Source organism: Mytilus galloprovincialis, chromosome 7, assembly GCF_965363235.1.
Source record: "Mytilus galloprovincialis chromosome 7, xbMytGall1.hap1.1, whole genome shotgun sequence".
Lineage (NCBI taxonomy): Eukaryota > Metazoa > Mollusca > Bivalvia > Mytilida > Mytilidae > Mytilus > Mytilus galloprovincialis.
In genome coordinates, this window is record NC_134844.1 from 77290421 (window position 1) to 77578778 (window position 288358).

Here is a 288358-nt window from a genome sequence, read left to right on the forward strand (position 1 = left end):
CACCTGCATACGGGGTATATATCTTCCAATTGATACGATATTCCCGTGCTTGCATTTCCTATCATGATTTTCTTGATAGAGGGTTGCTGCTCACAAGGAAGCTATTAAACCAAGAGTTCCAAATGGTGAAGTTGAAATCATCCTTTCGTAAATTTTACGGACGCCATCACGAGTTGGTTGACCGTTATGGAATAACCGTATCACAAATGATATCGGATATGTTCCTTACGTCGTAACTACAACCCCCTTCCCTTTCCTGAATGTGACCTACCGAATTAGACTATTTACCGGATTTGTAATCACATAAGCAACACGACGGGTGCCACATGTGGAGCAGGATCTGCTTACCCTTCCGGAGTACCTGATATCACCCCTAGTTTTTTGGTGGGGTTCGTGTTGTTTATTTTTTATTTTTCTATGTTGTGTCGTGTGTGCTGTTGTTTGTTTGTCTTTTTAATTTTTAGCCATGGCGTTGTAAGTTTGTTTTAGATCTATGAGTTTGACTGTCCCTTTGGTATCTTTCGTCCCTCTTTTATAGGTTGTCGAAGGTTGCTGTCAGTCATATTTGTTTTTCTATTATTATTTTGTCATATTACACAAGGCAGTTATGTTTTTCAATTTGAATGGTTTGAAAGGTTGTCATCTAAGTGCTTTTTGAAGCTGACTACATGGTACGAGTTATGGTCATTGTGGAAAACCGATCGTGACTTAAAATTGCTAACATCCTCCTCATTTTGACATTTTTGGAAAGTTGTCTTATTGGCAATCATACCACCTTATATAATTACAACCACAAATCTCCTAAATGACATTGTACATTATTTCTATACGTGTTTATTTCCTTTACTAACATTGTTGTCAACAAGTTCATATTTATGATCCTAACAAATTGTATTGTAAGACAAGGTAGTATTTGTTATTTGACGCGTTAAGGAAAAAAAATCATGTGTATTTTATGATAATAATGTAAAAAAATATAAGCATTTTATAGTGTTGTATAAAAAGATCAAGTGTCTCACAAAAAACTGCTGAAAATGGCTATTTTGATAATGGAATTTTAAAAAATCCGCTTTGGTTTGATCATGTTTTTGATAAAAATAAAAGATGTATGCCATTGAAATATTGTAGGTCGCCATAGGTCAATTTTAATTTCCATTACTTTGCTTCAGACTGTTATTATGATGTCCAAATTTGGAGAATAAAGCATTTCCTCAACTTTGAAATTGATAAAAAAAAAAGGGTGGGCGATGTAGTGCATTTTTCTTTTTTTTCCGAGAATATCACTTCTTATAAATATCGATTTATTAGTAATTTGAAGATAATTGTAAAAGATAAAACTTGAAAATAGACTTCTTTACAATATCGAATTTTATGCTTCGTTTTCAGATATTAGTCAATAGTTTACGCTTTACTAGTAACCAATTAAAAAACCGACTGGCCCGAAGGGCAAAGTGAGATTTTTTCATCACTTGGCGTCCGTCGTCTGTCGTCCGTCGTCGTCGTTAACTTTTTATATTTGGAACTTCTTCTAGAGAACCACTTAATGGAATGAAACCAAACATGGCACGAATGCTCCTTATGAGGTGCTGACCAAGTGTTGTTACTTTATTGCCGATCCATCATCCAAAATGGCCGCCAGCATGGGACTTAGTTTAACATAGGACCCTATGGGAAATGCATACAAAGGACTTCTTTTAGAGAACCGCTAAATGGGATGAAACCAAACATGGCATGAATGTTCCTTATGAGGTGCTGACCAAGTGTTGTTACTTTGTAGCCGATCCATCATCCAAGATGGCCACCAGCATGGGACTTAGTTTAACATAGGACCGTATTGGAAATGTATACAAATGACTTCTTTTAAAGAACCACTGAATGGAATGAAACCAAACATAGCATGAATGTTCCTTATGAGGTGCTGACCAAGTGTTGTTACTTTGTAGAACCACTTAATGGAATGAAACCAAACATGGCACGAATGCTCCTTATGATGTGCTGACCAAGTGTTGTTACTTTATTGCCGATCCATCATCCAAGATGGCCGCCAGCATGGGACTTAGTTTAACATAGGACCCTATGGGAAATGCATACAAATGACTTCTTTTAAAGAACCACTGAATGGAATGAAACCAAACATAGCATGAATGTTCCTTATGAGGTGCTGACCAAGTGTTGTTACTTTGTAGCCAATGCATCATCCAAGATGACCGCCAGCGGGGGACTTAGTTCAACATAGGACCCTATCGGAAATACATACAAATGTCTTCTTTTAGAGAACCACTGAATGGAATGAAATCAAACATAGCATGAATGTTCCTTATGAGATGCTGACCAAGTGTTGTTACATTGTCGCCGATCCAACATCAAAGATAGCCACCAGCGGAGGGACTTAGTTCAACAAAGGACCCTATGGGAAATACATACAAATGTCTTCATTTAGTGAACCACTGAAAGGAATAAAACCAAACATAGCATAAATGTTCCTTATGAGATGCTGACCAAGTGTCGATACTTTGTAGCCGATCCATCATCAAAGATGGCCGCCAGCGGGGGGCTTAGTTTAATATAGGATACAAAAGTCTCCTTCTAGAGAACCACTGAATTGAATGAAATCAAACATATCATGAATGTTCCTTTCCTTATGAGGTGCTGGCCACGTGTTGTTACTTTGTAGCCAAATTTTATCTTTTTTTATATGATTTCAAAAACCCAAGTAGAGTCAGGTGAGCGATACAGGCCCTTGAGAGCCTCTAGTTTTAAGAATAAAACGGCAATCACAAAACAATTATATTACAGAAGTATATATAAAAAAAGAAGATGTGGTATGATTGCCAATGAGACAACTGTCACAAAAGACCAAAATGACACAGACATTAACAACTATAGGTCACCATAAGGCCTTCAACAATGAGCAAAGCCCATACCGCATAATCAGCTATAAAAGGCCCCGATAAGACAATGTAAAACATTTCAAACGAGAAAACTAACGGCCTTATTTATATATAAAAAAAATGCACGAAAAACAAATATGTAACACATAAACAAACGACAACCACTGAATTACAGGCTACTGACTTGGGACAGGCACACACATAATAGATATTACTGAAAATTAAATAATTAATTGTCTTTCTAAAACAAATTCAAATAGTTCACTTATAAAATTTTCACTTTTAACGAAGTCTATTCAAATAAAATTGTCAGCTAGTAGTTCACTTTTGGGTAGTCCATTTCTTGATGTTCTCTCGAGCTCGGACAGATGTCTCTCGTTTTGGTAGAACTCTTGTCAATCTCTCTGTTGAAGTATCATCATTTTTGTCTTTTAAATTGTTAATGTTTGTTCGGATTTGGAGCGGGTAGAGTTTTACTATAGGACGTGATGTACGTCCTGCACATGTTCGTATTATAACTGCTCTTGTAAAACCATCGTTTCCGGTGATCACATCATCAACAACGGCAATGTTCCATCGGTTTTCGGTATTTTATTATCTTGTACTTGCACTACATCTCCAACTTAAATAGTTTGTAAATTGTTTCCTTTTTGGCGATGAAACTCTCTTAATGTCGTTATATACTCGGATTTCCACCGGTTCCAAACATGCTCTGTTAAACTCAATTGTTTATTCAAATGTATATGCAGTTCTTGTTTTTCACTATTCACGGCAATGTACTCAATATTCGGTTGTGGATACGGCGTTAAAGTTATTCTTCTTCCGTACAGTAAGTGTGACGGAGTTAACGGCTCCTCGTCCTCAATATCCGGTGATACGTAGGTCAGTAGTTTATCGTTAATGATCGCTTCTATTTCCGTCAGAACTGTTTGAAGTGTATCCATTTTAACGTTAGATCTACCCAATGTTTTCCTCAAACAAGTTTTTGTAATTCCTCTAAAGCGTTCCCACCATCCACCATATCAGGGCGCTCTTTTTGGTATAAATCTCCAATTTGTTCCATATGTTGACAACGTATCGTTTAGCGATGGTGATTGGATTAATTTCTTTAATGTTTCCGAAGCGGCTAAATATGTCGAGGCGTTATCCGAAATCATGGTGTGGGGTCTAGATTAACGACTAGCAAATCTTCTAAAGGCTTGTAAATAGGATTTTTCTGATAAGTCCGGTACAACTTCCAAGTGTACGGATCTCGTTGAGGTAAACAGACATATAAAAACCTTGTTTTCAGTATCATGTTTATCTCTAACGTACAGCGCTCCTGTAAAGTCGACGCCGGTAATCGTAAAAATTTCGTATTTTCACAAACAGGTGCGTTATGAATTCTCCCTCCACAGCAAATTGCGTCTTTGTTATTCAGGTGCAATCTAAGTTGTCTAACTAAAACAGTAGGTTTAGTGTCCTTTAATTTGAAGTATAACATTTCGTCCTTAAATGAAATTCTTTAGCAATTAAGTATCCAACACTCTGTTGCATCCTGCAATTCCTCTCTTGAAACGTATTTTGCCTTATTTCTCTGTAATATTGGCGAACGGCAATTTCGTATAAATCGTAAAAGATAAGCTGTTATTCGTAGTAATTTTGATAATGTACTATATCTAGTTATTTGCACAATTTGGTGTATTCCTTGTTGATTATCTATTTCATTGTCCGCTGTACTTTTATATCTGTACTGATTAGTAATACTGTTGTGTCATTTGGCTTCCACGACGGCCATTTTGATATATCAGTGATCCATTCGGGTCCGTTGAACCATAGTGTGTTCTTTTATAAACTGTGACTCGTTGAGTCCTCTAGTAAGAAGGTCAGCTGGATTATCTTTCGTTGGGCAATATATCCATTCTTGTGTATTGGTCAATTTGCGTATTTCCGTTATTCTATTTCGTATGAACCTTTTCATTCAAGCTGTGACACGTTGAGTCCTCTAGTAAGAAGGTCACCTGGATTATCCTTCGTTGGGCAATATTTCCATTCTTGTGTATAGGTCAATTTGCGTATTTCCGTTACCCTATTTCGTATGAACCTTTTCAATTGCTTTGAAGTTGATAACCACTGTAGAACTATAAGACTGTCTGACCAAAACATTATGTGTAAAACTGATTTAACGTGATCGGCTAGTCGTGCTCCAATCAATGCGGCCATTAATTCCAGGTGTGGTAGTGTTAGTTGTTTAAGCGGTGCTACTCTATTTTTTGCAATAACTAAATATGACTCATGATGGTTACATATGTAAACAGTTGCTCCGTATGCAGTTGTACTAGCGTCTACAAAAACGTGAAGTTTGGTTTTCTGATTTGGTGAATTGGGAAAATACCGTCTTTTTAATTCTGTATAAGTCGTTTTCTCCAAATCCTTGGCTAATTTTTTCCATGTTGTCTGTATTTCTAATGGTAGTGGCTCATCCCATCCGTACTTCTGTTCCCACAATGTCTGCATTAAAAGTTTTGCTCGTACGGATACAGGGCTAAGTAATCCTAGTGGATCGTAATTACGTGACGACTGTTTAAGAATTTCACGTTTCGTAATATTTGGTAGTTCAATATCAAATAAGTTGACTTTTTGAAAAGTGATCGTTTCTTTAACTATAACCCATTTCAGCCCAAGTATTTTGACAAACGTTTCTTTTGACATACGTTATGTTGTTTGGCTAAATCTGTAAGTTTTGAGCAATTTAAACTCCATGAACGAAGGTTGAATCCAGCCTCCGACATCAATGATCTGGCTTGTACAAAATACTTTTCGGCGTCATCTTCATTTTCCAAACTGGTCAAAATATTATCCACGTAAAGGTCATTTTTCATCATTGCTGATATATTTGTGTTGCATGCATCCAAGTGTTTAAGCAGTGTTGCATTTAGGATGAACGGTGAACTTGTTGCACCAAACAAAATAGATTAAAATCGATATGTTGTAAGAGTACTGCTGGGACTATCTGTGTCGCTCAACCAAAAAAAGTGTGTAAAATCTCGACCCTTCTCATCTAATCCAATATGAAAGAAAGCCTTTTCAATGTCCGTGCTTATTGCGTACTTCTTGGTTCTAAATCCCGTTAATATTTTTGTCAAGTCGTTCAAGTCTTGCGGAGTTGACATTAGGCAATCATTCAAACTTGCGTGATCTGGCGACTTTTTACAGCTACAGTCGTACACTATACAAATTGGTGTTGTTGTCGAATCCTTTTTTACGGCATGATGTGGTATATAGTGAGTGCTTTTACCATTGTCGTTTTTATCGTTTACCTTCTCTTTGAACCCTCTCTTCATTTGGTCTTCAAAAAATTCTGAATAGTTTCTTAATAAATGTGGTTCACGACTTAGTCATCTAATTGTGCTTTCGGTCCTTGCTTTAGTGATCATGATGTTTGAAGGTAAGTCCGGATGATCCAGTTTCCATGGCAAATTGGCAGAATAACGTTCGTTTTCAAATTTGATACAGTCTTGTTGATAAGTATTTACAAAACTCTCCTCGTCGTCCTGTTGTGGTAAACGTATTTCTCACGATTCTAGATTCCTGAATTTCTCGATCTCGCTTTCCTCTGCAGGGTGTGAAGTAACATTCAAAAGAACTGATGAAGAAAAGGATTTCTTTCCGTTTATTATTACGGGTCCAGATAACAAGTAACCAATTTTTGATGCTACGGCTGTAGATTCATTCCCTCTAATCACGTGACCTTGAACTATATCCAAATAATAATCGGTTCCTATCAAGAGGGAAATTTCAAAACTATGGAACGCCACAGCTGTCTTATGTGGAACTCTGATATAACTTTATGTTGTTTTATTATTACTTAATGATATTTTGTCTATACTTAATATGGTTTTGACATTACGTAATGATGTTTTGATATAACTCAATATGGAATAGCTATAACTTAATGATATTTCGATATTACACGATATGGTTTCGTATTGACTTGATATAGTTTTGTCATTACTCAATATGGTTTTGTCATTACTCGATGTGGTTTTACCGTTATTTAATATGGTTGTGTCATTATTCAATGTAGTTTTAACATTTCTTGCTGTGTATGTGACTCAACGTAATGAAGTTGTTTCATTGCATGATGTGGTTTTGTTATTTCGTAATGATGATTTGTCTATTCTTTATATGGTTTTAACATTACGTAATGATGTTTCAAAATTTGACGATTTTACACTACTTGATGTGTTTGTTTCATTCTTTGATGTGGTCCTGTCATTCTTTGATGTGGTTATCCCATTACTTGATGAGGTAAAACCAGGTGACCAATTCAGAAAAACCTGTTCTATTTTTAGATAGATTTCCATGTTGTATGTGCCTTGAATGCGTGTGGCCACCCAACTAATTGGTGTTCAAATAAAAGTTCGGGTTACTGTTTGAGTTAAACTTTGAGTTACTTTTAGAATTCAAGTCATGCTTAGAATTAAAGTTCTAGTTAGCATTGAGTTTCGAGTTGGACTTCGAGTTTGAGTCACATTTAAAGGCAGAGTTCTAGTAACAACTTTGAATTTGAGTCACTTCTTGAGGTAGAGTTTAAGTAAGATCCGAATTTAAGTCTCATTTAGATTAAGTAAGACTTCGAGTTGAAATTCGATCTATTTTTTTGAATTTGTAATTAAATTTTCTATCGCGGAACAAGGGTTTTTGCTCGGGCTTCCGAAAAGAGGGCTCCGGGATATGCGTACTAAATAAACAATGTTGCAGTATACAAAACTCAACACAGGAAATGGAATAAAGTTAGATATGGTGTGATTGCCAATGAGACAACTATCCACCAGAGTTTAAATGCAGTGGATGTAAGAAATCATATAAAGGCATCCGTACAGCCTTCAACACTCCGTGTAGTCGGCCACAAAAGGCCACCATGCACTATGTGATAAAAAACCGTTTTTCTGTAGATGCTTTTTCTTGATATGGAGGAAAAACTCCTATACAAATTATAAAACACTTCGTTGAGGTAATAATTTTATCATGTCAAAACAGTTTAATTCGGAATTATTTAACTAAAACAAAATTACATGGTTTTCAACAATGAGCAAAACCCATACCACATAGTAAGCTATAAAAGGTCCCGAAATGACGCCACTTTTGACGACGTTGTTGTGTCTCACTGCCACTACATTGATGTCACAGGCTCGACACAAATCAAAAGACTAATACTTTTTTTTTAACAAATGAGACACATCAAATCAACTCACACTTGAGTTACAGGAAAATCGGGTAGGGGGGCTCGTACTAAGCGACAAAGCATCAATACTATAAAATAAGAATTCTCCGATGTTTTTTTAGCGTTAATGATCATTTGAACATATATACGAATATCAATCTTTTACTTTTAATCAATTAAATTCTCTGATCTACCTCGCACTTATTGAAAAATAAACTTTTTGGAATATCTGTTTCACATGTGACGACGAACATGTTCCCGTTGTCGAAACCATAATACCTTCATCTTTTACTCGAATGTGAACTTCCAAATAAAACCAAATCACCCAACAGTTTGAATCCTAGGAAGTTTTCTTTTTACTGTCTGTTTTTACATATATTGAAGGTGTACTGTGTGTGGTCAGGGTTTAATTTTTATTAATATGAGCTCTTTTGGGAGAAAATTGAACTTTGTCATTTTTTGGAAATTTACTTGCATAAGTAGGGCATTTCCATATAACTCCTCCTACATTTTGAATGCTAGGAATTTATCACTCTGCTAGCTGTTTGTACATGTATTCTTATTATTTTTCCTCTTTTGGGAGAAAAATTCAACTTTGTCCTTTTTGGGGTATAAGCGGTTAAATGAGTGGAGTGCTGGGGCATCACTTTGTCTAGTTTACATTTTTTTCTCTCGTGTTGTGCTGTTACACTACTGTTACAGTCCGATGTTTGTTCATATACATGTTAAACTCTGCCACGTGCACTTTCTTTATGAACCTGCCCCAAGTCAGGAACATGAAGTTCAATTGTTGTCGTTGTATACATATGTGTCATATTTTTTTGTTGTTGTAACAATAGACCGTTTGTTTTTTCGTTTGATTTTTTTTTCAAATTGTGCATGGTGGCCTTTTGTAGCTGACTACACAGAGTGTTGAAGGCTGTACGGTTGCCTTTATATTATTTCTTACATCCACTTCATTTAAACTCTGGTGGATAGTTGTCTCATTGGCAATCCAACCACATCTAACTTTATTTCAATTCCTGTGTTGAGTTTTGTATACTGCACCATTGTTTATTTAGTACGCATATCCCGGAGCCCTCTTTTCGGAAGCCCGAGCAAAAACCCTTGTTCAGCGATAGAAAATTTTATTACGAACTCAAAAAGATATATAAAATAGCTCGAATTTCAACTCGAAATCTTAAATCATCTAAATGAGACTTAAATTCGAATCTTACTCAAACTCAACCTCAAGAAGTGACTCAAATTCAAAGTTGTAACTAAAACTCTGCCTTTAAATGTGACTCAAACTCGATGTCCAACTCGAAACTCAATGCTAACTAGAACTTTAATTCTAAGCATGACTTGAATTCGAAAAGTAACTCAAAGTTTAACTCAAACAGTAACTCGAACTTTTATTTGAACACTAATTAGATGGATGGCCGTGCACGCATTCAAGGCACATACAACATGGATCGAAATCTACTTAAAAATGGAACAGGTTTTTCGGAATTGGTCACGTGGTTTTACTTCATCAAGTAATGGGATTACCACGTCAAAGAATGACAGGACCACATCAAAGAATGACAAGACCACATCAAATAATGAAAAAACACATCAAGTTGTGTGAAATCGTCAAATTTTGAAAAATTATTACGCAATGTTAAAACCATATAAAGAATAGACAAATCATCATTACGAAATAACAAAACCACATCATGTAATGAAACAACTACATTACGTTAAGTCACATACACATCAAGTAATGTTAAAACCACATTGACTTATGACACAACCATATCAAATAATGGTGAAACCACATCGAGTAATGACAAAACCATATTGAGTAATGACAAAACTATTATCAAGTCAATACGAAATTATATCGTGTAATATCGAAATATCATTAAGTAATGAGTATTCCATATTGAGTTATATTAAAACATCATTACGTAATGTCAAAACCATATTAAGTAAAGACAAAATATCATTAAGTAATAATAAAACAACATAAAGTAATATCAGATTTCCAGATAAGACAGCTGTGGCGTTCCATACAAAACTATCAGCGTTATTTGCAGGATGTGTGAGCTTTAAATCTTTAAGTATGGTAAATTGCATGTAAGGTATTTCGTCTGATTTTGAAGTGGAACTGGAATATCTGGAACAATCAATGCATTAATGTTTACAATCTCACCTTTGTCAGTTTGTAGTTGTACGGTTGCTGTATCCAAATGGCATATGTTCTTTTCCTTGTCTCCAAAAGCTGACAGTTCAATTGTGTCCCTTCCGCTTGGTCTTATCTGTAATTTTTCGGCTATGCTCTGAGTGATGAATGAACGTTGGGCACCTTCGTCAAATAAAATTGTCAGATAGTAGCTCACTTTTGGGTAGTCCATTTCTTGATGTTCTCTCGAGCTCGGACAGATAATGAATGAAAGTTGGGCACCTTCGTATAATAAAATACTAGCTTCTGTGATCTGTTTCCAGTATGATGTTGGTGCGATAGCTGTTTTCAATAAAACGCTTGTTGTGAGGTATACATTACTGCGGTTTCTGCTTCTTCTGTTTTTACCAAGCTTACAACGGTTGATTTCTCCTTGTTGTCCTGTCCTTTTCCATCTGTAGCTTGTTCCCCGCAAATACTGGTGTTGCATTTCTTACATCGGTTACGCGATTTACACTCGGAAACACCGTGGTTTCCTAGACAGTTGAAACATTTTTTCTTTTGCTTTACGATGTTTATTCTTTCATTCACGTCAGAAATTATCGTGCAATCTCCCGGAAAATGTACACCAGTGAATTAGATGCATGGACGTTTTTTTTTGTCATTGAAACGTGTCTCATTGAGGCGTGGGTTGTTTGTATTTAAAATTTCGCTGTGTTTTATTACGAGCTTCGGTCAGAAATGTTGCGGTAATATGTAAACCGTCGCGGTCGGTAAATTGTCCCGCTTCAAGAATTCTCGCTCCTTTTGTGGTGGCTTTTCTGAGGTTGTTTAGAGTTATATGATCGCTATCATATTCACGGGCAACACTTTTTCTCGTTTCTACTGGTAGTTTACTAATAATTATAGGTACTAGTAGCGCGCCATACATTTCTTGTGTTTGACCCAAACATTCAAGACCTCTTACGTACGTTTCTAGGTGGTCGCCATACATTCTTAGGCTGTTTAAATCATTTGACGGTGAAGGAAGATCCATTAGAGCTTTCATGTAGGCATGAATAATCTTGTGAGGCGATCCAAAACGCTCTTTGAGCAAATTAACGGCAGTGGTGTAATTGGCCTTTGTCAGTGCGAAACCTTCAATAGTTTGGGCGGCATGGCCATGGAGTTGGGCTTTCAAGTAACTAAATTTCTGTATCTCGGTCAAAGTACTGTTGAAATGAATAGTTGATAGTTAAAATTTCCCCATCAAGTGCGGTAAATCTAGTTTTGGTAATCTGTGGTTTTGACTGCTATTTGATACCGAAGAAAAGCCTTGGTTGTACAAATTATTTGTAGACTGCAAGTCACGATTGGTATTTTGCATGGAGCGAAAATTAACAAAATGGGTTGACTGTACATTAATTTCAGTGTCATTGCTGCGTATAACATTGGCATTGGTAAGCGATGAATTTGTGGGGTAAGATAGCGTAAAACTGTTTGCATTTGGATCTAGAGACGTTGATGCGACATTTTGAGAATTTGAATCAGAATTTGATATTTTTCTAATTTTCCGAAGTTTGGACTTTAAATTAAACATATACTCATCAGACTCTTGAATTTCCTCTGCTACATCCTCCCTGACGTTAAATCCAGTATCTTTTCATTCAAGTTCACAATAGTCCTCTGTTTCTGTTCAATTGCATCCGAAATTAATTTCACATCGTCTTTATCTAAGTCCGAATTCTTTTCAATCCCATCAAATTTCTTTAATAACTTTGTAACTTGCCCTCTGTGTCCTCTACGTACTGCTTTTAACTTTGATTCCATTGTTTCCGACAGTCACGGCACCATAAATGTTGTGTAAAGTAGATAAATGCGTTGTGTATAGATTGTGTTTATTCTAACGTCTAGCCATTGCTATCAGTAACGTCATAATTACATAAGTCCTGAAGCAACGTTAACATGTATATATTCGCGCTAAATTCCTGACAGGATATCACCAATAGAAGCATAGAAGTGAATTCATTATATAGTAAGCCTACGAAAAACATATTCGTTTATGTTCAAAAACTCTTATAATCTGAATCAGAAAACGTTAAAAGTCGACCAGGTACTTGACGATCAAAATGTACCGAAAACACTTCCTTGTAGATTAAAACACATAAAAGACGAGTTAAATTACTTTCCCAGAAGTAAATACATTTGTATTGAAAAGAGGTAGAAATTAACCAAGAATAACATACCGGTACATAATCAGTAGAAGCTACACTAGGTGAGGGAAGACACATACTCATATGGTTAATGACATGTTGCATTAACTGATATACCTTGTACTGTTCAGCCTTATTGGATGTGCCACATTCATCAAAAGCATATACGGGACTAATCTGATAAGCAAATAAAAAGGCAAGTACATTTAGAAACTGTTAATTAACGCTCAAAATATACACCAAAGAATTGAAAAATAGTGCAATCTTTCGTTTAGAAAAACTAGATATCAGAATCTATCTCGATGTGTTACAAAAAGTTATTGAAAGGACAATATGAAAAGATATATGTATACCTGTTTTTCTAATTGATCATCATTATAAATATCAGAGTAAAATTTGCAAATATAGGATTCCAAATGTTTTGCTTAGTAAACCTGTTTTCTAGTCACAATAATATCTATATTGACCGATTGATATGATTGAAATTAAGGTCGATTAAAGATAAGTTTAAGTTTTGCCACTCTTCTAAAATATGGTTGGTGTTTAACGCACTTTCAGTATTATTGACTCCATCATGGCAAACAGTTTTTGAAGAAGCCAAATTCTTCATTTTTTCCCGAAACCATGAACTGTGGTCCAATTTGTATCAATTACTAATTTACATGAATTATCATTGATATGGTCTTATTTATAAATTAACTGTTTACAACATATTTTGAATTTTTGAAATACTATAGCTTTTCTACCTCAGGAATGGATTACCTTAGCTGTATTTGGCAAAAATTTTAGGAATTTTGGTCATCAATCTCTTCATCTTTGTACTTCATTTGGCCTTTTTAACGTTTTTGGATTCTAGCGTCACTGATGAGTCTTTTGTAGACGAAACGCACGTCTGTCCCCTAACCGAATAGGTTGCCCGACACGATATGTCGGTGACTATACTAACTAGGGATTGTTTTCGCGGTCTTAGATCTTAAGATACCAGTCTAGTCGTTAAATATGTAACTTTACCCTATATAATTAAGCAGGTCCGAGTACACATTTATTTCGTGGTGCATTTCTTTTAGACAAGAAATGAAAATTAAAAAAAAATCCCACCTGCGCTTTCTCAATAATATTTTTTCAGTGTGTTGTACTACTTTTGGGACAAATTATATCAAAATATAGAAAACTTCATCAGCTCTAACTCAAAATATGGACAATTTTATGTTAAGGGGGTCTTGAAACCTTTTTACAGCTTTCGAAGTGCTAATTTTTTACCTTTTTCAGCTGGACCTAATCACTAAAAAAATTTTGTTACAGTGTCATTTCACCCCCTACTTGCTCTATGAGGCATAAAACATGGAGAAATAAATTAGGAAGGGGTATAAAAAAAAAATTGGCAAGTAACACACTGTCCACACAAGGGACTATATTCGTGGACAACGAAAGGACAACGAAAATCAAAGGACGATAACTGTGTACTCGGACCAGCTGAACTTGATTTAGGATTTACCAAAAAAATGAAAGACAACAATAGTATACTGCTGTTCAAAAGTCATCAACTGATTAATCGAAGACAAATTCGGAAGATATTTAAAAAAAGTATACGATGACTGTACGAATGCTTAGTTATGATAATCATTTTATAAGAATGTGCTCTTTTTTTCTCAGTTTCGACGAAGAGGACGGTGTGTATTTTTATTTTATGTTTATCTGTTTGCTTTTATTCATGATTATAACGGTGTCATGTGACAATCGACAGTTTTCGTTTGTTAAGTCGATAGTTTTCTTTTGAAATTATCTAGTCAACCATACACACGGAATCTTGATGTTTTATAATGTTATAATGATTCCAGACATACAAAATAAAATGAGAGTTCGAAAAAAAATATCTTTACCTAAATTTTGCAGCTACAGCCCTTGGATGGTGTAAACTTCACCATACACGTTACACCATTACACCATATGCCATACAAAGTTCTTTTTATTTTATTTTTTTCGAATTATAAACTTAAACAATAATAATAATCTTAATATTTGAAATTTAATTGCTTTATGGGTAATTTCGGATCGTGAAGATAGAATGGGGAATGGTGCATGGTGTAATGAGTAAGGTGTATGGTGCAAAGGTGTAACGTGTATGGTGTAATGGTACAAGGTGTATGGTGTAATGGTGTATGGTGTATGGTGTAATGGTGTATGGTGTTAGTGGGAAGTTTACACCATACAAGGACTGTAATGTCCCTTTTCAGGAAAAATTAAACTTAATTACTTCAAGGTGTTTAATTTGATTATGTCATAGATTCTTATAGCTGATTATGATATAAAGATATTAGAAACCAGCTGGAGTCGTTAATCTTTTTCAAAATATTCCTATGCCAACGAACAGAAAATGGTTCCCCTTATTGAATATTTTAAGGAAAATGCGTTATGACAGTATACTTCATCGGGATTTTTTTTTATCTTAGTTCCTCATAGATTATTTCTATCCAGTTTATGATATGGATGTTTTGTAACCTAGTTTGCTTTTAATTATGTGATTGAAAAAGGCGATGAAAAACTTTAGATTGCATTTCTCAAAATCTGCCGTGACCCTCGTTCGAATATACCCAATATCAATAATCATTTCTCATAGTCGAATTAACTTTACAACAAAGCAGTTGATTTAACAAATTGCCAATACTGTCAAGTAATATTACAGCAACACCTGCATATGGAGTGTTATTATATGTCTCAGTTGATACGATATAACTTGCGTTTCTTATCGTTATTCCTTGAAATAGGGTTACTCCTTACGTATACAAAAACTATGGCATAAAGGGTTCAAAAAGTTTCAGTTGAAGTCATCCTTTTTAAAAGTATTATGGACGCCATCCATGCCATCATGATATGCTAGAATTTTATGAAGAATATCTATGTTACAGTTTGAAATTTCGAAACGGATATGTACACATGTCGTAACCACAATCCCGTTCTCCATTGTTTGATTGGAACATTACCAAAAGCAACTATATTATAGGACAATGTACGGCCTTCAACACGGAACCTTGGCTCACACCGAACAACAAGCTATAAAAGGCTCCAAAATTACTAGTGTAAAACCATTCAAACGGGAAAACCAACGGTCTAATCTATATTAAATAAAAAAACGAGAAACGAGAAACACGTATAAATTACATAAACAAACGACAACTACTGTATATCAGATTTCTGACTTAGGACAGGTGCAATAGCATAACATCACAACATAGAAAAACACACGGTAAAATATCAATTGGCAGGCTTAACTCAATCAAAAAACGTACATTAATACACTATAAACCAATAAATTTGATCTGCAATATCTGAATACAAATGCACAGTAAATAAAAGACTATTTTTGAAGATCTTCGATATAATTCTTGTTGACACTGGAATCAAAATTTGGTTGACCTCATTCCAACAGATGTGTGTTTGTGATATGACAACGAAAAATCACTAACAAAAAATCACATACATACTCCTTTGAATTTTTACAGAAAAGAACTGCAGACACAAGTAATAATTTCTTTAATCTTTAATCTCTGAAGAATTGCAGGATTTTTTTTAAAACGGATTGGAACGTTATTCCTTTTTACAAGAAACGTAAATAATTAAGTCATTTAACAAAACAAGGCAAGAGTCTAGTTTATGAATAGTTGACGCTGTACAGAAATGCTCGACCATCTTTGTCGTTAGAAACAAGCAAATATTTGAATTTGTTGTTGAAGGAAACTGCCCAAGGTGAACCACATAAGTCTGTTTTCGACAGGAGAATTTTGTGCTTTGTGCCATCAGAGGATATTGCAATTACGTTGTTTGATTCGACCCCGGCGACTATAACATTTCCAAGGTCATCTACTGTGATGCCTCTCGGTTTTTGTAGAATCTCTTCGTCTGTAAATGTCCACAATACTTCCCCGTTTCTTTTATGACACACAACCGTATTCGTATCTTTCTTTACAGAATATATAAAGAGTGTTGTTTAATTCGGTAATACTTCTTGACACCACCGTACTGCTAATATTATTTGTTTTGTTATCCTCTAACCGGACTTCTTTCATTTGTCCGTTCTCGAGGCAGACTATAAAGGTACCTTCAGTGTAAGTTAAGCAGATAGCAGGGTCAGACGTACTGATAGTCTTGATTGTTTTCCCAGATTTCAGGCTAATTAATTCAATATTTTTCTGTGTATATGATATTACGGCAACAGTGTCATTATCAACACATGTAACATCAATGATTGTTTGCATGATGCTGATAATTTTATTCTCTGTTTTTCCATCAGTTGCGATCAATATCAAATACGAAGGGTCATAATTTGACACTACCAAGTTTCCATTTGGCAAAATACAACAGCCGGACACATTGAAGGCATTAGTGCTCATTTTTGCTTTTAATTTCAGTGTCATATGCTCTAAAGAACTTTTAGATTTTCCATTCACTTTTATCATTTGAGCCTGACCAAGCATTCGTCTTTTTAATGCTAATTTACTAGGCATGGCATGCACGACAACTTTTCCAAACTTAGTTCTTTTGTTGATTATATCATGTAATAAAGTGTCCAAGTGGAAAGAAACTACGGTTTGAGACAAATGGTTACCGTCAATCCAAGACTGCAAGTCGTTACTTGTTTTATTTAGTTTGGTTTCTAAATTCGTCATCCCTAAAAATGTTTGCTTATCTGTTGCATTTTTCTTGATGCTTTCTACATCTTCTATCCATTCCTCGATATCCCTTTGCTTCTTAGTCAAGTCCATAATGAAGCTTTGTATTTGTTTAGTTGAATTTTCTACAGCTTTGGTCAGTTCAGCAACAAAATGGTCTTGTAATTTATCTAGATGGTGATTTAACTGCTGTCGAGTCACAGAAATCTCGGATTCGATTCTCTCTATTGAAGCTGATATTGAATACATATTCATTCGTCTGTCTTCCAGAATAAGAGCAACGTTACCCTTCATTTCCTGAAGTGAGGACATGATTTCTGTAAAAGCTACAGATGTTTTAACATTTTTAACGACATCTTCAAGGGGGGATATTTCTTTACATTTTCTGTGCTTATCTGAAATGACACATTTTTTACAAGCACATTCGTTATGCTCTTTACAAAACAATAAATATTTCTCCTCGTGCTCATGGCAGTGCAATTTTATGTTTTCAATAAAAGCTGGCAACGTTTCATATTTACCAATAGGAAAAACAGTGTGGTTTCGTGAGGCCTTAGATAAGCTATGGTGTTCTCTGCATTCTTGGCACAATCCTTCGTTACAATCAGAGCACCAAACAACAGACAACTTTTGAATATGTCGCAAATCACAAATACAACAATTTTCAAACGAGGTAGTCATAGCCTGAAAACAAATAAACACTTTAAAAAAAATATATATAAACAAGCACATATGGTTTTATTTAGATTTATTTTTTATAAAAAAAAAATATCGGTTTATGATGGGTTGTGCAATTTTCTATACTTTTGCATCTTTTTTTCTTTATGCAGATGAGTGCAAATTTCAACACCGCCATGGAATTTGCACATTTATGTTTAACTTAACTTCTGTACCTCAGTTGTAAGCTGCGTTTATACGGAACCATTCATTATATTTATCTGAAAATACTGCTCGACAAGTATTTTGTTTACCAATCAAATATATATTCAATATTATAACCATTCAAATTGGTTTTTATAGTTGAGGAATACAAAATGTATCTTATATAATTCATTGCAAATTTTAAACAATTATATTAAGATAATGTAATCATTTTTCTATGAAAAGAAACAAACGAAGATTTTACCTGGCTGCAGAACTTTCTGTGAATTTGCTTGTTCAAATATTTTGCTTCATATTAATCCATGAGAAACATTTGTTTTCAATTGGTTACTGATGTCATATAGTCGAGTCAATCAAGTAGAAAAGGCTGAGAGAAAATAAAATTTCTACTTGTGTGTTTTGAGTCCAGAATGTCATGCTAATTAATGAACTCGAAGTCTTCCATTTCGATATTGATGGAAACGTGTTATTTTGGGCTCATTTCATAGTTTTGTAATAAAAAAGTCAAAGTAGGAAGTTTTTATACTAATTTTATGAATACAGCAAAATCCTTTATTACAATATAATTATATATGAAACAATGCAAGCATGATTGTATAGGGAAATATACTAAATTCAATGACCTGAATTTAGTATTTTGAGGCAATAACTATTCATAAAACTCGTGATGGGATTTTCATAAAATCTAGACCCAAACAGGAAACCGGAAATTTTGCTTATGTAACTGTAATTAAAATATATTAAACATGACAAGGTAACTAATCATATTTCATGACAATAAATTATTATTTTGAGTAGAAAACTTAAGATATTGATTATTAATATCAAACGCATCACGAATTATGCGTTTCCAAAGTATATACTAAATAAGTTGATATATTTCAAATCTCTCAGTGTATGTATATAACATATTGAGATGTGTTATGATTATCAACTATTCATCAGCTTTCAAAACGTGGATGTAAGCAACAATAGATCGTATGTGAGTCTTAAACTATAAAAAAGAAAGCCCTATAAAAGGTCATGCCATTACAAAACGTGAAACAATTCTAATCAGAAAAACATACGACCTTATATGACAAAACAATACACGAAAAACACGTATGACAGACAGCCTTTAACGATAGTTACAAAATTACAGGTCCATTACTTGGGACATACACATATAGAAAGTGTCGGGGCTAAACATGTTTGTTTGTGCACAACCCACCACTAACCAGGGACACTGATGTTATATCACAACATATAGTGAAACTGCGACAGTTTTATTCCTTTGGCAACATCTTATAGTGTTTATAATATATCACAATTTGTTCGTTATGCCTGTGTCTTTAGTGACGTTTTGATTTTAAATGAATGTTATCAATGTTAGAGATTTCGTTACGACAAATTAATTTGAACCTTTACTAAATTCTACCATATCAAGATTTAGGTTGGAAGTTTGGATGTGGAAAACTTTCGAACGAGATAGGACATCCACATTTTGTACGTAGATGTTCGGTTACGGTACGAGTAAGCAAAATTATTCTAAGAGTTACACAAACAACATGAATTTCCAGAAAATTTCAAGTTAGTGATTTTTAAAAATACTTTGAAAGATTTAAAAAAAAAAAGTCCTATTCATAAACAGTTGTGTATCTTAAAAGAGAATTTGCTTTTTGATTTGTTCATATATATTTACGATATGATTAATCCCTTTGTGCCATAGCGACGGAACAGTAATTTGTACTTTCAGGACTTTTTATTAATCATTTTCTTGGTGCTTGATTTTTGGTCGGCTGATTGAAAAAATCATTATGCAAAGTACGAATAAAATAAAAAAAATAAAAATATTTGAACATACCTTAAATATGGAATGTATGTGAGTCGACTGATCTGAAGTAAATGAAATAATTTTATCCGTTAAGCATGCGCATCGCCTCTTAATGCATACTGAAAATCAGTCTTAATATCAATTATGGAATGTAATTTGCAGTATGAGTATACCTCATAATAAATTTTATTTTTCAACTTATTTGATAATATCTGTGCTATATTCTAAATTGAACAACATCTTCTGTCTTCTTTCTACTTGCTTTATGTATCATTTTAAATTGTTGTTTATTTTGTGTTTTTTGTTTGTTTGTTTATTACGTGTTTATTGTCTAGATAGAATAAACCGTTGTTCTGCAAATGTTTAAATTTACATTGTGTATATGTCTCGTGGGGAGGTAATTTGGTGAATGTAATACTGCGTTCTATCTAATTGTATGACATAAACATTTTAAGCATCTTTGAGCAAACAAATAATTTATGGAATCGTTATTTTTTGTCCAGTAGATCAAGCTCAGGAAAATTTCTTTTTTTTTCATAATCATTTTGTGTTCTTTCAACAATAAGTTGTTATGATCATGTCAGAAATTCATTTTAGTATAAAAAAAAGTATAATGATATAAATGTTTTATTCTATCACAGCCCTCTTGCACATATTACACATATGTGTGTTCGTCTTTTCAAATATAAAGATGTGGCATAACTGTACGGTGTACAAATTTGTAACAAGAAGGATGTACCATGACGTCCATTTTCCGATCACATACCGGTAATTGTAGTCATTTAGGGACAATACAATGTAACTCCTTTTGGAAAGAGATTGACAATTTAGTTTTAGTAGACTTGTTTGTAGATTTTGTCCTTCTAATAATGTTTTGCTATTAAAAAATTCGGTTGTACTCATAGATAAAAGGAAGATTGACAAAATTTGTAAAATCATTATTTAAGAGCAATAACTACTATAGGGAGTCGACTGAAGTTTGCGTCAGTTTTACCTATAAGCAGATCTCCTCTTTTATAATTTTCTTTCTGTAGATTATCTTCTTTGTATACATCTATTCACTTTGATATATAAAGCCATTTGCCTTTTTGTCATAAGATTATAGTGGTGATGGCGTATCCGCGTCGTTTATTTCTTTCAAGCATATCAGGGCCAGAACATTGCTTTTGAGTACACATTTGGTCCGAGACCACCATTGTCGTCCCTTGATTTTCGTTGTTCGTCCCTTGATTTTTGTTGTTCACGAATATAGTCCCTAGTGTTGACAGTGGGTTACTTGCCTATAATTTTTATACCCCTTCCAAATTTATTTCTTCATGTTTAATGCCTCAAATTGCAAGTAGGGGGGTGAAATTACACTGTAAAAAAATTGGGGTCCAGAATTTTAAAGGGAAGTAGTGATTTGGTCCAGCTGAAAAAGGTTAAAAATTAGCACTTCGGAAGATGTCAAAAGATTTCAAGACGCCCCTCAACATAAAATTGTCCATATTTTGAGTTAGAGCTGATGAAGTTTTCTATAATTTTGATATAATTTGTCCCACAAGTAGTACAACACACTGTAAAAATTTCTTTGAGAAAGCGCAGGTTGGATTTTTTTTATTTTCATTTATGTTCTAAAAGAAATGCACTACGAAATAATTGTGGTCTCGGACCATTTACCCACTTGGCATTATGTGTTAAGCATTTAATAATAAGGCAATGTCGACATGAAGTTGTAGCATAATGGCCATTGAGAACCAACAACGTCTCGAAACAGGAGTATTTTGTTCTCTGTGCCATCAGAGGATGTTCTAGGAACGTTTTCGTTTCAAGCAACAACAAAAAATCTATGTTAACACACGGCTATTTGTCTTTTGGAACAGGATATGCCTACAACATAAGATAAGCCTCTATTGAAATCAGAATTTATATTGCTAAATCCTTATTCTTAATACTGAGCATCTGTCAAAAGTAAGAGATGTTTTCGCTGATAGACAGAAATAATTGGACATAAAAGCTAGTCAACGTATTATTTGTTGTCTTTGAACTCTATGGCTTAATTTGTTTTCGATAATTTACGTATTTAGTTGAGCAAGGGTAGAAAAATAAGCCATATTGAATGGGGAATAAAATTTGAATATTCAAGATATTAAATACACACAACCGATAGCTATCAACATGTCAAACAATATATTAATGCGGTCTACGTTTAATTCCAGCCAACGATAACCATTCGATTAAAATGGCCAATAACCATAAACAAAAAAGCGTAAATTGGAAAATGAAAAAAGATTAGATATTTTTAACCAAAACTATCTATTGGCAAAACATGAAAAAAAAACCCAATTGTTTCGACAAATTAACAAAAAAAAAACAAAATAAAAAAAAAAACATGAGCGCTAGCAATACTTATATCATAAATTTTTACAGATTCAAAGAGACTTTATTATATTCACTAATAATAATCTTGTCTTTTAAAAAAGATAACCAGCGCGTATCAACGACACTTTTATGTAAGTCTTCGTCATGAATATATGCAAATAAATGTTATTCAGTTCTATGTTATGCAATGTATCTACTTGTCATTTAAAAATCTATATATGTTATATTATTTTCTTTGCTAAACATAGTATGATATAACGTTTAACGTTGCTTTTTTTGAAATAACACAATAGCAGCAAATATAGTTTATGTGTAATTAACGCTGTACAAAAATGCTTGGCCGTCAGTTTCATTTGCAACCAGCACGGATTTGAATTTTTCACTATAGCAAAGTGCCCATGGAGAACCACACAGGTCCTTCTCTGACAGGAGTATTTTGTGACCTCTACCATGAGAAGATATAGCCACAACGTTTTTTGATTTGTTCCCAGCAACAAAAGCATTTCCATATTCATCAACTGTGATACCTCTAGGTACATTTAGAACCGACGTGTCTGTGTATGTCCATAGAACGTCACCGTTTTTATTATGACAGACGATGGTATTCGTGTCCCTTTTTCTAGAGTACAGTGTATTGCCTAATGCAGCCAAATTCAATGAGGTCATAGAACTGCCAATACCATATGTTTTTGTATCTTCTAATCTGATTTTCTGTATCTGTCCTTTTTGGGGACTTACTATAAAATGATTATCTTTATAAGTTAAGCCGCAACAAGGGGAATAAGTGTGAACAATTGTGAATGTTTTACCTGATTCCATATTAATAAGTTCGATATTCTCCATAGTCATTGAAACAACGGCTACAGTTGTGTCGTCGACACATGCAACATCATAAATATATGGTAAATCGCAGTTAATTTTTCGATTTATTTCCCCATCAGGTGCAAATAATGTCAAATACGAGGGACAGTTGTTTGACACTACAAGTTTTCCGGAAGGTAAAATACAACAGCCTGACACATTAAAAGCTTTAGTTTTAAATTTCGTTTTTAACTCCAGATTTATATTCTCTACGGAACATTTTGGTTTCACCATTACTTTCATCATTTGAGTCTGAATTAGCTTGCTTCTTCGTAGTGATAGTTGAAATGGTATTACATCTATGACGACTTTTCCAAACGAAGTTATGTGTTTGTGTATATTTTGTAATAACGGATTCAACTGGGAAGAAACAACAGCGTGAACCAAAGTACCACCATCAATACAATCCTGTAGGTGTTTTTCTTGTTTTCGAAGTTTGGTGTCTAATTGCGCAATTCCCAAAAATGTTTGCATATCTGTTGCATAATTCTTTAAGCTTTCTAAATCTTCTATGCACTCGTCGATTTCTGTTTGGTTATTCTTCAGAGATGCAATGAAGCTCTGTATTTGTTGGGTAGATTTTTCCACAGCTTTGTTGAGTTCAGCATTAAAATTGTCTTGTATTAAGTCGAGATGGCGAGTTATCTGCTGCCGAATCGCTAATATCTCGGACTCAATTAACTTTTTCGAGGCTGAAATTGAAAATAGATTCTTTTGTTTGTGTTCCAGAAGTAAACCAAAGTTTGCCTTCAGTTCGTGAAGTGATGTTTCAATTTCTGTAAATGCTGCAGATGTTTTGGAATTTTTAATCACATCTTCAATGGGAACCATTTCTTTACATTTTCCGTGCTTCTCTGTAATAACACATTTTCTACACACACATTCATTATGCTCTTTGCAAAACAATAGGTATTTCTCGTTGTGATCATCACAGTGCAGTTTTATGTTTCCAATAAAAGATGGAAACGTTTGATATTCATTAATAGGAAAACCGTTGTGGTTTCGTGAGGCCTTAGATAAGCTATGATGTTCTGAACATTCTTGGCACAATCCTTCTTCACAATCAGAGCACCAAATAACAGCCGGCTTTGAAATGTATCGCAAACTACAAATACCACAATTATCGAAAGAAGTGGCCATGACCTGTAAACACAAACAGTTTGTTACTATAGATAGTTCTATGTGGTTTAATTTTAAAATAAATTAAACAATGGAACGTCATAAAGTCAAGACAAGGTTTTTTGTATTGTATTTGTTTCTTCGGTTTTTTTTTTGGTATAAAATCTTGATTAAAAAAAAAACATCAAACTATAAGTAATAACATTTACGGTACCAAATTTCCTGCACCAGATGCACATTTCGACAATACATGTCTCTTCAGTGATGCTCGTGGCCAAAATATTTGAAATCCAAAGAATATGATCATTATTTTACATGAATGGACAGACTGAAGGTTGTGTCTGCTTTACTGAGTATGGTTAGTGACCTTCTACTACAGGTTAAACAATTTAACATAATCAATATATTATGAATCACGACTCCAAAAAATATTATATACAACAAAGGAAGTGTGACAAGAGCCATTATTTGGCACCTGATATTGTAACATTATTACATTTATTCAAGACTTTCAAAAATATTTTTTATTTTATTGATACAGGAACTTGTTATTTAACATGTGTACACTTCAACATGTGATGTCACTATTACGTCATAAAGAGATTGAAATTCACATTTTTTTACCAACAATTTCCATAAAAAACATAGATTTTGGAAAAAATATATATGAACAAGTGCTTTGCCTCTTATGCTATTATACACACATTGACATCTTTATAATATATATTTTGTTACAAACTATCTTTTTATGTAAAGTGTTGACTCATATCTTACTATTAATTACTTTCCATTCGTTAAGTTAGTTGATTTTTTGTGGACTTTCCATTAAGTTTTGTAGATTTCAACAAAATCTAGAAAAAAGGACTATCAATTCTGACAGAATAGTATTGTAAGAACATCTTGGAAGGGTGTTAGTTGATAGATTTGTAATATTTTTTAATTTTCGATTACCAATGTCCAAAAATATGGCATTAACATGTCTTCTTCTTTTGCTGAAAATATGATGTACTCAAGTACCGTTCATCAATGAGCTATCAAAATGACAAGGTCTGTACTCTTAGACTGTTTAAGCTTATATAATTAAAACGGACAAAAGGTATATAGCCTTAGTCAAGAAATTAATCAGACTTCTGCATAGGGGAGATATATTCATTAAACTAGTCTTGTTTTGAAATTATTATATTGATTTTACGAACCATGTAAATGCATAGGGTCTATCATTGAGGAAATCTTGTGTTGGACTGAAATAACTCTTCTCAGCGACGATCAATGAACCTTGAAGTTTTAGTCTGGTCTACATTATTAGCTGGATGATTATGCCTAATTATAAGCTAATAAGTGTTTATGCCTAATACATTTTGTTGAACGATGTCAAAGAGAGATAGTTTTGTATATATCATTTTCGGTTATACATCTATATGAGCTTAAATTGTAGATTTGATTACGCTTTAATATCCTCCTGCATATGTATTTATAATGAGAACATCAACATGTGTACATACCTTAAACCCAATTAAACATCACACTTGGTACTGTTTTAAAGTTCAACAAATGTGTACAGGTAGGTTAATGATACGTCATTTTCTTTAATCACGTGAACACGGTAAAATCTTACAGATTAGATAATTCAAAATACAACCAATAACTTAATAAAATATCAACCTGGGGCCCTTAGTAGCATGCATGTACGGCTTAATATACGATAACAGGTTACATTGTATATGTAAAAAATAAGATTAAAAACTTAATAAAACATTAATAAGCATATCAACTTGAGAATCTTTCTAGATCCAGATACTTGTGTTACACGGGAAACTCTATACAAAGAAAAAATATCAAAGATACTAGGCTTACTATTTTAATTATTCTATTATTGTTGTGTCTATTTTTTTTTAAATTTTTCTTTACGTCTATCAATATAACACCTGATTAAGATCTGTGAATATTCTAATCGGTACTAGCATTGTTTTTTGTTAATTAGAACAGAGAATATGATAGTTATGCAATTCTGAAAACTTATGGTCCTTAATCCTGTCGATGCTATTATATATATGTATACTTATATTTCGGCATTGCACAAGGTAATGTTGTTCAGACTGTTTTTGACATCTCGACTGTCCGTTTAAATGGTTTATTAAGGAAAAATAGTTTTTTAATGAATAATTTGTCAAAGTCTACATACAAGTATGTAGAAAATTTGTACTCCGTTGACATTTTTAAAGTTTTTGATACAATAAATCACAAATTTAACGAAAATTGTTATCTCAAGAACGAAAGTGAATCCTCACTACTTTCAATTTACTTTGAATTAGCTTTCAATAACTGCAAGCACTCTGGTATCGGTTACTTTACGTCTTGTCTTGGTTTAATCCGATGAGTCCAGCCATTTCCAACAAATTTTTAGTGTTCTAATGTTGTTACGCCGCTGTCCCATTTTAGGCTCACAAATATGTTCAACACCGTCATATACCTGTCCTGTGGATCACGGTCGTATTAGATTTGTGTTGTAAGATATGATGTTGCTCATTGTGTTTATGCCTAAGGTGATCTATAGTCGCGTACATGCACGTAATTCCGACTCAGTGTTTTCCCCAGGGCCGTTTAGCATCATGGTAATGTGATCATTTAATCTTACATGTGATGCTATCTGAAGTAGATTTCTTGTAGATTATGTTATGGCTTTGATGTTATAGTTTTAGAAACAAGATGGTATTTCAATTTCCCGTTTACCAGGATGCTAAATAAAATATCTGGAGAGAACACTGCGACTCGATTTGAAATTTGTCTTAATGGCTATCATTCCACATATCCTTATGTATATATACAAGTCTATCGGTACAAAGTATAATGAAAGAAAAAAAAGATATTTAATAAGTCTACCAAAGGCTTCGTTTAAGTTAAGCTGTCCGTTTCCTCTGGATTAAAAAAAATAAAGTACCTCTATCAATCTCAGATGCCAAGCTTCTTACTTTGTTCATCAGTGAAAATAAAATCAAACAGTTTGAAGTCCTGATGAAATTCTAAGTAGATGGGCATTGAATACAAAAAAAATGGAAAAGTTTTGTTAAATAGAACCAAAACTATATACTATGCCTGAAGGTCGACAAAAAGAACCTGTGTCCCGAATAATTCAACAATGTGTAAACGGTAATTTAAAAAAAAAAATCGTATATAAATATCAAGTCATCAAATATGGGTAAACACTGAAAAATAGACTTAACCATGAAACTTAACATTGACCAATCAACTATAAACATAGAATTTTAAAGTGACATATCTGTAGATTAATTATTGCATTGTTCATTTTTGCTGTTTACTGATTGTCGGTCTCTTGAGGTTTTCAAGTAATTAGCAAAAATACTTAAATTGTCACTCAAAGTAAATAGCTCATACTAGTGAGTTATTAGATTATTTGTGTACAAATAATGGAAAAAATGTATGTACATACACCTGTAGTTGCTTCTTCAACCTTTTTGCGGTTACCTGTGGATAGTTGTATTACTTGGAACCATTTGGTGCCACTGTTTTTATTCTTATATATCTTTACATTCTGAACATTTTTGACATCTGGTATATATATATATATATATATATATATATATATATATATATATATATATATATATATATACGTTCTTAATCAATTATGGTACCCCATTTTTGATTTTTTTGCCTATTACGTCAGTTTGTTTTGTTCACACACCGTACTCAATATAATGGAATTTTATACGACTGTCACACAAGTTAAGGGTTTGATGTGTTTGGGTTTTTGTTTTGATTTTTCCTTAAAGTTTGGTATTTTTGTTATTTTACTTTTTTCTAGATATTAGACAATAACTTGCATTTTACTTCTATATTGCAGGATTGGTGGATAATGTCCCTTAATATAATTTTTTATATATAATAAGTATAATTGGACACACCTTACATAAAATACATTTCAGACGCATGATATTTATGTTGTGTTGTTTTAATTTTTTTTGCCTATTTTTCGGACTTAATTTTTATGATTTAAATTAGAAATGTATTTAATGTTTATATTAATGTGGTAAATAAATTTGTAACAATTAAAACTTACATTTTTATTGTTATACAAAATGTATTTGTACATTGAATTTATTATATTAGTCTTCGATTAATATACCCTATTTTTATTGTTCTGCTTGAAAAATGCAGGCCATTCAATTCTGAACTTAAGTATACTAACAAAATATACGTTTATACTCCTAAATGGATAATTAACATAGGTATAAACCCCAAGTATGGACATCCCTTAGATTTCTCCCATTCAACTGTAAATCTATTACTTAACAGGGATGTTTGTCTGATTGTGTAAGATGTATATATGAATGTGGCCATCTCCAGTAAGAATGGAGTTGATAAACCAAAGCCCTATGTAGAGTGCTATGCTCTCTACACTTGAATGAATCCTTGAAACAACTCTTTGAAGATATTGTAGGTTGAATATTGCAAGGCAAAGTGTCCTACCCCTGAAGATCATACCCTTCATAACCTTCTTCTCCAGTGAGCTCAAACCCTCACCCTAATCCTCCGTCGACCCATTTTGTACAAATTTTCTCTTGCATTTTTGTTTTCTTTATCCGGAATTGGCAAGAAATATTTGCCACTGGATGTAAAGCAATTAGTTTTCAAGTTTACATAAATCTATCAATAAAATTCACTTTTTTTTCATCATTACAAATAAGATGATGTTTGTGTACATCATCATCCAATATCCAGAATGTTCAAGCCAGTTACATCCTAATTTCATGTGAATGTGTGTTATTCAACATCAAGGGGTCACACAGTATAAATGTAGCTCTTCTTGTAACAATAAGTTAAGTTTGACAATATAGTATTTCCAATAAAAAGTCAGATCAGTCAGGTACTTAGAATGATTTGAAATAATTCTTGAATAAGGAGATGAATAAATAAACAAGCAGTCATAACAATAGTAACAATTCTAACTTTATACACAAAAAGAAACTCAAGAAGTGGTCAAATTTTATTTATGATGAATTTTATAGAAAAGTTGACAAGTATAAATAATAAATGATAATATTAGTACAAAATGAAATGTTTATACAATGTCAAGCCAAAGTCTGGCTTCAGTTATCAGGGTATGTCAGTTGGAATCTGTTATAGTCCTGCATGCTCTGAAAAATATAGAGAAATTATAATCAAGCTTCATTCAAGAAATTACCTTTAATTTGGAACCACCATATTTATTTACGTCTTCATGTGGATCTTCTTATATGTTTTAATACACTTAAACAAAATTGGTGAAAATCCAATCCCATTTAACGGGATTACATATTCTTAAATAGTAAAAATCAAAACTGAGCTTGTTTCCACAAACACTATACCCAGAGTAAAATTTTGTAAAAGTTCCTTTACATTAAAATGAGTAATTGCTACACAAAGCATATGATCTACATGTAAAATGTTAATGCATATTTAAATAAAGTTTCTTCTAAATCATTTTTTCTCTTGAACTTCTTTTAAATTTATTTTATATTAACCTTTATATGTATATGCATCACTGTGACTTTGAGATGAAGAACAGGCAGTAAAAACGCTGTTCCGTTGCTTTCTGTTTGTTTTTGCTATGTACATACTGATTTTGTATCATGAATGGATACCCCTTATCAATTTGTTTTTCTGTCAAATTACATTTCTCACCTCCTTAAATACAGCACTCCCATGAACCTGTGCTGTCAGGGACAGTAAACCAGTATTTGTCAGTGAACTGGTTCCATTAGTCTGATCAAACTTCAAATACAACTGTCCATAATTATGATATTTAGGATATTCATTCACCAATGGTAGCTCTATGTGTTCTAAAACTTCTGTCTCAAGGATGGCAATATTGAAGAACTGGAACTAAACAATAAATAAAATACTGTAAATTTAGAAATTATTGTGTGCATTTATTATTGTAATTTTGCCATTTTAGACTAAAATGTGATTTATTTTTTTGCAATATTAACACAAGACAACACAATATTTTTTTAGGTATCCCCTCTTCATTCTATATAACCATACAAATAGTTAATAAAAAAATATCATAAAACATACAAGAGCCACTCTAAAAAGAGTTATGAGAGACTATTAAAAATGTATAAACATTATTAACACTAAAATTAGCAATATAAAATACATCTTATTTTTTTTAATTTTTACATTTTTAAATTTTTCATATGAATTAAGTTCAAATGAAAAATTTCTAAATGCAAGTTTAAATTATGGCGATTATAACATTTCTTGCAACTATAAAAACATCGCATTAATTTCTGAATTTTACAGTATTCAGAAGCATGACAATGTAATTTATCTACGGATATGTACATCTTTCCTCCACCAATTTTTAATTTCCATTTTTTTTCTCTACATATTTTTTTTTTAGTGAAGATGAAACAAATTAAAAACATACTCCGTCCTCAATTTTTGTGATCCAATTCTCCCTATTTAATTCATTTGTCTTATAGGAAGAACATTAGGTGATAGAAATATGGACAGGATGGCAATATGAAATCAAAATTCTTTAATGCTCAGACAACACAGTGCCTAAACATAGGATTCAAAAGCTAATTCCTATGGGTAGCCTCTCAAAACTTTGAGATTAATTCCACCTTTATGCAAATAAATTTCAAGCAAGTATTAACGAAATCCAGACCCATAATGTCATCACTTTTAGAACCTGCTGAACTAATATCTATGTAATTTTTTTTTTATTGCAAATAGTCTAAAAATTAATCTTGAAAATTATTCAAGCTTTGACTTAAACACATGCTACTGGTACCTACCTCATCAATATAACCTTGGTAATAGTTACTGCCATCTGTTCCTAAGTACAGGAATGTGTCTGAAGTGGACGAGTATTGACTCTGCAATAAATACAATTAAATTAAGCAATACTTTAGTCACGTGTAATCATAACAAACACCATAGAAAATCATGTTACAGCCATTTTCATACTTCATTTGGCCTTTTCAACTTTTTTCATATGAACATCACTTGCTGACGAGTCTTGTGTAGATCTATGAAATGCATGTCTGGTGACATTTTTTTTTATTCTGGTGTCTATGATGAGTTCATTTCCTAGGCATTGGTACATGCATTATGGTTAATAAGTAAATATAATAAAATTTAACAGTCTATAAAATTTCATCAACATCAAATTTCATAAATGACAAACATTAACTTTATAACTAAAGAAAACCATCATCACTTGGGACAGGTATATGGATATGTAGCATGGTGAAAATAAATGAATTTACAGTATTTACTCTTACCAGGTCTACTGGTTTAATATCTGTTGTCTGACTGGACAATGTTCCATCAATATAAAGCTTTAATGCACAGTCTGAAAAGAGAAAAAGTTGTAATTACTTAAAGATTCATCATTATTTCAGCCATGGGGACTAATCTGTATAAAATCTTATAAATGAATTTCTTACTCAACATTACTAAAATGTCAGACCAAATACTACATGATTATCTTGTTATATCAGAAGCTACCAGAGGAAATAAGTCTGAAACTTCACACAAATAATACTTTTTCTAGGCCATTTCATTTAGTGGATTATCCCCACATAATGTTCAGCTACTTTTTTCAGAGCTGACCTCTCTTGGTGTCTTTACTAAAAACCTGGATTAGCCACTGAATATGAACCAAAAGTTGAAGACAGAGGGACTGACTGGCATACAAAATGATTGTAGTATATAATTACCAGTCTCATCATATATCAGTACCACGCTTGTCCATTGATCTGCAGTGACAGCCGAGGCAGCCTGTACTGTTGAGTTAATATACTGTCCATTCACAATGCCATTTTCCATCCACAAACATATGGTATGATTCTCAGTACACAGTATGGGCATTTCTGTTGTAGGGTATCCTGTTTCCACCATGACCCATATATCAATGGTGAAACTGAAAGAAGGGAGATAAACAAGGATAAGTCATATGGCTTTGATCTGAATACCTTTTGGACCTGATATAAAACTTGTTTGTGCTGATCTGATTTTGAAATTCTAATTCTCCTTTAAACAAAAGAAACAAATTGATGTATAAATTAATTTGATCAATTTACTATCTATATGATTTTTTTTAAATAAAATATTAAAATATTTAAAAGAAGAGGACTAAATCAACCAGCAAATATTCTTAATTTGTTTTTTTCTATGGAAGTGGCCTCTCTGTCCATCAAGTTTTAAATAGTTAACTTGCAAGCCTTCCTATTTTACACTTTTGTCATGTTGGATTATTTTATAGATTGCTGTGTGGAAAGTTTTTGTTTCTTGTTGAAAGCCGTATTGTGACCTTTTGTTTCTAACATCTATGTCACATGGTCTCTGGTGGAGAGTTTTCTTATTGGCAATGATACCACATCTTCTTATTCTATTACTTACCTGTGATATATATTTAGATCACCAATATTAGTCAAAGAAACATAGTCTGAACTCCCACTCAAATATAGCGCCATATTTTCTCGGTCTATGCATTTGACTTTTAAATCAGACCACAGTGACATCTGTTGACCAAACTGGAATACGCCAACTCGTCCACCTGTAATACTTGTATCATAGATGTCGCCACTGTCTATCAGTAGAGAATTGATGTCATAAATCTTTAATCTGTTCCAAAAGATAAATAGAGCTATAGCTTACATGCTAAGGAGTGATTTAAAATAAAAGAAAGAATTTTCTCAACATCTCTTTTCAAATATTCCGGGAAAAAATGGTTTCAGCGTACTTTTGACATTTACATTATATATATATATGAATTTTATTTTATCATGATTTTGGTGTTTCTCATGTCTTTTCAAAATTGTTGATATATCATCTTCATAATGTATCACTTCAGTTATTGAAAAGAACCTTCTTATGTTTCAATAACAATGGAAAGACCTATGTTTTGATTAGAATTAGAAACAGATCCCTAGTGAGCTACAGTTTTCAAAAGTAGACAAATATACATGTCAAACTGAAAATCATTTGGAGTCTAAAAAGTTGTGAATAAATTAACAAAAAATATTAAAGTTTTGCCTTTTAGCCCCAAATTCTCTCTTAAAAAAAGGGAAGACATTAAGAATAGACACTTGTAGACAGTCACATGAATATGTGGCAGAGGTATACTGGTACCTTACCTTATTTTACCAAGTTCTGTGTTGTGTGTAAGAAACCATTTATAAGAAGTGAAGTTACTCCAGGCTACGAGGTTAGGATCATGCCAAAGAACAGTTAACTCGTTATCTGTTGATGTATCAAGCCATAAGGCCTCAGCTAAAGACTGTGATGGTCCACTGTCAGAATTGATTGCCTGAAATTTACTTTGACAGTTATGCTTTTTCTTTAAAAAATTCAATCATTTTTACTAAATAAAAAATCTGCATTTGTTTGCACCTGTTATAAGTCAGGAATCTGATGTTCAGTAGTTGTCTTCTGTTAAGATGGTTCATAAGTGTTTCTTGTTTTTTTTATATAGATTAGACTGTTGGTTATTGTGTTTGAATGGATATACACTAGTAATTTTTTGGGGGCCTTTTATAGGGTAGCTTGCTGTTTGGTGTGAGCCAAGACTCCATGTTGAAGAGCATACCTTGACCGAAAAATGTTTTACTTTTATAAATTGTGACTTGGATGGAGGGTTGTCTCATTGGCACTCATACCACATCTTCCTATATCTATTGACTGCTTGTTCTATATGTGTTTGTTTGCACTTACTTCAGCGTACAATTTATACAGAGTTTTCATTGTCAGCCATATATCATACTGGAAAGTTAACAGACATCACAAGGAAGTGTTATCCTCCCCCTCCCTCCAAAAAAAAACCCCAAACCCCCCAAAAAAACCCAAACCACAAAAAAAAACCCAAACCAACCTAAAAATGATGTTGTAAGTGTACAGTAATAGGTCCATGAAAAAAATATAATTTCCAGGTAGCTAAATTCAAAGGAAGAAAGTAACCCACATTTCACTCATTCCATCATGGAAATCTACTTAAGGAAATATGTACTCCCTTTATATACCACCCTTGTATGTCGTGTTGACAAAGTTATAGTTATTTGTAATAATAAAATTTTAACCTAAGCAGGACAAACAGAGGGTTGAACAAACGAAAGAACGAACAGATGCAGATTGAAAAACATGATGCCCTTAAGAGGGGCATTAAAATTATGTCATACAAGAATGTCTGAAATGGTTTATGAACTTAAAGGAAGAAAATAAACCACATTTCCTGTGATTTTTACTTACAGAGATATGTACTCCCTTTATGCCACCCTTGTAAGTTGTATTGTCAAAGTTATAGTTGTTTGGTCTCCATGAGACAAGATAGAACTTCCTGTTGTTGGTGTATCCAAAAATAAAGCCCACATAATTATCGTCTTCTGCAGAACGTATATAGACAGTACCACTGTACTCAATAGACCCATACGACTGTTCACCTAAAAAAACATGTTAGACTTATAATTAATAAATTTATTGTTGCTTATCATCTAGTGGCAAATATTCTATGCACACTTGCAAAGTATGCCATTATATTTAGAGGTTTATCAACTAGTAACAAGAACTACAGTCAATGTAGATATTTTCAATAATTCTCCTTTCAGCAAGTTTGCCTTTCTAACAAGTATTGCTTTCAATAAATCTTTTGTATACATGGTATATAAGAGGGAAAACAACTCTGATGCAAAAATTTCTAAGTTTTATTCAATTAAAACTATGAAAATTGTTTCCTTACTGAGACAGATTAAGTATAAAATTAAAATCATTATCAACAACAAAAAAAAACCTTTGAGATCTAGCAAAGTCATTCTATTAATAGCAATCTTAGGTAATATTGATTTCAATATATTAAACATTTGCATTAGTAATTGTAAAACTAAAATTGAAGAAATTTGTAGATCATGTAATAACTAATGGGGGTGGAGGGAAGGACCTTTTTTTTTTCTGGACATCAGGATTGGATGTTTTTAAGCTGGCTTGGTCTTCCTGAATAATCCTTTGATCCTTTTGTGATCCAGGAACGCTTTTTTCCAATTTCCTGAGGCCAACCTTAAAAATATGTTTGTTTGCAGTTTTCCGACTGTACCTTCAGACTGAAGGGTCGGGTAGGTAGGAAAAATATTTTATTTTATCAGCCAAAATACAGTTTAAACAAGCATGCAGTTACACTAAACCAAGTTTCTTGTGAAGAAAAAAAAAACATTTTAAAACAACAAACACTGGACATGCTGAAAACCAACATCAAATGAACAGGCATTTTCAGATAAAAAACTTTTTAACCAAAACTGAAACTTTAACATAGTGTCATTATCCAATTTATGACATAAAATATGGTATAATTATTAAATACTGGAACACTTATAAACAAGGAATGTCATTATGACTAGAACTGTTTTAAAGAAATATATTCAGACATGTATGCTTTTTGACTAGAATGTTTTCATGAGTAAGTATTTTCATCAGAAAAATAAAGATATTAAAGATTTATAAGACAATGTATTAAAGAGTGTATTTTTAATAAAAAAAAATAACCACTGAATCTTCCTCAATTGATAAAAAGGCAACTTGAAAAAAAAGTATTAAGACATTCGACTGTTTTCATATTTCTAACAATATTTAATTATATGTGATAAGGTTATATTTTTGCCAGGCTTTAATGAAAACCAAAGAAATCTAAAGTTTGGGGTGAAATCCATAGCACCCCATTAAAAGTAAATGGTCTGTACTGAAATGTTTTTAATGCATAAAAAAATTGGCATCATAGCTCCTAAGGACATGTTTTAATTGAATTCACACAGGCCACACAGTTTGGGTATATTTAATATTGTAAGAAAGAGAATAATTGCAATGAGTGGGGCAGTCCCCCTTATCCTAAAGGAGCATACTCATTGCAATCGAAGATAGATTTAATATAGAGAGAGTATATTTATTTTTCAAGCTAACCATTCATTTTCTCTACATCTTTGTGTAGTTAGGGTTGCTTCTTATTGATTTGGCATGATCTATATCCATTAACATTTCAAATGAGCCCTTCCTCCGTACAGGCGTGTTTACAGATATCGACGAAGATTTAAGTCACGGAGGAGTGGTTTCATCTTTGTTGTCTTCACAACGATTTGTAGAAAATATGCCATACTTCAAGCTGCTGTCGAATTATTTTACCACTGAAATTGGTTCCATAAAGTCAGGCTCCACAAATTCTGTACCCGATTTGTTTGAGACAGATTGAGACAGAATGGTTATCGTGTCAGTTATGAATATCCGCTGCATCATCGTCAATGATATCATCACACATCATTACATGTGCCTGAATCTGTATAAACAGTTTACTAATAAACTTTTTTGTCTTAAAATTGACACAAGACGACAGCGTAAAGTACTCCCCCGCGACTTCATGGATACCTGTAAACAATTTCCATGTGCTTTATCATTAAATGGTCACTTGAACGCTTGACGGGAAGCTAAGAAAAACCGAACTTGAAATGCGTAATTGACCCAGACTTTAAATCATTTCCTGAAAGGACCCAAAGTTCTGGATCGCGTCAATAAAAAAAATTTCTTCAAATTTAAAGCAATAAAATTTTCACAGTTGGGAGGATTTTCAAGGGTCGGTTGGTAAACTGCAAACAAACAATATTTTAATTTAAGTCTGATATCGGGATTTAAATTTCTTTAAAATCAGGATCTCTGGATTTCATGTTTTTAAGCCCGAGATTTTGGGATCAGGACCAGTCCGCCCATCTCACTATTGCATGATTGATAGTAAATTTCTTAAACATGTTACAGAATTCTAATGAATTATACCTATTAAAGCTGCAGGTTTTCCAGTAGCTGCCGTCTGGTATATTTCTCTCCCAGCAGCTTTCACCCACCAAACAGGATCAGTGCTGCTATGTGTGGGATAAAAATCTACTGTGAAGTAAGAGTTGAATGAGGTCTCAAAAATATTTGGGTTATGTGGACAGGTGTCGTTACTGTCATTCATTCCGTCACCGTCGGCATCAACTGCACAATCATCACCAACCTTGTTACCTAAAATTAAAATTATCGTCAGTTTCCTATGATAAAAAAAAATCTAATTTCTTATTCATATTTTCACTACTTCTATTTTGCTAGTTTAAGTTCATAACAACATACTTAAAATATGTAGAATGATATAATGCACATCCAATATTATAAAGCTTACCATCAATATCAGTTTGAAGAGGGTTACTTCTATATGGACAGTTGTCTTCTGTATCTATAACACCATCCCCATCAGAATCAGTGTCACAAACATCACCTAAAATTAATTCATGAAGATTTTAAGAAAAATTATACCAGATTTGATTAGTCTTATGGAGATGAAGCTTGTGTCTGGTTTACTGAATTGTAAGCCTGTTATCTTCGATGAGTTTTTAAAGAAATGTATAAAATGTCCTGAACCCTTTTAGAGTTATATGCAAATACAAACTACAAAAAACACACTAACATTACAAATCCTGACAAAATTTACCTTCCATTTCATTCAATATTTACAAATATTTTAAATCTCAACAATACAGGCACCCATAATATTTCATGCATACATTATATTTATCTTGGCAGTAAATCTTAAAGGAAAAGATTAATGCTAAAAATAATTTTCAAAATTTGGAAATAGAATTCTCAATGAGTTTGTTACCTGTTCCATCCCCGTCAATATCAGACTGGTCCCCATTTGGTACCTCTTGGCAGTTATCATTGATGTCCAGTATACTATCTCCATCCCTGTAATACAAACACCATTACTTGAAATAATGCAAGGCCTACACCTTGATTGTTGCATATGTTTAAGTGCTGCATCATCTCAAACCGATTAAAATACAGATTGTGTGGCCAAGCTTTGTTAACAAAGATCTGAAAATGCTCCACTCTAATTTCTGTTTTACAGACCTTTCAGTATCCTCTGGGTTTGTCATATCAATACACACCTTCAAAAAGTTGAGGGTTGAGAAATAATTGGTTGATGTAATCATAAACAGAACTCTGAAAGCAAACCAGAGTGTTGTCAGAGGTGAAACACAAGTTCAGTCTTAATCAGATTGGCATCAGCTTATTTTTAAATTGCTTTGTGGTAATTATTTCCTGGCTGAAGGGAAATTCTCTTGAAATAACAAAAGATTCTGAAAAAAAGCTGTAGTAATTACAGCTTATAGAAATCAAGACCACAAGTTTTCAATCCTATTTTGTTGCTTTTTTTTTCTTTTAGAAAACAACACAATAATCTATATTCAAGAGTCATATATTCCAAAGGGAATCAGTATCATCAAAATTAGCTTCAGGCCCAACAATTCAGTCACAGACAATTTTCAAGGATTGTTTATTGTGTATACGTATGAAAATATTGGATGAAGAGGCAAATGGATGTATAAATGGACAGGCAGACATGGTGAAGCTAATTATATTACCCTACCCTTAAAAAGGAAGCAAAAAAATATTAAAATTAAGTTGGTACCTAACACTACAGGGAGATAACTCTGTAAAATCAGCTGAACATTTTAATTACGTTGCATTGTTAAGGGAATATTAAGCTTTTCAATGACCAAAATTAGTGTTTGTCAAACTGCTATGTAACCAGTGTAATTTTTCTGATAAAATGGTTGGTTCAAATTTTTTGAAATTTTTATATTTTTGTCAAAGGGTCAAAGTAAATACTTTGTCAAAATTTTATGAAAATTAAACGAGCCAATTTAATTTTAGTGAAGGTGTTGGGTACCCCCTTAAACACCATAAATTTGTTTATAGCCAGCTACGGGGTACAAAAAATAATCCGCTGAGAATTACTAAAGAAAAGCTGCATTCAAGTTACTTACTTGTCTTTATTTGTACCCCCAACGGTATCACAAGCATCACCAACTTTGTTTTCATCCGTGTCAGTTTGTGGGTTATTAATTACATTGACACAGTTATCACAAGCATCGCCATGGTTATCACCATCACTGTCCTCTTGTCCAGGGTTGGCAACAAACTGACAATTGTCGCTAGTATCAGCAACACCTGTATAAAAGAGAATATTATCCTTTTTTAATGATTTTACAAATTTCTGATAATTCTTCATTCATACTCTCTGATTGACATTAGGTAACAAACTGACAATTGTCATTCTAATGCAATAAGGTTTGTAATATTCATTTTAATTTGATAACGTCACTTTCTTACATGGCATCAACTGACAATTGATGTTATGGGACGTATGTGCAAGTGCAGACGGCATATGACAGATTTTAAATACATGTTTTAATGGTGTTTTCTGTCAGTTTCATTAGAATGGAGAAAGCAATATTGTATTTTAAGCTCCGATGGCATCAATTTGGGATTTGATAGTCGCAAATACCCGTTTACTGTCTCTGCTAACGCATCGCCAGTAAACTTAATTTGCGACCACCAAATCCCCAATTGATGTCGTCGGAGCTCAAAATACAATACAGTTATCTCCTAACTAGCATGAACAACACCTGTATAAAAAAATAATATTACATGTTTTTTATGTTCAGTAACATAGAATCAGAGGTTATATATTATAGTTTAAAAGATACTTCAGATTGTTTTGAATATTATTTCTATTCTTTAATTTCTTGCACTCATTTCTTTAAGGGAGCAACTGTGAACAAAATTTATTAACATTTCTAATATTTCATCATCCCTACTTTCTCTGCAATTTTTGACAAATTTTACACACCAACAGTAATGAATTGTGTCTGGAACTTCCTATAACAAGAATAAAATATTATGCAAATTTTCATTATTAAGATAATACATTTTTACAGTTCTTTTATCCAATTAATTTTGTTAATTTTGTCTCAAATTTTTGTTCCCAGCAATAGTATTCTTTTTTAAGATAGGAATTGTTTAAAATTTGATTTGTATAAATTATGTAGGAGTTTTAATTTAATTCTATTGGAACTTGAAATAAAATTTCTATTATTTCCTTCTCATATTTTTCTCTCATTTAATTCATATTTAAAATACTCTTAAATCATAGTTATTTGTTTTAAAAATTGAATTAACAAATATTGTTGTTTTTTTTTAGAAAAATATTTATCTTAAAATGAAAACAATTTCACAATAAGGGAAACAACTTTAATAATTATAAATTTTTATAATTTATTTACATACTTCCAATGAACTTTCACTTTCACTTTCAGTACGTTGCTATTAATAACGTTACTTACCATTGTAACATTGTGACGTTTAAATTTTAACAACCCGATTTTTTACTTCAACATGATTTTATGTATTGTTTTTATCCTGATGACGGTGCCCTAGGCACCGAAACATGTCGATCAATAAATTTTCTGCAGCAGTCCCTAAAGTGTTGTTGTTATAAGACTCTCTACATTTTATGTTTTTAACATAACGACCCTGCATACCCTCGGGTATCCACTTTATGGACTCTACCGTACTACAGACTCACCAGGCGTTGGTTCACTTTCGTTTGTAATTATAAAATATATATCACAAATCAGAACCTTACCATCATTGTCATCGTCCGAGTCACATACATCACCAGCGCCATCATCATCATTGTCATTCTGGTCACTGTTACTGTCAGACGGACAGTTGTCGCAGGGGTCCCCTACAGAATCCCCATCTGTATCTGTGGAATCAAAACTCCTGAAGTACGGACAGTTATCCTAAAAATAAATTGGCAATATTGTTATAAATTGAACTAGATATCATTGAGATGGGAGCCATCTCTGTGGGCCCCGCTGTCAATAACGTGGGGTAAATAAGTTGTATGGATAATCTGATATGAAGCATTATTTGAAGTTATTACATAGTCTCATGTGTGATTTTGATCTAAGATTTTAAGTTAAAACTGATAAATATTCTCATCTTACTTTCATAGTATAATAGTGATATGACTGCATGATGTGAACTCATTGATTACTACTCTAAGGTGACTTCTGGATATATGGATTGATGTTTGAACAATATGTTTAAAGGTGCTGCCCAATTGATATTTGTCACATATTTTTAGAATTATGCCTTCAATATATTATGACCCACCAAGTATAAAGTATGAAATATTAATGGTTCTCGAGAGGTAGAGCGGACACAATTTGTTAAGAACAACGAACAGATGGACAGACCGACAGACTGATCTTAGACCTAGGATGCATACATTATGACACATTCTCTTGTGTTGGTTAATATATATGTTAAGTTGAAAATGTTTGTCAGGTACAAAGTATGAAATAATAACAGCTGTCCTCTCAAAATATAATGTGGATCAAATTTGTTAGCCATGGACAGACCAACAGACAGACAGACCTTTGACCTAGGAAGTGGTACATATATCATGACACACCCTCTGGTGTTGGTTAAAATAGATGTCAAGTATAATATTTGAAATCATAACGGTTTTCAAGATATAGAGCGGACACAATCTTCACCACAGGACACAGGGTTGTCAACTGAAACCAAAGTTTTTTTGACGTTGACCTTTGACCTAGGAAGTTGTACATACATCATGACACGCCATCTGGTGGTGGTTAAAATGTATGACAAGTATATACTTTGAAATCATAACGATTATCTAGATATGGAGTGGACACGATCTTCACCACAGGACACAGGATTGTCAACTCAAAACCAAAGTTTTTGACCTTGACCTTTGACCTAGGAAGTTGTACATACATCATGACACACCCTCTGGTGGTTGTTAAAATGGATGTCAAGTATAAACTTTGAAATCATAATGGTTATCTAGATATGGAGCGGACACGATCTTCACCACAGGACACGGGGTTGTCAACTGAAACCAAAGTTTTTGACCTTGACCTTTGACCTAGGAAGTTGTACATACAACATGACACACCCTCTGGTGTTGGTTAATAATCATGTTAAGTATTAAGTATGAAATCATAACGGTTCTCTAGATATGGAGCGGACACGAAAGTGTTACGGACGGACGGACAGACGGACGGACGGACAGACGGACGGACGGACGGACAGACTGATCACTATAGGGCGACCCGCCGTCGGCGGGGCCCTAATTACCGGTAATTGGGAAGGGTAAGGCAAATGAAATATTGAAGTTACCAGTGATTTCATATATTAGAACAATCAATATAGATGCTGGATATCATGAGATAAAATAATGATATAAAATCATTTGTTTAGCAAAGAAGTCCATTGCAAATCTCTCCAACCAGAAATTCAAGTATCCTACACAAGGTGGATTGTTGGTTCATCATATTATCTATCATACCACATTTTTTTTTATATATCAAAATAAACTTGAATCAATATAGATATATATAGTACATTTAAAGCTAAAAAATATAACAATACTTTAAAAGAGACTACAACTATTTGGTATCTTACAACTATAAGTATTTAAATACTATAAACCTTTAATTTTCACGATTAGATTTGTTTTCCAGAGTAAAAAAAAAACCAATTATTTAAATCATCACTTAAATGTGAAACTTGGATCTTCTTTTGTATAAAAATTTCCCGAATATGAGAAATTGATGAAAAGTAAATAAACTATTAGCAAAAAAACGTTGTTAGTTTACAGTACTGCGTTAAAAGTAACAAAAATACTTACAATGGAGTATATAAGACCATCATTGTCCTTATCAAAATCACAGTAACTAACAATACTTACTATAGAGTCTATAAGACCATCATTGTCCTTATCAAAATCACAGTCGTCTCCCATGTTGTCATTATCTACATCCTCCTGACCACAGTTTGGAATAGTCCTGCAGTTATCCTAAAACATAGAGGAGAACATTTCAAAATCCAAACTAGATCACTGCACCTGATTCTTGTTGTTACAAACATGAACAGAGAAAATTTATGTGGTTAACACTTTTTTTTCTTGAAATATGTTATTCTTTGACACTTTTTGTCATGACTAAATCATGATTGCATCTTAAAAGTAAAATAAAAAGTAATAGAACATATTATAGGAGTGATATTGCATGAGCTATTATATATATGTTTGAGAGTTTGTTGCATATGAAAGCATACCCGTAGCCAGGGGGGGTTGGGGGGGGGGGGGGTTGGATGACCCCCCCCCCCCCCCCCCCCCCTGGAAATCAAATTGTGACTGCTAAAGTCAACGTTTTGTTCAAATTGTGACTGTTAAAGTCGAGTTCATGAGTCCAACAAACCCCTCCTTGGAAATTCCTGGCTACGGGCCTGGAAAGTAGGGGTTGAACAGCTTGGGTGGGTCTCTTTTCAAGCTTCACAATATATGATAGTTATCTGAAATAATCAGTAGTTTTTACAAATCTTTCTCCACTTTTCATAAAATAACTTTCTACAGATATAGACTCTTTTTTGCTTTAAAACAAGAATGTGTCCATAGTACACGAATACCCCACTCGCACTATCATTTTCTATGTTCAGTGGACCGTGAAATTGGGGTCAAAACTTTAATTTGGAATTAAAATTAGAAAGATCATATCATAGGGAACATGTGTACTAAGTTTCAAGTTGATGTAACTTTAACTTTATCAAAAACTACCTTGACCAAAACTTTAATCTGAACTTTGCACTATCATTTTCTATGTTCAGTGGACCATGAAATTGGGGTCAAAACTATAATTTGGCATTAAAATTAGAAAGATCATAGGATGGGGAACAAGTGTACTAAGTGTCAAGTTGATTGGACTTCAACTTCTTCAAAAACTACCTTGACCAAAAACTTTAACCTGAAGCGGACGGACGAACGGAGGCACAGACCAGAAAACATAATGCCCCTCTACTATCGTAGGTGGGGCATAAAAATATGATCTAAGGATCTCAGTGTCTCCCTAAATATCTAAAACAGAAGCACAAGATAAAGTAAAAATTAGATCACTACAAATATAATCTTTTTATTATTAATACTTTACCATATAACATCCCCAGTCTGTACAGGCTATGGTGATATCAGGATGTCCATCTAAATCAGAATCTAATCCACATTGTTTACCATTACCTGCATAACCAACAGGGCACTGGAACAGGTAAATACAATTATTATGTGACCAATTAAAAATATCCTAAATGTTTATCCAGGTCAAGATGACAAGAATTGTGTCTGAACTATCAATGGGTTGTTAGGCCACACCAATTTAAATTTAATTCCTTGTTTGACGGACCCGCCCGCACCTATTTTTTTCAAAACATTTTTTTTTTTTATATTCCCGCTTCCTGCATCCGGAAATGTAATCATGTCCATTTCCAACATCGTTTTTTTGTAAACATCATAAAAAAGATATCAAATTAAAAAAAAAAAATCAAAGTCTAACATAACGATTCTAAACCTGTCAGCACCCCACCAAACTGTGTAAATATCTGTGAGAATATTGGTTTCATGCAGGCTTATTGGTTTCAGCATGAAACCAATTTATCCCAAGTAGGAGTACTCCGATATTATACAATTATAGCCTTTGTATGAGGTCGATACAAGGATATATTGACCTGAAAGATGTATATTGACTGAGGACAAAGTCCGAGGTCGATATACTTCTTTGTAATGATATATCCTGTATTGATATCATAAATAGGCTATAATTGTTATAGTATTAATTTCCACCCATATTTGAATCAAAATCATCTTTTGATTTTATTGGAATTTCATAGATATCATATTGTCTCCTAGACAATAACATCATATTAGTTGTTATTTCATTTACTATTTTTGTTGGGTTATTTTGTTGTTTTTTTACAGCTTACGTATTTGAATGATTTTCTTCTTCAAATAATAGATCATAGATATTTTTTTATAAAACTTTTTAAATTACATCGAAATTCATTACATGACATGACGTCACAAAGTATATAAGTTTTTAGATATTCTAAAAAAAAAACGTGCAATATGCTTTTTGCTGTGCAACATGCTTTTTGCTATCCACAATTTTCTATCTACCTTCAAAAATATAATTTAACATGTGACTATCCTTGAACAAATCAAATTAGTTAAAATATACGAATTAATAATACAAATATATAACAGCGGAAATACCTGTACAGAACAAGACATTAGTTTCTTTCCCCCTTACTTATATTCCCTATTAATAAAATGTTTGTTAGAATAAAGCACAAAGAACTTCTGAAGGATTTGCCTTCGACTGCAATTATATTGTATGCTGGCGAAACAAAACTATCCATAGCCGCTGCATGTTTATGCACCTGTCCTGATTGATTCAGGGGCCTGTTGTTCAGCAGTTATCGTTTGTTGATGTGGATCATTGGTATTTTTCCCGTTTCAGGCGTTTGAATATATAAATTAGATAGTTGGTTTTCCTTTTCGAATTGTGGGTCCCTTATAGCTTGCTGTTTGGTCTGGATCAAAGCCATGTGTAAAAGGTGTACTTTGACCTGTGTTTGTTATTATCAGGTTGGGAACAACACCCGCTCAGACAAGGGGTCATTTTACTGCTGTAGAAAATAAAATAAAAATACCAAGGCTATTATACAAAACCTTTGAAAACTTAAGATTTTTTTACTCAAAAAGAGGAGAAATACATCATATTTTAAACAACTTTTCTAAAAGAGGGGTCCACTTATTTTGAATAAACTGTTTAAGTAAATGTGTTAACATGGTTATAGTCCAGGAATATTACAAATTTATTGGACATGTTTTGACCATTTAATACAAGATATATGTATAGTTCTTTAGGAAAATATGAGCCTTTTTGGACTTATATAGACCCCTCATAAAAGGGATATTTATAACATTAAGGGGTTGTTCCCAACCTGATTATGACTTGGATGGAGAATTGTCTCATTGCCAGTCACACATACATAGACCAGATTTAATCATTCAATTATTTCTTGGTGAACAGGGAAAAAATACTTCATCGCTCCCTTTACTTTTCAAGCTTTGCTCAAAAATCGACAAATTAAATATGTTTTTAATTAAATTTTCAAATTGCTTGCTCGCCCTAATTTTGGGAGTCCCAAAATCTGTAGAACAAGAAATTAAATTAGTGTGGCCTTGTAGAGAACAAAATTATAATGGAATTGTCAAATATTACTTCATGACTTATCTATTTGGTTCAATTCTTTAGAAATAAGCTCAAAAACATTGATGTGATATGTTTTATTTAATTTCATGGGTCACCTGAAGACTGTATTAATTCCTATTTAAATAATGAATTTATTATTCAACTTGGTTCCCCTGCATCCACAAAAATAAGTATCTAATGAATAATAATAAATTCATAGTACCACCTTTCTGTAAAGTTATAGATTAAAAAAAAGATGATGTGGTATGATTGCCAATGAGACAACTCTCCACAAGTGACCAAAATGACACAGAAATTAAACAACTACTTACCTCACATCTATATTCTGTAGGTCTCAGGTAAACACAGGTAGCTGAAGTATGACAGTCATGTTGTCCTGTGTCACAGTAATTTGTAGAATAACAGAAGTGTGTGGACACACCCTCATAGCCTTCATTACAGTACCCACATCTGTAGCTTCCCTGAAAAATAAACAAAAGTGTGTAGATATTCACACATAGCCTTCATTACACAAGCCCTATTTGCATCATGTAGCTTACCAGAAAATTAACAAAAGTGTGTATTATATATATATATATTGGTTGCAATGAATTACATTCATTTCCCAGTGAAATTAAAACGGATAATGTCATGAATGTGAAATAAACTCCTCTGATGTTATACAACAGAAGGGTTTGTCAACATCTGATCATAACAAATTGTGAATGTGTAGAAAAAGATGTTAGCTTCTTACTTTAATTTTATTAAAAAAAGCCATTTGCAAATGTTACAAGAAGAATCACTAATCAAAGAATATTGAAAAATATTCAACCTGTGCCAGAACAACACTGATAATTATTTCATGCGCTATGCATGGGCATATGTGAATTAATGTGCTGTTCTGTCACTTGTTTAATATTTTTCTCTATTTGCGATTCTTTGATTGATTATTCTATAATTATTTTTAATCTTGCAAATATAAATCACTTGGTAACGAAAAATTTAAGTCGTAAAAAATATTGACTTACTATTGTATTAATACATTCTGAGTTGACATCACAAATATGCGTTCCTGCCGCACATTCATCAATGTCTGTACAGTTCTGTTGTTGTACAGCAGACACCACTTGATTGCAAGACTCAAACACACGCAAATGTATTGTCTGGGACAAGGCATCCTCATTGGATCCTGTGTAACCATAGGGACAAGCTGAACACTGGTACCCTGGTACTGTGTTGATACAGGCTGATGGATCCCAGCATGGATTAAAGGCACACTATAAAATATATGGAATACAACATATACTGAATATGAAATAAATTATGTCAGGACTGTACATTTGTAACTAAAGACATATTACTTTTTCCAATTCATTCCTCCATGAGAGGTGTCAACATGATTCCATATGTTCTCCATTGTACATGTAAAAACTGAATATGTGATAAAATAGACCTTCAAATAGTCAAAATGTCATACTCTAAACCACCAAAAGTCCAAAAGCCAAAATTAAGATTTGCTTGTCTTAAATAAAAAATTACATTTTAATTAAAATTAAAATTTAAACATGCTGGCCAGAATAAAATGATCATACATGTTCAAAGTCATGTGTCATTCATGTCATTAAAGGCAAGTCACACAATTTTTTTCATCTGTTAAGTCTATGTATTTCTTGTACCTTAGGTTCCATGAACGAACTTACCATATTACCTGCTTACATTTGATTATAAGTATTCATTGCTCAAATCTTTAGATCTGTCATTATATTAGTTATTAACAGTATTTTTTCACTTTCCAAAAAAAATTGAGGTTTCAAAACAAGAATACGTTACTATAGTTACCTCATCTATATCAGCACAAGTATTTCCATCACCAGTAAACCCAGGCGGACATGTCAAACATTCATGTGACCCTGATCCTTTATTGATACAAGTGGTTGAGTATTCTCCAGCAATGAAGCAGGTTTGGTTACCCATGCAGGGGCATTCAGCTTCACCAGCACACCCAACACATCCCCCAGACCCGTCACCAAGGCTGTAGGACCCAACGTCACATGGATCACAGCGATCTTTTGAGGTGGCGCTGAAGTAACCAGCAGCACAATTTTTGCATCCTGTCTGCCCTTGTTCATCCTGGTAGGTGCCCTCCGAACACATCTCACAAAATTCTGTTAAATAAATGCAAAAGGTTTAAGAAAACATTTTTATTGTCAAACAAGAAAAAGCAACAAATAAAGGAATGCTCATATACAAATTATTGTAATGGTCTTAAATTTAATGGAAAAAAATAGTGTGGTCAAGCAGATGACAAAAATAATAATTCCTCATACCCTAATAGTGCTAAATTTTGAAGATTTTTGAAAAATTTAATTGATAGTGTAAAACAACTAAGAACCAGATGCTCCGCAGGGCGTAGCTTTATACGACCGCAGAGGTTGAACCCTGAACGGTTGGGGCAATGATGGACACAACATTCAAGCTGGATTCAGCTCTAAATTTGGATTGTGATTAAATAGTTGACACAGCATAGGTTTCTGACACAGAATGAATGTGTTCTAATGAACTTAAAATTTTTGTTTTCTCTTAGAGCAATTCACTATGCTGTTGAATATTAATCCTTTCAAAAAAATGTTTGAAGAAATTTTCTTTTTTATTTATGAAATTTCAAATGAGAAAAATTGAACCCAATTTTTTTAATCACATCCCCCTTTCCCTTATTCCAAAACTAATCTCAATTAAAATTTCTAATGGAGTTTGCAACAATAACTACTCATTTAAATACATCATAAAATATTAAGATGTAAAAAAAACTGCTTGTTATCACTGAATGGTAAAGATTATTTTAATTTATCAGTTGGTAGTAAAAAGTGAATATACATTGTATATTGTATATAACAAAGATTTAAGTTGATTCTGGACAAAGAAAGATAACTCAAATTAAAAAAAAATCTTGCTATTGCACAATATTTTGCAATTAAATATTTCTTGCTTACTATTCTGGACAAAGAAAGATAACTCTAATTAAAAAAAATTTGCTATTTCACAATATTGTGCAATTAGATATTTCTTGCCATTGAGCAATACTGTGCAATTGAAAAGACTTGCTATTGCACAATACTTAATATAATAATTTTAGATCCTGATTTGGACCAACTTGAAAACTGGGCCCATAATAAAAAATCTAAGTACATTTTTGGATTCAGCATATCAAAGAACCCTAAGATTTCAATTTTTGTTAAAATCAGACTAAGTTTAATTTTGGACCCTTTGGACTTTAGTGTAGACCAATTTGAAAACAGGACCAAAAATGAAGAATCTACATACACAGTTAGATTTGGTATATCAAAGAACCCCATTTATTCAATTTTTGATGAAATCAAACAAAGTTTAATTTTGGACCCCGATTTGGACCAACTTGAAAACTGGGCCAATAATCAAGAATCTAAGTACATTTTTAGATTCAGCATATCAAAGAACCTAACTGATTCATTTTTTGTCAAAATCAAACTAAGTTTAATTTTGGACCCTTTGGACCTTAATGTAGACCAATTTGAAAACGGGACCAAAATTTAAGAATCTACATACACAGTCATGACAGTTAGATTCGGCATATAAAGAACCCCAATTATTCAATTTTGATGAAATCAAACAAAGTTTAATTTTGGACCCTTTGGGCCCCTTATTCTGTTGGGACCAAAACTCCCAAAATCAATACCAACCTTCCTTTTATGGTCATAAACCTTGTGTTTAAATTTCATAGATTTCTATTTACTTATACTAATGTTATGGTGCGAAAACCAAGAAAAATGCTTATTTGGGTCCCTTTTTGGCCCCTAATTCCTAAACTGTTGGGACCTAAACTCCCAAAATCAATACCAACCTTCCTTTTGTAGTCATTAACATTGTGTTTAAATTTCATAGATTTCTATTTACTTATACTAACGTTATGGTGCGAAAACCAAGAAAAATGCTTATTTGGGTCCCTTTTTGGCCCCTAATTCCTAAACGGTTGGGACCTAAACTCCCAAAATCAATACTAACCTTCCTTTTGTAGTCATTAACATTGTGTTTAAATTTCATTGATTTCTACTTACTTATACTAAAGTTATTGTGCGAAAACCAAGAATAATGCTTATTTGGGTCCCTTTTTGGCCCCTAATTCCTAAACTGTTGGGACCTAAACTCCCAAAATCAATACCAACCTTCCTTTTGTAGTCATTAACATTGTGTTTAAATTTCATTGATTTCTATTTACTTAAACTAAAGTTATAGTGCGAAAACCAAGAAAATGCTTATTTGGGCCCTTTTTGGCCCCTAATTCCTAAAATGTTGGGACCAAAACTCCCAAAATCAATACCAACCTTCCTTTTGTGGTCATAAACCTTGTGTTAAAATTTCATAGATTTCCATTCACTTTTACTAAAGTTAGAGTGCGAAAACTAAAAGTATTCGGACGACGACGACGACGACGACGACGACGACGACGACAACGTGATAGCAATATACGACGAAAAATTTTTCAAATTTTGCGGTCGTATAAAAATGTTTGTGCTTTGCGTCCTCACACCAAGCAACAATCAATAAAGGGCCCCCAAAAAAGTAGAAGTGTAAAACCATTCAAACGGGAATTAAGTCCATTTTCAACATTTGGTTAGGTATGCTTTACTGTTCAATATTTCATTTTACAAGTACATGTTTTAATATCCTTCTCATAATTATGACTAACACAAAAAGACAACTTACCAGTAGATCCATCAGAGAAGGTTCCCACATCACATATATAACTCTGTCCTCCTCGACAGGCATATCCTGGATCACATGCAGCACACACACTAGGACACGATACATCAGTGCAGTTAACATAATGGTAATCATCACATCTTGAGGCAACACCATCCTGACATATCTACAAAATAGATGTCATTTCCAAGATCTTAATTGACATAAGTCTAGTGGTGAAAAAACTTGACAGAGCCTTTCTAAGATCTATCTGCCATACCCACTACCCCTACCCCTCACCCATCTGAAACAAAAAAGAAAAAGAAAAGGAAAAGAATTATGATTTAGGATAAGACACTCAGCTATGGGTTTACTAACTGACTCAGGACAGACCCTTGAGCATGTGGCACATGCCACAGGATCTGCGTACCCTTCTGGAGAACCTGAGATAGCCCCCAGTTTTTGGCTGGGTTTGTGTTGCTTAGTTTTCAGTTTTTTAGGTTGTGTCTTGTGTATTATTATTTGTCCGTTTGTTTTTTTTCTTTTTTAACCATGGCGTTGTCAGTTTATTTTTCATATATGATTCTGAATGTCCCTCTGGTATCTTTCGCCCCTCTTTTGAAGTAACTCGTAGGAAAGGTAGAGTACAGATCAACCTATCATATACAAAGCATTTGTTTTATGAAAGCTATCTTTTTTTTTTATCTCCACCGACTCCCCCTTTAATCTTGATCAGGGAAATAACCATATGATCATAGTATTATAAGACCTACCCATCCTATAGGACAAGGAGAACATTCTCCAGCAGCACCAAAGGAGTGTTCTGTTGGAGACCTGTCACATGTGCCTGAGTCTTCACATCTACCACACGTGTGGTTTGCTCCATCTCCAAGACAGTAGAAAGATGTGTAACACCTCTCACACGTAAAGTCCCCTGTAATCAAAGAACAAGTTCAAAATGTAGGTTTCTCATTTTTTAGATCCCTTTAGATCAAATCATAAATTTTGGTGAATATACCATGGAATCAAATATATCCCTGAAAAAAACTATTTTTCCTCAATTTTGGGTAATTGGTTACCATTTATTTAAAAACAATAGACAGTAGATTAGTACCACATTTTTAAAGTTCCATTCCCCAGGTCCCATATTTTTTTCTAATAAAACAGCCCTCATGTGTATCCCTATCTAAAAACAAATTCAAATATTTTTACTCTAAATATAGAAAAAAGAAGATGTGGTATGATTGCCAATGAGACAACTGTCCACAAGAGACAAAAATGACACAGAAATGAACAACTATAGGTCACCGTACGGTGAAAACGTTTACAACTGTACTTACAATGGAATTGTTCTGCTTGAGTACATCCAGCAAATTCCATTCTAAGTGCTATAGCCCCTGTCCAGTTCTGGGGATTTATTTTGATATATCTAGACAGTATGGGAGGATCAAGGGTCAATTCTGCTGTAGAGGTACTATCAATATTTCCTAGAAATATCTGAAAATTAAAAACATACAGTATTTAATACATAACAATTCATAAGTCCCTCATTGCAGAAATATTGATAAATGTTATTTATAGCATTATCAACCTTATACAGTACAAAAATTCACAAATATATGTGCAATAACGTATATCTTCTTTATCAAGCAGGCTTTGTTGGTACATGTATAATTTAATTTATTATATTTATTTGCACTGTGAATACATAATATCTGTCCAAATAATTAGACCAGAAAATGATCTGAATAGGGGATATTTAAGTAGTGACTTATGTCCAAATTGTTAATAAATTTCATAGTTTAGATCACCCCTAGTTTTTTGGTGGGGTTCGTGTTGTTTATTCTTTAGTTTTATATGTTGTGTCATGTGTGCTGTTGTTTGTCTTTTTCATTTTTAGCCATGGCGTTGTCAGTTTGTTTTAGATTTCTGAGTTTGACTGTCCCTTTGGTATCTTCTGTCCCTCTTTTAGACAGATTGTCATAGGCGGATCCAGGGGGGGGGGGGGCTGAGGGGCCTGCCCCCCCTTTTCGTGGGAAAATTTGGTTGATTATATAGGGAATCATTGAAGCATGACTGGAGCAGCCCCCCCCTTAGGTCAGTCAGCGGGCCCCCTTAGGAAAAGTTCTGGATCCGCCACTGGATTGTGTTAATGAGACTGCAACCTAACGAAATAAAAACATGAATGTTTCCTGGAACAAAGCCCTCTTTGTGTTGTAGTAGTGTTGAGCCTCTGTAAAACCCTACCCACAATCGTCAATAAAGTAAGCTTAAGATATATGTATTGTGGATTCATTTTTTTTTGTGGAACAAGGTAAACTTACATATAAGTTGATATTTAATATCATAGTTTTGCCTATCAAAGCGTGTGTCTGCATACAAGCCATTTAATTGAACATTGAATTTTGTGGTTACCTGTACAAATGAAATCGACAACAAGAATGTGTCCCAAGTACAGGGATGCCCCATCCACACTATCATTTTCTATGTTCAGTGGACCGTGAAAATGGGATAAAATCCCTAATTTGGATTAAAATTAGAAAGATCATCTAATAGGGAACAAGTTTATTAAGTTTTAAGTTAATTGGACTTCAAATTCATCATAAACTACCTCGACCTAAAACTTTAACCAAAAACTTTAACCTAAAGCGGGAATGAAGGACAAACGGACGGACAGACAGAGGGACAAACAGACAAACGAACGCACAGACCAGAAAACATAATAACCATAAATGGGCTATAAAAATTGTTATCCAACGAAAAATAATGAAACCACAGCATGTATGTTGTTACTCACAAATTCTCCCGAAGTACTCTGATACAGTGTCCAGTTTCCAGCATCATCATCTGTATAGTAGAGTTTAAATGCTGTCACCCAGTTGGCTTCATCTGACTGACCTTGTAGATATAACTTAGTAAATTTATATGGATCTTCCATATCAACCTGAATATACTGGTCAGCATCATTTATTCCAGCCACCCACGCACCGGAAAAGGCAGTTACAGCTACAAAAAATATGGCAGGTATTAGTTTCACAGAAAAGCATTCAGTTTTTTTTTTGTTTTTTTTTTCAGGCTGTGGATTAATCATTTTTCAAGGGTATTAATTTTTGTGGATTTTGTAAATATAGGTTAACCTCTAGTTCAAATATTAAACAAAGTACAAATTTTAAATAGCCTTGTATGCAAATTATGGCAAACCAAATAATCAAATATCTACAAAATGCAATATTTCAAGTAAAATCTTGATACTTTTTAAAAAAGCCTGTAAAACAACCTTTTAATTAACATATGCCAATTTCAGAAAGAGAAAGAAGTGACAAGTCGGAACTGTCAACAGATATATACTAGAATAGTAAATAAACTTAGGTGAAGGTAGGAACCTGTTAAACCGTTTAAACCTGTTGCATTTTTATGCACCTGTCCTAAGTCGGGAGCCTTTTGATCAGTGGTTGTTGTTATTGGTGTGGTTCATAAGAGTTTCTCAATTTTATAAAGAATAGACCATGGGATTTCCTGTTTGAATTATTTTACACTAGTCATTTGTCAATAGCTAGCTGTTTTCAGTAAGAGCCTAGGCTCTGTGTCAAAGATCTATAATTGTTTACTTTTTATACATTGTGAATTAGATGAAGAGATTTTTCATTGACACTCATTCCACATCTTCTTATTCATATCCTGTATTTCAAAGATAAATTATTAAAAAAAAAAATACAGAGCATAAAATGTCCTTACTATCATCCAGATGGGTAAGATTGAGCCTTCCTCTGGCAGGTTTACTATACTCATCTCTTGATGATGAGGCTGTTATTAGTTCGTCTCTCACAATACCACTGGATATTCCTATAATCTCATCACATTCTGAAAATAACAAAGAAATAATGAATGGTATCGAAGAAAAATAACACCATGAACATTCCAATTACCTTTCCCTCAATTTGTTTTTTATTTTTTTTTTTTATTTTTGTGTGAAAATAGTGAGAATTCTTTAGGAGAACTGAATTTCATGAGTTTCACTATGAACACCACTATGAAGTTCCACAACAACCTATAATTGAACTCAGTTTTGCTCATTTTTAGGTAGTTTTCTACAACTGTGTTTGGTTTCATCAATATCCATTCAGCTTTCAAGGAGAAATTGCTTTTAAAGCATATAGAAAGATATATGAACTGAAACAGGGTGATTTCTTTATACCCTGAAACCTTGTGTGCTTATATCATACTCACATCAACAATTCCTCAATTTGAAATAAAATGCAATTTTCTTATTAAAAGCTGTTGTTTTGATTCATTATTATTTGTCGAAACCAATTTTCGTGAATTTTGTCTGTATGTCAAATAAAATAATAATTCTAAATCTTCAAAGAAGTACAAATTTAACATAGGCTTGTATGCAGACTTTTTATGTTGTGATGTTATGCTATTGTTTCAAAAAAAAGGAGACAGTTTGGATCCATTAAAACTTTTAATCCCACTACAAATGTTTGCACCTGTCCTAAGTCAGGAATCTGATGTACAGTAGTTGTCGTTTGTTTATGTAATTTATACATGTTTCTCGTTTCTCGTTTTTTATTTTATATAGATTAGACTGTTGGTTTTCCCATTTAAATGGTTTTACACTAGTAATTTTGGGGCCCTTTATAGCTTGTTGTTCGGTGTGAGCCAAGGCTCTGTGTTGAAGGCCGTACACTGACCTATAATGGTTTACTTTTTTTAAATTGTTATTTGGATGGAGAGTTGTCTCATTGGCACTCACACCACATCTTCCTATATCTATTATCAAAAGTTCCAAATCAAATATCTTTCCTGATACAATTTTCCTAAACACAGAAAAAATAACAGCAAAAATATCAAAATCCACAGTACTAGTACATCAATAGCTATAACAAACAATGGTACTTACGAAAATCTACAATCCAGTAGCCTGGTATCCGAAGATAAAATTCACCATCACTATCTGTCGTATTTATCATAAATGTGATATTGGTCCTGTCAAAAAGTTCATCGATAAGACAGGTATTACTGAGATTCACAGTCACATTGAAAACACTGCCATGAGGCGGATTCCCAAGGTCAATCACAGCGACCTCTACAGTAACTTCTGTGGTACCATTGTAAACCTGTTCTCTGATAGCCAAGGCTTCGCTGTAGTCTAATGATGGTCTGGAAATGAAATTGCATAGGTCAATATTACATGATCTTGAATACAACATTTTTGAAATTCCATAGATGGTTTGTAATGTGTTGTTTTGGTTAATTTTTAATTTTAGGGTTAGAAATAACTGAAAAAAATCACAGAACTGATAAAAAAAAATTTTTTTTATGAAGTTTGGGGTTTGAAAATTGCCTCATAAAAGTGACTTTATTTTAAAAAAAAATGTTTTAACAACAAAAATAAATATTTATTTCAAATATTGGCTTGTTACAATATCCTTCAGGAGTCCAAGCTCCTCCTGATGTTCCCTGTTACATTTTGTTAAGTTTTAAAAGTTGACTTAATTTTATCATGTTTTATGCTGTCGTTAATTTCTAGTTTAAGGTCAAATAGTAACCATAACTACATTAAATGATATAGATAAGCAATGATATCCTCAGATATACAATCAAACCTTCATATAAGCATTCCACCGCCCACCATCCCTTAGAGCCTCCTAGAGCAGGTTTGTCTCTTCTTTTATTTTTGAATTCTATGTAAATATCAATGGACAACTTGCTGTATTGAAGTCAGTGCAAATAAAATGGTTTTTTTTTTTTTTTGCAGGATTGAAGTTTTTATGCCCCTCCTACTATAGTAGAGGAGCATTATTTTTCTGGCCTGTGTGTGTGTCTGTCTGTTTGTTCATCCGTTTGTCTGTCTGTCCCGCTTCAGGTTCAAGGTTTTGGTCGACTGTAGTTTTTGATAAAGTTGAAGTCCAATCAACTTGAAACTTAGTACACATGTTCCCTATGACATGATCTTTCTAATTTTAATGCCAAATTAGATTTTTGACCCCAATTTTATGGTCCACTGAACATAGAAAATAAAAGTACAAGTTTCAGGTTAAAGTATTTGGTCACAGTAGTTTTTGATAAAGTTGAAGTCCAATCAACTTGAAACTTAGTACACATGTTCCCTATGACATGATCTTTCTAATTTTAATGCCAAATTAGATTTTTGACTCCAATTTCATGGTCCACTGAACATAGAAAATGATAGTACAAGTTTCAGGTTAAAGTATTTGGTCACGGTAGTTTTTGATGAAGTTGAAGTCCAATCAACTTGAAACTTCGTACACATGTTCCCTATGACATGATCTTTCTAATTTTAATGCCAAATTAGATTTTTGACTCCAATTTCATGGTCCACTGAACATAGAAAATGATAGTACAAGTTTCAGGTTAAAGTATTTGGTCACAGTAGTTTTTGATGAAGTTGAAGTCCAACTTGAAACTTAATACACATGTTCCCTATGATATAATCTTTCTAATTGTAATGTCAAACTGGATATTTGACCCCAATTTCATGGTCCACTGAACATGAAAAATGATACTGCGAGTGAAGCATTAATGTACTATGGACACATTTTTGTTTTATCGTAATTTAAATACTTGCTCTTCAAGAAGAACTCCTGACACATGGTACTGGAACTGACCATTAGTACCACTGTCAGCGTCAGTAGCCCCTATTATAAACAGTGGATCTAACTGAAGTAGAGGGCGCTCTGTTGTAAAGTATAAATCACTTGTAATATTCATCACTGGACAATTATCATTGATATCTGTAATTTTCACCTAGAAAGACAAAATATGTGAAAATAAAAAAAAGTGTATTTAATACAGTGCAGTGTATTCCTGAATACAAAATATGGAATTCCTGAATACGGTAAATTCAGAAAATATTGTGATGTGTTTATTAATGCATAAAATGCAATAGAATCAGGTTCACTACAATAAAAACTCACATCCATAATTTCTGCAGTAGTATTGTGGATTTGCAATATTAAATGCACACATCAGTTTCTAAATTTACAGTGCATCTTTATATGAAATTACAGAAATTCATTATTCACGAATATATGTGATTAAACTAAAAGCTTACATTTGGGCATTAGTTGTCTTGTTACTACTATTTTTCACATTTTGTTGGGGACGACATCAAAAGTTCAATGAAAGATAAAAAACTTAATTCATATTGTTTTTTCACTGACCCCCCTACCCTCCTCTCAACTTAATTTGGGAAAAATTGATTGACCAATTAGGATGTATGTAAAATCTGTCAATTTAAACAAAACTTGCAGCAGTTTGACCCCCCATCCCCAAACTATTTGAATTAAGTTTTTTTATCCTTCATTGATTTCTTGATGACATCCCTTATCCAGTGAGTTTCATATCTAACTATTTGGTTATATGTATGGTTTTTGCACAATGTTTGTGCCCTGTGCGACCTGAAGTTGTTCACAGGATGTTTCCTTTGATTTTTTTTACACGAAATGATATAAATGGGCATACTTGAGAACAGTTAAAGTAACGCCACCTTAATTTGAATTTGATTTGAGTTTTGTGGTAATTAAAGAACCTTAGTGAGCACGCTCACATACCCCACATCCCCACATTGTCATTGGAGAAATTAAATAAGTGTAAGAAAAAATATTGATTAATAATTTCCTGTCAATATGCACATCTACGTAGTATGTCCTTATTATATACAAAATTTCATGAAATTCTGTTGTGTGGTTTCAGAGGAGTAGAGATAACAAACTGTTGCAGAAGTACATTGAAGCAAATAAGTTTAAAGGGGCATAACTCCTAGAAAAAAAATTGAATCGTAATTTTCTGTCGATATGCACAACTACATAAGATGTCCTTTTCATCTAAAAAGGTTTCGTGAAATTCTGTTGTGTGGTTTGAGAGGAGTTGCGATGACAAGAAACAGGACTGACGGACAGACTGACGGACGGACAGGTAAAAAACATAACCTCCGCAAATTCGTTGCGTGGGGTATAATAAGCATTATGTATAAGTGTCATAATATATAGTTGAAGCAAACTAAAGTTAATAAAACTGAAACAAATTTGTGATGTCAATAAGTATAGACGAATGCATAAACAGACAAGGGTAACACTTAATGACCCTCCAGTAACTTCAGGGGCATAAAGATTGACTTAGTCATTTAGCAGAAAATTTCTGCAGTCCAATAAATAGTTTCTTACATTGAACCCTGAGTTTGGGCAGAAATAATATTAATAAATCAGGTTGAAATTGTTAGACCATGCAATTCTATGGTCATGTTCTACAGCAACTTAAACAGTTACCTTGACGACCAATGACCCAGTCTGAGCAGCATTAGTATCAATCACTCTAAAGACAAGATTATACGACTCAGCAACTTCAAAGTTAAGTTCTGTTGCCAGGGTCAGTAGTGCTTGTGTTGTTGTGATGGTGAATGTTTCCATAGCTGCATTATTTGGCTCTGGAGTCTGTGTGTTACTTGTACAAGCTGAAAGTACATTAGACAAGTCAATGAGAAAGGTACAAAAATGCTGAAATTACAAAGTTAAAAAAATAAAAGTGTGCTTGCTTTCAGAACAGATGAAATGCTTTGCCAAATGAAGATGTTTAAAGCTAAACATTTAAAAGTCCGTCACTTTTAACCCCCTTTATTCAAGATATTCATTTTTTGTCTGTTTGGAGACTAGGTACTTCAAATTTTGGTCTTCCAAGTATCAAGATCAGTGGCAGATCCAGGGGGGGGGTCCCAGAGGTTGGAACCCCCCCTTTTTTTTGGCGGATCAATGCATTTAAATGGTGGTGGATCCAGCCATTTTAAAAAGGGAGGTTCCCAACCCAGGACAAAAGGGGGGGGGGTTCCTACTATGTCTTCAATAATAAACAGGCATTTAAACTATATACCGGTACTGTAAATCCAGAAATCATTACATTCATTCATTATTTCAAATTTATAAGAATGGACAAAAATACAAGATATATGATTGACTTTTCAGGATAATCTCAATACAAATACATGTATCAGATGTCAGAATGAGAGTTTTTATAAAAACTGTGACATTCATCTAGCCGCAATACTCACAACAATAAAAACCTCACAATTATTTTTGATTCACAGTATCAAGCTCTTAATCAAATCATTCCAAAACTATAAAGATATAATAAATTTCACGGAAAATATCACAGATCAACATAAAATTCTAAATTACCAAAAACAAACTCGAGTTTCTTGTGTACAATTTGGAAATTAGTATGGCGTTCATTATCACTGAACTAGTATATATTTGTTTAGGGACCAGTTGAAGGACGCCTCCGGGTGCGGGAATTTCTCGCTACATTGAAGACCTGTTGGTGACCTTCTGCTGTTGTGTTTTTTTCTATGGTCGAGTTGTTGTCTCTTTGGCACATTCCTCATTTCCATTCTCAATTTTATTGAGATATGACATAAGACCTTTACTGTTATTCCATATACTAGCTATATGACCTATTAAGAATGCAATATATCTATATAAACCTACCAATATACTGGAGACTGGTGCCAGTAACAGTGACATAATTATAAGTAGGTGGAGCTATTGTAGTTGCTGCATTTTGATTGGTTGTTGTGTCATCTTTGAATGCAAAATGTCGAGCTTCATTTCCTACAAAATAATAGAATTAAGATGCACATTTAACAACTTATTTCAGATGATCTGTCTCATACTTCAAAGTCATCTTTTAGCTATAGTGTTGATTTTGCATTCCCTCAATCTGCTTTGGCAACTTTCAGCTCAGGCTTCTCATTGGCTGAAGCAAATTAATGTTTTCTATGACCATCTTTACTTCAAAATTTTTGAATATTTAAATCCTGATCAGGACTTTCATATATGCATCTAGATCTTAATTCACTTCCATGTCTCTTGCTAACATCAGGTTTGTTTGTTTATATGAACTCATACACATATATGTTTTATCTTGGTATTTATTTATTTATTCATTTAGAGCTTCCGATATCTTTCTTAGTTTAAGTTAGCAAGACATGTTTACCCTTCTCAAATGCAAGCTCCTGATATCATTCTACATTTTATAGATTTTTAAGAAAGCCCATAAAATTAATGGGAAATAACTCTTTAATAATCAGTGATATTGTATCTTTGTGTCAACTATTTTTATAACATGTATATTCTAGCCTTCCAAGTAACAAAGATTACATTCCTTCTTTTTTTTTTTTTTATATCTAAGAGCATTGATGGAAATGACTGACCAAAAAACAATACTAATAAAAAGAGTTTCATCCCCTTACTGAAATTTATCCCTTTGAAAATTGATCTATACATCTCTCAGTGTTAACTTTCCATGGTATTCAAATTTCAAAAGAACCCATCTTAAATTTTGTTGTCTGCCCCATGCATACATTCTCTTAGAAACTCCATTTTGTTTTATCTTCGCTCATGACACAGTGGGTCCTCCACCTTTTACAGGTAATTAAAATGTTTTAATCTTTTTTTAAGGACTAAGGATTTCAAACCACTATAGGTAAGACATTAAAAAAAAGATGGATAAAAACTGACCTTTATAAAGTTCTATTGTGTATGGTGGGCCTGATGTGAAGATGTCCCACAAGGTAAACTCTCCCACTAAACCATTCACATGTAGATTCTCAGCAGCCGTATATTTATAATGCATGGGTTCTGTATCACCAACATGATTAGTGAGATAGACACTGTCAAAATGGAGTAACAACTGAGAAGAACATCCTGCTCGTTCCACATGGAATATTTCAAACAGGTACGAATCATCCACCTGCAAAGACAAGTGAGAAATAATGTGGATTCACTTCATTTTCTTGGAAACCAGTTTTCTAGATAGAAAACAAATTTTATTCTCTTGGTTTTGCAAAATTTTCCAGGAATTGACAAGAACCAGTAATCCTATATTGAATGGCCTTGTACATGTGTATTTTTTTCAAACTTAAATTGACTGGGTAAATATTAACCTTTTTAAATTTCTTAATGTATTATTTTTGAAAGTATAAGAAAATTGTATGTCTAAATCATATTTATAAATATACTAGCCTGTAATATGAATAGTTTACATTTTGAATCAATTTCCTAGAAATATGGTACTTTTTAAACAAGTTTCATAATTTCTAGGGCCAAAATTATGAATTAATGAACCAACTTTGATAAACATTTGAGTTCGTGGATTTCCATCACAGAATCTAATTTGACCCAAAAGCCCCAAATAATAAAGATGTATTGGATAAATAAATTATACCCAAGTAATTCAAACCTTTGTTTTTTGTAATATTATAAAATCCATCAGCATTCCCAAACAACTTTAATATTCATATTTGGTGGTGCTCCTACTAAAGGAGGGAGATACAGAACATACATACATATCCCAAAATCCAAGCTAATTGTGATTCACCAATAAAAAGTACATTCTTTGTAATTATAAAATGATATCAAACCTCTAAATCCAATGAGACAGTAGAAGCCAAGGGAGTTAATCCCGTACAGACACCTCCTACAATGGTGCCTTCTTCTAATGTTAAAGTTCCTCCTCCTAAAATAAGTAAATAATGTTACTTAGATGCCATTGAATCTAACTTTGATACACTAAATAAATTGTGAAGAATTTTTTTGAATTTTTGACAATTCAGTCTTTTTCTTAACTTCTTTTCTAGCTTTATATTTGTCTGGGAATGTCCCTCCCTTCCAATTTCCACACTTTTTTTAATGGGTTGCTATGATCATATTCAATCTATCTAAACTCCATTTTGTTTGTAGACTTGTCTTTAGTGAATTTTTTGTATTTGTAAATCTGAGAAGGTATTGTAATCTTAGCACATATATAACATTTAATAAAAAGACATTTTTTTAAATATTTTTCAGTGGTAAATGAATACAAGAGTGCACACGCTGAAATGTCTCGCCTTCTATACTAATCATTGATATTATGTTGATAGTTCTAAGTATAAAGCTAAGCTTTAATACAACTGTCACATAAACTTAACATTAACCAAGATAACTAAACAAAGACCAATGAACCTTGAAAATGAGGTCAAGGTCAGATGAACCATGCCAGGTAGACATGTACAGCTAACAATGCTTCTATACAACATATATAGTTGACCTATTACTTATAGTTTAAGAAAAATAGACCAAAACACTAAAACTTAACACTGTGCAATGAACCGTGAAAATGAGGTCACGGTCAAATAAAATCTGCGCAACTGACATAAAGATCACGAAATATTTCAATACACCAAATATAGATGACCTATGGCATATTGTATTAGATAAAAAGACCAAAACTCAAAAACTTAACTTTGACCACTGAACCATGAAATTGAGGTCAAGGTCACATGACATCTGCCCGCTAAATAGGTACACCTTACAATCATTCCATACAACAAATATAGTAGACCTATTGCATATAGTATGAGAAAAACAGACCAAAACACAAAAATTTAACTATAACCACTGAACCATGAAAATAAGGTCAAGGTCAGATGACACCTGCCAGTTGGACATGTACACCTTACAGTCCTTCCATACACCGAATATACTAGCCCTATTGCTTGTAGTATCTGAGATATGGACTTGACCACCAAAACTTAACCTTGTTCATTGATCCATGAAATGAGGTCGAGGTCAAGTGAAAACTGTCTGACAGACATGAGGACCTTTCAAGGTACGCACATATCAAATATAGTTATCCTATTACTTATAATAAGAGAGAATTCAACATTACAAAAAATCTCAACATTTTTTTCAAGTGGTCACTGAACCATGAAAATGAGGTCAAGGACATTGGACAAGTGACTGACGGAAACTTCTTAACATGAGGCATCTATATACAAAGTATGAAGCATCCAGGTCTTCCACCTTCTAAAATATAAAGCTTTTAAGAAGTTAGCTAACACCGCCTCCGCCGTAGCCGTAGCCGCAGCCGCCGGATCACTATCCCTATGTCGAGCTTTCTGCAACAAAAGTTGCAGGCTCGACAAAAACAACAGTTATAGTCAATTATAGATATAGAAAATGTTTCTAACCATCAAAGATTCATTATTTAAAATAATATAATCTAATCAGCATGTAGCAATGTATGCTTTTGAAATTATTACCCAGAATGCTGTTAGATTCAGAAATTTCAAGATTACCCACAATACCTCTCGACTTCCTATTTACCTGTTGCAGCAGCTGCAGATAAATCAACAGTCTGACATGCCACACTGGCTGATGCTCTATTGGCAATGATTTCTATTACCAATACTTTGTTGAGAAATACCCATAATTCCTCTCCTCCACCAACAGTTATCTTTTCACTTCCTGCAAACTTCAGCCCAGTTCTTATGGCAGAAGTATAACTGGAAAACATATCAAGACATGATACAAAACCATAGAGATCAATAATTTCTGATAGTGTGGTATTATAATTATTTGTGGGATGCCAATTTTTGTTTATTTTTAATGGGTTCATGTTAATCACACATATAAATGTTAAATGAATTACAAATATGTTCTTCAAGTTTGTATGCAGACTTTGATTTGTAATATATTTTTCTGTTTTGAGTTGAGCCTTTTTCAACTAATTTGTATAGTTCGTTCTTTTGTTGTACTGTTTCACTACTGTCCCAAGTTAGCAGGAAGGTTGGGATCCCGCTTACATGTAGCCCCACCACATTCTGTATGTATGACCCAAATCAGGAGCCTGTTATTCAGCAGTTGTTGTTTGTCGCTGTGTTACATATTTGTTATTCGTTCATTTTTTTGTACACTAATTAGGCTTTTACTTTGCTTCTTTGAATGGTTTTAAATTTGTGATTTCTGGGCCTTTTATAGCTGAAATGAATAGTATGATATAGATCTCTTATAAATCTCTATCAATTTCACTCACACAATAAAAGTAGGTCACAGTGACTCAATGTTAGTACATGAACTAAAGAAGCTTTAAAAGTGCTTGACTAGATAGGAAAATATATCTATAAACTTTTTTAAATGTAATAATTAGAAGACTTACAAAAAGTTATGGAGAATGCCACCACAATCTGTCTGACCTTCTGCTCCATACCCAGAATCATCAGCCAGGAAGTAGGAATCACTATAGTAACTGAAAAATACAGATGGTAAATGAAAAAAACCTAACAACTCATACCTTTTTTTTTTAAATTAGCTTCTTTTTAAGATGAATATACCCTCTAGTATTTTAATTTTTAGTTTTCAAAATATTTTCTTTTGAGATATCCCAGCAATTTTCTATTCCAATAGCCACAAACTTCATCATCAAACTTCAACTTCAAAAAATCAATCAAACAGACCCCAAATTAATTCTATATGTCACATAATACTTCATAACATGATAAACATAAGTCTTTAAGGTGGTACCTAACACTACAGGGAGATAACTCTGTAAAGTCAGCTAAACGTTTTACTTACGTTGTGTTGTAAAGGGAATATTAAGCTTCTCTGTGATCAAAATTGATTTTTGTCAAACTGCTATATAACTCGTGTATTTTTTCTAATAAAATGGTTGGTTCAAAATTTTTGAAATTTTAATATTTTTGTTAGAGGGTCAAAGAAAATACTTTGTCAAAATTTTATGAAAATTAAACGAGCCAAATTAATTTTAGTGAAAGTGTTGGGTACCACCTTAAAATCAATATATTTTCGAACTACAGTAAAACCTGCATCAAAAGTAACTGATTAACAGACTGCCATAATGTGGGTTTTACTGTACTTACTTGTGTACATCAGATCCAGATGAACTGTCCACAGTCAAAACAATTTCTCTATCCAGCTTTATATTAGCAGTAGTATCTCTGAACCAATCAGAGAATGTGTCAGAAGTGGGATCAGTAGATATGGCTGGCCAGGACCCAGTAGGACTGATCACATGGTATGGGTTTGATGGTGTCATTGATGCAGCTGTTCCAAAGTCATCATTACTGATGGTAAAATCATACACACTGACAGGAAGGGAATTAGCAACTGAAATTAGAAAGAAAATTGGTTACCATAATAAATATGTTAATCATGGATATGTCCCTAGTACAAGGATGCCCACTCGCTCTATCATTTTTTTTTATGTTCAGTGGACTGTGAAATTGGGATAAAAACTCTAATTTGGAATTAAAATTAGAAAGATCATATTATTAGGAACAATGTATACTAAGTTTCAGGTTGATTGGACTTCAACTTCATCAAAAACTACCTCGACCAAAAACTTTAACCTGAAGCGGGACAGACAAAAGAACCAACGAACAAACGGACTGAAGAACAGACGAAAGGACGCACAGACCAGAAAACATAAATGGTTTCAGCTTTCACTATACCTGATGTATTGGATTGTGTTTGTCTGATATAAACTGTTTCTGGTATACTCTTGGCTGAAGTATAACCATTAACTTCAAGTTGTATAACACAGTCATAGGAATTCAAGGGAAGTAACCCATCAGTATCTTTGAATGTTACTGATGCACTATGGGAAGTTGATGGTATGGTTACAGTAACAGTTTCAGTCTTTGTCAGTGTAGCAGCTGTGGTACTGGTACAAGTTACTATATAGTTCCTGAAAAGAAACCAGTTTTTATTTCAAATTCAAATTGCCAAAATTGCAAAAGCATAAACATGTAATTAATCCTGAAGTTGGGGTAAAAACTCTTTTTTGCATTAAACTTAGAAAAATCCTATCATAAGGAACATCAAGTTGAAATTATGTTTCATTAGCTCATCAAATTTAATTTCAGTTTCATGAATGGGGGTACAAGTTAAAAGTGCCTTCCAACCACCCATATGATTGATTTTTTCAATGTTTTATGATAGACAGATTAATCTGTTCAATCAATGTCAATGGCAGTGTTGCAAAAATCAATTTGTGACGATAAAATGCTGATTGATGTAAGGTAATTATAGTGTATTTACCATGTTGCCACATTAGCTCCTACAGCTTCAGTTGTGTCATTAGTATTAAACACAGCATAAAGACTTGATGGCCGATTCCACTGTATTTTCATTTCCGTTGACGAAACTGCAGTTCCTACAATATTCTCTGCACCTAAAAAAAATAAAAGTAAGCTGTTGAAAATTGTCAGACAGCTGGACCTGACCAGCTAATTTTGATACTTGGATTATTTCATTATGTGCTGCTGCTCCTTCCCCCCTTAACATTTAACCCCAGAAAAGCCCTAAATCTATTAATACCACTTACTGCACTGGAATTTCTTGGTATCATTCAATGTATCAAAATATTTAAAACTAGTAGAGTTGACAAGTCCTGCTTCAAATGTAACACCTGCTAGAGCAGATGGACTAGCACATGTACCACCAGTAACTGTGTCCTTCACATAGTACAGACTGTATGCCGTACTACATTCACAACCTAAGGAATTTCCTGTCAAATTCCTGTAAAAATAAAACAACAAAGAGTAGCATTATGCTCTTAATTTAAGGGCAAACCAATTAACCAAAAACTTCTTATAAAATTGTTTTGAGATTTTTATAAATGCAAAAAATGCAACTTTGTTAGAATCACAATAATAAAAACTTGCATTTTGATATATGATTCATATATCTTTATGCAAATTTCCTGAAATCTCAATAATTAAATTTGCATTTTCCTCTATTCTGTAAAAATCGAAATAATAAATACATGCAATAATTTCTGAATTCACAGTAAATTATATTTAATGTATAAATTAAACATGTCCAATTTATATACCCTTCTCAAGGTATGAATAATTTCTGCCTATGCTTCTTCAAAAATTTTCTCATTCAAGAATGTTCATTATACATCCTTTAAAATTCACTGATACTAATTTAGTTGGTTAGCAAAAGAAAGTTGTAATTTTGTAGTTTTGCCAAAGCCTGCATTAAGCATATAGAAATTCTGTACTATATTGAGCATTTAAATTCATGGTTATTTACATATGAAATCCAAGAAAAAAATGTATTCAACCAAAATAATGAATCCACAGTTTACTATGATACTTACACAACTATGCTGTTATTGACTGGGAATCCTCCTAAAGTTTCTATCATGTTACCTCCAAGGTTAAGAGAGGTCAGTGTCTCCATGGAAATGGCTGGGAAGTAGGACAGCTGGTTACTGCTCAGGTCCAGAGTCTCAAGTTTATCTAAACCGTTAAATGATCCTTCCTCTATATACTGAATCTCATTATTTTGTAACAACCTGGGAAAAAAATACAAGGTATGAATAAGTAGCTAATTTTTTAAACATCCAAATTTGTACCAAATAATGAACACAAGGCTAAGCAGTAGTACTGAAACTTTTCACTTTCCGTTAAGCTATAATCAACATGCACAGTTTTTTTAAGTAGTTATCTCTCTCTTTTAGAAATAAATGCATCTACCAGGGGTTTTATGACACTATGTCAACATAGGTCAGCTGATAGCTATTGTGTATAGGTAATCGGTAGTCACCCTGGCGCCTTAACAAAATATCATAGAATACTCTGTAGCCAAAGTAATGCCACAAAGTAACAAGAGGCTGTCACAATGACAGCAAACCGGATTTATTAACATTTATTTGTGTCCTGGCAATATCACAAGAACCACAACTTATGAACGGTAAAAGTGAAAATTGTCAATATCAAATTTCACCTCCATTTTTTCATCAGTATCAACATATCAAAATTTGAAAAGCTTAGGTTGAATGGTTCATGAGTAAATGCAACAACATGAATAGAAACACCATTTTTCGATCTTTCAAGAACCATAACTCCTGAACGGTAAAGTCAAAATCCTCATTATTGAACTTGACCTCCATTTTGTCATCAGTAACAACATATTAAAATTTGAAACGCTTTGGTTGAACAGTTCATTAGTAAATGCACGGATACGACTGGAAACGCCATTTTTCAATCTTTCAAGAACCATAACTCCTGAACGGTAAAAGTCAAAATCATCATTATTGAACTTGACCTCCATTTTGTCATCAGTAACAACATATTAAAATTTGGGAAGCTTTGGTAGAACAGTTCATGCGTAAATGCACGGACACGACTGAAAACACCATTTTCAAACTTTCAAGAACCATAACTCCTGAACGGTAAACGTCAAAATCGTAATTATTGAACTTGACCTTCATTTTGTTGTCAGTCATGTCAGTAACAACATATTAAAATTTTAAAAGCTTTGGTCAAATGGTTCATGAGTAAATGCACGGACAACATTTGGTTGCCGCCCGACCGCCCGCCTGCCATATATCCCCAAATCAATAACCGACATTTTTGTCATAAAAATCCGGTTAAAATGTATATTCTAGTCATGAAAATGTAAATACTAGAGGCTCTAAAGAGCCTGTGTCGCTCACCTTGGTCTATGTGAATATTAAAAGAAGCAGATGGATTCATGACAAAATTGTGTTTTGGTGATGGTGATGTGTTTGTACATCTTACTTTACTGAACATTCTTGCTGCTTAAAATTATCTCTATCTATAATGAACTTGGCCTATTAGTTTCAGTGGAAAATGTTAGTAATAATTTACAAATTTTATGAAATTTGTTAAAAATTGACTATAAAGAACAATAACTCCTAAGGGGGTCAATTGACCATTTCGGTCATGTTGACTTATTTGTAAATCTTACTTTGCTGAACATTATTGTTGTTTACAGTTTATCTCTATCAATAATAATATTCAAGATAATGACCAAAAACAGCAAAATTTCCTTAAAACTAACAATTCAGGGTCAGCAACCCAACAACGGGTTATCCGATTCATCTAAAAATTTCAGAGCAGATAAATGTTGACCTGATAAACAAATTTACCCCATGTCAGACTTGCTCTAAATGCTTTGGGTTTTGAGTTATAAGCCAAAAACTGCATTTTACCCCATGTTCTATTTTTAGCCATGGCGGCCATCTTGGTTTGATGGCCGGGTCACCGGACACATTTTTCAAACTACTAACCCAAAAGATGATTGTGGCCAAGTTTGGATTAATTTGGCCCAGTAGTTTCAGAGGAGAAGATTTCTGTAAAATATTACTAAGATTTACGAAAAATGGTTAAAAATTGACTATTAAGGGCAATAACTCCTAAAGGGGTCAACTGACCATTTCAGTCATGTTGACTTAATTGTAAATCTTACTTTGCTGAACATTATTGCTGTTTACTGTTTATCTCTATCTATAATAATATTCAAGATAATAACCAAAAACAGCAAAATTTCCTTAAAATTACTAATTCAGGGGCAGCAACCCAACAACGGGTTATCCGATTCATCTGAAAATTTCAGGGCAGATAGATCTTCACCTGTTTAACAATTCTACCCATGTCAGATTTTCTCTAAATGCTTTGGTTTTTGAGTTATAAGCCAAAAACTGCATTTTACCCCTATGTTCTATTTTTATCCATGGCGGCCATCTTGGATTGTTGGCCGGGTCACCGGACACATTTTTTAAACAAGATACCCCAATGATGATTGTGGTTAAGTTTGGTTTAATTTGGCCCAGTAGTTTCAGAGGAGAAGATTTTTGTAAAAGTTAACGACGACGACGGACGACAACGAACGCCGGCCGCCGGACGCCAAGTGATGAGAAAAGCTCACTTGGCCTTTTAGACCAGGTGAGCTAACAAGTTGTTGTAATAAAATGTATGTTTAATTCAAAGGATTGTTTTTGTATAAGTTGTAAAAGTTATAAATGAAAAACAGAGGATGGAACCTCTACACAAATGAGTATAATATACAGAAAGTCTGTATCATTTTAATTTTGGAATTTGTGAATTACAATTAACAACAGACAAAGAGAGACAACTCTAGATTAATTTTTAATCAATTTGTGTTAAAAGGAAGGACTTCAACAAAGTTTAGAAAATACGTCAACAACTCTTGATCGTTGTTCTTCATCTCATTGTTATTCGTTCAGTATTGATATAGGGTCTTCTTCTATGAGTATTGCAAATAAATGCATGAGTGTAAAAATTATTTGACAAGTGTCTTCCACTCAGGCTTCGTTACTGAATTTAACCCTATAAATGCAAGGAAGCAATACACTATAATGTTCTTGTTTTCTTCTATTTTTATATTTTTGGGGAATTTATTCTTGAGACAACATTAAATATGTGCTACTTCATTTTCTTGTTGGACAATTTCGATGATCAAAATTATGCAGTTTTCTTAATCCATGTTAAAAATCTCACTGTGACTTTGAGAGGAAGAATTACAATTAAAGTGCAGTTATTGTTAACCAAGTTATTTTCGTGGATACTTTATTTTGCAGTTAGCCCTTACTGCCCCATATCAAATTTGCTTGCTGTAGTTAATTAAAGAAAGATCGAAGTTTACATATTAGCCATGATTTATGTTTGGTTTACAGTACTTTGCTTTAAAAGTTGTTTTTTTATGTTATGTTATGTTGTCAGATTAATTGACACATCATATCCTTAGTTCACGCACAGGATAAAAGATGAACCTTCATATTACTTCACCAAATGTATAATTATTAATCAAGTAACTCAATGTTTCAACAGTTTTGTTATTTAAAACATTCATAGAAGTTTTATCTCTCACAACTGGAATTTTCAGATTTATAGCAAATATTTCATTTTCTTATTCTTAACTTGCATAAAACACTGCTACTTGACATAAGGCAAACATTAATCAATCAATTTGCTGTTTCAGAATCTTATGCATTCTGGGTAATTCTTTTCAAAAGCTTACAACAAAACTTTGTGATTGGTCTGAAATAACTTTTAACAATGGGCATTCAACCAATAACATGACGTTATTTCATTTTGGGGTATGAAAAATGATATTACATACTATTCTTAAATTCAAGCAATAAATTATTAAATCAGATTATAAAAGGAAAAACAACTTACAAAGTCTGAAGATTAGTAGCAGATGTAAATGTAGTTGCAGTTATTTCGGTCAGTTTGTTATTATACATGGAGAAAATCTGTAGATTTGTCTGTCCAGCTAAAGATCCATCAGGTATTCCTGTTATTTCATTGTCCTCAAGGTAACTGAAAAAAATGTACACTCAGGTAACTTGAAGAAATAGAAAGACTCAGGTAATCGTATTAAATAAAACATTTAGGTAACTGCAATAAATAAATCCAAAAGTAAAAGATAACCTTATTCAAATGAAACTTAGATGAATTAAATAAATAATCATTATAAAAAGGTAACTGTTATTGCCTTTTTCAATGTACCTTTCCTTGATCAAACTTTTAATACACATGCAATATGATCATCTTTTTAAAATTAATGTTATGAAAATCAAAATCAGACTTGACCAGCATTTTATGGTCTATGACATTGTGTTCACCCTACTTTATGAACTGGAAACAAACTGTGACTGATGGACAGACATGTGTGACTGTGTGTAACTATAGAGCCTATCCGAGGCTTTAATTATATACATCATGTAATCCAACAGCCTCAACTTCTATAAAATTTTACAGGAGATAATTTTATCTACTTACATTTCTTTGGGAGTAATCTGACTCAGGGCTATAGGATAAATGGATAGAGAATTCTCATTCAGATACAGATATGTAACTGTGACACTATCAAACACATTAGTCTTTATATAAGCTATATTGTTCTTGTTTAGATACAAGTATGTGACAGAGGATGTTCCAGCGAAAATTGATCCATCCAGGCTGCTGATAGAGTTACCATATAAATAGCTACAAAATAAAAAAATTATTAAGGAATAGAATTATTGACTGTTCATTTTCTTTGTTTTCTAATAAAAAAATTGCCTCATAGACTACCGTATTCTATACTGTGGATTCATTATTTTTCGTTGGATACCAATTTTCCTAACTTTTTTGGGACAGGCAAACAAAGAATTCAAATGTTCAACGAATAACATATTTACAATAGGCTTTGCACATAAAGATCCATAAAGATCTATAAAGATCTATAAAGATCCATAAAGATCCAGAATATAAAGATCTATAAAGATCCATAAAGATCCATAAAGATCTATAAAGATCCATAAAGATCCATAAAGATCTATAAAGATCCATAAAGATCGATAAAGATCCATACAGATCCATAAAGACACATAAAGATCCATAAAGATCCATAAAGATCTATAAAGATCCATAAAGATCCATACAGATCCATAAAGATCCATACAGATCCATACATACAATACTAAAAAATTAAAGAACCTTAAGTGATCAAGCTCTCATATCCTATGTCCTATCCCATGTAATACTGAACAAGTCTTCTTCCAAAATTAATTTGAGAATGATCTGATATAACATTGGTGATAAAATATCTGATTAAATTTTGTTTTCACTCTTTGTGTAATGACATCTTTTTCCAGTTGTTAAATACTTATTACCCATCCCCCCTTTTATATTTTATTCACTTGTATGATGATGACTTGCATTGCTTGTTTAGACAGCTGAGAGAAAATATGTTTAGCATTAATATATTATAAGAATGGTGACAAATTTGTGTCCAGCAAGGTTCTTTTTCATCTTTATTTTCAAACCGACTGACCCACATCTTTTACATCAAAAATGTGTAAACCAATGATTTAAAAATTAATGGCCTTTAAGGAGGTAGACCTAGGTTAAGGGAAATAACTCTTAAAATCATCAGTATGTTTGTGTCAACCATTTTCATAAATATATTCTAAGCTTCTAGGTTACATAGATTATTTCCAATCTGTTTCAGGTAAATGCTTAAAAAACGTTGATGAAACTTGACTTTTACAAAGGCATAACTGATTTAAAGAGTTATCTCCCTGAACCAAGGTCTACCACCTTAAGTAACTTACAAAAATTTTAAAAATTAATGGCCTCTAAGTAACTTACAGCAAACCCACGTTAAAATCGTTGAAAGCGTTTTCCTCTATGCCTGTTATCCCGATGTTGTAAAGGTTCAAGGTCGAGGCTGTAATGTCATTGAAGGCATACGATGGAATAACTCCCATCGTATCTCCATCAAATTGGATACTTGGTGCATTCACGTTATTAAAAGCATATGGCTGAATATCTTTAATCTTGTTATTGGTAAGCTTCAAACTACTGTATACATATGAGACTGTCACATCAGTAAAGGCATTCCCTTCAATAGTTGCTATTCTGTTATTGGACAAATCTCTGTAATGGAAAGTTAAATCATGAATTAAGGTGGTACCCAACACTTTAGCTAAAATTAATTTGGGTCGTTTAATTTTCTTAAAATTTTGACAAAGTATTTACTTTGACCCTTTGACAAAAATATTAAAATTTCAAAAAATTTGAACCAACCGTTTTATCAGAAAAATTACACTGGCTATATACCAGTTTGACAAACATTTATTTTGATCATTGAGAAGCTTAATATTCCTTTAAGGGCATCCGATACAGTTTCAAGGGAGTTAACTCTTGGCGCAATGTTAAGCGTTCGAATTCCCGCAAAACGTCACTTTTTGCGGGACGTAATGCGTGTAATGTTCCGTAATAAGAAACGTAATGTGGAATTTTTATGCTCCAATTTCTGTTTCTTTCTCCCGCATGCTAACTTCTACGCCATTAATATTAGTGCATTCGATTCTAACAGGATAACAGTCTAATAGTATTATAAGAAATAAAACATTAATTACTGTTTCTTTGAGATCTTCAACAAAATATCGTATAGTGAGCAATCTCAAGACGACTGACCCTTTTGTTGCATGTCAATTATCATTTTTATTATCATTCATCATCCATGATTGACATTTTATTACATCACAAGAAACCAATGATATTTTAAAACCAATACGGAAAATGTAGGTAAACGCCGCTAATATAAACAATGACACAACTTTTATAAAAGAACAAAGTTCTTATTTCTTCCACGTTGCACGTATTTTATCTAACAAAAGGCAATATATATAGCCAACGATATGTTTATACATCCGTAAATATTTTGATGGGACATATTATGGTATACAAATGCCCGCGTCCGTCTGTCCGTCGTAATCATGGTACAGCATATTATTCAAAATCATAAGACGACGGGCATATCATGCGCTCGTAGCGCAACTGTTTATTTTGGTTTTTTTTAATATTTTTTATAAATATATTAGAGAAATGACGGAATGACAGCAAATACAATGCAATTTCCAATATAATCAATATTTCCGAATGGCATAAATATCAGTTTTATAGAAAGTTAACAAGAATTGTACACTTGAAAAATGTGATAAACCAGAAGGACCGGAAGGACAGACAGAGGAATGGAAGTGCGATATTTTATGTACGCGTTATATGGTGAAAAAAATCTATAGTTATTGACCAACGCTATGAGAGAAGGATTTTAATCGCAACTAATAGAATCATATTTGCCAAATAAAAAAAAAATCAAAGTTATAGTTTCATTGTTTGGACAAACTCATTCTTTAGCAAATTGAAGACTTCTCCTTTATAAGATTTTGCTTTTGTTTTCTGACCACATAAAACAGAAGATGTGGTAGAATTGCTAATGAGACAACTCTCAACCAGAGACAAACATGACACAGAAATTAATAAATATAAGTCACCGCACGGTCTTCAACAATGAGCAAATCCCGTATCCTATAGTCAGCTATAAAAGATCACGAAATGACAATGTAAAACAATTCAAAGGAGAAAAGTAACGGCCTAATTTATGTGCTACTATTTATGTACAAAAAAAGAAGTTCCGTTTGCAGGATAATGCTGAGTTCACACGTTATTCGAATTTGATTCACATTACATGCAACTAATTCGAATTAGTTTAATTCGCATTCAAAATGTTTTACGTACTAATGTTAATTGTAATTCGCGTTTAATTTAATTTACTGTCCAAACGACGTTAACTTTTAATTCGTATCAACAAAACCGATTTCTCAGTGATTAAAACGTGAATAAAAGGATTTAAAGGATTATTTGTAATGAACCAGCAGCCCACCAAACAAAACAAAATAAATCTAGAGGTCAACATACGGTATGAAATAATATACGAGTGTGTACAGTAAATGTACCTGTATGTCAAGTTCTAAATTGCCGAGTATTTAATTTTAAAAGCCATAAAAATAATCAACAGTCCGTAATAACTTTTCTTGAGATGCTTATTTCTCACTTAGACCACAAACAGAGAGAGGGATTTGTTATTCACATGATTTTATTTCCGGAAACAATATTACCAATTTATAGATAGTAATTTACACATCTTACAAGCAATATTTATACATCTGAAAAATGTCTCCGGTCATTTGCAGAGATAACGTCCAAATTGTTTGCCAGCGACGTCGTGCACTTTAGCGCTAACGTTGAGGTTACAAAGGGGGACACAATTTTTAGGATAAATCGCGTTTATCATGGAATCAAGCACGGTGACCTATATTTTTTATTTGGGATTTGAAGAAAGAATGACAAAATGCAATTTATGCAGAAAAATCATAAAAATGACATTTTCAGAAACAGTTTATTTCTATTTTTTTAGGTTAAAAAAAATACCACTTTGAGCATCTGGTCCGCAATGACAAGCAAGGCTTGAATAATTGTATAGTTATTCATGTATTGATTTATTTTTTTCCTTTTTGTCACTTATCACAGCTTCAGATTGAACCCGATCTTAATAATTTACGACGAAACATATCTGCTCCAAATTTTTTTTAACATTGCCTAATTTTTTTACAAAATTGCACAAATCCCCAATTTTTAGCCTCAATTTTCTCGAAAACAAGCACGGTGACCTATGTTTTATTTTGTGTTTTATTTTATATCTCGCCAAGGCCTACAACATATTACAAATTTATAAAAATGACATTTAATCGAGAAACTGTATTGGATGCCCTTAACAACACAACGGAATTAAAACGTTTTAGCTGATTTTACAGAGTTATCTCCCTGTAGTGTTAGGTACCACCTTAATCGTTTTTTTTATAAAGGTTGTTTGTTTGTCTTGTTTGAATAATTCCCTTTTTTTTTTTATTTCAGGGCCTTTATTATTTGCTTTTCTCAATATTGAACTCTGGTGTATAGTTGTTTAATTCACAATCATACCACATCTCTTTATTTTTATATCTATGATTATACAACCAGCAGGCTCTCTCCATTTTTCTTATTAAAAGCCTAAACTTTTGATGTAAAGCTAAGAAAACAGAAGAAGATTCTATATTCTACAATTAATGTATGTTTAAAATGTTCAGAAACAATGTAAACATAAACATGACAAAAGGGCTGACTGATAGATTCCAAACTGTATGGCTTATTTTGTACAACTCAATATCATAAGCATGATGATAAGGCGTTTGACCAAAGACCAAGAAATAATGTTCAATCTTTTATACAGGATAAAACGGAGAATGGAAATGGGAAATGTGTCAAAGAGACAACAACCCGACCAAAGAGCAGGCAACAGCTGAAGGTCACCATTGGGTCTTCAATGCAGTGAGAAACTCCCCCACCAGAGGCTTGCTTTAGACTGCCCCCCCCCCCCCCCCCCCATCATACTAAACTCAGAAATGTACACAAGAAACTAAAATTTAACTAGAGGCTCTCAAGAGCCTGTGTCGCTCACCTTGGTCTATGTGCATATTATACAATGGATGTGTTTGTAGATCTTACTTTATTGGACATTATTCTTGCTACAATTATCTCTATCTATAATGAACTTGGCCCAGTAATTACAATGGAAAATATTTTCTAAAAATTTACAAAAATTTATGAAAATTGTTAAATAATGACTATAAAGGGCAATAACTCCTTAATGGGTCAACTGACAATTTTGTTCATGCTGACTTATTTGTAGATCTTACTTTGCTGAACATTATTGCAGTTTACAGTTTATCTCTATCTATAATAATATTCAAGATATCTTAAAATTACTAATTCAGGGGCAGCAACTCAACAACGGGTTGTCCGATTTGTCTGAAAATTTCAGGGCAGTTAGATCTTGACCTGATAAACACTTTTACTCATGTCAGATTTGCTCTAAATGCTTTGGTTTTTGAGTTATAAGCCAAAAACTGTGTTTCAGGCCTATGTTCTATTTTTAGCCATGGTGGCCATCTTGGTTGGTTGGCCAGGTCACGCCACACATTTCATAAACTAGATACACCAAAGATGATTGTGGCCAGGTTTGGATTAATTTGGCCCAGTAGTTTCAGAGGAGAAGATTTTTCTAAAAGATTACTAAGATTTACGAAAAATGGTTAAAAATTGACTATAAAGGTCAATAACTCCTAAAGGGGTCAACTGACCATTTTGGTCATTTTGACTTATTTGTAGATCTTACTTTGCTGAACATTATTGCTGTTAACAGTTTATCTCTATCTATAATAATATTCAAGATAATAACCAAAAACAGCAAAAATTCCCTAAAATTACCAATTCAGGGGCAGCAACCCAACAACGGGTTGTCGGATTCATCTGAAAATATCAGGGCAGATAGATGTTGACCTGATCAACAATTTTACCCCAGATCAGACTTGCTCTAAATGCTTTGGTTTTTGAGTTATAAGCCAAAAACTGCATTTTACCCCTATGTTCTATTTTTAGCCATGGCGGCCATCTTGGTTGGTTGGCCGGGTCACGCCACACATTTTTTAAAATACCCCAATGATGATTGTGGCCAAGTTTGGTATAATTTGGCCCAGTAGTTTTAGAGGAGAAGATTTTTGAAAAAGTTAACGACGACGGACGACGACGACGGACGACGGATGCCAAGTGATGGAAAAAGCTCACTTGGCCCTTTGGTGGTGGGGGGCGGGGGGGCTACTGACTATCCTTTCAGATATAACTTTGCCGACAGTACTTGCCAAATCATACCCTGTTCTAACCAGTAAACATTGAAAAACATACCCTGTTCTAAACAGAAATGTTGAAAAACATACCCTGTTCTAGACCCGCTCAGAAAATGTATACCCTGTTCTAGACACGTTTTTTTTTACTACAATTGACCAAGGATTAAGAATAAAGCAAAAAAAAATATTTCTGATCAACTCCTTTTGCTCCTATAAACAGTTAAATAAGTGATCCTGTTCTAGACAAATACTTTGCTTAAAAAAGACCCTGTTTTCACCAACAGGGCATGAAAAAACGACCCTGTTCTAACCAGCAGGATATGAACTAGAGGCTCTAAAGAGCCTGTGTCGCTCACCTTGGTCTATGTGAATATTAAACAAAGGAAGCAGATTGAAAATTGACTACAAAGGTCAATAACTCCTACAGGGGTCAATTGACCATTTCGTTCATGTTGACTTATTTGTAGATCTTACTTTGCTGAACATTATTGCTGTTTACAGTTTACCTATATCTATAATAATATTCAATATAATAACCAAAAACAGCAAAATTTCCTTAAAATTACCAATTCAGGGGCCGCAACCCAAAAACAGGTTGTCCAATTCATCTGAAAATTTCAGGGCAGATAGATCTTGACCTGATTAACAATTTTACTTCATGTCAGATTTTCTCTAAATTATTTGGTTTTTGAGTTATAAGCCAAAAACTGCATTTTACCCCTATGTTCTATTTTTAGCCGTGGCGGCCATCTTGGTTTGATGGCCAGGTCACCAGACACAATTTTTAAACTAGATACCCCAATGATGATTGTGGCCAAGTTTCAAATAATTTGGCCCAGCAGTTTCAGGGGAGAAGATTTTTCTAAAAGATTACTAAGATTTACGAACTAGAGGCTCTAAAGAGCCTGTGTCGCTCACCTTGGTCTATGTGCATATTAAACATAGGACACAAATGGATTCATGACAAAATTGTATTTTGGTGATGGTGATGTGTTTGAAGTTCTTACTTTACTGAACGTTCTTGCTTCTTACAATTATATCTATAATAAACCTTGCCCATTAGAAACAGAGAAAAATATTTGGTAAAAATTTACATAAATTTACCGAATTAATGAAAATTGTTAAAAATGACTATAAAGGGCAATAACTCCTTAAGGGGCCAATTGACCATTTAGGTCATGCTGACTTATTTGTAGATCTTACTTTGCTGAACATTATTGCTGTTTACAGTTTATCTCTATCTATAATAGTATTCAAGATAATAACCAAAAACGGCAAAATTTCTTTAAAAATTACCAATTGGAGGGCAGCAACCCAACAACCGATTGTCCAATTCATCTGATAATTTCAGAGCAGATAGATATTGACTTGATTAACATTTTAACTTCTTGTCAGATTTGCTCTAAATGCTTTGGTTTCAGAGTTATAAGCCAAAATCTACATTTTACCCCTGTTCTATTTTTAGCCGTGGCCGCCATCTTGGTTGAATGGCCAGGTCATCGGACACATTTTTCAAACTAGATACCCCAAAGATGATTGTGGCCAAGTTTGGATTAATTTGGCCCAGTAGTTTCAGAGGAGAAGATTTTTGTAAAAGATTACTTAGATTTATGAAAAATGGTTAAAAGTTGACTATAAAGGGCAATAACTCCTAAAGTGGTCAACTGACCATTTCGGTCATGTTGACTTATTTGTAAATCTAACTTTGCTGAACATTATTGCTGTTTACAGTTTATCTCTATCTATAATAATATTCAAGATAATAACCAAAAACAGCAAAATTTCCTCAAAATTACCAATTCAGGGGCAGCAACCCAACAACGGGTTGACCGATTCATCTGAAAATTTCAGGGCAGATAGATCCCGACCTGATAAACCTTTTTACCCCATGTCAGATTTCCTCTAAATGCTTTGGTTTTTGAGTTATAAGCCAAAAACTGCATTTTACCCCTATGTTCTATTTTTAGCCGTGGCGGCCATCTTGGTTGGTTGACCGGGTCACGCCACACATTTTTTAAACTAGATACCCCAATGATGATTGTGGCCAAGTTTGGTTTGATTTGGCCCAGTAGTTTCAGAGGAGAAGATTTTTGTAAAAGTTAACGACGACGACGACGACGGACGACGGACGACGGACGACGGACGACGGACGCCGGACGACGGACGCCGGACGCCAAGTGATGAGAAAAGCTCACTTGGCCCTTCGGGCCAGGTGAGCTAAAAATGGTTAAAAATTGACTATAAAGGGCAATAACTCCTAAAGTGGTCAACTGATCATTTTGGTCATGTTGACTTTTTTGTAGATCTTACTTTGCTGAACATTATTGCTTTTTACAGTTTATCTCTATCTAAAATAATATTCAAGATAATAACCAAAAACAACAAAATTTCCTTAAAATTACCAATTCAGGGGCAGCAACCTAACAACGGAATGTCAGATTCATCTGAAAATTTCAGGGCAGATAGATCTTAACCTGATTAACAATATTACCCCATGTCAGATTTGCCCTAAAGCTTTGGTTTTTGAGTTATAAGCCAAAAACTGCATTTTACCCCTATGTTCTATTTATAGCCATGGCGGCCATCTTAATTAGTTGGCGGGGTCACCGGACACAATTTTTAAACTAGATACCCCAATGATGATTGTGGCCAAGTTTGGTTAAATTTGGCCTAGTAGTTTCAGAGGAGAAGATTTTTGTAAAAGTTAACGCCGGACGCAGGACGACGACGACGGACGACGACGACGGACGCTGGACGCCAAGTGATGAGAAAAGCTCACTTGGCCCTTTGGGCCAGGTGAGCTAAAAAGGGACCCTGTTCTAACCAGCAGGGCAGGAAAAAGTTACCCTGTTTTGCGGCACACACATACCACTAAAAATATAGGAAGTAACCCCCCCAGGCGGTCATATAACACAATATAAACATAAACATAAATATAAATAGATATATGAACCTCGTGCAATTGGATTTTTCTATGTCTGTTTTATTTCAATTTTAAGATTAAACAAGAGTGCACACGCTGAAATGTCTCGCCTTCTATACTAATCATTGATATTATGTTGATAGTCCTAAGTATAAAGCTTTATAAATAATGTCACATTAACTTATCATTTATTAACCAAAATAACTAAACAAAGACCAATGAACCATGAAAATGAGGTCAAGGTCAGATGAACCATGCCAGACAGACATGTACAGCTAACAATGCTTTTATACAACATATATAGTTGACCTATTACCGGTACTTATAGTTTAAGAAAAATTGACCAAAACACAAAAAATTAACACTGTGCAATGAACCGTGAAAATGAGGTCATGGTTAAAAGAAACCTGCGCTACTGACATAAAGATCAAAAAATATTTCTATACACCACATAGTTGACCTATGGCATAAAGTATTAGATAAATAGACCAAAACTCAAAAACTTAACTTTGACCACTGAACCATGCAAATGAGGTCAAGGTCACATGACATCTGCCCGTTAGACATGTACACCTTACATTCATTCCATACAACAAATATAGTAGACCTATTGCATATAGTATGAAAAAAACAGACTAAAACACAAAAATTTTACTATAACCACTGAACCATGAAAATGAGGTCAAGGTCACATGACATCTGCCCGCTAGACATCTACACCTTACAATCATTCCATACAACAAATACAGTAGACCTATTGCATATAGTATGAAAAAAACAGACCAAAACACAAAAATTTAACTATAACCACTGAACCATGAAAATGAGGTTAAGGTCACATGACATCTGCCCGCTAGACATCTACACCTTACAATCATTCCATACAACAAATACAGTAGACCTATTGCATATAGTATGAAAAAAACAGACCAAAACACAAAAATTTAACTATAACCACTGAACCATGAAAATGAGGTCAAGGTCAGATGACACCTGCCAGTTGGACATGTACACCTTACAGTCCTTCCATACACCGAATATACAAGCCCTATTGCTTATAGTATCTGAGATACGGACTTAACCACCAAAACTTAACCTTGTTCACTGATCCATGAAATGAGGTCGAGGTCAAGTGAAAACTGTCTGACAGACATGAGGACCTTGCAAGGTACGCACATATCAAATATAGTTATCTTATTACTTATAATAAGAGAGAATTCAACATTACAAAAAATCTGAACTTTTTTTTCAAGTGGTCACTGAACCATGAAAATGAGGTCAAGGACATTGGACATGTGACTGACGGAAACTTCGTAACATGAGGCATCTATATACAAAGTATGAAGCATCCAGGTCTTCCACCTTCTAAAATATAAAGTTTTTAAGAAGTTAGCTAACACCGCCGCCGTAGCCGCCGTAGCCGCCGCCGCCGCCGGATCACTATCCCTATGTCGAGCTTTCTGCAACAAAAGTTGCAGGCTCGACAAAAATATGTTATTTTTTCGATTATGTTATTTTTTCGATTATGTTATTTTTTCGATTTTACCTGAATAAGAATGATTTATTGTGGATCGAATCATTTAATCAATGAATTTATCTTTGTTTCACTTTCAATGCTGACATTCTTTTCTTTTAATAGCCTAACATGCATCTTTCATGCATAATCCATCTTTAGCTAAGGGGTTCAATTGAAGTTTACATGAATATAGATTCAATGAGGACGACTTATTCACTTGCAAGTGAATAATTCATCATCATCGATGTTTCTCAGCTTATCTAGACAAAATTGAACCATACCGGCTGCTAATAGCCAATTATTATTTCACTATTTCACTTACATGAATGATTGAAAAATTTGGTATAAAGTAGCTTGTGCCCCTTTAAAGTATCAGTTGTTAAGTAATAATGTTAGTACTGAGAATAAAATTAAATTTAACTTACAAACTGGTAAGTGAAACAACAAAATTTTTAAATGTCCCATTCAATATAGCTGAGATACGGTTATTATATAGATAAAAATATGTAACAGTCATATCATTGAAGTCTCCTCCCATTGGTAAAGAATACAATCTGTTATTGTGTAGGTACCTGTGAAAGAAAGAATACTGTGATTAGAACATATGGAAAAGGCATTATATAAATAGTACATATAAAAGGCCTGCAACTTAGAAAATCAGAAAATTAGTTACCTTAAATACTCTAATCAATATCAAAATTATCTCCCCTTGACCACTGATCCTTTCTTCATGCATTTGAATTATTATTTTATGTTTCTTTAATCACTCTGTAATGTTTATGTCATGTTGTAATTAATGTTATGCTCTTAATGGGCCCTTTAATTTGGAAAATAAAAATATTGTATTGTATTGTATTGTATTGTATAAAAGACCATACTGTATGATGACTCCTCTAACAAAAAATAATTTTAATGGTTAAACTACCTAAAACTAAAACTATAACTTGATCAGCAGATAAAAAAATCTGTGCTATAACGTGAATGACATATATTTTGAAAACTAAATAAAACAACTAAGCAGCCCTTTTAACTGATTCTTTCAGATTAGTTGGGTCAATATCCCTAATTGGCCTTGAAATGAGGAACTTTTAAAAGTTCTGTGTAAACAAAAAATCTCTGTGTAGTGATATTGGACATGTTTCTATATTTTACAAATGACTGAGCTTAACCATTTGTGGTGATTAGGAAAGTAGAGGAACATAGAATAAATGTGTAAAAACTATGGAGCTTTTGAATGTGATCAGAGTATAATATTTTCAAAGAACTTATTGTGTTAAAAAGGGATTTTTTACCATGAGTAGCCACATCAGGAAAGGATGTTCTTGGTATGCTAAATTACAAAAAAGTAATCTCACTTCGTTCCCCGAAAAATTTAACCACATATGTCACAGCTTCGAAATGAGCTATCATACATATCCAAGTTTAGGATATGGACTGAGCTACAGGGAAAAACTTTATCATTTATGCCTATGGAAAAACAATTAAAGATATTGACCCAGTTGTTAAACTACCATCATTGCCCTAAGCCAATACTCTGTTGTCCAGTAATTGTCACTAGCTATAGTCTCTAACTGCCAAAATTGATATTTGTTCACTATTTTTCGCTTCAATATGGCCACTACATGTCTGTTTTGAGTTCTTTATATTTTGTTAACAAAGGCTCTTTATACCCTGTATATAGTAAATGGGGTTTGCTCATTGTTGAAGGTCATAGGGTTAAAATAAGTTGTTAAGATATAGATTTTATCACTGCTTTGAATGTGATACATATTTCTCAATTTTAGACAGATAACCTTTCAAATTAAATTAAACTGTTGAGAGTGGAAAAATATTGTATTTACAAAAAAAAATTCTCTAATGATTTTTAGACATTTCTTTTCTCCATACAAGCAAAATACACAAAAGTAAGTATCCCATGAAAAAAACAATGGATCACCAAATCTTATTCTTATATACATACAAATAAGATATTGAGGTTATATGATCTAATGCCCCATCTTCTATCCATCCCAACTCATTGTTCTGTAGATAAAGCTGTGTGGATAATGGACAGTTCTCCAAGTGCATCTTCTTTATCTGTTTTATTTTATTTCCATTCAAAACTCTGAAATATACAATATTAAGTTGAAATATGAAGCTGAGCAAGCTCACATATCCAATACCCTATTTTATTATTATTGGATATTTTTATAACTCCCCCCCCCCCTCTCCTGAAAAAAATAGTCCCCCAATTCAGAATTGCCAGGGTAAATAATTGGCAAATAAGCCATTGTTATATAAAGGATTATCTGAATCTTAACTTAGTTGAATATGTCTGAATAAATTGGAATGCTATTTTCATATTTCTTCTTAGGCTGAACTAAGATTCAAAACTAAGTAATTGTTTTCAAACTATATCAAATTAATTTTTTGGCCAATTAGAGAAAAGTTTTGATTGACACAACCTTGAAGGTCTAAGTTTGCAAATTTCTTCATAAATCTGCCAAAGATAACTTAAAGACCACTAGGTTTGTCCAGAACGATTTTAATTTCTTTTACCCTTCCTAAATTTATCACTACAGTCTAGTGAGGATCTTTTATCAGACTTATGTGCATAGCATACTTTAATTTGGTGAGTCAAATCAGAAAATTAACTATTTACCCCTCCAAAATGACAGAAAGAGAAATATAACTCAAACCCAAATCACATCATCCAAACTCTTTCCATTAAACACTAAATTTAGTATGTATCCTTGAATTCCTGATCATTTTAAGCAACATTTTTGTGTACACTATTGAAAATATTACCCAGAATGCATTAGATTTTGAAATGGTGAATTATACTTACAACTGTGTAAGGGATGTGCATCCACTAAAGACATTGTCAGGTAAGTAGTCTATATCATTGTTAGCCAGATTTAACCGGTACATATTGGAAAGATTGGAAAACTGGTTTTCATGAATGAAACGGAAGTCATTTGTTTGCATAGCTCTGGAATAGAAAAAACACTTGAAGCAATGGAAGTTTGGTTTGATAATTTATAAATATCCTAATTTTATATCAACAGATTTTAAGAGAATATATGAATTCACTCAATAATACTCCTATGTGATGGAGGTATCTCTGTGACTTTATAAAAAAGAAGATGTGGTATGATTGCCAATGAGACAACTATCCACAAAAGACCAAAGCGACACAGACATTAACAACTATAGGTCACCGTACGTCCTTCAACAATGAGCAAAGCCCATACCGCATAGTCAGCTATAAAAGTTTGTTTGTTATTCCTAAAATTCCACTTTCAACACTACTGGCTATATTAAAAATAGAATTTAAGGCTACATTCCAAAGTCCAATCTCACCTAGAATCACATGGGTGAATAATTGATCATGTGACACAAATCAGAAAGAGGTTGATACTTTCATAAGCAAATTCAGATTTTTTATTGTGGAAAAATTTATTCAAATTATTTTGTAATTCTTTAAAGTTTCGTGAAATTGAATTTTAATTTTGAGATGTAAGTAATATTATGAACTAGATATACTTCAAATGTGAAATATCGTTTTATTTCTAAATGGCGGAAAAAGCTGGAGTGACCTATAAAGAATTACAGACCTTCATCAGTCAAACTGACAATCCTAGTCAATTAAGACTTTTCAAGTTAGGTTAAGATGATCAATACAAAAGCACTTACATGACTCGGATCAAATCTGGAAAAGCGTTGTCTTCTATTGATATTATTTTGTTGGAGTACAGGTATCTACAAATATTAATAAACATCAACTATATTGCATTCATGCACATGCATTGCCCTACTTAAGTTCTGAGATAGTCTGTTAAACCATGTCCCATTTAATTTTACACATAAACATAATGTGACAATGTCAGAAATATAAATATACTACCATTTTTATTTTTAAATAGTTGTCATTAGCAAGATGTACTAAATTGGGTCCTTTAATAGAAAATTTCCAAAGCTCCTTAGGGTCAATCATTACAAGGTGTTACAAAATAAATTACAAATTACTTTTATGGTGTTTTTTTTTTTTTAATCTCAATATTTAATGTTTAAGTTCTTAAAATGATTTTGTATCCATTCTGTTGCATTATAAGGCAATAAAGGATTTAGTCACAATTGAAACAATTTTCATAATACAGTTTTTCCCTGCAACTAAATTATCTGTATTTCTGAGCATTATATATATTAGAAGCAATTTTAGTTCAAGAATGTTTACCACAAATTAACATTTCACATATACTACATACACTTTCAATGAACACACATATTTATCAATTACAATGCTCCCTGAAATTTGAATGCACATATATACTTACAATACCATCTTGGTTGCAAAGTCAAATGCACATATTTTATTCTTAAAATGCTCGCAGGGTTGAAAATTCAAACACACATACATATTTTACACACTTACAATGTTCGCATGGTTGACAAGTCTGAAAATGTTCCAGCCTCTATGAATGTTAGTTTGTTATTGGTCAAATACAGTGTATTTATGGAGGGAAGTCTGGTTGAATTCGTCAGAGCGGCTGGTACATATTGTAATTTATTTGTTCCTAAATGCCTGAAAAATAATGCAAATCATAAAATTTAATTTTTAACATCCATAAAAAGCAACCCTGAACTATGTAAAAGTGAAATATTGATTATAAAAAGTGAGAACATAATTCAGTAAAAAAAGAGAAAAAAAAGTCAAAGTTATTATAAGATGAAAATGTCATCAAATTCTGATTATCCGCCTGAATTTGAATGACATATTTGCCACTGGATGTTACACTACCAACAATCAATCAATCAAATTCTGAACAAGAGTTTAGGATGAGATCAGGATATCAGTCATGCTAGCTTTCATAACTTTCATTGCACATGACACAATAGCAGGTGTACATGACTGTGCATAAATATTAATCAATACCCAATAGGTATTCTTTCCCAATTTTGTCAATAAAACGGAACAAGATATGACTGTCATAGAAGTGGGAAGTTTAGCTAGCTATAAAATCAGTTTCAACAAACTATTTACTTTGAAAAAATCCCTGATCTAAGTCAGAAATATGGCTGTAGTTTTTCATTGTTCCATTGATTAATAGTTTTATTTGTCATTTTTTTTTTGGACTTCTCCCCTTTAAATTTAGTATTTTTTTACTTACAATGTTGCTAAAGTTATAACACAGGTAAAACTGTCAACATCAACGTTGTCCTCCGTTAGCTCATTCCCAGTCAGATATAACTCTGTTAAGGATGTAAGTCTACAGTAGTCTGTACTAGTTATGTGGGTAATGGCGTTGACATGAAGATATCTTCAAATAAACATGACATAACTTGGTTAAAAAAGTTTAATCTACAGTAGTCTATACTGGGGAGTTGACATGAAGATATCTATAAACAAACATGACGTATAAAATTTATCAGGTTTTATACTACTAGTGATACAGATTATTATAAAATTCAATATAATGATATCCTAAAAAATAAACTATGCAAGTTCACCCTTTGATTTTAGTGTGAGTTTGTGTTGATTAATAATTTAGTTTTTTGCGGTGTCTTGTTTTTTTTTCTCATTTTTTTTTATTCTGCCATGATTTTGCATTGGCCAATTGGTATCGATTTCCTTTTTATTAATGTAGGAAATTATAACTGATCATTGTACACGTACAAAAAATTGTGCATTGTAGCAAGTGCCTAACCACTGATAAGACAGTCATAGGCCAATTATGTTTTTTTCTTCTTCCAGAGCTATCAATGTGTAATTCAAAGACTGTGGATTCAGTTATTTTTCATTGGTTCAAAATTTAGTGTACTATAAAGACATATTGTAATTTTCATGGATAATTGATTTCATGACTTTGTCAAAGTCTGGATGATTTCTTTAGAAAATTTGTAACTTGTTGAAAATTCAGTCATGATTCACTTGACATACATAATCAACATAATATATCAATTTCATACCTAATTTTAAGCCAAACAGATTTAACTTGTGCTTATTCTTTCTGCTAGACTTTCAGAAAAAACTATCAAGAACTAGAATGTGGTTGTTTCTCCATGAAACTAATCAATCAAATAAGACTAAATGTATGTCTACTTACAAAATATTGAGATTGCTCATGGTTGAAAATGGGTCCAAATGAACTTTTTTTTCGTTGTAGGTGCTTTGTAACGTAGCACCATAGCCATTTGCATCAAGTTCTGTCACGTTTGTGATAGCATTGTTATCTAAATGTCTGAAAAAGATCAATTTAATTTGCATATTGTATTTATAACAACAAAAAAAGATGTGGGATGAACATTAACCAGATATCATCCAAAAATAGGAATTTACAAAAAATGAATATTTTTATTACTAACAAGTAACATATATAGCAAGCTCAAATGACTTTCTCATAGCGGCTATTCTAATAAGGGTTATTTCATTAAAATGTACATATGTGAAAGGGTAGGAAAGGAAGTTTAATAAATGAATGTGGGTCATAGGTCTTTTTTCAGTATGCATCTATTACCATTATATGCAAAATAAAAAAATCTACCATTATGAAAAATTATCTAAAAAGTTGTTCTTGGTCGTAGTCCCTCCTTACTCTCCCACATACATTTTAATGGAACAGCCCTGATATAGAATAGATTTCTGAGATCTAAAACTTGTTAAAGCACATCTGTCAGGAGTATATGATCTGAAATGTACTTCTTTATTTGAAATAAATAGGAAACATTCAAAATGGATAGCATATGCTATGCAACGTTTGAAAGAAATGATTGCAATGAAGTATTGTACTTACAGTTGAACAATATTGTCATAGCTGTTCTCCATAAATACTTGATGTGGTATATGGGTCAGTGCATTACTACTTATAAATCTAAGAATACAAACAAAGTGATTATAGAAGTAGTCAGTGATGATACAGTGCAAAATTTGTCACAGCTAAATTGGATTAAAATACAAAGATCTGACAATACTCTGTTCTATTTTCTGCCTTTAAATTTTTGTAATACCATTTGTCATAGAATACATGTATATAGGGACTGTTTAAAGCACAGATTTATACGGTCAATTCCTTTAAGAGGGGAAAAAAGTTGAATTGCACTATAAAGTTTGAGTTGATGCTTTTAGAAAATATGACAGTTTGAGTATAATAATGAGCATGATTATTTAAAAAAAAAAATTTAGTTCAATGACCTCTATTATAGATGGTGACCTTGATATCCCATCTATTCACCTTAACTTTTAAATAAAATCTAGATCCGTCTCTCATACTTACAGATACTTCAGGGACTTGCCAACATTTATCATAGAGTTAAAAATTAACGTTGTCATAGGAGTTTTCTGTGAATGAAGTCTCAATTCTTCCAAATACTCCAAATCTTTCATGGCTTCTTTGTTTAATGTCTCCAAATTGTTGGCATGGAGATCTCTACAAAAAAAAAGAATGAGTCCATAGTACATTGATGCTCCACTTGCACTATCATTTTCTATTGAAATTGGTGTCGAAACTAATTCATCATTAAAATTAGAAAGATCATATCATAGGTTACATGTGTACTAAGTTTCAAGTTGGTTGGACTTAAACTTCATCAAAAACTACCATGACCAAAAACTTTAACCTGAAGCGGGACAGACAGGCAAATGGACAATAAAACGGATGCACAGACAGAAAAAACATAGATGGGGCATTAAAAAAAAAAACGATTATAATTTAAATTATTAAGCACTTGGTCCATATTGCTAGTCTCAGAGGGTATCATTAGAAAAGTAGTCAGTCCTTTATTACTGGCATAATTTATAACATACCTGGTAGCAGCCCGCTGATCAACAGGTTGCCTCACAAAAAGGTACGGATTTATGACATTCTCCATTTATAAATTTTCAAAAGATAATGAAAACAATAATTCCAAATTGACCTTTTCAAGCAAGCTGACCTCAAAACAATTTAGCTTTTCTTTCTATTTCTCTAAACATGCTAAAGGAAGATGTGTATATTTGTTCTTCATGAAACAAGAACATAATTTGTAAGGTAAGTTTTGACTGTTAGAACTTAAAATTATTAAAGAATTACTTTAGAATATTTTCATTATCTCTTATTTTCAATATAATCTTCAGTTTTCCACTTTTCTTTGAAAAAATCTATAAAACTTACAAGTGAATCAGTGTTGTCAAGTTTTCAAAGACACCTTTTGCTATTGAGGCTAAACTGTTCTGATGGATCTCCCTGAAACATAAATGACGCAATGAAAATACATGAATTTGATACTTTTCAATTACATTCAAGTAAAGTGTTTTTGTCCAATAATTCATCCACACAATGTAAAACTAACATTATTAACCAATCCCACCTGCAGAAAAGAGAACTTCAAATATTTCCCTAAATTGAGTGTATTTTTGTACACAGAAAAGAGCCATTAAAACATATTTTCAGTTATCAAATCACCAACTAATGGTGGCAAATCTTCAATACAGTATAGGTAGTTATCCCTACAATAATGTTTCGAAATTAATATCCTGCAAATATGATAGACTGTACTTTGACCTATAATGGTTTACTTTTACATTTTGTGAATTGGATGGAGAGTTGTCTCATTGGCACTCATACCACATCTTCTTATATCTAGATCTAGAAATAAGCAAGGTTGTTGTCTATGACTCTGACAAAACAGACACCATCCAAAAGTGTGTTGTTACATGTCATATTGCTGTATAATTTTGATTTCGAACAACAATAAAATAAGACAAGCATTTTTAGACTTTCACCTTTAAATCTATGTTGTACTGAACATGCATGAAATCTTTGCCATTAGATGTTAATTAAACCACAATCTGTCAATCAAATCAAAGATTTATTGAAATAATTTTTTATAAATTTTAGTAATTGACTATTATTGATACTTACAAAACCTTTATATTTGGAATACCAGAAAATGCATATGGCTGGATATAGTCTAGGACATTATAGCTCAAGTTCCTGGAATAAAATGTTAAGTATATATTACAGAGACAAAATGTTGTTTCAAAGATAAAGAGACACATCAAATGTACCACAGCAATATTATGGCGAAAAAAATAAAGAGAATAGGGTTCAAATGAAAAGACTTAGGTCACACAATATTACAGAAGAAATATGAATATAGATTTCAAATGGCCCCATCTCAAAATGTTGAAAAATATGCAATTTTAACATTACATGTGGACACAAACATGTATGGATAGTATCCAGCTCTCAAAAACAAAACTAGTTTGGTGAAATTTTATTTTGATGAATGAAAAGTTAAATTTCAAACTATCAGCAAACAGGAAGGGGCTGTACTGCAAATCTGACCAGATGTGTTGAAATGAAATGAAAATAAGCAAAGTGGAACAAAACATTAACTTGTTACTGTTACTGATCATGGTAAGACTCGCATATCAAAAATCAGCGTAAAATCTAAAGGCGTGTAGAAATAAGTCCAGATAAATGATATTTTTAACAGTTGACAGAATGACTTAATGATGGAATGACGGCCAAGGGTAAAACTTTATGACCCTGACAACTTTATTGCAGGGCCATAACAATTATGAGTAAAGCATTCAAATGGAAACGGGTAACATATTATTATGGAAACAATATGAGAATATTGAACATTAAGATGGAACACATACCTGCCAATTTTTCAAAATCCCCATGGGGGTTTTGTGTGCAAGATGGCTGTCAGAGTCCTAAAAAACCATCTAGGGGGCCTGCAAATACCTTTTAATGTTGGTTTTGTTTTGGCTTCTTCATACTTTTATAAGCCTTAAGTCATTGTAAAATTAATTGTTTTGTTTAAATTGTGGACAAAATTGCTCTTTCAAAATTTCAATTTGGGAGCCTCCATGGGGGAAATCCCCTGCAAATAGTGACAGTTGGCAGGGAACATCAAAACACTCACAGATGGAGCTGTGGAGATTCTTTGAAGTTGTTCATATGTTGTACTGACAGTCTTCTCAGCTGGTTGTTTTCTATACCACTGAATAAAAAGAACAATTTTCATATTATACATCAGATGATTACAGCGTCAAACATAAAATAAATTTACAAACAATACAATTAAAATAAACATGATAAAAATTTAACTTTCACTTGAACCTTGCTAAAAGTCAAAGTTAATGAAGCTCTACAGAAATGTTACATGTACATGGTGCTTCAGTTTCAATTTGTCTTATCAGCAAAACTTAAAAAGACCAGAAAGACCTTAAGTAATCTGAGGTTAAAGTTAATTGAATTCACTAGCTACTTAGTGTAACTGTAAGTTCAGGTATTTTTGCACACTTGTTATTACGGTTGTGGAAAAAAAAATAAATGTTCAACATATGAGCCAGTCCATGCGAAAAGGTACAAAAACGAAAAATTTACGAAATTCTAAAAAGTGTGCATAATTATTGGTAGTAGACTTGTGATTTATAACACACATTTACTTTTCCTCATATCATTAAGCTGTGAGCTACACGCACCTGTAAGTGTTGAGACCCCCCCCCCCCCCTCCTTTTTAGTTTTATCAAGATTTTTAATGAATTATTTCATATATTTCAATCATTTTTAAAAGTACAGTTTAAATGGCTTGATTTGCCAATTGATAATGTTAACCCCGGTAGCAGTGGGGATAAGGCTCTCGCTGATGCTGATATCAATGCAATCGAACCGGGCAACGGTTCGAATCCCATGCAACTAAGGTTGATTTATATAATATTAAATTACTTAACTTAACTTAAATTTCAATTTCAAAATTATTGACTTTTGTCTCTGTAGTGTCGTAACTTTTTAAGTTTCTGGTCGGTAAAGCATTAGTCCGGGGAACAAGTGATTTTACACTTGCTGAAATACCAAAAATTCAGATATTTCTGTGTCTTTTTCTGTTTTAATTGACAAATTCGGGATAGAATTGACAATCTTATGAATGTTTACATTTATGTAATTTTTTTCGGATAAAATCGTTTTTCAAAAATACTATAGCAAACTTTGATAACGTGTCCTGTAAAGTTTATTAAAAGGACTTTTTGTACCTTTTCGCATGGACTGGCTTATATATTGTTGCTTTTTCACAAAATCCTGCGTACATATAATATATCCTGTGGCAAAAGTTGCAATAATAAAAACATTGCAAATAATTCTAAATTTACAGTGCAGCATATTTTTTTTACTTTGAATCTAAATTAATTAATGTTGGACATGTGTGTTTAATATCAATCCATATTTTGAAAAATAACAACATATTCTGTAGGCTATGGTGTTTTTATGACACCTTCCCCCTAATCCGTTTCTGATAATGGTTAGTGTTTATAATTTAAAATCACTCTCATAGCCTAATTATAATTCTAATGATTCTTTCGCTTTTATCGGAAGATCTCAGTATGAGCAAGATAATTTGTTTCGCTATATATTAAACCAGGTTTATATGAACTTGGTATTTTTTTTTCTTTCACAGTGTCTTAAGGTGGTACCTAACACTTCAGGGAGATAACTCTGTAAAATCAACTAAACGTTTTAATTACGTTGTGTTGTAAAGGGAATATTAAGCTTCTCAATGATCAAAATTTGTGTTTGTCAAACTGCTATATAACCAGTGTAATTTTTGTGATAAAATGGTTGGTTCAAATTTTTTGAAATTTTTATATTTCAAAGGGTCGAAGTAAATACTTTGTCAAATTTTTATGAAAATTAAACGAGCCAAATTAATTTTAGTGAAAGTGTTGGGTACCACCTTAAATCCTAATACTGATAAATTTATGAAAGATTTAAAACAAAATTTACTTACAAATATACTAGACTAGGCATACTACCAAATCCTAACACAGGGAAATTTATGAAGGAATTGCCACCTAAACTCCTGAAAGATAGTCAAATAAAAAAATCATGTTTATATCAGCTTCATTTGACTTTCATTCTAACTTTATTGTATACAAGTTTCTTTTTGGGTTTAGCCTTCTACCCAAATACACAGCAATTTATTTTCACAAATTTTCATTTAACTTTTCTTGAAATATTAAGTATTGCAAGATCCTAACTAGACACATTTGCTATCAGTTGCATGTTATTAAATAAAACAAACCAAGATCTAACTAGTCAAAATAATTCTGTACCTAATCAGATACATAAACACTCACGTAAGATGTAGAACAGTTAGGAATAAACAATACATTAATGTAACTTACACACTTCTCAGATTTGGTCCCTTTAAGAATCCATTTGGTATCCAGTAAATATTGTTACCTGTCAGAGCTCTACAAAAAATCATATTAACTTAAGGATGTACTTAGGTGAGGTTAGGTAAAAATTAAGAAATTAAGAAATTAAAATTGATACTTTAAGCTGGTAGAGCATCAATTAAGGATAAAGATAAGCTAAAAATAGTGATAGGTCATGGACCTCCTTTTCGAGATATTTGAGATTTAAAATATGGCGGGAAAAGGCTGACTCGGACTTTTACCTTATATTTGCATCAATTGGTATTATTTGGGTCTCAAAACAAAAGAAAGAAAATCAAGAATATTCTAAAATTTTGGTAAATGACCTTTCATGAGCTATAAAGTCTTACATGAAAAAATAAATGGGTGTTATGGGGCAAAATATTTTACATTGTATGGTATGGAAAAACACCAAGGAGTCCGAACATTTAACATAAATTCCAAAACCTCAAGTAAGTACATCCTTAAGTAGTACTGTGAATTCATTCATTTTCATTGGAACCAATTTGCTTGAATTTACAAAAACTTGAATACTCGTCAGGCCCATAGCCAGGAATTTCCAAGGGGGGGGGGGGTTCGTTGGACTCATGAACTCGACTTTAACAGTCACAATTTGAACAAAACGTTGACTTTAACAGTGCTTATTTGGTTTCAAGGGGCGGTTCGGACGGGGGTTCGCCTGGCTACGGGTATGCTCGTGGATATTTGATTTCATAGGTTAGTCAAAATCTACATACAATATCATATATATGCTTTATCTCAGTTTTCTGTGTTGATTTTAGTGAACTGTTACTTTTTCTTATGACCATGTTTTTTCTACCTTTTTTTATTGCTGATTTAATGAAGCACAAATTAATTTAAATAAATAGTGTCTGATACATCCAAACTATCCTTTGGAATTTTGGTCCTTAATGCTCTTCAAGTTCATACTTTATTTGGCCCTTTTAACTTGTTTGGATTCGAGCCTCACTGATGAGTCGTTTGTAGACGAAACGCGCATCTGGCGTATATACAAAATTTAGTCCTGGTATTTATGATGAGTTTATTTGCTGGGTAAGTAATGAGAATGTATGGAATAAATTTTAAAATTCCAATTTTCTTCGTCCCATAATATTGAGAGTGTGAACATCACTGTGTCTAACAACTATTTTGGAGAAAGGATGCTTAGAACATAAACACCTGTCTATTGTTGAAGATTGTATGTTGCCTTCTATGTGTTTTTTCCCTTGGGTTGCTGTCTAATTGATATATATATATATATATATACCCAACATCTCCTTTAATACATGAGAATATAATACTGTCATGTGACCTTATACTCACACATGAGTAATTGTAGTTGGTAGACTCCCTTTAAAATTCGTCTTTATTTCTATGCTGTTGAACATCAAATTCCTGAGAAATAAAGAGGACATTGTGCGGAAGTTCTGGTACATATTTAGTAATAATAAACAAAAGCTAAATATTCATAACCCTTAACATATAGAATAATGGCTTTAATAGTTTTTTATACTGATTTTATCTTTTATCCGAAAGAAAAGCAAGCAAGGGCCAGAATTAAGTGATCTTGCTAGGATGAGCTGGTATTCAAGCTGATGAATACTGTTTGACATTTTTCTTTAATCAAAAATTTGTCTTAACACTATATTGTTTGGTAGAGAAGATGAAATAAAATGAAATAGTAACAAATGTAGAATAACTATTTCCACTGGTGTATAAAAAGGTTGCAACTAAAAGATAATCTAATATTAATGTATTGACTACTTTTATACTAATTTAAACTCATTGCAATTTTTAAATTTTCTACTAAACTCATTGCAATTAAGAGCATTTTTACTAAACCGATGGCAAATTAGTTTTTCTACTAAACTCATGAAAAATAATTGGAGCTTGAAATACTGTATCCACACTTGTCTGTTATGGAAAGCCTTATAAATACATGTAAAAATGTTAATCTCAAATTTATCCTGTTATCGGGTTGGTTTGCTGTTTCAATGATGTACAACTCACATTTCCCATTTTCAATAATTTGTGTATCAAATACTCACAGTTCAGTTATCTGTGTATTACCAAGATCTGGCATTGTTGTAATACCACTGTTTTCTATTGTCCTGAAAGAAGAAAGAATTGGTACATTTAGAAAATCTATTAATCATTGTAATTTCAGCAATTGTACATGTTCATATTTAGACTGAATTTTTGCTCATATTGTGACTTCTTTGGACAGGTCTTTTAACCATTTGCTAAATTTTATATATGGAGGTGCAAAATTGAGATAAAAATAAGTGTTTTTTATGTGCTTATTTAATACTTAAATCGTCAGACCTTGATTTCTGTTTATGAATCAACAGCATATTTTTTAGTGATTTGAAATTGGAGTTTTAAGGATTAAAAGACAATATAACAATCTTTTTTGCTAATTTTATGTGCTTTCTATACAAATATTCGCCAGTTTTAAAAGAATTCCTTTAAAAATAATTTAGAAAAAAAGAGACAAATTTTTTCTTTTTTTCAAAAAAGTTCAACTTGCTATAGTTGTATGGAAATTTAAGCAAAATCATGACATAGCCCGTTTACTGTACATTTTATACCTTGACCAATAGCTTTAAACACCAGCAAGAGTAATTTTAATACATTGCATACATTTCAAATGGTGCCTATCTCTTCAAAAGTAGGTGCATGTTCACCAATAGCCCCTTAGATGCAACCTTTATTGTTCATTTACAAAAAAATATAAATATCACTCAGGACAGTGTTGTTACTAAATAACTTACAGTTTGGTTAAAGCGGTCAAGTTGACAAAAGTCTGACCAACAATAGAAAATGCACCACAATGTCTAATGTCTCTGAAAATACAAAACAAAAACAAGTTAACGATACAAATAATATAAAACACACTTATTAAAAGAACTCTTCAGATTTGGTAAAAGAATAAATTACTTGTTTTTAAGTCTTTACAACAATGTTAACATTAATAATAATTCCATTGAAAGCATTGCACATCTATAGCAGTAAGAACTCTGATATAAATCTGAATCTTGGTGGGCATTTAAACGAAGAAGTAAAAGCGCTTTCAGACTTTCATTAGTCAGAGTGTGATGGCCTTATACAGCCAATTTCAGGCTGGGACCTGTTAAGTATTTTAAGATTTTGTGGTAAAGATATTCAATATTTAATGCTGAATATTTTTATGATAAATTACAATAACAAACTCTATGATCTGTATGCTGGTTTCAAGAAAATCTATGAATATATATATAAACAGAATATTTTTCAGTTTATCACAAATACTCAATTGCACAAAAGGTTAATTTCAAGTGACTCAGTCAGTTTATTTGGGCTTTTGTTCATACCATATAGGGAGTTATTTTTGTGGGGTGTAAATTTTCGATTATTTTTGAGAATGGAACAAAATCGCCAAAATAAATCTCCTAATTTAAAAGTGTACATGCAAATTAAAGGTATTGATAAAAGTTTTGATTCCACCCAAATAATAACCGCCAAAATAATAAATGCCAAAATAATAAATGCCAAAATATTTTACCTTATTCAATGAAATCGAGAAATTTTATTACGCCCGCGAAATTAACCCGCTATACAGTATTTCTCACTCATAATAATGAGTCATAAAAGAAATAATTATCAAGGGTATTTTTTAAAATTGTATGATTTATTTTCAAAAACTGTTCCTGGAAAGCATTTAATGTTCTTTTGGTTCATTATCATTTGTGTGGCACTATAGTTAATTTTCATGGATTTTGATGAAAAAGGTGAATCACAAACATAAGTGTACAAAATTATCTTCTTTTGTAGATGATATGATGTAAAAAATTAAATCCAAAAACATCATTTTTCCTTAATCTATTTAAATTGGTACCTACAAAAACTAATGAATAATAGTCCATTTGCCAATTACCGATTTGATTCTATTATTACACACTTTTTAAACAAATTACTTCCCTTTTTCAACCGTAGACTGGTTCCATACCGGACAAAATTGGCTTTTGCCAATGCAAAGCATGATGAATTGAAAGTGATGTATCGGCGGTTAAACTAATTTTTCATGAAAAATAATTTCTGACGTCAAAAGTATTCAGCTAAACAACAAATTAATGTAATTAAAAGATTTAAAAACCTTAAAAATTACTCACATTACGCACAGGTAAATTTGCTCTTTCTGCTAGCTCTCCATTGTAAATAAAAATTAAAAAGGGAGACAACAAAAATAAAGGTCTCTGATAATAGGGTCAATTACGGGAATTCACCTATTCAAAATCTAATGCATTTTGGGTAATATTTTCTAAAACGTACACCAAAACGTTGCGATTGGTTTAAAACGTTCTAAACAATGGAAATTCAACCAATGACGTAACATTATTTTCATCTTTTTGTATGAACAATGAGATTTCCCATAGTCCATTAGATTCTGAAGAATTGAGTTGGCAAATAACCTACTGTAAATACTTACATTTCAGGAATTGACACTGCAAACGTTTCTGATGATATGTTAGGAAAACTATATTGTGCAATAGTTCTGGAAAAAAAGAAAATAAATTCCTCATTTTGTCAATATTTGTATTACATTAATCATGACATAAATTGTTTCTGTGCAAGAATTCAGCAGTGGAAAATTTAATATTCCTTGGCGTCAACATTAAATTATTGAATACATTGTATATATGTAGGACTCAAATCTATGGCGGGTTCCAAATCTATGGCAGATTCCTAATTAAGGCAAATGTGACGTTACAAACACCAAACAACTCAAATCTATGGCAGATTTTTGTTTTCTCCAAATCTATGGCAGATCTTGAAATTGTGTCACAATGGAATAATGCAATATTACCTGGTCACCGCCACAAACGATTGCAGAGCTCATAGATTTGAACACGATTCAAGATAAAGGTATTATCCTCTGGACAACAGTTTGCGGAAGGTTGAAAGGAACGTGTGACCTAGCTACATGTATTATTAGGAAGAGGGACAAAATGTGCTGTACAGGCCGAAACCAGCGATGAACAAGCTAGGGCACCACTTTTTTCAGTAACGGATTATAAACTAGAGGCTCTAAAGAGCCTGTGTCGCTCACCTTGGTCTATGTGCATATTAAACAAAGGACACAAATGGATTCATAACAAAATTGTATTTTGGTGATGGTGATGTGTTTGAAGTTCTTACTTTACTGAACGATTTTGCTTCGTACAATTATATCCATAATGAACTTTGCCCATTAGTAACAGAGAACTATATTTGGTAAAAATTTACATTATCATATATTTACCAAATTAATGAAAATTGTTAAAAATTGACTATAAAGGGCAATAACTCCTTAAGGGGTCAATTGACCATTTAGGTCATGTTGACTTATTTGTAGATCTTACTTTGCTGAACATTATTGCTGTTTACAGTTTATCGCTATCTATAATAGTATTCAAGATAACCAAAAACGGCAAAATTTCTTTAAAAATTACCAATTGGAGGGCAGCAACCCAACAACCAGTTGTCCAATTCATCTGAAAATTCAGGGCCGATAGATATTGACTTCATTAACAATTTAACTTCTTGTCAGATTTGCTCTAGATGCTTTGAATTCATAGTTATAAGCCAAAAACTGCATTTTACCCCTATGTTCTATTTTTAGCCGTGGCGGCCATCTTGGTTGAATGGCCAGGTCATCGGACACATTTTTCAAACTAGATACCCCAAAGATGATTGTGGCCTAGTAGTTTCAGTGGAGATTATGTAAAAGATTACTTAGATTTATGAAAAATGGTTAAAGATTGACTATAAAGGGCAATAACTCCTAAAGGGGTCAACTGACCATTTTGGTCATGTTGACTTATTTGTAGATCTTACTTTGCTGAACATTATTGCTGTTTACAATTTGTCTCTAGCTATAATAATATTCAAGATAATAACCAAAAACAGCAAAATTTCCTCAAAATTACCAATTCAGGGGCAGCAACCCAACAACCGATTGACCGATTCATCTGAAAATTTCAGGGCAGATAGATCTTGACCTGATAAACATTTTTATCCCATGTCAGATTTCCTCAAAATGCTTTGGTTTTTGAGTTATAAGCCAAAAACTGCATTTTACCCCTATGTTCTATTTTTAGCGGTGGCGGCCATCTTGGTTGGTTGACCAGGTCACGCCACACATTTTTTAAACTAGATACCCCAAAGATGATTGTGGCCAAGTTTGGATTAATTTGGCCCAGTAGTTTCAGAGGAGAAGATTTTTGTAAAAGATTAATTTAATTTATGAAAAATGGTTAAAATTGACTATAAAGGGCAATAACTCCTAAACGGGTCAACTGACCATTTTGGTCATGTTGACTTATTTGTAGATCTTACTTTGCTGAACATTATTGCTGTTTACAGTTTATCTCTATCTATAATAATATTCAAGATAATAACCAAAAACAGCAAAATTTCCTCAAAATTACCAATTCAGGGGCAGCAACCCAACAACCGATTGACCGATTCATCTGAAAATTTCAGGGCAGATAGATCTTGACCTGATAAACATTTTTACCCTGTCAGATTTGCTCTAAATGCTTTGGTTTTTGAGTTATAAGCCAAAAACTGCATTTTACCCCTATGTTCTATTTTTAGCCGTGGCGGCCATCTTGGTTGGTTGACCGGGTCACGCCACACATTTTTTAAACTAGATACCCCAATGATGATTGTGGCCAAGTTTGGTTTGATTTGGCCCAGTAGTTTCAGAGGAGAAGATTTTTGTAAAAGTTAACGACGACGGACAACGACGACGACGACGGACGACGGACGACGACGGACGACGGACGCCAAGTGATGAGAAAAGCTCACTTGGCCCTTCGGGCCAGGTGAGCTAAACTAGAGGCTCTAAAGAGCCTGTGTCGCTCACCTTGGTCTATGTGCATATTAAACAAAGGACACAAATGGATTCATGACAAAATTGTATTTTGGTGATGGTGATGTGTTTGAAGTTCTTACTTTACTGAACGATTTTGCTTCTTACAATTATATCTATAATGAACTTTGCCCATTAGTAACAGAGAACTATATTTGGTAAAAATTTACATATATTTACCAAATTAATGAAAATTGTTAAAAATTGACTATAAAGGGCAATAACTCCTTAAGGGGTCAATTGACCATTTAGGTCATGTTGACTTATTTGTAGATCTTACTTTGCTGAACATTATTGCTGTTTACAGTTTATCGCTATCTATAATAGTATTCAAGATAACCAAAAACGGCAAAATTTCTTTAAAAATTACCAATTGGAGGGCAGCAACCCAACAACCAGTTGTCCAATTCATCTGAAAAATTCAGGGCAGATAGATATTGACTTGATTAACAATTTAACTTCTTGTCAGATTTGCTCTAGATGCTTTGAATTCATAGTTATAAGCCAAAAACTGCATTTTACCCCTATGTTCTATTTTTAGCCGTGGCGGCCATCTTGGTTGGTTGACCGGGTCACGCCACACATTTTTTAAACTAGATACCCCAATGATGATTGTGGCCAAGTTTGGTTTGATTTGGCCCAGTAGTTTCAGAGGAGAAGATTTTTGTAAAAGTTAACGACGACGGACGACGGACGACGGACGACGACGGACGACAAGTGATGAGAAAAGCTCACTTGGCCCTTCGGGCCAGGTGAGCTAAAAAGGAGTTATAGTAAATATTTTACTACCTGCGGCTGGCAAAGTTTATTAAGTAAAAGATAAAATTAACGGATACATGTACCTATTTGATTTAAATTGTCAACAAATAAGAAAAGATGTATTAACGATGAAATAAATATTATTTGAAAATTCAAACTGTTAATTTGAATTTTTTTATTATTTTTTTGTTAAGGGACTTACTAGTTGGTTGAAGGTATGGGTTAAATATAGGTACCATGATTATATATATATTTTTTTAATTTTACGGGGCACAACATTTTAATCCTGAAGTCTGTATTGAAGAATTATTCATCATTTACAATACAACTTTGGTTACACCATCACCATAATCATGATTTGGTTGACCATTATTTCACAAATGTTTATAGACATGTCATACATTTCCACTATTTTCAGACAAATCATTGATCATATATGTACTGCTTTGTTTTCCATTTGCTTAAAATTTGCTACAGATTTGGTAACAGCAAAAATCCGCCATAGATTAGGAAATTACAAAACTTGCCATAGATTTGGGATGGAATGACGTCACATTTGCCATAGATTAGGAATCTGCCAAAGATTTGGAACCCACCATAGGTTTGAGTCCTACATATATATTATATTTAGTAGTGTGAGACATACATAAATGAGGATATGGATATATTTCATTACATATAATTATTATTCATTTAAAGCTGTGGAAGTGGAATAGTAGCTTATTTAGTCCTTATATTTTTTGACAATTTGTGTGTTCTGCAAGTTGTCAAAATATATCAAAAGGACCTACATGTACAAATGTAAGATCTTACATAATTATATAACCTTGTGTAAAACAAATGGCACAGAGAATAAAGCAGTTAAACATCATGTAATGGTTTTTAAGTACAGTAACAAAAATCCTGACATTTTGAACATATCATATACTGTGTTTGTATGACAACTTTGTGTTACCTGCTATACATGTACATAAAAACTCAATACATGTTACTTTCAGTCTATAAGGTTGCACTTTGTAAAAACAGCTGGTTCTCAATCCACGCCTCTTTTTAGGGGATGTAGAATATACATCTATACTTTTAAACGAGAAGACCTTATTTTGTGTGTAGCTTCTCATCCTTCGACAATAAATTAATAATCATGCCTTCGTGTCCTATAGGTACCATGAAATTGATGAATAGTCGCATTTGTCATTCTCCCTTATGATTATTCTGCTTGGGTCATTTTGGGAGAAAAATGATAATATAGGCATCTGGATATTGTTTCTGTCATTGGACAGAATTTTAAGTCAGACTAGAGGTTTGCGTTTTTCTGTATACTTTGAACATACATATACTAGGAAGGAAGTTTATTTGCTATCTACTATCATTTTCAAGTTATCTATACACTGCGGTCACAGTTTATTAAATAGAGAGGGTCTATATAATATGTCAATGACCGCTGTGGATCGATAAGAAAACTGAGAATTGATAGTAAAAAGCAAATACACTTTATTTGTATAAATGTTGTAGTAATCAGAATGTTCAAAATATACAAATAAACGCTAACATTACAAAACTAGAGGCTCTAAAGAGCCTGTGTCGCTCACCTTGGTCTTTGTGAATATTAAACAATGGACACAGATGGATTCATGACAAAATTGTGTTTTGGTGATGGTAATGTGTTTGTAGATCTTACTTTACTAAACATTCTTGCTGCTTACAATTATCTCTATCTATAACAGTACTTTCTGTGGAAAATGTTTTAGTTTTAAGAAAATTGTTAAAAATTGACTATAAAGGGCAATAACTCCTTAGGGGGTCAATTGACTATTTTGGTCATAGTGACTTTTTTTAGTTCTTACTTTGCTGTACATTATTGCTGTTTACAGTTTATCTCTATCTATAATAATATTCAAGATAACAAAAAAACAGCAAAATTTCCTCAAAATTATCAATTCAGGGGCAGCAACTTAACAACCGATTATCCGATATATCTTAAAATTCCAGGGCAGATAGATCGTGACCTGATCAACAATTTTACTTCCTGTTCGATTTGCTCTTAATGCTTTGGTTTTTGCGTTATGAGCCAAAAACTGCATTTTACCCCCATGTTCTATTTTTAGCCATGGCGGCCATCTTGGTTTGTTGGCCGGGTTACCAGACACATTTTTTTAACTAGATACTCCAATGATGATTATGGCTAAGTTTGGTTAAATTTGGCCCAGTAGTTTCAGAGGAGAAGATTTTTCTAAAAGATTACTAAGATTTACGAAAAATGGTTAAAAATTGACTATAAAGGGCAATAACTCCTAAAGTGGTCAACTGACCATTTTGGTTATGTTGACTTATTTGTAGATCTTACTTTGCTGAACATTATTGCTGTTACAGTTTATCTCTATCTATAATAATATTCAAGATAATAACCAAAAACAGCAAAATTTCCTTAAAATTACCATTTCAGGGGCAGCAACCCAACAACAGAATGTCCGATTCATCTGAAAATTTCAGGGCAGATAGATCTTGACCTGATGAACAATTTTACCCCATCAGATTTGCTCTAAATGCTTTGGTTTTTGAGTTATAAGCCAAAAACTGCATTTTACCCCTATGTTCTATTTTTAGCCATGGCGGCCATCTTGGTTGGTTGGCCGGGTCACGCCACACATTTTTTAAACTAGATACCCCAATGATGATTGTGGCCAAGTTTGGTTTAATTTGGCCCAGTAGTTTCAGAGGAGAAGATTTTTGTAAAAGTTAACGACGACGGACGACGACGACGGACGCAAAGTGATGGGAAAAGCTCACTTGGCCCTTCGGGCCAGGTGAGCTAAAAATGGGAATTTTGTAAAGAAAAGAAGGAGTCAGCTAGAAAAAAAACAATTGTCCTGTCCCAAAGTACCTATGACTTATGATACCTTTTCTGAAATTCTCTGGTCATAAAATCATTTACAAAAATTCATCGTGTCACTAAGTTTATTAAATAGAGAGGGTCTATATAATATGTCAATGACCGCTGTGGATTGATTAATAAACTGAGAATTGATAGTAAAAACCAAATACCATTTATTTATAGTAATGAATGTTCATATTGAAATTAATAGAAAACAAAAAAAAATGGAAATTTTGGGGAAAAAAGAGGAGGGGTAGAAAAACAAGTTTTCTCAGTACCTATGACTTTTGATACCTTTCCTGAAATTCTCTAGTGGTACAATGCAGTTGAAAAAAATAGTATTAAGTTTAAACTCTTATAGGCCCTATAGTTTGACCTTTGAAAAAAAAGTAGTGCATATGAACTTTCTTTACTACATGCTGAGACTACTATAACACATGTTATAGTCGTATAACCAAGGCCAGTACTATGCTCGTTCCTGACCTGGTTACTCATCTTGCTAGGTTGGGGGAACTAGCTGGTAGCTTTCATATGAATACATGTTAACGTAACACAGATTCAAAGTTCAATATATAATGTTTATTAAATCAGCATTCAGTATAATAGATTATCAATCGCAATAATCACAATAATCACATAAGTTCATGAGACATAATAAAACAGTATGTCTAATATAAATCCAAGTCTATAACACAAGTGTCCAATACGTGACTATAAGGCAAGTCTCCCTAACTACATGGTCAACTAATATATATTGTTTCATTATTCAATTTACATAACATTAATACTCAAATAGCTAATTTACATAATAATGCTTATTTATCTATATTCCCAAATATCAAGTCTTTGTGACATAACTTAAATCATCTTAAAAAGTAAGAAATCCTTTTTGTATATATAACACTTCTTTAATCCTTAATTCTGTATTGTCATTTAGGCCTCAGGGGATTACATAATAATTTGCTTTACACTTATCTAAAATTGTGAAGATTTACATTAACTATTTATCAAGTAAATTATTTCTTAAGCTAGTGCTAAATATCTTAACTATAATACTAAATTATAACAATGATTTGAATTCCACATTTTAACATTCTGACATCTAAAATATACTGGTTATACCCTTCCCTTCGTCGCCAAGATTGCTCCTGCAATCTTCAATTAAAATACAAAATGCATCATAAAAAAAAAAATGTTATACACGTATCATATACATGATATAGTTCAAGTGAATTACTGAATCCTGTCAATAAGATATTACAATATACATGTATACAAAAAATTTATGGTGAAAACATTAATTAATTTACTGATTCCTGTAATAAAACATTACTAAATATATATACATGGATGGGGAATGGTCAAGTTTAGATTGTCCATATCAGGGAAGTTCTCTGAAGTTCACTAATATTGACAAGTCCAACTCTCACATAATTAATGACAATGAGCTCATTGGCATACTTCATGAAGTATTTTTGGGTGCATAAGGGGGCATAAAAATAGCAATATATACAATACAGCTGAAAGATAAGATTATCAATGTTTTATCCATATCGGTCATCAACTACAAGTTACAAATATTAGTAATCATATCATAAATATTAGTCATAAAAATAAATTACTTTATGCCTTACACATAAGTATGTAATATATCAAAGAATTAACTGAAACACAAAACAATATCAATAATATATCATAAGCAAACATATCAATAAGCAATAATAACTGTTTTTGTATTAAAAACATATTCAATACATATATATAGGCGATATATTTGTTCTTGAGCACAATCGTCATATTCCATGTTAACATCATTTTTGGGGAAACACATGATTAATAGTTTTTACGGATTAATGTTCATATATTTCTGGTTCAAGTTTTAACTTTAACATCTCCTTGTCTCTTCATCTTCATCACTATTCATGCACGGTTATAAAAATGTCACTATATATATATTATATATCACAAATCTCTGCTAATTAGTTCCTATAATATGAAATAAATATTCACTAGAAAAATATTATATGTGCATCATTGTTTGTCTTCATTAACTTTTAAAAGCACAATATGGTCACTTCTATGGGTCCACCATTTCATCATTTTGTGGGTCCACCATTTCATCATTTTGTGGGTCCACCATTTCTTTATCTGTGGGTCCACCATTGGTAGGTTACTTCATGAATGTAAGTGCAACCAATATCATAATCATACATGACACCAATTAACCCTTATCTCTTATTATAATTAATTCATTTGAATCGAGGGATTTTTTATTTATTTATCTCTTAAATATTCACTAGAATACCACAGTTTTAGGCCAGTAACTGAACTACCTATTTATGAATATTACAATAAATAACATACTACATGTAAGAATGTCTAATTCTCTTCCCTTTATATTTTTCCTTAATTTCCTATACTTTCTCTTCTAATTTCTAATTTATATATTTAGCAACTGTATGCCAGTTTATTTTGTACTTCCTTATTAAGTACTCCTTAATTATTGTATCTTTTTAGCTAAAAATCTTTTAAGTCATAATAAAAAAAACACATCTCAAAACAGTGATGCCTATACACAATGTATGTATAGGGAACACTTGATAGTTCTATTTGTATCATTGATAAAGTACATTTTGTATAATCTGAAGTGAAATTGGTTTAAAAGTACATCAGTAGATGTGCCGTCTACCTGCAATATTTAAGGATCTAATAGTAAGAACTTCTAATGTAATGAATACATTTGTCCAGCAGGATTAAATTAACAGACACTATAACTAATCTGAATATTGTGCACTTTAACCAGAAATTCAGAACAAAAATAACATTTTTCAACGATACAAAAGAATATTGTCACAATGCATTTAATTTATGTATGCTTATAATATACTGCTTGAATATCTTAAGTTATAACATCCCTTTTTATATTTCTATACTTAGTGCCTTAGTCCAGTTAAATTAAAAAAAAATTGTACGCAGCCTTTTCATTATTGTACATTAGCTAGCAATCATCTTGTATGATCTCAATTAAAATTGGTTTAAAGTACATCAGTAGATGTGCCGTCTACCTGCAATATTTAAGGATCTAATAGTAAGAACTACTAATGTAATGAATACATTTGTCCAGCAGGATTAAATTAACAGACACTATAACTAATCTGAATATTGTGTACTGTAACCCATAATTTAGAACAAAACAACCGCTTTTCAATAACACAAAAAAGTAAGCATTGTCTCATTGCATTGACTCATTTTCATTTAAAGTAAAACAAAATTTTATTTTCTATTTCAAAATCCTTAGCTTTTCTCTTATTCCTTATCAATTTTTTTTCTACTTAATCTGGCAAAATATAGATATATATGTGCAAAATCTATCCATTTTAATTTATTTTCTCTGTATTATTTAAGGGTAGTACCGTACATTGAATACATTTCTTTTATTTATACGTATTATTTTCAAAATCTATGTGAGCTTTATAAGCTTTAAGAAAGTCTATCCAAAAATATTTTACTATCATTCACATTCTCAAGCTTTGCTGATATTTGATTTTTCTATATCTAACTTTATGTCTATGATTACCTAATTTCAACTGTATAATATTTTCCAAAAAGGGGGCTATTATAATATTTTCCTTAAGGGGGGCTATCAGAGCTAAGGAGGGGTCAGGATAAACTGAATAAGACATGTTGAGTCTTTGTAGAGGGAAAATCCTATTAAAAGATCTTGACCACTTTAATTACAAAATAAAGTAAAAATTAAAGATTTGGTGTCATATAAGATCATAAATAAAAGGTTGACTCACCTCTGCACACTCAGGAAAATGCAGTTTCCTATATGGAGATATGCTGACTCTTGTCTTCAGGTATTCAGGTTCGCATCCTTAGTAACGTGTATCCCTCCTTAGTACCGGAAAGCTGGGTCACTCCGCCACGTATAACCAAGGCCAGTACTATGCTCGTTCCTGACCTGGTTACTCATCTTGCTAGGTTGGGGGAACTAGCTGGTAGCTTTCATATGAATACATGTTAACGTAACATAGATTCAAAGTTCAATATATAATGTTTATTAAATCAGCATTCAGTATAATAGATTATCAATCGCAATAATCACAATAATCACATAAGTTCATGAGACATAATAAAACAGTATGTCTAATATAAATCCAAGTCTATAACACAAGTGTCCAATACGTGACTATAAGGCAAGTCTCCCTAACTACATGGTCAACTAATATATATTGTTTCATTATTCAATTTACATAACATTAATACTCAAATAGCTAATTTACATAATAATGCTTATTTATCTATATTCCCAAATATCAAGTCTTTGTGACATAACTTAAATCATCTTAAAAAGTAAGAAATCCTTTTTGTATATATATAACACTTCTTTAATCCTTAATTCTGTATTGTCATTTAGGCCTCAGGGGATTACATAATAATTTGCTTTACACTTATCTAAAATTGTGAAGATTTACATTAACTATTTATCAAGTAAATTATTTCTTAAGCTAGTGCTAAATATCTTAACTATAATACTAAATTATAACAATGATTTGAATTCCACATTTTAACATTCTGACATCTAAAATATACTGGTTATAGTAGTCTCAGCTACATGTTGTACTAGGATATAATTTTTTTCAAAATAGTAAAAATGGTAGTTTTTGCCGTAAAAGGTGTTCCTGTAGGAAATTACTTTGTTGATATATTTACAGAAATGCAACCTGTAAATCAATTCAGTGTCAATATGAAAAAAAAAGAGATACTTATTACATGCACATGTATATGGGTATGATTGCCAATGAGACAACTATCAAAGTGCAAATAAAGTGAATGTCAGCAATTAAAGACAACAGTATGGCCTTCAACAATGACAAAAACTCAGCTATTAACATGACAAAAGGCCTCCTCATAAAAAATATATAACACTTCAGTTATAACTAATGAGTTCATTCATAACAAATCAATATACGACACCAACAACAAATATGACGGACATGAATCAGCTACAACCACTAACTACAGGCTAATGACTTGGGAAAGCACATATAGAATGTGGCAGGGTTCACCTATAGTTTGCTGGGACCAAGTTAAGCCCTCAATTAAACATACAAAGAACATTGTATAAGCACAAGCATTGAACTAGAATGCATTTAATTTCAAAACTTTATTTCAATTTCATGGATTTTAAGACTTTCTCCATCTTACATTTTTAAAGAATCTTAAAATAAACATAAAGTTGGAAAATATTTGAGACATCCTCTCCTCATGTAATACACTTAGTGTAAATATTATACCTACATATATATTACAAACAATTCTATTGGGTAACACCTTATCACGTGACATGGATTAATTCAGCTACACTGGAACAAGGAAATAAGGCTTTGGACATGAATAGAGTGCCAGCAGCTCATGTTATCACTTGTAAGTGGTCTATATCACGGGCCATTAATATTTTACAAAAAGATTCTACCTTTGTTCTATATGTACATTCAAGAAATTCTAAAACACAAATGTATTTTTAAACAACAGCTTGTGTTTGTTATTTAAAGAATATAGTAAGTGTTCAAAAGGCCCTTTGGTATAATAAAACAGTTGTGGCCCCTTAGAATCAATGAATATCCAAAATTGTCAACCCTTAAAAGTTATTTCACTCACTGCGCACTAATTAAAATAACCTTCTCATGTTGACAATTTTGGATATTCACCTTTTCACAGGCCATAATTGTATATTGTAGTGATCAGTATTCATTGACATCAATGGACATGGCCAATATTTGCCAATGAACAATGATAGACATGATAAAAGAACAATGTCTGACTGCACAAGTCAACTACAACAGGTTGGGCTCAAGTCAGAAAATGTGTGGTTTCCCTGTTTTCAAGAGTACACACCAGTTTTCTTGGATTAAAAAAAAACAGTTTACAGAGACTTTCGTTTACTATTGCAATTCATGGCATGAAATCTATAAAAAGCGCATGTTTTTACTGTATCAGTAGTATTTGTTAATATTTAAGGTATTTCAGGAACAATAAAACATGAAAAAATGAAGCCTTGTTTTTTCTAGAACTAAAAAAATATACAAATCTTTTGTTTAGGAATCAATGGATTAAGCTGCATGTTCCAGGTGTAACTGACTATAACTGTATTACGTTCACTCCAATTGAAAATTTCTATTCAATGGACATGTGATTAACTCATCTTATATTGATGATCAATGTATGAATTGGTGAATAAAGGAATAGTTTTGTTGCGAGTTAAGCATAAAACAAGACTTGAAATCAGCTTGATTTTTAAGTAATATTAACACTTGCTATCATAGATATATGTAAGCATATTTTAAAGGTGCGCTTTTGTAGATTTCATACCATAAATTGAAACGGAAAAACGAAAGTCCCTGTAAACTGTTTTTTTTTTCACCCCAGAAAACTGGAGTGTTCTCTGAAAACAGGGAATATCCTAGTCCAAATAATAAATGTATTTACACTTTTTGGTCTTTAGCTGAATTGCGCCTCCAAATGACCTTAGATCACCTCCGAATAACCTTTTGACTTCAACCAACAATCTCTTTTTAATTATGACGTCAATTATTTTGAATTGTAAATGTCAAAGTTTACAGGAACCTGTGTGATTTTACGTAATGGCGGACAAATTTGCATACAAGTGTAAATACGTCTTTTATGACGTCTGGCAAGGCTATTTTAATTCTTTCTGGGACGCCTCTTTTGCCAGACGTCATAATTATTCGGATTAGGAATACGTACCCCACTTTTCTCGACTTGAGCCCAACTGCCCAACCTGTATAAGCGTTTCTAATTGTGTAAATGGTTAGTTACATTCCTTTATAATATGAAATGAAATTAGGCATTTATTTTGTAATTTTTACCATCTTTTCGACGACTTGTGCAAGCCTGGAGGCTGGAAAAAAGCAGGGATTTATATCGCCAAAAGCAAAAGGATTGTTTGATTGATTGCCAAGTACGTGAGATCCCATCGTCACAAGCAAATAGCAATTATTAAATCTATATTTGATAATATTTGCTTCATTATAGAATGGTATTTAGGTGTTTTTGATTGGAAAAGTGATAGTTATTCTTTGATCCTCTTTACCCCTCTTTTTGTTTGCAAATCGAAAATGGCGCTAAAATACTAATTCACAAATCAGTAACGGAAACAAAGCAGAACTTTTCCCGCGTTTTCTTGTTTCTTTCTTTCGGCCAATTCTGAGATTACTCTGACATCTATAATATAAATCCTTCCTCAGGCCAATATCAATTAGAATTATAATTACAGTATGATTCATATCATTATTTTTCTTACCAGTGATACGCAGTTTAATTTTTGGGTCTCTTGGACCCTCAACCTTTTTGCCATCCGGTTTCAGTAAATTTTTCTTAATAAAGGGGCATTAGTTACGAGAGAGAGTCAGACATATGATATAGTGTATTATATGTCTCTGGAGATATATATAAAAATCTAAGATATGATTTTTTTCCAAATCATTAATGAAAGTGAAATAGGGAAATAATAATTTGCTTTTAGCACTGAGGCAGCCTGTGGTTCAATTTTGTCAAAATAAGATAAATTAAGGATCCAGTTTATACGTATGATCACCCGGCTATAAATGCCGTCAATAAAAAAATCATCGAAACAATAAACATGATATATATGTTATTAAAACAGAGGCCCTTAAAATAAAATTTGGTTGACATTATTAGTTGAAAACGGAACTCAGTCCGATGTCATATAAATCTTCCCGACCTCTGTCATATGTTTGATGAGTATAAATAAGTAAAGTTCAATGTTAAATCAATTCTGTTTAAGATTTATCCTACTTGTTAGTGCTAGGTCTAAAAAGTTTAGTATTGAATAGAATTAGTCCATTTAAACATATTTCAGAACTACCCGTATTTCAATAGATACATAGAAAACGTGTCAATTTTTTTTAAATCTATATTTGTATGTACATATTTATATCAAGGATTTTCATTTAAGTACACTATTTATTAAAACCCTTTTTAAGTAACCTCGGATTGAAATTATAACATTTTTGTCTCTGGGGGAGAGTTTTCCATAGGCGGATCGGGGGGGGGGGGCTTGGGGCTGGGCCTCCCCTTTCTGAAGGCGGATTTAGGGGGTGTCTTCTTTTGTTGGAAAATTTTGGTTGGTTATATAGGGAATCACTAAAGACGTGTGACGGAAGCGGGTACCATCTTAGGCAGTCAGTGGGCATCCGCCACTGCTTTCGTGGGAAAATGTTGATGAACTATATAGGGAATCACTAAAGCATGACTGCAGCAGCCCCCCTTTTTTAAGGTTAATCAGCCCCCTCCCCTTTAACAAAAAGTTCTGGATCTGAATCTGTTGTCTCATTGCAAAATATTACCAACAATTAATCAGTCAATCATTCATGTGTTAAACGCAGGCCAGGACTTCGGGAAAGTTCGGAAAGCCAATAACGGCCGTGCTTCGGAAGTTGGTGTAAATTTTAAAGAAGATCATTCATTCTTTCCGTATTGGTAGAATTTGTTACCATATATACTTACACTGATCCCGTACAGGACTTTAGAATACCACTATCCCTCAATGTTGTACAGTCACAACCTGAACAGCCCTGACCACCAGCAATATTCATATACCCATTAGATTTGGTGGACGGCTGGTAAGACCACATTCCGTAGTCGGTTTCAGCTAAAAAAAATCAGAGTTATTCTTAGATATTTCAATTAAAAGTGCATTATGGCAAGTTTACAATAAAATGTCCCGTACGTTGTAAAAAAAATACCATTCAAGTTACAACTTAGTTTGTGTAATAACCCAAATGTTTTAAAATTTAACTTGACGAATTGATGAATACATCAGATTTATTTATACTTTATGGAACAGCAAAATTTTGCAAATGCGTTTTAAATAAAACCTTTTAATACATGTGCTTAATCATGTTACTATAATTTGTACTTCCTGTCAAATATCTGTATTAATTATATATACTATTATTGCACCTTTGTTAACCATGTTGTTCTAATGTAAATATGTTCACACTTTTATTATTGTTGGTTAAAAATATTGTACTAACATACCCCATGTGGGTGCTTTAGTGAAATATGTCTTATGTCTTATGGAAGCCTGCTACTCTCACTGAACAATATGACAAAAAGGTTCGTTTTGACCGAGTTTGATGCGTGTCAAATTTCCAAGAGTTTTGTATGAAACACGACTTAATATACGATTTTGAGGGCTGGATTTTGAAGTGTATATTGTTGAAGTGCGGTATAAAATATTATGTGATTATTTTAATTAATGATTCTGCGTAAAAATTAAGTGTGACACTAAAGAACTCTTTTTTATTCGTAGTGTTAAAATTGAGAATGGAAATGGGGAATGTGCCAAAGAGACAACAACCCGACCATAGAGCAGACAACAGCAGAAGGTCACCAACAGGTCTTCAATGCAACGAGAAATTCTCGCACCCGGAGGCGTCCTTCAGCTGCCCCCTAAACAAATATATACTGGTTCAGTGATAATGAACACCATACTAAACTCCAAATTGTACACAAGAAACTAAAAGTTAAAATGATACAAGACTAACAAAGGCCAGAGGCTCCTGACTTAAACGTTTACAAAAACTCTACAATAACGGATAAATTTTGGTCAAACTTTATTTGAAATCGTTAAAATAAAGTGTAACAACAATGTATATATTACCAGAAAGCATATTACGAATGTTCGTTTAGAATGCAGAACTAACAACTTATCATATCAAGTTTCTTTAAAGTAAGCTAACGTACTTTCAAGACCATTTTACAAAAACATGCAACATACGATTTTTTAACGACAAATCAAAATGTAAAGTTTAGCCTCTGCATGAATTTCCAATACTGTGATTTATAGCATTATAAATATATTAAACTCAATATAAGTCAATATGCGATTTAGATTTAGCTAAATCAAGAACGACCACAGCCTAATATTTGAAATCCATGGACAAATAAAAATCGAAACTGTAAGACCTTTATGACATAAATGAACCTAAATGTAGCCAAATCCATCTAAGGTCATCTTTGCCTAGTTTTTATGGACTCCATCCACGAAAGTGAGTTCGCCTTTGGAGTTCGGAAAAACAAACTTTTTAATTGACGAGACCGATGAATTTTCACTATTTTCTTCAATGTTGTAAAAAGCAGATACATGAAATGAAATATTTTGTTTAGTTGTCCTGCTTAGTTGTTGTCCAGTAAACGATTTCACACCGACTGTTTTATTACTATTAACCGCTTCTGGGGTCTGCTTTTGTCGAGTCAAATACCATGTTATTCGATGAAATAATTGTGACTGAACATAAAGTCACCATCTATAAATCCTATTTTGTTATGTTTTTAGCTATTTAACATGGACTTTTATTTCATAAATGATATCACGATATCAAAGTAGCATGGGTTCGAATCCCTGCGAGGGAAGAACAAAAAATTTGCGAAAGCAAATTTACAGATCTAACATTGTTGGGTTGATGTTTAGACGAGTTGTATATACATAATGTACACAGCAATGTATCACCATCATTGATGGCGATCCGATGGATACATCTGTTGTAGAGTTGTCACTGACTCAGACGTACTTATGAATATAATTTTTTTCTGTGACTGTATCTTGCATTAATTTGTAGGATCCTTTACTATAGATAATTGAGCTGATCTGTAACAATAACATCTCCATGCCTTATATATCATGTACTGTAGTACGCCGCTAGATTAAAACTGACGAGGAAAGGTAACACACGGTCACTGAAAGCATTATTTTTGTAGAGCCCAGGTGGTCGTGTGGTCTAGCGGGACGGCTGCAGTGCAGGCGATTTGGTGTCACGATATCACAGTAGCATGGGTTCGAATCCCGGCGAGGGAAGAACAAAAAATTTGCAAAAGCAAATTTACAGATCTAACATTGATGGGTTGATGTTTAGACGAGTTATATATATATATATATCAGTTGACAGTCAAAGTGTAAATTTAATAGACAAGTCGGTGTATATACCGGGAATACTATTATAACACATACATAAATTCCATAGTCATCTCTGAATTTTTTTTTGTGCGAGGCTGGATTTTCTCGCTATGTTGAAAGCCCATTGATGGACTTGTGCTGTTTTCTAATCTTTTTACTGATTTTTAACCCTTAACACACTCCCCGTTTCCATCCTCAAATTTCTATATTTTATCTAAAGACTTTTATTTGCCAAACTACTCGGGTCTATATATATATATCTTTATTCTCGTAAAGCAATAGTACAATGGTACCGAGAATGGTGCAGAGACATTTACAAATAAATTAAAATAGTACAAATTTTAGATACATGCTCACTCGTCTATTAATGATTTGTCCATTCTTTGATAAAATGAAAAAAAAAAACAAAAAAAAAAACCACGAAATTATTAATATTTCGATATAACTTGTTACTTACTGGCGGTGTAACCAAGAGAATATCTTTCATTCCAATAAGTGTGAGCTGACCAGATATTATTGACCTGAATCTGGGAATAAACTGACGATAAAGTGGCTGATAAAATCCAAATAATATAGTACATCATTTCATGTAGAATTTACGCTTTTAATCCATCTCCATATTCGACATACTTTTTTTAAATTTAGTATTTTTCTCTGTTCAAATATTGATCACATATATTTAAAAATCTAAATGATAATTGACCAATTAAAAGTTAACTTCAAACCTTCAGTATAATTATACTTTGTAAATAATAAACGCGTAGTGAACTTTCCAATGAAATAATTTGGTCCTTTTATAAACAGAATATTTGCTGGTTACCAAATGAAGATTCAAGTTGGATGAAGTTTAACAACTGATTAAAAGGTCCAACAAGAATACATATAAGACATAACAATTTTGAGTTGCGTGTTAACGTTTAGCGTGATTTTCCAAAACTCAATATCAATTATCTTGATATTAAAAATGTATAAAAACATAATGATACAGATATACATATATATGTTACTATGCTTTCTTTATAGGTCTATTGTTTGGGTAAATCTGTTGAAATTGACTGCCTGTGACATGTAGATACAATCTTTATTAAAACCAGAAGACAATTTAAATGAAAAGAGAAATTGATAACAAAAGTCGGAAAGATAAAAGTTGTTGATAATACATGTAATAGTCCAACAAGCTATTTGGATTATTTTCTTCAGGTCATATATGAATCTCATTTTTATAATCTTAAAGTTGTTAAACCAATTAGAATTTAACTTTAAAATATCGGTACAATTATACTTTGTCAATAGTCTTTTCAAATGAATTTATTTGTCCCTTTGTTTATAATTAGGTAGGGGTTTAAATATTTTGAAAAGCAACCGCTTTTAACATGTTAAACATAATAATTACACAAGGTCGTGTCGAGCCTAAATAAAGATTATCCCAAAAAGTATACATTAACCTCTTTAAAATATATTCTTTTTATCACATATCATTTATTTTTACGTCATACTTAATTTTTGTAATTTCTATTTTTAAAAGTTATGTTTTTTTATTACTTATTTTATTTTATTTTTATATGATGTGAAAAATCCGGATATTTTTAAACATTTTTGAAATTTTACTATGTTTTACCAAGGAGGTTATCTAATATAACCCCAAGGAGGTTATCTAATATAACCTCCTTTGTTTTATAATTTGTATTAATTTATTAAATAGATATATATTTGTATAGTATAGTGTCGCATACATTGTAAGCATATATCTAGGCTGGGTATTTGTCTTATTTTATTATTATGCAATTAATGTATATTATATAATCTGTAAAAAAAATCTGTAGACAAGTATGTGACTATTATATATATATAAAAGACGCGAGTGAATAACACGATGTAAATATTTAGACACGTATGGTTAGGGGTACACGTGGTTAAATTTATAACATTGATTCTTGTATTTATAATTTACATTGAGACTTTGGATACATTGTTTACCGCTGTATCCACGAACGGTTCACGATTTATCTTCTTCATCTGAATGGGTAATTTTTAATTTTCCTTTCCTTAACATAACTGTTTCCATTTTCAGTCATTAAAATTGAATTTATTGTATGACTACTTTCGTTGGTATTATTCCATATCAGTTTTTAATAGTATAAAAACGCCATTAAGTATTCAGTGAATTTAATGAATGACAGGCACGGATCAAACCATTTTGAAATCTAATTTCAAATTGAACCCGGAACACCATGAAATTAAACGTGCATATAATTAAAATTAAAATCGAAAGGGGGGATCCAACCCACAGTACACGCCCCTCAGCGGCACCCGTCAATGAATTGACGAAAAAAACAAACCCATCGAAGTTAACAGTATAAAACATTAGAGATATGTATATTTCCATACACTAAATATATTACCTTATTGCGGTGTGGAAAAGTTAACATTGACAAATGAACCATGAAAATGAGAGCAAGGTCAAATGAAACCAGCCCGATGGACATTTACACCATACAATAATACCAGTTACCGGCGAGACCAAAAACTGCATATAAGACCACAAAATCTTATACAAGTCACAGGTGTCAATCTCTTGTATACTGATTCTTAAAAGTGTCGTCAATAAATGGAATTTTTAACCTCGGGTGTCTGGGAATTCCTGCTTAATCTTAAACATGTTGAAATCTTTTGCATGTACCCCATATTTCATCATGAAATTAGTTAAAGCATTCGACTTTCGATTCAATAAATATGTACAATTAGAGTTTTAAATTGTTTAGATCACTAAGTAAATGGAAATCATTTTCTGTGTTTTCTAAATCAATAAACTCTTTCATGTTATTTCTTTTTTTATTATTTGAATTGAACAAATTTAAATCAAATGTAAACTATCAGTTATATGTTTAAAAATCTGGAGAGCCCTAAACGAAACAAGGTTAGTACACAACTTAACATTTAAATATGTACTATAAAATAAAATTCTTATTGAATTAAAATAGACCTTAAAACGACAAAGCTAAGGAGGAAGTTGAAAAACAAGCTATACCTTTTATCAGTTTAATTTTCAATGGTTTCCAACACAAAAGTTATAAATTCCAAAAGTAAACAGTTGTCTTTAAAAAAAAAAAGAGATTATAAAAACTTTTATCTGAGAAGCTAAAGATACCAAAGGGATAATGTATATAACCTTTAATCGAGAACAAACCGACAGAGCCATGTCGAAAAACGAAAACGACAAAAAAGGTTAACAGCAGTATCAAAAACACAACATACAAAACTAAAGACTTCAGGCACCCACGCCCCCCCCCCCAAAAAAAAAATACAACAAAAAATAAAAAAAACAACCGTTCATTGTTTTGTACATAATAAGGCCGATAGTTTCCTCGTTTGAGTTGTATTACATTTGTCATTTCGGGGCCTTTTATAGCTGACAATGCGGCATGTATTTTGCTCATGTTGAAAGCTGTGCGGTGACCTGTAGTTGTTAATTTCTGTGTAATTTGGTCTCTTGTGGAGAGTTTTCTCATTGGAAATTATACAACATCTTCCTACTTTTATAAGCAGATCCTGTCATATCTCTCAACTTTATTGGATTAATCAATTATTATGCTTTTTATATTTTTAATTGAACTGATGATTAATTAAACGGCCCTCTGACCACAACCTTCACGCTTTTTTAAGCCAATAGACATTGATTTTTGATTTTTGATAAAAAAAAAAAACATTGCATAGTGAAGTGGATATTTGCATCATATATTACATAGGACCATAGGACTAAATAAAGGCAACAGTAGTATACCGCTGTTCGAAATTCACAGTATATTTTCTGTTAGATTCATTGTGGTTCTTCACAAATGTATTTTCACCTTCGGAATGTCATTAAAAACGCAGCCATGTTTATTCAAATTGGGACGTTTAGCTTACAGTATAAGTAAACACAGAATAAATCATACATGTAAGTTCATGGCTTAGTCTAGAATAAAAGTTTTGTTCACTACGGCCGCGGGTTCCCGTATAACGTTACTTACATATGCATTCGACGTCATTGCTTTAGACGGTCGGGTTCCCAACTAATGCGGCGTTCACAAAGTACCGATTATGGCTCCCGTTTGAGATCAGACAGCGCGAGCAAACAAAAAGTTAAAAAGTTGGATTGCTACCCTTAATAATCTTGAATGTCTTTACCTATCACTGTCGTAATGCAGCAGTACACATTCGGTTAGCAGATTCCGACGAATCGGGATTGGTCAGGGAGTTCGGCCAGGGTTGCGTTCAATATCGTAGCGTCTACGTATTACTACGTTTTTGACTATTGAACGTGTAGCTATATAATAGTTGGTACATAGATATTGGTACATGTAGCAGCTTCATAGCGGCTATGGTTATTGAACTAAACCCTGATCATTCCGAATATGGCGACAGTTTTTCTTCTGTCCGCGTCAGTTAACCATCTAGTAACTGTTCCATCTCTGTAGCCAGACTCGGGACGCTGTCGAGACAGAGTCTGTCGATTTTTACCATGCAAAAGATAAAATTCGGATAAGAATCGTATTAAGAACGGGATAATCTGGATTAAATTCGGATGGACACGACTGAATATTGACGCTTCCTGAATACTAACTGATTGTTGTCGTGATCAAATATTTTTTTTACCAAACTAAATTACAGTTTGAATATCCAGTCACGACTCACAGGATCTTGATCCGAATTTGATCAATTCTAATCGGGAATGGTCCTATTAATGACCCAAGCCTTTAGGGTCACACTAAATCTCAGTTGAACTATCTGCAACATGTAATATTACATCATAGGATAAAAACCAACAAAATCAAAATAAAACACCATAGGTGTTAAGATAATAAAACTGTCGTTAAAGTATTCAGAAAATGGACAATGACAAACGAATTATAAAGTATCGTAATTTCCAAAAAGGTGTAATTATCACATTTATGTAAAAGTCTTTAAAGATTAAAATGACTGACATGAACCAAAATAGAAGAATTGAATAAAAGGTAAAGTAGATGAAAAAATAGCATTAATTAAAATAAATAATATAAAATGAATTAAACAATATTAAATGAAATAAATGATAATAAATGAAATAAATAAAATGAAAATGATATTAAATGAAATAAATAAAATGAAAATGTTAACACTAGAAATAAATGGAAAATATAATTTTCTCTAATTCCATAGAAATTTATCCCTTTCCGAACCCATTGTTTAAACAAATTTAATCAATGTGTGGTTTCCGGTGATCTAAAAAGATCATTGAATGATTTGAAGGGTCATAACCTTTATAGCTAACTGGGTTGCGTTCAAAATCGTAGCAGCTACGTACTGCTACGTAGATTTGACTATTGAACGTGTAGCTATAGACTAGTTGTTACATATATATATAGAGAGATATTGATAGCGGGGTTGAGTTCAATATCGTAGCAGCTACGTAGTTCTACGTAGATTTTGACTATTGAACGTGTAACTATAGACTAGTTGCTACATAGATATTGATAGCAGCTACGTAGCCGCTACGTAGCAGCTACGATATTGAACTCAACCCAGCTTTGTAGCCGCTACGTAGCTGCAACGATATTGAACTCAACCCTGAATGAATGGCAATGATAACTTCGTGGAATGTGAAAGGCCCTCGAAGGGGATTTTCGTTTAACATTTTTTTTTAAATTTTTAATCATTAGAGAAACAGATCCTTACATAGTTACTCGTGTATTATGGGATTTATCCAATCTCGATAGTTAAATTAAAATATTTAAAGTCATCGACGAGGCTCAGATTTTAAAATTGATAATTTAACTATCTCGATTGGATAAATGATATTTTCTTTAATTCCATGGAAATTTATCCCAGGCTTTCCGAACCCATTGTATAAAAAAATTTGATCAATGTATAATGGTTGCCGGTGATATAAAAAGATCATTGGATGATTTGAAGGGTCATAATTATAACCTTTATAGCTAACTGGGTTGCGTTCAAAATCGTAGCAGCTACGTAGTGCTACGTAGATTTGACTATTGAACGTGTAGCTATAGACTAGTTGTTACATATATATAGAGAGAGATATTGATAGCGGGGTTGAGTTCAATATCGTAGCAGCTACGTAGTTCTACGTAGATTTTGACTATTGAACGTGCAGCTATAGACTAGTTGCTACATAGATATTGATAGCAGCTACGTAGCCGCTACGTAGCAGCTACGATATTGAACTCAACCCAGCTATGTAGCCGCTACGTAGCTGCAACGATATTAAACTCAAACCCTGAATGAATGGCAATGACAACTTCGTGGAGTGTGAAAGGCACTCGAAGGGGATTTTCGTTTAACAAAATTTTTCATTTTTAATCATTAGAGAAACAGATCCTTACATAGTTACTCGTGGATTATGGGATTTATCCAATCTCGATAGTTAAATTAAAATATTTAAAGTCATCGCCGAGGCTCAGATTTCAAAATTGATAATTTAACTATCTCGATTGGATAAATCCGAGAATCCACTTGTATCAATGTAAGAATCTATATTACACAAAATTATGGAAAATATATTGGAAGGTATCTAGTACCATACTATCATCATGTAATAGACGTACTGAAATAGCCCATTACTGTATAACAGCCGACTGCATTGAATGTGTAGCCAAAGGCGATATCTTCGGTTAGCTTACTTGTAAGCTGAACCGTGAAATCATTGTTAGGTAAACTATCCTCCTTTAAGAGTAGAATAGTCCGACAGATAACCAATCTATCTGTCTGTTGGAATAAGCTACTTCAAAAGGGGGTAGTATACCTGACCTAATATTGACTTAACGGTTCAGCTTAAAAGCGAGCTTACCAAAATAGTACCTTTGCCTACCGTCACACTCAATGATATCGGCTGTAATGGAAACTGTAGATCGACAGTAACTAAGTAAAATATTGCCCCTATCTTCCGAAACCCTCTTTAACTGCGCAATACAGGTATCATTCATTCCCGTCTTTCCACTTCAAAAAAGACTTAAGAAGACGTGGTATGAGTGCCAATGAGACAACTCTCCATCCAAGTCACAAGTTGTAAAAGTAAACTATTATTATTGGTTTAGCATCAAAGTATGGCCTTCAACACGGAGCCTTGGCTCACACCGATCACCAAACATATTGGATTTATTGGATATGTGTATTCGCTTTGGAGATGTATGGATTATTTGCTCTTGAATGAAATCAAACTTCGATTGATCAACTACTAAATTTGTACATTTAATTTCTTTCGATCACATTCACCCCATTAATTATTTGTCAAATATCGATGACGTTCTAGTTGATTTTTTACAACTCAAATGTTTCAGACGAATTAAAAATCGATTCACAATTTAAACTTTTGTTTTGTCAGTACCGAGAGTAGTAAAACTAGGTACTTACTTCCCTATAGCAAGGTCCTTTCCTTTTTACAATTTTCAACTCAATTTAATTGAATTTCCTTTTGAAAGATATTTAAACTAAAAAATGTAAGTAATAGATAAACACTGAATTCTTTAATGTACAAAATGTACCGGACTTGGTCTTAATCTTTTTTAAAACATTTTCTTTTGTCATAAAAAACCCTACTAAAACGAAAATTTAAATAAGAAAAACGTATCAACAGGTTATTTATTTCCATATCATACGTTGAAGAAGGTGACTGCATTCTCAAAATCATACAATAAAGTAGCATTAATTAAAATTATGATCGATTGATTGTTGTTGTCAGACGCCATTTTCATCTTTCATGGCTGTATCTTAGCCGCCATTTTTTTCAATATGGAGGGGTTGTAGTACTGAGACAGAACAACCGATCTTTGGTAAGAAATGCGACAATCCTAGTCAGTCAAGTTAGGATAGGAGTAAGTCGAAATATAAACACTGTGATACAACATAATTTTCTTTAAATATTTTATTGTGAAAATATCATGTATATATATATATATATAGTTAGTGTTTTTATTTTCAGATGTAAATATGATACGTGTGTGTGCCAAAACCTGTCATTTGATTTTAAAAAGGCATATTCTTCTTACCAGCACACTTGGTACAATTAAAAACCTTATAATAAATTGTTCAAATAAGGCCTTCGAAAATAGTGGAATAAATTACTTTTGGAGTGTCAAGAACTCGTTGGAAGTACTTGATAAATTGCATGCTTATATTGGTGATTTTGAATCTATTCAAAGTTTTGATTTTTCTACCCTGTATACCACATTGCCTCACATTCTCATTAAGAAAAAATTCACACACCTAATTAAATGGGCATTCAAAAAATCAGAATGTGAATATATATGTTCAAACTCTTTTAGGTCATTTTTTAGTAGCAATAAACAAAAAAACTATGTTAATTGGACATGCTTTGATACTATATATGCCCTTGAATTTTTACTAGATAACATTTTTGTTCGCTTTGGGGATTCCGTATATCGTCAGATTATCGGAATTCCAATGGGGACTAACTGTGCACCACTTATTGCGGACCTCTTTTTGTATTGTTATGAGTTACAATTTATGACAAAAATAAGCAAAGACCCATCAAAACAACATCTGATAAACAAATTTAATAATACTTTTAGATATTTGGATGATATTTTGGCTCTCAATAATGACGACTTCAGTATGTATATTAATGAAATTTATCCTGCTGAACTTACTTTAAATAAAGCTAATACTAACAATGACCACTGCTCTTTCCTCGATCTTGATATCTATATCACTAACGGAAAGCTGAATACTAAAATTTATGATAAAAGGGATGATTTTTCATTTCCTATCGTTAATTATCCGTTTTTAGATGGTGACGTTCCCTTGTCACCATCTTACGGTGTTTATATATCTCAACTTGTACGATTCGCTCGTGTATGTAACAATGTTTTAGATTTTAACGAGAGAAATTTATGTATTACTGAAAAATTATTACACCAGGGTTTTCGATATCACAAACTAGTCAAAACATTTACTAAATTTTATCATCGGTATAAAGACATCATTCGTAAATATAGCTCAACATGCAGACTTCTTATACGTTCAGGTATTTCACATCCAATTTTTTATGGAAATATTCTTTATAAAGCAGAAAGGTGTCAGTATTCACCTCAGAAACTTAAAAAACCTTTGAATAGACTTATTAAGAAGGGATATAATTACGATACTGTTGTCAAGTCATTAAAGATTGCATATTTTGGCGTTAATATTGAGTCACTGATAAGGTCTTTGCGTCGGAACTAAACACATTTATTCTAAAAACAGTTGTTGGCATGACACGGGTTATGTTCTTCTCATATATGTTATGATGGTATGATACTAAACCCCTAACGGGAAGGATTGTGCCTGATGTACATATGATGAAATCATAATCTTTCAGTCAGTTTAATTGAAGTCTGGAGCTGGCATGTCAGTTAACTGCTAGTAGTCTGTTGTTATTTATGTATTATTGTCATTTTGTTTATTTTCTTTGGTTACATCTTCTGACATCAGACTCGGACTTCTCTTGAACTGAATTTTAATGTGCGTATTGTTATGCGTTTACTTTTCTACATTGGTTAGAGGTATAGGGGGAGGGTTGAGATCTCACAAACATGTTTAACCCCGCCGCATTTTTGCGCCTGTCCCAAGTCAGGAGCCTCCGGCCTTTGTTAGTCTTGTATTATTTTAATTTTAGTTTCTTGTGTACAATTTGGAAATTAGTATGGCGTTCATTATCACTGAACTAGTATATATATTTGTTTAGGGGCCAGCTGAAGGACGCCTCCGGGTGCGGGAATTTCTCGCTACATTGAAGACCTGTTGGTGACCTTCTGCTGTTGTTTTTTATTTGGTCGGGTTGTTGTCTCTTTGACACATTCCCCATTTCCATTCTTAATTTTATAGACATTTTATATATTATAAATAGTATTTTATTTCATATTGTGTATTATATCTATGCATTTTGATAGTCTCTTATAATTTTGTATATAATGGCTCTCTTTTTATTTAGTGTTATTTTATATTGTATAAAGATTGAGAAATGAGTCTTTAATAAAACACTGAATTGAATTGAATTGTATCAATAATGAAAATAATAACATATATCACAGATAAACAAATAATTAATAACATTCCACCAACATACCCTTTTTTAATGTAATGATATTCTCTAAATGCGTTTGTATATCATATATAAAACAAAAACAGCATTGAACGGATAATTGCCAGTTTGGAATGGATGAAATGACTCAAAGCAAAGATAACTTTTTCTACGTAAAATAACGCAAAGAAGTGAATGCACAAATAGTTGATTTGCAACCAACTTTGTTCTTTGGGATTCTGCATTTTATTGATTCCATTTTTATCAAATAAATTTCGTATTAAATGAACAGTTTAAAAATCACAGCCAAGATGATACACATTTTTACAACACACTTTAAAGTCAAGTAAACTTCTTTGAAGCAGTACAAGACATCGACAGTTGCAAGATATTTCGAGTTGCATCTATACTGTCTTAAAGGTTAAACTCATACCTTTGAGGTTTGATAATTCAAGATCCGAATAGCAAAATACCTTTAAACAGACTCTTAAGGTGGTACCTAACACTTTAACTAAAATTGATTTGACTCGTTTAATTTTCTTAAAATTTTGACAAAGTATTTACTTTGACCCTTTGACAAAAATATAAAAAATTCAAAAAATTTGAACCAATCGTTTAATAAGAAAAATTACACTGGTTATATAGCAGTTTGACAAACACTTATTTTGATCATTGAGAAGCTTAATATTCCCTTATGAACACAACGTCATTAAAACGTTCTGCTGATTTTACAGAGTTATCTCCCTGTAGTGTTAGGTACCACCTTAAAGTTAACAATTGATTAAAGAACAGTATAAATATATATGCACTTGGCTTCTTGTTTTCAGCGTAAGGCATATCAAGTATAACTAAACACATAACATGTTCCACGTAAAATCCAACTGTCTTGAAATATACGAAAGACCTACTGACAATGTTTTAGGTCAACATACAGAACAGTTTTCGACAATACAACATGCAGATATCTATAAAGATAATGAATTTTCAATGGTGATTTTAGACTCGGTGTACACATATCACATCTGTTTCAGTTGTTTGGATATGTTAGCCGGAATCTGGAGTAGTCTTGGAAACTCTGTAAAAGAAAATTAAGGTGTTAGAATTGTCTCTTTAAGAAACTTGGCATATTGTATAGACCGCTGCCTTTTAATTTTTCAAACACTGTAAGAGATTGAATCAAGATGTTGTTTGGTAATAAACGCCGCTTGTATAGATGGCTATGTTATTGTTGTATATAGACCACTTCGCCTTTTATTCATAATACAACACATAACTAACTATATATTCATTTTGCAATGTTTTTGTGACGGTAGCCTTTCCTAGTGTTCTTTGAATAATATTGAAAAAATAGGAGACGCCGCGAAATCGCGGTATAATTAGGTGTCGAAACAAAGAGTTTCAAATTTCGCGGGCAGTTCGTCGACTAAGCATACACGAAAGCGTATGAGCCACGGATCGATAACGATCTCCCAATTTTGATATTTTCTTAAACATTGGCGTCTATGTCGAAAAAAAGATTGTTTCAAAGGCAAATTTAGGAAGTACAAAACAATACATTTATACGACATGTAACAAATATTTCCGACTTTGTATGGTTTTAGAGTAGTTGAAGCTCAATGAAATCGGTCTCTTCCTTTAATGGTTTAGATTTTTACTCTATCAAATTGCCTGTCGAATCTTCAGACTGGGATCTGAACTACTATTATACAAAGGAATACTGCTGCATGATGATTTGTAAACAGATGAAAAGGTTAAAATGCAAAAAATAGGTATTTGCCACCAAAAGGCAACACCTATTCCACAAAACCCAAATATTAAGTTCAAAAGAGACTAAAATGATCATAGGAATATCACATTCGTAGGTTGATAACAAGTTGACAAAGCAAAAACAAAAAGCGAAAAACTACGAAAAGACAAACAACAATACAATTTTTATTTTATTCAAACACGCCAAACATGTAACCTAAAAGATGACACCAAGACACCCCATTTTGAAAAGACTTTTATAACTGTGTTCAAACTTTTCAATTAAAAGAGGGACGAAAGATACCAAAGGGACAGTCAAACTCGTAAATCTAAAACAAACTGACAACGCCATGGCTAAAAATGAAAATGACAAACAAACAACAGCACACATGACACAACATAGAAATCCAAAGAATAAACAACACGAACCCCACCAAAAAACTAGGGGTGATCTCAGGTGCTCCGGAAGGGTAAGCAGATCCTGCTCCACATGTGGCACCCGTCGTGTTGCTTATGTGATAACAAATCCGGTAAATAGTCTAATTCGGTAGGTAAATGTTTCAAACTCCTCATCTATATCATACCTCTACAAATGTGGAATTGCCATGTATATTTGTTACTAAACTTAGTAAACCATCATTCTGGAGATATTGATAACCTGTTGTTTGATCCATCTTATAGTGCAACTGTCCATACTTATGGTATTTTGGATATTTGTCCATAGATGCTAAGAATATATGGTCGTCTATCTCTTCATCAATTATGGCTACACTATAGAATTTAACCTTTTAAAAGAAAGATAATTTTTTCCTAAAACATGTAAGAGCTTTACAGCTATTGATTGTGAATTAATTCGATGTCAATTGAACATATTTCAGTATAAACTCGGCACCACAAAACTGCTGTTAACGTACATTATTTAATTGTACATAATTGTAAAAAAATGTTTTTAAAAAGAACTGTTGACCAATATTAAAGAAAAGATTAACATTAGTCATTCGTAACATTCAAGTCTAAAAACTTTGTCAAATCTCATTGAATAGACCTATTCTTATTACTTAAAGTCTTTGAAACGTAAGACATGAGCATCACCACTAATTCTACGAATAAAAAGAGTAACTGTTTACCCTTTCATTCTGTCTAAATTCATCAATTGCTTGATGTTTAGTTTTCTGTGAAAAGTGTTTTGTCTGCAGTTTTTTTTCCATTGTGTTGTCAGCCTTGTCTTTTGAAGGATTGTTATTTATCTTATTTTTTAAGTATTCAATACCTCATCAATAAAGCCTTGAAAATAATTGCTGCTGTCCCTTCCAAGATATAGAAAGATATCAGAGTGGTTACTGTAGGTATCCTGTAAAACAAACTTTTTTTCTAAACATCTTTTACAAGTTATTTATGATTTTTGAATTTGATTTGAATGTTATTGTTATCCTTTTTCATTTCTTTCCAAAAAAAAAAAAAAGCAAAATGCATTTGCAGTGTTTATTTACAATTTAAATTTCACCTCAGCAATGGTTATTTGTTTATTTCTAATAAGCAAAAAACCCCAAACACAAACGAAAATGGAACAATACAGTTATAGTCACTGTTTATTTACAATTTAAATTTCACGTCAGCAGTGGTTACTATTTTAAAGTTCCAATTGAAAAACAAACACCAAAAACAAACGAAAATTGAAAACCACAGTTATAGTCACTGTGGAATGCGCTACATTCATATGCGAAAAAGCTGTTACAAACTTATAATTTCATAACGATGAGACATACTACTCTCTATATATGTATTCAAACATTTTCAAATTAACAAATAACTATGTATCAAAATCAATCACAATATCTATAAAGTATCTACCCAATCAATCGGATGTATACTACTTCCAGACGCCGATAAAACACCATTCAGGTATATCTTCAGAATGTATTCTGAAAAAAAAATATTTATTTGTCAATAAAATATATAAGGTAAAACTTTATTTGTATCAATTTCAAACTATATGATACATACAGTAAGTTGATAGTATATAATGAACAAGAGGTTACACATGTTGTTTTGCTTAGCACACAACACTAATTTAAAGGTATCATAAAATAGAAAGTATGTGCCTGACAGATCAATAAAAAATGCCACACTTTACAATCCATCACGGGTAAGCTTTGCATCAGGTTTGAGGTTATTCGGTTTAATATAAATATATGACGAAAACGGTAAATTTATTGAACATGTGTAGGACTCAGAACCGCGATGGTACTCCGAACCGCGATGGTCACGGCGATGATTTACGCTGAAGTGCTATGGTGACATTGTGACGTTAACTGAAGTGCGCTGGTGGTTACGCTGTAGTGCGATGGTCAATCTTAGACTTTGCAAAAGCAAAATGTACATGAGCTGTTTTAATAAAATAAAACCATTAACATTTGACAAAAGTAGCTGCTAGTCTTATCTTATTTGGAAGATATATTAAATTCTGTTAAGATCAAACCAAAGACTTTAATTTTTGTTTTTATCTAATTTTTCAAGTCTCCAACTCTCCTTTTAGCACACAAGAGTGTGTAATAATGTGTTCAAAAGAGAAATATAAAAAGATTCAGCGTGTAGGTTTTAATAATAGAAATAAGAAGTGTCCATCTCATTTACTTAAATATTATGATAAAACTTAGAAATTGCTCACAACAATTCTTCATCAACTTATATATATCTGATGTCAGAACAGTATCCACGAAGTAAATTACCGACAAGTAAATCTATGCTTGACTAATAGCGAGGCTTGTCAATTATTTCACGAAAAATAAAGATGAGGATGATACATTGGGAAGTACACGTAGGGTTTAGTCAGGTTAATTTCTGTCCGACATGTTGTAGACAATCAACACTGAAACCATAAAAAAAATAAGACTAGCGCGATGGTGTTCTTTCAAAACAAAAAAAAAAAAAAAACATCTCGGGAATAGAACATTATATTAACTTGATATAGCAAAAACATTGAAACATTGCTAATAATAGCATTTTTGTTTTTATTAAATTGCCCACTTAAAATTATGTGACGCTTACGTAAAGATAAATTAAGATTAATATTGAAATTAGTATACTGTATTTATCGTACAAAAAGGTCTGCGGCATAATTAAGAATACTGGTTAGCCCATTTGGTGACCAAGTTCATCTTTCAGCCGCTTTGTTGCCTAAAATATTTAAACATTTTTTTGTAACCTCAACATGTAATGCCTTAAATTGTTCGGGACTTGAATCGTTCGTTTCTTTCTTTTTTCCTTACTTTCCCTTGTTAGCAGGAAACTTTCATTTACAAAACCCTATTCTCCTGCCTGCGAATCCATGTTGTATTTTGAAAACGTCACATTATTGACACCTTAGTGAGACCTGTATTGATTTATAATTCTGAAATAACATATTTGGACTCATATATAATATATTTCAAAGCTAAAAAAAGAGCTTTGGTTTCTGGAAAAATTGTGGACCCATTTAATTTTATTGACAAGACTTCAATAGAAAACTTGCATCTTGGTTATTGCAAGTTTACCCTTGGCACTAACAAGAGTGCCTCAAATTTTGGTACAAGGAACGAATTGGGAAGACTGCCTATTGAATGTCATATAAAACCCAAACTATTATGTATTTAGCAAGGCTTTTTACCTCAAATTTGAATCCCTTATTACATGAATCTTTTCAATTAACTAAAACTTTGGATTCTAGTGGCTCCTATTCATGGTTCACTTTTGCAAAAGATATTCTTTCTGAATCTAACATTGATATAGATAGACTAAAAACCTGTGATAATTTAGAACAATTAAAAAATATTAAAAGCTATATTAAACCCCAAATAAACTCATACTACAACAACCTGTTGATGGATAAGTTGAAATCTATTGATGATAAAAGTAAATTAAATTTTTATAAAGGACTTGAGCCAAATCTATTGATCAAACCTTACCTCTCTAACCCAAACTTTGAATTTAGAAAATTAATTACAAAACTTAGAATCAGTGACCATTCATTATTAATTGAAAAAGGAAGGCATTTTAAAATTTCTCGCGAAGAGAGACTTTGCAAAAAATGCAAAGTACTAGATGATGAGAAACATTTCTTAATAAATTGTTCTCATAATTCAAATATTTGATTAACATATTTTAATTGCATTAACAGAGAAAGTAATTGATTTGCTAATCTCACTGACAATGACAAAGTTATATATATACTTAACCCATCAACACCAACACAAGTGAATAAACTAGGATATCCTTTATAAAAAAGTCAATGGAACTGAGGACAGGGGACCCTTTAATATTTACCTGAATTTGTGTATATATATTGAGTTACTTAGTTATTGTCTTTATTTGTTTTTGTTCTTGTTATATGTCACAAACTGTAAAGTTTATATGTCAATAAAACTTTGAATTGAAAAAAAAATTATTCAAACGTCATACACAAAACCATCGCACTTCAGCGAAAGCACCATCGTACTTCAGCGTGGACCATCGCACTTCAGCGTCCCCATCGCACCTCCGAATTCTACACATATATACAAAAATCAATGTATCTGCAAACAGGAACTTAATAAAAGCATTCACTCTCTACAACCAAGCTGATGAACAAAATGACGTCTTTCTGCTGATTATGGTACCTGTAAATATTTCCACAATGATATTTGTTGGACGAAAGGATGGACTTACAAACAAACAACACAATTACATTAAAGCCCCTAGTTTCAGACTGGAACTATTATATAATGTAAAAAAGCTGTGGCAGAGTGTCAACTCTCAATCCAAGTTGGAAAGTTAAAAAAGGTAAACAATTATTGGTTATAGTATAGGACGACTTTCAACACGAAGCATTGGCTCACACCGAACAGCATGCTATAAAAGGCCCCAAATTGAACAGTGTAAAACCATTCAAACAGAAAAATAAACGGTTTAATCTACTGTGGGTTCATTAATATTCGTTGGATACTAATTTTCATTGATTTCGTGTGTACAGGGTTACCACGAATTTAAATGTTCAACGAATTTCACATTTTCTAAAGGAAAATATGCAGAAATTGCCAAAACCACGAATTAATATCCACGAATATGCTTTTTCTTTAATCCACGAAAATTGGTACCCACGAAAATAAATAAATTCACAGTATACAAAAACAAGAAAAACGAGATACACCATGAACCACACCAACAAACGAAAACCACTGAACAACAGATTCCAGGCTTATAAGTTTATCATGAGTCATGTAGTGTATATTGTATTATACCTGCATTTCTCATTTCGCCAAAAGAATATTACAATTAATGATGTATTTAAAACACAGTCTAATACATTAATTACGTTTTAAAAGTGTGACTGACGGTTTAGACATAAAACACTTTATTAAACTTTTGATAATCTGCAAATCAAAACAACAAAAAGACATCAAAGGGAACATGTGTTACATGGGGCATAAAAAAGATTTTGTGACATCATACGACAATATAGAGATGTGGTCTTCTTATTTCTTACTGTATTACCAGACTCATCATATTGTAGTACCAAGTTAGCCCATACATCAGTACCAATTGTTGCAGTGGTACTTATAGTGGAATTTCCAAACTGTCCATTTACTTTTAAATTTTCCAACCATAAACATATGTTCCGAGATTCAGTACAAAATATTGGCATTGGTGTCAATGGACTACCAGTTTCCACCTTTACCCACACTTCAAATGTAAAACTGAAAAAAATAACCTAAATCAAGTGACATCAACATTATCATTTATTCCAGTAAATGTTCCATTTTCATAATTGCGAAGACTGTATAGCTCGAGCACTTGTACCGGATTACGTTTGATCCTATTTTAAAATTAGACTTCCTTTTTTTTAAAATATGAAATGTGTAAACATATTGTTTACCTAATATGGGATGTTCCTAATATATGAAGCTCATACAAAAGAAAGAAGAAAAAAGTTTTAATACTATAAACATAATAAACTGGGATATTTTTACAGGTTGTTATTTTTCATATGCTGTTAACTTCGCGATAATTTGCTGCATTGCTATGTCATTTAATATTGTCAGTGTATTCGTTGAACATCGGTGATCTATTGTCGCCTCTTATTTGGTATTCTTTAATCTTTGATATAATTTTATTTTCTAAAATTAATCGGGGCCTTGATACAACACTCAACCAGTCGATGAATAATATATAACAATCACACGAAAGTTACATTGTACCGAACAATCTACTAGTGTTTCATGTGTTGTGATTATTATAAAATCACGTTATTGGTACTTTCGTTAAAACAGCGCATAAGTTGTCCTTTCTGATCATGTTGGCTTACACTCTTACTACGGAGACCCATATTTACATACCTTTTGTCAATTTTCAGTTGTGTGACGTTTGTTATTGACACATAATTATCTATTCCATTAAATTTCATTGCCATATTCTGTCTATCTATGCAATGTAAATTTATATTGGAAAAAAGTGACATTTGTTGTCCAAATTGGTACACTCCGACTCGTCCTCCTGTAATACGAGTATCGTATATATCTCCACTATCTGCTAACACGGATGTTAAATCGTAAAGCTGGAATCTGAAAATGAAACATTGAAGATAGATAAAAACAATAATGTGTCCATAGTACACGGATGCCCCACTCGCATTATCATTTTCTATGTTCAGTAGACCGTGAAATTGGGGTCAAAACTCTAATTTGGCAATTAAATTAGAAAGATCATATCATAGGGAACATGTGTACTAAGTTTGAAGTTGATTGGACTTCAACTTCATAAAAACTACCTTGACCAAAAACTTTAACCTGAACGAACGGACGGACAGACGGAAGGACGGACGGACGGACGGACGCACAGACCAGAAAACATAATGCACCTCTACTATCGTAAGTGGGGCATAAAAAAAATCTGAGTAATACTGGTTCACAGAGCAAATCAATCTCGATGACAAAAAATATCAAAAGCACATACTAGTACAGGTAATCAAACAGTATTCAGTAATAGGTAGTGGTCTATGAAATATGTATAAACCTAAATCATAACATTTGATACATTAATTTGTTAAAAAAAAAATTAAGGCTGCCTTCAACGACTAATTTCTCAAGTAACCTAGATAGAACCCAATTACCGGTAAAATGTAACAAACCCTTTCACGAGATCCAAGTTTGAATGTTCGAATTTAATGACACAAAAGATCTACATTATTCATTCCTATTTTGAACTAATTATTGCAAATGATATGCGGATGACCATATTTCAGAATTTTGTAATAACTTTGTAAATTGAAATACAAAAAGTTTAAAAGATACCTATAACTTTACCACATTTTTAGAATGAAGCAGAATGTTTTGAAATTTTTTACATAGACATAGTTGCAAAAGAGTTTTACCTTATTTTTCCGAGATCAGAATTATGGGTTAGGAACCATTTGTACGATGTATAATTACTCCATTGTAACATATTGTCATCATGCCATAACACTGTCGTTTGATTTTCTTTAGAACTGGAATGCCATAGACCATATGCTAAATCAATCCCAGGTCCAGTGTTAGAATCGATAACCTAAGAAATATTTCAATTCAGTTTTACTCAATGGATTCAATAATCGTTTGCTTAATACTAATTTTGTAAGATTTTCGTGGGTTCCCAAAATCCACGAATTTACACAGTCATCAAAGTAAAAATTTGCTGTAGGCTTGGACATAGACTAGACAAGATATTAGTAATGCCGTTCAGAATCCATACCCCCCCCCCCCATACACATGTTGTGATTTGAATAAAAATTATATGTTATTATCCATTCGTTTGATGTGTTTGAGTGTTTGATTTTGTCATTTAATTACTGACATTCCGTTTTAAATTTTCCTAGGATTTCGGTATTTTTGTTGTTTTACTTTTTGGTAAACATCTATAGGATTAATGTTTGGCTGCTAAAAATCCCTAGGCAAATATTGTATGCATGTTCAGAACGAGAACTTTACAATAGATACAATAGTAAGGTCATGTGAATGGGGCCATCTTATTCCATGAATGTCAAGGAAATTTACGCTGCCACTGGGAAACGAGGGTATATTGGATAGGGACACATTTTGCACTACAACAGGCTACCTATGTACCCAAAATTGAATTGTTGCAAAGGTTTTAAACATGAAAGAGCGTGACATTCTCTCTTCACGAATCATAGGATTTCATATCCCCATTTGGACCGGACGTGGTTGCGTACTCGTACATCCGTCATAGTCAAACTGACACCCCAATTTGCCAAGGGTTTTACCGTCGGTCAAAAGAAGACATGTATTGGCCATATAGTCAATATGAAAACAATCCAACAATACAATTAAATAATTCAAATTACTGGTTCAATAAACTGTTATTTTACACATGGAGTTCAGATTCTAATTGTGCAAGGTCTATGAAAGATATAGGAATGGAATTCAAAAGACTGTCAAATGTCAGCACTAGTCTTCTTACAAAAACTCTAACAAAGGTCATTACATTGGTATTCAAAAAATATTCTAAAAATACGATTCCAACTGACTACAAGAACATTTTCCAGTAAACATTAAAAAAAGTCCCGCCAAAGTTTAAGTGCCTGTCCCACGGAAGGAGCCTGGTATTCAGTGGGTAAAATCACAGAAATACAATAAACCCCAAGGAAAATTCAAATCGGAAACTTACCGTCAAATGACAAAATACAAAGCTCAAGCACATCAAACGAATGGACAACAACTGTCGTATTCCTGAATTGGTAAGGCTTTTTCTTATGTAGAAAATGGCGGATTAAACCGGGTTCATAGCTAGCTAAACTTCTCACTTGTGTGACAGTCGCCTACATTTCCATTATATTGACCACGATGTGTGAACAAAACAAACAGACATAATAGTTTAAATCGTCAAAAAAAAGGATACCGTTTCTTGCTATATCTATATCAAATTTGTTTTTGTTCATTTTGTGTACATAGATTACACTGTTAGTTTTCTCGTTTTAAGTGTTATACATTTCGAGGCTATTCATAGCTGACTTAATCGCATGTCGAAGGCCGTACGGTGACCAGCTGTTGATAACCTCTATATCGTTTGGTCTTGGATTGAGAGAAGTCGTATTTGCAATCATATCCAATCTTATTATCTTTAAAATATTATATACAAAATAGAATTATGTACCTTTATATTAATTCCTTTAATTCCTGCTTGGTATGTTTTTAAATCAAAGTTGTAGTTCTTGGTTTTCCATGACACCAAATAAAACTTTCGATTGCTGTTGTAACCAAAGACAATACCGACGTAGTTATCTCCAATGTCTGAACGCACATATATTGTTCCACTGTATCTGATTGAACTGTATGATTGCGATCCTAAAATTTAAAAAAATGGAGATCATAAAAAGAGAGGCATATGATTTTAAAAGGACATTCTAACTCGTTTATATATTGTTGAACACAAACTCAGAATGCCATGATAATTTACCAATGTATTATGTATAATTCACATGTAGTAATTTATTTATAATTTTCATTAACTTTGATTTAAGAACCCTAAGCAATTAAGAATATCAAGATTTTAAGATGTCTTCGCCCTTAAGGTATGCATGCATCAGATGTTATGCAAGGTAGGTGTCTATGTTGGTGGGAATGATTACGATGCAATGTCATTACCAAATAAATTATTACATCATTTAGACACGAAGTAATATCTAGAACTCACCAATTAACATAGAAGGGCCATTTGTATCATCAAGTTGATAAATTTCTCTCCCTGCTCCCTTTACCCACCAATGTGCAGCTGTTGTACTATATCCCGGATATAAATCCACCACAAAATAGTTCAGGAAAGATGTTGAGGAAATGGATGGGTTATGTGGACAGGTATCATTGCTATCATCAACACCGTCACTATCAGAATCAACTACACAGTCGTCACCAATAAGGTCGCCTTAAATATATATTCAAATAAAAATGTTTTTTTTGTCGGCATTAATTATTTCTTAACAGATAATTTCAGGTAATTTTAGTTCAGTGTCATAGTTTTGGCTTACGGTTTAGTTCTCTTCCTAGACGTTTGGTTTTGAGTATACTTGATAAAGGTTTTACAAAAACTCGTGTTGTGCATTCTGTAATTCATATTTATGTATGATTATTTGTTAACCTGTGAATGCTATTGATTGTAATGAGTTATCGATATATGTTCACATACTTAAAGTGTTCTACAGTGTTTTTTTGTTTATCAAATTTTGTTTAAATCATACTTTACACATTTCCATTTGTTGAGACTTTTCGAGAAAGGAAATCAGACAATAAGTGCTTACAACTTATATGTACAAAGCACCCGGACAATACTATAAATGCGTAGTTATTTTGACCAATAGTGTGTTCAATTAGATATTGGATGAAAATTTCTATCCTTACACGTAATTAAGAATCATTATCAAAAATTTTTGTTTATTAATTTATAAAATGAAATTTATTGTCAAATCTTTATTGCAAAAAGTAAATTATTTATTCTTTTTAGACTATTACTAGAGAACAAAAAAGATGTATATTAAGCTATATTTTACTTTAGTCAAAAGCTTACCATTGATGTCTGTTTGTAATGTATTTGCAACATATGGACAATTGTCTTCTTCATTAATGACTCCATCAGCATCTCTGTCTGTATCACATGCATCTCCTAAAACAATTTAATCCAATAAATCACGTATAATGTTAAAAAATCTCACAAAACATGTTTAAACTCACAGCATTTTTGCTCCTGTCCCACGTCATGAGCCTTTGTTAGTGTTGCTTTTTTTTGAAATTTTAGTTCATTTATGTTTCGGAGTATATGTGATTTTTCGGCGAATATTTTGTCAGAAAGATGCAAAGGTTTTGCTAGCAAATAGTTGTTGCATGTTTTCTTGAATCGGAATCATGCATTTATATTTAAAGTAATGATAATAAGTAGTAAATAGAGCCAACAGTACTAGTATTTGACCGATATATAAATTTCCTAAAACCATTAGGAAGATAAAAATCAAAGTGAAAATAAATCTTACGGAATCGTTTGAACTCTAAAATATAAGTTACAATCAAAACTCAACAGTCGTTAAAAAACTGACAACACCATGACAAAAACGTCCTAAAATAAGTTCTACAAAGAAAACAAAACACGGAACAAAACCAAAAATACCAGAAAGAAATGCAGAAAGAAATTCCCCCTAGCTGTTATAGCAGTTTCTGCATTACTTTTGACACCAGTCATCTTGATAATGTAAGTAAAAGGATTGTCGACAGTGTATGCGTTTTGTGTTATAAATGCATCGACTATCATGCGAATCCACACTCAATTCAGATAGTTTACTTTTTTTTAGGGTTCCGAAATCAGTGTCATCCATTGATATTTAAGTAGAAATTGGTATTGTGTTTCCTAACCTGTTCCATCGCTATCCATGTCACTTTGATCCCCATTTTCAACTTCAGGACAATTATCAAGACTATCTTGTACACCATCTCCGTCTCTGTGAATCGAAACAAAACAAGCATGATCAATTAATTCAATCTGTCCTGATTTTTTAATTTTATCATCTATCAACTTTTTCTAATGCACTTCAGATCACATTCAATGGAATTTATTTTACAAGAAATAAAAAAAGAGGTAGGAAGTGTCAACTAATTTAGTAAATAGACCGTAATGATGGTTTCAGTTTCAAAACTATTGTTTTGTTGTTTGGCATTCTCAGAACAAATCTACGTCCGTTATTGATTTGAAAATATTTGGCGATTATCATTTAAAAAAATTGTTGTCGAAGGTTATTTTTATTAAAATATGTTGAAATATCATCAACATTTCAGCAACCCAGCACATATAATCCACAATAGCCATATTGTCTTTTTCAAAAACCAAACAGTAAGCTAGCAAAAATACCGAACTCCAAGACAAACCCAAAAGGAAAAGTCTTTTATTAAAGGCCTTTGTTCAAACTCTCAAACACATCAAAAGAATGAAGCTTTCATATTTCAGAGTTGGTTCAGGCTTTTCCTTACATAGAAAATGGTGGATTGAACCTAGTTTTATAGCTAGCTTAACCTCTCACTTGTACGACAGTACACATGTCACAACACAGAAGTCCAAAGACTAAAAAGTAAGATCACAAAAATACTGAACTGAGAGGAAAATCAATTCGGAAAGTCCATAATCACATGACAAAATCATATAACAAAACGCATCAAAAACAAATGGACAAAAAGTGTCATATTCCTGACATATGCATAGTTTTACCTATCTTGATGAAGTCCACCAACTGGATTGCATGCATCCCCGACATTGTTCTGGTCTGTATCAGTCTGATTACTATTAGATATACCAGGACAATTGTCACAAGCATCACCCAACCCATCTCCATCTGTATCTTCTTGACCTGCATTTGCCACCAGAGGGCAGTTATCGGAAACATCAGGAATTCCTTGAAAGTATAAAAAAAAAGATTTTAGTTTAAACGTTAGTTCACTTTATGAAATAAAGGAGAATCTGTATGATTGGCAAATACAACAAAGAAATCCACTAGAGTGCAAATAATGCCAACGATGTACAAAAGTTAAAAAAAATAAATCATTCTGCAAAGACAGGTTTAAAAGGCTCCAAAATAATTAAAAAGAAAATCCAACTAAAACTGAGTTTAAAAATCATTCTGTAAAGACAACTTTAAAAGGACCCAAATAATTAAAAAATCCCAACAAAAACAATAAACAATTATTAAAAAAATCATTCTGAAAAGATAGCTTGAAAAGGCTCCAAAATAATAATAAAAAAACCCAGCAAAAACTAAGTTAAAAAATCATTCAGTAAAGACAGCCCCAAATGGCCCCAAGATAATTTAAAAACACAAAACAACAAATCCTAACGGCCTGATTTGTAACAGAACTATATAAGAAGAAAAAAATTATGACAGACATGAACGAACGATATGCACTGAATCACAGGTTCCATTTTAGAACAGACAAATAGAGAACTTCACATGGTCATGTCTGAGATATCAAAATCCTTCGCCTAATCTGAAATCACTGAAAAGTCACTACGACAATGACTACAAACATTTTGGGTTGTAATAGTTTTTGTATGAACTATGGTCAGCAACATCTGTTTTATTTCAAAATATGTTTGAGCATTTAATGAAAGATAACCATATACTGATAACAGAAATGGTTTACTTTTATCAATTGCTTTTTTGTTTTTTATGATAGCCAGTTAGTTTGATTGAAATTAAACATAATTGAAAAGTTTCCTTTATTTACTTCTATGATGTGTAATTTCTGATACAATTAGAAAAATACAAACACTTTATATCTCTTATATTGGGATTGCAATATCAATGTTGATTAAGCAAAGAAGAATTTTTGACACTTTTTGTCATTCAGCTTATCGTTCTCGGATTTCAAATGTTGTGGTGTCAGCGAAATGACTTGATGAAGGTAAATCCATAAAAATTTCTTTGGACTAACGACATACGTATAGTGTTATTTTGATTTAACTTCAGTCATGACTTTACCATCATCATCATCGTCTGTATCACAATCATCACCAGTTCCATCTCCGTCTGTATCTAGCTGGTCTGGATTGACATTTGACGGACAGTTATCACATGGATCCCCAACACCATCACCGTCTGTATCAACTTGGCTAAAACTGTACTTGAACGGGCAGTTATCCTACAATTTTGGATTGTTTGTTGGTTTCATTTGTGTGTGGCAAATATTACATTCAAGAAGTGAAACAAATTAACAATAAATACTATAGGTAGGTCCGAGATAAAGGACAGGGAATTTTGATTGTCACCTAAAAGTTGGGGTAAATAAAATATTGATTATGGGAATCAAATTTAAAAGAGGCTACTTGCGGACCCCTCAAAGGCAAAGTGTGTCGGACTATTTTTACACCAGTTATCGAATTAATGTTCCCAATCTGACCAGACGTAGGTTGGAATTTATTCATCCCACATAAAAAAAACAGAGGACCAACTTTTGCAAAGGTGTTCATGCCAGTCGGACTGAGCAGTCAGAAAAAGATCAAGTGGCCACATTTTTATTTCCAAGTCACTCTTGGAGAGATTGAACCAGTTGAAGTTCATACTATTATGTAATGTTATGTTGTCATTGCTTTCTGTACACATTTCATTAGGTTTGAAAAATTAAAAAAAAAAGACTTCATTTTAAAGTTTTGTTTTGAGCATCTTTTAAATACAGATATTACTGTCCTACAACTTTAAAAAGTTAAAATCTTTAAAAATTCTTACAATAATAAATATAAATCATATTTGTGATTTCAAATGTTCAATAATAAAGGTATCAGTAGAAAAACGCTGTTTAAAAGTCATAAGTCGATTCAGAGAAAACAAACAGGGTTATAAACTCAAACCGAGGGATACTCATCAACTGTAAGAGGAAAACAACGGAACTACAGAAACACTGAACTGCAACAAATACAAACGCCAACATTCATAGAAACGATTTGATACAAAATATTAAAGAAAAAAAGGTGGGTTGAACCTGGTTTTGTGGCTAACCAAACCTTCCGCTTTTATGGTTTCGCTGAAAACACAACTAAAATGACAACACAACGTCACAGGAACCCAGTACAAATACACGCAAGAACACTCAGGGCAAAGACATACATAAATGAATAATATAATAGTAATTACAAGTATCTCCCATCGTTATATTAGTTAAACTACACATATCTTATCTTCAAATTATGTCGACCGTATAATTATCAGAATGCTAACTATTGATTATATAACCTATAAAGAAATTGAATTTGAAACAATAGGTTTTGATTTGTAGTGAAAAATGTTAACTTACGATGCTGTTTATTTTCCCATCATTGTCTTTGTCGTCATCACAATCGTCTCCAGTATTATCGCCATCAACATCTTCCTGTCCAGAGTTTGGTATTGTACGACAATTATCCTGTTAAAGGACATGCATATCATAAAAATACACGTTAAAAATAATACAATATTTATACAATTATTTCTTAGGTTTTTTTTTCAAAACAACAGTCATAAAAATAATCCTTAAAATCAAACAATTTCTGTGAAAACGCTTCGATTTATGTTCATATAATCATTATATAATACATATTAGTGATGCATTTCTCTCAAAGTGAATGCAGGTAATGGGCATTTTTCTAATACCATTGTGACATGGCCTTTATCCATTTCCATGGTTTACATATATCGCATATTATTAGATTTAAAATGTATGTTCATTGTCAATAACAAAAAGAATCATGGTAGCACGGATGAAATATCGTAAGATATATACTAACTTATGAGATTTGAAAAAAATACATTGTATATGTATGTTTATGATATACTAACTCGTTTACATCCCCAGTCAGAACACGATAAAGATACATCCGGATGTCCATCTAAATCTGTATCTATTCCACAATGTCTTCCGTTTCCACTATAACCAATTGGACACTAAATAGAATAATACATAAAGATTTCTATTCTTTTTCTCCAACTTTATTCATACACTGTTTGTGGTTCCAATTTTGTAGATAGATTGAGGAAAAGAAGTGAACCATACGAATATTGATACATCAACAGAGTTGAATATGTTGAATGAGTATTCATTTTATAAACAACTTGCATATCCGTTGTACCTTGAGGTTGCAATGTGAACATAAGTGACTTTTTATTTTTACTTTCAATGAAAATAATAATATGAATTGTTCACCGGTAATTAACCGTTGAGGTATGCTTAAATTAAGGTTTGTTTGAACCGTCAAAATACCCTTTTCCTTAGTTTTCGTTTCCCATTTCCTTTAAAATACATTATTGTAGTTATGAAATGGTTATTTTATCGGAGTTTATCGGATCCTCATACATTTATAGATTTGTTAAATTCATATATTGTTACTCATTTGCTTAACAAACTGTAAACAGTCTTAAAATAGCATTGACATGGTAGAATACAAATTGTTCTTTTTTATCATTAGTGTACATACTTCGCAGTTATACTCTTTTGGCCTAAGATAAGTACATGTAGCAGACGAGGCACACTTGTGTTGTCCTGTCTGACAATAGTTTGTAGAATAACAGACAATGTTTGGTATACCAGTATAGCCCTCTCCACAGTTTCCACAATAATAGCTTCCCTTTAATAACACAGGATATAAGGATATAATATGTATCAAATGACAAAAGTTCGCATCGGTCACTTATTAATAAACAGTCTTTTTTTAAATAGATGTCTGATACAGGTAATTGTTTTATACCATACCGAAAGTGACGATAAATTGATAAATGAAAAGACTAGAAGATTTTCCTTAAAGATAATTTCGATAGAAAAATGTAAAGAAAAAGAGAATATGGAGATACATATCTCTATCAAAACGCGGATCTTTTAAAATTTGGAATAAACAAACATACAATCACATGTTAATACGGTTAAGAAAAAATAAATAAATAAATAAATAAGTATACAAGTAAAAGAACAAAAAAAACAACCTTTGAATATATGTCTTAGATCAAATTTTAATTAAATTCTTTATTTCTTTCTATAACACAATATCTTACTATAGTATTAACACATGGTGCATTAGAATCACATCCACCATTATCTGTTTCACATTCGTCAAGGTCATAACACATCTGATCTTGTGTAGGAGAAAGGACTTCATTGTGTAACTCAAACACACGAACGGTATTGTTTATGGACAACCCATCCTCGTATGTACCACTGTGATATCCTCGTGGACACGCCAAACATTGGTAGCCTGGTGCAGTATTTAGGCAGGCAGAGTTATTCCAACAAGGTTTATATAGAGAACACTGTAATAGAAATATTCTAATGGCAAATTAAGTCATAATAGACAAATTAGGAGCCAAGCCAAGTCAGGAGCCTCTGGCCTTTGTTAGTCTTGTATTATTTTAATTTTAGTTTCTGGTGTACAATTTGGAAATTAGTATGGCGTTCATTATCACTGAACTAGTATATATTTGTTTAGGGGCCAGTTGAAGGACGCCTCCGGATGCGGGAATTTCTTGCTACATTGAAGACCTGTTGGTGACCTTCTGCTGTTGTTTTTTTCTATGGTCGGGTTGTTGTCTCTTTGGCACATTCCCCATTTCCATTCTCAATTTTATAAATACTTACATCCTCAACGATGTCAATGGAAATAGACAAATTAAAATAATTGTGGTGTTAAAATCCAATATGTTTGATGATTGAAACATAGTTTTTTGTAAAAGCCAATTATTTAGAGAAAATACTTGAACTTAGAGAAATGTCATTGAAGGACATGCTTATGATTGCTTGGGAGATTATTTATATAACAAGAAAAAAATGATGAAGCGAAATTTTCAAATTGAAATTAGGATAGTTTTTCATTATTTGTTGCATGTATTGGAAAAGTTAGCATTAAGTATTTTTTTTTTAAAACAGAAGTGCAAAACAAATTAGTAAAGTGCTACACAAGGAATGCTTAATATTTAAAGTGAAGCAAACTCCATGTTTTGCTGGCGAAAAACATGATTATCAATAAGTTGGACTATGGATATACTTTGCCAACAGCACTTTAATATTTCGAATTATTCTTTTTTTCATTTGAACTTATCATAGAAGTTGAAGATGTGTGAAACCACTGATAGGGGGATAATGTTAATAACAATGCTTTGTTCTATTTAATATGATGATTTCATGATGTACATAAACATAGGTAAAATCTTACCTCATCTATATCTGAACACGTCACACCATCTCCAATGAAACCTGTTGGGCATCCAAGACACAGGAAACCACCAGAACCAGTATTAACACATAAATCAAGACTGAAACAAGTCCCCTCTACATTACAGGGACAGTCTATATCGCTAGCACAACCAAGGCAAGCCCCTGAACCATCTCCGATTGAGTATGTTCCTGATTCGCAAGGGTTACAACGATCTTTGGATGTTGAACTATAATAACCTGCAGGACAGGGTTTACAGCTGTCCTGTCCTGAAATGTCTTGATACGTCCCTTCAGTACACAAATTACAAAAGTCTGTAAAGAAAATAAGGTTTCATTTATTTGTCAAAGATTGAAACAGCCAAATCCAATGTTAGACTGCTGGTTTGTTTTCGTTTTTTCACAACAAGAACTGATTAATTTCGAGTTCGAATTTGAACTTGTTGAAATATAACATTTGCTTGAACTATGTACTTTTCTATTTATATACGAATGTATATGCTTTTTACAAGTTTTAATTTTGAAACAATTATTAATAGTAGAGACCGTCTGTACAAAACACAAGTAATTTGCTCACCTGTTAAAATAAACGGATGAAAAAAGAAAAATTTTAAATATTTGAAGTGCATTAAGAAATGTTGGAAACTTTGAACCTTGTATAGGCTATTTTTTTTTTATATAAGATAAACTTGACTCACCTAGTTGAAGAAGGTGTTTTAAAATACTGATAAAAACTGATAACGTTTTCACAAAATTATGTTTAAATCATAATGTCTACATGTTTGTACACAACAAACATATATACAGTACATTAAAAAACGAACATGCATGATATATGTGTAGTTGATTCATGTGTCAACTCATAGATATGTAGAATACTACTGACCTGCAGTTCCATCTGAATAAGTTCCTGGTTCACAAATGTATCTTCGTCCATCTCTACATGCATAACCAGATTCACACGTGGAACAAGTGTCTGGACAATTCGCGTCAGTACATTCTACATAGTGATTCTTAGGACATATGGTTGCATAGCCGTCTTTGCATGTCTAAACAATATCAGAACTTAAGATATAATGGTGTTGCCAGTACCCAAGTACTTGTTTAAGTCTCAAAATAAAAATTTATACTCAATCTTAAGTTTCAATTCATCAATTTCATCCTTCCACTGAATATTAAGGTAAAACTACATAGGCAAAACTTTGAGATGCGTTCAACTTTAACTATAAGGTTAAATAATAACTTATGATTACATGTATAAGCAATGTTATACTTACAGTGACTTTTCAAATTACAAAATGTACGACTATACAATATTGTACAAATTGTTACATTTCGGATCGATATTTCAACACTTACCCAACCCTTTGGACATGTTACGCATTCAGAGGCCGCTCCAAAAGAATGTTCAGTTGGAGACCGATCACATGTTGTTGTATCATTTTCACATCTTCCACACATGTGAGCCTCACTGTCTCCAAGACAGTAATATGAAGTATAACATCTTTCACATGATGTATCAACTACAAATATGACAATGTTTCGGTATATTTGAGAAAGTATGTAAGCAACTCCAGTTATCACAATTTTGCGAACAATGGTCAACTAGAAAATTGCATAATCATTATTGGCTCTAAAAGGAGCCATTGTTTTTGATCACCGATATTGAAAATCAAAGTAAATAAACTTATTATAGATACCCGGATTAAATTATGTATTTAAGCCAGACGCGCGTTAAGTCTACAAAAAACTCATCGGTGACGCTCGAATTCAAAAGAGTTAAAAAGGCGAAATAAGTACAAAGTTGAAGTGTAAAACGTTTTTGAAAACATGTAGGTGTTGACTTAACATTAGTCTGTCCGGTGTCAATATTTATATCTTATCTGTAAACTTAATGTTTCTGACGAGAGAAATTGATATAAGAAGGTATTACTCACCAACCCTTTACGTTTATGTCACTGATAGAGCACAAGGAAACGATTAAATCAAACTCAGGGAATTACTAAAATATTTTTTTTTATTACTCGTGAATAAACTCATCATAGATACCAGGACTAACTTTTGTATATACGCCAGACGCGCGTTTCGTCTACAAAAGACTCATCAGTGACGCTCGAATCCAAAACATTTAAAAGGCCGAATAAAGTACGAAGTTAAAGAGCATTGAGGACCAAAATTCCTAAAAGACAGAAAAATGAGTTCCTTCCTCAGATGGGTTGATGATTTTCTATACTGGTCTTTAACAAGTATTAACGGATTTAGTCGAATGCTATATGAGACGTAATGAAACTTCTGAGGTATGTTGTTTTTATGTTTTGGTTAGACGCACATTCAACATTCAATTGTAGCTTTTTTACCTCACCTTGCTTTTCCTATCACGATTATATTGATAAAGTGTTTAATCACTCTTGACTGTATTCTCTTTATTAAGGTGGTACCCAACACTTTCACTAAAATTAATTTGGCTCGTTTAATTTCCATTCAATTTTGTAAAATTATTTACTTTGACCCTTTAACAAATATATAAAATTTTTTAAAAATTTGAACCAACCGTTTTGTCAGAAAAATTACACTGGTTATATAGCAGTTTGACAAACACTTATTTTGATCATTGAAAAGCTTGATATTCCCTTAACAACACAACGTAATTAAAACATTTTGCTGATTTTACAGAGTTATCTCCCTGTAGTGTTAGGTACCACCTTAAGTACCGTTGTTTTTGACAATGTCGTTTTCAGTTTTTCATAAACTTTTGAGTTTTGAAGATCCACAAGTATTTTCTCCCACCCTGTTATACGACTTTATGCTGTAAGATCCGCATTTTGACGCTGATTTCCAATTTGCTTTTGTTATTTCTTTTTAAAAGTTAATAGTGTACCTGTTGGTAGCAGCACTGTTGTAATCTTTAACTAAATGATTTGTTTTGTCAATTTCATTCATCCAAAATTGTCACACAAATTCATAACATATTATACCGGAGTATCAATGAGAGAATCCCAAAATCACAAGAAATAAAAATACGTGTTACAGTTGTAAACTCTTGTAAGTCTAGAAAAAAACATCTTATAAAAAGCTAATTGTAAATTCGTAGACATATCTTCTTGTTTATTTATAATTATAAAGAAAAATGTTTGAAATTTTTGGCATGTTGACCCTTTGATGGTTCGACTTTTTACAGATTTTTGGTTATTTTTCATTGACGTTACACATTTTTAATCGAAGTAATACAAGTATCTCTAGTCCAGATCGATGGATCATATTACGATGCAGTTAAACAGTCATTTTGCAAAAAACATCATTTGTTGGTGACAAATTAAAACATAAACACATACAATGGTATTGTTCGGATTGTGTGCATCCTGATAGTTCCAGTCTAAGCGCTGCACTCCCTGTCCAGTTTCGGGGGTTGATTCTAACATACTGCCCGAGAATAGGCGGCGACAAAACTAATGTCTTGACAGTATATTGGTCATTGTTTCCAAGAAAGATCTGAAAATATTCCGAATGGAAACGGTTTCAAATATGTTTTGGTGGTTATGCAGTATTGGTATCTCTGTATAATAATCAATATACGGAAACAATGGAAAATATTGTTTCCTGTCCGAATTCAAATATACAAGTTCAAATGAATATTAACGACCAACTAATTTCCGAAGTTTCATTCCTTATAGCTTACCATATAATTTTGATTCTTACAATACCATCCCTTCTGCTCTTCTAAATAAAATAGAACAAGTTTAATCACTCCGCGTTTTTGCGCATGTCTGAAGACAGGAACCTCTCAAGCCTTTGTTTCAGTCTTGTGTTTATTTGTTAAAATTTTCATGTCATTCATATGTTTCGGAGTTTTTAAAATGTGTTGTCCCTCATGTCAATTTCACTGAACTATTTACATTATTGTTTTTGAGCAAACTGAAGCCGGCCTCTGTGTTCAGGATTTTCGCGCTGCGTTGAAGACCCATAGGTGGTATTACTCTGTTTTTTTTTTTTGTTTTTTTTTTATGGGTCTGTTGTCTCTTTGACACATGTCCTTTTTCTTTTCATATTCTAAACTAAGTATTTTATTAAATGAGAAATAGCAAGAATGAGTCCATGGTACACGGATGCCCTATTCGCACTGTCATTTTCTATTTTCAATGGACTGTCAAAAATGAGATAAAAACTCTAATTTTGCATTAAAATTGGAAAGATCATATCAAAGGGAACATGTGTACGAAGTTTCAAATTGATTGGACTTTATCAAAAACTACCTGCATGGACCAAAAACTTTAACCTGAAGCGGGACAGACGGACGGACGGACGAACTTACGAACGGATGGACGGACGAACAAACGCACGAACGAACAATAAATGGGACAAAAAACAAGGTAAACAATACCATACGTACATATTCCCCCGAATCATCATGGTACAAAGTCCACACAGAACCATCATTAGAAAAGGTAATCTGAAATGATTCTACCCAGTTCGGTTCATCTTGTTGACCTTGTAAATGGACTTTCGTAATTTTATACGCATCTTCCAAATTGACTTGAATATATGGGGCCATATCCGTATCATCAGCTACCCAACCGCCTGTCAGTGGTCCATATATAGCTAAATGTTTAAAGTAACGAAATGCAATTGTATAGTAGTGTATTTTGCATACTAAAAAGGAAAATCACAAAAATACTGAACCCCGAAGAACATGCAATCGAAAAGTCCATGGCAAATTCAAATGACAAAACACATAAAAAAACGAATGGACAACAACTGTCATATTCCTGGTTTGGTACAGGCATTTTCAAATGAAGAAAATGGTGGATTGAACCTGGTTTTATAGCGCTAAACCTCTCCCTTGTACAACAGTCTCATTAAATTCCGTTATATTTACAACGATGCGTGAACAAATCAGTCATGATAAATAAAATAGTCAAAATATGGGTAATGCAGTCATCACTGTGATACAATTTTAAAAGGAACAATTTTACAAAAGGCACAAAAGCATCTATCAAATTAAAAACACATTCATTGCTTATCATGCTTATCGTATATAAATATACAAAGTATCTTTTAGAAATATCATCTAATAACTAGTTTCAATGTGACTACATGCTATCCATATTATGTAACAATCTTAATAAATAATAGTCAAATGTTATGAATGTCAAACCTATAAAACGTTAAGAGTATAAATCACGCCTAAATACGTAAAGACAAGTTTTCAGTTAATCATTTTACCTTCTTTTTAGATAAAGGAAGTTTTATATTATTTTTTTTTACTCAGATCATGTCAATACTTGATATTTGTTAAACAAATAAAGATTATAAAGATGATTTTATAGTTTTTAATAGAATGATTTCATTATTGAATACATGCTTTTAAAAGAAAGGAAGAAAAAGAAACATTTAGAGATAAATTGATTTAATAGAATTTTGACGATTTTTACAAGATAGAAACTAAATCATTTCAATAATCTTATTTAAATCGGAGCTGAAAATGAAAGAAACCTTACGTGCTGAAGCATTTAGCCAAAGGCGAGCTCTTTCTGGCTGAGAAAGGTAATTTCGAGATGAAGATGCAGTAATAAGCTCATCCCGAACAATTCCATTTGATAATCCAATGTCATCCAAACATTCTGTGTTAAAATAAAATGTATTACAAGTTTCAAATAGGAACTCTCACTCTAACCACTAGTCAGAAATATACAGCTAATTCTAATATCATTCAAACATTGGTGATAAGTTAATTCAGGCGAAAAGCTTAAACATTGCACATTGTTTTTATATATCTACAGTACATTTTAAATAAATCCAATCTTGAAATAACACTAAACCTTGCCACAATCTCTGATAATGTTCTGAAACGCTGCACGGTTGTTAACGTTGGTATATTTAAACATAATTTAAAATACAGTAACCGATATAAGACTTTATATTGACTTGACACCATGGCAAAAAAAAAACAACAAAAAAACAACAAAAACAGTTGATAATACACAATATAGAAAAAAACAAAGACTAAGCAGCACGCAAATTATGATGCACTAAAAACCTTACTGCTAGAATTGAATTCTCAGACACATGCAATGTATATGATTATGTATTATTATTTTGTTGGTCTTCATATTTTTGTTATCAATTTTACTGTTAATGCTCTCTCACTCCTTTACATATCATGCCATATATTTTTGTCATGCCTGACCAATGTCAATAAGTCAATTGTTTTATATTGTTACATCTTAATGTTTGTGCATACATGTTTGATTTTTGTAAAACTCTATAATGTACTGGGAAAAAAGGAAATAATAACGATGTCGTCTGCTCTCTCTCAAAATTAGCAAATATAAGATTTTTACTAAAGAAATATAAGAATTAGAAAAATGATTTAAATTTAGGTAATTAAAACTGTTATGATCAAAGCGCAACTTATTGATCTTATAGAGACAGCTCGTGCGTCTGTCGTACTAGCAAATAAGCTTAATATCTTTAATGAGTTTGTATTCATATGATAGTCACCGCATTTAACTTATACTTACGGAAATCAACAGTCCAATATCCCGGCACTCTGAGATAAAACTCTCCTGTTGTGTTATTAACGCTGAATGTAAAGTTGGTCCTTTCAAACTGTTCGTTGAGGAGACACGTATTACTGATATTTACTGTGATATTGATGGCACTGCCTCTTGGTGGGATACCTTCATCAATAACTGCCAATGTAACTGTCAGCTCTGTGGTGGCGTTATATATTTCTCTTCTGATATCCAGCGATTCATCATAGTTTATGACTGGACTGGTTTAAATGAATATAGCATATTTGAGTCTAATTGATATTAAAAGCAGTAAACAATCAATTTATAGAAGGAGATTCAGTGGTATGAACCCTCTTCACCCTATTCAGTAAGCAGTTAAATTTCATTTGTCCCTTGTGTTCTTCGTTAATAATAGATCATAAATCATAGCTGGTATTATTAAATAAATTTGATGATGATGAAATATCTTTCTTAAACACATACAATTTTGGATAGATAAATACAGAACCAAGCTTTTTAATATATATACGACCATAATGTCTGTATATTGATGAATGACCATGAATATAAAATATATGGTGTTCTTTATAAATTGACTGTTTGAAAACATACGAATTATTCGAAATACTAAGGATTTTCTCATCCCTGGCATAGATTACCTTAGCCGATTTGGCAACTTTTTTTGAAATAGTGGGTCGTCGATGCTCTTTAATTTTATATTTATTTGGCTTTCTAGCTATTTCGATCTAAGCGTCACTAGTGCGTCTTATGTAGACGAAACACACTTCTGGTATATCAAATTATTAGTCTGGTACCTTGAGTAACGATGTACACCACTGGGTCGATGTCATTAATAGTATCACCAGCCCAGTAGTGAGCGCTTCGGTGTTGAAATTAATATCAATTATATGGTCAGCTTTATAAATCAAATGTTTGCAAAAGTACGAATTATTCGAAAAACTAACAATTGTCCTATCTCATATATAGATTACATTTGCCATATTTGGCACAGTTTTTTGGAATTTTAGGTCCTCAATGCTCTTTAATTTTGCACTTGATCGGCTTCCTAACTATTATGAACTGAGCATAACTGATGAATCTTTTAAAGACGAAACGCCTTTAAACGCGCGTCTTGCGTTTCAAATTATAAGCGTGGTTACTAGTAAGTCTGGTATAGTATATTGTAAGATGTAGCAGCAGTTTATCTATTTTCACAACTCACTTAACCGTTTCAAAATTTAACCAAACTTACACAAATGTATTACATGACACAAGTTGCATCTGTGTTTTTGTTGTCTCTGCAATTGTTGAGGTTTTCGTACCAAAACATGGACTTTAGATTATATTATATGGAAACGACGGGCGACACTTATCTTATTTGAAGAATCATTTATTAGAACCCGCTATATATTGGATAATTAACGAATACACAAAATTACAAAAAAAGAGATAATTGTATAAAACTAAAAACAGAGCAAGACTTAAGGCAAGGCCGAAAATGCTATACATGAATCAATCGTAACGAGAGTATGTTTATATAGCAGGAGGTGTTGATGGCAGGTTTATGCATTTGTCTTTAACGTTTCTAGAGTTTCTTTAGAACTTTCTTACATTTAACATTGGCAACTTTTTTTAATTTAAAAAATATAAAAAAGTATCAAGGATTTTGTAAAGTGTCAAATATGGCTTTTTAAACTATATTGGAAAGAAAAGCAGGGGTTAGTTAGCTGGCAAGATTTTATAAGCTCTACATAGATAAAACCAGAGGATTCCGAATATCTGACAAAGAAAACACAAAAACAAGAGGATCGAACATCCTTTATAGTAGAATTAATAATCACCTTTCAGTATGTACTAATGACACATAGAAGAAAAATTGTCCATTGACACCACTGTCCAGATCAGAACTATTTACAGTCAACAAAGGAGGAATCTGTAGGAGAGGTTGTGGTGTAATAAATACGTCTTCTGTCAGAGAAAGTAATGGACAATGGTCATTGAAGTCTGTTACAACAATCTGAAAAAAGTCCGAAATAAAAATATAACGACATACAATCCTATTTTTGTGTATTTCTATCATTTCTTAACATTGATAACAATATATTTCAGATAGATCTGATCCGTTAGTTTTAATTTGCATACAAAAGTTTAATCTTATTTGCCATTAATTTACTTGACATAGTCTAGCTTAGATGATCCTAAAAGATCAATCTTGTCAGGTATCGTTGTGCGTGTCGTGATTTGTTAATACGCAATCTGAAACAAAAATGGCTTGAGAAAATTAAAGCAAAGAAGCACACATTTGTGTACATGACTTGGAGTTGTGTGCGTGGTACGTTATTTTCGTATACAACAAAACGGGGACTTGGTTATTTTAGATATTATCATGGTGTTAATCCGTAATTCCTTCATAACAACCTGGCAAAATTCAACCAAACTTACACAAATGTATTACATGACACAAGTTGCATCTGTGTTTGTGTTGTCTCTGCGATTGTTGAGGTTTTCGTACCAAAACATGGACTTTAGATTATATCATATGGAAACGACGGGCGACACTTATCTTATTTGAAGAATCATTTATTAGAACCCCACTATATATATATATTAGATAATTAACGAATACAATAAGTCTGCTTTTATGTATGGATGTATTCAGTCAATTCTTTTTACACTATTGGTTGCTATGTTCAAAGGTCTTAACGTTTGTCTTTCCTAAACTTCCAGTATTCCCAATGACATTAAACCCAGAAGGACTACGATTACTGTTCCAAGTTGGTTCGTCTCAAATAATAAAAACATAAAAACTAAAATATAGCTTTTACCTCATAACAATGATAGATTCAGTACATGATTAAATTGATGAATATTTCAATACATTGTTGTCTGGTTTAAGTCTGGTTTCTATCTTCTCTAACTTCCATTTAGAGACTGTTTTATTGTAGGTTTAAATACGAAAATATCCTTAAATCCACATCTTCACTCTCTAAATATTATTATGCTTGATTATTTGTTAATTGGTGAATACATTACGACTGTTTATCATATTGTGGTTTCGGAAGCTATAAAGTATTTTACCTTTACAACTAAGGAACCCTCGAGATTTGTACCCTGGTCTATCATATCCATTTCCAAAATGTATTCTGTGGCTACTTCAAAGTCTAAGAAAGTACTTAAGGCAAGTAACACAGTTGATGTAGATATTGTAAAAGATTCTGCTCCAGGTGTATTTGGTTCTGGTAATAGAACATAAGTGCCTGAACACTCTGCAATGAAAATTATTTCATTGTTAATAACATTAACCGTACCAATTTCCCTGCACCAGTTGCGCATTTCGACAATACATGTATCTTCAGTGATGCTCGTGGCCAAAATATTTGAAATCAAAAAGGTCCAAAAAGTATAGCCAAATCCGTGAAAGGAATCAAAGCTTTGCATGAGGGAGATACATTCCTTAATTTATAATAATTTCTAACATTTTGTAACAGCAAATTTAAATGACACAAACATCCGTATTTTCATGCCATGTATGTGACTACGAAAGTTTATATCTGGATTTACATTCTTAATATCATTCAACTCTTAAGAAAAAACGAAAATTAATCAAATCTATGACAACGAGTATTGAAATCCCGTTTTTACATTATACATTATTAAAAAAAAAACTACTATTGATTTTTTAATTCGATTTGAAGTATTAGTAATCTGCAAAATATATTGCTAACACAAAATACAGTAGGTGGGTATACATGGCACACATACGATTGAGACATTTATATAGACAAAAAAAAAAATATGCAACAATAAGAGGTCACATTATGGGTTTTAACCGTGAACAAACCCATCCTGTAAAGTCTGTTATTATAATTCACGAAAACCCTAACATGAAACTATTAGAAAGAAAAAAAGAAACGGCATAATTTATACTACATCTTACGATCACTGAAGACTGAAATCTGGTGCACCAAAACAGTATTGATCCCGACGTTCACTTTATAAGAATACGCACCGAACTACATGTTTGCAACTTTAAGTGGATGCTTCTGTAGATCCTAATGAGTGATGATTGAAATTGGTAGGACTCATTTTATTGGTGCCACTCAGTTTGTTTGATGTACTAGGGATTTCAATTCTCTCTCGTATTTGTGCTGCCTCAAAATTCTTAATTGAACATCAGTTAACTAATTTTGTTTTTATTTTGTTTTTCTACTAACGTAATGAATTACCAGTATAGCAGTTTTAAGATCTTACCTACGAATGATATGTTGGAACCAAACAAATCAATGTATGAATATGTTGGTGGAGCTGCTGTAGTTCCTAGATTTGTATTTGCTGTAGTGTCTTCTTTAAGTGAGAAATGTCTTGCTTCATTTCCTAGAACCAAAAACAAACATATAAGTGTGAGTGATTCAAATATTATGTAAGTGCCAGGTTACTACAATGTAAATGTTCCAATCAGTTGTTTTCCATCAGTATTATAACGTTAGACGTCATTCAGTCCCTTTTCAATCTTTGATTGTTGACTTATTAAAGAATCAATGGAAATAGTATATGTTACAAGTACGTAAAAAATGATGGTTTGAATATATAATTTAAGTTCTGATGTGAAAATGAACACATGGGTTAAATCATCTTTTTTGTGTCAGTCAAGATCATTGGTAAATGTAAAGAAATGAGTGAATTTATGTAGATACGATTCATTTATTTATACGAATAAAAGTATATAAGTTAATTCAAAATTTACCTGCAAAAAGATCTAATGTGAACGTCGGTCCTACTTCGAAAATATCCCACAAAGGAAACGTTCCAACTATTCCATTCAAGTTCAGATTTTCCGATGTATAAAATTTGTAATGAAAAGGAGGAATGTCATTTTCATGAACAGAGAGATAAGCATTCTCTAAATGAATCAGTAACTCCGAAGAGCAAGCCATTCTTTCAACATGAAAAATCTCAAATAAGTATGTTTCTCCCACCTAAAATGACAATAACGTCTTTACAAAAGCTAATAGATCCAAGCAATGAACTCAGAAACAATAAAATAAAACAACAAACTTAAACTGTCCAAAGATATTGGATTTTATATATTTAAGAAGAGAGTTGCGATTACAATTATCAGAATATATCGTTGGGTGTCTAAACTTTAAAGGGGCACTAGCTACGAGATATATAATTTTTTTTTTGCTCAATCATTAACAGAAATAGTGAAAAAATAATTTGCCTTTATCAAATAAAATGGTTCAATTTTGTCAAATTAAGCTAATAAATATTGATAATGAATTATTCACTTGCAAGTGAATAATTCGACCTCATTAAATTCTAATTCATGTGAACTCCATTTAACCCCGCAGAAAGAGATAGAATAAAGAATGCATTGTCCGTGTAAAAGTATTTAAAGTAAAAGCATGTCAACATGGAAAGTGAAACAAAGCAAAGTAATTTGATTAACTGATTCGATCCCCACACAATTATTCTTTTAAAAGGTAAAACGATAAAAATAAATTGTTAGTTTATAATACAAAAATTAAAAGACCTATAAAAATCTAATTGCACGATTCGCTTAATCTATTTATATTTATGTTTATGTTAACATCGCTTATATGTTCATAGAAGGTCAACTCGATAGTCAATTAGATGGTGAAGGCGTCTTGGCTAAAATTCACTCGAAACGAAGCTACATCTTTTTGAGACTATGTCCTGTAAATTGTTTATTTTATATTTCTGATTGTTTGAAAAAATGTTTTACATTGTTATAAATAAAATATGAGAATTTGAGTCAAATCGGTGAACATGAATTCGGCATCTATTGCCCCTTTAAATTACAAAATACAATCTTTTATAGCGACGACTGGACAACTAATGCCTCACAAAAGTATCAGACCTATCACACATGCGCTTACTTAATTTTTAAAGGGTGATGGAACACCTTTTTTTTTTTTTTATTGAATATGTTTCTGGTGGAGAGAGATTATTTCTCGGCTTCTTAAAAATGCCTGCGTTTATATAGCTATGTATGAAATATTGCACTTTTCTGTATGCAATAAACTTCAGATCGATACGTTACATGCCATTTTCAGAATATAAGCTGAACACTATTAAAGAAAATTGTTGAATTATTAACGTAATGATACTATACTCATTGTGTGTTAAAAAAACAACAAAAAGCCCTAAATAGCACTTTATGAATTGTTTGCATCCGAAGAGCTTTTCTGAATCTACCTTGAACAGCTACATGAGAAAAAGTCAAATCAAAGGATGTAAAACTACCGATCCTTTATGACCATTAAGTTCGTTAAAAAATCCACCTACGATCAACTTTGCGTGAGACAGTGGGAACCTGAGTTTCTTAATAGTTGGTTGAATGGCTAATTTAAAAGGAAGAGATTAAAGTCTATCGATCTATCTCGACATTTGTATGTTCCGTTATAACAAAACTTTTTATTGGCCTCGATTGTAAAAATTTTCTATAAATGAATAAAATATCTAATTTATCATACCTCAAGTGTCAAACTGACTGAGGATGCTGATTTTGGAGACATACCAGTGCATTCACCGTTGACAATTACGCCCTCTTGGGGTATGATTAGTCCACTTTCTGGTAAAATAATAATTATTTATAATTGTTTATAGATATACTAAAATTCCTTCTAAAGTTAATTTTATCAAGATTTGTTTCAGGTATTAAAACTAAAGAAGACTTGCGTGGTACTCAGATAGTGTTAACGAACTGAGAATACAGTATGACTTTAAAAAAAAAGACAAAAGTTTCCTCTTCTCTTTAAAAAAGATTAAGCCACAGAAGTCACAAATTTTCACTGGAGCTTTATAAATACGTTGAGCAATTGTTCGATTATCTTTTGATTTATTTGAAAGATATAATGCTTTTTGGCAGAGATGGCATTGACAACTCCGTTAAATGGCCATAATTTTCTATAGTAATTATTGAAATGTATTTTTTTTTAATCTTAAAAAACTTTTTTCACAAGCTGTTTTATTTTTTCTCCTTTACGGTTGATACTAAATTTAAAATTTTCTTCAAGAATCAAAATTCTATGAGGATTTTATTCTGTCATTAATATATTACCTTTGTCGTTTTGGGAAAATTTGTAGAATTTAACGTTAACTTTCATGATCACATTGTGAAAACCATAGTAATAGCATAAATGCCAATAAGTGGCAAAGAGTGCCAATTTTTTAAAAATGTTTTGAATAATTGGATTATTTTTGTTATCCAATTTCATGCAGTAAATAACATATACCTTTAGCACTAGCAAGATCGACCATTTGACAACCAATGCTGGCTGACGATCTATCATCAACCAATTCTATAACTAATTGTTTGTTAATAAATAACCACAACTCCTCTCCACCTCCGATTGTTATTTTCTCTGTTCCTAAATATTTCAGCCCAGTTCGAATAGCAGATGTGAATCTAAAGGTGAAACGACATATGTTAAGTATGTACAATAAATTGCAAATAATGTCGCTGTAAACTAACTGAGCCTATACAGCGACAAAAGATGCGAGCAAAATTTAGAAAGAATAGCTTTTATTGTAGTTTAAATTTGGTGTCTGTACACAAGTTATATATTTATCTTTTGCTGTGATGCCTACATTATATACTCCTTTCAAATCGTCAGTATAAATCCCTCAATCTCTTGATTGATTCGACGTTCTAAAAGACAATCTTTTAAGATAAGTCTACGTTTAGTGGTTTTCTTTGCAAATACATACTACTACTACTTCCTAGGTTTCTATTAAGTTTCAAAAATATGCTTTTGTAGTAAATGAAATGTCTTTTTCTGCCGTATTTGAAATGATACGCAAAAATAGTCATCAATGAAAATAAAAACTTACACAAAGTTATGTAAACCTCCCGAACAGTCAGTCTGACCTTCCGATCCATATCCAGAGTCATCAACTGGATAAAATGCGTCTGACCAAAATCTACAAAATTTTAAAAGGTAATATTCAAACAACAATTTTCAATAAAACTCAGCAATTTAAATGTGATTTATTTTAACGCAAATTGAATATTTGTATTTTCCCAATTTCTATTAATACGTTACTTGTTGTGTGTACCTGTCACTTTATACTGTCATTTTTACGGTATTTTGAATATTGCCATATAGTCGGGAGATTTGACTGGCCATTAAACCATTAGCCGTTCAACCTGCCATTTTTTATTACAACATCGTGTACCAAGTGAGGGATATGTCAGTTGTAATAATGAGTCTTGGTATGTTAGTGTTTGTTTTCGTTGCATGTTTTTCATGTTTTTCATGAGTTTCTATTGTTCCGTTGTTTCCCTGTTATAAAAATGTAGGTGATGTGTTATCTCAGTTTTTGTTTGTGACGCGAATTGTTTGTCTTTGCTAAATAAATTCATAACTATTCAACAACGGTATACTAATGCTGCGTTTATTTAGGTAAATGTAGCAAAAACCTACTGGTAAATAGTTGAAGATGTTATACTGGTATCATGTTGCAACAATATTTGATCAAACTTCACATAGTTTGATGATGTTGATCGGAACCAGTCCGAAAACGTGTCACTTGTAGGGTTATCAGAAATAGCCAACCAGGAGCCCAACGGACTGGTAATGTGATATGGACTTCGTGATAGTAAACCACTTGCACTAGAAAAATCGTCATTTCCAGCACTGAAGTCGTAGTAAGTAACATTCAGAAGAATATCTGTAGCACCGGTTGTACCTGTAAAATACACTAACTTTTATGGAAAATAATGAAGATTTAACTAAACCTAAACTCACCAAATATACCAGGAGTATATTTTTGTATTTGAATGCAAGACGCGTATTTAGTCTACAAACGCTCATATAAAACAAATAAAAGGCAACATAAAGTACGAAGTTGAAGAGCATTAGGGACCCAAAAGTTCGAAAGGTTTTAATAAACAAAAGCTTTTCCCGCTCAAACAGCTAGAGGAGCCCTATATTTCTGACCACGCAATTTGAAAATTTGCTGCTGCATATCTATTAAATATAAGATTTATGGTAATAAATGAATAATTGACAAGTAGGACCAGAACAATATAGATCAAATCTCAACGTATAACATTACTAAAACGAGATAAATTTAAAGCAACTAAAACAGACATATGAAACAACATGCAACAATAACTGATAACAAAGAACTAGATAGACGATTACTACTAAAACAAGCGGTCATAATACAGGTTACTCTGGTCTTATTGCCGATTGAATGAGTTTTGAAAGACCCAACTTCAACAAAAGAATAATTTCCGACAGAAGCGATGAGTGGACGATAATATGAATAAAAGGAATATTTATAGTCTATCTTATATACCCCCGGTTGAAGACGTTGCTGGTGTGTATACAAATACTGGAATACTATTCGCACTTGTATAATCATCAACACGCATCTTTATATCACATTCATATGTTGTCAATGGCAACATTCCATCAACATCTGTAAACGTGACTTCCGCTGAATGGTAGGACACAGTGTAGCAATCAGTCAAATCGCCTGATGTTCTTAGACAAGATCTTATACAACCAGTATTACTGACGGCGCCATTCGGTAACAAACAACTTGCCGTACAATCAGCAGCTGAAATAGGACCTATGTCAACAATTACCGGTACACACGGATTGTTACATTTGATCGAGTCGGTTGCAGTATCAAAATATAAACACCCTGGATCAGGGCAATCTGTTCCTTGGTAAAAAGTTGCATAACAATACGGTGGTAGACCAACTGTCACTCGAACAATTTTCTGTAGTGTACTTGCTGTTGTGCTTGTACAGGTTACTATATAATCCCTTAAATGAAAAAAAAAAAGAAGTACTATATATTAATTTTTTTCGTGGGTTCCAATTTTTGTGGATTAGTGAAAACTTGCATTTTCGTGGATATTTGATTTTGTGGTTTTGCCATAGTTTGCATATGAAAATTTGTTTTTCGTTGGCCATTATAATTCGTGGTTTCCGGGTAAACACGAAATTCTCGAAAATCTTTGTTAAACGATTTATAATAAATCCACAGTATTTGTGAGGACATTTACTTAGAAATTTTAATTTAACTGAAGACAATTATGTTTTTTACGCCAGGATTAGATAGGCTTAGCAGTTTTTTTGAAATTTGAAATTTTATCAAAACCTTTCGAAATGTTTGGTCTTCAGAGCACTTTAACATTGAGCTTTTAAAGTATTTTGATTCAGACGTCTAAGATGAATGTTTTCGAAACGAAACGCGCGCGTCAAGCGTACACATTGTTTTATAATGATATCTATGATGAGTTTATGATAAATTAATGTATTTGCAAACATATAGAATTTTTGGTTCCTCATACCTTTTCTTCTCCTTGTAATTGATAAGTGCTTTGTGAACGAAACGCGCGAATTGTACACAATTATAATCCTAATAAATACGATGAGTTTATTTACATCCACTGGGTCAATGACATTACTGGTGGAGGTTTTCTGTAAAGCATCGGTTTCGGAAATTTGGTCCTCAATGCTCTTCAACTTCAAACCTTATTTCACATCTTTTAATTATTTGACTCGAGCGTTACTGATGAGTACAAAAGGTTCACCCTGGTTGTATGATGAGATAACGGATGTACGTAGGTGATATTAAAAACATAATCTAGAATCTACAAAAGAGGGACGAAAGATACCAAAGGGACAGTCAAACTCATAAATCTAAAAACAAACTGGCAACGCCATGGCTAAAAATGAAAAAGACAAACAGAAAAACAATAGTACACACGACATGCACAACATAGAAAACTAAAGAATAAACAACACGAACCCCACCAAAAACTAGGGGTGATCTCAGGTGCTCCGGAAGGGTAAGCAGATCCTGCTCCACATGTGGCACCCGTCGTGTTGCTTATGTGATTACAAATCAGGTAAATAGTCGAATTTGGTAGGTCACATTCATGAACGGGAAGGGGATTGTAGTTACGACGTAAGGAACATATCCGATATCATTTGTGAAACGGTTATTCCATAACGGTCAACCAACTCGTGATGGCGTCCGTAAAATTTACGAAGGGATGAGTTCAACTTCACCATTTGACAATTGACACCATATATATGTAAGAAGAGCATTAGAACCAAATACCTTAAAATATTTAAAGGTTAACGTTCTCTTTTTTGAGATATTTGACTAAATGAAAATGGCGAGAAAAAGGCGGACTCGGAATTTATACATTATATTTGCATTTGTATTATTTCAGTCTTAAATCAAAAGAAAAGAAATATAGAATCTGCAAAAAAAGTGGTAAATGACTTTTCATGAGCTATTGAAGTCTAATAGTAAAAGAAAAATGAGTGTAATGGGGCAAAAATTTTAATCTGTATTGTAGGGAAAAACAAATGAGTAAGAAAACCTGACACACAATTCTAAAACTCGCCTAGGTACCTTCGTAGGTTATGAACATGATTTAAAAATTATTTGTTCAATATTTGTAGAGCTGTTTACCGATTAAAATGGCCATTTCAACTCATAATTTTGTTAACTTGAAAACATTTTGAATGTTTATACATGGATCTTAAGAATGCATTAACACCAAAGAATAGTTCTGTGTTTCTTAAACATACCATACTTCTTCTGTGTATGCACTTGCTTCTGTCAAAGAGCTTGTTGAATTGTCTCCAAAAATTTCGAACAAATATATAGGTCTTGTCCATTCAATTGTCATACTTGTACTCGAGGCAGCAGCCCCATTAATATTTCCAGCACCTAAGCATACAGAAGATTATAAGGTACAAATACTTACACAAATTATCAGAAATTAGGTGACAAAGATTGTAGGCAGACTTTAGTATTTAATTGATCGCGCGGTTTTTGTTAATATCAATTCCGGTATTTTATTCCTGATATTACAAATGACCATTTCAAAGCATTTCATGTCCTCCTGCACAGAATTTACATGCTCATTGAAATATGCGATATCTTTTAAGTATAGGACCTTAATAAAGAATAGCGATTAAAGCGGGTGTTTTCGTTGTTTGACAAATTGTTATTTTTATCATCAGATATTCATATCATGTAAATTTATGAAAAAAATCTTGTGTATCTTTAGTCAGAAGTAGATAATGGGATATCATTTTAATCATCGACATAATAAAAAGTTCTACAGCAAAGAGTGTTTACTACTACAGTGTTATTAGTTATTTCCTTTCACAGTATTTTTCAATTCATGTTGGGAAATAAGATGTTATATACGTTCATAGAGAGAAAAAATGACTGTTAAAAATAATAAGATGTTCTACCCCGGGGAATATATTGAATAAGCGAGATTTGTCAAAACTTTTGTTTAGTTTTACAATATAAAAAAGAAGATGTGGTATTATTGCCAATGAGACAACTATCCACAAAAGACCAAAATGACACAGACATTAACAACTATAGGTCACCGTACGGCCTTCAACAATGAGCAAAGCCCATACCGCAGAGTCCGCTATAAAAGGCCCCGATAAGACAATGTAAAACAATTCAACCGAGAAAACTAACGGCCTTATTTATGTAAAAAAAGAACGAAAAACAAGAATGAGTCCATAGTACACGGATGCCCCACTCCCACTATCATTTTCTATGTTCAGTGGACTGTGAAATTGGGGTTAAAACTTTAATTTGGAATTAAAATTAATATCGTCATTTCGAATCACAATTTTGTTTTCTTTCAATATTTTAGTAATTCATGGCAATTTGTTAAATATCTATTACGTACACATCAATATTATTTTTCTTTAGATAAATTAATGTAAATTGGTCATCTCTATGTTTTTTTATTATTACTATCATTATCATTATCATTATTATTATCATTATTATTATTATTATTATTACTATTATCATTATTATTTGATAATCATATATCCTCTATAACACCTACGTTAGACACTGTTGGTTATATATTATAAAGCCATTTTAAATATCACCTACTGCATTGAAACAGTGTTCTGTTTTGCTTCACATAATATAATGGATCATCTGCTGCTTTTGCAATAGAAAACCAAACGCCAGCTACATCTACTGGACTTGTACATTGTGTTTCCGACGATACAGCGCTGATTGCATTGAAAATACTCCCTGTCGTACTGCATTCACACCCCAGTGGATTGTTGTCAAGATTTCTATTTAAATGAAAAGATTGATGGAGTGTGCTGTTGATAATAAAGTGACATTTAAGTCGTAAACATATGTCACGAAAAGGGTTCAAACTTTGAAGCGTGATGAAAAGTGACCATTTGCAGATGTTTACAACTTTAATTCAAAAGAAAAGACGGAACAGTGTATAAAAAAATGAAAATTAACATTAAAAACAAAAGATGGAGTCATTACGATCAATACGAGTATGTTCCCGCCATTCATTTGGCAAATAAATTATACTTTACTCATACATATTCCTATACAAGGGACACTAGTTGTCAAATCGTGTTCACCAATTTTACTGAAATGTTTATATTCGACTCATAATAAACTTAAACGTGTATCCAAATAAAAAAGAAACAATGTCCGATGTATAAACTTGAAATTTTGTTACATAATTTGTGGTGTGGATTTTAGTCTAGACGCCATCTAACTAACAAGCGAGGTGACAACCCGAAGACTGCCGATGATCATATAACCCGATATAAATATAATATAACTGAGAATAAAAATTGGGAATATGTCGAAGAGACAACAACCCGACCAAAGAGCAGACAACATATGAGGTTACCAATTGGCCTTAAACGCAGCAAGAAAATACCGGAACCGGAGGTGGTCCTCAGCTGGCCCCTAAATAAAATTGTGTACTAGTGAAAAATGTACTGCACACTAAACATAAAACACTTAAATGAACTAAAAGTAAATAAGAATGAATTGGGACAGGCGGAAGAACGAGGCGGGGTAATCATGTTTTGTGAGATCTCAACCTTCCCGTATACCTCTAGACAATATAGAATAAAAAACACATAGCAATTCGCACAGTAAAACCACATTTTTTTTAAAAAGTCGGAGTCTGATGTCAGAATATGTAACAAAACATAGGATATAAATAATTAACGAATTTGTGCAATTAGATTTTTCTGGGTCTGTTCAACTTAGCATTATAGGTTTCAACAATATGTTAAATAATAGTTTTTACCTGAAGAATAATGAGTTTTTTTTAGAATGCACCTGTCAACGAAATGGTTTACCATTGTTTAACTTTCAATGTGAACATTATTTCCTTTCCCTAGCTGAGCACTCCTAGTTCATGTGTAACCCATCTCTAGCTTAGCATTGATGATTGTACAAATACAAAAATCATATTTAATTTTGTCTATATCTCGTATCTAGTACCCCTTTAAACTATTTAGTCAGTTCAAAGAATAGTGCGCTATGATAGTAAGAAAAAGTTGGAACAGTGGTATACTACTGTTGCCTTCATATATCATAAAAACATGGGGGAGGCAACTTGCCAATCAAAGTTTTTGTACAAGTAAACAGGGTAATTTAACCATGTATTTACTTTTATTAAATATTTGAAGTTGGCGCTTTACGATAATAAGTAAATACTAACAATGAAATTACACTTACAAGGTAATTATCTTGTTTGGTGTAGATATCCCACCTAAAGTCTGAATCAGATTATTTCGAAGATTCAGTGTTTGAAGCTTTGATAGATCATTGATAGCCGGGAAATACGGAATTTCATTGTCACTTAAGTCTATAATTTGTAAGTTGTTCAGTCCTGTAAAAGATCCTTCATCTATCTTTTGTATCTTGTTATCATGCATGTCTCTACAAAATCACAACAAAATATTCCATAGATTTCAGACAAATAAGAAAGACATCAATTTGATCATGTTGATAAAAACAAAATATTAAAGGGTAACTTTTGTTTTAATACGATAGGTGACCACACTTTTCGATCTTCAAAATGGCTAAAACAACCTCGTCCGAAGCAACCGAGATCATCCCCGTTTTGTTATGGTTCGAGTTTTCCGTTTTATATCAACTAAAATGCATGCCTGTCCGAAGCCAAAGACCTGCTAACTAGTGGTTATAGCTAGGGTATATTTGCCAGATATATTTCATTTCCTATTTTGTCATCAGTGGTAATTTTATAGATAATATACGATTTGGATTTTATTGTTGAAGGACTACGACCGGTAATTCCTCACATCATAGTCCTTTGAGTTTAACATGTTTAAAGCATATTTATTGAAATGTCAATATCATAACATCTCCTTTTCTTTACAGTATGAGCCAAATATTCAAATAAAATGGATTATCTTCAATTATAATTTCTTTCACGACAATGATAAAGCAGAACATCTATGAAAGGCACTATATATTGCTTTCAAATAACAGTGATTCATGCAAAATGCACCTTTAAAAAGAAGAACAACAAAGGATATAGAATAAAAAAACATGACACGACAATACCATGTTATATCAGGAAAGCTATGCAATAACCAGTGACGGCTTTTTTTGTATAATTTATTCGTTAACTTTTAAATCTGGAGAATTTATAGCAGTATATTTGAACAGCAGTCTATAGTTGAAAGCGGTTGTGTGGTTGTTGATGTAAAAGCCAATATATTGAAATGCCCATGTCTTGAACCACAGAAAAAGATAATTTCTTTTGTAGTATTGATTTTAAAATCTGTGTTCCATGTCTTTTAACAAAGAAAATTAAAGGGGTAGACCTTGGTTAAGGAAGATAACTCCGAATATCAGAAATGAGTTTGTACAAGTCAGTTTTATCAAAGTATTTTAAGAATTAACATGATTAAGTTGAAGCAAAACGAAAATAATCAATGTATCATAGAAGCTAAAAATATATGCACGAACATGAAGGAAAAAATGTTTCAGTAGGATTTGGTATTTTGACTATTTTACCGATTATGTCTGTTTTGTTCATGCATCGTTGTAAAAATAACGGAGTTTGATGCGACTGTCACAAAAATGAGAGGTTTAGCGCTATAAAACCAGGTTCAATCCACCATTTTCTACATTTGAAAATGCCTGTACCACGTCAGGAATCTGACAGTTGTTGTCCATTCGTTTGATCTGTTTTATCCTTTGATTTTGCCATTTGATTAGGGACTTTTCGTTTTGAATTTTCCTCGTTCAGTATTTTTGCGATTTTACTTTTTAAGACATATGCCTTTTAACTAAGATCTTATTTCATAATGGACACAACCCTGCGAATAATCCTAGTAATATCATTATTTATCATTAGTCATAGTTACATTTGTTGTAAACTAGTTGCATCTTTAAACAAGTCAGATGTTATTGCTGTAAGGGAGTTATTGTAGATGTAAAATACTCGTAGCTGACTCTGTCCAGATAACGATCCTGATGGTATCTGACTGATTCGATTACTGTATAAGTGACTAAAATTTAAAACTTTTAGTTAACATTATTCATATATGAACGTTTAACTTTAATCTCACAAAAGGTTTTATTCAAATGACATGATATAAATGTTGATCAGTATTGTAAATAGTATAAACCTTCTTTAGACATTTAAATCACAAGAAAATAAAAGTTTGACAAGACACTTTAAATTCCACTGATATTTTCGTGCACTCATTATTTAATCTTCATTTTTACATTCAAACATTTTGTCTTCTATGGCACTAAGAGTATCAAATAACAAAATTTAATAGAATCATGCAACTACTCCCCCAAAAAGGTCAATAACTTTACTTTAAATCAGCCAATCAGTAATAAGCAAATTAAAAAAAACCTCATGTGAATAATTACTACTAACATTACAGCTGGTTTAACCTCACTGAGTGCCACAGGGTATGATGTCAGCCTGTTGTTGAATAGGTACACAGACGAAACAGTAAGATTCCGAAAGGCATTAGCAGCTACCGTTGTCATTCCATTATCATTTAGATACAAATTAGTCACTTCTGAAGTTCCTCCAAATATGGATGTCTCTAAAGCAGTTATGTTGTTGTCATTTAGATAACTGGAGCATAAATAAATGTAATCAGGTGAATAGTCTTATTGGATGAAACAAATTAAAACAATGAGGAACAACTAGTTATACCACATTTAAACATGTTAAAGACAGTTGCTTACCTTTGGCTGTTTAACTTTTTAATAAAAATACTCTGAGACACAATTGTTTTGCGTAGCAGGAGCGAAAAAATCATGTTTGTACACATAATATAGAAGCAAAATTAGTAGAAAACAAAATATCTAACAATAAAAACAAAATCAAATATGAACTCAAATGTATCTACCACAGGTTAAAAGGTCCGTTTAAACACAAAAACAAGAAATGCACAAAAATAAGTAAACAGAAATAAACCTATTAAAATATATTTCATAGACGGTCATTTAATAACATTTAAATATCAGTATCTAGATCAGTCATAAACTGAATCAAATAAGAAAGACTGTGAGTGAAAGTATGATATATCAATTGATTCTGTAATAACTGATGATTTGTTTTGATAAATTGGTGTTGACAGATGTTCGATTTGTTTCTGTTTAAAAATGTTCATTTTTTTAAAGACTGGAGACACAACTAAATTGTTTAGAATTCAATGTTGACCTCCAGTTGCCATAAGAATTATTTTTGATGTCGGCTTTCAGTTTCATTGATGTACTAGTATATGCCCAACATCTCCGTTAAATCAAATTTATAGTTCATAATTTCTGTTAAATTCACTTAATTTAATTATGTCCAGTTAAAACAAATTCATTAACACGTTTATACAGCTGGTGTGCCATAAAATGTTGTCATCATGTATAAACTTTTGATAGCCACCCTCTTACTTATGAAATAAGACTATACATACAATATTCGAAAAATTTGTCAAAAAACATTGCTGTAGATGTCGTATTCGGTTACCATCAATGCAATATTTATATGTTGTAAAAATAACTAAACACACAAGTTTCCTAAATAACTATACTCACAAGTTTCCGGAAACTTTGAAATCATTGAACGCATTCTGTCTGATATCTGATATTTGATTATTCTGTAGGTCAACTTTGTTGGCAGAGAAAGAATTGAAAGCAAACGACTGCAATGTCTCTATGTACATATCATTCATAGCAAACGTGTCACACATTACATTTGTAAAAGCGTTACTTTGAATTTCACGTATTTGATTACCGGTCAGCGTCAATGCATACGTCACAATTACCGATTCGAAAGCATGGCTGCATATAGATGAAATTCTATTATTTTGTAGATCCCTGTAGATATAACAGAATATATACATGTAGCATCAAGGTAATGACATTAGTTTGACATGAATCCATATCCATTATTTTACACTTAACACCCCAATTTAATTCCAAAACGAAATTTTTAATTCTTTAAAGCAGCTCATCGTCAGTGCACTTTTAATTTCTTTCTCTCTTTCCACTCAATTAATCATTAGTTACACAATTCAAATTTCTAAATCAATCATTGGTAATAGTCTTCAAATTAATCTTATAATAAGATGGATGAGCTCAAAAAAAATTGAAACTTAGTCATAGTATTTATGCGATCTTTGCTTTGACATAGGTATGAACACCTCTAAATTGATGTTAAGTTTATGTTCCCCTCAAAACCACATTTGGATTTTTTTAACATTGGTTTGCTGTTTCGTTGATGTATAGACCCACATCATATTATGTTCTGTATGAATATTAACATGATTCTAAACAGTTTTTGGTTGTGTTCGTGTTGCTTAGTCTTCAGTTTTCTATGTTGTTTCTTTTGTACTATAATTTGTCGGTTTTTTTTTCAATTTTTAACCATGGCGTTGTCAGTATATTTTCGATCTATGAGTTTGACTGTCTTGTGTTAATTTTGGCAATGAACATTAAAAAATAAATTCATCATATATCTTGATACAGGAACGTTGAAAACAATGTATTCCAAAAGTTCAATATAGAAACAGATTATACTATTATATCGACTTAAAATATTATCATCCTGTCGGGTTTAACATGTAAGCGAATGCCTAATCCTGCTTCAAACACGGAAAGTGATATTACAGAACAACATTAGAACAAACGTATTAAATAAGTTGTTTTACTGTTTCGTTTGATAAATAATAGTTATTAACATAACTCATCAATCATACAAGGCTTAACATTGTGTGCGTCAGACGCGTGATTTTGTCAGCAAAGGATTCAACAGTGACGTTAGAATAATATGAAAGTTGAACGACCAAATTAAGTACAATTTACACAGCATTCAAGACTCAAACTTCTACCGGATTTTTCCAAACGAAGCTATGGTAATCTATCCATGGGATCATGTGACGTCAACTACATATTTTTTAGTCACATACATTCATATTAAAATCCAAATACTAATAATCTTACAAGTATCCAGTAGATAAATTCATGAAGACACCAGGTGGAATGAAGCTTATTCTATTATCACTAAAAGACAGCTTGTACACAGTTGAAATTGTTAAGGAATTGAAGTCGCCTGCATTTGGAAGCCAATTCAATCTATTTTGTGATAACGATCTACAAATGAAAATAACAACGAAATAATAAATAACATGAAAAAAACGATATTTTTTTTTCAATATGTTGGGCATAACTAGCCTAAGAAAAAATCTCTACTTTATTAGCTGGTTTTAAATAAATATAAAAGTAGTCTACTAATATTAAGAACTTTTAAAACCATTTTGAATACTATGGATTAAAGATATTTGATTGAGTGGTTTTGCCAAAGTCTGCATATAACCTTATAGAAAATGTGTAATTCGTTGAACACTTCATTTCGTGGTTCACCTGTAACAACGATATCCCTGAAAATGAGTATCCAACGAATAATAATGAATTCACAGTATACAACAAACATAAAGAAAATACCAGAGATAATCGCACATAATCAAAACGAATCGAACCCGAGTGTTTCGATTGCTTTTATGGATGCCTTTAAGGTGGTATCCAACACTATCACTAAAATTAATTTGGCTCGTTTAATTTTCATAAAATTGTGTCAAAGTAACAAAAATATAAAGATTTAAATTATTTTGAACCAACCGTTTTGCCAGAAAAATTACACTGGTTATATAGCAATTTGACAAACACCAATTTTGATAATTGAGAAGCTTAATATTCCTTTTACAACACAACGTGATTAAAACGTTTAGCTGACTTTACAGAGTTATCTCCCTGTAGTGTTAGGTACCACCTTAACATCAATCGAAAAGTGCTTGACTCGTCAGATTTATACGTGTACAAAGCACAAATGCAATTTACGACAGATATAGCAAACTAATCGATCTTAAGAAAGCTTAACAATCCATGTAAACGTATTGATCCCTTGGAAAAACTTGTTCAAAAAGGTTATCAAATTAACACTGTACTAAGATCCTGGAATATTGTTTTATCGGTACAAACATTGATTTGGTTTTTAATGAATAAAAACTTCACTAAATATGTATTCCTAAACTGTTATGAACACCTAGGTCCTACATTACGTCGATACTTTTATTGTTGGCATTGCTTGCATAAGGTCATGTTTTCTTAGACTGTTTATGACGTCTTAACACTAAATCCATTGGATGTGTTCTGATTAATTTTGATCTTGGAACAGGATTAATTTATTACTTGTAAATGTCCGTGGACTTGCTTTCAGTAACTGGTGGTATTCGTGAATATTCTGTTAAGGCCCTTAAGATTTTCATGCTGTAAAACGATTTATACTTTTGGCTTTCCATTGTTTTTGCCACATGCAAACCTATTGAAAATTATTCCAGAACATTCAAGAATCTCGTGCTGTCCAAACGAAAATTAAATAAAAACGTTTTTTTTTACATTCGTTTGTCACTCTGCTTGTTTCACATATATATGAATGTAAAAATTTTTAATGCCTATTGTAAAAAAAAAAAATACTCACAGAGAAGTCATGTCGGAAATGTGAGAAAATGTTCCATCCTCTATCCAACCAATATGATTATCAGCAAAGGTTACCTGTCCTGTTAACGGGCAATTTTGAAAGTGTACTTTTTTTAGCTGGGGAATTTTATTGCCATTTAGAGACCTAAAAATATAAAACTGCAATGTAAAGTATGAAATTTTACCAAATAACGTACAATTAGGAATAGTAAGTCACCATAGGCTTTCAACATGGTGCAATGCAAGCTATAAAAGGCCCCTACATGACATGTTAAACAATTCATATGAGAAAACTAACGGCATACTTTATGTGCAAAACAATAAACGGAAAATCAAATATGACAACGACGGAATTTAAAGGTTCCCGATTTGGGACAGACAGATACAGAATATAGTGGGGTATACATTTTAGCGGGTGCTCAAACATCACATTTACCTAGGACAGTGGTGTAACACAACCACATAAGAGCCTAATATACAATTCAGCTGAAATAGACAACACTCATCAGATCGATATAAAGCATTATAAGGTTATCACTGACATATGTTTTTTACATAAAGAGCTCTATATACGGATAGGTTCCTATGAAAAATTTGCAGCAGTTTGACATGCTTACTCAAAAAATTTAAAAAGGAGATGTGGTATGATTGCCAATGAGAAAGCTATCCACCAATGTTCAAATGAAGTGTTCATCTTTAAATATTATATGCATATTAAGAAATAAAACAAGTTATCCACGTACTTTGGTTTGTATTGGATAGTTCGTTCACTGACAATCATACAAAATCTCCTTAGCTTTTTCAAGTATTTGTAGTAAGAATGATTGGAATTTCGTGAATTTTTTGGATAGACTGTATTATAATATGTTTGTTTTATAACATGATTTCATCTTGTACAATACAGACATACTGAGCCTGACGTTCAATTCCATCTCCAACAGACAACCACACAACCAAGATTTATTAATTTGACATCACTATATGCTCTTTTCCAAAAAGACACCTACTCGATACACTGTAGAGAAGCAACTAATATACGGGGTATATATCTCCCAATTGATACGATATTCCCGTGCTTGCATTTCCTATCATGATTTTCTTGATATAGGGTTGCTGCTCACAAGGAGGCTATTAAACCAAGAGTTCCAAATGGTGAAGTTGAAATCATCCCTTCGTAAATTTTACGGAAGCCATCACGAGTTGGTTGACCGTTATGGAATAACTGTTTCACTGAATGATATCGGATATGTTCCTTACGTCGTATCCACAATCCCCTTCCCTTTCATGAATCTGACCTACCGAATTAGACTATTTACCGGATTTGTTATCACATAAGCAACATGACGGGTGCCACATGTTAAGCAGGATCTGCTTACCCTTCCGGAGCACCTGAGATCACCCCTAGTTTTTGGTGGGGTTCGTGTTGTTTATTCTTTAGTTTTCTATGTTGTGTCATGTGTACTTTTGTTTGTCTGTTTGTCTTTTTCATTTTTAGCCATGGCGTTGTCAGTTTATTTTCGATTTATGAGTTTGACTGTCCCTTTGGTATCTTTCGTCCCTCTTTTCTAATACCAATTTTGTCGTATTGGTTTAGTCTACAGATAACTGATTTCACGACTACAGCGCTCACGGGGAGCATGCTGCAACAAGATTTCAGAGACGGCAACTTAGTTAAACCCCACTGATCATAACTGTGTTAGTAAAAAAGAAACAATGCACATGATTCATCAATGACAGTTAATATTCTACGAACTGACATATATTCTCTTCAGTTATTTTTACTTTTGTCATTTTGACGGTTGGTTTTATCGTAACTTACAATGTTGTTAGGTTGACGCAGTTGGTAAAGACTTCATCTGGTAAATAATCTATATCGTTGCTCCCGAGATTCAGGTTTGATAAATCTGACAAGAACGTGAACTGATTCTTGTGAATGAAGCGGAAGCTATTTCCAGACAGAAAACTGCAGAAGAAATCAATAACATATTTTTTAAAAATTGTCATGCAGTGTAAATAAAGTTGAAAAAAAAATCTGAAAGCTTTTGGTCGATTGCATATGGCTACAAAGACTGAAAGTGTTTCGGATATGAACTTTGACATAAAACATTTAAGCGTGTTTACTTAGCTTGTTCATGATAATATATATATACCGAATTTGCAGGTACTTTTAAATGATTATTCCTCTTGGTCATGGAATGGGCTATTTTTGTTACAACTTTAATTTTGTAGTGTGGTATGATAAAATATAGACTTTTGTTTCTCCTGCTACGAATGTTGTTAAAAACAAGACATTTGCATGATTTATACACTTGTCATTTGATCTACAGTCCTAGTATTTTAGTATGTGAACCTGTGTACATGTACGTGTTGGTTTCAAAATACCGAATACAGATATTAAAATACCAGAATTGTCCATTTACAGTTGGCTTTTGGTGAGATTCATATTATTCAGTCCTTATTTTAATATATATGCTGAGTTAAGTTTTGTGGTGGTTTTTCGTTTATTAACATGATAGCGTTGTCAGTTCGTCTTAGGTTGATACCTAAAATTATCGCTGAAGTTGACATGTTCAACTTACAGAGTTCTGAGACGTAATGGAAATGCGTTGTTTTCTATGGCAACAATTCTGTTGTTTTGCATCTTTCTGAAATATACAAATAAGTTGATATGTAACAATATTATTCACTTGCTCCATACTTGCTTCCTAGACTCCATACCCCGCTTGTCTAGTTCTAAATTCAATGAATGGAGAAATTCCAGGTCGAAGGACGGGACGGAAGCACTGGTCGGAAAACAGTATGTCTCCTTCCTAGTATCATAAATGGGGCATACAATCGTTCAGCAACCGATTTACCTATATAAACAAATAAGGATGCTATTGCTAAAGTAATGCAAGTCATCGGAAAACGTCGACCTTTATCCGAGACAACTATAGAAACAGTCTCTTATGACTCGATAGACATACAATGTCAAAATATTTGCGTTATCTACAATTTCAATAATAGATCACGTCATGCGATCGATAATTCAGTAGCAAACTTACTGGTATCGCACGAAACAATGAAGTATGAATGGTAAAATAGGGCGTATGTCAAACGGAGAACACAACCAGAAAAATAAAATAAATGAATAAATTTAAATTCAAAAGACGTACCGGAAGTTCGTTGTTAAGCAACCGTGCAAAATTAAGCATTGAGAAGACTCCTTACATGATACAGGTATACCAAAATGTGGCGGATTAAATCAGTTTTGTGTTATTGGTGTTGGTACTAAAACTAAGGTTGGTAAGCATAATATAAATAAAAAAAATAAAAATAAAAAAACCGAGAAAGAACATGATGATGACCAAACATCCGGAAGGCATTATTTATATTATAAGTCGAGTTCAATTTAGGGCTATATGTATTTATATTGATACAACAAGGCATGCAAGCAAGTCCGGTCAAGTGACAGCTGATATTTGAAATCCATTGTTTTTATATCGCTGTCAATACGCAATAGTTGATTGATCTTTAATATAACTTACAAGTTTAGAAGAGTTGATATATTTGAAAATGCTTCTGCTTCTATAAATGTTATTTGTGTTCCATACAGTCCTAATGTTTGAATGGCAGGAAGTTTTTCTTGTGTTGTCAGTGCTTCTGGAACATACTGCATTTGATAATTACCGCCAAGATCTCTGAAATGAAAAGACATATATTTGTCAGATTCGTGTAGTTTGTTCAAGCATATTAAGCATACTATTAGTTACATAGTGTGCCAGTGACCTAATACGATATATGTGGGGTCAGTAAATTCCATATGGGGTGAAAACGAAGCTCGAAGTTCTTATCCCATATGGAATTTACTGACCCCATATATATAGTATTATGTCACTAGCGCACTGTAAAATTGTCTTACCGACTATCAAAACATGTGGCATTTAGACAAGTGGCCTATCAAAGTGATCAAGTCTTCAATATAAAGTACCTACTTCCGTTAGTCTATAAAAAAACAATTGCAAACACAAACTATTTATAAGCTTTACGTGTGTTTTCTGCATTTATTTCAATCGTTCATCATCAATTTCTTCATCTGTTGTCCGGAGTAAACGTTTCAGATTTTTCCTCAACGCCGTGTTGTTTTTAAGGCACGTAACACCAATTACATACCGCGTATCAAAATAAACCATTCCTACTAACCCCATATTAAATATACAGGGTATCCACGCGGTCGCTTTTAACCAACGATATTTCTAGAAATATATAGGAGGTAAGATAAATCATCTTAAAAGCATTTACATTATTTTTTATTTATCATTAAATTCCTGTACCAAGTCAGGAATATGAAAGGAGTTATCCATTCGTTTCATATGTTTGAATTTTTAATTTTGTTATTTGATGACGGACTTTCCGTTTCGGTATTTCATTATTTTACATTTTATGCACTATATGTATGCACTTTTGAAAACCAAATTAACGCAATATATGAAAATTTATAGAAATCTTAGACGTTACAAATGTTCATACTAGGTAATAAGATTTATGAAGACTTATGATATATATCCAGTTGTAATTAGCCGTTGTTTACTCTGAAAACTACATTCCTGGTTATCCATGCAATTAATAATTACTTACAAATAACGAATTTAAGATTTCTCGAAATGTTTCTTAAGTTAGTAGTGTTGTCTCCTTTGTTTGGCAGGAATGTCTATGGTTTAATTTCTCAATAGTCTTCGATTTACACACACAATGGTTGTTTGAAAAAATAGATTATTTTATAGGTATCTACTCAAAGATTTAAGTGCTTTCATATAAAAAAGAAGATGTGGTATGATTGCCAATGTGACAACTCTCCACAAGAGAACAAAATAACACAGAAATTAACAACTATAGGTCACCGTACGGCCTTCAACAATGAGCAAAGCCCATACCGCATAGTCAGCTATAAAAGGCCCCGAAATGACAATGTAAAATAATTCAAACAAGAAAACTAACGGCCTAATTTATGTACAATAAATAAACGAAAAACAAATATGTAACACTAAACAAACGACAACCACTGAATTACAGGCTCCTGACTTGGGACAGGTACATATATAGAGAATGTGGCGGGGTTAAACATGTTAGCGGGATCCCCCCCCCCCCCCACTAACCTGGGACAGTGGTGTAACAGTACAACATATGAACGAACTATTAAAATCAGTTGAAAAAGGCTTAACTCATCAGATGGATATATAAAGGCAACAGTAGTATACCGCTGTTCAAAACTCATAAACCCATGGACAAAAAACTAAATCGGGGTAACAAACTAAAACCGAGGGAAACACATTAAATATAAGAGGAGAACAACGACACAACACTAAAATGTAACAACACACACAGAAACGGACCAAGCATTAGACAAAATCCCACGAGAATAACAAATATAACATCAAAATCAAATACATGAATTTTGGATAGACAAGTACCGTGACACGTCTTATCGCAATGTGAATTTACACTCAAAAATAAGAGAAAACAAACGACGCAACATTAAAATGTAACACACACAGAAACGAACAATAATATAACAATGGCCATATTCCTGACTTGGTACAGGACATTTTTAAAGGTAAAAATGGTGGGTTGAACCTGGTTTTGTGGCATGCCAAACCTCGCATTTTAATGGCAATGTTATAACAGTACAAATACTACAAAAACAAGTGGACGTGGCCGGGTACTTGCACATCCCAACAACAAAAAGACTTTAAGTACAGATCTGAGAGTACTCGCAGTTACTGACATCTAGTTCAAAGCCACTAACTACCCAAAAAAAATCATGCATCTAAGACTAAATTATCAATCAGCACACATCCAACATCCATTGGATTTAGTATAAAGACGTCATAAACAGTCAGAGAAAAACATGACCTTGTGCAATGCCAAAATACAGGTATTGACAGATTGTAGATCCATGAATGTGTATATGTATATAACAATAATATTTAGTTTGCTTTTAATTTACTGATAACAAAATCAATATTAATACCAAAAAAAAACAAAACAATATTCAGTGATCTAATTACAGTGTTGAAATAATAACCTTTTAGAATGAGTATATTTAAAGAATCGATAAGTTTACCAGGATCGTTTCTAAATTTCCGGGCACGGTAAACAACATTTCCGTCAAAATGAGGATGTGCTATACCGTTTGAAATAAGTTTTCTACAGGTAAAACCAAACTTCAAAACCAAATCTTTATATTTATGAAAGAATTAAGTAAAGGTTTTAAGTAATTTGTGGTAACGAAATCCCTGGCTTATTAATTTACCAGTATTACATAGATTACGTTAGTTAAAATCAAAAACGTTTAACAGATACGAGCATAGCGAACGAATTGTGAAATATAAACACCGTAAGATGGTGCCAAAGGAACATCACCATTCAAAAAGGGAAAATTAACAATAGGGAATGAAAAATCGTCCCTTTTTTCGTAAATTTTAGTGTGGAGTTTCCGGTTTAAAACTGAAATATCTAAATCTAGGAAAGGACAGTTATTACCGTTTAAATTTGATTTATTAAGTAAGTAAGTTCCTTTTGGTAAATTTTCGCAAATTTTATAGACGCACTGGTGCTATTAGTTTTATAGTATCAAAGAGTTTAATGGTTTCATCCATTTTTTGATTGTGTGGTCACAGTATATAGAAACTTACAGGTATATCAGACTTGGCAAGCATCTGAAAGCATCCTCTTCAATATTGTTTTCATGTAGTCTGTTAGTTTGCATATATAAAGTTTGCAAATTTACAAGTTGACATAAATCAGAGTTGTTGATTTGCTCAATCTTATTGTACTCCAAATACCTAGTATAGAGAAAAGAGAATATTAGTATTACTTCACTAATTATTCCGGACTGCACATTGCCGCAATGACTAATGGACAATTTATTCGTTATACAAATAATTTTTGAACTATGCGGTATGGTCTTCGCTCATTGTTGAAGGCCGTACTGTGACCTATAGTTGCTAATTTCTGTGTCATTTATGGTCCTCAATGCTCTTCAACTTTGTACTTTATTTAGCCTTTTTAACTTTTTTTATTAGATCGTCACTGATGAGTCTTTTGTAGCTCATATACCGAATTTCGATCCAGGAGTCGGTTTTACAAACAAACTTACGCCTAAGATTGATCATAAGGCATGAACAATTCAGTATACTTAAGATCCATCTTAGTCGTAAGTGTTTTTATGAAACTGACTCCTGGTATCTATGATAAGTTTATTGGTCTATCGTGGAGAGTTATCTGATTGGCAATCATACATGTACCACATCTTCGTTTTATATCAAACATATAGATCAGGTTGAATTTATGTGGTAATACTATATACAAGTAAATTGGTCTTTAACTAAATCGACAATAATCTGAAATGTATTCTGATAGATTTTTCGTCAAATTTTAGATATTTTACTTGAGCACATATACAACCGTGCAAATAAATGGCCGTTAATCAGTCGGGTAACTTCATAAGAGAAAGCATCTGAAAACAAACAGACCCATTGATGGCCTTCGGCTGCTATCTGCTCTTTAGTCGGGTTGTTGTCTCTTTGACATATTCCCTATTCCAATCTCAATGTTATGTTTGCGAATAAAACTAGCATTATATGACCATATGATTAAAAGTATAATTGCTCTTCGTAAAATCAGCTTTTACTCACATTGTTCTAATATTAGTTGTATTTCCAAACGGAATAAGATTTTTCTGTCGCTGTAGGAAAGTTGAACGAAGTGTTACACCATACCCTTTCTCATCCAAATCTGTTATATTCTGTATGTTATTATGATCAGCATGTCTATATTTCAGAGTAGATATTTCAATGAAATGGTAAAACAACTTAAATGCAGATCGTTTTATATTTATATTTATATGTACCTTGATATACTTCTTATATATTAGATTTTATCAGATGGGTTTTTCCCCCACCGGTAAATGTAAGTATTATGCATGTCAATAATTAAATAAATATGTGTAGTTATTAGAAGTCAACGTTCGATAACATCTTTAACATGAAAATATATGCTTGTTTTTTAAGGAACCCTTTTACATTTACTCTTTTCTAAATCAGTCAGCAAATCTTTGTTAGCGTTCCTGATGAAAGTGATTCGATTAAAGCGATTATGACTTACAAAGTTTCAAAATAATATGATTATACATTTAAGTTGGCCTTTTATATCTTGGCATGAGGTATGGGAATACTCATTGTTGAAGGCCATACAAAGACTTATAGTTGCTTTATTTTACATCATCATTTATTTGGATAGAGAAGCAATTGATATGAATTGAAATAAACACGACTCCAATTTTGATAGAACTCATAATCGCTCGTATTTGAAGCTATTATGCTACTACAAAATCATTGAGGTAGGTGTAGTTTTAGATTTACATTCAATGAATATACATACAGATCGGTAAGTAATGGAAATTCCCCTTCTGTAAACACTTGGTGTGGCAAATGTGTCAGGGCATTGTCACTGATGAATCTGAAGGTTAAACAACAAACCAACTTAATTCAAAATTACAATTCATTTTGAGAAAAGCATAGTTCACAACTAATGAACTGTTGTGTCCGATTCGACATTTAAATGTTTTTCATTATCAAATTTGATTTAACTGATAATTTATAAGATAATGGTATCAAATATACTACTGAAAAAATGTTGTTTTATTCAATTTCACACATACATATATAGATCATAAACTAAGCATTCCGTACTAAATGTAACTTCGAAAACATGTTCTACGTTTAATTGAACACGACAGAAAAAAAGTAAAATCACAAAAATACTGAACTCCGAGGAAAATTCAAAACGGAAAGTCCCTTATCAAATGGCAAAATCAACAGCGAATACACATCCAGCTAATGGAAAATAATCGAAGATGAAAAACAGAAATATCTTTGTAACCCATTTTGGTAATAAGGTGGCTGATCTGAGATCGGTTAATCAAATTACAATGGCATTTTTATACTTTCTTAAATAATGAAACATCTTGACTGCAAAGTTATAGTTATAGAAATGAAACGACATAAACTATTTCATGCTCACAATTTTTAATTTCAATTTCAAATACAATCTGCATTTTACCAATAAATGGCGTACTTTTGGACATTCTTCTAATGTAAGCTTGAATGTTTATGTAAATAGCTAAGTTTTCCATTATTTCCTATACTACTAGAATATGAATAACATACATGTTTGATGTAACTATAATATAAACATTATTACATACTGGAATATAACCCCAGAATAGAAATTTTAAAATAGTTTATAAACTTACAAATTTTTCAAGGATTTACCAATGTTGATCATGGAATTAAACAGTATCGTCGTCATAGGTGGATCTTGTGTGTGAATTCTTAATTCAACCAAGTTCTCCAGATCGATTAAAGCTTCAGTGTTGAAAACTTCAAATTTATTACCATGTAAATCTCTACAAGAAAGAAACAGAAAATAGTGTGTATTCTATTGTTTTACATAATATGTTGTATATTTTAAAATAAAGTGTATATGTGAAAAAAATAACTAAATTTGCACATTTTAAACAAACACTTACATTCCTTTTTCTGTTAAATTGTGCTATTTTAGCTGCATTTATAATTCTTAAAAAAAAATTCTTACACAACTATATATCGGACGCTATTAAATAATACTTACAAATGGGCTAAGAGAGAAACATTATCAAAAGTCCCTCGTGGTAAGAATGAGAGATAGTTGGTATGTAATTCTCTGAAATGATAAATAATAAATGCAAAAAATTAATACATGATTTTTTGTTTTTTAAAAACTATTTCTCAAGAATTGATATGTATCTTCATAGAAAAATCGAAATATGTTTACCAATTTCATGAATGCGTGCATTGATTTAGTTCAGTTTTCATTTGACTGGAAATAACGGTATTCCATTGCAATCAATGTTGATTTAATCTTTTTTTTTATTGAAGTTTGATGGTTAGATTTTTAACGTTCTACAATGACAAACTATACTAAATAAAAGGACGGCTTTATAGACAAATGGTACTTTAAAAAGTATAATTGATGATATCTTTATGAATATTTACATAATTGTTATGTTGGTAAGTTGTCTGAAGGCACCAGGCTGTACATAATCTATCAAGTTTGTACTCAGGTTTCTGCAAATAAAAAGAATGACAGATAATAGAAACCTTTTCTGGCTTCACCAGACAAATGATATATAGTCGATGCATTAGAAGTAAGCAGATAAAAGCAATATTCATTCCCTTTATCGTGCGAAAGGTGAAGTAATTTTCAGTGCATTCAGTATATCGAGCTTTTAGTTGATGACTTCTTTAGTTTACTTGTATATTTGTACGTTGATAGCCTTGCTTAAAATGTTAATGTCCCGATATGCACGAACTATCCAAAACGGAAGGGAAGATACAAATCTACCAATTCAATATTTTGAACCCTCTTTGTCTTTTTTCGTGGACTTTCGTCGAAAAAAAAAGATGACATTCATGAAATATTATTATAATTATGAAGTTACGCATAAGTTACCATTAAACTATTTTTAACTATTTTTATCATAAGGGTTGTTTCAGTCATACAAACATTTCTAAAACACATCTGACACTCACAGGTGAACAAATGTATCAGTTTTAAACGGTGAAAGATGCTTCACCGAAATCTTCTTCATCAAGTTACCTTCCAAACCTCTGTAAATAGAAGAAAGCAGTTAGTTAAATATAATATATAGAAATAATGAGATGAGTAAAATTGAGAATGGAAGTGGGGAATATATCAAACAGACAACAAGCCGACCACCGTGCAGAGAACAGCAGCAAGCCACCAATGGGTTAACAAATCAGCCAGCTAGATAATGAAAATGAAAACAATTGTTCACTAATAACTGATACCGTGCACAATACGCGAATAAATTTTCTTCAAAACTTGCTTATTTGAGTAAAAATCTGGACGATCATTTGCGGTCATTTGAACTTCTGCATAGATCTTGAAAATTTTGCTTGAACAAACATCTATATATGTAGGGTTTTTATGCATCGTGATAGTACAGAATTACCGACTGCATAGATGATGGATTTATTAACTGAAAAGAACAGAATTACTGATTATTATTTTTGTGACTCGAAGCGTTTTTTTTTCTAGATTCAACGTCATCAAGAATGTGCAAACCAAAACATTTAAAAGCAAAAGACGTACACGAAAAGGTATATGACCGAAATGGACCTATACAAATAATCAAATTCATCTAGGATAATTTTCGCCTGATGAAGTTGAAACCTAAGTTTTTAGAGCAATTCTTAATTTCTCAATTGGGAATTTAAAGAAAAGCTTTAAAAATCATGTTAGTACAGAAACGCTGATTTCTGATTCAATGATACCTCTGATATCAGTCCTCTAGCAATGATATCAACCCAGTGCTAGCAAGTGAAAATAATAATCTGGCGCACTTTTCTTTACGTATCTTCATTTTGTAGTAATAATTGTTTCATTGTATAAATTTACCAGCAGTATCCAAAAAATATAATTTGAATTCGAAACCACGAGTTTTAATCGTGAACAAGAAATTTAAAAAGATTTTAGAAGTAATTTCTTGATAACAGTTTTCGTTATCACTGATTTTTCAAATTTTCAAAGAATCATAATACCAGATTAAAATTATTAAAATTATATTTTTATAAAGTTAAAAATAGAAAAACGTCATTCAAAGACTTACAAGTACATGAGATGAGGTAAACTTCCAAATCCTGAGAGTGGGAAAATGGTGAGGTTATTATATCCAAGACTCCTGCAAAAAAGTTTAAACAAATTTTATTTTCGTATATAACATATAAGTTAAATGATAATATTTGAGATTGATCGATGTATTTTGTTGGTGTTTACGCCCTTTTTGAAAGACATAAGTCAATTTTATGGCGGAGGAAAGAACCGACGACCTACGGCAGAAAAACTGACAATTCACCCCGCCGCAATTTTGCGCCTGTCCCAAGTCAGGAGTCTCTGGTCTTTGTTAGTCTTGTATGATTTTTAATTTTAGTTTCTTGTGCATAATTCGGAGTTTAGTATGACGTCCATTATCACTGTACTAGTATACATATTTTTAGGAGCCAGCTGAAGGACACCTACGGGTGCGGGAATTCTCGCTCCATTTAAGACCCATTGGTGGCCTTCGGCTATTGTCTGCTCTATGGTCGGGTTGTTGTCGCTTTGACACATTCCCCATTTCCTTTCTCAATTTTACGTTAAGATTGAAGTCGAACTTGGCTGGCTCAGGAGATGTTAGAACCTTATGTACTCGCTGCACTTGAAATACTTCGGCAATTCAGCTACAGAGGCTACAAATGGTTGAAAATTACGAAAGAAAGCTTATTGTCTATATAGTTAATTCATAGTTTTCTATGTGCACGTCGTCATGAACATGCATGTAATATTTGCCACTGGACGTAACGTAAACAACAATTAGTTGTTTATGTCTACAATCAGTTTACAAATATAATTGAGTTATTATCTCGATAATGTTTCAAAATTCTTTTTATCGATACAGGTTATGCTGCTAAACTTTTAACCCCATGTAAGATGTTGTTAAATGCAGGTCTAATTTATACCTTTTTTAATTATTAATCGTTCTTGCTTCAACATTGTGTTTCTTTAACTCTATATTTTGTTTATTCCATAGGTTTTCTTTTTACATATTGTGTAACCTATCACTTCATAATCGTACGCGTTTCTCGTTGATGACTTATCAAGAAAGTGTAGTTGTCTATTTTGTTTATATTTAGTAACCATTTCAATATCTTTAATCATCAATGTTCGTTTGTTGTCATGGTTTTGTCGACCCCCTTTCGACTTATGAATTCTGAATCTCCCTTCGGTATCTTCTGCATTCGACTTATGATATCTGAATCTCCCTTCGGTATCTTCTGCCTTCGACTTATGAGTTCTGAATTTCCCCTCGGTATATTCCGCCTTCGACTTATGAGTTTTAATTTGCCTTTGGTATTTTCCGTCTTCTTTAATGACTACATGTACCTTAACAAAAAATTCGTTTTAGAGAACACTTTCATTTTAACAGAGAACCAGCCATTACCAATGTACAACTACACTGGACATCCATGACAGCTATATAGCTATACTCACACAAGACGCAGATTGGCACCAGTGATGAATCCGTCCGGAAACCAGTAGAACTGGTTATGAGTCAAAGCTCTGAAAAAATATATACATTAAAAATAGGATTTTTATTGTAAAAGTGGACAGGACCATGCAACTATCAAACTTTTATTCATAGTGTTTTAAAAAAATATTGTCTAGAGGCTTAGCTCTCTCTCTCAATGAGGTGGTAACAGTCAATACCAGAGTTAACAAAACCATTTTGAACAAATGCTGCTACATATTCATAAAACCTTCTCAGAGAAATGGCAGAGGAAAAAGAAACCCATTCTGAATTGGTAAATGAACGCATCGCTCGTTGTCTAACAAAATGTCTATGTGCTAAAATGATTTGATACCAAACAGTTGTTGAGAATTATATCATGCATCATGCTCGTCCTAAACATGTGACATGTTTAGAATTTCCCTACTATTTGACGTGAATAGAAAATCCTAGTTTGTCGTTATCAGAATTGTCGATTTTACAATGTGGTTGTTTTGTTAATGTGTTTCATTTTTTTCAACTCTATAGTCCGTCGGGGATGAATAACAGTATTTTACAATCCAAACGATTTAGGCCCGTTTTAGATGGAAGAGGTTCCATACTGGAAAGTTGTTGTAAATTAATACACGAGACTGGATACATGAACGTTCACATACTTTATTTTCCATCTAACATATATACAAGCACAGTTCATAAGCATATTTACAAAACAGTAATCATGGCACCATACCCACCGCTGCTCGTAGATCGAGAGCGGGGCGAACCGGTGCGTCACATGGTTCTCTCTTTTTTTTCTATCTCCTTTTCGTTTCAAAGAGTAACCTTTATAAAACATGATCATAGAAACGATTTGACCAATGAAAATAGAAAAAGGTACTTATAAACAAATAGTTTCCAAACAATGAAACATATCAAAAGCAGATTAAATTAAGACTGAGTGTTAATTGACAATATTCACTCTATATACAGTTTGGGTGTTGACAAATAAATTACATTGATGACCATTGTTGTCAAAAAGTATTCTCACGACATAATCTTAATCTTAATCAATAAATATTTCCTAGTAACGCTGAAACGACTAATATAATGTCTTTTATAAAATTGATATAGGAAGATGTGGTGTGAGTGCCAATGAGACAACCCTCCATCCAAATAACAATTTAAAAAAGTAAACCATTATAGGTCAATGTACGGCCTTCAACAGCTTTTATAAAATTGTTTGAAAAATAGTTCAAAATCTTGTTTTCCTTCTGAATTGCACTTCTAACGTAATAAAAATATTGAAACTTAATTACTCATAAGAAATAATGACTGTTGATACCAAACACGACGAAAAAAGATGAAAATGCTAAAATTCACAATTTCACGCATTTTCACAACATGACACATGTATTAAATATTTGCCACTGAACATTAATCAACCAAAAAACAACCGATCACATTGTGCATCCTTTATCGCTGGTGTTGTTTTGTTTTTGTGAACTTAGAGATGGTTGTCTAAATGCGGTCGTTGTTTAGAAGCAAGAAACTTTACTTAGTTTGGTAATATATGGTACTTTTAACCGCATTTTATTTTTATGAAAAGGAAGGATGAAAATACTTACAAATATTGCAGAGAGGATGGTAGTTTCCCTGTATAAGTTGAATTGATACTGATGTCATTGTTTATAAGGTTTCTGAAAGTTATATGAACAAAATAATTATGTTCTGAAAATGAAACTGAGTTCAGTTTGTATCTGAACACGTATATAAATGTTGATATCAAAAGCAAAAAAGTATGGATTCACACATACAATGTATAATAAGATAAAACACGATCGTTGGCCAAATATCAAATATACCGGTTCTCCACGTATTCCGGCGCTTTTATCCAATGATATCACTAGCAATGTAAAGGTGTTAAAATTAACAGTCTCTAATTCACAACAAAACAATACAGTAATGTAAATTCAGAAATTATTGCGAGGTTTTTATTATTGCGAAAAATGTGAGAGTTGTAAACGCAATAGTTTTAACTCGCATTTTGAAATGTTTTATATGAATTAAACAGGATTTTTCTCAAAATCTTAATAATTAAAATCGCATTTAAGTCTAAAAAGACAATATCGCAATAATAAATGCACGCAATAATTTCTGAATTTACAGTAAATGTTACGAATACTAGACCATGTAGACAGTAGACAGTAAGAAATTTTCGCGGGTGAGTCATGTTGTGGTTTTAACATCAATCTAGAAAATCGTGTAACAATAGACTTGTATGAATTAGGGGTGGGAAAATCTCGAAATCAACTCGCTAACAAGATTTTCACCAAACTCCGCAAAAATGTTACCTCTCTATACTATATATAGAAATATAATAGAATTTGCAAAATTAAGACAACAGTGACTTTGCATCTTAAGAAAGCAGAAAATAGAATAAAGTGAAAATATAAAGGATGGAGAAATCTCATCCTCTGTTCGCTGCTTCTGATAATATTGTAGTAAATAAGGATAAATAAATAAGTAATTCATGACTAATCAACACTCATTTAATATCATAACAAAAAAATATAACTGAATTTAGTAAAAACGAACACTATGCTCCCGTTGTTAATCTAGCCAGCTGTAAGACGCCATGATGAATTATATGCTCATACTCATAACTTGCAACTCATACTTTGACTGCTTTAATTTATTAATATTGAAAAAATACATCTTTGAAAAAGGAACAGACTACTTACAGAATAGTTAAAGGTGAAAGTTCAACATATGGCATTGTGGTAATACCGCAGTTCTGTATAGTTCTGTAAATGAACAATGGTATTATATTTTCAATACAAAGTGTTTAAACAAACCATTGAAAACAAATTGTTGTAACTAACTAAGATTGGATTTTTTGGAATTTATAAAAACAAAATATCTTTGTGTTACAGAAAAATGTGTCATGTGAAGTAATGGAGTGCTGGCCACCGTTTCACAAAGCCTTCGTAAGTCATTTATTTCCATGAATCGACAATTGTTTAAACTTTCCCTAACATAAACAAAACAATGATTCTTTAAATAATCTTTAGATTCCAACATTTCAAATATTTTTTTTTTTTTTTTTAACTTTTTGTAATGGTTTCTTTCAATTTTCCAGTGTTTAATCCAATAATTCACAGGCAGAATTTATTGAAAGTTATTTAAAGAAACTCGTAATTTCAGAATGCATCGTTGTTTGTAAACAGAAACAACCAAACCAAACGCCTCGGCTTAATATCTGCTGTATGGGACTGTTATCTTTGTACTCGCTTTGGAAATATTACCCAGAATGCCGAGTTTACAACTTACAGCGAGTTTAGACTGGTGAGGCTAGTGAATGTATCTTCTGCTATATCAAAGTATGTACAGTCCTGAATTGTTCTGAAATAGAAGATGACAAAGTTAACAACTTTAGAGTATAAACAATTATAAGTATGCCGGTCTTTATTTAAAACCTATTATAGAGGTCTGGGAAATATTTCCTTATAATCATCCGTTTATACAAGTTTGAATGTTCTATCTGGACACTTCCGCTTCCTCCAACAAAAAAAGCTGCCACAAAATAGCACAAAAGCGCTGAAAGTGACATTTATAAAATTATAATCCTGGTACCTTTATTAACTATTAACCACATTCAATCAATCAATTGTCAAGATTTCAGACAGTAGAGTGGTGTAACAAAAATGAAATGAAATTATCAATAACTACATGTATATATGACCTTGGTCATGCATAATAGATGTTTAGTGACCTAATTATATATACATGTATGTGATGATGTTATGTATCCTCATAGGTTCATTATCTGATAAATAGATAATATGATCATGTAGCATACGGAATACTTTTACCGCAGAAATAGTTCCAGAACCAAAATGACTAACTAACTGACTGGATGATAAATTGACGGCCAGAAAAATATAAATATTTCCGTACAGAATAGTATGACAATGAGGATGACAAGCTATGATAGCCATTGTATATTTTTATTAACTCTACTTACATCGATGTTGTTGATGCAGCAAATGTTGACCTTGAAATATTTGGAAACGAATAGGATACAATCTCCCTGTATTAAAAAAATGCATTTGAGGTTTCCATAAGATAAGTGTGCGTTTTGATACAGTAATTTTTTGCCAAGAATTCTCCCTAAGTAACATTGAGTAATATTCAAAAATCTGAAAAAAAACCATTCACCATTTCAATTAACCTTCACTTAAGTGTTTAGGAAATGTTTGTTTATGGCCTCTAGACGTTTATTATTGTTGCTTCCAAAGCGTCTTTTTATATGGTCCATGAAGGTCTATGTAGTGAAAAAATAAACGATAATGACTTGACAATATAGAGTAGCAACTTGAATCACAAAAACGGGTAAATTTAGTTTCTTTTTTCGGGAATATGTTGCTTTGTGCATCCCTATATATAGCTATCCACTTATGAAAATATATGCTCTAGGTGATCTAGAATTATTCAGTTGTGTTTCACTTGTTAGTTTTGTCTTTTGTCGAAGTCTTTGAGTTGACGGGATGTTTCTTTATTGATGTATACAGTTCTGGTCAGTTCTAGCATTTGATATTGTACATACTAAAATTGTGAATGGAAATGGGGAATGTGTCATAGAGACAAAAACCCGACCATAGAAAAGACAACAGCAGAAGGTCACCAACAGGTCTTCAATGTAGCGAGAAATTCCCGCACCCGGAGGGGTCCTTCAGCTGGCCCCTAAACAACGCGTCCTTCAGCTGGCCCCTAAACAAATATATACTAGTTCAGTGATAATGAACGCCATACTAAACTCCAAATTATACACAAGAAACTAAAATTAAAAATTATACAAGACTAACAAAGGCCAGAGTCTTCTGACTTGGAACAGGCGCAAACATGCGACGGGGTTAAACATGTTTATGAGATTTCAACCCTCCCCCTTTACCTCTAGCTAATGTAAAAAGGTAAACGCATAACAATACGCACATTAAAATTCAGTTCAAGAGAAGTCCGTGTCTGATGTCAGAAGATGTAACCAAAGAAAATAAACAAAATGACAATAATACATAAATAACAACAGACTACTAGCAGTTAACTGACATGCCAGCTCCAGACTTCAATTAAACTGATTGAAAGATTATGATTTTATCATATGAATATCAGGCACAATCCTTCTCGTTAGGGGTTTAGTATCATAAACAATTGGATAAGAAATACCTGAACGTATAAGATGTCTGCATGATGAGCTATATTTACGAATGATGTCCTTATACCGATGATAAAATTTAATAAATGTTTTGACTAGTTTGTGATATCGAAAACCCTGGTGTTATAACTTTTCAGTAATACATAAATTTCTCTCGTTAAAATCTATAAATTGTTACATACACGTGCGAATCGTACAAGTTGAGATATATAAACACCGTAAGATTGTGACAAGGGAACGTCACCATCTAAAAATGGATAATTAACGATAGGAAATGAAAAATCATCTCTTTTATCATAAATTTTAGTATTAAGCTTCCTAGTATTATGTACATGTATCATATCAATGGTGAAAAAAACAGAACACAAAGTTATAAATTCAATATTCACTCGTTGAACTATAGTTTTCTAGGTAAATGTTCTTCAAAGGCCTTGGTACTGTGCATATATATTTTCTTAATTAAAAAAAACCCCCATTAAACGTAACATTGAAGGAAATTTTCCATACTTAACACATTAACTTGTAATAAAATCTTGTATGATTTATTTTGAATTTAATATGATAAAATTGTCTACAAAATAAAACATTTAGGGTTTATATCATAACAAAGGACAGTAATTAAAATTATAGCAGTTATTCAATAAAAATAAAACCTGTAACGTTAATATTTATAAATACATATTTAGTACCCGAAGGAGATGAAGCTAGTGAACTTTTAAAATTAATTGACATGATAATTGATTTTTCCCACGTTCAATTTACCGTTCTTTATGCATATTATGTTTTCAAATATATAATATACATATTTTACCTGTGCATTAAGGGGAAATTGGAGTATTTTCATCAAGTTTGTGCAGATTTTTAGTGTAAAGAAATATTTATTTAGTGTCGAATTAACAAAAGATATATATTGGGTTTTAGTTTCTTGTTGACAAGTAGTTAAATTCTTAATTTCATATTATGTTTATCCATAAAACACTAGAATTAATTTTTTTTGTATATTGAAAATAACATTGGCAATACAATATGCAATTGTAGTTATAACTTTTTAAATAACAGGAAATAAATGTAATAACATATAGCATATTTGCAGATAAAAAAATCCCAAATTTGTGTTCTGCGATTAAGAGGGCTAGCAATCACTTAAAAATAGCACTGATATATCTTAAAAATCTTTGACAAAATAATTTGATTTTATATGGTTTTTAAAAAAGGTCATCCCTATTTTCAAAGTTAACTTTACTGTACCTAAAATTTATACCAAATTAACATGGTGGTCTTATAAGATGGTCTATAGCAATCTATTTCATTACAAAATTAAAATAGTTTGTCCGTTAAACGATATTAACAATCTAAAGATTTGTAAAATAAAACTTTTTTTAATTTCAATTACAGCGATTTAACAAAAGGAGACGATAACCACAAAAGAATAAAAGCTGGATTCTCAACTATACGCTAATGTATATGGTAATAAAATCTATCCTTTAATTTCATTTTTACATATTTTATATCTGGACACGTTTGATAATGATCCAATAAAACGAAGAAAAAAAGACGAATGGTCGGAAATTAAAATATAATGATTTTACATGTAAATTTTACACATATTTTTTAATACAGATGTAGGATTTTGAACTGTATTCTCAAAGGTTCATGACTCTAATTATCCTGATGTCCTTTAAAAATTCCATCATATAATGAAGAATATTTTATTTCATTGGTAGAAGTAAAATTTAAAATAAAAATTTGATTGAAAAAATACAAGGTCACTTTTATAATATGTTTGTGAAGTAAAGAAAAACAACATTAAATTAAATGTGCATTTTAAGTATATTTTTGTTTGTTGATAAAATAAACTTGCTGCTGGTGGCCTTTCTCATTCCATTTAACCGCGAATATTGTTTTCTTTCTTTCATCTTTATTTAGATGCAAAATAACACCGTTGGATAAATAAACAACAAGGTCATTTTTAATATTTGTAAAGTAAAAGGATAAAAGGAAATTGGTAAATTCAACATATTTATAGTTTGAATTCTCAAATCGATCAAAAGAGAAAGAATAAATGAGAGTGAGAAATGGAATGAGAGACTGTTGTTAACACAACATAAACAGATAAAAATGTCCTTTTGAATACGAAACTATAGTTTTACTTTAAGAGCTAGCTTCACATTAATATTGAGATATATGAGTAAAGACCAACCGAATAAGATTCTTTGTTACTGGATGTTTATTCATGGCGTATGTATATCTCTTTAAAAAAAAAACGTGTAAAATGCCATTTCATGCCAAATAATGACTCTTATCATACCTCCTGCTTTGTAAATTCATTTATAACTTTCTTGTAAAAGAAAATCCATAACATTAAAATATTCATAAATAATGAACTATTATTTTTTGAGACATCATCCCATGGAAGATTTAAGTGGTGTTTTAAAGATGCATTTTAAGATAACAAGTCTATTTTGAAATGACTATAATACTTACACTTCACCGTCGCATGATTTTAATAACTCGTCAGTCAGAAGAGCTGTACAGTCACAACCAGTACAGCTTTGTGAGAAAGGATAATCTTTCATATATTCATCTTGGTTGTCTGACCACATTCCATTGGCTGTATCATCTGCACAGAAATAAATAAAAAAGAAGAAAAGAAAGATTTTAAGATTTCTTAGATGTATATATATCTTTATATGTATATTTGTCACTGTTACGTCGTATTAACGACATGTCATAATTTCTGCTAGTCATTGAGTAGAAATAAACTTTTTGGTCTGATTATAGACATGATTTTTGAATTTTTAACTTGTTCGATAGTGAAATTTTACGTAAAAATGAATATATATATCAACCAGAGTACACTAATATACCACTAAGGAAAGTCTGCATTTTTTTTTTGAAAATTGGATTATTATTAAAACCCTACAAAATATACCAAAATTAATCTTTTTTTTTATTTTGTATTTGAAATATTCCCAAATCAATCAGTTTTAAACGTGAACATCACGGTATACGTGCACTTGCACTCGTATAATGTCGATTTCTATCCGGCGCAGCTCATATGATATTCAACACGTTAGATGTACTTTTAACACAAATGTGTGTAGTCAAGTTACATTTAATAAACATGTTCAAATTAATAAGTCTAGCTCACTTCATATATAATTATATTGACTTTTCCATATAGTATCCCATTCAAATAATAAAAAAAGGATATGTTACGTAATTTAAAAAGCATTTTGATAATAAGGACGGAAAACTTTTAAAACTCCTTTGAAATAATTTTTGTAAAATGTAATGAATTAAATGTAATGTCTTGTTGAGGTTTTAATTAGTTAAAATATAACTTGAAGAATAATGGCTTAGGATACTTGAGACTGCATTTAATCTGTTTTAGTATGTTTCAATTTCAAAATTTTACGATTGGTGTATTCATTAAAAATTATGAACTTGCATGTATCAAAACTACCTCATTAATTGCATGAATTCGTATATACAAGTATATACAATACTGTTGAGATATTTTAGAAATTAAAAAGCATACGAAAGTATTATATGTACTGTTATTCTTGATCCACCTAACAACCTGACATAAAGCCAACAACAGAAAAGGAACATTTTTATTGATGAAAACAAGTTCTAAAAACAAGTAAATAGTGTGAGGTAACTAAATAAAGCTAAAATAGAGCCCTTGTAAATTGTATGAAATGAATAAGAACATTAACGTACTCCGAAATAAATTAAACATTTGAAAACAAATTTTGAATGTAAATACAAATTTTAAAAACAAAAAACCTTAAAGACTTTAACACATGTACACACACAAAAAGAAGAATGCAGGGAATGCATGTGCAATATTTTAGATACACATCGATATTTTACGATAGGCCTATACACAGAAAATCCGATACTTTGTTTTCCGTTCTATATCTGGTTTTCCTACCGAAAACGAAGAAAATCAAACGAATGACCGAACAACACAATAATAATGTACCGTATGAAGTATGCGCTGTGCGCATAGTGCATCAATCAACAATCATTGTTGTTTTGTCACGAGTTCAATATGTTTCAAGATTTTAAGTCTTGATTATTATATAAGAAGATGTGGAATGAGTGCCAATGAGACAACTCTCCATCCAAGTAACAATTTGTAAAAGTATATATTTGTTTAAGACGGAGTTATTGTTGTAATACATTGACCATGAGTTGTTTGTGGAGAATAGTAGACAAAACAAGGATGTACATTTTGTACGCATTCTCAATTTGTTTTGATGTACATTCCAAACGTTCAATCAGGTATTACTTTTGATTTCTCCATCGTAAATTAAAACCATGTTTACTTTGCAAAATTATTGAAACATATTCGTTATACCACACACATTAAATTTGTTATACAGTAAATTACCACGAAAATGGATAAAATTTCAGAAAATAAATATAATCTATATTTATATTGAATGGGTTTTTAAATGCATAAAAAGTCAATTTAGAATTGAAATGAAATTAACAATTCTTAACGGATGTTTTTTTTTTCTTTTGAAGTGCCCAAACATGAATCTCAGCATGTCAGTTGCACAATTTTATTTTTTATGATTTAATAATTGCAAATTTAAATATTTTCTTTTAATATTTGAATTGTTAATGAACTCCTGTGGAGAAATGAGATATGTAGTATATATAAACGTTTACATACATAATTTAATATTAATCTTCTTTGTAATACATTTATGTAAGTAGTAACTTTATTCGTGATATTCAAATATGAGAGGGTTTAGATGAGGGGTCCCTGATGTTTTTATTTTTTAGGCCATTTATACTTAAATTTATATTTACTCCAAACAAATATATATTTTCTTATCATATTTTTTTATATATATATATTTTAATACCCCACTATTTCCCCTTTTTTGGCCTAGTTCTCTCAAGTTTTTGACCCCCCCCCCACCATTATTCTGCAATTTATGAATTTTTGTCTCTTATTCTCTATTCTGGTTATCCTGTTCAGACCCTCATATAAGTTTGTACAGGACTTTATAGGCGTTAATATGTCTATAATTTCATGTTAATTTAAAGTAAAATGTATTTGCTCGGTGCAGTAGTTTTACAAACTTTTCTGGAATATTGTTCATTGAATGCAAAATTTATTCAAATTCATGTTCATTCATACTTTGAAGTGCTGTTAAAATATTTTTTCTTTTTTAATAACCTTTATACGGTTCACAATCAAAATAAGAAAAAAAACGTTGAAAAAATCATTAGAAGGTTATAAATTTTTAAGTTGTTATTTATTATTTGATAAGCCACTGGGTTGTTCCCAAGCATGCCTGATTAAGTTTTTAAAAAAAAGGTATCTTTATGACGTAAAAAGAATTGTTGACATTTTTTTCTACGAAACTAATTAAAGAGTACTGCTGATTCTGTGAAGAGACGCGATAATTCGTCCTACTTTTGATGAGGCCCCTCATGGGGGGGTCCTAGTAATCACATAATCACCATTTTTTTGCCAATATAATCACATAATCATTAAATATTTGCTTATCTTTAGTAATCAAATAATCATAAACTAAAAATACAGTCCTAGGTAATCAAATAATCATGAAATATTTGGCTTAATAATCAAATAATCATTAAAAAACGGCCAAGTAATCACATAATCAAAAACCCCATGAGGGCCCTCTTTGATTGGCTAATTGTTTTCCAATTATTTGACATAACTAAGAACACACTTACGGTACACCGCGTTTAAATGTACAACTGAAAGTTCGGAAAACACTAAATATGATAGATTTACATACGAACATTTTGAATGGTAACTTTCATGTGGGCTGTTGGCAAAAGGTAGATTGTTTTGAAAATGAAAAATAATAATCATGTAAATGATTAGGTAAGAAATGCCATATTAGTAAAAGAGGGACGAAAGATACCAAAGGGACAGTCAAACTCATAAATCTAAAACAAACTGACAACGCCATGGCTAAAAATGAAAAAGAGTTAGACAAACAGAAAAACAATAGTACGCATGACACAACATAGAAAACTAAAGAATAAACAACACGAACCCCAAACAATGGTAAACACTGACAAAAACAGTTCAAGTGAGATTCTTCAAATCCCTCTTGTTTCTCAATGATTTCCCCCCTGCATACTTTAGTTATTAAAGATATAATTTTGTTTCCTATCGACAGTCGGTGGTTTTCTTCGTGCATCCCGGCTTCCTCCATCAATAAAAACTGACTGCCACGAAATAGCCTTAAAGTTGCTTCTTAAAGTTGCGTTAAACACCAACAATCAATAAATAGATGGTAGACGTTTTTGTGTTCTGTTAAATTGTTCCTTTTAAAATTGTTATACGATGATGACTGATGTACCCATATTTTGACTATTCTATTTATTGTGTCTGATTATTTAACGCATCAATGTAAATATTGAACCAGGCTTAATCCACCATTTTCTACATTTGAAAATGCCTGTACCAAGTCAGGAATATGACAGTTTTTGTCCATTCGTTTTTGATGCGTTTTGTTATTTGATTTTGCCATGTGATTATGGACTATCCGAATTGATTTTCCTCTGAGTTCAGTATTTTTGTGATTTTACTTTTTCCAATCATATATAATTTAAAAGGATTTGAATGTTATCATGACTTTACATATGTATGTTCAGAGAGACGTGTTATCTATTTAGTGAGATTGATTTATTGTAGTTTGCTAGCGTCCAGTGGCAAGTATGTCATGCATGTTCAAGGCATATGAGCTTCAATGTTTTAAACAATAGTATAAAAAAGAAGATTTGGTATGATTGCCAATGAGACAGCTATCCACAAAAGACGAAAATGACACAGACATTAACAACTATAAGTCACCGTACGGCCTTCAACAATGAGCAAAGCCCATACCGCATAGTCAGCTATAAAAGGCCCCGATAAGACAATGTAAAACAATTCAAACGAGAAAACTAACGGCCTTATTTATGTAAAAAAAAATGAACGAAAAACAAAAATGTAACACATAAACAAACGACAACCACTGAATTACAGGCTCCTGACTTAGAACAGGCACATACATAAATAATGTGGCGGGGTTAAACATGTTAACGGGATCCCAAAATAGGTAGTTTTTGCAAAAAAATCTTATAATAACAAATAATCCATACAAATTGACAAAACTAAAGGATCGAATATATCAACCAACGAAACGACTGGAAAACAACTGTCATATTCCTGGATTGGTACAGGCATTTGTTTGGTATTGAAAGGACTGTATGTTCCACTTACAAACTTTATTTGTATTTCATCGGTATACAAACGCTCTTTCTTAAATCAAAGGTATATTTATGGGTATAATGGTGCTTCTGTTTCATTCGTTTTACCTCAGGTTTAAATGAATGTGATTCATTTCAATAAACCCTATTATTTTGAAATATTTATAAACCTCAGGGGGGATCAAGCCATTTAAAAAAAAAGGGGGAATCCTAACCCAGGACAAAAGGGGGAGGGGTTCCAACTACATGTTCTCATTCAAATACATTGATCGTCAAAAAAAGGGGGGGGGGTTCCAATTTGGACGGAGTCAACATTTACTGCAATGTATCGCAATATTTGACTAATCTTTAAGCAGTATTTAACTTGGTACACGTCTCATCATAACTTCAAATCAGAATATTCAGATTTTAGTAACGATTGCTAGATTTTATGAAATAGACTTTGTGTGAAATAAATGCAGAGGATTCATACTACTGAAAAGACGTCATTTCATTATTTAATATTATTTATTTAAACATGTTTTTTTCATTGTAAATGAAAAATATTAGATTACACTCGTAAAAGTTAAAAATTCTTTGTTTAATTTTTAAAAAAATTTTTTGGGCATAAAAGTAGTTGAATGAATCTTTTTATGTTTTTTTTTCAAATGTAATAATTACCTGCATTGTAATTTATCCCATTTGCAGCATATCTGCCATTCCAGTAAACGTCAGCATCCCATACCTGACCACAAATTAAGGGAATAAAAATCACAAAAAGGAATAAGTCTTTCATCTTATGTCAAAAACATCTTGACATGACACTAGTTTTGACAAAACTGTCATCCAAAACCGTCATTGAACTGGAAAAAGTTACCGTTCCGATATTTAAATACATATGGATAAAAAAAAATATATTTGTATAAAAACCTTCAATCGTAAACATTTAACCATATAAAGTTACCGCAAAAACGTATAAAACTTAATTGAAAATATATTAGAATGTAAAGCTTTATTTCTGTATCCGTGAAGTTGGTATCGATTTTAGGCCATATCTTTTTTTTATATTTGTTTTGTGTCACGTCAAGCTTTAAATAACATCATACAGTTAGCAAAAAACCAGCAGAAACTTCTGGTGCAGGAAAATTGGTACCGTTAATGTTATTAGAGACACAATGGTTTTGACACAATTATTGAACATCAAAATTATTCTAATTTAATTTAATTGCTAATAAAGACACAATGTATAAAACGGTTGATATTAAAGGGGAGATAATAAAACTAAAATAAAAAACCAATCCCATCGTACTAGAGTGTAGACAAATTAGGAAAATAATCAGCATAGATTACTATATATCTATTCATCGACCTTATTCTCTATAAATGACAAGACACACACTCATTGACGAGGTTCATATATGTACAAATTGAGATTCGGATGCGTGTGTTAGAGGATTACCAAAATTAGAAATAACTGGGACGTCAACAGCGTCTAGAACAGGGCAACGCACGGTCTTCAACTATAAAAACGATTCAAAAGAGAAAAGAAAGTGACCTGGTAACAGGTAATGTTAAAATCAGACTATGGCGAACAGCAACCAACGACAACCTCTGAATTACACACTCCTGGCCTTGAAGGCATAAAACTTTGCTAAGTGCTCGGAGCACAAAAATCATGCTCGAAACATGAAATCCAGCAATTTTATTGGTTGATTTTCGAGTCTGAGTACAAAAATCATGCTCGAAAGTTTTATGACCGTGAGGCCTTATCACAAACTTAAAAATGGAACACTAGTATACAGAATGTGGCGGGAAAAACATAGTGTGCTTCTTCTTTATTTTCAAGCTATAGACAATATGTAGTCAAAGTTCGACATTCTTTTCCGGTTTAAAGAATATTTTTTCCCCCACTTTCTGTAAGACACTACAAGCCAAGACTCAGACAATGCCTCGATAAACTTAAATTCAATGAAGAGTAAATGAGTCGGAAGTCGAATTTTAATTTTGTCCATCGAAACAAAGTTTAAAAAACAAACAAAACCAAAACGAATGAAAGCAAAGAACACGGTTCGGGAATTTTCAATCGGCTTCAAAGTAGAGTTTGAGGTTTTTGATAGAAATCAAAGTAAAGTCAGATTTATTTTTTATTTTTCTGTGCATAAAATTGAGAATGGAAATGGGAAATGTGTCAAAAAGACAACAACTCGACCAAAGAGCAGAAAACAGCCGAAGTCCACTTAAGGGTCACAGCGAGAAAATCCAACACCCGGAGACTGGCTGCAGCAGGCATGGTTTTCTTCTGTTTTGACATAGTGAGCTTTGTATAATAGTGAACCCCTTATAGTTTTTTTTGTAAGACAAAACATGAAAAATTTTGACCTGAAAGGACACATAACAGCTGAAACAAAATCACTTGAGCGCCTGATTAAAAAAAAATACCAACTTTGTAGACAAATATTTATTATTATCTTAATCATTTCAATTAATTAATAATATTATAAACTTAACAATATAGCACTATTTAACAGACTTGAAAATAATGTTCAAATTTCGTTCAGATCCGGCTGGTGTCTTTTGAAGAAGTTTTTCTCGTAAGATTTCTTTTGATGCCACGGATGAAGAATAATAGCTTCGATACTGGTTGTTTACTTTTTGAGGTTTTCTTCTGACCATTCTTTAGCGGGGATGGGTCATTGGTCATCTTATTGAGGTTAACACTGGTACTAGTACGAGGATAGTGGTGATTTCCGTTCCAGTAGTCTGATGACGTCACTTCTGAGTCATCATCACTGGAAAAGCTGTCATCTGCATTAAATGTACTTGATAACCTGGTGGACATATCAGTGGTATCTGATTTTGAGTCGGAATCTTTGCTGTCGACACCAAAATATCTGTGGTAGTACTCTTTGAGTGAAGCTGTATTGGTGCTGTTATCAATAGACCATGTGACAATACTCCCGGAACTAGTTGTCTCCTGGTTCTGTTGTTGTATGTCTGCTATAAGATCTTCCATCATGGTAGACGAGGCAAGCGGAGTAGACCAGTTTTTGCGTCTTCTGTTGTTCCTTAGTGTGGATGCTAAACAATTTTCTATCATAGTGGATGAAGCCAGAGGTGTAGACGAAGAAGCTGGAATTGAATTTTTCTTTGCTGGTGTTGCTGGTGTTTCTAAGTTTTCGAACTGACCATAGTATAGCATTCTAGACAGTAGTTCATCCTCGTAGTCTATCTCTAGTTCTGATTGGTCGTCGCTGTCACATGGTTCTAAATCGGTTGACATTTGTGATACACTGTCGTTGTCGTTCGTATCGGTACTGAAGCATTCTGTTGAGTTAATGTTGTTCCGAACGACGTCTGTTTCAGTTTGTTTCTTTGTGGCATGGCTTGATGTGTCCAAATTATTCTTCTGGGATGACAACAAAGCAGCTGACAGATGTCTGAGAACTGTTTCCATAGCAAGATCATCCTTTTTGAGCGATGGTTCTTTTCCTTGTACCTTTTGAAAAAATAAGATTTATATTAAGATATTGAAAATATAGAGAAAATTTAATGTCTAGATGAAAATGCACTGATATCAGTCTATAAAGAATGAATGAATTAAATAAAACAATTATAAATCTGATTATCCCGGAGAATTTAATCGAAAAGAAATCAATAATTAGTTTGGAACTTATAATGCAGAATTTGATAGCAATACATACTTAATATAAATTTTCAACATAATTTGATAATCTTTTATGCCTATTCTTTTAATGTGAAAATAATCAAATCTAAGTCATACAGTATATCTAAAATAAAAAAAGATGTAGTTATCATTGAATAAATTAATGAATAGATAGATACATGTACCAAAGTAAATAAAAAAGTTGCTAAATACTTACAATCTTTGACAAGATAGACAATGCATCTACACCAGAGACAACTGTGTTCAAATTTTCTTGGACCAACATGTTATCTTTCATTTTGCAAATATAAGTAATCTTAAGTTATTCTATGAATTTTTATAGTTAGTATTGATTCAGGTTTTTATGAAGTATGATGGTTATTCTTTTCTTTTTATATACATCTATGTTTGTGTAACTGAAACCAAATGAGATCTCGTTGAGTTCGTTACTTTGTTTTTTTAATACGAGTAATGCATACTCATACTCAGGATGATAATTTTTTAATTGATTACTTATTAAAACATATGTTTGTTAGATATGTATCATAACAGGTGTTTGGAAGAGCGCGCGTGCTCAATTAAATAAATCAACACATATAGTATATTATTTTGGATTAGTTAGATAAACATGCTTGTAATGATATTACGTACATCACTTAATAAGTAAATAACTAATTAATCAACATGATATGATCAATGCATAAACTTACATACATACGCTAGTACTTGTGTCTCCAAATAGTATGAAATTCAAAACAGTGTAGCTGTGGCCATTGATTGACACATTAAAATCATTCATTGACTGGGACAATTTAGGTGAACGTTTGTATGTAACGACCAATGCTCACTATGTACTTTTTAAAGACACTTAAACTATGGGGTCACCAAAGGTTCTCAACACCTAAATAAAGTAATTCGAAAAATTAATCAGAAATAACACGATATTTTGATTTATATCAATTATATAAATCAAAACACAAAGGTTATTCCTGATTAATTTTTCGAATTATTTTATAATGAAAGGCGTTAAGAAACCTTTGTGGACCCCACAGTTTAAATGTCTATCGTAGGTACGTCATGAACAGTGGTTGTTACAGACAAACGTTCACGTAAATTGTCCCAGTCAATGGATGATTTTGATGGGTCAATCAATGACCACAGCTACACTGTTTTGAATTTCATACTAAGATCAATAAGGAGATCCTTGAAGAATATGTCAAAATTAGTACTTTTTTAATAGAGAAGAAATGCGTTGATTAGTAATGTTATAATGAATTTAGTTGTTACATAAAACATTGAATATTTTTGATTCCACTCTTGCTCATAAGTTAACAATTAATCTTATCTGGTAGCATGAAATTCACTTGGTAAATATTCTGTTTTTAAATTTGTTTACAAAAAGCGCGTAGTAAAAATATAATTTAAAAGAAAGAATTATAACTTAATTACATTTTTCACAACCCTTTAAATGTTTCAAGTAGTAATCCATACCGGAAATATCACAAAGTATGTAATTTTGCACACTCTTATATTGACGATTTACTATAATTTACATTCTTATTGTAACATCTACTCTTTTTTAATAAAATTGTGTCCCGCCACTACCCTTTTAAGCATTAAAAAGGGAAACCAAATGTAATCACATAAAAGCAGTAACACAGACATTATTTATGAATCTTAAAATCAATTAACACTAGAACGAGAAAAAATAGAAATTAGATTTTTATTGCCTTATATTCAAAAGAATGGACTACAAATCTATAATGACGACCGTTAAATTCGCAATCAATTTCAATTTTGTAACGGACAATAGTGAGTGAATATCAGTGTGAAATCTAGTAAACAAGAACAAAAGAAAATTGACTTTGAAGATAGAGTCGAGAAAATCAACAATAAAACAATGCCGATGAAATGATTTTGTTCTTCATCGCAAAGTCATTGTGATACCATTTTCCGGACGACTAGGGAATATTACCCTTTACTGTACAAGCTTTTTGTATAATTTTAAAATGAAATGTATTCTCTAAATATTGTTTTTAGTGTGGTGCGATTATTGCATATACTTCTTGTGTCTGTAAACAAAAATATTAAAATCTTTTTGATGTCCTCATTTATATAAAGGAAATTTCTAAGCTAAACGAAATAGGTAATTTGATATAATTCATTTATTTTGAGTGGTTCAACAGCAAAATTTACACCGAATTGTTAAGTGTACTACTAGTATATAATTTTATAGTGATGTGAATTGTTTGATTAGTCTGAAGTCGTACTTTATAGATCCAATGATTGGCTTCCAATACCAATATCTTTCGCCTTGACTTTAGGAGAGAGGTCTTGTGTTATCTCAATAAAACTGCACTCCTTTACAAAACCAATAGAACAGAAAACAAGAATACATTTGTACAGTTAAAAGCAAAACAATGATACATATAGACGTATTAATTGATTGATTGTTGATTGTTAAATATCCAGTGGCAAATATTTCATACATATTCTGGACGAGGACTAATTACAAAAACATCGAATAGATAAGTTATGCAAATAGGTTGAACGAAATGAAGGATAGTAAATTCGACTGCCACTGGAAAATGAGCATGCAATGGAGTTATATAATGGAACAGGCCAGGTCACCTTAGGACGCCTTGCAGTATAGGGATACTGGTTCTTTCACAAAAAAGAGCGAATTTTTCTCCCTACACGAAGCGTTGAACGTATTTTACTTTTTAAAACCGAATTTTACTGTGCGCATTGCTTTGGTTTTTTTTTATTCCAAATTGGCTAAAGGTAAAAGGAGAGAGTAGAAATCTTACAAATCATGTTAAACACTGCGGCATTTTTGCGCTTGTCCCAAGTCAGGATCCTCTGGTTTTTGTTACTAGTCTTGTTCGCTTTTTCTTCATTTCGTTTCATTTTTATGTTTCACATTTAGTGCGGCCATTTCGCTGAACTATACCATATTGTTTAGGGGTCAGTTGGTCCGGATTCGAGATTTTCTCGCTGAGTTAAAAACCCATTGGTTTTCTTGGGATTATTTTCTGCATTTTTGGTCGTTTTTTTGTCTCTTTAATTGACACATTCCCCTTTTCCATTCTCTATCCTATACTAATTCTAAAAAAGAAAATACAAGGGTTTCTGAAAATTCTCGACAGTACAACAGACCACACAAACCCAAACACTAGAAACCTCCGAAAAAAATCATGTGCAATAAACATGATAAAGATAAACAATGACCAACACGTTATCTTTTATATATTTTGCCTTGGTACAGAAACAACATGATGTGGAGTTTAATCGTTTAACGTGCACACGAACTTCCGTCTTATGACACTAACGAAGGTCTTTTTTGGTGACATTTAATTCATGTATTCTTCAATATTTCTGGTAATTTTGGTCCTTTTTCTTAATCTTTAAATATAATGCTGATTCTGTTAAATTCTCATGAAAATGATTGCATTATTAGAATATTTTCTGACGGATTGACAATACTTTACTATCGTGGTCTAAACTTAAATATAAACATTAAGTAAACGAAACATTTTATTGAAGAAAATACATTTTAAAACATATCTAGGTATCATAATAACAGCATTATGAATTGTCGCACCAAAATAAAATCGTTTATGAAATCTGATAAAAATTCAACAAGATTTTGAGATAATCTCCAAAATTAGTTAATGCATCCCATAACGAGATAAAACGATATTTTGTGTCCATAAAATGCCTCTTGACGTCTGCATATCTTCGGAATGGAAATGATCAGCCTTGTTTAAAGTCACATAATCTGAAACAATGAACGACCGCATCCGTTATTTCCTCCCTACATTTCGTAGCCATAATTCCTCGTGACAAACAATTGTTAAAATTTCTCTGAAATGAACGACCACAATTCGATTGGCACGTTGCTGATATTGCTACGATCATCTGGAGAAAGATAAGTGCGACGATCAATCTTTGTGCCATTTTTCTAAAAATATAAAATTCATGAATTATATATATGTCGTGTACATTTTATTATTTTGTACAGGTTATTACTTGTACAAAAACTTTGTATGAGTTATTACTTGTATGATGCCATCATACAAGTTATTACCTGTACAAATATAATTATACCAGTAATTACTTGTACAATTTCTGATGAGAAAAATATAATAATTTGTACAACACATTATATTTGAGTTGTATGTGCTTCTACATTGGTCTATATAGGTTTAACCTTTAATTCCAATATATGATATAACATATATGTAACTTTTTATCATGATTTATTTTTGAAAATAAATTGTAGAAGGGTTTATTTTATTTTTGCTTTTAACGACTTTGTCACTTTGCACTAGTAGTCAGTATTGAAACAGTAATAAGCTGTTAAGCTTAATTTGCTCAATGTCTCATGCTACATGTATGTGATGTTGTTACACTGTGTTCGTCGTGTGTCTAAATTCTTTTACCATTTCAAAAATAACTAGTCATTTTTCTGACCACTTTCTTAGACAATCAAGATCTCTACTGATTGAATTTTTCAAAGTGGAATCATCAGGTGCAGTATGACCTATTGAAGTATCATCTGCAAAAAGCCTTCCGAATCCAGACATACCATCAGCTATATCATTTATGTCGAGGTAGTTTTAGATGAAGTTGATCATGTTTTACCGTTATTTTAATATGTATGCAAGGAGTATGACCCCTTGAATAGTAAACATTTCAAAGAAAACGGTAGACAGAATCAGGGAAGTCCCTGACAGAATACAGAGAGTCTCTATATATTAAAGTAGTATAATCGTAGTTTATATGTAGATAAACGCGAAAAATAATTGTTCTCTCAAAGGATGTATAATAGTTGTGATTCTTGCGATCCAAACACCATGATATGAAAAACGCTCTGAATGGCTTACTTAGGTAGTTTTAGATGAAGTTGAGCATCTTTTATTTATTTTAATATATATGCAAGTGGTATGACCCCTTAAATAGTAAACATTTCAAAGAAAACAGTAGACAGAATCAGGGACTTTCTATACTAACATAGAAAGTCCCTGACAGAATACAGAGAGTCTCTATATATTAAAGTACTAGTATACTCGTAGTTTATATGTAGATAAACGCGAAAAATAATTGTCCTCTATAAGGAGCTATAATAGTTGTGGTTCCTGCGATCTAAACATTATGATATGGAGAACGCTCTGATTGGCTTATTTATTTTTCATCTTTGTTATCTATCATACGATTGGTTGTATTTGTGCATGTTTCAAACCGAAAGTCTTATCTATAACTAAAAGTCAGTCCGATGACGGAATCATATCCGGACACCTTTTTTTGTCGTTTTTCTCCCAAAATAACTTTATCTGAATAATCATAAGAATGGATGACAAATGCGACTATGCATGTTACCCATACGACACAGAGGCATGATGATTGATTTATTGTGGAAGGAAGAGAAGCGACACACAAAATGAGGTCTTCTCGTTTAATTACCACTAGAACACACCCGCGAAATCGCGGGCATTCAGAGCGTAGTTTAAAGTATCAGTATGTAAAGTGTTGCTGGAAGAATTTTGTTAAATACAGAATGACTGGAGAATTTCAGCAAAAGTATCATAAGTCATAGGTTATTGGTTAATTTTTTTTACCCTCCACCTTTATTTCCAAAGTTCCCAATTTTTGGTTTTCTATCAATTTCAATATGAACATACATTTAGTATGTTATGAACATTTATTTAAGTAAGGAGCCTGTAATTCAGTGGTAGTCGTTTGTTTATGTGTTAAATATTTGTTTTTCGTTCATTTTTTGTACATAAATAAGGCCGCTAGTTTTCTCGTTTGCATTGTTTTACATTGTCATTTCGGGGCCTTTTGAAGCTGAGTATGCGGTATGGGCTTTGCTCTTTGTTGAAGGCCGTACGGTAACCTATAATTGTTAATTTCTGTGTCATTTTGGTCTCTTGTGGAGAGTTGTTTCAACATGGCAATCATACCACATCATCTTTTTTTTTGTAATCAATGAATTTTGTAAAAGATTTAATGACTGGAGAATTTCAGAAAAAGTATCAAAAGTTCACATAAATAATTTTAGCGCTTAGCTGTATATTATGAACATTCATTACTCTATAAATAAAGCGTATTTACTTTCAATTCTAAGTTTACTAATCGATCCATTGTGATCATTGATATAGTATACAGACCCTCTCTATTTAATAAACTCTGTGACTACCGTGGATAGTAAACTTGAAAATGATAGCAGATAAAATTCTGAAAATACACTTTATTCGTAGTATATGTATGTTCAAAGTACACAGAAAAACGCAAACCGGAAGTCTAATCTGACTTAAAATTTCGTACAATGACGGGACAATACCCGGATGCCTTTTTTCTCGTTTTTCTCCTAAAATAGCTCAATCTGAATAATCATATGAATGGATGACAAATGCGACTATGCACTGTACCTATAGGACACAGAGGCGTGTTGATTAATTTATTGTGGAAAGAAGAGAAGCGACACCAAAAATGAGGTCTTCTCGTTTAATAGTATAGATTTCAAAAATAATGCTAATGTAAAAAAGAAAATTTGATATAAGTGCCAATTAAACAACTCTCCGCTAGAAACCAAATGACACAGAAATTAAAAACTATAGATCACCACACGACCTTCAACAATGAGCAAAAAAAAAATTAAGTCCATTTATAAGTAAAATATGAATTTTTTTTTTTAACAAATTTACTTAAGGATATTACCTTATGATCATAAACGAGCTTCTGTCCAAGTTTGGTAGAAATCCAGGATGGTTTAAGAAAGTTATTTTAAAAAATTTCAAATTTTTTAACCACAGAGTGAATATTTGTGGACGCCGCCGTCAATGACGACAACGACGCCGTCGTTGTGTAGGATCGCTATTTCTCGTTGTTTTTACTAAAAACGAAGGCTCGACAAAAATAAACAAACAGATAAATAAATACGAGAAAACAGTTAAAGAAAAATAATACCCGACAATTGAGAAAACAATCACAGACTTACTAACTCAAAGAAAGGTGTTTTTCAATCAAACATTTTGTTTAAAGCAAAAGTAGAAGAACATGCAAGTCAATGATATTGTGTTGTACAATTTATTATCTTTTTTTTCTCAACAAAAAATGTACAAGTAATTACTGGTACAATTATATTTGTACAGGTAATAACTTGTATGTTGGCATCATACAAGTAATAACTCATACAAAGTTTTTGTACAAGTAATAACCTGTACAAAATAATACAATGTACACGACATATATACAGATGATTCTGAGTGCATTTCTTTCTAACCAAAATTTTGTAAACGTTGTGCCGCGTTTGTTGTTGTTTTCTAAACGCTACAAAAGTTGAAACAAATACATCGTTTAATAAGTATTTACTGATCCTGTTTGAACTTTCAATAATGAATGCACATGTTGTTGGTAAACAGTCTGTTTACAAACGCAGAAAAAAATACATCATTTAATCAGGTTGAAATTACAAACAAATGTAGCGTTTGTACTAACAAACGACAAACTGCAGACGCATTTTAAGCGTGTGCATAGTTTGTCAAAGTTTATGTAAACTTTGCAAACGTATGTTTGAAAGAAATGATCAAAACATGTGCGCGCTCAACCGTTTGCATCGTTTGTGTTAGAAAGAAATGCACTCTCTATATCTGATCATATCTGTTTTCTTGAATTTCATATTCCAAGGCTGCATTTCTTTCTAACCCAACTTTTGTAAACATTGTGTCGCGTTTGTTGTTGTTTTCTAAACGCTACAAAAGTAGAAACACATACATCGTTTAATAAGTCTTTACTGACCCTGTTTGAACTTTCAATAAGGTATTCACATGTTGTTGGTAAACAGACTGTTTACAAACGTAGAAACAAATACTTTGTTTAACCATGTTGAAGTAAGAAATAAATGAAGCGTTTGTACTAACAAACGACAAACGACAAACTGCAGACGCATTTTTATCGTTTGCATAGTTTGTCAAAGTTTATGCAAACTTTGCAAACGTATGTTTGAAAGAAATGATCAAAACATGTGCGCGCTTAGCCGTTTGCATAGTTTTTGTTAGAAAGAAATGCACTCCAAATCTTTTTTAACAGCAGAAAAAAAAACCAGGTGCTTTGGGCATTAACCTCTTTTTTCAATTGTTTGATACTTTTTGGTTAACTCAAATTTTTTAACATATCAACTAATTTTCGCTTATCAAATGTGTTCATGTGCGCAATTAAGTATGGATACTACCGGAAGCGTATTTGAGCCATTCTTTTTTATTATTTGTTTTTCAAATTGTCGACTTTAATCTTTGAATTATCAACTTTTATTGAATTGAATTATCAACTTTTATTAATTGAATTATCAGCGTTTATCTTGAAATAATCAACTTTAATCTTGAAATAAATCCAAATTTTAAGGGGAATTATAAATAAATTGATATATTTTCCAAAATGGGCATTAGATACGAGATATATTAGAAAATTCAAGTAGGATATTTTTTGTTCAATCATTATTGAAAGTGAAATAGTGAAATAATAATTCGTTTTTAACAGCCAGTATGTCATAATTTTGTCAAATTAAATAAGAAACATATTGATGACGAATAAATCACTTGCAATTGAATAATTCGTGAGCATTGAATTCGTATTCATGTGAACTTCAATGTAACCCATTGGCTAGAGATGGATAACACATGAATCGTGCGTATTTGCTTATTTAAAGGACAAGAATGTCAACATTGAAAGTGAAACAAAGGTTAATCATTTGATTGACTGATTCGATCCACAAAGAATCATTCTTTTGCAGGTAAAAACGATGATAAACATATATTTTTAATCTGAAATATGAAATTAAACAGACCTAGACAAAATCCATTGCACGAGTTAGATACATATTAATTATAAAAAAGAAGATGTGGTATAATTGCCAATGAGACAACTGTCCACAAGAGACCAAAATGACACAGACATTAACAACTATAGGTCACCGTACGGCCTTCAACTATGAGCAAAGCCCATACCGCATAGTCAGCTATAAAAGGCCCCAATATGACAATGTAAAACAATTCAAACGAGAAAACTAACGGCCTTACTTATATACAAAAATGAACGAAAAACAAATATGTAACACATACACAAACAACAACCACTGAATTAAAGGCTGCTGACTTGGGACAGGCACATACATAAATAATGTGGCGGGGTTAAACATGTAAGCGGGATCCCAACCCTCCCCCTAACCTGGGACAGTGGTATAACAGTACAACATAAGAACGAACTATAAAAATTAGTTGAAAAAGGCTTAACTCATCAGATGGACAAACATACAGATGGACGTGGCAGGGTACTTGTACATCCCGACAACAAAAAGACACAAGGAACAGATCTGAGAGTACTCGAAGTTATCTGACAGATAGTTCAAAGTCACTAATGTTTATTTCGCTGATATGAGAATTGGAGGTGTTCGGAGGTCAACTCGATAGTTAATCAGATATGATCAAGACTAAAATACACACGAAACGAAGCTACATATTATCAAACTCATGCCCTGTAAATGTTTAGACTTTTTTGAAATTAGGCTAAATGTTTTACGTGGTTATAAATCAAATATGAAAATTTGATTCAAATCATGGAACACGAATTTGACAGCTAGTGCCCCTTTAATTCGCTTTTGTATAAATCTAGGCATGTGCATAACACAAGTCACATGATTTGAATCTTTAATCTCCTTAACATTGAAGCAACAACTTTTCCAGAATTCTCCTCATAGGTTGGTCAGTCAGTGCCTTATTGAAACATATTCCAAATGCTTAAAATGACAAAAAGAAAAACAGCTTAGTTTTATCTGATAAGGAGATAGATTATTTCTAAACAACTCAAAATGAGAAAAGATAAGTCTTACTTACGATATTATGCTGATGTCTGATTCCTGGTGTAGTGTTGAAGTATAAATCAGTCGTAAAGATACTGGATTTGTTCACATGTTTTATATGAATTTTTATATTTACTGTTCAAATTAATTAACTCATTTTGATTGTCATTCTGTGAAATCTTGATAAAATAAGTGAAAACAAACATTGCTAATAAGTAGAATTGACCAACTGAAGTCTTTTTAATTATCGTTTTATCTGAAGTGTTCTGAATGATAAAAGACACTCTCGTAATACAACAGAAGCGATGATTTTGGGTATTTGACGCATCAGTTATCTCGAATTAATAGTGATATCGTCCTAAATAATTTTTCCATACGGGTAAGTGGTCATCTCGTGCGTCATTTCGGTCATTTGGTGGATGTTTTGTTGATAAAAGTAATTTTTTCATTCATTTTTATTTTACAATCCGGTCAGGTTTTGCGTCACATTTTCCTGTAGCCTTTACTCAAGCAATTAAACTAATTTTGAGTAATTATGTTTCAAATCGATGTTTCCTTTCTCGGCACATCTATCAAGAATAAATCATTACAAATACAAATAAAAGAATGATGTTTGACTTCATTTGATTTAAAATTAGTCAGTTACCTTAGAGTTTCATGGTTTTTCTGTACGACTACGGCCGAAGTTTTGCCGAAGTAAATACAATTAAAAGCAAATGGTGTTATTTTTCCTCTTTGAATGGGCACTAGTCTTTTTCGTACCCTTAATTTGTTCGGTGCTACTAGTATCTAATGTTCCGTGTCGAAGGCCGTACTTTTGCCTATGATTGATTCTCTTTGTTCATTGCGACTTTGATTGAAAGTTGTCTCAATGGCGCTCATACCACATCTTCCAATTTTTATTCAAAGAGTTTTTGCTTGCACTGTTTTCTTAGACTAGTAAACTGTTATTTTGAAGATACAAGTTCTTATTACCAAGATATTCCGTCTTCAAAGCTATTAAGTGTTTCGTCAAACGTTATCATAAGACGATTTTTTTTCTCGTGTTCAGAAGAGGCAACTGTGAAATGCAATCGATTATCAAGTACCAAAAAAACAAACAAGACTCTTAAGTAATTGAAAAAAAAAACTATTCTGTAGTGTCTATCGATCTATTTTGACTTGGAAATGCAAATATAGTGATATTGTGTCCAGGTTTGAAATATTAAGACCCCCTTTTTTTGCTCTATGTGATGTATAAATATTTAACCGCATGTGGTTGGAAAAGATAGATATGTTGCCTTATTATGTGTTGTATGTGGTATGAGTTGGTAATGTGGGTAAAGCACCTGTTCTTTTCTAATGCCCAACATTACATCATTTCCCGGTGTAGTCAAATTTCTAGTTCTCACTTTTTATCTTGTTAGACTAATTTTGCAGAAGCCACAACCTGCATTTACTTTTATGCTTTTGTGCTTAATATGATTAAATATTTTCTGCTGTAACAAGTGTGGACACAGGTGAGTGTGGATAGTATGTTTGGATGTTTGACAGTGTTTTATGATAAATGTAGTTCTATGATTTTCCTATATGTGTTATTAACTGTGTTGCACGATGACAACCAACCTGAGCATTAGGAGTGTTGTTTATGTTATATTTAGTTAAGTTTTTATGTTCAAAACAGCCATGGAAGAGACACTAATTGCATTAGTTACCAAATGATTATGATAGAATATGTTCCACATCTTTGATATTGGATACATTTTATAGCTAGGAGAGCAACACATAATAGGTTCAATTTTTCATGATTTTTTAAATTGGGAGATGATATCTGAGAACATGATATAAGGAGCATGTAATTCAGTGGTTGTCGTTTGTTTATGTGTTACATATTCGTTTTTTCTTTATTTTTTTGTACATAAATAAGCCTGTTATTTTTCTCCTTTGAATTGTTTTACATTGTCATTTTGAGACCTTTTATAGCTGACTATGCTGTATTAGCTTTGCTCATTGTTGAAGGTTGTGCGGTGACCTGTAATTGTTAATTTCTATGTCATTTTGGTCTGTTGTGGAGAAGCTTTAGTGTATCATTGGCAATCATATCACATCTTTTTTTATATGTATTTGCTAACTATTTGTATGGTTCTATTTATATATCTTTGTGGTGGCTTGTCAGTATCATTAGTAAAACACTTTAAAATGTTGAATTGATCCTCAGATAAGAAGACATTTATTGGTTTTTAGTAATGACAATGCCTAACATGATGCTTGGGCCTGATGAGCTAGAAAGTAAGCTTCTGTGCTGTTTTCTATCAATTCTTTGATAATATCTCCTTCAAAGCTGGTGAAAGCAAAACAAATTTGGTCAATGGACAAATAATGTTTGGTTCAAACAAAAAATAAAATGATTTTATCTCCCTGTTACTTACATTGTACATAGAAATGATAATACTTTGAGACATCCTAGTACATGAGAGTTGTCTGTAAAATCTTTATTTCACAAAGAATGAATTGCATAACAATGAACCGAGCTCAAAGCAAAGCACTTTAATAATACACTTAGACAGAGAGCTTAATCCAGTGATATACTTTGTACTACAGGTCCTTCATGAACATTCATCAACCAGAACCATATCTCAATAACATGCCATACTACATGGTTGGATCAGAAGTCCTGAAAAAGACATGATTTTTTTTTTATGGTATTTAAAGTATATATGCATAGGTTAAAACTTTCAAAAATTTGTGGTATAATCATTCAGTATCTGGCAACTATCAATCGCTTCATGCACAAATTGATATAGGTTGAGCATGAGTGCCCCTCTGTTGGAAATAAAAACATACCTCCACCTAATTTTAGTCAACTGATGAAGAAACATTCAAAACTATAAAATGTTAAGACTTGTCAGTGTCTATATATAGCTATTCACCATTACCACTGAATCAGTGATATATGTACACATATATACATGTAAGACTAAAATTAAAGTACATGTATATAAATTATAAGACTAAAACTGACATTCGGTCTTTACCTTCATTCCCCAAGTCGTGTTCAAATCTGATTCATGATAAAATAAAATTCCAAAACTACAACTAATGAAATCAAAGGCGAATTAAGAGCCCCCCCCCCTTGTCTGGTAAAAAATGGTTGATTATTTAGAGAACCACTGGGGCATGACCGGAGTGGGCCCTCTCTTAGGCAGTCAGTGGGCCCCCACTTATGAAAATTTCTGGATTCGCCACTGGAAATATCCCTCTAATAGACTAGCGTTTAAATCCCAGTTTTCTAATATGGTAGCTACATGTAGGTGGAACCTAAAACTAAAAAATTTGAAAAAAATATTTTAAATATTTCAAATGCATGTACATATGATAATGTAAATTATCCAAATTTCACTGTATTTTCCCTTTTGATGTTTTTCAACTACAGCCAGTTTGGTGTGGGTTGATGTTTGATTGTTGTACATGTTATATATCGACATGAAATTTGTTAATATAAATAATACTTATTTCCCTAAATTCAAATAAAATAGATGTGAGAAATTAAAGGAAACCATATGCAAATATTAAAAAAATTATTCGCATTTGTTCTGTTGATTGATAGTGGTACACATATGAAGAAATGATGAAATCACTTATATATAGTTCTGATCAAAAGTTTCATGATAAACAGGCATGGTAAATAAGTAGTAGGTTGTTTGAAGTTTGCAGCATATTCAACTTTGAACATCTTTTTCAGGTCTACAATCCATATAAAAATCTGTATATAGGTGGTATAACTTCCAATGAGACAGCTTTCCAGAGGTTAAAATAACAAAGTAATTATAGGCAACCATACAGCCTTTAAAAGTGAGAAAAAAACAGTCTATACATGTTAAGACCAGAGCTCCAGATAAGAATTCACAAATTGGGGGTTTTACCCACCATTTTCTTATGTAATTGGGTGATTAAGTTTTTTTATTGCATTATCAATTTAAATTCACCCCTCAAGTTAATATCAAATTGGGTTTTTCACCACCAAGCTCCTTAATGTATTGGGTTTTTACATCAACACAATATTGAATATTTAGGCAATATCAACCCCAGATGTTTTTCCATCTTGAATATGTTTCTTTCTTTGTATAAGTGCTAGCTATTTTATTTGGTTTATTCACTGAAGAGCAATTGTAGGTTTAATTTGTGTCCAGTTTCAAACCTTCTGCTAGTTTTGTATTTTCTCACAACTTATATAAACTGTAAAAAATGGATATGTGTTTTCACAGGCACTCATCTCAGAATTTTTTATCACTCATTAACCGTAAAATGAAAAAAAAATAGTATATAAACTCTAACTATACTTGAATGTTTTTGTTTTATTCAATTTACATAAATCTGGGTTAAATGATCCCTTATTTAAGAACTTTTGGTTTCCGATGCTTTCCAACTACATATCATGATTTGGCCTTTCACTTTTTCCAACTAAGTTTGTTTTTGACAAAACCCCGTGTTTATTAGCAATGTTCTCGTTAAGTTATGCAAACACGCCCGTGCGTTAGATGGACGCTTCCTAAAATCACTGGCTGAGTCTTGTTATCATCATAACTTTCCCTCAGCTATTCAAAAGAAGCTGAAAACATGCTTCTATTCAATATTTTTACCGGACATTCACTTTCGTTTTAATTCAATGTATGTTATGATAAATCCCGAGCAATTCGAAAAAAAATATGTCAAAATGACACACGCTAATTGGATAAACGCCGAGAAGATCGAAATGTTTTCAAAAACATGTGTACCTTTGGGCAACGGAAAATTCCAGCAGGGACCCATTTCAGCTACTTGATGCAGGGATCTTTTTTTTAGAACAAAAGGACATTTCCAATTATAAATATTATACAAATAGATTTACGCGACGACTAAACAGATAACGGTAAATAACGGAAATGGTAGCCAATAAAAGGGTTGAGCACTCATGGTTTTGGCATATGATTGGGTTTTCCTTTGAACTAATTGGGTTCTTGAACCCTGCAATGGGCAATTGCATTGGGTTGTTTATCATTTGTATTGCGTGATCACGCAAATACGCAGCTTATCTGGAGCTCTGAATGTTAAGTAAGCAACAATTAAATTAAGAAAAGTAATGGCCTGATTTGCAACTTATAAACAACAGGTTTGGAACCCTCCCCCCAAAAAAAACATTTGTTCCAATGGAGATAAAGGAAGATGAAGGCATGGGGGTGTGGGGGCCACTAGAAGCTCTGGCATAAATAGAGCAAAATCCTGCATTCTCGCAATCTCCTGGCACCTAATTTCATCTTTCAAATGACCATTTTTTATGTATGAAATTAAAGAAAGAAAAAAAAAATCTCAAAGAAATTTCATTTTTTTTTAATGTTATAGTTTTGTTTATTTTTATTACCTTATGCTTAAAATTTAGTTACTTTTAAAGGAGTTTTATTTATAAAATAATCCGGTTTGTTAGAAAACTTGATCGATTTATTTTGCGTAACTACGTGCATTTGTAAAAAATGACCCCCCTTTTCTCTCTAAAGACTGTTACGCGTATTTAAATCATACAATTATTTCTCAAGCATTGATATATCTTCTGATTTTCTCTTTTTTTGTAAACTGTTCAATAAGTCGGATACATAAATCATTTGGAAATGTTATTCATTTGAGGTCGAGTCGACAATATTCTACTTTCGTTTTTGACCTTGATTCTCTGAACACCACGTGGGCTTTGAAAAATGAACTTCAATAGATACTGTGTTCCAGATTCTGAACAATATGATCTACTATACTTTCTTTAATTTGACTGATATTATTCCATAACATAAGATTGTCATCCTATCTGATTGTCTTCACGTTTTAAACGCCAAAAAAAAAGCCAACGAGTTAATTACCATCGGAACGTCTCTATTGTTATCGTTCAATGACCACCGGAACGTCTCTCTTGTTATCTTTGAAAAGAAACGATGCATTCTGACTTTAAATAGACAACCAATCAGTGACCTGAATTCATGTGAACTATATTTAGCCCAAGGTAAACACTGACTTTTCATCCCTTGTTTATCGTGACCGCAACTTTGCGACAATACGTCTCTCGGCTGCCTGTAAACATTTGAAAAAGTTATTTTTTTCTTTTTGAATTTATATTTTTGTCAGTGAAGTAGCCGGCACTTGAAGCCACCGCAAACGGCGGATTTCCGCCGTCTACCGGCTTCAATGGAAAGCCCTGTCATTTGGAACAACTTTTCTAAAGGATGGATATATACGTATAAAAATTAAAATATGTAATAAGATTGCCAATAAGACAACTACCCACAAATGTTCAAATGACAAAGCAATTATAGGCAACCATACAGCTTTCAAAAATAAGGGTAACTGTCCCAACATGAAAAGTATGCATTAATACAATTGAGAAGAGTAATGGCCTGATTCACAATTCCACTAATAAACAGGTCGGGAACATCTACCCTTCAAATAAACCAGATGCTCCACAGGGCGCAGCTTGATACTACAGCAGAGGTCGAATCCTGAACAGTTGGGGCGAGTATGGACACAACATTAAAGCCTGATACAGCTCTGAATTTTGATTGTGATCAAATAGTCAAAACAGAATAGGTTTCTGACACAGAATGAATGTAGTCTAAGAACTTAAAACATTTAATTTTAAATTGGACTTTTACCTATTGTGGTCCTTTATTCAATATCTTAAAACATGGTTTGAGGCACTTGTTGCAGAAAAAAAAATCCTATATATAAACTTAGGGGTCGACCACCCAGACAACATGAGTATGTTGGCCCAACATTGGCACAACGTATATCATTGCATTGGCCCATCGTTGTATTTTAACGTTGGCCCAACGTATAAGTGCAAAGTGGGCCTACGTTGGCCCAACATGATGGCTTCATGTTGGCCTAACGTTGTACGGTTATATGCAATACATAGAGCCAACGTTGGCCCATTGTATGAAAAACGAAATCCATGTTGGCACAACGTTGGACCAACGTAGAAATATCTTTTCTTATGTTGGCACTATGTTGGTCCAAGGTAGGTATTTCTCATTTTTATGTTGGCAATACGTTGGTCTATTGTTTCAACCAAATTACAATGGATGCTGCATGAGGAGCTGTATATGATAAATACTCCGGAACGCATTTGATCTTTTTTTGTATTCCGAACTGCCAAAGTTTAAGGTAGCAATTCTGTATTTTTGTATTACCCATTGTTGTTTCTGTCCTTGTTTTTGTCATGAACTTTGCCTCTCTAATTTTATTTATTGTGTGACGCTAAGATATTTCTTTGGCAATGTTTGATGGATCGACCAGATAAACTCTGTGTCATTTGGTGTCTTGTAAAGAGTTGTCTCATTAGCAATCATACCACATCTTCTTTTTTCAGATCAATTTCATTTATTTCTTTGACAGAACAATTGACGTATGGCTTATGGTTAGGCGATCATACAAATAGAATTTTCGGAGATGTAATTTTAGTTGTATTGGTTCCAGATCCAGAAAGAAAATTAAATAATTCAGAAGATGAAACTTTATTTATTTTAAATTTGATATCATTGGTCGTCGCCACGAGTATTGTCCTCCTCAATTTGAACTTCAACAGTGTCATTATTATTTATATATGTTATTCTTTTTTTCCCATCTCTGTTTCTTGCCACCTTCTCAGCAATCTTTAGCTGCATCATCTATCTCCTTATCCGAAGACTATTTACAGCTATGTTTTTTTTCTAACCGACTCTGTAATAAAGTTATATTAAGTAAACTTGAATTGCGTATTTGTCTAATGCATGCGTGCGTAATCTCCCTTCTAGATATGCAATATAAATTAATGTATATTTTAAATAGTTTAAACACTATTTAATACAAAATAAAATCTTAAATAACCATTTTTTTTATATTGGTTATTTGTCTAATGGTCAGAAATTCATTAGTATTAGACGGATTTGTGGGTATAACAAACTCTTATTACTATTATTTCAGAATTCGGTATCATACTTTATATATTCGTAATAATTTATCTACATAATATATAAAGAATAATTTAGATGTGTATTAATGAACAGTTATATATTTGATATATAAAAACACTGTTACACATTCAAGTGTGTATATGATCAGGTTTCACAAATATATCGTATCTGTGTGCATGCGATTTAGAAATACAATAAAACTAACAAATTCATTTATATTTTAATGAAGTAGAAATCATTATACCACATTTTTGAAACATTACGGAATAAGGTACATCTTAAGACAATTGTATTCCATTAACTTCAGTAATGATCATACATGTTGTAGTTATAGATTTATATAATTTACCATTTGTTTGAAGATACTAATGTTCAGTGGAAAATATTTCATGATAATTAATAGGATTGAAATGATTTAAAATCTAGAAAATATTTCGCCCGAAACGTATAAACTTCAAGATCAGCATTATAAAATGATAGAAATTAATATATGTTTTGATTTTTAACAACATCCCTCAGATTAAAAAATCATATTGTATTTGTCATTCTGAATCGTATATATATATATCAATATATCAGATTTTTTAAAGTTACAACTTACATGTTACTATCTTTCTCTTTGAATCTCAGATGACATGATTTTCTCTTTTTGTTTTCTTCGTATCACTGCTTTCTTACAAATACACAACAGGAAATAATCACAAAAGTGACCATCCCATTACATTCAGATTTCCTATAAACTTAATTACCATAGCAACTATCTTTGAAATTTGTCGAACATATGGTCAACCTTATCAGAATGGGCTTCATTAACAGACTGGCTGTATCAAATATCACTCTGCATATAATTGCTATTATTATGTTTCACAAAGTTTAATGAATAAAGTTATTATAAATAATGATTGCAATAAATTTTAATTTTTAACCAGGCAATCTATGTATACGATATACATTTTTTTTATTACAGTAATGATATTCCAGTATAAATTTTACCTGACTTATATATAGAGTATAATATATGATCACGCAACGTTGGACCAGCATTGGCCCAACATAGAGTTGTAAATGTTATTTCAGTTGATAAACACTTCCGGTATAACATTAACTTTTCATAAAGCCTGCTGCAATCGAAATTATCCGCCTCCCAAGAGAAATACAGCGTAAAATATTATATAATCAATTCTATTAACAAAATTTTATATCGGCCCTATGTTGCTACTAACATAATGCCAACATTTGCCCGATTATTTATAACCAACATGAGATAATAATATGCATTTACAACAACAGACCAACGTTGGGCCAATGTTGTGCAGCCGACACCAACGTGCGACCAATGTACCGACAATTTGCCAACGTTGGGCCAATGTTGTGCAGCCAACATAAACTTGCAACCAACGGACCGACAATTTGCCAACGTTGGGCCAATGTTGTGCAGACAACATAAACTTGCGACCAACGGACCGACAATTTGCCAACGTTGGGCCAATGTTGTGAAGCCAACACCAACGGTCGACCAACGGGCCGACCATTTGCCAACGTTGGCCCACTGTTAGTCTGCTGACTGGGCATTTGGTATTCTGGGGGGGGGGGGGGGGGGGGGCAGGAGGATTTGGTTTTGATCGGTTATTTATTTTTGTAATCTAAGAGGACAAATTATTCATTTTCTGCACTATTGAAGCAAGATTTTTCATTTTCATTAAAGCAAGGGACTGATTATTCATTTTCACAACTGTATTTATGATATTCGAAAACATACAATTTTTAAATGATTTGTTTATTATAAACAACATATAATTTGCGTTTCCTTTAAATTTTTATTTTGACATTTTTTTTTCCATGCTAAATCCTATAAATATTTATTTTGACAATTTTTTTTTGCATGCCGAATGCTATAAATTTTTATTTTGACATTTTTTTTTGCATGCTGAATTCATGTGTACGAAACTGCGTGTTGGCGTATAGGGAGCTACGAGCCTGAATACAATTTAATTAAATATATTAAATAACTGCAAATCCTCCCCCTTTATAAGTAGAGACAATCCATAACCTACATCTCAGAAATATTTATCTTAAATTTATATAAATGAAAAGTAAGCTTCCATAAATAAAATTCAACAATGTTTCTTAAAATTGGTAAAAGTGGTATAGTCATACCCCAACATGTTGACCATAGATAGACAAACAATTCACTTGCATTCGATTCGCATTTGAACTACAAAATGTATGTGTTTGTTAATGTAAACCGTTTCAAATGTGAATTAAACTAATTCAAATTAGTTTATGTCAATCCAATTCAAATTAGGTGTGAACTCAGTATGATTGTCAGGTAGTTTCAAACTAAAAGATACTTTTAAGGGAAGGGAAAGAAACGGATAAAACCATGTGTGTTACAAACACTGTTTATTCTAGACAGAATCCTGGATCTCAATAGTACTTCATAATGTCATATAAAAACATGAATATGATAGTTACATACAATACTACATGTATTTATTAAGTATTAAATGACATTCATTTTAGTGTCAGATTGGTAATTAGGAAAAATCTGAAATTCAGTTGTAAATTGAGACAAACAATATCACTGAATGCAGTTTCTAGTCAAGTGACCAGCAAACATGGAAATCTACCTTTTGAATGAAAGGAGAACTCTTACATTGAAAATGAATGATGTAAATCTAGATTCTAATAAAAGCGGAATGGAGCTCACATTCACAACAGTTAAAGCATTGCTGAATTAGTGAACAAAGCATTTTTCTCATTAACCTGAATTTTAAGACATATACATTAAATTATAAAATTCCTGATAAAAAGTGGTGCTGAGCATGCATGTAATATGCTTGAAACATATTCAAAGAATAAAGTTTTATAACTTCCTAATGTCATTTCCAAAATTTATCAAAACCTAAAGGGGGGCAAGTTTTCAACAATCCAGGAGAATTGACATCCATCTTACTGTGGATTCCTATATTTTTCGTGGATGTCAATTCTCCTGGATTGTTGAAAACTTGCATATTCATCGATATTTGATTTTGTGGTTTTAACAATCCAGACAGACAAATAGCAATAAGGTGATTAGGAAAACATGACCTAAAACCTCCTTCATATAAGACAATCAAAGAGCAGAATGCTCTGAGGAATACGATTGCCATTGTTTTTATTGACACATGTATACATGTAGCTAGATAATATTATTTTCAAAACTAATTCAACTGCACATGTAAAATGTAATTTACGTAATATGAATAGTTACAACATAGCCAATCCCGGATAAAAGTGTATGAACAATGTACTTAGGCCTATTGTGTTTTATTTTTGTACAATAAATTCCAAGTTTATTTTCCACAGCAGTCACTGAGATTCAGAGTGAGAGAAGGTATTTCACTTCGTATCTTAATTATTAGTCCAAATAATAATGACGTCTGGCAAGGCTATTTTAATTTTTTTCTGGGACGCCTTCCTACGACTTCTTAGAGAACCTGAGATCACTTCCGGTTTCTTGCAGTGATGCGTGTTGCTTGGTCTTAAGTTTCTAGGTTGTGTCTTGTGAACTATTATTTGTCTGTTGGTCTTTTTATTTTTTAGCCATGGCGTTGTGAGTTTATTTTGGACTATGAGTTTGATTGTCCCTCAAGTATCCTTCACCCCTCTTTTCTCTTACTTACATGTATCATTAATAGTCAGAAAAGGACTACTTAATTATCACGTCGTAGGAAGGCGTCCCAGAAAAAAGACTACTTAATTATCACCTATTTTCCTACGTCAATTCTAGGAGGAACCCCATTCACACGATACGATTATCCGTTCGATTTTCCATTCGACTTGATACCGTCGTATAGGTAAATCGTATAGCGTTCTGTTCACACGATACGATTTTCCATTCGATTTTGAACAAATTTGAACAAGTGCTTTATTTTTCTAAACACATCAACTATATGTTAAAGTCTATACGGCATGTTGTCGGCAATTATATTATAAAAAGATGTAACAAATATTATCGAAATATTGATTGGTGACTGGTAAATGAATTTTAACCAGAGGTCCCCTTGAGCCTGTAAGCACTCTTCTTATTCATAGTAGCTAAGAAAAGAATCTCTGTGATACATTATGACAGAATTTTTATGACGTCATGCATTGGTGACCATTACGTCATTCGTCCGAAAACGTCATTTTTCGACATTTCCGAGAACGGAAAAGTTACAAAATGAATAGTAAGAAGAAGAGAGCCTTGAAGTACATAGTTGCTGCTATTGCCGCAAAAAGACGAATGAAAAAGGTTAGGCGGAATTGGATAAACCCATGGTTGACAAGAAGAGCAGATCTTGGTGTTTGCCAAACTCTGCTAAAAGAATTGTCAAACGAAGATAGCGATTCATTTCGCAACTTTCTGAGAGTCAGTCCACAGCAATTTGCTTACCTTTTGGATATGGTAAAAGACAGTATAACAAAGTGCAGTACCAATATGCGTACCTGTATAACAGCGGAGGAGAGATTATCACTGACGTTGAGATACTTGGCAACAGGTACATTAATATAATATGCTTAACGTTTTCTGTGCCATGGGCCGATTTTAGGCCGATTTGTATATACTACGTTGACTGCCACGGGCCGATTTTCGGCCGATGTTTTTTTTCTTGACGTCGAACAATAGGTTTCAGTGACGTCACTTCTTTTGTGTACTGTGGGAGGGGCTACAGCACGTTGCTTAGATGCATGCAAAGTGCTTTCAATTTTTCATTTAAGCCGCGTTGGCCATACTTTTATGCAATTTTTAATTTGTTTTAATTTGTGTGGATTTTCTGCTGATTTTCTTTTTTGTATTGTATAAAAAAAATAATATCAAAGAAATATTACAGTTTCACTAAATTATGATAGCAGTCGAAAAGTTTAATTACTGAAACCAATTTTAATGCACTGCATGTGCACCTTTTATGGAATAATGATTCTTCAGAAGTACGCTGAATCGAAATCAAACAATACAACAGGCATAAAACATTCAATGAGCGAATTCCAATCCAAATAGAATAACCGATTAAAATCAATTAAAAAAAACCAAATACCATCAAGAAATAGGTCAAATAGGGTAATTTCAAAAGTGCTTGTCATGCTCCTGGTACAGAGACATCTTTATGTGAGGGGTGAGGATTCGATGCATTATAAATGACTATTTCATGTAATTGTAGTGGGTTGTCTGAACACCTGTTATAAAATAAAAACATTTGATTAGAAACAAAAAATATACTTTAATCATGATTCAACACATAAATGATTGTCTTTACAATCCCGGTGAACACCTTTTCCGCAAACTCGACATACAGTCCTACTCCTCCTTCGACCCCCGTAACCATTTCTGTCTGAACATACATCGCAATCTTTTTCTCTGTGACCGGGCAACTTTCTGATCCCGTGTTTGTTCTTATTTTGTCTATTGTCGTCTTGGTTTTCGTTTCTTAGCACCATGTGATCTTTAGCGAGATCCTCTATCAGCCTTTGTGTGAAGGATAGTCTTGACAATTTCGGATTATCGGAAGTGTTTTCTTTATAAATAATGTATGCATTTATTACCATACGGTGCATAAGATTAAAAACAACCTTTTTCCAAACCTTTAACGTTTTTCGTCCATCATTGTAACTCTCTGTCATCATGTCAGCCAAATCTACGCCCCCCATAAATTTATTATACGAGCAAATCATAGCCGGTTTATCATTTTCTTGTGCTGCTTTAGAAAAAGAGGATATGATTCTAACTGGTTTTCGACCATTCCGTTCTTTATATGCACATAACAGAATTCTTCCTTGTCTAATATAAATGCTCTCCTTTTCCTGCAAAACAGGATTCTTGATTGTGTTTGGCATTTGCCGATTAGCGCGTAATGTTCCAGTGAACAATGTTCCTTTTGCTAAAAGCTCTTTAGCCAGATTAATTGAGGAGAAAAAACTGTCAGTAAATAAATGATAAGCTTTGTTAAACAATCCTGCGGCATCTAACAGTTTGTTGACTACGTAAGCACCCTGTAACATTCCTTGTGGTGTTGGGTCATATTGTTTGCCTTTGTAAACACTGATTTGACAAATATAGCCACTGACGGACTCGGCTAATACCCAAAGTTTGACTCCAAATTTCGCCGCTTTTGAAGGAATGTATTGTATTATTGATGACCGGCCTTTAGATGCGATTAAGCTTTCGTCAATACTTAGGTTCTGTTTTGGAATGTAATGTTGTTTCGACTGTCGATTAAAAAGATCAACGAAGCACTGAAATTTTGATGTGGGTGAATAATTATCGTCGTTCCGATTCGGTATTGTAGTATTATCTACGATATGAAAAAATTTTAAAATGCTCTGAAATCGATTTCTAGAAAACATGTTACGAAACCAAACAGTATCCTGGCTTTGAAATTTGGTGTTCCAATATTCTGTAATGGATGGTTTACGTATAAGGCCCATGTTAAGTATTACTGATATAAATCCTTTCATCTCATCTAAAGTTACAGCACCAACTTTAAACCAGGAAAGGAGACGCGAAAATCTTCTTATCCTCTGCTGACTAGTGATGAAGTCTTGTGCATACCTGTAAAAAAAAATGACAGTATTATCATTGATATGAAATATACAAATGGTAAAAATAATCTTAGAATTATAAAACATGTTTAAAACATTCTCAACGCGTGACCTAATAAATTATTAATTCACGAATGCTCGTAGCCCATTAGGTAATTTTTAGTGCTTTTTTGTTTAACGCCCAGCGTCAAACAAATGTGTAGAACGAGAACATACTCATACTAACGTTAAAAAAATTTCTCTGCTTTGTACTAGTTCAGAAGTTTACAATTTATTCCTTTTGCTTAGTGTATAGAATCAGCAAAATCATATACTAATTTTATATCTATAGTTTATATTATATTATGTGTTGAAACGACCGGGCAAAGGTAAGAAAAAACAAAGGCAAATGTCTTCATAATCGCAACTTGTGCATTAATATATCGTACTGAGTAAACTTATGACTATTTTCATATGTGAAATGTAACATATAACGCAACAGTTAGTTGTAAATTTTACCTGTTTGTCTCTCTGACAATGTGTCGTAGAAAATCAAGTGTCAGAAACAGCAAGAAGTAGTCAATAGGTTTAGCGTCGGCAGCAGGGACATTCTGAGGGCCACTGTTCTCTACAAATCTTTGGTCGTGTAAATAGTCAATCTCAGGAGGTCTAACTCGAAACCAAGGATTGGCATGCATTGGAACATCATTCATCTCATCTTCAGATTCTGAGCTACCGCTTATAACTTCAAAATCTCCATCACTCTCCCCGTCTGAAAACTGCTCTGAATCACTGGAGTCGGCCATATTTGATTCACGAGGAATATGACGTCAACCGATATATTTTTACATGACGTCAAACATTAAATCGGGTGATATCTTTTTGCGCCAAAAATGAACTTATTTGCGCCAATGCTACTTCTGCGCCAGTCCATTGAACAAATATAGGTACCATTTGCGCAAATAAAAATATTAATCTAATTGCCAATGTTTTGAATGTATTTGTTTTTTTTTATATATTTTTGATATATCAAATTCTTCGTAAATGATTTTTTCCCTTGTCTCGGCCTTCGTCCGGGCTTGGGATCGGAATTTTACCTACTAAGTTGAAGTCTTCCGGAGCTCTGGAAATTCTTTTTGAAGGTCGTTTAGATAAAATATGTTGCTTTTCGTTTGCAGGCGGTTCTTAAAAATTTTGAATATTAGCCGGTTCTATGTCTGATTCCGAGCCTAATTCACTGGGCATTTTGTTCGGATATCTTTCAAATTTGAACATCAATTTATTATTCGAACGAGCAAAATATATTCAATACAAAGTAAATAATGTACTTTCAGAAAATGTTTTTTTATTAGTACCAAAGTTGAAAGAATTTGACAAATAGAAAAATTACAGGCAGAAAATAATTATACTCCACAACAAAAGAAACACATCAACTCAAGTGGAAAATTTTCAATTGTCTATGACGGCATTATAAGTAACTGTACTTGCAAATGGGCCCATACATTTACACAATGCTTGTTGCTGGGGTCATTTGTTTTAAAACGGTGTATAGAGGCAAATTCTACTTTTTCCAATTTTTTTTTTTTTGTAGTTATGTTTCAATAGTTTCGAACCTTTCTCATCGATGTTTTTATAAATTGTTTGGAAAAGAAAAAAGAAGGCGGAGAAAAAGGGAGACTAGTTTCAGTTTCAACAGCGTATCCCTTTTCAATCATTAATTTGTTAATTTTTTAATTGCAAAGATCACTCTTCGTGTTTGCAATTATTTTTCTTCTTTACTTGTGATCATTTAAGCCACAGTACTTGTATCTTGATAAAGAAAATGCGTAAATTTAATTCTTCCGTTTTCAAAAAAGTTGTTAAATTTTGTATCAGTATAAATTATAAAAATAAGGAAATGTGTAATGATTGCCAATGAAACATCTATCCACTGTTTATTTGAACACTATGGAACCATCTTTCAACTAAAAATAAAATAACGATACTTACTTTTAGTTTAAATAGTATTTATTAATGAAAAAATACATGATATATATATATATTACAATGACACATAAAGTTCAAATAAATGATTCGGAAACAAGTGTGAAAAAACTTATATAAATCCGTCTCCCTAAACTTACTTTTGCCCATGGGATTTTTAAAAGTCATTTTTCATAAAAGTATTACCGAAAAAGAAAATACTATTTCTACGCATAGAGAAGCAAGAGGTCTCAAAATTGCCAATCAATCAGTGAAAGACGTCGTACCCTTTTACTCAAAATCTTATGACGCGACGTTATTGTTAACGTCACTGACGGCAAATATTCTTGTGTACTTTAGAAAAAAACAAGCTTGGCAGTAAACGGAAAGTTGCGGATATTTTCCTGGCACATGTTTAACCCAGACACATTATTTATGTATGTGCCTGTCCCAAGTCAGGAGCCTGTAATGCAGTGGTTGTCGTTTGTTTATGTGTTACATATTTGTTTTTCGTACAATTTTTTTAAAATAAATAAGGCCGTTAGTTTTCTCGTTTGAATTGTTTTACATTGTCCTATCGGGGCCTATTATAGCTGACTATGCGGTATTGGCTTTGCTCATTGTTGAAAGCCGTACGGTGACCTATAGTTCTTAATGTCTGTGTCATTTTGGTCTTTTGTGGATAGTTGTCTCATTGGCAATCATACCACATCTTCTTTTTTTTTTTATATTTGCTCATTGTTGAAGGCCGTAAGGTGAGCTTTAGTTGTTAATGTCAGTGTCATTTTGGTCTCTTGTGGACAGTTATCTCATTGGCAATCATACCACATCTTCTTTTTTATAAAAGCATGATGATCAAGTACAATTTAATACAACTCCTACCTGAAATATGAACGCTCGCCTTACACCATAGCCTATGTTATTTTCATGACATACCTTAAAAGTTATTTAATGTACATTTTTTTTCTTTATAAATGTAGGTACCATCGACACCAGAAGAATGGGAAGAAATTGCAACAGACTTTTATGAGAAATGGAATTATCCGAATTGTTTGGGGGCTATAGATGGGAAACATGTTGTCGTCCAAGCACCATCTAACAGTGGATCGTATTATTACAACTACAAACACACACACAGTATCGTTCTGATGGCTCTTGTTGATGCTAACTACCGCTTTACCTACGTGGATGTAGGAAGTAATGGTCGTGTGAGTGATGGAGGAGTTTTTCGACAATGCACACTGCAAGAATCCATTGAAAATGAGTTAATAAATTTTCCGGGTCCTAAAGAATTACCTGGAAGAGACAAAAAAGTACCTTTTGTTGTGGTTGGCGATGAAGCCTTTCCTCTGTGAGAATACCTGATGAAACCCTATCCTCAAAGGTGTGGATTGGATGATTCACAAAGAATTTTCAATTATAGACTTTCTCGGGCCCGAAGAATAGTAGAAAATGCATTTGGCATTTTATGTAACAAATTTCGTGTTTTAAGAGCCCCAATTCTTTCTTCACCAGACAAGGTAGAGAAAATAGTTTTGTGCTGTTGCGCTTTACATAACTATTTACGTCCAGAAATTCAGACTGCAAACGATGCAGAGAATGGACAGGATATTGGAACAGGGCTTCTGAAAGTTCCTCGCGGAGGAAGTCGCAACTCTTGCCAGGCAAGACAAATTCGGGATGAATTCAAAGAGTACTTTGTCACTTCAGGCCAGGTTCCGTGGCATGCTAATGTTGTTAGATAAATAAATACAAATTTCCTTACTTTTTTACTTTTATCCCTATTGAATACGCATGAACAGAATTTAAAGTCACACACTTTTTATATTACAATAATTCAGTAAATAGATAATAACCTTAATTTAAATGTATAGACCTAACTATTTTATTATAATACAACAGAACTGAATCCTGTATAAGATATAAAAAAAAAATATATGACAACAAATATCTGTTTTGAACATGTTTATTTTAAAGGTAGAGGTACTGGTTCCCGTCTATATATTGAGTATAGCCTTGGTTTTGGGATTGGCTACCATTCATTGGATATAATTGCATATCTCTTGACACTTGTTGGGGTTGACGAGGCACTTGTTGTGGTTGACTAGGCACTTGTTGGGGTTGACTACGAGGTACTTGCTGCTGATTCGAACTTTGGTATTGTTGATTAAGATTTAAAATTTGTGTTTCACACACCAAATTTTGAATTTTGTTCTTCAAAATAAATTTGTTAACATTTTCTGGCATGACCGAGAGGGATGTACCAACATATTTTCCAAAAATTGCGTCATTGGAATCTTCCTCTTCTGGTATATTTAGTGTGTCAATTGCTTTTTGTAAAAGCAAATCTGATTTATTGTCTTTCGACATTTGTTTCCTCTTTTTAGCAGTTGTGGAACTTGTGGAAGAATTTGCTGTTACAGAATCGCTTCCGCTGTCATCTGCATTGTCATCTCCTTCGGTAGTTGAAGAATTCTACAAAAACAAAAAATGATCATGACTTCTTTTTATAAGAAAACAAAAATAATGGATATTTATTTTTCATTTTTTTCTCAGATGGGATTGGCTTCAAAATAATATAGTTTTTGTAATTTGTCCATTAAAGGTAAACGACGAAATAAAAAAATCATAATTAGATATGAAAAGGATGATTTTTTTTCTATAATAGTTATCAAAAGTACCAGGATTATAAATTTATACGCCAGACGCGCGTTTCGTCTACATAAGACTCATCAGTGACGCTCAGATCAAAATAGTTAAAAAGCCAAATAAATACAAAGTTGAAGAGCATTGAGGATCCAAAATTCCAAAAAGTTGTGCCAAATACGGCTAAGGTTATCTACTCCTGGGGTAAGAAAATCCTTAGTTTTTCGAAAAATTCAAAGTTTTGTAAACAGAAAATTTATAAAAATGACCATATAATTGATATTCATGTCAACACCGAAGTGCTGACTACTGGGCTGGTGATACCCTCGGGGACGAAACGTCCACCAGCAGTGGCATCGACCCAGTGGTGTTAATAGTTATCAAAAGTACCAGGATTATAAATTTATACGCCAGACGCGCGTTTCGTCTACATAAGACTCATCAGTGACGCTCAGATCAAAATAGTTAAAAAGCCAAATAAATACAAAGTTGAAGAGCATTGAGGATCCAAAATTCCAAAAAGTTGTGCCAAATACGGCTAAGGTTATCTACTCCTGGGGTAAGAAAATCCTTAGTTTTTCGAAAAATTCAAAGTTTTGTAAACAGAAAATTTATAAAAATGACCATATAATTGATATTCATGTCAACACCGAAGTGCTGACTACTGGGCTGGTGATACCCTCGGGGACGAAACGTCCACCAGCAGTGGCATCGACCCAGTGGTGTTAATAGTTATCAAAAGTACCAGGATTATAAATTTATACGCCAGACGCGCGTTTCGTCTACATAAGACTCATCAGTGACGCTCAGATCAAAATAGTTAAAAAGCCAAATAAATACAAAGTTGAAGAGCATTGAGGATCCAAAATTCCAAAAAGTTGTGCCAAATACGGCTAAGGTTATCTACTCCTGGGGTAAGAAAATCCTTAGTTTTTCGAAAAATTCAAAGTTTTGTAAACAGAAAATTTATAAAAATGACCATATAATTGATATTCATGTCAACACCGAAGTGCTGACTACTGGGCTGGTGATACCCTCGGGGACGAAACGTCCACCAGCAGTGGCATCGACCCAGTGGTGTTAATAGTTATCAAAAGTACCAGGATTATAAATTTATACGCCAGACGCGCGTTTCGTCTACATAAGACTCATCAGTGACGCTCAGATCAAAATAGTTAAAAAGCCAAATAAATACAAAGTTGAAGAGCATTGAGGATCCAAAATTCCAAAAAGTTGTGCCAAATACGGCTAAGGTTATCTACTCCTGGGGTAAGAAAATCCTTAGTTTTTCGAAAAATTCAAAGTTTTGTAAACAGAAAATTTATAAAAATGACCATATAATTGATATTCATGTCAACACCGAAGTGCTGACTACTGGGCTGGTGTATAAGTGACTCTTCCTTGTCACATGATCACAATATATGTAATTATTCAGCTACATGATGGGATAACTACTTATAGTTGACAAAAACTGTTTCATTTGCTCTCATGTGAAGAGTTGTCTCGTTTGCAATTATACCACATATTACACCAATAGCTTCACAGTACCCAAATTGCGCCACGTATTCAACAAAAAATAGCTGCGGAAATTTAACAAGTTTTCATTAAAACTAAACCACTTGTAGTTTTACAATTAAACACTATACACGTCTTCAACAAATGTAAACGCAAAACGTTCATAGTATAAGTCAATAAATTTACCATACACCGAAAAAGTAAAATCTGCGGATACGTTTTCAATCGACGTTCACAAAATAGTTATCGTTTAAAAATTTGCAAATAAAATGTGCACCACAGCTTTAATTATTTTTCGAATAGGTGTTTAAGGAAAAAGGAGGGGAAGGCGAGTGTCCTGATCCCGAAATACCGGGCTTTAAAACATGAAATACCGAGGTCCCGAATTAAAAAAAAAAATAAATCCCCACATCCAGAAATTCCAAAAAAAGACATCCCTTATCCCTAAAGAGTCAATTCCGAATCCCGATCTTAATAACACCCGATCACGACGTCCCGAAAAATCTCTTTAGGGGGTCCGAAAAGGAATAAGATATAGGGGTTGTACGGTATCTCGATAACATAAGCATATATTTACATCACGCAATTTGCAACTTCTGCATTATTTTGCTTGTACAAGTCGTTTTTCAACTAGTAGAATTCGTCGATTTACGATTTCATGAGAAGTTTGTGTAAGTTTAGCAATCTGTTTATTTCTAACACAGAAGCAGTTTCATTTTCGAGTTGCATATATCAAACTGACTTTTTTATCGGTTTTTTTTCTGTTGTACTTTATGTTTGAAGTGGGTAGGAAGGGTATCAGCATATGTACTTACAATATTAGATTTAGATACTCTTTTTCTGACTTGAGTTCTGAGAAATTTGTCCATACTCTGGTACATAGGCCATTTACTCTCATATAATTCACATGTCCCAGCACCACTTCTCTTAGAATCTTCCACCTTATTCATTTCCCTCTTATAATAGGTTCTCAAATTGTTGATTCTTTTATTGACCTTATCAACTGAAAAAAAAAACAAACATCTAACTATAAGTATAACCAATATGTATGCACAAACTCGATCGCCACAGGCTGTCAGATAAATGATTGTGAATGACGCACTTCAGATTCTTTACTGCATATTTTTTTTAATCAATTTGGACAGAAAAGAAATTAAAAATAAATATCTATTCACAATATAAGAAATGACTGATGATGATAAAAATTTGATGTTGAATTTTAAAATAATCTGTGGTGATAGTTTTCTTCCGGGTTTACAAACAATCTTTTTTTAGACATCAACGCGGTCGTGTTAGAGAGCACCCTTTTTTCTTTGTAAGTTTACGTTGCCAGTGACTAAAGGTATACATGAAATAAAGGTTGAGATTTTCTGTAGTAAATTAAATAGCCGTAATATTTAACTAATATTCAGTATATTTTTGCATTAAATACTATCTCCTTTTGAACCTGTGTTTAGGAACACTCGCAGTTGCAATCTTTAGTTGACCTTAGGGTTATGTAATATTTACAGATTACTTCTGATTAGTGTAAATAACTTGGGGGAAAAACAGCAACGTCTACATGAAGACAAAGTAAAAGAGAGTAGCTGTTATCCACTGGTTAAATTACCTTATCCAGTGGCTTACTAACCATACTCCCATTTTGCCTTGGAGCAATTGAAAAATAGCCAACGGATAGTAAGCCACTGGATAACATAATAAGCCGTTGGATAAGCTAACCTATGGCTAATTTTAACCATAGATTTGAGCAACCCAGTCCAGATGATGAAAACGAAACTCAAGAAAATTATGACTAAATAAACAATAAAACTTCAGACATTTTTACATCTTTTGGTATCTTTTTTTTTTTTATAAAAATCGCTCATACGGTTACTTGGTAATATTTTTTTGAAAAATATTGTATATTCATTACATATAAAGCATTTACCTCCTATGTTTATTTTACCATCAATTCTCTGTAGGGCCCTTTTCCTCTCAATTTTATCATGATACACTTGGGAAGTTACGTCCCATAAAGATGGCTCGTTTTCATATAGGTCTATGAAATCCAAGTCTTCTGATACTTTCTGCTGTTCGTTATTGTCCAATATTTCGACGGCTATCATGTCGGCCATGTTAAGAGAATGAGTGTCAACAAACGCACTTACGTGTTGCATTGCACTCTCATTCGTAAGTTCAAATAAGTACATGTGTACTAGTAATTCATAAGTAAAGGTCTTGTAAAAAGGGGGTCCGGAATGAAATGCATTTAAAAAAAAATAACGAACAATATTTTACGTACATGTAGAACGTGTTTTTCAAAAAGTAATTCAGTAACCACGCAAACATTTTCTAATGTATATTTACATTGTATTTCATTTAAAACCGTTTAATTAAGGTGGCTCACCCCAATAAGGACCCCCGGTAGAATTTTTTTATTTTCACATATTTTGTAGATCTTTTTATGCTGAATCCAAAAATGCAAAGAAAAAAGGGGGTCACCAGGCTCGTTTTCCCCTCAAATTGAAGCGAAGTGTGCGATTTTGACCCTATTTCCAAACATGCCCACCCTTTCAACAATAACGGTTACATCAAATTCAAAGACTTTTAAAACCAAGTTAGTATGATTTTTATGTGAAAAAACATTAGAATTTGAAATGTAAACCTTGGAATTGGTTTTTTTTGACTTAAAAATCCTTTTATTTTCAGATTAATGTCTAAATTTTGCATTTTCTAATTTCAGTTTAAGGCAAAAAATATTGGTTTAATCGATTTTTCGTAAAATTTCCCCGGTAGATTTTTTTTAAAAACAGATATGTCAAAGCTATGAACTTTTCGAACATTTTAAGGTAAAATAAAATGGGGGTCACCAGGCTTTTAAAAAAGTTACGAGGTTTTGTTTAACCCCTCTACCCCATAAGATCTGATTTCAATGCACTCCATTAATTACTTAATCGTGAATTCTTTATTGATGGCTTTAATAAAATAATGTTTGTAATTATATCAATAAACGATTACTGAATATAAATGTGGTTATCGTATTACTGTTTGTTATCAAAAAGCGAAATTTTGATTATTTTGGTGAAATACGGTAATTTTGTCTGGCGCGAGTTGCTTCCCTCTAATTTGGCGCCATTATCGGACCAGAGGAATTTCAAGGTCGCCATTGCCGAGCAGCATACTATATTGATGAATACGACCATGTGCATGCATAACAGACATTGTGGCGAATATACAACGATGAAGGTAGAGTTATTACATAAGAAAACATAGATTTTGATATATTAGGCAGCCAAATGTTATCAGTATAACGAAAAATACAAACTTGGGGGTTGTCTCAAAATACTCGCTACTGTTGAAAATCACTGCGGCTCGAACCTTGCACGGGCTCAATTTCTGTTCCATGTTTAATGTTATAGATCGTTATAGCTGGTATCTTATTTATGTGTTTATTTTACCCTTTACAGACAAGTTGTAAACATGTCTGGACAGTTTTAAAAAATATCCGGCCGAAGAGGAAGGGATGACATCTACTATGAAGCACCACAACTGTCATTTTTACGCTACCGTTAGTGTCAATGAATTAGTCTTTTTTTTAATCATCATTTGTAATATCTAATCTCTTAGCCAAGTCAGGGTCATATGTATGTGGGGTACCCCATAACTTCCCTCGGAACAGCTTCTACTCCTTAGGCTTAGCCCTAACTATATTTCCCTTCCTTTTTTACCCTTAACCCCCCCTTTTTACTTCAATACTTCCATCTCCTTGCTCCAAGACAAAATATATTTCCAAGATACCCCCTTTTCTCTGATCCCTCATTCCCCCGTCTCCTTATCCCTGTCCACCCCTCAATTAAGGTCCTCAAGGGGTTTGATTGACTTGTTCATTTTCTTGAGAATATGATATAATTGGCCTAATTTGTAAATGATAAACCCTACACCATATTGAAGGATTCGTCTTGATCAATCACAATTTGTTTACCATAACCCCCCCCCCCTAATTCTGTTAGGTATACAAAAATGTCTTAAGGTCTAGTAATAGAAGTATCAGGGTTAAACATGTACAGAGTGTGGCCATAAGTATTTGTCACTTGAGATTTTTAGCTGTTCATTTATATTGTATATAAAACTAAATTATTTTTTTTTTAATATTTTGGATTGATTTTAAGCATCCTGGTACCAATAGAAGCAGTATTATAAAAGGTTTATTTTTTTGGTTATATTTTTTTGTGTCTCATTTTCATTATTTTCTGTTCAGAAATTCGATATATATTCAACCAAATTAAATTATAAAAAAATATTTTATGCAGTGGCGGATCCAGGGGGGGGGTTCCGGGGGTGCGCACCCCCCTTTATTTTTGCCGATCAATGCATTTGTATCGGGACATATGTTTTGCACCCCCCCTGCACCCCCCCTTTGCCCTGGGTTAGCACCCCCCCTTTCGAAAATTCCTGCATCCGCCCCTGTTATGTGTTCTCAAGGGAAAACAAAAACACATGAAAACGAACCTATTATCAAATAAACACATATTAATTTATACCATTCTTTTTCTTTTAAGGTTACCCTTGCATTGTCAGTCTTATCAAACTTGCATGTACCTCCCAAATTAGGTTTCTGTTCTCCAACTTCAGTTTGCCTCTACCAATGTTATGAAACTAGTACACAATTAATGCATATATATGATACTACAAACAAACAGATATGAAGTTTGAATTTTTGGTGGGGTCGCTTTTACTGTTCTGGAGTTATGCCCCTTTACAAATTAAAAAAATGCTGAATTTTTGTTCCTTTCATTAACACAAGTTTGCTTCATCCAAATGTTCTGAAACTTATATGCAATCAATCAATGCTTACTACAACAACACTCAGATCAAGTACAAATTTGGGTGGTGTCACTCTTTTCATTCTTTATATGCAAGCGGCAGCTCATCTGTGTCCCATGGACACATTACCCATTATGAACTAGTCTACATCTACATGTATATGCTTTTGAATGTCAATAATTGTTGATTTTCTGACAGAATTACTCTGATATTTAATTTCAGGCTGCAAGTACATTTGTACATGTACATTTCAAATGGAAGGAGTGATCTTGGAATGTTCAACTTTACTTGGAAACTATTGGCAAAGTACTGACAGAATTTCATGAGAAGCCAGTATCATATTCTAGTCTTGCAACCGGAAACTATGCGTAAAGTGCTGAAACTTAAGAACAACATTCTACATGTATATATGCAATATGTGTTGCCACAATCCACTTCAGGAGCTAAGATCAACTATAAATTGGAACTACATGTATATGCTTTAGTGCTGTCAAAATCCTTTAAAAAAATCCAATCAAAAGGACCTACTTCACCTATATATATTGCTACCTGTCCCAATGATGAATACAGATCATATATATGAGTCTTATAAAAAAAACAGTGAAGGAGAATAAAAATAATGAAAATATAGAGCTGATCAGCTAATGATTGTACATGTATGTACATGATGTATAAATGGCAACAATTCTTACATGTATACTAGTATATTGAAATTAATTATATTAATAAATGTTTTATAAATTTGATCTCATATATATAGATATTAGAGGAATAAAATCAATCACGTTTCAAAAATTTGATTTAGTTGAGGCTTTTTTTACGCTCGTTTTCAGGACATATTATGGTATACCATTGTCCATCGTCAACATGTCGGACATATACTCAAAAATAATAAATACTAAAAGGTACATGTATAGAAGATAAACTATTTGCGTGCAATAATTTACAATTCTGTCTGGCAATGTCATTGACCACATAATCACTTGTATGGTTCATTGGTCAACAGTAAGTCCTCTTTTAATATGCTATATTGTGAAATAAATATGTCATCTTCATGTATATTTTGTGTATGAAATGATTATTAAATGTATTATAACAAATTAAAATATCAAATAAGAGGATGTGATGTGATTGTAAATGAGACACAAGAGAACAAATAACACAGAAATAACTATACATGTAGGTCACCATATGGACTTCAACAATGAGTAAAACCTATTCTGCATAGTTGGTTTTAAAGGCTTTGAAATGACAAATGAACAATTTAAAACATTTCAAATGAGAAAACTAATGGGTGATTTATGTAAAAAAAAGAATGAATGAAAAACAAATATGTCTGTCTTGCATGGTTTATCTGAACTTAAACTCATTTTCATGGACTTGTCTGTTTCTTGAATTCTAAATATGTTTCAAAATATTTGGTTGATGGGATGATTGTTACAAAGTCCGACATAGGGTGCAGGCTCATTGGCTGATTATATTGTGAATAACTGAAGCCGGTCCTGCTTTGGCAGTCAGTCCCCACATTGCCACTGGAGAAATAAAACAACTAAGAAAAAAAATTGAATCAGGATAATTTTCTGTCGATATGCACATCTACATAGTATGTCCTTATTATCTAAAAAGGTTTCATGAAATTCTGTTGTGCGGTTTGAAAGGAGTTGCAATGACAAACTGTTGCAGTAGTATATTGAAGCAGATAAGTTCAAAGGGGCCTTACTCCTAGAAAAAAAAAATGTGTACATCTAAATAGTATGTCCTTATCTAAAAAGGTTTCATAAAATTCTATTGTGCGGTTTGAGAGGAGTTGCAAGGACAAACATGCAGTAGTATATTGAAGCAAATAAGTTCAAAGGGGCATAACTCTTAGAAAAAATTTGACTCGTAAATTCCTGTCGATATGCACATCTGCATAGTATGTCCTTATTATCTAAAAAGGTTTCATGAAATTTTGTTAGGCGGTTTGAGAGTTGTGATGACAAGAAACAAGACTGATAGACTGGCTGATGGACGGACGGACGGGTCAAAAACGTTATACCCTGCGCCACTTCGTTGCATAGGGTATAAAAATAGGAAGATGGGGTATCATTGTTTATGAGGCAACTCTTCACCAGAGACCAATTTACATAGAAGATAACAATTATGTCCCCGTACGGACTTCAACAATTAATATAAACTGATATACCACATAGTCAAACAAATAAAAGTCCCAGAAATTACGTTTTTTTTTATATGATTGCACATAATGAAAATTTAATTTACATACTGAATGATCACTGGCAAATATTTCAAGCATAATACGGATGAGAACATGCAGATAAGTATCAATTATGAAAGTTATGCAAAGTAAGAGGATCTAGATATATGGACTGCCATAAGAAAATGAATGGACAATTATGCTTGGTGCATGTATAGGCAAAATTCCCCCTTTTTACCCTACGAGGCTTCGTATGTATATAGGTGCCATGTATATATCCAGCTGTTTGAACACCCTGTATAATCAAGGGATCATCTGTCAGATTAGTCATATTTCTATGTTAACCACACGATATGAAAATAAGCAGATGTGGTATGATTGCCAATGAAACAACTATCCACCAAAGTTCAAATTTAAAATTCAATATTATAAATAAAAAAAAAACATCTCCTTTTATCATCACGCATAGATCGATGATTAGTTATGCATTTCTTTGCCACGGTAAGATCAAATCAGCGTTCAAAAACAAAATTGTCATTCACATTTTTTTGCCGCAATGACATCACTCGACTATATTTTTTTTAATCAAGAACTTTCCTTATTAGCTTACCTTTTAAAAGAGCATGTCAAAAATTAAGATAGAAGTTAAAGTTTGCCAACATTACCGGCTAATGTAGCGTTCCTGTGTACTGGGCGTAGTTTTTAAATTACAATCCAAACTTTTCCTGAACCTAGTAGTAGTATAGATTTTTTTATATATAAAGTCTTTAGTAGTGTTTGAGACTGTTCGGCACGCTGCGGGTGTATGTCCTAGCAAAATCCCGACATCGTGAAACCAAAAATTTTGCGGTTCTCCGCAAAGCATGCAGTATTGAGGAATTGTATCATAGACCGATATATAAGGTTGGAATACTAGGCCAGTCCCGGTTACTTTTGACGGTGGTGGATCCAGGGGGATGGTTCCGGGGATTGGAACTCCCCTTTTTTGGACGATAGAATGGGGAAATATAGTTGGAACACCCTAGCTCTTTTGTCCTGGGTTGGGAACCCCCTTTTAAAATGGCTGGATCCGCCCCGATTGATTAATTTTCATCTTCATGAAAAGGCGGAAAACAGCAAATTATTGAAGTGTCGTTTTATTTCTGCAGGAAAACAAATTATCATTTTAGTTAAATAAGTTGCTGGATCCATTAGTCTATTTTAATAACACTCAGTGCTCTGATTCAATTATTTTAGTTTTAATGCTGATATTTCTTTTTTTTTTTTAATATGAACTCGGTTGACATATTGATAGATACGACAGAAAATTGCAAATCAACAAAATAACAATTCAGCAAAATAAGTAATAGAAGAAAAGTATCATAAAAATAGAAAACATTGACCCCGAGGTCTTAGATTATAGGACTTAGTCTAGTGTTCCGGAAATCATGGAATTGTGATACGAGAAAAAATTCAAATGATTTTCGTGCAGGTAAACAAATCTTTAAATTAAAATGTTATGTGTGCCTGTCAAGTATTAAGTCTGTTAGAAAATTGGCATGTTCAAATTTGTTTTGGGGAAAATAAAAAATATTTAACTATAATTATCAAAATTTTGCAGTGGAAAAATATATCGCATACTCGGGAATAAACTCCCAAAAATACTTGAAAATAAAGATATTTCAAGTTTTAAATAGATTTATGACAGAAACAAACTGTTATAAAACGCCAAACGGATTATAGCTTGAAAATAAACCCGCCCCGATGCTTTTAAAGCATACTATACGGGCAGAGACATATATACACATATTTGTCTCTGATACGGGTCACACGTTTACCTGTTTTTGAAAGCTGTACGATGACATGAAGTTGTTTACATCGCTATCATTTGTTTACAGTAAATCATTGCGTCATTGGCAAAACATTTTCAAAAATAAATCTTCTTTACATCATTTAATTCAACCGGTATTTAAGTGAATTTAAAATATGGTACGAACGGACCCAAGAGGCGACCGTGTAAGATGAGAATGCGTTTTGGGAGCGAAGCGGCACCAAGGATTTGTATAGTAAGAAGTTCTTACTATACAAAAACCGTCGACGTCATACATGTGACTTTGTCAGTATTTATGTATTCTTTTTTTTTTAATGTTATATTCATGTATATTTCTGTCCTTTTTAACTTTTATGCGAAAAATGAAGAAAGCACTTTTAATACGTTCAGGTATTTCACATCCAATTTTTTATGGTAATATTCTTTATAAAGCACAAAGGTGTCAGTATTCACCTCAGAAACTTACAAAGCCTTTGAATAGACTTATTAAGAAAGGATATAATTACGATACTGTTGTCAAGTCATTAAAGATTGCATATTTTGGCGTTAATATTGAGTCATTGATAAGGTCTTTGCATCGGAACTAAACACATTTATTCTAAAAACAGTTGTTGGCATGACACGGGTTATGTTCTTCTCATATATGTTATGATGGTATGATACTAAACCCCTAACGGTAAGGATTGTGCCTGATGTTCATATGATGAAATCATAATCTTTCAGTCAGTTTAGTTGAAGTCTGGAGCTGGCATGTCAGTTAACTGCTAGTAGTCTGTTGTTATTTATGTATTATTGTCATTTTGTTTATTTTCTTTGGTTACATCTTCTGACATCAGACTCGGATTTCTCTTGAACTGAATTTTAATGTGCGTATTGTTATGCGTTTACTTTACTACATTGGTTAGAGGTATAGGGGGAGGGTTGAGTTCTCACAAACATGTTTAACCCCGCCGCATTTTTGCGCCTGTCCCAAGTCAGGAGCCTCTGGCCTTTGTTAGTCTTGTATTATTTTAATTTTAGTTTCTTGTGTACAATTTGGAAATTAGTATGGCGTTCATTATCACTGGACTAGTATATATTTGTTTAGGGGCCAGCTGAAAGACGCCTCCGGGTGCGGGAATTTCTCGCTACATTGAAGACCTGTTGGTGACCCTCTGCTGTTGTTTTTTTATTTGGGCGGGTTGTTGTCTCTTTGACACATTCCCCATTTCCATTCTCAATTTTATCAATATGAAAATTGCAGTTAAGATGGTAAAAACACAAATCAGGGACAGCCGTTACTATAAATGGACGTATGACTTTGGAGCAAATTTAAAGGGAAATGACAGGGAAGGGGCCAAATAATGTTCAAGGGGAGCAAATGCCCTTTAATTTGGTATGCAGGTTTCAAAAATAGAGGGAGAATTAGAGGGAAAGTTGAGTCATCTTTTTAGACTTCAGTAAAATAATGACTTATGAAGTTATGTAGACTTACCTTCTAATTCTAAAAAAAAACCACACTACTCAGAGCTATGTCTAATTCACGTTGACCACTGATATGCAAACCTTAAAACAGAAAAATATATCATAAAATAGTGATTGAAAGATTCATAACACTTTGAAAGGATAATTCAGACACGTGTTACACGGGGAGCATGTTTGTTTACAAATAATAATGTCACGTGATCGCGCAGACCTCGCATGTTGCATCGCCCTTACAATCCACTAATACATAACCCATTATCATGCAAACATGCAACGTGATTGGTTATCAAATAATACCGAAATAATGCATGTAATGTTTAAAAAGAAATTAGTTCATCAAATAGATCGATTTTCACTTTAGACACGAATAGGTCGGGTTGACATTTCTGTCATCGGGGATAGTGTCGAGATAAATGGGATAAAACTGACAGCCAAAAAGGTCTAGAGAAGCACATCAGTAGAACCTTAACATTAATAAGTAATACCAAAATTTCTCTAATTAATAAACTATATAACTGAAATTGCACAAAGATAACGGTAAACAATTTTGATGATGGTGGTGATGCTGGTTAAATTGGCGCGAAATAATATTCTTACTCCTATTGCTTTACGTAAAAAAAAAATATATAGAATTGAATTTGACTAAAGTTTAACAAAAAAAAAAACGTGAATATGCAAAAGCCTGGTAATATATTAATGATAAAAGTGTGTATAAATTTCCGTAAACGAATTTACCCGTATACTTCACTAAGAATTACATTTGAGCGCAAGGAGATCTTTGTGAATCGTTTATTAACCCCGGTTGAACTCAGGGTCGTATTAACGGATTTTTTTGCGTTGCTTTTAAATCATTTAGGCCATCTATTTTTATTACGGTTTCCACATCTTTAAATCGGAATTATAGAAAAAATGGAATGTTGTTAGCAGAATCAAAACAGAAATGATGAACACTGCAACATTTTCAGCAAAACATAAATAGGATGGAGGATCTGTGTATTCACATTATTTGTAAAACTCTCCTTATTCCTGTGAAGCGTGTGCTTTACATCGAGGCTTTCTATGCTTATCATCGACGCCACAGTACTTCAACCAATCAGACAACGTTTATTTGGGGCATTCGACCTATTTGAACTCAGATTTTGGAATTTTTTAATCGAAATTATAGAAAAATGGAATGTTGTTAGTACATATAAAATAGAAAAAGATGAATACTATTAGCTAAAGCAAGTTTGGATGGGGTTCTGTGTTTTTACATTGTTTATACAACTCTCCTTACTGATGCCATATTTTGGAATTTCCGTGACCTAAATGGTTCGCGAAAATTAATATTTTTATATATAGTATAGTAACTAAAACAGGAAACTATCAAACAACAAAAGATGCTTTTGACGGGAAGAGGAAATCAAGCTATAACGATCAGAATAATTTCTTGATATCAAAAGGAGGGTAGAGATTTCTCAAGCAGCTTCAGTCGAATTTCGTATAGCTATAAAAATAAGGAGATGTGGTATCATTGTCATTGAGGCATTTATCCATCAGAGTCAATTGAAGTCGATGTTTGTTGTTAAAGGCATTCATGAGGCCCTCAAAAATACAAAAAACACATGCCGTAAAGACGACTTTATAAGGCCTCGACATGAAAAATATGGAAGCAATTCATCCGAGAAAACTAACGGCACAATTTAAACAACACAATCTACGAACAACACAGCGACGACCGCTGTACTAGGCCCTTGACTTGGGAAAGGCACATTTAAAATGTGACTTGGAAAATTTGTACTTGAATTGCACTTCAACTTGTAAGTGTATATCAAAGATTTTAAAACAATCAATTTGTACTCAATATTTCTTTCTTCCTTATACAAGAAGTAGTCTTGAACTCTATGTGATGTGCACAGAAAGCTTAATATTACATACTAGGGATGTCAACGAGTAATCGAGTACTCGAGTATCGCTCGGTGGTAAAGAGTATCGAATGCCAAAATGATACTCGACTTATCGTTCATGAATGCTGTTGGCATCTAAAAATTAAAATCAAGAACGCATCCGGGAAATGACATACTAATCGAAATTAAGCAAAATCAAAATACGTTTCCAATGTTTGCGTTTAATTGTCATTAAAAATACTTCCATCAGATGAAGGCTGTGAACAAGAGCGCATTTCCAAGGATAACACTTTTGGCTAATTGCGTTAGTCATTCCACTACCTATGTACCGTTAGAGTAAATATTTTTATCAGCAGGACTGTTAGTTACGTAACAAAGTTGAGAAATCGATTCATGACAGAAACAGTTAACAAGATAATATTTCTAAATAAGAACACAATCGTTGCACCATGTGTCGACTCTCAGAGAATGGATAAAGATATGAGTAAGTTCTAAGTATCACCCCTTTGTTAATTAGTACATATGTTTCTTTACGATACACAATACTGTTGTTTGATTAATAATTTTATTTAGATGTTAATTATTCAATTGGTTATAAATAACGCCAGTTTACATAATTAGTACATGAAGTAAATGAGCTATTACTTATGGTATTATAAAACGATAGAACTCTTCGGACTATTATCTGGTGCTAGGTAATGGTGGTGAAGGTTTAACGTCCATAAGACAACAACCCACAATGGGTATAATTTTATGTTTCTACTTTGCAGATGTTTGTATCGCTCGGTAAATCAAACGAATATTCAATTAGTCAATCCTCACCACGTTGACACCCCTATTAAGTACAAATAAGTTGGTGATAGTATAAGGTTTTACCTCCGTGTGAAGAAAAAGTAAAACTATATCTCTTCAAATCTGTCTAAACTAAAGCAACAACACATGTTTTGACTCGATATTTTCTTTTATTTTACCTCCTATACATTTCTAGAAATATGATTGGTTAAAAGCAAACGCGTGCAGGATGATACAGAAATGTCTGTAAGTGCTACTTTAGTGTATTGAATGTTAATATGTACCTAGTGTACTAGTGACCCAATACTATCAAGTCACATACAATTTGACCGAGGTAGCCAAGACACAATGCTTTCAAAGACAGATAGTAGACCTATACTTCGTGTTGAGCTTAGGTAAGCTCGTTATAGAAAAGACATAGCTATGGATGATATTCCCTGATTGTGTAGCCTCGGGATATATCAATGTTTGACCAATCTTATGTTGAAGTCAAGATGTCGTTTAGTTTAGTAGTTCTTATCACATTGAAGCAAACCTCACATATCCTTTTATTCGTAGATATCATTAATTTAATTAGTTCTAACAGTAACACTACGCAGTCACTCACCAACCATTTCGAAAAGACTTCATTTTATTACCGGTGAACCTACACATTGTCAATGACACATTTTTGCAAAATGCGTTATCGAAAAGTCCGAAATTCAAAATAAACCTTTACATTGCACAAGGTCATTTTTTTCTCTGGCTGTTTATGACGTCTTTACACTAAATCCCTTGGATGTTGGATGTGTACGGATTGATAGTTTAGTCTAAGATGCATGATTTTTTTATTAGTTGTTAGTGGCTTTGAACTAGCTGTCAAATAACTGTGAGTACTCTCAGATCTGTTCATTGTGTCTTTTTGTGTCGGGATGTGTAAGTACCCGGCCACGTCCACTTATATTTTTGTCCATCTGATGAGTTAAGCCTTTTCAACTGAATTTATAGTTCGTTCTTATGTTGTACTGTTATACCACTGTCCCAGGTTAGGGGAGGGTTGGGATCCCGCTAACATGTTTAACCCCGCCACATTATTTATGTATATGCCTGTCCCAAGTCAGGAGCCTGGAATTCAGTGGTTGTCGTTTGTTTATGTGTTACATATTTTTTTTCTTTCATTTTTTTTATATAAATAAGGCCGTTAGTTTTCTCGTTTGAATTGTTTTACATTGTCTTATCGGGGCCTTTTTTAGCTGACTATGCGGTATGGGTTTTCGAATTGATGAAGGCCGTACGGTGACCTATAGTTGTTAATGTCTGTGTCATGTTAGTCTTACCACATTTTCTTTTTTATACTTAATCCTTCAATTGGAAGCACTAATTCAAAATACTGATAGATTCAGTCAAGGATTATTGCATAAAATGGGCTGATCGTGAAAAAGAAGACAGATATACTCTTTCCGAATGTATTAAGGCTGCCAGATTGTTAATACAAATCAGAATCAAGAAACTAATGGGTCTATTTATACTCCTGTTACATAAATCTTTAAAGATCCAAATCTTGTCTTACGACCATGACAAATATGTTGCTGTCCCCGTGGATAAAGGCCAAAACATCATCGATTTTTTCATGTATAATCACACATTATATATTATGCTTAATAACGCAATTAGGTATTGACAATTCACGATAGTTATAAGACTGTTCTATGTTCCTTTTAAATTTCGACCAACGACGAAGAACAAGATCTTCCATCACTGTATTGAATACCCGTAATACATAAGTTTCCTTACAAACATCGGTAAATGGCTGGTTCTTCCAAGTGTTCCTCGAAACCATTTAAACCATTCTAAATTGTTAACATCAATTCTATCAACCATCAAAGCTGTGCTTCAACGTTATTATGAAACTACGTATTCGTAGGTGGCGTGAATAAGATGTTGATAATAAAAATTCAAAAGTTCTTTCAGAGTTCATACATCTAAGCCTTTTTCATCTTGCGATTGTATTAATATATTTGACTTTTCTACATTTTACGCAAGTATTTCCCATTCCAAACTAAAAGACAGATCTAAAGAATAAGTCCAGCTTTGTTTCATAAAAAGAAGTGCCACTCTTCTTGTCGACTTATTCCTTTATTCGTATGAGGTTGACTTCATTTATGAATTTCTAAGGAAGAAAGACACGAAGTAAGCACTATCCTTTTACTTTACTTTCCACTGTGTAAGTGATGTATAGATGATGTTCTCTCACTAAATAATTAAAAACTTGGTGACTATGTTTAACTCATTTATCCCATCGAACCTGAGATAAGGATACGACAGACACAGTTAAGTTTGACTCATATCTTGACTAACATCTAGACATTGACAATGAGGTTCAGATGAAAACAAAACTTTACGACGGGAAATATGATTTCAGATTTCCAATTATGTACTTTCAATTTCTATGTATCAACATTCCAACAGCGCAAGAATACGGAGTATATACACTCCAGTTGATACGATTTATTAGGACTTGTATTTCCTATCATGATTTTGTAACACTAACACTAGATAATTTGACAAACTTTATTACATTACTTTACAATGTATGTGAGAGACACCGTGCGTATAGTGGCATCGGAGAAGTCGCTCCAAGTCGCTCTATGGTAAGAAAAAAACACAGGTTATATATCTAAACATTCGGCTGACATCAGCAACATGTGTTGCGTTCTATTGTTTCATAACACAATGTATTGGTCATTTGTAAGATCACGAGGTAAGTAGATAAATCATTGTTCCATTGTTCGACTGACATATCCTCGATGTAAGTATAAGTCTATATAAATATATATTAATCACTGGACAGATTAAGAATTTGCTGACGCATATATTGATGATCAAAGTAACTTTGTTACATTTTCCCTGATAGTGGGATGCAGTTCACAATATATCTATCAAACTACGATTCCCAAGTGCTGAAATTATTCCCTCGGAAAGTTTTGATGAGTTGGATAACTGCAATCTATTCGTCAAACAGATATGTTCCTGATGTCGTAACTTCAATCCGGTAAATCCTCATTTGCCGTATGTGACTAACCGAATTAAACTCATCACCGGGTTTAAAATAACATGAGCAACACGAAGGGTGCCACCTATGGAGCAGGATTAGTTTATCCTTTAGGAGACCTGACATCACACCCAGTTGTTGTTGGGGTTTTGTTGTTGAGTTTTATTTTTGTATGTTGGGTTTTGTGTACTATTGTTTGTCTATTGATCTATTTGTTTGTTAGCCACGGTATTATCTGTTCATTTTCGACATATGAGTTTGAATGTACCTCTGGTATTTTTCGCTACTCTTTAAAAGCATTTGAATCAAATGTAACCTGTTGATACCCTAGATGGCTTAATTTTGTCTAATGCTTAGTTCGTGTCTGTGTGATTTACATTTTAATGTTGTGTCGTCATTCTCCTCTTATATTTAATGCGTTTCCCTCGATTTTGGTTTGTGACCCGGATTTGTTTTGTTCTATCGATTTATGAGTTTTGAACATCGGTATACTACTGTTGCCTTTATTAGTGAGCAAAGTGATACTGAGTTCCGTTTGATATACATATTTATGTAAAAAGGACATTTTACAGAGAACAAATTATATGCACTTTAAAAAATAATACACCAGACATGTAAATTAGTATCTAAATACTGTAAAACTCTTTTTTAAAAATCGTAAAAAAGGGGATGTAGAAGGAAACACTTTGATTTGCTGCATAAACAAATGAATGAGAAAGATATAACAATTAATCTATATTTTTATAATTTGTTATAATTTTAGTTTTGAATCGAAACAGTATAGATAAACATAACTATATATCTTGATATGCGATCATCCAATTCATAGTGATCATTTAAAAATGTATAAAAGTGTAACACATCAAACAATAAAGATAGCATGCTACTTACATGACTAATACAACTCCAAGCGGATGGATGCATCCGTTTAGCAGCATTATAATCGTTTAATTTAATGTTAAATGATCAATATTCAAATCAAAGTTACAGTTCATTGCTTTTTTGTCAAAATTTGCAACAACATGTAGTAACTTATTTGATCTTCTGTTATAATCAAAAGACATATGATTGCAAAGACCGTTCTGTGGCTACATTTGTAATGTTGTTCATTATTAGATGTAACTACTACATTCTCCGCCAATACTCTTACTACGTTAAATTTACCAGCATTGTCTAGAGAGATCCACATGGGTTCCCCAAGACAACATCTTATCATTTATCATTATGTCTAAAATTAGAAATGAAATGACATTTACAAAAAAAAAGCTTCTTTTAACAAAACTATAACAAAATCAGCTAAATAAGAATAACGTGCATTCACGTCATGTTGAAAGTCATTGCTTTATCCATTAAATTGGCGACTACTTATTGATTTGTAATCATAATTGTTAACAGGTGAATAAGAATTGGAAAGGCAATCACTGTCTGTAAGTATTTTGTCATCTAAATTAAAGAAAACAACATTGCTTTATCGCAGAAATTTGCAACCAGTAACTGATTTGAACTTCTATCATAATCAATAGAAAATGGATTGTCAAGACCATCCATGGCTGTAAGTATTTCCTTGTGTCGTTGTCCATCAGGTGATATGACTACAACATTAACAGATAAATGTCCTACTACGTACACATTACCACCATTGTCGACAGATATACCACATGGACCGCGGAGGACTTTTTCATTCTTGAATGTCCATTGTACTGTACCTTGTAGATCATAACATGTGATGGTGCTTGTTTTAGTATTTGATTGGTGCATTTTGTCATCAAATATCGCCACGTAACAATACGCTGGTATTTGATTATCGCGGACTATATCAGTTATTGAGCTGTTGTGCAGATTGATCAGTTGAATTCCTTTTCCTGCTGCAGAAAAAATTAGTTTGCCTTCTGATGTCACTCCTATGCCGTAATAATGACAATCGACAGGTATTGTTTTCTTGATTGATTTTTTTTGTATATCTATGATTGTGATACATTTCGTATCAGACTCTCCTGATGTAACAGCAAGTGTGTTGTCGTGACTGATGTACGCCACGTCAAATGCATCTGTTCTTGTATTTACTTGAAAGTCTTTCTTGCTGTTCAAATTGAATACTCTAACAACTCTCCTAGAATTATGCGAAAACGCCATTTTACCATCTGGTAACATGCAACAGCCCCTTGCGTACTCTTCTGTTGTATTTATAGTTTTAAGCAGTTTCAAATTGATATTGTCAACTGATCTGGATAATATGTGCGGCAGCATTATTTGGGCTTGTTTGTCTTTCTTCCTCGTGCGGACTACATTGCATGTTTTTTTCTCAATCTTTAGTTCTCCAAAATTCTTGATAGGATTAGCTAAATCTTGCATATTGGCATTGGGATTGTACGAAAGTTCGCTATCTTTAAAATTTTCGCTGTTAATCATCGAATTCAGGAATTGTTCTTTACTAGAAATTTGTTCTTTGAGCTCCTTCATAGCAATAAATGTTTGAAGATCTGTAGCATGTTGCTTGATATTTTCAATTTTTGTTCGGATTTCAGTTATCTCTCTGTCAGTTTCCTTAAATGAAATCAGGAGTTCGTTAATTATCCTGCTTTCATTTACTTCGGTTTCATTTAACTTTTTTATAATGTCGTCCTGTATTTTGTCTAAATGGTTGTTGATTGTAATCCTGATTTGCTTAACTTCCTGCTCAATTTGCATTTTCTTTTCGGAGAGCCTTTTCAGGTTATGTTCTCTGTCATTTCGAATAATTTTGATATTATCGGAAAGTTCTTCTAAAGTCTGTTGTATTTCGTAAAAGGCATTCGAAAGTTTAGTGTTTCGAATGACATCGACCAATTTGTCGAAATCTCGACATTCAATATGATTTTCTACAATACAACTACCACAACAGAGACATTCATGCTTTTTGCAATAAATTGTGTACTTTTCATTATGTTTTCCACAAGTTTGAGTGATTTTGACAACTTCACTTGGTATTTTCTGGTAGTCTTGTATTGGCACGGTGCAATGTTTTCGTGTTCCTTTTGACCGACTGTGGTGGTCTTTGCATTCTGAACAAAGCCCTTCTTCACATTCAAAACACCAGATTATGGATGGTTTGGTAATATTGATTTGATCGCAAACACCACACGTGGTTGTCGATGATGCCATGGCCAACAATGATACTGAAAAACAGGATTTTAATTATAACAATTTAGCATTTAATAATATCTTATTATTTACGTTTCCCATAATCAATTTAAGCATTTATTGAATTTGTCTTTTGTAATTTATTGAAGGAGAAGATATTTTACATGTTTAACTAAATATATTTCAAGAATATTTTGTTTATCAACCGATTTTTTGGAAAGATTTAATTATCAATTTCTAAATTATGTTTTCCCATTTAAAAGCAGTAGTAAAAATCGGCCAAAAATAACACAACGATCAAAATTCTAAATTTTTTCAAAACTTGATAAAATATTTTGTATTTATGAAATATGAATAGCTTGCTAACTAATTAACTTTATCAGAAATTAATTTCTAATAACAATAGGATTTCAGATATAAACCATTTTTATTTTTATTTTACCCTTATGTTCTACAAATTGTAAGAAACGATGGTCAAGTTTGTTGGTAAATCATGGCAAAAAGTACTAACACGAAACATTGATTCTGAAAAAGACACAATATATAATTCAATTATAAAAATGTGACTTTAATCAGTTGAGTTGTTTCAGATGAGAGGAATTTAAGTGAAGACTGCGCTGCTCACCAAATAAACAGAATAATAATCATATTTAGACACGGAGGAACGTCTTTTTATTTTGCTCCTTTTGTTTGTTGGAAAAATATACTCTGACGTGTTCAAATTAAATGGTGCATCTTTTCAGAACGACTGGACATATAATATCATAAAAATGATATTTGTTATTTAATATAAATGCATGAGATGAGTTATGAAAAGGAAAACTGTAATCAAAATATATTACCAACTATGCAAGATGTTCACGATGTGTTGACGATTATATTAAGAAGTTCATTATCTCCCTTGTACATGTTGTATTATAACCTTGAACACACTATTTTAACAAAAGCAAATAAGACATATCAACCTCAATAATATTTACTGTCGTTAATTAACATGTTAAATGTACGTAATATAGCATATCATACATACCAAGTTATTACTTCAAAGGAGTAAAATGATCGTAAAATGTGGACTTCCATCAGAAAGGTAAACACCAGGTAAATGTATCATGTGACTTGTTATGACGTTTATCTCTATGATAAAATTGTATAATTAACAAGTGCTAATCGCGGTAAATTCAAACAACAAACATCTTAATGGTAAAAAATAGATATGGGCGAATTTTCAGAATAACGAAAATTTCCACTTAATTTAATTGATTAAATACATTAAAAATATAAACTTACAAAAATTAACTAGGTTCTACTTGATTCAATGAAAAGAAAAGAATTTCATGGATCTGTGACTATTATATCAACTATTTGTTTTTTTAAAAGAAAACGGAATTAATTCTCTTTTGAGTATAGAATGTCTCCCAGACATACAATTTTACGTTATGACATGCAAATAAATGTTATATATATAGGTGTGAACAATTTAGATACCACGTTATTCACTTAATGTTCTAAAGAATTATGATTATCACCTTGTACAAAAAAGTTAAATGGTTACACCACTACAAGAGTAAAAACTATTTGAAAAACTATTTAATTCCAAATATGAAATAAAATATGAATAACTGATATGATTTGTATCGCATAAATAATATGGTTTCTTAAAACACAAATTTTTGGACATAAAGTTACAGGACATAAGATGATATTATGTATTCTAAAATGTAATTGTTTAATCATATGTCTTAGTTGATGATAAACGAAAAAAAAAACACCAAAAAACAAGCAAAACATGAAAGAAAACTATAATTACAAATGCCGATTTTTCTAACCGAAAAACTCAGTTTTATTGTATTTCATTTCTCTTTCATTATCGAATCAATTAAATGTTGTTCCTATCATAGAGACAAAGACGGAATATTCACTGTTGTCCCTGCAAAATCAAAGAGTAAAATTGTAGGTCAACTCATTTATTTTTACTTCGAATTAATATTAAATCATCATTTAAGAATTAATAAAAAATCTATTTTTATCATTTTCGATATGTTTTATTGTCCTTTAAATTTGCTTAGATTCTTTTTTGTTACCTTTTCTGTAATCGGACTTGGACTTCCTCTTTGCTGTGTGCATTTCTATGTGATTGTTTATTATACAATGTCTAGATGTAAAGTAACGGATTAATGATGCAACTTTTCATTATCAGGAGTCTGGTCTTTTTTACTCTTGTTTTATTTATTTTTTTATTTTGTTTAATTTATATGTTTCGGAGTTTAGTGTGACGTCCATTTTTGCTGAGATAAAACACTTTTTTATAAGGAGCCAACAGAAGACGCAGTGTTGGAGACCCATTGTGGAACTTGTGCTGTTTTATACTATATGGTCAGTTATTCTCTTTTTGACATACTTCCAGTTTCATTTGTTCTGTTTAAATGACTTTTCGATTCAGTTAAACCATTTTAATAGTTAATTAATAGTGAATCTTTTATGATGTGGTGATACACTCTTGTCTAAATAGCGTATAGTATAGCGCCTGTTAGAATGTTTAAACCCACTGAATTGTATGCATCAGTCCTTAATCAGAAGCCTTTTTTATTCAGTGGTTGTACTGTTTAAATTGTTTTGCACTAGTCATGGTAGGGCTCTTTGTAGCTGGTTGCTCGGTATGATCAAAGGCTGTGTGTTGAAGGCCGTACTTTGAACTATAATTGTTAATGTTTAATATATTGTGACTAAAAAGAGAATTGTTTCATTCTCACTCATAGGTTTTCTTATGTGATTGTATACAATAAATATACTCTTCCTTGTTCTACATACATTGAATAGCTGATATTGTATTCTCAGCATGTTCCTGGTCAGACGTAACCATACTTCATGTTCTAGCTAAGTAGGATCCAGGTAAGCAATGTTAAACTTCCTCACGCGGATTACAAGACGAAGAAGCAAAGCAACACATACTTTATTTCGTTCTTTGGTCTGACACGTCCGGATATCTAATACCCATAGATTCTTCTCACACCCAACCACTGAAGAAGATTCAATTTGGATATAAAAAAACGTTAATATCTACTTAAAAGATTTTGTCAAATTTTAATTGACAAAACATGTAGCGAAGCAAGCATGAAGCGGTTCAGAATTAAAATTGCATAAGTGCATTAAGGTTACCCAGAATCATATTTAGTGGTCAATCAAATGTTAAGGAATTTTAAGAGACTAAAAAGAGTTGTAGGTATTTGTAACCCACTGATATTATATTTTACATGATAAACCATTATCCGGTTCTATAATATTCAATTATTAGCGCAGATTTAAGAAAGACGTTTCTAATACACGTCAGATTGTTGATTTGGATAGACATTACTTATACTGTTTCAATATGGTGGCGCTATTATAGTAGTAAATGTCCCCTGTACTACAAAACTAAGGAGGAAAAACTAAAGAAGATTTCAAAGACAACCTGACAATATGTCAAAGCGAAAATAAGACAAAAGAAAATATTACAATAAACAGTCTACGAAGTAAAATTGAGAAAGGACATGGTGAATGTGTCAAAGCGACAACAACCGACCATATAGCAGACAACATCCGAAGGCCACCAATGGGTCTTAAATGTAGAGAAAAACTCCCACATATAACAATAAAGCCTGAACATCGAGATCCCCTCAAGTAAGTGTTGATCGTAAAGGAGAGTACGTATAAATCGTTCAAGTAACATTTGCAAACAAGGACTGCGCGGGATTGTGGAAACGACAATTGGTACATAAAACCGAAATATGTACCACCCAACTATACATCAAAATAATAATAATGAGATGTGACCATGCAATAACAACCAAAAGAATAAGATGTGAACAAGTACAAAAACTCGGTACTATATGTTTGAAACTTTTAATACACACTCAATTGCCATATAAAAGATATTGATCAAAAATAGATAGAGTAAAAACAGTGTAAGGATGAGTTTTGTTATGGAGATTACTTAACCAGAAAACAGAGTTCAAAATGTAACAATTGCACATAGAAAGTAATTATCTACGTCAATGCATTAACAGAAATTAATAGATTATGAGCAACAAAGGGTTGTTTAAATATTATATTATAAATTAATCGTTTCGAATAAATAAAAACAGATAAAAATGAACTCTTTCTTATTTGATTGCTATTTTAGTAAATTAGTGTAACAATGTTGTCAATTATTAATCCCCTATGTAGTATATTTGTGAAAATTTATTCATCCCTTCAAAAGTTATTCAACAATAAAGATAAAGTTGTAGTTCACTTTTTCTCTAAATATACATTCTATGAATTTTATAGACAAGAAAATTTGAAAAAAATTACATTATTTTAGTGTTGTCTTCAAATTTTATAAAATTAAAAACCTATTACTACACACAAAACACGGAGGGTTCAACTTGTTTTAAGTCACCCAAACCGACGAGAGCTATCCGCATGTTTAACCATGATCTCAATAAGTCCCCTTTTTATTCCAGAATTACATTTTGGTATTTCTTCAAGTTATTTTATGTCAGTTCTTTTTTCGGACACCTTCATTTTTAAGTATTGCATTATAAGCCTCAAGTATAAACAATCATTTTATATAACAAGAAAATAAACATGACAGCGTATTTAACAAGAGTAGTTCAAATAAAAGAGTTGCATAACGATTACATTTAAGTAATTCGTTATGATAATATAATATGATTTGCTATTTACTTCTACAAATAGAGCTCATGTACCATGTTACGAGGAATATAACAGTTGCTATTCATCGTCTTCCGTGCGTCCCGTAACATTCGTGGAAACTCGGCCGATTTTGTCTAGTCGGATTACAATCGTGCCTATGTCGTGACAGATTCTGCTGTATCGAATCGAATTCCTAACAATGTTCTGTGAATTCGGGACGGTGTCCTATGGAACGAGAATGATCTAGAGAAATTTTTCATTGCTGTTTTTCTGCCGATTTAGTCCAGATTGCATCCAGATCTTGTCGATTGCGAACCGTTTTTGCCGAAACCGTTCCGAAACAGTCCTGTTATTAATTCTAAATTCGTCAATGAAACCCACATCAGAGTCCCGACAATTACAGAATACAATACGACTGAGACCAGACAAAGCCGTTTGCAATGCGATAGAGCGGACCGTGCTAGGATTATGTTCCGACAGTACCTGATCATCCCGAGTATGCCGACAGTTTTGAACGGATAACTTCCGTCAGTGTCGGTTCACTGTCTTGTCACTATCTGATCTCTGTCGGATAACATTCGGTAGAATCGGGACGCAGTCGTGACAGACTCGGTCGAATTTTACCTGGCGAAAGATACAAATCGGATTAGAAGCGGATTTAGAACGGGATTATCGGGATAAATTTGTATTTCGCTTGGAAACGGTTGAATATCGACGCTTCCTGAACAATATCTGAATGTGAATACGTGAATGTGTGATTCCAGCTTAACCCCTTATCCTTTTGTTTAATATTTTTCTTTAAATTAGATTGTTATAAACATATAATTTGTTTACTTATTTACACGTGTAACAATTTTTGATTACTATATGTTATTGTAAAAACTATGGAAGAAGGGGAAAATATGTAGTATTTAAACTTTGAAAAAAAAAACAAACACAAAAAGACAATAAATAAATATATTGAATATTATTGAATATTAGCTAGTCGGATTTCTATTTGTTTCCTGCTTTGTTGTTCGTAAAAAAGACTACAATGAGAAAAAAAACCAACAACAATGAAATTTAATTGAACAATAGAATTTTTCACATCACATCTATACTACAAATAAACAATAAACGAATAATATCGGGAACAAAAATATTTGTATCTTGATTCCCTGAAAAATTGGATAAACGTAAGAATAGGCAACATTATTTTTTGTATTTTCAAAAAAGTAAGGTGAAATGTTATAGAATTATAATAGAAAATATTTGATACTCTTAAACTTGATCCACATTTTGTTTTTTTTTAATTTTTGATTCGAGTGTCACTGATGAGTCTTTATATGTATTTGATGAACAAAATTGTCAGCCTAGTATTGATAGATTTTTAAAATATATTTTTATTTTAAGATAAGATTAGTAACTTTTGATTACAGAACGACCATTTACATTGAAAAGGAGTGTGTTTGTGTGTGTGTAAAAATAATTTTTATCACCAATTTACTGAGAAAAAAAAATTCTGGCCAATCAGATGAAAATAAAATAATTCTGAATCCAGATTTACCAATACCTTCAATCTAATTACAACATAGTTACGAAACGATATATTTTATATTTTAATAAGATTGCAATACCTTATAATGGTCAATCGTGAAACACAATATTTGATTGATAGCGTCGAAAAAATAGGTAAAAGTATGCCCGCTCAGAAAAAACTAAAATGACATCCCCTTGAAGTTAAGTGGTTAATACCTTATTCAAAGTTGAAGTAAAGTTCGTGTGAAGCTCAGAAAAAAGTTTAAAGTGAAGCTCAGAAAAAAAGCACTAAAATTACCTCCTCTTGAGGTTAATTGGTTGATCCCTTATTCGAAGTTGAAGTAGAAGTAGTACCTGTGGTACTGTATTTCGTATGAAACCATTTGATTAACAAACCTACGTCTCTTTCGGTATTTATTTAAGAGATCATAGTCAGTTTTTCTGTATATCCATTTCATTGTACACACAAACGTCACATGATGGTGTCAAAAAATCTAGAAATTTGCCTGTGTAAAAAAGTAAGCAATAGAAAATGTCACGTACTACGTCTTTTTCAATCTCCACATTGAAACAACATTTATTCAAGAACTCTATGATGTGGTTTTCTCATTAAAGTATTATCAAAAATATTAAAAAAAAACCTGCATTTTATCTAAATAGAAGATATTGAAAACCACTAACACTACTTCAAACAAAAACAAAAAAAGGTTAAAGTCCTACTTCCGATATTATGCTGATGGTTGGTTCCTGCTGTAGTGTTGAAGTATATACCAGTCGTGAAGATAATGGATTTGTTCACATGTTTTATATGAATTTTTATATTTACTGTTCAAATGGATTAACTCATTTTGATTGTCATTCTGTGAAAACAACCATTTCTAATAAGTAAAATTGACCAACTGAAGTCGCTTTACCTATGAATTAGTTTGAAGTGTTCTGAATGACAAAAAGACACTCTCGCAAAATACAACACATGCGAAGTTTGCAGGTATGTGACGCATCGGTTATCTAGAATTGATAGTGATATCGTCCTAAAATTTTTTTTCATTACGTGCGTCATTTCGGTCATTTGATGGATGTTTTGTTGATAACTAATTTTTTCATTCATTTTTATTTTACAATCCGGTTAGGTTTTGCGTCACATATTCCAATCGACTTTACGGAAGTAATTTGGCTAATTTTGAGTAATTATGTCTCAAATCGATGTTTCCTTTCTCGGCACGTCCATCAAGAATAAATTATAACAAATACAAATAAAAGTATGATAAAATTTTACCAATAGATTTTGAAGTTCTTTGAACGGAAACCAACTCAGGCCGAAGTTTTACAGAAACAAATCAATGGCGTTGATTTTTCTGTTTTCATTGTTTTACACTAGTCATTTCGGGACACTTTATAGCTTACTGTTCGATGTAAGCCAAAGCTCTGTGGTGAAGGCCGTACTTTGTCCTATGATTGTTACTTTTTCTACATTGCGATATCGATGGAGAGTTCTCACATTGGCAACTATAACACATCTTCTTAGTTATCGTCAATGATTACTCTCTTGCAATGTTCTAGTAAAAGTATATTATTAAGATATAATGTCTTTTTTGCAAGATATTCATCATTCTACCTGTTTCGCATGTTTCGTGAAACGTTATCTACTTCTTACAGAAGATAATTTGCTTATTTTGTCGTGTTTAGAAGAGGAAACAGTGTAGCGCAATAGTTATGTGTGTCCATTACCATGTATCATGCGCGTGGTGTATAAATTTGTACCCACTTCTAGTTGGAATAAGGACGATGTCCATGATACATTGTGCCTTGTGTAGGAGCTGATTACGTACGTATTTCAAGGCTCCTTTCCTCTCTAACAGTACCTCGTTTCCATTGTTTGTCGAAACTCAAATAATTCTCACCCTTCATCTCGTCAAAATAATTTTGCGGAAGCAACAAATGGCATTTATTTTTCATATATTTTTGTGCTTATTAGATGATAGAATATTTTCTGCTGTTACCAAAACAGGAAACAATATATAGGTCTTTTAACGGGTAGAGGGGATCACACTGTAACGATCAGAATCATTCCTAGACATCTAGCAAGAGGAAAATAAAAATTACTTAAACAGCTTTAATCGAATTTCAGTTATTCAGTTACTATAAAAAAAAAGGGAAAAGTGGTATGATTGTCAATGAGACATCTATCCATCAGAGTCAATTGGAGTGGATGTTAGAAACTATAGGCATTCTTGAGACTTTTAAAAATGAGAAAAAACCCATTGCCATATAAACTGTATTAAGAATATGTAAGTAATTTGACTAAGAAAACTAGCGGCATAAACTAAACCAACACAATTTACGAAAACACAACGACAACAGCTGAACAAGGCTACTGACTTCGGACAGACACAAACAAAATTGGACTTAGGCTTTTAAGTGTATATTAACTTCTAGGGATTTAAAAACAATTTGGATTTATCATTGCTTTAACGTTGTCTTGTATATGTCGTGTGCATAAACTAAATGTATAATTATAAGTGTATGAGTAACTTGACTTTGGAATAATTCCTAGTGTATGAATCGATCTCTTGTATTGTGTCTAATCTACAACGGCAACAAATGTTTCAACTCGATGTTATCTTATATCCAGTACTGTGACGTAACACTTATAGATATTTCTATATAAGTTATTTCATATTTGTATGTCATTGTAGAATTTAGATATATATATTGCTATAAGTCTCGGTCACACCTTACCGGATAGCTCGAACGGACGCATAACGGATAACTTTTTTTCAATCCGTTCATGTACGTTAGACGTCCGTTCTTATCCGTTAGGCGTCCGTCCATATCCGTTGCATGTCCGTTAAGCGTCCGTTTTATCCATTGACGTCCGTTCTGTCCGGTTGAAAATGTTGAGCATGTTCAAAACTTTGAACGGACGTCCAACGGATAAAATGTACGTTGAACGTCCGTTAGGCGTCAGTTTTGTACGGTACTCGTCCGTTTTGTATCCGTTACGTGTCCGTTATGCATCCGTTGGAGATCCGGTAGACCAATTCACCAACGGACGTCTACCGGACGCCTAACGGATAAAACGGATGTGAAACGGACATTAACGAAAGGATAACGGATAAAACGGATGCCTACCGGATGTAAAACGGACAAATGCCAATTGAAATTTCGCGTTAGAAATGCCAATTATTGGTATGTCAGATTTTCTTGAGTGTCATGAATATTTATCATTCGTGATGAATCTTGGAGTAAGAGCACGTCTTCGCTACCAAAAAGCTCTTATTCAGGCCAGACTCAACTTAAATGTAGCAAATATAAACCTTATAGCTGTCGAAAGAAGAAGAAGGAGAAGATAAAGGAGATGGTGGACACGACCATGGCTTAGTCCTGAAAGACGATGCAGTTTTGGTCTATATGACCAACTCATGACCGAACTTAGGTGGGAGGATCGGCAGTCCTTTGTACACTTCCTTCAAATGCCCACAGAGATGCTCGACGAGATATTGCAATTTGGACCTCGCATAGCAAAGCAGAATACCTTTTACAGAAATCCACTGGAACCAGGACTCAAGTTAGCAATTATACTTAGACACCTTGCTTCTGGAGCAAAATATCGTAGCATGCAGTACGGATGCATGAAGAGTTCCTTATAACACATTATCCGTTTTCATACCAGAGGTACATAATATAAACAAATTCAGAAAATCAACTTAAACTCTATAAGACTGAATTACCACACTGCTTTTACCTTGATTTTTTTTAAATCAGAGTAGCTCTATATTTGCACACATATCATGCTAAACAAGACGCAATACAAAATAAAATCAACTAAACCTGTTATCTAAAGTGACCCTCGTGTGTAAAAACGTAAAAAAGAATCGGATAAATTGTTCTATTTGTTTGGTACGTGTGACCTTGATACCTGTCTTACTGACCACACTTTCCCAGAAGCAAATATTATAACATATATACATGTACTAGATACAATCATTTTTAGGTCACTTGTAGGTGGTTTATTGCCTTTAATTTTCAGATGGTTTATTGCTTTTAATTTTCAGACGGTTTATTGCCTTAAATTTTTAGATGGTTTATTGCCTTTCATTTTCAGATTATTTTGTACATCCGTTTTATCCGTTACGCTTCCGTTAGGTGTCCGTATTATCCGGTACTCGTCCGTTGGATGTACGTTCGACGTCCGTTCTGTTCGGTACGTATCCGTTTCACGTACGTTCAATGTCCTTTGTGTGTCCGTTAGGCATTCGTTACATGTCCGTTAGTAAACCAACGGACTCCCAACGGATAACTTTTTTTTATCCCTTAGGCGTCCGTTCGAGCTATCCGGTAAGGTGTGATCGAGGCTTATTTTCGAATGTGAGATGTAATAGTTTCTACAACTGTTCAAGATTAATATAGAAGTAAGGAAATATGAACGTTAACGTTATTATGATGAATTGGTTTCTTGCAAAGATAACGATTAACTGGAAAAGTTGTAGAAAATATTACATCTCACAATCGTAAATATTAACATATTTATTTATATGTTACAATTTGTTTATCAAGCATATATTGACTGTCCCTCTGGTATTTTTCGTCCCTCTTTTTTTAAAACCTATCTTTTGATATTTTATTTCAAAAAAACATTATTTCTTCTTTTTTTAAATGATTTTATTCCAGGAGCCATGTCAGATTTTTAGTTTAGGATTTCACCAAGCTAATGCACACTGGTTAATCATTAAGTTCGGGGTTTCGTTCACACGAACTACCTAAAACCTTTCTAAATTCTTCTATCGAAACTGAGGTTTGGTTTGGAAGTTCGTCTGTACCTGTAAAAAATTTATTTCAAATGGAAGAGGATATCCTAATCTTTACGGTGATGTTGTTTACCGACCCCGGGAAATAAGAAACGATCCAGGTAAACATTCAATCATCTACGGTACATTTACTGTATACCACCATCTTGGATTGTACCATATCAGTACACATTCAGTCTATATTTTTGTCTAAATCTGCAAATTTTGAGACAGATATGCAATTGATGTGTAAGACCGTTTATTTTGATACTGAAAAATTAGTGATTTATTGCATTATCCAACATGTTCGAACAAGTACCAATATTTGTGTTTTTTGGAATCAATCTTTCAATTTGGACGTCAAATTAAGAGGAGATAACTCTTATAGTAAAAATTAAATACTTGAATGATTGTGAAACAAATTCACTTTTTTTTTTTTTTTATTAAAGCATATATTAAAACATATCACGCTCATCTTTGCTCTGACTTTCAATGCATCTTTACACTTAATCAGTTGGAAATTGGATATGCACTGAATGATGTGTTTGTCTTACATCTACAATGTATGTGTTTTTCTTAGTTGTTATTGGTTTTGAACCTGAAGTAAATGCGAGTACTCTTAGATCTATACCCTGTGTCTTTTTTTGCTGCAAACTTAGGGATGAATAATTATCCTGCTGCGTCCGGTCTGTGTTCAAGTTATATGCTTTTTTCGCATTGTATCGATATACTGATTTTAGTAATTTTCAACTATTTATTTATAGTTTGATCTGATGTTGTTATGTTACACCACTTTCCAAGGTAAGGAGGAGGGTTGGCGCCTTTAAACATATTTAACCAGACCAATTTTGTTGTATGTCTGTTCAAAGTCAAAAGCCTGTTCTTTGCAATTGGTTTTTGTTTTCGAGTTAGAGCGTTCGTTTTCTCAATTGAATTGTTCTATATTGTGTTTTAGTCGGTGTGGGGTTTTCTTATTTTCAAAGGCCGTACTGTTGCTAATACTTGGTTTTAATAAATTAAATTCACTTCATTTGAATTTTGATGGATAGTGGTCTAATTCACAACCATACCACATCCCTCTTTGTTTTCAGCAAAATCACAAAAAAACTCTAGGGAAAATTCAGACAGAAAAGTCCTTTATCAAATGGCAAAATCAAAAGCTCATACACATCAAACGAATGGATAACAACTGTCATATTTCTTACTTGGTATATGCATTTCATCATGTAGAAAATGGTGGACTTAACCTGGTTTTATAGCTCTTGTTTGTATGACAGTCGTATACAATTCAATTATATTGACAACGATGTGTGAACAGAACAAACATGCATAATAGGTAAAAATGCCAAAATAGGGCTACAACAGTCAAAATTGTATTATAATATTAATCAGTATTGAAACAAACAAATATGTAACAAAGAAACACAGAACGGCATATAGACAAGGCACATAAGCAAAAGAGAAAGACACAAGTACAAAAATTTACCTCAGCACAATAACACAATGACAGAATATTCAAGTAACGAGCCACGTCAAATGAATATCACAAAAAATTCACTAAACAGTAAAAATAATACTCTAAAAGACAAATAAAAGAATACTCTACCACGCTATGAAGACGAAAAACAACTTCGGTACCCAGAATCTATACTTCAATGCCATCTAGTATTATTTGTGAAGTTGTGAGGAATATCTATCAACAAGGTCTTAAAACTTATTATATTTTTTTTCAGAAAAAGGATGAGGCGTTCTTTGACATGACCCTAGTATATCGTAGCCGTATTTGGCACAACTTTTTGTAATTTTGGATCATCAATGCTCTTCAACTTTGTACTTGTTTACCTTTATAAATATTTTGATTTGATATGAGCGTCACTGATGAGTCTTATGTAGACGAAACGCGCGTCTGGCGTACTAAATTATAATCCTGGTACTTTGATAACTATCATTAACATTTTGCTCAAACATGAAAGAGACATGTAATGTATATTTGAATATAATCAAGGAGATGCAGTGTTTAAAGGTACAACTTGCGTCATACAAAATTGCATGCAGTTTTTTAAAAGTGTACTAGGAACATGTAAGGTTTTAACTAAATACTGTGTAGAACTCGTTCTTTTAAATAATAATGATTGTAAATCGGCAGTTTACATGATAATCATTCAAATCACAGTAAAAGCAAAAGCCTTTTCGGAAAAGTTCGAAACCAGTAATTGATTTGTAGTTCTGTTATAATCAATAGATAGAGGACTGCTAAGACCATCACTGGTTGTAGCTATCTCTTTAAATTGTTTTCCATCAGCAGACAAAACTACTACATTGTTAGATAAATTCCCTACTACGAATACGTTACCATCATTGTTGACAGATATACCACTCGGACGAATGAGGACTTTTTCATTCTTGAATGTCCATTTTACTGTACCTTGTAGATCATAACATGTTACGGAGTTTGCTTGGTTATTTGTATGGTAAATTTTGTAATCAAACATTGTAACGTAACACAAATCCGGTATTTTATCATCGTGGACTAGATCACTTGTTGAGTTGTTGTGCGGATTGATCAGTTGTATTCCTTTTCGTAATGTAGAGCAAATTAATTTGTCACCATTCACTCCTATGCCATAATAATTAGAATGAACTGGTACTGTTTTCTTCATTTGCTTACTTTGTATGTCGATGATTGTGATACATTTCGCATTTGATCCTCCTGATGTTACAGCAAGTGTGTTGTCGTGACTGATATACGCTACGTCAAATGCAGATGGCGGTGTAACCACTTCAAAATCTTTGGTACCGTTACAGTTGAATACTCTGACAGGTGAACCATGGGTCCAGTAAGACGAAAATGCCATTTTACCATCTGGTAATATGCAACAGCCTCTAATTTTCTGTCCTTTTGTGTATATAGTTTTATGTAGCTTCAAATTTACATTTTCAACTAACGTAGATGATATGTGCGGCATCATTATTTGGGCTTGTTTGTCTTTCCTCCGTTTGAGGACTACATCGCATGATTTTGTCACAGTTTCTACTTCTCCGAATTTCTTGATGTGATTATCCAAATATTGCATGGCGGCATTGGCAGTGTACGAGAGTTCGCAATTTTTAAAGTTTTCGCTGTTAATTAATAATTGCAGAAATTCGTTTTTACTAGCGACTTTTTTTTCTAGCTCCTTCATAGAAATAAATGTCTGAAGATCTGTAGCATGCTGTTTGATATTTTCAATGTTTGTTCGGGATTCATTTATCTCGTTTTTTTTTCCTTCAAAACGTTCAGCATTTCGCGTATTATCTTACTTTCGTTTACTTCGATTTCATTTAACCTTTTTATAATGTCGTCTTGTATTTTGTCTAAATGAGTGTTCATTGTAATCCTCGCTTGTTTGATCTCTTTCTCAATTTGCTTTTTCTTTTCGGATAACCTCTTTAAATTGTGTTCTCTATTATTTTGAATTATTTGAAAATTGTCAAATAGTTCTGATAATGATTGTTCTATTTCGTAAAAGGCATTCGAAACTTTAGTATTTTGAACAACATCAACCAATTTGTCGAAGTCTCGGCATTTCATGTGATTTTCTACAATGCAACTACCACAGCAGAGACATTCATGCTTTTTGCAATAAAAGGTGTACTTCTCATTATGGTTGCCACAAGTTTGAGATATTTTGACAATATCACGTGGTATTTTCTGGTACTCACTAATTGGCAGAGTGTCGTGTTTTCCTGTTCCCTTTGACCGACTATGGTGGTCTTTGCATTCTGAACAAAGCCCTTCGTCACATTCAAAACACCAGATTGTGGATGGTTTGGTAATATTGCTTTGATCGCAAACACCACATAAGAGTGTCGATGATGCCATGGTAAACAGTATAACTGAAAACAAAATAGATCAAGTAAAAATGTATAACAATTAGGTATTCTATAATAACTAAATATACATATATGTCATCATCAATTAGGATATTCTATGAAATTGTCTTGTCCATTTTATCGGAAAAAAATCTCAAGACACTTGGCTAAATATGACTCCGTTTTTTTATTTTTTTTTAAAATGACGTTTAAAGGGGTATTTGATTAAGAAACAAATTGATTAACCTTTGCCATTTCAAAAATAGAGACTTCTGAGAAGCTGACACGTTCAACTCACAAATATGTCATTTTAATATGCATTTCGCATTATCACTAATCAGCTATTTTCATTAGAGTTGATCAGTTTCACCTCCTTCAACATCTCTGTTTCTACAATAGTTTACCACAATGAGCCAAAATCAAATCAATTAGAATCAATGATTGTCAGTCGTTCTGAAAAAAGATTCATTAGGTACTTTTTTGTCAATCTGAGCTATTTTTAAATTTGTTGTTTGATGAACACTTTTTTCAATGCACAGTTACTAAATATTTGGAATACTTTTCAAAATACTACTAGTAGACAAAACAAAACCATAATAAATTGATTAACACTGTTGATTTTAGGGCATTAACTCATATTATAAATCGATTGACAACAACCATTACTTTAGACGTTTGACTGTTATGTATTGTGTATCTTGCTTATTTATTTTGCTGTTAACAACTCCTCCTTATTTATAAGAGTGTTAAAGAAAATACTAGCAAAACCTATAAACTTCACACATTGTCATTTAAAGGTACAACTCCCTGTACAAAATAAATTGAGAATTTATGTCAATCTGAATATTTTGCAGGTATTGGTTTGTTGTTTGCTGGTCAATGCATGTGTCTCTCAAAATCTATTATACTTTTCAATATAATTGCCAAAAAAACAATGGATCTATTAGGGGCCATTACTCCAAAAGAGGTTGACATGGTTTTTAGCATATAAAAAAGAAGGTACTTTTGTTGTGTGGCTGATTATTACAATAAAGCATCCAAAGACAATTTTACAAAAATGAAAGTACATAAAGTATGATTTTTTTTTATTTTATTGTATACAAATATTGGATTTAAAACATGTATTCCACACTTTTGAAATTCATATGTCTACCACAGATAGTCCTAATTTTTTTGATAGATATCAATAAACACTGGTTAAAACTGACAATTACAGGATAATAACTTGGTGTTGGTTTAAAAAAAATCAGATCTTTTTTGTGGTAAACTGCTACTTTTGCATAGGTACTTTTTCTGTACAAAAAGTCTGTGGTACTGGAAAATTACTTTTGAAACATAGTACTTTTTTAGTACTTTAAATTTATTGTAATATTTAGGTACCTGTATTTTACAGTACTTGATTTGTACTTAAAATTTAAGTACATATCAAGCACTTCAAAATAAAGGTACAAAATGAGTACCTAATATTTGAGGTACACATTTAGTACTACACAATTAAAGTACAAATTGAGTACTTAAAATTTGAAGTACAAATCAAGTACTGTAAAAAAAAGTACTTAAATATTACAATAAATTTAAAGTACTAAAAAAGTACTATATTTTAAAAGTAATTTTCCAGTACTACAGATATTTTGTACAGAAAAAGTACCTATGCAAAATTAGCAGTGCAGGGCCGTAAATCTCAGTGAAATCCTAAAATAAAATGTCCGCTCCTAGATTAAAATACTTATCTGTGTTACAAACTGGTGCTGAAAAATGTACATTACAAGAAAATAATCATGCAACGCGTGTTTTAAAGTTACACCGGATCAATAAAATCCAAATCATGCACTGCTGGTGAACTGTGACCGAAATGTCAATTTCCTACAATGACAAAAGAAATTACATTGTGTACATTCCATCTCTATAGATGTTGTCTGTTCAACGTCCCCACCTGAAAAGAAATAAAAAGAAGAGTTTTCGTTATTATCAACCCGCGTTACGTGATGTCACCTCAATCTGGCGCGCGCGCTGGACCTGAAATAAAAATAAAAACTTTCCGAACTAAACATGAAACTTCCCCGGAATAATATAGACCCCTTACAGAAACAAACAAACAGACAAACAAACAAACAAACAAACAAACAAACAAACAAACAAACAAACAGACAAACAAACAAACAAACAAACACGCACATACACACACACATCACAATCAATCATGTTTCAAAAGGAAGGGGGGGGGAGACCGTTTACAATTGCTTTTAAGAAGCAATTGATTTAAATTGTAAAACGGCAATTTTAACCATTCTGTTCCGTTTATATAAAAAAAAAAATCCCTAGGACCCCCACTTTTTTTTTACCCCCCCCCACTTACAAATGAATGTGTTTGATCAACCAATCAACGTGTTCAACCAACCAACCAACCAATAAATAAATCAATCAATCAATCAGTGCATGTTTCCGTCTCATGTGTTTAATATGGAGTCCACGATCTCATTTGTTTCTTTCTCGCTTGTTTAAAGAAACACTATCCAACGTGTTTAAACAATCAACCAACCAACCAACGTGTTTAATCAACCAATCAACATGTTTAGCCAACCAACCAACCAATCAATCAATCAATCAGTGCATGTTTCTGTCTCATGTGTTTAATATGGAGTCCACGATCTCATTTGTTTCTTTCTCGCTTGTTTAAAGAAACACTATCCAACGTGTTTAAACAATCAACCAACCAACCAACGTGTTTAATCAACCAATCAACATGTTTAGCCAACCAACCAACCAATCAATCAATCAATCAATCAATCAATCAGTGCATGTTTCCGTCTCATGTGTTTAATATGGAGTCCACGATCTCATTTGTTTCTTTCTCGCTTGTTTAAAGAAACACTATCCAACGTGTTTAAACAATCAACCAACCAACCAACGTGTTTAATCAACCAATCAACATGTTTAGCCAACCAACCAACCAATCAATCAATCAATCAGTGCATGTTTCTGTGTCATGTGTTTAATATGGAGTCCACGATCTCATTTGTTTCTTTCTCGCTTGTTTCAAGAAACACTATCCAACGTGTTTAACCAACCAACCAACGTGTTTAATCAACCAATCAACATGTTTAACCAACCAACCAACCAACCAACCAATCAATCAATCAAAAAATCAGTGCATATTTCCGTCTCGTGTGTTCAATACGGGGTCCAAGATCTCAGTTTTTTCCGCTTGCTTCAAGAGACCCTATCCCAAGTGTTTAAGTAATAAACAAACCAACCAACCAACCAACCAAGCAATCAATCAATATGTATGACCGTTAATTTATGACAGTTTCATTAAAACAATATGGAAGGAAAGACCTATGATCAATTATTCAAGAAGAATTGAATTTCAATATTGTTCTTACATCTCTTCTGGAAAAAAAATCCACATCCTTCTTATCAGTTATACTCTGAAACTACAAGTTTAATCGACCCCAAAACTTGCAGTCAGCAGGGCATACATGTACTAAAGGTTCATAAAACAACGTGGTGCAGATATCTCTCAAGACTTTTCCTAGAGAAAAGAAATGGCAATGCCGTAAAAATCGCTTCCTACACTGCTACTTTTGCATAGGTACTTTTTCTGTACAAAAAGTCTGTGGTACTGGAAAATTACTTTTAAAATATAGTACTTTTTTAGTACTTTAAATTTATTGTAATATTTAGGTACCTGTATTTTACAGTACTTGATTTGTACTTAAAATTTAAGTACATATCAAGCACTTCAAAATAAAGGTACAAAATGAGTACCTAATATTTGAGGTACACATTTAGTACTACACAATTAAAGTACAAATTGAGTACTTAAAATTTGAAGTACAAATCAAGTACTGTAAAAAAAAAGTACTTAAATATTACAATAAATTTAAAGTACTAAAAAAGTACTATATTTTAAAAGTAATTTTCCAGTACTACAGATTTTTTGTACAGAAAAAGTACCTATGCAAAATTAGCAGTGCAGGGCCGTAAATCTCAGTGAAATCCTAAAATAAAATGTCCGCTCCTAGATTAAAATACTTATCTGTGTTACAAACTGGTGCTGAAAAATGTACATTACAAGAAAATAATCATGCAACGCGTGTTTTAAAGTTACACCGGATCAATAAAATCCAAATCATGCACTGCTGGTGAACTGTGACCGAAATGTCAATTTCCTACAATGACAAAAGAAATTACATTGTGTACATTCCATCTCTATAGATGTTGTCTGTTCAACGTCCCCACCTGAAAAGAAATAAAAAGAAGAGTTTTCGTTATTATCAACCCGCGTTACGTGATGTCACCTCAATCTGGCGCGCGCGCTGGACCTGAAATAAAAATAAAAACTTTCCGAACTAAACATGAAACTTCCCCGGAATAATATAGACCCCTTACAGAAACAAACAAACAGACAAACAAACAAACAAACAAACAAACAAACAAACAAACAAACAAACAGACAAACAAACAAACAAACACGCACATACACACACACATCACAATCAATCATGTTTCAAAAGGAAGGGGGGGGGAGACCGTTTACAATTGCTTTTAAGAAGCAATTGATTTAAATTGTAAAACGGCAATTTTAACCATTCTGTTCCGTTTATATAAAAAAAAAAATCCCTAGGACCCCCACTTTTTTTTTAACCCCCCCCCCCCCACTTACAAATGAATGTGTTTGATCAACTAATCAACGTGTTCAACCAACCAACCAACCAATAAATAAATCAATCAATCAATCAGTGCATGTTTCCGTCTCATGTGTTTAATATGGAGTCCACGATCTCATTTGTTTCTTTCTCGCTTCTTTAAAGAAACACTATCCAACGTGTTTAAACAATCAACCAACCAACCAAGTGTTTAATCAACCAATCAACATGTTTAGCCAACCAACCAACCAATCAATCAATCAATCAGTGCATGTTTCTGTCTCATGTGTTTAATATGGAGTCCACGATCTCATTTGTTTCTTTCTCGCTTGTTTAAAGAAACACTATCCAACGTGTTTAAACAATCAACCAACCAACCAACGTGTTTAATCAACCAATCAACATGTTTAGCCAACCAACCAACCAATCAATCAATCAATCAATCAATCAATCAGTGCATGTTTCCGTCTCATGTGTTTAATATGGAGTCCACGATCTCATTTGTTTCTTTCTCGCTTGTTTAAAGAAACACTATCCAACGTGTTTAAACAATCAACCAACCAACCAACGTGTTTAATCAACCAATCAACATGTTTAGCCAACCAACCAACCAATCAATCAATCAATCAGTGCATGTTTCTGTCTCACGTGTTTAATATGGAGTCCACGATCTCATTTGTTTCTTTCTCGCTTGTTTCAAGAAACACTATCCAACGTGTTTAACCAACCAACCAACGTGTTTAATCAACCAATCAACATGTTTAACCAACCAACCAACCAACCAACCAATCAATCAATCAAAAAATCAGTGCATGTTTCCGTCTCGTGTGTTCAATACGGGGTCCAAGATCTCAGTTTTTTCCGCTTGCTTCAAGAGACCCTATCCCAAGTGTTTAAGTAATAAACAAACCAACCAACCAACCAACCAAGCAATCAATCAATATGTATGACCGTTTATTTATGACAGTTTCATTAAAACAATATGGAAGGAAAGACCTATGATCAATTATTCAAGAAGAACTGAATTTCAATATTGTTCTTACATCTCTTCTGGAAAAAAAATCCACATCCTTCTTATCAGTTATACTCTGAAACTACAAGTTTAATCGACCCCAAAACTTGCAGTCAGCAGGGCATACATGTACTAAAGGTTCATAAAACAACGTGGTGCAGATATCTCTCAAGACTTTTCCTAGAGAAAAGAAATGGCAATGCCGTAAAAATCGCTTCCTACACTGCTACTTTTGCATAGGTACTTTTTCTGTACAAAAAGTCTGTGGTACTGGAAAATTACTTTTAAAATATAGTACTTTTTTAGTACTTTAAATTTATTGTAATATTTAGGTACCTGTATTTTACAGTACTTGATTTGTACTTAAAATTTAAGTACATATCAAGCACTTCAAAATAAAGGTACAAAATGAGTACCTAATATTTGAGGTACACATTTAGTACTACACAATTAAAGTACAAATTGAGTACTTAAAATTTGAAGTACAAATCAAGTACTGTAAAAAAAAAGTACTTAAATATTACAATAAATTTAAAGTACGTAAAAAGTACTATATTTTAAAAGTAATTTTCCAGTACTACAGATTTTTTGTACAGAAAAAGTACCTATGCAAAATTAGCAGTGCAGGGCCGTAAATCTCAGTGAAATCCTAAAATAAAATGTCCGCTCCTAGATTAAAATACTTATCTGTGTTACAAACTGGTGCTGAAAAATGTACATTACAAGAAAATAATCATGCAACGCGTGTTTTAAAGTTACACCGGATCAATAAAATCCAAATCATGCACTGCTGGTGAACTGTGACCGAAATGTCAATTTCCTACAATGACAAAAGAAATTACATTGTGTACATTCCATCTCTATAGATGTTGTCTGTTCAACGTCCCCACCTGAAAAGAAATAAAAAGAAGAGTTTTCGTTATTATCAACCCGCGTTACGTGATGTCACCTCAATCTGGCGCGCGCGCTGGACCTGAAATAAAAATAAAAACTTTCCGAACTAAACATGAAACTTCCCCGGAATAATATAGACCCCTTACAGAAACAAACAAACAGACAAACAAACAAACAAACAAACAAACAAACAGACAAACAAACAAACAAACACGCACATACACACACACATCACAATCAATCATGTTTCAAAAGGAAGGGGGGGGGGAGACCGTTTACAATTGCTTTTAAGAAGCAATTGATTTAAATTGTAAAACGGCAATTTTAACCATTCTGTTCCGTTTATATAAAAAAAAAAATCCCTAGGACCCCCACTTTTTTTTTACCCCCCCCCCCACTTACAAATGAATGTGTTTGATCAACCAATCAACGTGTTCAACCAACCAACCAACCAATAAATAAATCAATCAATCAATCAGTGCATGTTTCCGTCTCATGTGTTTAATATGGAGTCCACGATCTCATTTGTTTCTTTCTCGCTTGTTTAAAGAAACACTATCCAACGTGTTTAAACAATCAACCAACCAACCAACGTGTTTAATCAACCAATCAACATGTTTAGCCAACCAACCAACCAATCAATCAATCAATCAATCAATCAATCAATCAGTGCATGTTTCCGTCTCATGTGTTTAATATGGAGTCCACGATCTCATTTGTTTCTTTCTCGCTTGTTTAAAGAAACACTATCCAACGTGTTTAAACAATCAACCAACCAACCAACGTGTTTAATCAACCAATCAACATGTTTAGCCAACCAACCAACCAATCAATCAATCAATCAGTGCATGTTTCTGTCTCATGTGTTTAATATGGAGTCCACGATCTCATTTGTTTCTTTCTCGCTTGTTTCAAGAAACACTATCCAACGTGTTTAACCAACCAACCAACGTGTTTAATCAACCAATCAACATGTTTAACCAACCAACCAACCAACCAACCAATCAATCAATCAAAAAATCAGTGCATGTTTCCGTCTCGTGTGTTCAATACGGGGTCCAAGATCTCAGTTTTTTCCGCTTGCTTCAAGAGACCCTATCCCAAGTGTTTAAGTAATAAACAAACCAACCAACCAACCAACCAAGCAATCAATCAATATGTATGACCGTTTATTTATGACAGTTTCATTAAAACAATATGGAAGGAAAGACCTATGATCAATTATTCAAGAAGAATTGAATTTCAATATTGTTCTTACATCTCTTCTGGAAAAAAAATCCACATCCTTCTTATCAGTTATACTCTGAAACTACAAGTTTAATCGACCCCAAAACTTGCAGTCAGCAGCGCATACATGTACTAAAGGTTCATAAAACAACGTGGTGCAGATATCTCTCAAGACTTTTCCTAGAGAAAAGAAATGGCAATGCCGTAAAAATCGCTTCCTACACTGCTACTTTTGCATAGGTACTTTTTCTGTACAAAAAGTCTGTGGTACTGGAAAATTACTTTTAAAATATAGTACTTTTTTAGTACTTTAAATTTATTGTAATATTTAGGTACCTGTATTTTACAGTACTTGATTTGTACTTAAAATTTAAGTACATATCAAGCACTTCAAAATAAAGGTACAAAATGAGTACCTAATATTTGAGGTACACATTTAGTACTACACAATTAAAGTACAAATTGAGTACTTAAAATTTGAAGTACAAATCAAGTACTGTAAAAAAAAAGTACTTAAATATTACAATAAATTTAAAGTACTAAAAAAGTACTATATTTTAAAAGTAATTTTCCAGTACTACAGATTTTTTGTACAGAAAAAGTACCTATGCAAAATTAGCAGTGCAGGGCCGTAAATCTCAGTGAAATCCTAAAATAAAATGTCCGCTCCTAGATTAAAATACTTATCTGTGTTACAAACTGGTGCTGAAAAATGTACATTACAAGAAAATAATCATGCAACGCGTGTTTTAAAGTTACACCGGATCAATAAAATCCAAATCATGCACTGCTGGTGAACTGTGACCGAAATGTCAATTTCCTACAATGACAAAAGAAATTACATTGTGTACATTCCATCTCTATAGATGTTGTCTGTTCAACGTCCCCACCTGAAAAGAAATAAAAAGAAGAGTTTTCGTTATTATCAACCCGCGTTACGTGATGTCACCTCAATCTGGCGCGCGCGCTGGACCTGAAATAAAAATAAAAACTTTCCGAACTAAACATGAAACTTCCCCGGAATAATATAGACCCCTTACAGAAACAAACAAACAGACAAACAAACAAACAAACAAACAAACAAACAAACAGACAAACAAACAAACAAACACGCACACACACACACACATCACAATCAATCATGTTTCAAAAGGAAGGGGGGGGGGGAGACCGTTTACAATTGCTTTTAAGAAGCAATTGATTTAAATTGTAAAACGGCAATTTTAACCATTCTGTTCCGTTTATATAAAAAAAAAAATCCCTAGGACCCCCACTTTTTTTTTACCCCCCCCCACTTACAAATGAATGTGTTTGATCAACCAATCAACGTGGTCAACCAACCAACCAACCAATAAATAAATCAATCAATCAATCAGTGCATGTTTCCGTCTCATGTGTTTAATATGGAGTCCACGATCTCATTTGTTTCTTTCTCGCTTGTTTAAAGAAACACTATCCAACGTGTTTAAACAATCAACCAACCAACCAACGTGTTTAATCAACCAATCAACATGTTTAGCCAACCAACCAACCAACCAATCAATCAATCAATCAATCAGTGCATGTTTCCGTCTCATGTGTTTAATATGGAGTCCACGATCTCATTTGTTTCTTTCTCGCTTGTTTAAAGAAACACTATCCAACGTGTTTAAACAATCAACCAACCAACCAACGTGTTTAATCAACCAATCAACATGTTTAGCCAACCAACCAACCAATCAATCAATCAATCAGTGCATGTTTCTGTCTCATGTGTTTAATATGGAGTCCACGATCTCATTTGTTTCTTTCTCGCTTGTTTCAAGAAACACTATCCAACGTGTTTAACCAACCAACCAACGTGTTTAATCAACCAATCAACATGTTTAACCAACCAACCAACCAACCAACCAATCAATCAATCAAAAAATCAGTGCATGTTTCCGTCTCGTGTGTTCAATACGGGGTCCAAGATCTCAGTTTTTTCCGCTTGCTTCAAGAGACCCTATCCCAAGTGTTTAAGTAATAAACAAACCAACCAACCAACCAACCAAGCAATCAATCAATATGTATGCCCGTTTATTTATGACAGTTTCATTAAAACAATATGGAAGGAAAGACCTATGATCAATTATTCAAGAAGAATTGAATTTCAATATTGTTCTTACATCTCTTCTGGAAAAAAAATCCACATCCTTCTTATCAGTTATACTCTGAAACTACAAGTTTAATCGACCCCAAAACTTGCAGTCAGCAGGGCATACATGTACTAAAGGTTCATAAAACAACGTGGTGCAGATATCTCTCAAGACTTTTCCTAGAGAAAAGAAATGGCAATGCCGTAAAAATCGCTTCCTACACTGCTACTTTTGCATAGGTACTTTTTCTGTACAAAAAGTCTGTGGTACTGGAAAATTACTTTTAAAATATAGTACTTTTTTAGTACTTTAAATTTATTGTAATATTTAGGTACCTGTATTTTACAGTACTTGATTTGTACTTAAAATTTAAGTACATATCAAGCACTTCAAAATAAAGGTACAAAATGAGTACCTAATATTTGAGGTACACATTTAGTACTACACAATTAAAGTACAAATTGAGTACTTAAAATTTGAAGTACAAATCAAGTACTGTAAAAAAAAAAGTACTTAAATATTACAATAAATTTAAAGTACTAAAAAAGTACTATATTTTAAAAGTAATTTTCCAGTACTACAGATTTTTGTACAGAAAAAGTACCTATGCAAAATTAGCAGTGCAGGGCCGTAAATCTCAGTGAAATCCTAAAATAAAATGTCCGCTCCTAGATTAAAATACTTATCTGTGTTACAAACTGGTGCTGAAAAATGTACATTACAAGAAAATAATCATGCAACGCGTGTTTTAAAGTTACACCGGATCAATAAAATCCAAATCATGCACTGCTGGTGAACTGTGACCGAAATGTCAATTTCCTACAATGACAAAAGAAATTACATTGTGTACATTCCATCTCTACAGATGTTGTCTGTTCAACGTCCCCACCTGAAAAGAAATAAAAAGAAGAGTTTTCGTTATTATCAACCCGCGTTACGTGATGTCACCTCAATCTGGCGCGCGCGCTGGACCTGAAATAAAAATAAAAACTTTCCGAACTAAACATGAAACTTCCCCGGAATAATATAGACCCCTTACAGAAACAAACAAACAGACAAACAAACAAACAAACAAACAAACAAACAGACAAACAAACAAACAAACACGCACATACACACACACATCACAATCAATCATGTTTCAAAAGGAAGGGGGGGAGACCGTTTACAATTGTTTTTAAGAAGCAATTGATTTAAATTGTAAAACGGCAATTTTAACCATTCTGTTCCGTTTATATAAAAAAAAATCCCTAGGACCCCCACTTTTTTTTTACCCCCCCCACTTACAAATGAATGTGTTTGATCAACCAATCAACGTGTTCAACCAACCAACCAACCAATAAATAAATCAATCAATCAATCAGTGCATGTTTCCGTCTCATGTGTTTAATATGGAGTCCACGATCTCATTTGTTTCTTTCTCGCTTGTTTAAAGAAACACTATCCAACGTGTTTAAACAATCAACCAACCAACCAACGTGTTTAATCAACCAATCAACATGTTTAGCCAACCAACCAATCAATCAATCAATCAATCAGTGCATGTTTCCGTCTCATGTGTTTAATATGGAGTCCACGATCTCATTTGTTTCTTTCTCGCTTGTTTCAAGAAACACTTTCCAACGTGTTTAACCAACCAACCAACGTGTTTAATCAACCAATCAACATGTTTAGCCAACCAACCAACCAATCAATCAATCAATCAATCAAAAAATCAGTGCATGTTTCCGTGTCGTGTGTTCAATACGGGGTCCAAGATCTCAGTTTTTTCCGCTTGCTTCAAGAGACCCTATCCCAAGTGTTTAAGTAATAAACAAACCAACCAACCAACCAACCAAGCAATCAATCAATATGTATGACCGTTTATTTATGACAGTTTCATTAAAACAATATGGAAGGAAAGACCTATGATCAATTATTCAAGAAGAATTGAATTTCAATATTGTTCTTACATCTCTTCTGGAAAAAAAATCCACATCCTTCTTATCAGTTATACTCTGAAACTACAAGTTTAATCGACCCCAAAACTTGCAGTCAGCAGGGCATACATGTACTAAAGGTTCATAAAACAACGTGGTGCAGATATCTCTCAAGACTTTTCCTAGAGAAAAGAAATGGCAATGCCGTAAAAATCGCTTCCTACACTGCTACTTTTGCATAGGTACTTTTTCTGTACAAAAAGTCTTTCAAAAAACTATACTACCCCTACCTCCACTATTGGACTTCCTCAGAATTGAATTTTATGCGCTTTCCTGTTTTATATACTGTTAACATTTCTAAGTAATGTCTCTATGAGATGAATTACAGAGATCATAACTGGGAACCAGCTATGCGTAAACAAACTCACATATCGACGAATATTATGTATCTCCCTACAAATTGCAAATAATAATAACAACTCCTTTCTATCTCATTGAAATGTTTACATTTGATGTCGACAAGTTTTCAATACTTTAAAAAAAAAAACCCACCCAGCTACAACCAGTGAACTACAGGCTCATAACATATAGTACAGACAGGCGTAAATACAAAATAAGTTGTGTAATATTTGCCTATGACACGGCTATCATCTTTATGTAAGCGCAACCATCGCATAACCTGGAAAAGCACTGCATATGAACAAACTGGACCAGCCAGTTGGGAAAATGATAACATGAAAATAATCAGACCGATTGAAAACTAACATCTTAGATAAAAGCAAAAGACACAAGTTGGTAAGTTAAGAGTATGAGTTTAGGGACAAGAACAACAAATAGATAACTGATGGTCTCGCGGACAGTATTATTTATCTTTACAAACCAAAATACGCCAAATCCCATCAATGTATCTTGCCGTACTAACAATTGTTTTCATTCTTATATTCTTGATTTTAATCTGGATTAACCAGTATGTCAACGAACTTATTCTATTGTCCTGATAAAGCTATATTTATCCTCTTCTAGTGTGTCTTCTATTGTTAATCCAAATTAAAATTGTCATATTACCAAGTCGACAAAATGTTATTCTTAACAATTCAGACTTCAACAGATTTATTGAATACATCAATAATGAAGAGCTGCAATAATATAATTTCGAAGCGTAAACAATATAAAATATTATTCATTTTTCATAGAGAGTCAAGCGGACAGAGGGATTATATATGTTGATTTTTAAAGTATTGAATTAATACTTCAATAAATATTATAGTACCAAGTAAACTGGTATTAGAATACAATAAAAACATTTATTACGAACTTGTATAAATAAAGACAACTATACCGCTATTCCAAATTCATTAATCGATTGAGAAGAAAACATATCCGGGTTACAAACTAACTTTGAGGCAAAAACCTCAAATATAAGAGGAGAATCAGGGGGACAACAGAAATACAACACTAAAATGCAACACACACAGAAAAGAACTTTAATATGACAATGGCCATTTTCCTGATATAGTACAGGACAGTTTAAGAACATATAGTGGGTTGAACCTGGTTTTGTGGCTAGCCAAACCTAACACTTTTATTGCAATGTTAAATATAACATTAAAATGACATAATTATATAACAGGACTACAATACAAAACAATTGGAGAACATACAGGACAGAAAAATACACAAATAATAGTTATTAAAAGGTACCAGTCTTATAAATTTATACGCCAGACGTATGTTCGTCTACATTAGACTCGACAGTGACGCTCGGATGAAAAAAGTTGTATATAATAATGAAAATACTAGATTACTACATTTGTCTATTTAATGTTTAAGCATGTTAGGAAATTGTTTCATTTTATATTAACAATTAATTTATATTACAAGCAGTAATGCAATACTTCTTTGTTAAAAGAAAAAGTAAGATTTACTGTTTTGTCTGCCGCTGATTAAACATTATTATATAACAGTGCAATTCGAATAAAAATTTTAACACCGATACTCGAATTATTTTGAACTCATATATGCATAATGTGTTTGTATATTTGAAATAAAATTGATCTGGCTATAAAACTTTTTTTTCTGTAATTATTTAAACTGGTATTTGTCCATTAAAAAAATACACCCCCCCCCCCAAAAAAACCCCCAAAAAAACCGAGAAAAAAAACACTAACTATCAAAGCCTAAAATATGAATGGGTTTATAACATTTTTTTTCGACTTTAATACAAGTGATAGGTTAAGCTAGGTTTAATCCACCATGTTCTGCATGAAAAAATATATATGTACCAAGTCATGAATATGACAGTCGTTATTCATGCGTTTGATGATCTTATATGTGTTTGAGCTGTTAATTTTGTTATTTTATAAGGGACTTTCCGTTTTGAATCTTTGTGGATTGCCTTTTAATTTTTTTTTATTATCATAATTGTGTATCTCTATTAAGTGCAAGCTTTATGTAGAAATATTATAAATATTTATTAATTTCAATATTAAAATGATATACCAACGTTATGTCGCAAGAATTGACTTCAAATTCATCATTCGACGTTGAGATACTTGTCACCTTTATATAAAACAACATCTTAGAAAGAAATGATAATATCGAAACAAGTAAGGTAGTAAATCTGAATAGATAAAGGCAAAAGAAGTATACGTCTGTTCGAATTAATAATTTGGTCAAGTTAAAACAAATCGTGGGAACAAACTAAAAACGGAGGAATACACATAAAATATTGTGGACTATTATTTGCCTGTTTGCCTTTTTTCTTTTTTATCCATGGCGTTGTCAGTTTGATTTCGATTTTTGAGTTTGAATGTCCCTCTAGTTTCTATCGCTCCTCCTTCATATGAGGAAAACAACGGAACGATAGAAGCACTAACTACAACAAGAGTAAACGCCAACATACATATACACGGACTGCAGATAACAACGGCCATACTCCTGACCTGGTAGAGGACATTGCAAAAAAAAAATGTTTGGTTAAAGTCATTAAAACAAAAGAAATGATGGTCAGAAAGATGCCGATTTTAACGATGCTATGTATAAGTAATAGAGCTGTTTATAATGAATATCGATATAAGAATTTTTTTTAAGCAAAATGTTTACTACCTACCATCGACATCTATATGTACTATTCCTTCTCACATAATTGATTCCATGGAGTGATGTGTAATCTCGGAAATCTCTCCAAATAAAACCTATACGATGGTTTCCACGAAAAACCTCTTTTCTATCTTCCATTTATAAACTCAATAACTGTTAAGCAATGTTAGACTAAATGATTGTTTCTATTTCTGTAACGTTTTATAAACAAATATAACAGTGCAACCAACATTTATAAGTTAAAAATTTCGATCAAGTAAACATTTGCGTTTTAACTACATATTTTTGAATTCTGTCACACAATAGCGTAATCATTTGAAGCGTAATCAATATTAATATGTATGATTTCATTACTTTTAAAATTCATTTGACTGGAATAGAAAGATGTTTATGAAGTTTTGCCGGAACCGTTAGTGGATGTTAATGGATCCCGTATTGGTTAATTATTGGTTATAATTCACAGCCATTAATGAATAGATATAATCTATAAGAAGCTATTAATCATATATCCTTTGGTAAATTTGTAAAACATTTGAAATGTAAAATGAAATAAATCTGTATTCGCAAACTTAATGTTGAGTAGTATGTTTGTGTAAATTTATTCAATCAATGAAAATAGTTTGTTCGATTTTTTCAAAAGATATTTAAAAAATTTGACTTTCAATTGTTGTGTCGTGCAACTTTCCCCCGAATGTGCTTTACAGTGTGCTCTACCGACCGAATCAGACTTAAGGTGGTACCTAACACTACAGGGAGATAACTCTGTAAAATGAGCCAAACGTTTTAATAACGTTGTGTAGTAAAGGGAATGTTAAGCTTCTTAATGATCAAAATTGGTGTTTGTCAATCTGCTATATAACCAGTGTAATTTTTCTGATAAAATGGTTGGTTCAAAATTTTTGAAATCTATATATTTTGGTCAAAGGGTGAAAGTAAATACTTTGTCAAAATTTGATGAAAATTAAACGAGCCAAATTAATTTTAGTGAAAGTGTTGGGTACCACCTTAAGTTAAGCTTTATTGTTTAAGACTGGTACTATCAAACAAAAACAAAAAGAACACACAATTAAACCAGTCAAGAATATGAAGTAATGGACTAATATTCAAAAGTTATATTTAAATTTTAGATGCAAATGTATAAAATTCAATTCTTGAAATACCTGCCTTTCAATGGAAAAATACGTGTCTGTTTCGAACAACTAAAGCAAGTCATCCCATCCTGGTGACTTTTTGATTCATAGCAGATATTCATGATATTGATCTAACTTTAACGTTTGCATCGCCGTAATTTAGATGCATTTAAACCTTAGTTTATCGGATTGATCAGATGAAGGATCTAAAATACCAAATCCAAAAGTTCATGTTTCTTAACGAACAGATCATTCATTAAACAAATATGTAAATTCATGGACGTTGCAACTTCTTAAATAATAGACTTCAACATCAAACACACTGTATATTTAAAGTAAAGTCTGAGCGCTGATAGTAAGAAAACCATGTTTAATGACACTGTATCACTGATATTTTTCTTTATAAGGTTTCCACATGATTAATCTTAATAGAATAATTCATACCTTAAGATAGGTTCCTTATTTAAGTTGTTAACTAAATTAATACATGTTTTCGGATACGTCAAGTCTTGTTGATTAGTGTAATATTTTGTAGTTTTTGGGGTTCACATTATTCTTTTGGTGAAATGTTGCAATAAGCAATAAGCAATTTGTCTGTAGTCTCACAATGCTTCAGTTTGTAGTAAACATGTATAAAAGAGGGACAAAAGATACCAAAGGGACGGTGAAACTCATAAATCGAAAACAAACTGACAACGCCATGGCTAAAAATGAAAAAAGGCAAATAGACAAACAATAGTACACATGACACAACAAGTAAACTAAAGAATAAACATCACGAACCCACCAAAAACTAGAAGTGATCTCAGGATCTCCAGAAGGGTATAACTCTCTTTACAAAATACAATACAATGTCGACTATTGTAAATGTGAATGAAACGGTATCGAAACGATAAGAAGCATTTTAGTTACTAATCGTCTCCTACATCGTACGAGTAGCATTACATTGTCCTTAGTCTACACTATGTGTGAGTTTCATATAACAGAGACGTCCAAATATACGACACCACCGTTATGTTCTTAAATTTGAAATTGAATGAACCATCATATAGAAAAACCCAATTCATTTTTTAATCATTTAATTAGGTTCGGTTGCCTTGAAACTATTGTTATAACTTTTTCTTTCTTGTTATTTTAGTCCTAGGGACCTTATTTGACTTAAGAATATTTGCGTAGCACACATGCACGTAAAACAATAAATGATGAGTTACCAAAGCACCTGGTTTGCACGGCTTTCACAGGCGTTTGATATTCTGACTAACTCTACTGTGTACCTAGACCCTAGAATGGTCCAATTTGAATGGAGATCGGTATCAAATAATATCATACTTAAAATAAACTTACAAGCTATTTGTCATCTGCTCGAAATTTTTAAATGACGAATGGACGTTGATTAAATCTATTTTCTCAATAATTTGAATTATCATTGTCTTTTTTCTTTGAACAGTAGCAAAACTTTATGTTTATATGTGATCACCTGCAAGTTGATATCAATGCATGCTGTTAATTTATTCGTGAATAATATTTAGCAAAAACGATATTTAGATATAATCAGCTTTATATGTCTTTTTAAATTTGTCTTAACTTTTTTGATGCACATACGGGTGCATTGCATCTATTCATTTAAATATATACAATTTTGTATATACTTATGATTCTATAAAATTGCATTTTAACTGTTTATAACATCATTATTCTTATATGATGTGTTTAATAGTGAGTATGCTTATATGATTGGTCGAGAGCTAGGGCTTCCACGAGTGATTGTTGAAGTTGTTTATTTCTTTGATAGACGAGGTTGACGTAACTAATTTTTGTTACCAATGTAAACAAGATAGCGACGATAATAACTCAACTGGGTCGACGTTAAAAAAAAATTTTCATTACGCGTTTATCGTTGAATTAAAACACAACACATTCATATGAAAGATAATAAGATATTTTTTAGTTCATTTTTTTTTATCAGAAAGCAAATTTCATGTAGTACAAGTTTTAGCTTTAACAAAAAAGACCATTTTATTGCGCCAGCTAAATTCATTGACACAAAAATACAACTTGCGTGAGAACAATTAGTCAAATATTATTCCTTCTTTCCAACTTTTAAGAATAAAAATGATTTAACGCATTTTAAAGGCATTCATTGGTTCATAAACTGTACCAAGTCACTCACAAACATATCACTAAAGTCCGGAAGACTTTTTGTTTGTATATGAGTAAGTTGGATCAGTTTAAACATCAATAAATTATTAAATTCGATGTTCAAGATATTGCAGTTCCTTCTCAGACTTTGTAAAACGTCATCAGTGTCTGAGTAGAAAGTTGATGAACCAGGGTTATGTCAAAGAACGTCTCGTCCTTTTTTTTAAAAAGTTCATCGGAAGGTACCAAGACATTGTTGATAAATATTCCGTATCAACTTCACAAATAATACACGATGGTCTTGATGTATAGATTCTGCGTACTAATGTTGTTTATCATCTTAACAACGTGTTTTATAGTTCTTTCATTTGTCTTTGTTCTATTATTAATATTACTTTTACTGTTGAATGGTTTTATGTGATATCCGTTTGACGTGGCTCGGTACTTAAACATCTCGTCAATGTGTTTGTATTGTCTTTCATTTTTTGGTGGTGTGTTTTGTATATGCGACTTTTTGTATTTCTTTGGTTCTTGTAACAGTCAATTTGAGAAGTATCCAGTTTTTATAATAAGAACAATTTTCAAATGAAATAAGAATATAATATTTGATTGTTTGAAAGATTTCTTGTTTAAAACTAAAACCAAAAAGTTTACAGCAGATAATCTATTGATGTACTCTACAAATACAATATTTCAAATGAAATAAATAAACATAAGTACAAGAATGAGTATAAAAACATCTGCTATAAGAATTGATAAAACTATAATAACATACAAATAATTGGATACACCATCTACCAGTTCAACATATTCTGAGACATAAATCAGATATTATTTGGGGAATAAAGAGAATAAAAGACCAAATAATATCTGATTGTTTTTTTTAGAAAAAAATATTAAAAATGTAACAATAAGTTACCCTCATCATTAGTTAAAAGCGGTACGTCTTTTGTTTCTAAGTACCTGGTAATTGGAAAATCTCTAGGCAACTTTACGTTAGAACGATAGCAATTAACGAATTTAGCAACCGTCAATTATTATTTTTTTAGTGCATTTCAAATAAGTCATATCTTTAATTACCAGGAAAAAGAATCGATTGTTATATTCGTACATCATTCTATAATTTGAACATAAATTGAAATGACTACAAAAAATGTATGAGTGGTTATTTGTTGTCATGCTTGCACCACCTCCTGATTCTTGGCACTTGAGCAGTTATAAAGAATTGACCCGTTAATTTTTACTTCTCATAATCAGTGAGTATCATGTACACTAACCACACCATATATGCACATTTACATTCCTTATAAATTTGTTATTGGGCCTTTAAATTTTAATCTGCTAAGATCAAACGGTGTATTACTTTTAAGTACTAAAAGGGTAACAAATTATCCAGGTGAACAGTTTACATCAAAACCACTGGTTAATATTAACATTTTAAAGTTTAGGTTTTACGTCAACAAGCTTTCGGAATGCTTAGATTCACTATTTTTCATAAGACATTTATTGGCTATATATGACAAATGCATGGCTTGAACAGAGATTTTATCTGACGTAAATTTTATATTAGGTATGTGATCACTATTCAAATTCATAAGGCAAGCAGTGAATTAATAAATGTACATAGTATTCTTCTCCGTTTATTTTACAATGTTTTAAGATTTATCCCAACTATGTTTCTAATAAAAAATAAATGCGACTCCATGTGTTATGTTTATCTAACCAAAAAATGTTCTTCTTACATCGACACATGGAATTCTTTCCGAGCCATACATATTATTGATAAAGAAAGTCGCTACAGCCTTCACCATCTTCATTATTGGATTTTTCATTGTTGTCATTATCAGTATTTTCATCATCACTACTTTCACTTTCAGTTGTTGCCTCGTCGCTATCGAACAAATTGTCTATATCTTCTTCCTCGAAATCCAGTTCACCAAACTGTTTCTCTAAGCGAGATTTTTGTATTTTACCGTGTGTAAAAGTTGGAACATATACTGATGCGTCGCATTTGGCTTCGATCTCTTCGGATTCCATAGTTGTCTGGTATTTCAAAAGAGCTTGAGCAACTTCTGCATATTGCGAACGACCACCTTTCTTCGGTAAGTTATCTATTTTGTCTGCTATGTCAGACGGATCCACTACAGCAATAACTTCATTCACCGTTGTGGCGTTTTGACTTTTCTTTTCCTCACACTCACGTATTTTTTTCTCTTTGATTTTATTTATTTCAGTAACCATTTTAGATGCCTGCGAATGTATTCCATCTATGGCTTTTTGGAACCGCCTCTCTGTTTCATCTAATATCTTTGCCTTGATTTTAAAGCAGTCAAACTTTTCACAGGATTCTTTCAGATCTTCGAGATCTACTTCTTTGATAAATTTCTTGATTGATTTAATATCATGACCCTCGTGATCTTCGGTATCCACACAATCATCGCAAATCAACTCTGTGCAATGCCCACATACAAATGTACACTCCTCATCGGAATGTATTGAGCAACATATTTTAGAATTTCCAATTGATGCGTTAGGTAAAACAGCTGCCATTGCCTCTGCAAAAGTAATACAATTACGTCAATTGAATGTATAGCTAGAATTGAAATGTTATTATGAACTTTCACCAACAAGTTTCTAAATCTAAAACTAGAATAATCTATTGCAATAAACAATTTATACCAACATTATAGTTCTTGCAATAGATTACAGGACACAATATGTATACTTGGAAAGATACTTGTAAATCCTGTCATTATTGCTTATGATATTCTCGTAGTCTTGTCTTTAAATTTTGTAAATGTGCTGTATCTATATGCTTTTTGGTGTTACTTTGATACCTATAGCGTGGCCCTGTACTTATACACCCCGTTATTGTACTATTGTAAAACTTGTTTGTTGCTTGTCTTATTTTTGCTATGTGTTTAATTGTCTATATTTTGTTAGTGATTAAGATTATAATAAAATGTTGACTG

The 288358-nt window shown here is 32.6% G+C and overlaps 3 protein-coding genes and 3 long non-coding RNA genes across 6 annotated transcripts in view; 1 reads left to right on the forward strand and 5 right to left on the reverse strand.

The window, feature by feature from the left end:
- Positions 1–29130: 29130 nt before the first annotated feature.
- On the reverse strand, positions 29131–117573 carry LOC143083717 (uncharacterized). Its single transcript, XM_076259999.1, has 59 exons — positions 117145–117573; positions 114236–114380; positions 99625–99690; positions 97931–98002; positions 97205–97267; positions 96480–96551; positions 95124–95192; positions 94727–94798; positions 92864–92941; positions 91849–91920; positions 91099–91170; positions 90223–90375; positions 89743–89820; positions 89056–89190; positions 88120–88269; positions 87384–87533; positions 86645–86710; positions 85797–85940; positions 84930–85073; positions 83395–83541; positions 73612–73899; positions 72259–72465; positions 71653–71796; positions 67803–68000; positions 67020–67213; positions 66734–66866; positions 66145–66380; positions 65554–65800; positions 64833–64922; positions 64001–64179; positions 62278–62372; positions 61376–61607; positions 60344–60466; positions 59132–59316; positions 57433–57611; positions 55744–56003; positions 54576–54701; positions 53638–53846; positions 52181–52337; positions 51614–51774; positions 50865–51027; positions 47964–48289; positions 47153–47401; positions 46457–46606; positions 44025–44129; positions 42788–42895; positions 40646–40805; positions 38985–39168; positions 37814–37899; positions 37337–37432; positions 36955–37182; positions 34399–34589; positions 33291–33463; positions 32554–32778; positions 31872–32074; positions 31434–31504; positions 30945–31025; positions 29821–30021; positions 29131–29294 (listed from the first exon to the last, which is right to left on the reverse strand). Exons 1-59 carry the CDS (start codon positions 117269–117271, stop codon positions 29247–29249), a joined length of 8766 nt encoding a protein of 2921 aa, XP_076116114.1. The 5' UTR covers positions 117272–117573; the 3' UTR covers positions 29131–29246.
- A 9190-nt stretch (positions 117574–126763) lies between these two features.
- Positions 126764–199974, reverse strand: LOC143083710 (uncharacterized). Its single transcript, XM_076259998.1, has 60 exons — positions 199816–199974; positions 194383–194518; positions 190711–190776; positions 190017–190088; positions 189428–189490; positions 188312–188383; positions 186692–186760; positions 185271–185342; positions 184171–184248; positions 183634–183705; positions 183230–183301; positions 182853–183005; positions 181979–182056; positions 181234–181368; positions 180232–180381; positions 177085–177237; positions 176137–176202; positions 175377–175520; positions 173559–173702; positions 172025–172174; positions 170618–170899; positions 169452–169658; positions 168928–169071; positions 167267–167470; positions 165647–165837; positions 164299–164440; positions 162038–162513; positions 161158–161422; positions 160565–160654; positions 159967–160139; positions 159205–159302; positions 157452–157683; positions 156959–157081; positions 155786–155973; positions 154549–154724; positions 152714–152967; positions 151691–151813; positions 150583–150791; positions 149528–149684; positions 147555–147718; positions 147082–147244; positions 146197–146510; positions 145043–145297; positions 144472–144621; positions 143837–143941; positions 143316–143423; positions 142007–142166; positions 140740–140923; positions 139893–139978; positions 139057–139152; positions 138190–138417; positions 137650–137840; positions 135875–136047; positions 134841–135065; positions 133999–134201; positions 130342–130412; positions 129761–129841; positions 129075–129275; positions 127508–127819; positions 126764–127230 (listed from the first exon to the last, which is right to left on the reverse strand). The coding sequence occupies exons 1-59, from the start codon at positions 199928–199930 to the stop codon at positions 127772–127774; spliced, it is 9000 nt and encodes a 2999-aa protein (XP_076116113.1). The 5' UTR covers positions 199931–199974; the 3' UTR covers positions 126764–127230; positions 127508–127771.
- A 1714-nt stretch (positions 199975–201688) lies between these two features.
- On the reverse strand, positions 201689–203137 carry LOC143084275 (uncharacterized). Its single transcript, XM_076260684.1, has 2 exons — positions 203016–203137; positions 201689–202630 (listed from the first exon to the last, which is right to left on the reverse strand). Exons 1-2 carry the CDS (start codon positions 203094–203096, stop codon positions 201689–201691), a joined length of 1023 nt encoding a protein of 340 aa, XP_076116799.1. The 5' UTR covers positions 203097–203137.
- A 3185-nt stretch (positions 203138–206322) lies between these two features.
- LOC143081971 (uncharacterized) lies at positions 206323–212822 on the reverse strand. Its single transcript, XR_012980186.1, has 2 exons — positions 212692–212822; positions 206323–206762 (listed from the first exon to the last, which is right to left on the reverse strand). It is a non-coding gene; the product is annotated as an uncharacterized LOC143081971 (long non-coding RNA).
- Positions 212823–236218: 23396 nt separating this feature from the next.
- On the forward strand, positions 236219–238815 carry LOC143083711 (uncharacterized). Its single transcript, XR_012980848.1, has 2 exons — positions 236219–236491; positions 238292–238815. It is a non-coding gene; the product is annotated as an uncharacterized LOC143083711 (long non-coding RNA).
- Positions 238816–287013: 48198 nt separating this feature from the next.
- LOC143083712 (uncharacterized) overlaps positions 287014–288358 on the reverse strand; it is a 16033-nt gene continuing 14688 nt past the window's right edge. The window contains exon 2 of the long non-coding RNA XR_012980849.1: positions 287014–287941. This is a non-coding gene — a long non-coding RNA (uncharacterized LOC143083712). The remainder of the gene's footprint in view (positions 287942–288358) is intronic.

Bases quoted from the DNA above. Each gene is read 5' to 3' on its own strand.
- LOC143083717 (XM_076259999.1), bottom strand. From the start codon at position 117,271: ATGATGTACTATATTATTTGGATTTTATCAGCCACTTTATCGTCAGTT. The intron at 95,193-96,479 runs GTGAGTATAAGG...GATTTTTTGTAG, and splicing joins CCAACTACAATTACTCATGT to AGCTCTGACAGGTAACAATA. The intron at 39,169-40,645 runs GTAAGGTTCTGA...TCTTTTATACAG, and splicing joins CTCGGACGATGACAATGATG to GTGTTGCTGATACTAGCGAC.
- LOC143083710 (XM_076259998.1), bottom strand. From the start codon at position 199,930: ATGAAAGACTTATTCCTTTTTGTGATTTTTATTCCCTTAATTTGTGGT. The intron at 173,703-175,376 runs GTAAGTTACGAT...TTATATTTTTAG, and splicing joins TGCGTCAACCTAACAACATT to GTCTCTAAATGGCAATAAAA. The intron at 155,974-156,958 runs GTAAGATCTTAA...TTTTCATTGCAG, and splicing joins TTCCAACATATCATTCGTAG to AGTGTTCAGGCACTTATGTT.
- LOC143084275 (XM_076260684.1), bottom strand. From the start codon at position 203,096: ATGAAAGATAACATGTTGGTCCAAGAAAATTTGAACACAGTTGTCTCT. The intron at 202,631-203,015 runs GTAAGTATTTAG...TTTTTTCAAAAG, and splicing joins TGTCTATCTTGTCAAAGATT to GTACAAGGAAAAGAACCATC.